We start from the raw sequence: 288,358 nt of genomic DNA on the forward strand, positions 1-288,358 counted from the left end.
CCTACAGACTAACTTAAAAGAGATGTAATTTATTGACACACACTACTGGAATTATTTTAATGTAACCCTGAGTAAATATATTCCTTTCTGAATTTCCCTAAGATTAGAGTTAGTTTATACTTCATGTAAATAAGGCTAATGAGGTTCACTAGTTTAATAACATCTTTTTCTAATCTCAGAAGTAATTACCTTCAACCACTTAGTGCAGATTGGACAATTGCTGTGTATGTGCTGAAAACAAAATAAGTTTATGCTAATGAAAATGCAAATGATGTTTCTTTATTTGTATTCAGCTGTAGCAGGTACATGCAACGTGCAGTATTTATATTGTACAACACAGATAAAATAATTAGATATTAAATTATTTACAGAAAAAAATATCTGCTTTTTTGGACACCACTGCCTTCTGCCTTTTAGTGCCTTTGCCTGTTTTTTTTTTCATCTACCTTGGTGCCTGCTCTAGCCCCTTCCGACCATTTTGGAGTGCCTGCAGCTGGTGCTCCAGGCTGGTGCCCTCCTCTTCCAGGACCTGGAGGTGCTGATCTCTCTGGACTCCCTCACCAGCGAGGAGAGGCCACTGTGGAGACTGGCCAACAGTACAGACTGGTGGGACCGGCTGGTCCTGGGGCAATGGGATGACCAGCAATGGCTCCCGAACTTTCGCATGCAAAAGCGGACATTCCTGGAGCTATGTGCCTGGCTTGCCCCTGCACTCCAGAGAACCACCACCCGGCTGCGGGCACCCATCCCAATCAATAAGAGGGTCACCATTGCAGTCTGGAAGCTGGCCACCCCGGACAGCTACTGATTGGTGGCACACCAGTTCGGGGTGGGCAGATCGACCGTCGGTGTCATCGTGATGGAAGTAAGTCACAGGGGGAGTGGGGTGGGGGGAAGGTGCTGCACCCCATGCCCAGGGGCAGCCAAGACTCCAGGCTGAGTCACACAGGGGATTGGGCCATCCCTCCCTTCCACAGGCCTGCTGGTGGGGGCGGAGCCGTGGGGCGAGGGGGGCTCTGGTGTTTGTGTGTGCGTGAGCACAGAGGGCATCACGGGGAGGGGAGCCCAAGGGAGAGCACACACACCCTTCCTTATGTGATGTGTTCCCTTGTGTTTCTCTGCACCCTCCTGCAGGTCATCCACGCCATCAATGACGTCCTGCTCCCAAGAGTCGTCCGCCTGCACGACGTGGACGCTACGGTGGCTGGCTTCGCTGCCCTCGGGTTCCCCAACTGTGGGGGAGCCCTGGATGCAACCCACATCCCCGTCCAGGCCCCGGAGCTTTGAGAGGTCCATTTTATGAACAGAAAGGGGTACTTCTCTATCGTACTCCAAGCCCTCGTGGACCACTGTGGCCGCTTCCTGGACGTTTATGCGGGCTGGTCCGGCAGGGCACACGACTCCTGCATCCTACGGAACTCCGGCCTGTTTTGCAGGCTGGAGGTGGGCACTTAGTTCCCTCGGAGGGAATTTACTGTCGGGGATGTGCCCATACCCATCTGTGTTGTGGGGGCCTACCCCCTGCTGCCCTGGCTAATGTGGCCCCACAAGGGGCGGCTGGACCACAACCGGGCCCAGTTCAACGACCGCCTCAACTGGGCCCACAACCAAGTCGAGTGCGCCTTCGGGCGTCTGAAAGCCCGGTTCCGTTGTTTCCTCACCCATCTGCAGATGGGTTAGCAGAATGTCCCGGAGGTAGTGGTCACGTGCTGCGTGCTCCACAATATTGTGGAGCGGAGTGGGGAGGCCTTCCTCCCAGCATGGATGGCAGGCGAGGGCCAGGCCTATGAATAGCCCCGCACAGCTGCCATCCGCCAGGAGCACCAGGATGAGGTGCACATCCGGGAGGCCCTGACGGACATGTTCTCCCAGACCCCATAGTAGGGTCACCTCGGTCTCCCTTTACAACTCCCTCCCATCCTCTCTCCTTCCCCCTCCCCTCCCCTTACTTCCCTATAAACAACAAACACAGGGTTTTATTTAACACAAACTTGTAACTTTTTATTTACAATGGGGGGAGGGGAGACCTAGGATGGGAAAGGGAGGAGACTTTGAACTGAGAGGGAGAGGAGCTACTCCTGGGAGGGGTGGCCCCTGCGACTGCTTCTGCGGGGGCGGGCCTGCACATGGGGGGCAGACTGTGTCGGAGCACGCAGCACGGGGAGGTAGCCAGGAGGGGCAGGGGCAGGAGGGGCAGGACCAGGAGCAGGAAGGGCAGGGGCAGGAGGAGCCATTGCAGGAGGGGGCAGGGGCAGTGCTAGGGGAGGGATGGCGGGGGCATTGGGCAAGACCATGCCATAGTGAATGGCATGGCCAATGTGCATGGTGAGCGTCGATATAGCATCAGCCATGCGCACGCACTGGGCCTGGAAGGAGCCCCAGGCCTCCTGGCGCCACTGCAGGTCCACCTCCACACACCTGTGATGGCTGCCTCTACGTGTTCGACGGCCTGCACGTGGTGCCGAAGGAGCTGGTCCCGGTGGCGGAGGCACCACCTTGGTGGTTGGGTGGCTGGGGGTGCTGCTGCTGCCGCTGCCGCAGGGCTGGAGGGTCCCTGGCTTGTGCTTGGTCCCACTGCAGGGAACAGAAGAAAGGATGGGTCAGTCAGGCAGCCCGGCCACTGTCCCCGCATCCCCATGCCCTCCATCCCTGAGCCCAGGTGACATCACAGTACTGTGGCTTGGGCCCACTCGATTACCCCCCTCCTCCCCGTGTTGTATGTTTGCATAAAGGACCGCCCCTGGAGTACAGTCCTCCTCCATGTATTGTAACCACCGAGCTGTGTCCTGGCCCCTTGGAGGGTGTGTTGTGTTAACCTGTGGAACTCCCTGCCGGTGGAGGCTGTGAGGCTTTGGGCTAATCAATGGTGTTTGTCAGGGAGTGAGATGAATCCCCACACAGTGCCTGAGAGCACATCTGGCAGACGTGGTCTGGCCTCTCACATCCCCATCACATGGGCTGTCTCCTGAACAGAACCAGGAGAGTGACTGGGGAGTGTTCCATCCTTGCAGCAAAACTCAGGTGGCCCCTCAGAGTGCTTCTCCCCTCCCCCTCCCGCTAGCCCTCACACACGGTAGCCCAGGGACATGTGTGGCCGCAGCGGGGACTTCCCTCGGGGGGCCAGCTAAGGCACCAGGAGCAGGCGAGGGGCTCAGTGGGGGCCACGCTCACAGGCTGTGATGCTTCAGTTTTACCAGGAGCAGCTGGTTGTGCCTCATAGCCAGGCATGGGAGAGTGTGCCATTCTGTGTGCTGCACCCTTGCGGAGGTGCGGGCTCTGGCCTGAGTCCCTGGTGCCCTGGCTGATTCCAGCCAGCAACCACCCTTCCCCCCTGGTCCCGCCGGTTGTGTGTGAGTAGCATGGTCCCAGGTGTGCCCTGGAGCTGCCTGCCATGGCCACATGCTGCTCGGTCACCAGGCTGCACGTGGTTCACGTGCTCCATACTGCCTAATGCTACACAGCGTGCAGCTCATGCGGCCTGAGTGACGTGCTCTCCCCCTGCCCCCTCCGGGTGCCTGGCTCCCCCCCCTCCCTTGGGAGTGCAAAGTGGAAGACTCACTGGTGGATCCTTCCCCGGCCTCCGAGGACGCACGGGAGACATCAGGGCTGCCTGAGGGCACCTGCATGGTGACAGTGCTGGCCTCGTCCTCTGACCCACTGGTGGTGTCTCCTTCCCCCGCATCGCTGGTCCTGGTGACCGGGGGGCGCACACTGGTGTCCACATGGATGGCCGGTTCCTGCGGTGCTGGCAGGCCCAGGATGCGGTGGAGCCGTTGGTAGTGGAGGCAGGTGTCAGCTCCTGCCCCCGGCCCTTGCTGGCCCGGACATAGCCCAGGCGCAGTTCTTTTATTTTAGCCCAGACTTGCTCCAGGGTCCAGGCTGAATGTCCCTGCTGGGCGAGCGCCTGTGCCATGCAGTGAAAAATGTCCGCGTTGCGGTGCCGGGAGTGGGTGCTGTGCAGGGCCTCCTCCTCCTGCCAAAGGTCCAAGAAGGCCTCCAGCTACCCCGGGGAGGGTGGGGTCCTTTTTCTGTCCCTTGGGGCCTCCTGTGCTGATTGATTCCCCCCTGGAGCTGCCATCGTGCTCTGGGTGGCGGTGGGGATGGCAGGGGCCACGTGGAAGAGCTCTCTGCAGAGCATGGCAAAGCTGCTTCTGCCTTGTGGCCTCTGCAGGCTGCGCCTGCCTTTAAGAGGTCACGTGTTACCAGGAAGTCTGGGAGCTGCCTGCAGCTACGGAGCCTCCATACGGCCACTAGGGCTTTTTTCTGTTTTGCCTACTTTTGCACTAAATGTCTTAGCTGCCTGTCCACACTGGCCCTCTTGCACAAAAACATTTGCGCAAGAGAGCTTATTCCTGAGCGGGAGCGTCAGAGTATTTGCGCAAGAAGCACCGATTTCGGACAGTAGAACGTCAGTGCTCTTGAGCAAATTCTCGCAGCCAGTGTAGACAGGCGGCAAGTTTTTGCGGAAAAGCATCCACTTTTGCACAAAATCTTGCCAGTCTAGATGCACCCTAGGACTATGTCTACACAACAAGGTTTTTGTGCAAAAACAGCTGTTTTTGCGCAACAACCGGCAGAGAGTCCCCACCTCAAGCGTGTTTTTGCACAAAAAAATTGACAGAACAGAGGACTTTTGCCAGTAGAGTTATTCCTCTCCCCATGAGGAATAACTCCTTTTTGCACTACAGCTCTTGCACAAAAATGCAGGTTTGGACTCTCCAGAGGGGTTTTTGCGCAAGAAACCCTATCGGAAACAGCACAGGTGCTCTGAGCCATGCAGTGTGGATGCTCTCTTGCGCAAAAGCACATCACTTTTGCAATGCGCTTTGAGGTCTGGACATGCTTTTGCACAAGAAGTTTTTATGCAAGAACTCTTCCACAAAAGGCTTCTTGTGCAAAAACCCTGTAGTGTCGACAAAGCCTCAGGGTACGTCTACACAGTCGCTCATAGCTCGAAATAAGCTATGCAATTTGAGCTACACAAAGTGCGTAGCTTATTTTGAGATAGTCTATTTCGAAATTTGGCACTGTCTACATAGCAACAAATTTTGAAATAGGGTGCTCTTATGGCATCTTCCTTATTTCTCATGAAATGAGGTTTGTGAGAAGCCAGAATAAGACACGGGTTATTCTGGATCTATTTTGAAATAATGGGCATGCTGTTAAGATACTCACAATGCTATTTCAGGATAATAGACATTATCCTAAAATAGTGCTGCTGTACCCTAGATGTACCCTAAAAGAGCAAAATCCGAGAGAATATAATGGAAAATTAGACTGTCTACATTATTTAAATAATTGTAAAATATTTAATAGAGAATGATGGCCCTGTTAAGGAATTTGTTAGCATGGCTCAAACATTCAATAGAATGGATATAATTATCCATTCTATTCCATAATAAATGTCTGTTGAAACCTACGTATTCTATAGGACTTTTTCATAGGAGAGGATTTAGTTCCTTCTGTTATGCACCAAAGAAAAACAAATACAAACATATGATAATGAAAGTAAAATAAAATACTTTTATTCCAGTTCTTCCCTTTTGGGCAGCAATAAATGGTTTGGCATGTGCTAAGCTGGAAGTTCTCTGATTGCTTTGGTACAGATTTGAAGAGCAGTGAGACTGGAAGGGTAAAGAAGATATCAGGGAAAAGGGAGTGCTTATGAGTTATGGACTGAAGCTGACATTCTGTTCTCTGAGACTGAGTGCATTTTCACCATTGCCTAAGTTCATAAGCGATGTATATCAGTAAAAGATTTAATATATTAGAATAGTATTTGCTTCTATTGTTTTACTAATAACCAGAACTTCACTTGGTGTTATGTGGCAAGAGCGCTTCAAAATGGATGTAAGTGCACTTCAGTGCATTATGTTGTTATTAGCCATGACTACAGGTGAATTTTCCCAGTTTATGGGGAGTGCAGAAAAGCAAATTACTTTAGAAGTATAAGGAGAAGATTTTTCAATGTAGAGTTGATATTTCAAAGGTTTAGACCTATGCGTAAAGTGTCGAATTTAAGCATGAATGACAGTTCAGGGGATTCTCTTTCAAGTCTGTCATTAAAAGGTCTTTGAAGCAGGATTCAGGTAATCAAACCGTTGAGACAATGTCCTTTCTGGTTGAAATGGCAAGAAACTGTGGTTGTTGATAAGAATCATCTTGAGGTTAGGTGGTTGTCTATAGGAGATTATGGGTCTGTCTCCCAGAGCCTCTTGGAGTTTAGTATCCTGTTCCAGTATAGGCTGTAGTTTATTGATAATGTGTTGAACAGGTTTAAGTTTATCAATAAACTACAGCCTATACTGGAACAGGACACCAACAACCACAGGACATACCACACTAATACCAACCCTGGTACCTTCCCTTGCAACAAACCCCGTTGCCAGCTTTGTCCACATATTCACTCTGCTGATACCATTATTGGACCTAACCAAGTGAGTTATAAGATCAAGAACACATATTCCTGCACATCCAGAAATATAATTTATGCTATCATTGCCGAAAGTGTCCGTCTGCTATGTACATTGGACAAACGTCTCAGACAATTCGCCAAAGGACCAATGCCCACAAAACAGATATTAGACAGGATCACAAAGAAAACACAGTTTCTTGCCATTTCAATCAGAAAGGACATTGTCTCAATGACTTGATTACCTGCATTCTGCTTCAAAGGCCTTTTAAGACTACACTTGAAAGAGAATCTCCTGAACTGTCATTCATGCTTAAATTCGACACTGTACATCTAAGTTTGAATAAAGACTCTAATTATCTTACCCATTACAAAGATAGTTTCCCCAATTATCACCTCCAATATCATTAGCTCACAGACATTTACCTCCCCCCATCCCCCTTCTGTTCTGAAATTTGATTTGTCCTTTTCATATGTGTTCATTTTTTTAATTGTATCCTTTGGTATATATGGTAGTGACAATTTTCTTCCACTATTTGATCTGAGGAAGTGGGTCTGGCCCACGAAAGCTCATCACCTAATAAACCATCTTGTTAGTCTTTAAAGTGCTACATAGTCCTGTTTTTTGTTTCAGCTACACAAGACTAACATGGCTACATTTCTATCACACAATCTTTGTTCAGTAATTGGTAAGTTAAAGTATGCAATCTTGAGACATAGGGTGAATATGTAATGCACATATTTTGTTCTATGACCAGAATCAGCTCCCACCCACCCATTCAGGTGTATCAAGTTTCTTCCATGGTCCTTTGAGCTTTAATTTTTGTGGAAGAAAACACAGCAATGGAAACAGGAAACTTAGAGAAAAAGAAATAATGATGGAAAAATGAGTTGCCCGAATCATTTTAAAAGCTGAAAAGGGTTTGCTTCTGGATCATTTCACAGTTTTCTGATTATTTATAATATCTTCCTCCCCTTAAAAAAATTAATTGAACAAAGCAAAGTAAAACTCAAATCTTCTAAGTCCCAGACTTCTCCTTTTTTCTACTATAATTCCTAATGCAATGAAAGGAATTTTCTTTTGCCATCCTTTCCTAGCACAGTAATATATTCCTTATTAATTTTAAATGAAAGATAAAAGCCTGATGGTCTCTCACTCAGAGCTTACAAAAATGCATTAATAACATGCACTCCAAAAAGAGAAAATAAGATTAGAGGTAATGCTTCAGCCACAGGGCCTTCCTTGGGCTTTGGCAAAATATTGAACAACTTTAGATTTAATCTTCCCTCTAATCTTTCAATTTCCTTTTTCCCCTTTTTTCTTTTGTTCTTTTTATTTCATTCTTAAAAATTTCAAATTCAAATATTTTTGGGACTTTGTCTCTAGGGCCAGTGTGGAGTTATGCCTCTAGCATTTCATTCAAAAACAATTTAAGTTTATAGGATGTGTTCCTACCAATAAATCACATCTATCTGATTTCTGCACAGCCTTTACTCATTTGATCTCCATCAGTAAAGAATTTAAGCACATGCTTAACTTTACCCAGATGAGTTGATTCATAGATTTATAGAAAGAAGGAAGCATTATGATCATTTTGTATATCTTAATCTAATGTCATTGATTTAAAGTTAAGCAAAATAAAGACAACGGATTTCAAGAAGGCAGATTCAGGGAGCTGGTAGGTAAGGTTCCATGAAAAGCAAGACTAAGAGGAAAAACAACTAAAGACAGTTGGCAGGTTTTCAAAGTGACATTACTAAGGGTGCAAGAGTATACCATTCCACTGCATAGAAAAGATAGGAAGTGTAGCAAAAGACCATGCTGGATTAACTAGAAGATCTGCAATGATCTAAAAATCCTTAAAAGAAGTTCAATAAAAAGTGGAAACTAGATCAAAGTACAAAGAATGGATACAAATAAATAACACAAGTATTTAGGGACAAAATTAAAAAGGCAAAGGTACAAAACAAGCTCAAACTAGCTACGGACATAAAGGATAAAAAGAAGACATTCTACAAATATATTAGACACAAGAGGAAGATCAAGGAGAGGGTAAGCCCCATGCTCAATGAAGTAGGAAAAACAGTATAAGAAAATGGGTAAATGGCAGTGGTGTTAAATGATTTCGCTTTGGTTTTCATCAAGAAGATGGTGGTGATTGGACTCCTAACATAGTGAATGCAATTGAAAATTGGGTAGGTTCAGAAGTTAAAATGGGAAAAGAACAAGTTAAAATTACTGAGAAAAGTTGATGTCTTCAAGTCATCAGGGCCTGATGAAATGCATCCTTGAATACTCAAGGAGCTGATTGAGACATTAGTCATCCTCTTTGAAAAGTCATGGAAGAGGGAAAGATTCCAGAAGACTGGAAAAGGTCAAACATAGTGCCCATACATATAAAATAAAATAAAGACAATCCAGAATACTACAGACCAGTCAGCTCTAATTCTGTGCAAGGAAAGATACTGGAGCAAATAATTAAGGAATCCATCTGCAACCAACTGGAAAATAATAATGTGATAAGTAACAGTCAGCATGGATTTGTCAAGAACAAATCATGTCAAATATTGTTTGGTGTTCCTCAGTTCTTAAAAAGTTTAAGAAACACTGATTTAGATAATAGTGATAGAGATGTAGCCGTGTTAGTCTGGTGTAGCTGAAACAAAATACAGGACTATGTAGCACTTTAAAGACTAACAAGATGGTTTATTAGATGATGAGCTTTCGTGGGCCAGACTAACACGGCTACATCTCTAAATCTGAGGAAGTGGGTCTGGCCCACGAAAGCTCATCATCTAATAAATCATCTTGTTAGTCTTCAAAGTGCTACATAGTCCTGTATTTTGATTTAGATAATGACATATAGAGTAGTCTAGGAGGGGGTGGGTGAGATTATGTGGCCTGCATTGTGCAGGGGGTCAGACTAGATGATCATGATGGTCCCTTTTGACCTTGGAGTCTATGAGTACACGTATAAAGTTTGCAGATGATACCAAGCTGGGAGGAGTTGCAATTGCTTTGGAGGATAGGGTCATACATCAAAATAATCTGGACAAACTGGAAAAATGGTCTGAGATAAACAGGATGAAGTTTAATAAGGACAAATGCAAAGTACTCCATTTAGGAAGGAACAATCAGTTTCACACATACAGAATGGGAAGTGATTGTATAGGAAGGAGTAATTCTGAAAGGGATTTAGGGATCATAGTGGACCACAACCTAAATATGAGTCAACAGTGTGCAAAAAAGGCAAACATGATTCTGGGATGCATTAACAGGAGTGCTGTGATTAAGACAAGAGATTAAGTCATTCTTCTGTGTTACTCTGCGCTGATTCGGCCTCAATTGGAGCATTGTGTCCAGTTCCAGACACCACATTTCAAGAAAGATGTGGAGATACTGGAGAAGGTCCAGAGAAGAACAACAAAAATGATTAAAGATCTTGATAACATGACCTATGATGGAAGACTGAAAGAACTGAGCTAGTATAGCTTCAAAAAAAGAAGAAGGAGATGATAGCAGCTTTCAAGTATCTAAAAGATTGTTACAAGGAGGAGGGAGAAAAAATATATTCCTTAGCCACTGATGATAGGATAAGCAACAATGGTCTTAAATTGCAGCATGGGAGGTTTAGGTTGGAAATTAGGAAAAAAATTCCTAACTGTCAGGGTAGCTAAGCACTGGAATAAATTGCCTAGGGAGGTTGTGGAATCTTCATCACTGGATTTATTTAAAAGCAGATTAGACTGACATCTGTCAGGGATTATCTAGATTGTGCTGGGCCTCGATATGAGGGCAGGGGACTTGATCTGATGATCTCTTGAGGTCCCTTCCAGTTTAAATAGTCTATGATTCATAACCTAACCACATACTTGGAACTTGGAATATATATTATGAGTAATAGTAGCAACTCCTATACAATTTCTTTTAAAGTTTTGATTATTACTAAAGCTGACTGGAAAAATTTAAAAGAAAATGAAATTTCATCTAAAAAGGAAACAACAGTTTATGAATATTTTTGTGATTTTTCCTGTTGCTTTTTAACCAGCTGTAATTATTCTAACTCCATAATTAGAATATTCTAATACTCCATAATACTCATAAATATCTGTAACCTTCACCTTTAGGTCTCAAAAGTAATTGGTGTTGCTGAGTCCAAAGTTGACTCTTCTGAGAAAACAGGATTAAGAAACAATATTTAGCTATTTTGGAGTTGGACAATCATTGTGAAATTGAGGCCTAAGGTAGGTGCCATAAGGTAGGTGCCCTTAGGAGCATAAATCAAACTGTTCAAAATTTAAAAGGAAGAAAATTATAGTTACAACAGATAGAAAAATATCTAAACTACAGTTTGTATTAATAAAGGGACACCAGTCAGGTGGAATAAATGAGAATATAACATTAATATTAATGAATGTTACTAATTTACACCATTTGAGGATTTGGCCCAGACTGTCACATTTAAAGTACTATTTTTCAATGTCTTTCAAATCAAGGAGGAAATGCTATTTATCTTGTCATAAATTAGGAATCTCCTCTTTCCAAGATATATATCAAGTTTCTATTCTTTATGGGATTAACATACTTAGACACCTGTTACATGTTCAGAATAGAACATACTCTTACATCTTAAAGCAGTGTAATTTGGGAAGAAACAGGACATTTTACATTAGAAGGCTAGAAGATAACAATACTCTGGAAGGCTTTTTTACTTTATTTTAAGAAATAATATCAGATAGCTAGTATTTGAAAAACAAACAAACAAACAAACAAACTCTGACTCCAAATATGGAATTGTTCTCTAAAATCATGTTCATTTCAATTTAACTAATTACTGTTATTTCTTTGGAGATGACTTCCCTTAAAGCTTTTGACTCTCATCTGTACTGTGGTTGTCCCATACTCATATCAGAAAAAGCTGTACATTGATGTAACATCCCTCTGTTTCTTTTAATTACTTCATTAATGTTGTTTCTAGTTATCTGAGCATTGAAAAATACATGCAAAAGACAGTCTTGCCTAAAAATATGCAAGCTATGTTGTGCACTAATTGGATCCATTTGGTTTTTTTCCTTAATATAATTTAGCATGCAAAGCAAGAACAGCATCTTTAGAATTTTTCCTTTCTTCTTCTCTTTGGTAGTAACACACCCCAAACCCTTTGTATACATAGCCTGAATTATTCTAAGGGGTTTTTCAAGATGTTATATCAAAGTGATTTTATTTATGGTACAGCCCATGGATTAAACAAATAACATGGATCATGAGTGTTAAAAAGAGGAGAAATGAATATTTTGTCTTTGAAAGATACATTTTTGAGTTAGAAATCATGACTGTGATAAATTCTCAAAAATTAAAGTACTGTTAGAGGTCAAGACTAGATGGGATCATTGTGATAATCAAGTCTGAGCTCAGGTGCAACACAGGACAGAGAAATTCCTTAAAATAGTTAGTAAAGAATATATTTTAGGAGAAAAATCCAGTCTTTATTTAAAAATTGCTAATGGTTAAGAATCCACCACGGCACGTACTAAATTGCTCCACTAATTAATTATTCACACACTTAAACTTTTCCATGTGAATTTGTTTAGCTTCATCTTCCAGACACTAGATTGTGCTATACCTTTCTTTACTTGATTAAGGAGTGCAATAACACATAACCTACATAGTTGCCCACATAGGTACTGATAGACTATAATCAAATTGCTCCTTAATTTTGTCCTTAATTTTGTCTTTGGTAAACTAAATAGATTGAGTTCTTTTGAGTCTGTATCTATAAAGCATGTTTTGTAATCCCTTAGTCATTTTCATAGCTATTGTCTGCACCTGCTGCAATTATCAATATCCTACTTGAAGTGTGCACATGAGAAATGGATGCAATATTCCAACAGTGCAACATCAGTGCTAACTACAGAGGTAAAATAATCTCTGTTCCTACCTGAGATTCCCCTGTTTATGCATCCAGGTTTCAAGTCTTGAAATTGCAAGTATGCAAACAGAAATGTATGCCAAATTTCTCTATGATTGCACTGTGTTTACTGCAATTGTATTTGCATTATACAATTATGCACTTTCTGTATAAAATGTCTATATGTATGCTTGCAGCGATATTCTTGAAAATGTAGCTCATTCAGAACAGTTCTATCCATTCAATTTTAGCTTCAGTATTAAAACTTTTATGCATGGTGAGATATTGCTTTTTGTATGTGAAAACACAGAGGTTAGAGGCCCTATATATTTGTCAATTATGAAAGTTCCCTTTTAACTAGACACATTTACATTGAAAATACAATTTGCCTTTTAACATGCTTCCAAAATTGTGTTTGCTTTTGCAGAAATGATAGCACATAAATGCTTCAGATTAGCACTAAATTTAAGGGGGGAGGACAGCTTTGCAAGTACAATTGAGTTCTTTTTTCAAGAAGTAAAAAGCAAAATTGCTTTGAGATTAGCAGAAATTAAGCCTACAGTGTGGGAGGGAGCCAAATGGCTGACTTTGGAAATAGCATAAGACTGAAAAAATGTGATTTGTATTTATATAACATTTATTTGTTCTCTTACTATTTTTAATGGCAAATAGCACAATGCGGCCCATAGGTGCTGGATCCAGTGGTGTGTGTGTGTTGGGGGTGGCTGTTGCACCCTCTGCCTTTATGTGATTTCTGTTACAAGTTGAACCTCTATAATCTGGGACTCTCTGGGTATGTCTACACTATCCTCCTAGTTCGAACTAGGAGGGTAATGTAGGCATACCGCACTTGCAAATGAAGCCTGGGATTTGAATTTCCCGGGCTTCATTTGCAAGTGCGGTATGCCTACATTACCCCGCTAGTTCGAACTAGCGGGGTAGTGTAGACATACCCTCTGGTCTGGCAACTTGCATGGTCCTATAAGACTATGGATATTGCTGGACCAGAGATCCCCAACTGGCCAGGTTCAGAAGCACATACTGGGCCGAGCTGGTGGTGGGAACACAGCCCTGATCAGGGCTGACAGCCAGAAGCATAGCCTCAGCTGGGGCTGAGACCAGCAGTACCAGTGGCCAGGAGCACAGCCCTGGCAGGGGCTGGCAAGGTGAAGAGTAGCCACAGATGGGGCTGGTGCAGTATGGAGGGTACTGCCCCGGTCAGGGCTGGAGACTGGTATGGAGTTCTGGTTGGGGTTGGGGGTGGGAGGGGGTGCAGCCCCATCCAGGGCTGGAATCAATGGAGCCAGCACCTGAGTGTGTGGCCTGACCTGGTACTATGGGAGGTGCAGTACCGGCCAGGGCTAGAGGCAATGGGGCTGCTCCTGTCTGGGGCTGGTGCAGTGTGAGGAAAGGGGGCCCTGGATGCAGTGGGGCAGGTGGTACTAAGAACAGCCTCACCTGGGAACAGAACCCTATACCTGGGTAGGGAGCCTTGATCTCCCCTTGTCCAGCAAATTCTGTGTTTTGGGACTGATGGTGCCGGACAAGGGAGGTTTGACCTGTATATACTGGTTTTATGGTTTAGTTCAATGGCTTTCAGCACCTCCAGTATATAAACCATATAGACCAACAGATGTATTGGAACATAAGCTTTCGTGGGCAAAGACCCACTTTGTCAGATGCATTTCTGGAAGTTTCCACTACATGCATCTGACGAAGTGGGTCTTTGCCCATGAAAGCTGATGCTCCAATACATATGTTGGCCTATAAGGTGCTACAGGACTCCTTGTCACTTTTAAAGGGAGATAGACACCTAAGAATTGGATTCACAAAAAACACCCTAATAGGTGTTTCTCTGACTAAATTGGCCAATGTTGAATGGTGAAGAGGTGCCTTAAGTCCCATTCCTCTCACAGAGTCCATGGAGGCTAGGTCCATCAATAGCTATTAGCTAAGTTGGGCAGGAATGATGTCTATTGCCTCTGTTTGTCAGAAGCTGGGAGTGGGTATCCAGGGTAGATCACTTGATTACCTGTTCTGTTCATTTCCTCTGGAGCATCTGGCATTGGCCACTGTTGAAGACAGGATACTGAGCTAGATGGACTTTTGGTATGACCCAGACTGTTATGTTTAATAGGATTGGTCCAAGTAAGGATCCACCATTGGACACTGTTATTACCTCTGTGACTGCTACTTTTACTCGACTGTTAAGCCACAGTGGCACTTTTTTGGTTCTCTTACTATTTTTTTAAAATTTGTGGCATACATTTAAGTTGAGACTCTCTTATGGTGTCTTTGAAAAGATTCCATGTAGCTTGCAGGAATTTCACTTTTGGCATTGTACCTTAACCAATCTCATTTTTGTGTAGCTCTCCTTTCTGAAATTAAATGCCACAGTGTTGGACTACTGTGCGGTTTTTTCCACCCTAGGATGTGTCTACACTGCACCCTTAGCTCAAAATAAGATATGCAATTTGCTCTGTGCAAATTGCGTATCTTATTACTATTCTATTTCAAAATCTACACAGCGCCAAATGTTGAAATAACACACTATTTCAAGACATCCCTTATCCCTTGTGGAACAAGTTTTACAGGGATGCAGATGCTGGAATAGCAGGTCTGCTATATTGCGCAATAGCGGACACGTTCAAAAGACATGGGGTAGCTATTTTGGGATACTTCTGGTATCCTGAAATAGCTTTGCAGTGTAGATGTACCCTTAAAGATCTTATATTTTTTTATATTGTTGTCACTATTTCCAAGCGGTCCAGCTATAGTCACCTCTTGGACCAGATCCGGTGCTTCACTTAAAATTTAATCTAGAATCTCTCCTCTTGTGGGTTCCAGAACTAGTTGCTCTATGAAACAGGCATTTAAGGTATTGAGAAACTAATTTTCTGAATCCTATTCTAAGGTGATATGAGAATCAATATGGAGATGGTTGAAATCCCGCATTCTTATTGAGAATTTTTTTATTCTATAGCCTCTCTAATCTTCCTTAGCATTTCACAGTCACTATCACCATCCTGGTCGTGTGGTATATAATATATCCCTATTGCTATATTCCTATTATTAGAGCATGGAATTACCATCCATAAAGATTCTATAGAAACTTTGCTTTCTTATACATATAGTGCCACTCTCCCACCAGTATGACCTGTTCTGTCCTTACAATATATTTTGTACCCTGGTATTATTGTGTCCCATAGAATAGCCTCATCTCACCAAGTTTCTGTGATGCCTACTATACCAATATCCTCCTTTAATACAAGGAACTCTAATTTATCTCATTATTTAGACTTTTAGCATTTATATATAAGCATTTTAAAAATGTCACTATTTAGTTGTCTACCATTACATAATATAATTGAGTGTAACTCTTCATATTTAACTGTCTCCCATCAGATCTTACCCATGTTTTGTCATCTTCCCTCCACTCCTCTTTACTAGGACATAGAGAATCTGTATGGAATTTTACTAAAAACACTTAGGCTACATCTAGACTACAGGCTTCTTGTACAAGATACTTTTATTGGAAGAGATCTTTCACAAAAACGTCTTACGCATCACACTGGAAAAGCACACTGAAAAAGCTGTGTGCTTTTGCAAAAGAGGTCGTCCAGACTGCATGGACGTTCTCTCGAAAGTAAGCTCTGATTGCTATGCACAGAATGGCCACCAGGGCACACGTGCTTTTTTTCTTTCCTCTTTTTGAGCAAAAAAACCCCTCTTCCCCATCCACATGCACCTTTTTGTGAAAGAGCTCTTTTGCAAAAATGTGTTCTTCCTCGTAGAATGAGGAATATCTATGCTGAAAAAAACCCTCTGTTCTTTTGATTTTTTTGCGTAAAAACATGCTTGAGGTGTGGACACTCAGCAAGGTTTTTTTTGGAAAAAAACAGCCATTTTTCCAAAAAAACTCTGTAGTGCAGACATAGCCTTAGGTTCTGAATGAGTTTAGGCATCTATATAGTTTGACAGATGTTGAGTGTATGGACTTTGAATCCTAGTGGAACCTAATCCTAGGATTAAATGCCCAAAGCATCACTTAGGCACCCAAGTCCTTTTATGAATCTAGCAATGAGTGTCTTGACAAGGAGAATCAAAACGGAGAAGGTACTTCAGTTATTTTCTTATGTATTTTGGAGATATTTCACTCTGTCATACTCCTAGAAAAAATGTGGACGAGGGCAAAGGTGAACATCCAGAGAATCATTATGTGATGTTTCTGATAAGATGGAATTGGAGAAGGAAAGAAATAACTACTAACTAAGCTCTGAAATAATAATGTAGAAACACTTTTGCTTAACAAGTATATTTTCAAAGGTATCAGGAGTTCATCATAAAGACACTGGAAATGCTCAAGAGAAAGTGAAAACTACAAGTTTAGCTCCTACATCATTCCAACTTTAGTGCTAAGATCTGATTCTCTTCTCGCTTGCATTAGTGCAAATCAAGAGTAACACCGCTAGGTCAGTGGAATTAAATGCATGTAAAGGGAATATTTGAAAAGAATCAGTTCCAATAAACTCAGTGTCATTATTGTAGTGCTTGAAATAGCAGTTTCTACATTTATACAATCCATGAGGCCTAGGATGAATCTCTAAATGAAATTCCTTATTAAGAGTAAGTGAAGGAAAAGCAAAAGATATGTAATCATCAGTCAATGAGATAAGTATTATTTTTAAAAATATTTTGGACAAGGAAATATTGTCATTTCCTATAATTAGTTTTGGGCATAGATTGTTTCAGGCTTAAGGATTTTTAGATTCATAGATTTGAAAGGTAAGGGGATTATTATGATCACTTTGATGGATCTTATTGGCCCATGTTTTTTGAGGAGGCCATGCCTATCTCATTAACACCTGAATCCAAAAATGGTTATCTAGAAAAGTGGACTCACATTCCCCAGGAAGGTCTCTATGACGGTCATTGTGGGTCTACAGATCAACTGGAGTCTGCCTGCATGAGTTCACTTGTCGTATTTGGGTTGTAATTCAGGTACACCAGTGTGAGTGAAAAAACAGACTTTAAATCTAAAATGACTGTGTGTGGTGATCAACTTCACATCTCTGTATTTTACAAAATCTGTGATTATTTTGGGGCAAATTATTAAAGAGGAAGAAGAAGAGCATAAAGATCCATGTTTGCTTTGTTTTCAGGAAAAGAGAGCATTGGCCAGTGACCACTACCTAAGCTTCCTAAGAAGTGCTGTACATGATAATCACTCTGCTGACTATATTCGTTCAAAGAAATGATAGCAGCGGGAAAAATTACAGCTGAAAGTTAGAGTTATAGGCTGCAACCCAAAGTTATTTCGAAGTCAAACAAGCCTCTGCTAAATCAAAAAACCAACTACAAGTATAGAGAAGACTACTGAATAGACAACAGCAGAATTTGATAAGGAAAAATGCTATAGATGGGTAAAAAATGTTTTTTCCCTTAAACAAAAGTGGTCAGAGACAATGTTTATTTCTTTTGAAATTTTCAGTTTTTTTCAATCATCTTCAAAAATAGCTAAAAGCAATACTTAACATCTTCTGGCCAGTTCTATATATGATCAATTCAACTTTAATCAGCAGAATACAATGAGTTAATGGCTGTTAAGGGAAATATCAATAAAAGTGACATGAAGGATGGATATACGGGCACATAAATATTTCTTTTTCAATCACTTCAAGTAGTACAACATTGGGTTTAATAATATAATATTAATGTGCCCATATTTTTGATCCCACAGACAATCTCTGTGGCAAAGGAGAAGTCACAATTAAACAAAACAATGTTAAAAAGAATCCTAATATGCAGCTACTGCAATGCAAGCTTGTTCTTGTGAAAGTGCAATTTACAAATGTAAAATTTTATTTTTTACATATCTGCACTCAATCCTCCCTCCCAAAAAACAATGTAAAAATTTAGAGCCCACAAGTCAAAGCATGAAAAGGCGTATGAATGTTTAGCAGATCTGGCACATAAATGTTTTGCAACGCCAGCTATATGAGTGCCTTGTGAAAGCCTGTTCTCATTTTCAATGTAAATGTAAATTGTAAATGACAAGTAGGAAGCATTATCTCCTGTAAATGTAACCAAACTTATTTGCGTTAGAAAGTAGCTGAGTGAGTGGACTGGTGAAATGAAAAGTGCTATTTTTGTTAGTTATCTTTTTTTACAATGTAAATATTTGAAATGAAAAATATGATACAAAGTGAGCACTGTACACTTTGTATTCTATGCTCCAATTGAAAATAAACATATTTGAAAATGTCAAAAAACATCCAAAATATTTACAAAAATTTAAATCAGTATTCTGTCAGTGTTTGAGAGTAAAATTAAAATTGGTATTTAATGTGACTATTTTGTAAATCAAGGTAATTTATTTTGCACTAATCACAAGCTTTATCTGTAAATAACTGACAAATTTAATAATTACAATAAATCATCTAATCTCATAAACTTGTAGAATAACAAGATCCTCATCCTCATCCTCAAAAAAAGAAAAGAAAAAAAATTAAATAAATAGAGAAGCAATTTGTAAAACTGATCAGATGCCATGAGGGGGAGAGGTCTCTGCAGGCCACATCTGGCCTGCCAAGTGAGTAGATCTGGCCTGTGACTGCCCTGCTGCTTCCCCGCCACCACACCAATTGAGACCTGGTGGTGGAGGAGCTTGTGAAGTCTCCTCTCCCCTACAGGGTGCGCAGCACCAGAGGGAACCGCATACTACTGATGGGGCATGGCATGGCAGGGGAGCTACAGACTATGTCCACTCCCCCACCCCCATACCTTTCCCAGCGGCTGGGAGGCATGGCATAGGGAGGGTAGGCAAAGTGACTCCTGAATTAAGGGGAAAGCCTCCCTTTGGCCCCCTCCTGATGCTTCTGTGCTCTTTCTTGCTTGCTTTCTTGCTTGGTGGTGGGGAAGCAAGTGCCCTGATTGGCCTGGGGACAGAGGAAGCATGGGAAGTCTTCTAACACTGACAGGGGTGTGTGGTGAGTCTTCTCACAGTGCCATTTGGTTCTCTCTAGGTGCCAGATGCCCCTGACAGGGCAAGGGGCAAAGATTTCATGTGCTTCCCCACCCCCAGGTCAATCAGAGTCTGTGGGTGGGGGAGTATTTAAAGTCTCCTGGCCCTGCACCTTCCACCCGAGGCCCACCCTCGTGCCCAAAGCCCTGACCCTTCTGCTCTAGGCCTCACCCTTTCCGGGATGGCCCATGACCACTTCTGAGATTCACAAAGTGGCCCCCCTTCAAAAATTATTGCCCAGCCAGGTGCTATGGATTCTGATACCAGAGTTAGTACAGCCTATCAAAAGCTAAGAAGCATAGAGTTAAAAATTACTGGAAGGAAAGATCTACCAGTTTTAGGGAATCTTTTGCTGGGAAAGCAATAGAAAGAAGTCAGAAAACAATAGATTATTAGGTCCCATGGATGTGATTTTATAAGACACCAGAAGGAAAAACAGCAACAAAACCTTCTCATATATATATACTTAAAAATACATAGGACTACTGATTGATGCATGGCTGGTAGAAGTAAATATTACCATGGATAAACACTATTTAGAGTAAAAATCGTGTCCTTTCTTGCTAACAGTTTAACACATTTAGAGCAATCAGATATTCTCTATAAATCAATCATAAAACTGAGCGCTACTGTCAGCAAGGCACTCTACCATGAAGGTAGAAAGATTTTGCCAAAAACCAATGAAGTCCTTCGACAGTCTAAGGCCACTAAAGCAGAAAATCTTAGCTTTACTCTCTATTAACTTGCTTTCCGGCAAGCCAAGGCACTTCCACGTAATAGTTAACAAATCCTACTTCTCTCTCTTTTTCTCTGTACTTTATATTATGTATGTGCATTTGTGCGTGTGTGCATGCAATTGTGTGTTTACATTCCCGTTGTGAGAACTAGAGACAGTGTCCCACTAAATAACAGTATAAGGTACACACATTCTTCATAATACATTTTGACAAAAATCAGATGAAAATACTTTTATACAAAGACTAAAATCAAATATCCATTTAGGCTCTTCTACTACTGCACAATTTCCCCCTAATTAATTGTGTACACTCTACTCTTGTAATAATCAACTGGGCAACAAGCAACCCTCTTACTCCTCCTAGTGCATCATTAAAGTGTGTTTGTTTCCATGGGTGCTGACTTTTATTTATGACTCCAGGTGCTCCTCTTCTGTCTTCCGTACACTCCCAGTGCAAGCAGCAGATGGGGACTCGGGAGGGAGTGGCTGATTGGGGGTGAGGCCGCAAGGCAGAACAAGGGGAGGGCCACAGACCAGGAGCCAGAGGCCACAAAAGTTTAATTTGTCTCTGTGGGTGCTGAGGAACTCCTATTTCTGATGTGTGCTTGAACCCCAGAGTGCCTACAGAGTTGGTGCTTACATCTGTTTCTGAGTTCCTAGATGAAATTGTCGCTCAATGAAAAGAATAGCTGATAGCACTGATGAGGGTAAGACAGTGTAGGTAAGTTCTTACTGTATACAAAAAGGAAAATAATGGGGTGTGAGTGAAAAGAACACTCATAACTGTGTTATTCACAAAAACTGACAACATATATACCTTAAGATGAATAAGTGAATAAGGCAAATTTGATTCCAGCCAAACTTCCAGTATTCCATGTTCTACTGGTGTCCTATCAAGAATAGTCCCTCACACTGTAGTTCCACTAATTATGATACAGTAATCACCTCCAATCTCCATCACCCATGTTGGTTCCTTTATCCACAGTTCTCCCATTGTGTCTTGGGCAAAAGATACTGCTGCTCCAGAACCACACTAGTTCCTGTGTGGGAGGAAGAGAGGCATAAAAGGAGAAGACCAAGTTTATGATTCTTCTTCCATTTTCTTCACTACAGATCATTAGGAATAAGTTATTTCCCTTTGTATAGTTTGTGTATGCATGTGATAAGAATTACTATGCATTTACTGCAATAATATTGTCCACAGTCATAACTCTTTATGCTTTATTCTTTATTTTATTCTAAGAATGTGTTTTTCCAGAATTATGATTATTAACAGTAATAAACATCATAACAACCCCCTTAAACCACCAGATCTACTGTAGTAAGCACAGTCAAATTTCCCAAGGGGACAAATGCTAGAATTTAATTGCCTAAACATTCTAATAGCATTTAGTGAACATTACAGATTACAAAAGTGAATCTCCCATTGTAAATCACTTTCTGTCACAGACAGTGCTTTGTTTTATAATTAAATCAGATATATAAAGGTTATTGCAACTTGGAAACTTAACACGTGCAATGTTATGGGAGCATACCTACCCATTCCAATCTAGCTGTAGATTGGCCATACACCATGATACAATACAGGTTAAAATTTTCTGCCAAATAGCACTCACAGCAGGTATCCTATGGTGCTAGGTGTTACTTCATCAAATACATTTCATTTATTTTATACAACATATGATATAATAGAAATCAAGATATTTTACTGATTCCTCTAAATGATTTCATGAAATGTTCCACAATTGATTGTTGAAGCAAATTTGAACAAAAAATTATAAAGCCGTATATTTGAAGCTTTCTGCCCTAAGCACTCTGTCAAAGCCATAGAATTTAATAATTCATAAGTTTCCTGTCCCAAAATCCTAGCTGAACTTGTATTTAATCTATTTCTTAATAAATATTCAGCTCCTCAGGTAATGTAAATATGAATAGGTCCATTGACTTCCATTGACTCAAATTTTTGGGAACTACATCAATTTATACCAGCTAATAAGCTGGTGCTTCATGTTTAAATATAGTCAGGACCTTGTACATAAAACATACATTAGATGTGGCAACTTGCTTGTAGTTCTCTAATATTCTTCTTTCTGCTACTTGCTAGATTCATTTATGGGGCACAACACTTTCCATAAGCTCTGTCTGATGCCAAATTCTCAGAATATTTCATTTTTCATCTGGTCAGGAAAAACTCTTGAGAAATACAGCCCAAGAATGTGTGTGTGACTCAGCCAGATGACTGGACCAACAAATCCAAAGTCCATATCATTGACTTATAGAAGACATATGACTTTTTTCAATCATAGATCACAAAACTCTTTGAAAAGGTTAAAAAAACCCACAAAAAAACCCGCTTTATTGTTACCACTTTAAAATGGAAAAACTGGGCTACAGAGAGCTAAAGCTAATATTTTCACATTTGGATGCCTAAAATAAGGCCTCTTTCTATATATTTCAAAACCTAAAATTGTAGTCTGATTTTTAAAGTTGCTGATCAACTGCACTTTTTGTAGAAAACAATGGATCTAATCATAAAATAAACAGCACTCATGTTCGAGAGTGTTTGCATGACCTATTTTTGGGGATTTAAAATAGGATTAAACATGTAGATAAATGTTAAAAACTTTAGTTTTTAGTATAAAAGTCAAATTGTGCATGCTTCCAACCTCTAAGGGTATGTCTACACTGCAACGTTATTTCGAAATAACTAGCAGTATTTCAAAATAACTCAGTCCGCGTGTACACAGCAGGCAGTTATTTAGAAATAGTATAAAAATATGTCAAACTGGAGGACTTCTTACTCCGATTCCTGTAACCCTCATTGTATAAGGGAAGTCAGAGGAAGAGTGCTCTATTTCAAAATAAGTGCTGTGTGGACGCTCCCTATTTTGAAATAGGCTATTTTGAAATAATATACGCAATTGACATAGCTCAATTTGTGTAGTTTATTTTCAGTTAAGCACTGAAGTATAGACATACCCCCAGTGGATAAAATGTACTTGGACGTTGAGGGTGCCTCTACATTGCAGGGCTACGTCAATTGCAAATCTTATTTTGAAATAGCTTATTTCGAAATAGGGAGCATCTACAAAGCACTCTTCCTCTGACTTCCCTTATACAATACTGGAATAGGAGTAAGAAGTCCTCCAGCTTGACATATTTTGATACTATTTCAAAATAACTGCCTGCTTTGTAGACACAGACTAAGTTTTTCGGAATAGTGCTAGTTATTTCAAAATAGTGTTGCAGTGTAGACGTACCCTAAATGTGTTGCTTCAATAACTTCCTCTCTGTTGACCATGACACTCGATAATTGGTAAAAGTTGCATTTCTTACAGCTTCCAGTAAAACATCTTTGTCTAGCCACCATCAAAGATGCTTATTTAAAATGATCACTGGGATAATATAGAATGGCATTATATATATTCTAGCAATTGCACCTTAGCCTCTCTGAAAGGGGTGTTGATGATCTCCACAGATCCTGGACTCTATGGGCTGGTCTACACTAGGCCAGGCAGGTCGGCTTAAGGTACACAACCCCAGCTATACAAACTGTCAGCTTACCTCAAGCTGAGCAGTGGTGGTGTTCACACAGTGGAAGGCCAATGGAACCACAATCTCCTGTTGGCATCTCTTACTCCTCACAGAAGGAAGAGTACTGAATGCCAGGAGGGACTACCCTGAGTGTTCGATTTACAGGTCTACATTAGATCCACTAAATGAAATGCTAGAAGGTCAACTTCCAGAGGGTCAGTCTTCTCACTAGTATAGATATATCCTATCAGATTGAACTACCCATTATACCATTGAATATTGTAACTCTGTAGAAGCTTATTATAAACACAAAATATGTGAGAGGGAATTGCAGACCATTATTGCTGTTAGATTTTATTAAGCCAGAGAGAAGTGTCTAGTGTGTGAGCGCTAAAGTGAAATTTCTCATATCCCACATCTAGGATAGGAGTCAAAACTAACACTTATGTTTGTATTTCTTTCCCAGAAATGATTCTACTGTCAAGGGAATAATTTGAAAAAAAATCATATTTGAATAATAAAAGTTTGAATAAGAGGGGAAAAACGCAGACCAAAGAGATGGTTTATGTTAAAGTCATGTATTTCCAACTCAAGTGTTTTGCCAATACCAGACATAAACTTATTAATCCTTGGAATTAAAGACACCATCTGGCTGCAACTGAAAAGTTAATCACAATGTGAAGCTAATCCTGGATATCAGGTTTTTTCCACAAATAAGCTCTATGATATAAAAATAGGCCTTACTGTAGCACCTTTATGCTTTATGTGCTCAGATTTGAACCCATATAAACCGCCCTCCATTAAAAAATGCAAGAAAGAAAGAAAGGGAAAAGAAAGAAAAGAAACACAATAATCAGCATTTAACCTAACACAGGAGCATGAAAGGATCTATATAATCACCTACTTAGTGGAAGCAGCTTGTAAAGTAATTCTCAGTAAGCACTGGCTCCAGAGGTTTCTTATAAAGCCATGAACATTCACTACTTAAAAAGCTGACAAAACTATTTTTCATTGTCAGCAAATAAAAAAATTGCAAACATAGCCATAATTATTAATGTTGATAATTTTACAAACAAACTGATGATAAAAAAAACTATCTATGCTTTTCACAGGCACATACTATTGAGGCATATTCTTCTGAATACTGCTACAGAGATTTCAGCCCCTTATCTCTTTTTTATAACCATACAGCATTGAAATTCAAAACCTCCATTGTCCATATTCTCTCCATTCCAGGGGGATCCTGGAATGCTTTCACCATGCAAAGCTGCCCCAGCACAACACATGAAAGAGACCAGTATTTTCAGTAGTCTTGCTGTGGTATATGGGGCAATAACTGGAGAATTCTATACCCATGCAAATGCAGAAGGTGAACACATTAAAAGCAAACAATTTAATGGGTCCATTTGCTGGTCAAGGTACACACCATCTTCTATGCTGCAGATATGTTATGGCTTTGAGTTTCTTACATGACCAACATTAGGCTTAGCAAACCTGTACTAGCAGTAATTAACTTCATGATATAAGCAACCCCTTTAAAATATCACCATTATGACTTCATTTGATTTTAACATCACTTCTGATATATATGGTGTGGGGTTTTTTTGGTGATCTTCTATGTTTGTTATTGAGGCTTCATGCACTGATTTTTTTCTAGCAATGCTAGTTTTTTTAACTTTGATGGGTACTTGTCTGCTCACTAGCTCCTGAAACTTCTGCAAATTGAAATCTCATCTTTCTCTAGTTTCAGTTTCACAGGCTATGCCATGCAGCAGTTTAGGGACCTGAAAATAGACCCCCTAAAAGGGTTGTTTTCTTTCATTGCTCTTGTTTTCTAAATTATGGGGTTAAGGGTACACTGGAGATTTGCTGTGTCAGGTTCAGGTGTTATGGGTTTGGAACATGTATTGTAAATTGGGATAATTAGCTTTTTGATGAGGAAGCATGGAGGATAAAAAGAGGCATCTGGGTGCAGAGGAAAGAAGTTTCTGAAAGTTATAATGTCAGTTAGAGCTGGAGTATTGCCTGGAATATGTCTCTGCTCAATGATTAGTTTATGAACTAGCAGGGAGGCTGGAGAGATTGCAAACTCATTTCTAGATAGGGCAACTAATACCTGGCATTACAAAATAGATACATTTTTGAGAGTGTAGAAGGTGAGTGAAGGGCACTGGCAAAGTACTTAGGGGGGAGAGAACTAGTGCATTTGTGTATTGTAGCTGCTTCTCAGATGCGATGGAAATAGAATGTTTCTAGTATGACTACCTTTGTTAGTTGTAGAGCTATGCAAAGGCCAATGGATTTATTTTTGGGGGAGGTTGCAACACTACTCTTTTTAAAAAAAAAAAAAAAAAAACTATGAAGAACACATCTTCTGTCTCTTTTTTTTTTTCTTTTTTCATGCTAGTCTCATATCTCCATGAATTTCAGCTCGCAATGAGCCCCAAAGTCAATGAAGCTATAGACTGTCTCTAGGCTTATTTAGTGAGTTAACAATGAATGGTGTTAAAGTAAAACCAGTCCCAATATCAGCTTCATTTTAAAACTTGACTGTTTGTGAACTTTTGATGAACCTGCTTTAAGTGTTAAATTTCTAATCATGAATTCAGATAAATTCTGTATGGTTTCAAGTCTTGATCCAACTATTTTTTGCATAGAAAACAGCTGTTGGCTACTAAAGATGTGGTAGCCAGTTCAGAAATCAGGGTGTATATGCTCTCCTTGTCGAAATGTATGAACTACAATGCAAGAAGCAAGCTCACATGCCTCTCCCACAAATCTGGCAAAAAAATTCCCTTTGCCTTGAGCTCAGAGTTCTACCAGCAGCCTTGAAGGTAGCCAGATGGATTCTGTTAGTTAATAGCATATGCCTTTCCTTCCCCTTAGCTAGAATGATTTTAGATGTAATTAATATATCAGAACACTGAGTTCCAGCGATTAGAGATTTATTGCCAGTTAAGTTACCAAAACATTTTTCCTGTTTGAGGGGACTTGACACACCGATCCATGGTATCTAAGTTTACTTTTTATTGCAGGGGTGCAATTCCTTTAACTTGGGTAGTAATATCTGTCTTCTACTGTTTTTTTTCTCTCATATAATTTCTTCCAGTATTCATAGAGTCTTACAGCCAGAAAGAACCATTATGATTTTCTGGTCTGCATGTAATGAAATAGTATTTATCTAGAGGCTCTTTTTCGGGCTCTCTCTGAAGTTCTAACCTTTGCCTGTAGAGCAGGGAATACTTACAGAACAGGCAAGGCTGCTGAGAATTTCTGAGTTCTAGTCCTACTATTTCTATATCTTTGTTGCACAAGTGAAATAATTTGGTTTCTATCCTTTAATTTCTACCTCTGTAAAATTCTAAGGATACATTTTGGGGAGAGATGATAAATGTTGATTAAAGTATACATAACTTTTAAAATGCAATTTACAGTAAGGACTAAGCATTAAGTCAAACATCTTCTATACTTTTTGGCTGTCTTTACACTGGACACTTATTCTGGAAAATCAGCCGCTTTTCCAGAATAACTTGCCAACTGTCTACACTGGCCCCTTGAATTTCTGGAAAAGCACTGGCGATCTACTGTAAAATCATCAGTGCTTTTCTGGAAAAACTATGCTGCTCCTGTTTGGGCAAAAGTCCTTTTCCAGAAAACTGTTCTGGAAAAGGGCCAGTGTAGCCAGCACAGTAGTGTTTTCTGCAAAAAAGCCCCGATCCCGAAAATGACGATCGGGGCTTTTTTGCGGAAAAGCTCATCTAGATTGGCCACGGACGCTTTTCTGGAAAAAGTGCTTTCTGGAAAAGCATTCTGCCAATTTAGACGTGCTTTTTCCAGAAATACTTATAACGGAAAACTGTTCCATTTTAAGCATTTCCGGAAAAGGGTGCCAGTGTAGATGTAGCCTATTTGTACTTATTTAAAGGAAGAAGTTTGAGTTGAGGAATAAGTGAAATTTCATTCACTAGGCTAAAGTACAAATAGTCCACACTCCAACTTCAGGATTTACAAATACAAGGCTATAAAGAGCACACATCTAGAAGTCTGGTGCTAATAACACATAATCATTCCTTAATTTTGGATAAAGAGGAGAATTCAAAGTGAATTCAGTTACAGCAAAATCTATGAATACTCAAGGGCTACGTCTAGACTGGCATGATTTTCTGAAAATGCTTTTAATGGAAAAGTTTTCCGTTAAAAGCATTTTCGGAACAGAGCATCTAGATTGGCACGGACGCTTTTTCGCAAAAAAGCCCTGATCGCCATTTTCGCAATCGGGGCTTTTTTGAGGAAAACAAATCTGAGCTGTCTACACTGGCCCTTTTGCGCAAAAGGATTTTTGCCCGAACGGGAGCAGCATAGTATTTCCGCAAGAACACTAACAGTCTTACATGAGATCGGCAGTGCTTTTGCGGAAATTCAAGGGGTCAGTGTAGACAGCTGGCAAGTTTTTCTGGAAAAGCGGCCAATTTTCTGGAAAAACTGGCCAGTCTAGACACAGCCAAGTAGAGTGACAGCTCCTAATTCATTCTATGCATGGAAAAGGTGAAAGCTGCAGCTCCATGTAGAATGAGCCTGCATTTTTAGTGAAGTTGTTCTGAGAAAAAAGTTACTTTCAACACATGGTTCAGTGAATTACAAAGTAGTTTACTTAGTGCACCACATCATATGTGCTTCATTATCTTTTTTGCACCAGGTCAAAGGTTTTATTTTCCATATTGTATCTATAGATTCCATTATTTGACCTGTCTACTGTTCTCTCTCTCTCTCTCTCTCTCTATATATATATATATAATGTTTATATCTATTATATCTAATTACACAAATACCCGTCATCACCACAGTATCTGACTGGGAAATAGTTATGCTTTTATTACATAAGGTGGCTAGATTATTTTTGTTTGCTATTTAATGTCAGTAGGGGTTTGGTTTTTTTTGTACAGTGAACTCTGTCATTAGACTTTTGTTTTTCTTAATTAACCAATTGTTCTGAACAGATTATCCTAATAGAATTCAAGAATCTGATGTTAATGTGTCTGAATGATAATTGTATCCTCCATTTAGAACAATAGCTCATTTTATATTTGTCTATATAGATACGAACAGCATCTTATATTTGTCTGTATAGACATGAACAGCCTTGCAAAGGGAAAAATGAAGTTCCGTGTTATTTATTCATTAGACTTTAAGCAGTTGATCAGCCAGGCAGATCCAGCTTTGAGTGTGTTCAACAGTGTGTGCTGTAGTCGTAAAATACCTACCTGAAGTCTCACATAGCTTGAGTTTATTTTCTTATTGGTCACACTTAGTGGGTACTTACTGTTTGGAAAAAAAAAAAAAAAAAGATTTTCTTCCTTAACAGCATAAGTGGAAATGATGTGACCAACATCCTGCACACCTGGTAAAATTGTTCAGCCCAGTAGATCAATAAAGTAAGTATAACTAAAAAAGCTGAAACTGTTCTGGGTAATCTCTAGAAAAAGAGGCTAAAACTGTAATACTAATGAGTGAATCTCAGGGGTGGTCAATTCATGCCCTCCACACTGCAAAGAGAAAATCAGAGACCTGGCATAAGTTGGTTGGGCTAATCGGTATCAAGAAATAGTATTCCCTGTTCTTGTACCTGGCCTAATGCAACATTTCAATAATGTTTGTAAGGACCCATTTAACCTACAAATTATGGGTGATAATGTCAGATGATTCTCATTTTGCATTAGCTGTTTGACCCATTACTGTCTCCATAATGACTTGTATTCTGATGTACCATTTATGAATAACAAAAAACACTACCAAAAACTCTAAACAAATTAATCTCTGTATTTGTGAGTTACATGTCTAATTAATGTGTGAATAGCCATGATAGCCATGAGTGTCCCTGCACACATTTGCATACTCTGAAAATTTTGTCACTCTCCTGATAAAGTTTGTCCTGTTATTGGGGAGCAGCTATTCCAATATTGAAAAACAAACAGTTGAAATCAACAGCTTGCGAAAAATCAGTAGTCTGAAAATTATTCACCTCATCTATTTGGTGGATACTCACAAATAGCAGATAGGTGCAAATGGAGAATATTCAATGTGAGGGTGAGAGGGGTTTTAAATTAAAGTTATAGTGAAAGATCGATCAGTTTAACCTTGAAACCCTGATTGTTGTATGACTTCAAACTGAAGATCTAACTCCTTTGGCTATTGGGGCATCTGTAGGGAGCGCTAATCTCTATGGGCATTTCTATACTTATTGGAAGATTGACATGCTGGAGGTTGATCTTATGGCATTTGATTTAGCAGGTCTAGTATAGACCTGTACATCTAACACTGAGGGCAGCTCCCACCGGCAACCAATACTCCTCCTTTACCAGGGAGGTAAGGGAAGCCGAGGGACTGTTTGTTCCCATTGGTCTCCTACAGTATGGATGCTGCCCAAGCTCAGCTTAAAGTAAGCCAACTCCAGCTGCACATTTTACATAGCTGGAGTTGCATATCTTAAGATGACCTTCCTGGTCTAGTGTAGACCAGACCTGTGTTGTTTATTTGGAGTCCTTTCCTCATGCTGCCACAGCCTATACATGAGTCATGCTACCTGTTCCATCCTTTGCAAATGACAGTTTTCCAAGGTCTTCTAGAAGCTGCAGAAGGGAATTAAAGTGGAGTGGAAAACCACTAATTTCCCTTTGAATTTCCTCTTGTAGTTTTCCTGGTTACTGGAAAAGAATGCCACAAAATGGGTACTGCTCCACTCGCTTCTTTTTGTCTCATTTCATCCCACCTCTCCCCCACAAACTGTTTGATTCCACCTAGCCACATATAGGAATGGAAAATTAGAATTTATCACCATATCTACTTTGAGACTTTACCCATACTGCTTCTGTGATACCTTCTGCAACACAGAACACAAAACAATTCTAATAAAACAGTTAAGTTAAGACTACACAGTTATTCAAGACTAAAAATAGCATCCTCCAGCGTAAGATGTTTGTGGTGCTCTTTATTTCTAACATACAGCCTTGCTCCTATACTGTGCCCTTTACTTGCAGTTGTTTGTATTTCAAAAAAGCCACTTATATGCCCTCATGACCTAGTTCCTGTGGGGAAAAAGCATCATAAACAAAACCAAGCACTTGCATTACTTTGACCTGATTCATAGTGATCACATGAAGAAAAATGTTCAATGTGACCTACAGAAACAGAGAGGAGACCTACTCAGCTCAGATGAACCCAGCATTTTTAGTTTAATGGCTGTACTCCCTTGAGGCATGCAGGAAGTATGCCTAGAGCTACAAAAATTGACTGAAATGTTCCAATAATGAATTAGAAACAAAATATGTGTTTTAGTGATATAGCCAGTAGACTAGGAAACATAGGTTGTATTTCCAGCCCAGTTACTGACCTGCTGTGTGACTTTGAGCAAGTCATTTAATCTTTCTGTGAATGTTTCCCCTCCCTTCCTTTCCATATCTCGTGTATTCAGGACTACTCCCTTACTATATATTTTCATAGTGCATTACACAATGGCCAACTGATCTTTAGGGGGTTTCTAAGCACTACAGTAACACAACAAAGCAATATTCAGATCAGGAGCATTCACTAAGCATGGTAAAGAGAGATGTTTGTGAAGTGAATTTTAGCTGCTAAATTAAACATAGAATTTGAGTTTGTTGCAATTTTCTGGTTGTTCTCCAAAAATATTATTTAAACACTAGCCGTGAAAATAGACTTAAAATGAAAAACAATAAAAGCATGATTGGATAGCTCCTCTCCAATAAGAATTTTTAAACTTTGTTAAATAAAGACAATCCTCTTTTTATGTTCAGAGCCTGAAGGATTTGCACATGAGTGGCTCTAAGGGGGGAAAAAAACCCATCTTCCTTTTCAGTCCATGAAATGTCAGTGGAACTATAGCATTGTCACATGTACCCTTCTGAGGTAGTGGAGAATGCCTGGCCAATTCTGTAGTCACACATCAACAATCCATGCCATTTTTCCTTAAATAAAAACATCTTTGCTATTGTTCAAGAGAAGTACATAGGAACTGGGGATGGCATGAGTTCCTTACCTCCTTCTCCAGTCCACACAACAGTGGGAGAGCAGAATTGGCTTTAAAGTGTTTTTTCATTACAAGATCAGAGTTAAAAGAGAATTTGGACCACAGCGTGATGGGACTCAAAGAAGGCCCTTTTCACCATGAATTCTCCATGGTAGCACTCTGTAAGGACTAGTTACATAGGGCTTTCTACAGTCCTCTTTGCTGTAGTGAGTCTCCAAGTTAACCACCATGCAGAAGGCCCTGGGAGTAGGTTGCAGATGCAATAACTACAGGTTGGATCTCCCTGGATCAGCACGTTTGGGGCCTGACCAGTCCAGAATGTCAGAGATTGTCAGGCCAGTGGAACTGCCCTGCACCACTTAAAGCCCCAGCTGCTGAGCCTCTGGCCACCCTCCCCTAGCCCTGGCCACTGGTCCCTTGGACCAGCTCCACTTCCAGCCCTGGCCAAGCTCCTGGCCCCAGCTGGGCTGCCAGCCTTGCTGCCACCCACCTCTCTGGGGCTATTGCTTTAAGAGTGAGGGTGATTTCCTGCTTATGGTTGAGGATGGGGGAAGGTGGCTTTATGAAAAAGCATACAGACAAACTGATTATGGAAAGGCACAATCTGGAAAATGGTCCATCTCTGTTATAGGGGGCAGCCTACTCTGACTGTCTCGGAGTTTGTGTTTTCATATGTGATTGTTGTGAATGATAAGAAATAATCTTAAATTGCAACTCTATCAAGAGTATTTATGTTTTTTATCTAACTTCTCTTTGGGTATGCTGTGAATGTAACATTCCACAGTGTAAGAGATCTTACAATCAGGAATTATTTCCTAGTATGCAGCCTACACTTTCCCTTTATTAGTGTCATCCCTATATTCCTTATGTTATATCCTTTTCATCTATTTAAATAATTCCTGTTTCTTCTTGGTCTTTCCATTCTTATATTTGTAGACTTCTAATTGTATCCTTCTTTAGGCCAGATCTATACTAGACCTGGAAAGTCTGCTTAAGGTATGCAACTCCAGCTAAATAATGTAGCTGCAGTTAACATATATTAAGACTATCTTGGTGCTGTCATCACAGTGAGAGGTGGATGGGAGCAAACACTACTGTTGGCTTCCCTTATTCCTTGCGGATCAAGGCATCCAGGGGCGGCATCCACATTCAATTTAGCGAATCTTTACTGGATCTGCTAAATCAAAGGCCAAGAGATCAATCTTTGGTGTGACAAGTGGAGACAAGGCCTTAGTCTTTGCTTGACTAAACTAAACATGGTTTGCTCCTATAATGTTTGATCATGTCAATATAGGATCACAGGAATTGTTACATTTCATCAGAACAGTGATTTGCTGATTTTTTTAAATAATATTTAAGCATTCATCCACATGGTTGACATTTGGCCTGATTATCAGAAATCATGTTCAAAGCCTCTCCAGTGCCAGCTTACAATGATCCATTCTTGTCATGGGATTAAACTGCAGGACCCTCACTATTAGAAGCATGGTCTTCTATCACTGGAGCTAAACGAGTAGCTTAATTCCTTAGCTGATAATAGTAGTATTTTCCTATGCTTTTAGATGGATCAGCTACTGTAAGGAGATATATGTAACACAAGAACCAACAGGACATGTTTAAATGATGTTCTAATTGTTATATGAATACACAAACTGAATTATATATGGAGCACAACTTCAAGGAGGATCTAAGGCAATATCCACACAATCACGGATTGTTTCCTAGTTCCTTGTCTGAACAACTGAACAGCAATTGTTTTCTCACAATCCATGTTGGGTCGGAAAGGCTGACATTCTTCTTCATAATGATTGCTATTTCATTCCATGTTTGGGTCAATTAATGTCAATGGGACCAGGTGTAGAGTATGATATCTCTTAGAATTTCAGAATCTGGATCTAAATATGTGCTTCCTGTACAAAAGTCCCCTTAGGTTTTTCTCCTGGATGGTGGAAGACTCTGGTCATGCTTAGTTATCTACATTGGATGACTCATGCACAGAGCCCAATTTCTTACATCTTGCAAGGAGACATTGCCCTTTGTGGGCCTACTTAAGTGCCTGCTGATGTGGAATTGTAAGTAAAGTTAAATGACCTAGCCTACCCCAAAATAACTTTTCCTGGGGCCCCTCAAATGGGAAAAGGTCCAAAAGTACAGCATCTGTGCAATGTTTTTCAAGGAGCCCTTCTCCCTCTCCCTCTCCCTCTCCCCCACTGGGCTCCTGAATCAGGTTCCTGCTGTCACACTTGCCCTGAGAATTTGCAGTGGAGATCTTCCGAATGGAAGTTTCCCATAGAGCTGTTCCTGCTAAGGTGATCTCTACCCTAGAGCTGATTTCAGTTTCTTCTTTTTCAAAGGTATCTTTCCTCCCATACATGATTGGCAGGACCGGGGGTAGAGTTAGCCGTCCAGACATAGAGATTCTGATGCTTTCCTTACCTGTATGGGGTCCATATATCCATTCACAATCTCCCTCCACAGAACAAACTTTACATGCTCATTTCATTTGCTGTCTCATTCCCTATTCTTTTTCCACGGAGTAATGATTAATATGCACAATAATATGTCAACTAGAAACCATTTTGTCACGTCTGTTTGAATGCCATTAAATACAAGCATTAGATACATCAAAATACATCACTGCCATGCTTCATTGACATGCAATTTGTAAACTTGCTCTGGGGGCAACTCTTCTATAGAGGAACCTTATAGTTTTTCTCCCCCCAAAAAACAAAACAGCCCCATAACCTTTCTCCCCATTATACATGTGCTAGTTCATCAGCTGCTAACCACATTCTTGACATTATTGTTCCAAGAACACATAGCATCCATAATTTTTCTTCCATGGACACCCCTTTTGGAATGTTCTCCTAATTCCTTCCTTTCTCTTGTGTTTTGTTTTTAACTTGCAGGCATTTAAAGTGTCTCTGTGCTTACATCTTTCTGCTTAGCGTACATCCCTTGTTTTTCTTTAATAAACAAGTAATTGAACAAGCTCTGTGATGTTTGCTATGCTTTATGCATTTTCATTTCTTGTATAAACTTTGCCTAGCTTTCTGTAATGCAGTGGAGCTTACCTGAGAGTGTAAATAAAAAAGATAATTGTTCTGTTTTTCTTATACTGATGCCAGCTTTCAGATGTTGAAACAGATCAATTGATTACATGTTGCAGATGCTGTAAAATAAACAGCTAATGGAGAAATGGTGAATAAATACAATGCAGACCCTGGCTCTCTTAGCTACCATTTGAATATATTCAATGGCTTTTAGAACACTAAATTTCTGTTGATCCTCCATACAGATAAGTGAAAGGGAACAATTCTGAGACAATTTTATGCTCACTATAGACTGCGTATAAAATACTCAGGGTAATGAATTTTGAAGTTTGACTCGATTCCTTCTGAATGATGTCAGATCATTTTCTGAAGAAATGGATTAAAATTAAAGTGTTTTACTATCTTATTATCTAATGTTATACATAAATTTTTATATCCACCAGCTTCGCATTTTAAAGATCTTTAATACTATTACAATAAAACTGAGTACTATAGCTAATTTTATATTCCATAATAAAAAAAAATCTGTGCTGGGAAATCTGTCGTCCTTTAAGCTCTTAATAAAAAGGGAAAATGCCCAATGAATTGTATTTGACACTATGCATAATAAAATGCAACATGGTTAATACTACTATATTTAAATTGAGTATTGATTCAAACTGGAACCTACTACTTTTTGCCTTTTAAAAAAAATTTTAATGCATTAACTGGTGAATTAAATGGGAATTTAACACACTTCCCAACAATTCAATAACAATTCAAATTTAATAGTGAATAAATGTTGACCGTAACAGGCCATTATTTTTATACTGATAGAAATGGTATTTGATTTAGTTTTATCACCCTAAAAATAAATAAAAGAATTTGCAAGTTTATGATAATCCTTTAAAAATATGTCTGCTGTCTACATTTTTACACAATAGTATTTATATTACAAAACATACTACAAATACATGAGCTTTAACTTGTTAATTCATATAAACAACAAAACAAGTCTGCCTTAACTTTGTAAATAGTTTTAAAGCTTATCCTAGCTAGGTCAATATTTCCAGAAATCATAGGCTTTTTTGGTTTTTCCCCCAGTACCTATGTGACCCATTTTAAGCACCCATCATTGGAACTAGATTATCAAAGGAGCACAACCTGTTTTCAGGTACCTGAATAACAGCTGACTTATAAAAGTACTGAGGCCTCAGCCCCTTTCAGAGTGATGCATGTGGACAGATTTTCAAAAAGTTCTTAGCGCCCACAATTCTTTTGAATTGCTCTTCTTGAAAAACTAGCCACTTATTTTCATGCTTACATTGGTCTCATTTTGAAATCCAGACTTGATTTTTGCTGATGACTACTTTTGAAGATATGGCCTCTAGTTGCTGCTAACCCACTGCACTCTTAATTGGGTTATAGGTGCTATCCAGAGGATTACATTCAGGCCCCCACTCAGCAGGGTAATCATAATTCTCATCCATATCTGACAGACTTGATCCTAAAGAGCTGAGCGATCCAGCCAATGAGCCAGTCCCCTCAAATGCATATGTCTGAAGGGAATCATATGGCAGAGCAGTAGGGTCTGTATTAGCTTCTTTAAGCTTTTCTAAAATGAATTCCCTGAACACGGCACTGTCAGGACCAACTTGCAGAGATTGTCGGTAAAGGCTTTGGATTTGTGTTGTGATGTTTCTTCTAGGCTTGTGCTCTCTCATGACAGTACGAGTCCTGAGCGCTGAAATATCAAAAGCCTCTGTGTCCTCCTCTCCTCCTCCTTCATCATCATACCTGACGATGTTCTCTCTGAACTCTTCAGCCTTGTCAGGGAATAGAGACTTTTTCCTCTTCTCCCTTAAAGCCAGAATTGCCAAGAAAACCACTGACAAGAAAAAAGAAAAGAACCAGAGATTTTTTTACGTGTTTAGAATTTTTAAGGGTGGCAAAACATTCTAGTGTTGAAGCATGTGGATTTATAGAGCAGTAACTGTATGGAGGTATGGCTGTAAGATGTAGTATTTTTGGTGAGGAAACAGCTACAGAGAGACTTATAGAAATGGAGCAATTTGTTTAGAGTAGTGAGGAAAACAAACAGTTTCTGCGCGGAGAGTGAAAGGGCTGCATAGCCCAATGCTGTGAGCAGACCTTTCACATCAGTGCCAAAGGGGAAGCTTCTTGCTTGAATCTTCATCCCTGTTCAGGCCTATGAGGTTGACTCAGACTCTATATTCCCTATAATTATAGGGAATATACCTCAGACCAGTAGAATCTGTCTAAATCAGAGTTGAAAGTAAGCAGGTGCACCCAGGTGCGTAGCTCTGTCAAGAGCTGGCTGATCTGCAACAAAAGCCAGCAGGGAGCTATTGAAAGAGCTGGCAGGGACCCAGGTCACAATAGGAAAGTACCTGTAAGAAATGTTAAGTTACTTTCACCACTGGTCTAAATGGAGGAAACTCTTTCCTGTTCTTCCCTTCTCACCATTCTGCTTCCTAAATTTGTATCAGCTGAGGGGGGAAGAAGGGTGGTGTAAGAGTGGCTATATTTGAGGAAATAGCTATGTGAAAATATCACTTTATCATGCAATGGATGAACTGTGTATTCAGATATCAGAGGGGTAGCTGTGTTAGTCTGGATCTGCAAAAGCGACAAGGAGTCCTGTAGCACCTTAGGGTATGCCTACACTGCCACCCTAGTTCAAACTAGGGTGGCTAATGTAGGCATTTGAACTTGCAAATGAAGCCTGGGATTTAAATATCCCGGGCTTCATTTGCATGTTCCCGGGCAGGCGCCATTTTTAAATGCCTGTAGTTCGAACTACCTGCCCATGCCCACACGTGGCACGGACTAGGTAGTTCGAATTAAAGCTCCTAATTCGAACTACTGTTAAACCTCCTTGCAGGAGGAATAACGGTAGTTCAAATTAGGAGCTTTAATTCAAACAACCTAGTCTGTGCCACATGTAGCCGCAGGCAGGTAGTTCGAACCACGGGCATTTAAAAATGGTGCCCGCCCAGGAACATGCAAATGAAGCCCGGGATATTTAAATGCCTACATTAGCCACCCTAGTTCGAACTAGGGTGGCAGTGTAGACATACCCTTATAGATTAACAGACGTGGGTCTTTGCCCATGAAAGCTTATACTCCAAAACATCTGTTAATCTATAAGGTGCTACAGGACTCCTTGTCACTTGTGTAGTCAGAGTCATATCTGCCTTCTTTATGACCAAAGAAAAATAAAAAGAAACATAAAAAATTATCTTAGCTCTACAGAACCACATAATTATGGTGGAGTGAATTGGATTCTATTCCTTCTCATGCATCATCAGTGGAACTGTCAACTAAATTCCAATTGTGAGGCTAACTTCTGCATTAAGTTTTATGCATGCTAAGACAAGGTTTTAGTCTTCCAAATTTTTATGATGGCTGAAGATAGATGTGCATAAAGGAACATAGCAAGACTTTGGCCAGATTTTCAGGACTGGCAGTTACAAAGACATATTTTTTACTTCTAAACCAAACAGATTTAATTTGTAATCAGTGAAACACAATAAATACAACAGCTTAATAAGCTCAGCCAATTCAGGGAAGTTCTGTTCAAATGATCAAATACAATATATAGCAGAAGAGGACAGTGAGACAGATATAAACATTCTAAAGCCATCTCACTTATTTTTTCTTACCGAATATTAGTAGTATGCAGGCCAAAACCGCAACTAATGCTTCTATGCTGAGACCCATGGTGAACATAAAAGCTCCAAATCGACAAGACTGGATACTAGCTTCAGTATCACAATCACAGACGCTGACAGTTAGGGTGTTTGTGCTGGTAAGAGAAGGGGTTCCATTGTCCACAATTAGGACTGGTAGGTAGAAAGCAAACTGCTCTTGTCGACTGAAGCTGTTTTTTGCTGTAAGAATTCCAGCCGTGTTATCTAGAAGATGAAGTATGTTAATCAGATATTTGTCATGGTAACAAAAAAAAAGATCCCAAAGCTAGCTAATAACTTATCATTATTTGCCATCAGTGACACTCTGAAAGAATGTATGTCATTGGAGAGGAAACTGAAGTGAGGGGGAGGATTTTACTGATTTAAATGAATTATAAATCAACATAACCAGGTCACATGCAAGATGTCCCAACTGGGATGAGACATTTCAGCTTTGATAAATTTTAAAAAAAAAGTTTGTTACACAGAACTATACAAATTAGCTCCATATTCAGCATAGGGAAATATGGTCACCTTAACAATATGTTGAACTAAGCTGTAGCTAAACATTCTATTAAAACTAAACACATCTAAATCAGGCCCATAATGTATTATTTATCTGTATATCTTAGCAAGGGGTGGGCCAGAGCTGTCTCATGGGGACACTTGGGGTACGTCTAAACTACATGCCTCCGTCAACGGAGGCATGTAGATTAGACAGATCGGCAGAGGGAAATGAAGCCGCGATTAAAATAATCGTGGCTTCATTTAAATTTAAATGGCTGCCCCACTCTGCCGATCAGCTGTTTGTCGGCAGATCGGGGCAGTCTGAACGCGCCGTGTCTACAAAGAAGCCTTTCTTGATCGGCACAGGTAAACCTGGTTTCACGAGGCATACCTGTGCCGATCAAGAAAGGCTTCTTTGTCGACACAGCGCATCCAGACTGGCCTGATCTGCCGACAAACAGCTGATTGGCAGAGCGGGGCAGCCATTTAAATTTAAATGAAGCCGCGATTATTTTAATCGTGGCTTCATTTCCCTCTGCCGATCTGTCTAATCTACATGCCTCCGTCGACGGAGGCATGTAGTTTAGACACACCCTTAGGTTTAACTGGTCCAGTGTATCCAGCTTCATTTGTGGGATAGTGCGATAAACTTACCTTTAGCTCTTTCCTCCATATTTGAGCAATTTTCAGCCCTCAGTGGCACACAGAGACCCTATCCACACTATAGCAAAAGGTTGAAATAGGATATGAAACTCCAGCTATGTTAATTACATAGCTGGAGTCAACATATCTTAAATCACCTTTCTGCACCATCCGCGCAGTGGGAGGCCGACAGGAGCACTCACCCCCGTCAGCTTCCATTACTCCTCACAGAAGGAGGAGTATCAGATGCTGACAGGAGCTGCCCTCAGTGTTCAGTGTATGGGTCCATGACCAATCCGCTAAATCAAACACCAGATGATTGAACTCTGGAATGTCGATCTTCTGCGTTATGTAGATGTGCCCAGATGAAGCTGTGCCTATTCTCCAGGGGGGAGCTGTCCCTGGACCTTTAGCAGGGTGCATAAAAGCTGACAGGATTCTTTGTCATCCATAATTTGACCCTTGCCCAGGAAGGGCCCATAACATTCCACCTGCAGGCCATGGGTAAAAGGGCAGATGAAAACCCAGAGTTTAAGTATGTATTAAAACATTGACTTTCCTTTTAGAGACATTAAGAAGACTACTTTCCTCTTTACTATAGAGTGAACATTCCAAAAGTTAGTCCAATGGATTTATTCATCTTGCTAGACCATTGAAATCATTAGCAATGTCAATATATGCAATGTGTATTTTAGTTGAGTTTGAAACACCTCTTTTTCTAAGACTCAGAAGACTGACTTGAACTGGCCACCTTTCCTGTAATATCACCAGCTGTTAAACTTATGTTTTCCCTTCAAATTAGTTTTGATTGGTAACCCCTTAGATTATTCATTTGAAGCATCTGGATCAATACCAGAATAGTGCAACATTGGAGACGTCTTTCATATGAGGTCATTAGTAATCAATGCATACAGATTTAACTATAACAGGATGCAGTTATATAATTGTGAATTGTGCTTCTGTTTATAATTCTACCTTTGATTAAGTCTGAGTGACCTCCAGTTAATGGTATTTCTCTATTCTATTTTCAAAACACTCTTCTTTCCTTACCACCATGTGACAAATTAAGATTAATGTCCCTCAACATTTGCTATATTTAACTATAAAGTAATACAAATCTATTTTTTCTTGATATTGTGCTAAGTATTCTGCTCTTTTCTGTAATACTATCTTGTGTTGATTATGGATGTTTAAATTCTAAAATAATTCTTCTGCATGAGGTTATTGCATTATTATTAAAGTTTGCTCATGATAACACTTTTTTGCTCTATTTCAAACTTTATGCCGAACATTTCTGTTTGGGTGGATGATTATATAAAAATGGTGATGCGAGCACTATTAAAGCATGAATCTTTCATGAAGGAATTTTTAAAAAGCTACATGAATGACACTACCTTGATTATCTCTGACAGTAAAATTTGAGTTGTTTGTGGCCTCCTGAGCCAGAGAGAAGTAAAAATGATGGCCTTCTATTGAATCATCTTTATCCACTGCACTGATGGTCTGGATTAGCTGGAAACAAACATTGACAAACATGACTTTTTAAGAATAAACATGGTTTACTTTCTTTTAACACAATACTTGTCAGATATTATAATGAATTGTTGATACTACAAATTCTGCAGCAAATAAATATATAATTGCAATCATGTTGGGGTTATTGGTTTTCTAGTGTATTTTTAGTGTCATGTCACTATGATATTTGATTTTGTGTTGATTTGTGGAAGATAGGTAAAGGTGGCTTGGGATGGCGTGAATGGCTTCCAGAATCAAAATGCAAAGGATAAATGAAGTTTTTCATATTCAAACAAAAATCATATATCAAGTACTTGCCCTTCCCTCTTTATCCCAAGATGAAAAGTATATCTTTCTCCTTAGGAACCAAGCCTGCAGTGCAAAAGCTATTTCCTTCTAGCCCACAAACACAGCATCATCATTCACCTGATGTATTATAGTGGCTGTGAGAGATGGTGACACATTCATGTGTTGAATTGTTGATTCTAGAAATTATGATAGATTGATTGTGGAAGTTCTGGTTTTGGTTTTCAAGGAAACAAAACAGGCCTTATTTACAAATGTGTCAAAGCTGATTGTCATTTGTAAGAAAATAAAGTCAAAATTAGTGTCTTAGCAGTGAATATAATACCTTCCATCTTTGTAAATAAAGCTTCAAGTTGAAGCTAATATAATAAGAGTGGAATCATGAGCTATATCGGGCATAACCCACTTCTTCAGAACTGAAGAAGTGGATTGTGCCTGATAAAGCTCATGATATCATCTACATGTTTTGTTAATCTCTAAGGTGCTACTAGACTATTTGTTGTTTTATAAGTTTTTCCTGTTACAGGCTAACTTGGCTACCCCTCTGAAACTTTCGATAATTAACAATATTTCTGCATACAATGAGCAAATATTTCTCACTATAATTAGTTTCTGTTCAGTGAATTATGCATCACTGAGGGCAACATTCAATGAAGATCTTCCTGGATCTCTACAAAAGTCTGTTTGTTTTTTCATTCTCACAGACAATTTTTAAAGTATATGGGTCCAAACCAAAAATACAGACCTGAATCTTTGATTATTTGGAAAATGTCATGTCCATTGTGAATAATATATTTATATTTTACTTGGTTTCTAATGCATAGGAGTCCTCCCATCTAAAAAGGGCGTCCTCTGCATAACTGTTAGCAATAATGGGATGTTTCCTCTTTTTTTCCAAAACTAGAGAGCATCCTAGGTGATTCAAATAAGTAAAGAGGGACAGTGATAACTAGCCCCAAGCATAGAAGGGAAAATATCTCCCTCAATATGCCTGTAAGAATAGAGGCAAGAATATCTTTTAAAAAGTAATGTAATTCTCACAGATATTAATAGATATTAACAGAACTAGTGAATAAAGTCCATTGTTTATGTACATCACTAATAGAGGAAACAGTGGTCCAGCTTCCTCATGCTATTTTGTCATATACCTAACAGCCTAATGAGGCTATTTCAGCCTGTTTGAGAGTAAAAATTCCCATGCCTATAGACAGGGGCAGATGACCATTTTGCGGGGCCCCGGGCAGCATAATTCCCCCCCTTTGCCACGGGGCATGTGCAATGACACCATGCGCATGCGCCGTGCTGCTACGGCGCATGCGCAGGGCTTTCTGAAGCACAGGGTCCGGGGTGGCCGCCCCGTTCACCCTGCCCTATATCCGCCCCTGCCTATAGATGTTTGGCCACGTGTATTCCACAAATATTTGTCTAAATTCTAAAATAAATTACAATTTGGTTAGGTTCATGTTGGCTTCATGGTCATTTTCCATTGATTTTTGAACTGTAGTGAAGTGAGTTTCAGGAAAAATTGACTGATTTTGAGCCTTAATGTTTTGGCTTTTGATTGCAAACCTGGTCACATGACAGTTAGTCAGTTCCATGATTGAATAACTATGTAGCTAAGCAAGATACTGATCTAGTGGTGAGCTCCATAGAGTCAATACAGTCTGGTCACGTGGCACTCACTGAAGATTGATAACAACACACAAGTTATTAATTATATTTTTGATTGTGATACTCTCAATTTGCAATTGCATTAGTAACTTAGCCATCTAATCAGGAAACAAAACATTACAAACCCATCATGCTTGGAATTCTCAAAATTTCTGCAGTTTCACGTCAATAGACTTGGTTTGTTATTTCACTATTAATTCAGATAGAGATAGCTAGATAAATAACATATAAATTAATGTGTGTATCTGTATATGTTTTCCACACAGTGTCAGTTATCACTAATCAAAACTTCTTTGACAAGTTCATTTTCAGTTTGGAATAATAACAGTTTGTTTCCTTCAGAGGGGTAGCCGTGTTAGTCTGTAACTGGAAAGACTTCAGCAACAACAAATAGCCTAGATGAAAAAGTAGGTTGTGCTCACAAAAGTTCACGATATCATCTACATGTTTTGTTAGTCTTTAAGGTGCTGCTAGACTATTCATTGTTGTTTAAGTTTTTCCAGTTTGTTTCCTTGTTTAGGACTGTGCTATTTTTAAAAAGAGAGAAAAAAGAAGTCTGTCTCTTTATGATTATGCTAAGCATATACATGCATCTTGTGAGTTTCACATTTGAATAAAAGGGATACTCTAAGGCTATATCTACACTACATGCTTTGCTGGAAGAGGCAATGCAAATGAAGCACAGATTAGCATTTTCTCACTCTTCATTTCCATAATCTCTTCTGATAAATTTTTGCGCAAAAACAAGCAGTGTAGACGTTTCCTTTTTGAGCAAAAAACCCTTTTCGTACTAGATCTGTATGCCTCTCCCAGGGTTTTTGTGCAAAAAGGAAACATCCATACTGCTTGTTTTTGCACAAAAACATATTGGAAGAAATTATGCAAATGAAGCATGAGAAAATGCTAATCTGCGCTTCATTTGCATTGTCTCTTCCAGCAAAGCATGTAGTGTAGACATAGCTTTAATGTATAGGCAGGGAAATATCTTACTTTTTATTTTCTATTGGGTCATTTCTACTAGGAATCAACACTACTCTGATAAAACTATAAATGATTATGAGTGCAAAAGACAGCTCTGATTTTTCTAAGGGTGAACTAAAAATGATCCCAAAAGACAAACAAAGATCTGTTTTTTCTAGTTTCTCTAGACTTGTTTGCATCGAACTTGGGACAGGCTGGTACCTCACCAGTGAAGGCAGCATCACAGCTTTATAATAACTGCTTGTGAATCAAGGTCTACGAAGCCAAATTCACTGATTCCTAACATAAAAGTTCAGCTCCTCTTGCCAAATTTGTTGGAGGTAGATTGAGCTGTCAGTTTGTGTGACCCATGAGCCTACCAGAACTTTGCTAAATGTTTCCAACCTGTTATCCATTGTCATCCATCATATTGTTTGACATTCATTGCTTGAAATTCATTTACAATTAACTGGTTAAAATTTATTGACATGATTTCCACTTTTAGACAACTTTTCTATGAACACGTCCTACAAGGTCAGCCTCAACTACCTGATCAGGAAATCTTATGCTTAAGTGGTCATAATTACAATATTGCAGCTTGGTCCATAATATGCACCAGAAGCTGGATTCCCATGCATCAGCAGATCTAATTAGAGCAGGAGGAAGTGCCTACACTTGATTCCATTTTCCTTTATTCTCTATGGAGATATACCCATTACTCTTCCTTCCTGTTTTCTTAGCATTGTTATTCACGTGCTACTTGTACATGATCAATAGACACACCAAGATAAAATAATAAATGTTGTCCTACCCATCATTTTCTTGTTCCTGATCTCATTTTTTTTAATACATGGCTTGTTAGGAATGGTCTGTTTTTAAAAACTGCTGATTTTCAACCTGAATCATGTACATACAGTTTTATTTATAACTTGGTATTCTTTTTGAGGGGGACTTGCATGCATGTGAGTGCAGCACTGTATTTTATAGGGAGCTAATATCACAAATTTTCTTCTTTTTCGTTATAACTACTGGCTATTTTATTATATGATAATTAGTTGTGTAAATGCTTGCTTTTTTTCCTGATCTCTAACCAAAAGTGCAGATTAAATAATCTGTGCTTTTGGATCTAATACATTTAAATTACCAGGGAAACCACAAAATCAAAGTCAGTTCATATGTGATACTCAAATTATAGGAATTCATGCCAAACAAATACACATTAGAGAGAACAGCACTAATTCAAAATGTAAGAGAACTCAGAGCAGTTTATCTTTGCTTGAAATCTGCTTCTTCCCCGATATAAAGAAAATCTAGGATTCACAATGAATTTAACTGAAATTTCATTTAACTAGAAACCTTCTGGATTCTCAACTCATTTACTCTATCCTAGAAAGTCATTTGATGTGGTCCTCAGTTTTGAGTTAGAATCAATTCATTAAAGACCGACGAGAAGGCCAAATTCTTTTTTGGCATGACATCTTTGGTCTTACACCATGGATATATTTGGTCCATTTTTGTTTAGTGGACATTTTAGAGATTTTGGTACAGTAGTTACAAAATCTATTGAATTCTATATTAAAAACAACAAAGAAAAAAGTCCCAACGTGGGCAACATGTTCTTAAAATGGATGAGCTTATTATTTATATATATAATTGTAAGGTCAAAGAGATCCAATGTGACTCCAAAGAGAATCCAACAGACTCATGGTTTACTATTAGGTCTGATGATAGCAATAGCTATAATAGGATAGTATTCTATTTTATATAACACTTTTCATGCTCAAGTTATTTTGAAAGAAATGGATTTAATGCTGGTAGTGCAGTGAAAGTGGTTTCTCGATGTGCAAAGGAAGCTGCCTTCTTGGCTCCTATGCAGCTGATGTGTGGATTATAGGAAGGTGCAGAACTACTATAACATAAAATGGATAATGAAAAATCCATTCAAAATGTCCGATAAACCTGATGGATGGAGTTAGACCCCCAGAGCAAAAAAAATCTATCTTCTTTTACATTCATTTTTATTGTCAAGCTATCTTTTCAAATGATACTCCCAAAGACCCAAATGCAATTTTTTTATTTGAACCACTTCCAGGGGCTACAACAAAGATATCTATAACCCTCAAAAGGAAATATAACTTAATAAGGAAAAATTGAGAGCAAATGTAATTTGCTAAAAATAGACTGAGAACTTTGTAATAATGTTGGTTTTTTTGGCAAAAAGAAACTAAAATGTAATTTAGAGTTAGCTCTATTCTTAGGTATAAGCTACAGTGTCACCCCACTGCCTTTGAGTTTGGATAAGCAAAAAGGGCATTTTTATGTTATGATTAATTTTTATAACAGTTACTTCATTTTTTAAAATATGACCAATTTATGCTGTTGACACTGAATCATGCAAAATAATGTATTTGTATGTATTTGCTTTTTATTTTCACTTACAAACTGGACTGATATCAACAATATAATCCTCCAAGTACCACAGCTTAAGGAACTGTTCACCCCTCAATAACTTCTCCACATCCTGAAAGGCCTGAGAATATAGGTAATCTTTCTAGTGCCCCATGAAAGTAAACTCCAGCAATGTTTGGCTAAGGAAGAAAGCAATTTCCATGGGTAGGAATACCTCACTGAAAATATCTCACAACATCTTTTTCAGACAACAATAGGACAGAAGTTACACCAAGCTCCCCAACTTATCATGATGGCCCCAAAAGTGTTAATCTACAACTGACAATGTGTGGACAACCCCAGGGCACCATAGAGTTAATTGCAGAACATGGCCAAAAGGCATTTTTTATGACCGACTGATGAAAGCCCACCGAAATCAAAGGAAAGATTTCATTTATCTCAATGGTCTATGGATCAAGCCCTTAGAGTATGAAAGCATTCCACTGAATTCAGTGCACTGTAGATTGGAACCTAGATAGGTAAGAGCATCATAGTTCAAAGCTTGCAACTTGAATCGCCTTGCAGTTATACTCACCATATATAAATTCTAAAATGTAAATTGATCTGTTCAGTGGTCATCAAAATATTATTTTTAACTCTAGACTCTTGACGAAAATGGAAATATATAATAGTGTTTTAGGAGTATACATACACACACACACACACACACACACACACACATATAGGTAGTCTAGAAAAACAGAGAAACAATCTGCTAAAAGTAAAGAAAGATCAAATGTTTCACATTAGCCATAACAATCTCATTTTTAAAGTTAAGTAAAACATCAAACTCATTGACTGTGATAATTATGCATTTTGGTAACAATTTCTTATTATTCCTTCCGAGAGTGTTCGTCATGTTGAACAAGTCACATAATAGATCTTTGTTCTATAGTGTTCCCATCTGTAAAACATTGCAAATGTTATTTTCCTACTTCAAATAGGTGTGGTGAGATATGTATATTGTCTTCAGCAGTCCTTCCCCCCTCCCCAGAAGATTCCAGAGCACTACACAATTATATGGAAATTCAGAAATTTCTTCTCCTACTCTCAGAAAGAAGCCATCTTTGAGTCAGAACACTTTAGCGCACAACTACATTATGTGCCAGCAGTAAATTTGAGGGGAAAATGCATTATGAACTACTGAAAAAATGCTCATATAAATATTTGTTTGTACAATATATTTTCTACTAGAATGATATCATTGCATTTTTAGTTAATCTAAAATACGCTAATAGGAACTGAAAGACTACAATTTATTTCTGTGCATTTTGGATTGAGGTATATAATTAAAGATTTAAATCTAACTATATTCCAGTAAATAATGAATAATCCTCTCAAAATAATATTCATAATTGCAATACATTCCCAGTAGGACTTTGTCTCTGTAACATTAAACTGTATAAGAACCAATGTTATTAGAGTTCTTTTTTTTTTACCAGTTTCCTTCTCTACCTATATAAGATTATGTTCATTATTATCCAGGGATATTGCTATTATTATATATGAGTATTAGACACACTAATGCACACCCCCACACTCAAACACACACCATCTTGTGAACCATAAATTCAATCTTCCCAACTATTAATTTTAAACTACATCCGCCAATAAAAAAAAACAAGAAATCCACATAAAATACAACTTGAATTTGTAATACAACTTGCATTTAATTTGGATTAAAGCAAACAGAAATACCTTAAGTTAAAGTTTACTGTAAAGGGACACAATATGGTTACACAACAACTTTCCAGCCTCTTACCTGTCCAGATCTTGCATTTTCACACACATAAATCTCATAGTGTTTGGGGAATTCTGGAGCATGGTCATTAACATCAAGAACTTGAACATACACAGATACTTCTGAAATTTGTTCTTGGTTTCCTACATAAAAGGAGGAAAAAACTTTAAGAATCAACAGTGGCTCGGGAAGTGAAGAGAAAGCTGCCAATTGTTCCTACCACTAGGGTCACTGGGCTGGAACTCAGAGTAGAGAGCAGGCTTGGATTTTCCCCAACCATCCCCAATCCAATGCAGAGGCATCCTGTCAGAAGGAAAGACAGGCCCCTATTAGGACAGGAAATTAAACTGTTCCTACTAAGCCTGAAGGGACAATAGAGCCTATGATAATTCTCCCACCAAACCCTTTCCTAGTCTATGATGACTGTGGATCAGTAGGCTGTGACCCTTGCTATGCTTCTGATGCAAGCATAATCCTCCTGGAGGCACATGACCAATTAAACAAAATCTGAGCTTCATCACACCACACACCAACAGCCTTTAGCTTGAGGAAGCCTGGTGTGTGCCGGTGATGTATCAGCTCCCTGACTCCATTGGCCACAGGTGGTACAAGCACTCCACTCCAAGCCAAGCAGGCTTTGCTGTCCCTCTGAAGGCTATGAATAGGCTTGCTGCAACTCCCATGTCCTCTGAGCACCTCACTGGAGTGTCCAGCTGCTGGTCCAATAGAAACTGACTACACGGATTACATTACTGGCTCAACCCTATACTAAGAGAATGTACATATCACCAGCACCCTAATAAACATACCTACTTATATGCAAAGTGCTTGAGCATATAAATAGTCCCATGAAAGTGAACAGGAATACTAACATGCTTAAAGTCAGGTGCTCTACTGCATCAGGGGCTTAAGCATAATATTTCCAGTGACTAGAACCATTATACAGGTTGTACCTCCCTTAACTGGGACTCTCTAGTCCAGCAACATCCATGGTTCAGCACGACCATGAATATTCCTGGACCACAGAGCCCAGGAACAGGGAGGTTTGATGGTGGGATTTTAGTCCCTGGCCTCAGAGCCTGACTGGCCCATTTATAGGCTTCATGAGTACACTTTGGCCTGATGGCACCTAACATAAGTATGAGCTTGGGAGATTTATATGAACATATCTAGCCCAGCACCCTGTCTGCCAACAGTGGCCAATACCAGATGTCCCAGAGGGAGAGAACACAACAGGTAATTGTCACATGATCCCTCTCTTGACACCCACCTCCAGAGAAACAGAGGCTAGAGACACCATTCCTGCCCATCCTGGCTAATAGCTGTTTGTTTTAAACCTGATGCCTATTAATTTCATTTGGTGACCCCTAGTTCTTAGATTGTGGGAATAAGAAAATAACACACCAGTCATGATTTTATAGACCTCTATCATAGCCTCCCATGTCTTCTCTTTTCTAAGCTGAAAAGTCCAAGTCTTTTTAATCTCTCTTCATATGGGACCCGTTCCAAACCCCTACTTATTTTGTTGCCCTTTTCTGAACCTTTTCCAATGCCAATATATATTTTTTGAAATGAGTAGACCACATCTGTATACAATATTGAAGATGTGGGCATACAATGGTTTTATATAGAGTCAATAAGATATTTTCAGTCTTATTCTTTATCCCTTTTTTAATGATTCCTAACATTCTATTTGTCTTTTTGACTTCTGCTGTATATTGAGTGGGTGTTTTCAGAGAACTATCCACAATGACTCCAAGATCTCTCTTCAGTTGTTGTAGCCAAATTAGTCCCCATCATATTGTATATAAAGTTGCTCCTCCTGTCAATTTATATTGCTCCTTCTGTCAATGAACTGCCATTCACACCTGTCTTTTTTCCCAAGTTACCCTTCCATTGAGTTTTTGGTAGATTCCCAAAAGAGTGCTCTGAATTTTTGGTCAATGCCCTTTTCAGGAGCTGGGAAGGTCTTTCCCCGCATTGTAGTTTGGCAGCTAGACATGAGGGGGGTTTCACCTTCCTCAGAGAACAAAAGAGATTTTTTTGAGAGGAAATATACTGTTGAATTATTTGTCACAACTGTGTAATAGCTATCCTGGGCATGTTAACTGAAGTAGAGGGGAAAACATAGTTCTTTTTACAGTCACAGGGGCTATGTCTAGACTGCAGGCTTCTTTCAAAAGAGGCTCTTTCGAAAGCATCTTTCGAAAGAGCCTCTTTCGAAAGATCGCGTCTAGACTACAGGCGGATCTTTCGAAAGAGCAATCCGCTTTTTCAAAAGAGAGCACCCAGCGAGTCTGGATGCTCTCTTTCGAGGAAGCCCTATTTACATTGAAGAACGCCTTCTTTCGAAAGAGGAACTTTCGAAAGAAGGCGTTCTTACTCGTAGAATTAGGTGTACCGCCATCGAAAGAAAAGCCGCGTTCTTTCAAAATTATTTCGAAAGAACGCGGCTTGAGTCTGGACGCAGGGGAAGTTTTTTCGGGAAAAGGCTACTTTTCCCAAAAAAAACCCTGAGTCTGGACACAGCCAGGTACTGGTTGGGTGACATCTTGCTAGACCCTTGCTTTGCATTGCACAGAGAGGGAAAGGCTTAAATACCTGTGCAGAAAGATGCACCACTTGTATCATCAGTTATCCCTTGGGGAAAAAAAAGGAGAATATCTGGATCTGAGCATAGCTATATTGCTAAGCTCCTATGGTATGCTACGCAGAACAGTAACTAAGGAGAATTCAGTCTGAATGAAGAGAGGAAGAAGAGAGACGGATAGGTTCCAAGACAGTTGGAGGTCAATGGTAACAGAGTGGCTGGTATCCAGAAAGGCTTTTTAAGAAGAAATCAAGGTTGCAACAGTAATTATTGGAGACCAAACTGGTCCAATCACTCAGAAAGCAAAACAAATTTTGCTAAAGGGATAACGTGATTGTCCCTACTGATAAATTCCTATCTAATAGGTGCAGGGAAGGAAAGAAGTTTGGGACTTTTCAATGCCAATCATAGTGAACTAGGAATCAAAAGCCCAGGTTTTATCATGATGCTAAGAAGAATGTGCACTTGGAAAGACAGAGAGGACTCTCAGAAAAACAATCAGTTATTTATACTCAACATAACCAAGTAAAGATACCTCAGGCATTGCATGTAAACAAAAAAGATTTTAAATTAATTTATAGCTGTTACTAAAATCTGTAAGAAAGAAAGAGAAACAGAGTTGTTTCATTTTTGGAAGATTCTACCATGGAGTGTAATAGTTCAGTCAAGTCAGAGGCAGAGGGCTTCCTTCACCAGAGATGTGCCTCACCATGGCTGAAAGAGGATGAGGACTGTGCACTACTGCCTAGAGTCATTCCAGAGCCAATGGTATGAGAGAGGAGCAATATGGTGTAAACTTCCCAGAGACTGCTATGTTGCTGTGAATGAGTACTGTCATGCTATGTGTTGGCAGTGGCATTGTTATCAGACTGGGAGAAATGAGTGTGTGTGTGTGTGTGTGTGTGTGTGTGTGTGTGTGTGTGTGTGTGTACAAACAAGAATCGTACTGGACTAAAAGCATTAATTTAAATTAGAAACAAAGTAGATGTTACACATGGAATCCAGACTAGTCCAAAGTCAGTGGCAAAATTCCCACAATTTTTTTTTTTAGGGCCAGATTTTCGGTTTGAGCATTGGGCTGGAGGAGTGGAAAATGTTTTCAAGATAGACACTTGATTTAAATGGCAAAAATTGTGTCTGGAATTACAGGAAGATCCTTAACTTAGTCTGAATAGCTTGGCTTTTAGGCATCCCAAATTCCCTCAAGTTCCCATTGACTTCAAAAGGGAGCAGCCTTTTTGAAAATCAGGCCATGAATTTAGCAGACCTACCCCTTATTGCACTATTGATTCATGCTCCTTATTGGACCTACATCAATGGAAGATTGCTGTGAAACTTTCCCTGTGCCCCTCTGCCTCCTATGCTGAGAAATGGTGGGGGATGGAAGTATGCCAGGATAGTTATGGGATCTGAAGGTGGATTTATGCCACCTGATTGGTGCAAAGGGGCTATAGCCATATATGGTCCATATGGGATTAAATCTGGGTTACACTATTGTCAATGGTAGTTTTATCAATTATGTCCAAATTTCACCCATAGCTTGTTTTTCAAGAGAAGATTACAGTGTACATAGGATATGTGTTATGATTATATTTCTTGTGTTAAATGTCACTTATTATTAATGAAAAATATCCAAACCAATGTGATACACTTTTAATATCTTTGGATGTCAACTTTTTAACCTTATTGTCATTGAAGATAATATAACACCCTAAACTCTATACAACACTAAAGATAATAGATAATAGATAATACAACATTAAAGATAATATAACACCCTAAACTCTGTAGGGTGTCTATACAATATCCTAAACTCTAAATAAGATACGCAATTTGCTGTATGCAAATTGTGTATCTTATTTTGATTGAATTTTGAAATAGCATATTTTGAAATTTGGCTTGTCTACACAGCACCAAATTTCAAAATAATGTGCTATTTTGAAATATCCCTTAACTCTTGTGGAAGGAACGTTACAGGAATGCTGAAACACTGCATACGCTATCTTGAGACCTATCTCGAAATAGGGGGTGTGTTCAAAGATGCGGGGTAGCTATTTCAGGATACTTCTGGTATTCCAAAATAGCCCCGCTGTGTAGATGTACCCCTAGAGAATAGATATAGTGAAATTAGAAAGGCTCCCTCCTCTTACAATACATATGTTAATATTTCTTGACACTAAAAGCCTTGACATTTTTTGGTTTCCAGAGACATTTATTCAGTTGCAATGTATAGTTTAATCCTTTTTTATTGTTTAGCTAAACAGAAAAGTCAGAAGCCTAGAATGAAGTCATCCAGAAGTGTTTTCATAGAGCTATTCAAGATATGACAAATATGCCAGAGATGCTTTCTATTGTACCATATCACCCGCCAACTGTCTAACAGAGTGAAAAAGATGATACATGTGTGTTTAAAAATTCTCAGATAAACCAAACAGTCAAACAAGACTATCAATTCTCAAATAGAAAATGAAGATTGCAGTAAATATCGCTCCCAACTTCTCTATATTAAGCTTGCCATTGCATCTACTATTTTGATATATTCACAGGAAATGCTTCCTTATGGGGAATATATTGGATTAACGTATTTCTAAAGGTTGTCTCTTTCACCGGAGACAAGAAGTTGGTTCAATAAAATATTTTTTCTCACCCACCTTTTCTAACTCATGTTTCTAAATAGTCATCACAAAGAACCAATTTATATGACACAATGTCTAAACCACTTGCTAGTTTTTAAAAATCATGGCAATAACTAGTTGATCCACTGATATCCTCCTATTTTGTTGACCTATTCTCTTCCTATAGATGGTAATATTAACGAAGAAGATACAAATTCTGTCACATCTAGTTCCAAATTAGCAAGCAAGCATTTTCCACAATATTGTCCCAAAGACAGGACAGCTGGATAACTGAAAGCATAAACAGAGGCAATTTGCATTTGACTTTCAGACAAAACTGACAGCTGAAATCTATATAAAGGATGCTTCCCAGATTTAATTGTCACTGTAGAGAAGTCTAGCTGATTTAGGCTCGACATTAACAATTAATTTGAAATACAGGTTTTTGACTGGTGTTAAATTAGACCCTGGCTAATTTTACACTAGTCAAAAATCTGGTGTGAAATTAACCAGGGTCTAATTTAACATAAGATCTTGCACCGGGGGAGCAATTCATATGCTTCAGTGTAACTTGAAAGTGTTAGAATCTCCATCTCATTAGAATTTTTTTTCTTTTTTCTTTTTTCTTTTTTTATAAGGTCATCTTTTATGAACGAGCACAAGACCTTGGAGCTCAAAAACATCCTGCTTCCATTGAACTCGTCATTTTAATAATGCTCCTTAATGTAACAAGAAACAGCAATATAATGAAAAAGTAGCATGTATTCTCTGTTTAAAAAGAAGGGATATTCTGATAATAATTACAGTAAGTGCATGCAGGGTATAACACATAGTGTTCCTTAAATCCTTACTCACTCATTTCTGTGGCTGTAACAGTTATGTTGTGCCAAGCAGCTGTCTCTCGGTCCAGAGGGTTAGTTATAATGATTGTTCCATTGTGTGCATTGATGCTGAACAATCTTTTTAAAAACGTGCTGTGGACAATAGAATACCTGCACCAAAAAAGGTAAAGAGATTGTCTGATACTGAAATGTTCCATCTGAAACAAGGACATATAAAGCTATTGTCAGGCAAGAAAACATAGCTGTGCATATATGCATATAAATGCATGCTTCAACAACCCAGAAATTATGAAAAACGTACACTTATAAACATTTAAAATTCACTGCTCTCAAGATCAAAGCTCTTCTTTTCATAGAACTAAATATGTCTCAGATCTATATTAATGTGAACTGAATCTAAAATGCATTATTCATTCTTTTTTCTAAGTCAGGCTCTCAGCAGGTGAATGACTTGGTTGAAAAGAAACAGTGAAAATGCCACTTGTGAAATGAATAACACTGGCAACTAAGTAGAGGTATAATGGTAAATCTATTTTATTGTTGCTGACATGTTATGATGTCGAAGGAATGAGCATTAGAAAAAAAAGAAAGGCAACTGACTATCTGTAATGAGGTGTCTGCTAACCCCAGGTACAAAATCCAAAAGTGAAAAATGATTGCAATGAGCCCAACTTGGAGCTCTGCCGCAATAGCCATCATTTGAAAAGCTCTGCATGCCATGTCCATATGCCCACATACACAATGCAGGTGGAATGATAATTAAATTCTTATCATTGGCCACATATGAGTGATTATGAAAGAGGCAGTGAGTGAACTCAAATATATAGATTAGAATGTCAGACATTTTTAATTGTTTTTTTAAAAGATAAAACTAAATGTGTGGCTTAAATCATAAGGCATAGTAGAAGTCTATTTCTTGGAAGTGAAATCTGCACATACTCAGAAAGTCTGCATTCATCCAGTACAGAATACATGTATTCAACAATTCCCTCTTCTTCTCCAGTTTTTATTTTGCTTGATAAAGCTGTTATATTACAGATTGACACTTAGGACTCTTCTCTTAATAGCCCTTATTAAATGCCAGTGGTTGAATGATTTTCTACCTTTTAATTTACAATGCAGCCTATGTGAAAATCAGCAAGATACTAAACTGAAGAACTCCCATAATAATTTGTTGTCTGTTCACTTCAGTTTAGGAAGAGACTTGTCAACATCTCCTTCATAAAATCTTATTTCGGGGATTTATAATTCATCTTTTAACATATTTCAGTTGTGTGAGTACCCCCTTGCTTACCATCCTAATTTCTGTTCTTGTTCTTTCTCTTTTTTATGAAATAAGGTATTTGTTTGCTTTAAATAAGTTTTAGCAATTGTAACATATATTGCTTTTGTCAAACAAGTAATCAGGCTTGGTTTAATTTTATTTTGGCATTATTAACAAAATGGTGACACCTGAGTTATTGTTAGATAATTGGCAGCATATGCATTTACTTTCCCCAAAAAATACCTATATGCCTTCAAACATTACAGTTGATGCAAAATGTGAAATGAAATGTTCCATTTTAAAGGAAGTCAGGGGTGCGACAAACTTGCTTAAACATTGCTGGATTGGATCAATAAGCACACATTTAAATCACAACAACCCCCATGAAAATATACTAACATGTTTTGGAGCAGACACTATAATTTTCCAAGCAAAAAAAGTGTTTTGAAAAATTCTGTACATATATTTGTATTTTTCTTAACTTTATTTTACCCCAGACTAAGTAATAAAAAAATATAATAGGAAAATAGTATTAAATAGGACAAAAATGGTAATTTATAGTATATTAATATATAGATGGTAATTATCAGCAATTAATAATCTGATAATTTTATTATTATTAAATAATAATTAAAGGTATTATTTTGTACCAAATTAGTTTGTCTAGTACCCTATGTTGTCTAAATTAAATGGCATTCAATTATTTCAAATGACTACAAGCTACTTTAATCATATGCTATAAATTAATTGTGTGTCATGCCTTAAGATGCAGTGAAACTATCTTGTGAAATACACAGTTTGTAGAATCATTCTTTACAAAATTTCACTAAGGGGTGAACACTAGTCATGGAAGGCCTGAAAGATATGGGAATTGATACAATTATGTTATACAGGCCTGGCTAGATAGCAGTTATGGGAGTGGACACTTTTTCCTATCCAAGTCTAAAATATAGTTCTGTGTTGCAATGTTTCCCTCTGCCCCTCTGTGAAGAAGATTTTGTGGAGCAAGCGGTAGAGAGCGTGGCCAGTGGATTAGCATCTGTGCAAAACACAAAGGTCCCACCTACATATTGCAGATCTGAGGTTTTAGCTGTGGACATGGCATATCCCCTATACATCCAGGCTACGTCTACACTGGCCCCTCTTCCGGAAGGGGCATGTAAATTTCAGCAGTCGTCGTAGGGAAATCCGCGGGGGATTTAAATATCCCCCGCGGCATTTAAATAAAAATGTCCGCCGCTTTTTTCCGGCTTTTAAAAAAGCCGGAAAAGAGCGTCTAGACTGGCCCCGATCCACCGGAAAAAGTGCCCTTTTCCGGAGGCTCTTATTCCTACTTTGAAGGGCACTTTTTCCGGTGGATCGGGGCCAGTCTAGACGCTCTTTTCCGGCTTTTTTAAAAGCCGGAAAAAAGCGGCGGACATTTTTATTTAAATGCCGCGGGGGATATTTAAATCCCCCGCGGATTTCCCTACGACGACTGCTGAAATTTACATGCCCCTTCCGGAAGAGGGGCCAGTGTAGACGTAGCCCCACTGTTTGATCTAGTTTTCCTTCCACTAGCTACTATGAAGAATTCATTTACAAAACCCATTTATTCAGGCTTTAGGCAAAGGTCAGGATTAAGCCCAGAGAGAGAGAAATGACATTTTACTATTCCAGACTCTTTGTTTTAAGGACATGAATGTTCATCGAGGCTGTCAAAATTGAAGTGAAATTTTGTTCACTCATGAAACAAAGACCTGTGTAATGGGAAAGAGTTCCTTAGACCTGTTTCTCAATTAAATCATCATGGGGTGCCTTTGAAAATCTCATCCCTAGTTTTTAAATCATTTCTTCTTGGCAGACCTATTTTCATTTTACAGTCTGTACCTGATGGGACTGTTGGCATGGTCTGGATCTCTGGCAGATACAGCACCTACAACGGATCCATTTATAGCTCCTTCTGCGATTTCCATCACATAGTTCTGTGAAGTGAAAACTGGAGGCTCATCAGTATCTTGCACACTGATCTTGATAACGGCTGTGTCTTCAAATGGCCCTTCTTTCAAAAAACGGTCATCCATGTACCTGTTAATAGCTTTTGCTCTAACATTGTATCTCCTTTTGCTCTCATAATCCACTCTCTGTAGACACACAAAGTGGGAAGTGGAATAGTCCTTTTTTAGCATTTGAAAATTAATAATAAATTGAAGCTTAATTTAAGATTAAATATAAGAAATAGTGGTATACTTCTATTGTCTTACTTTAGTTTACTTTTGCTATTAAGGATTGATTGCCTTCTCATGGCTTGCTCTGATGCTATGATAGAATAATATTGTAATGGATACCTCCTTGCTTTGTTTTGTCACTTATGTCTAATATAGATTGTGATCAATATCTTTATTTCACATGTAGAGTTAACACTATACAATGCAGAATATGAATTTTCATATAGACTTAAGGGGAATTAATTGCTCTTTAGAGGTTCAGACTGAGTTCATTAAATTTTAGTCTTCAGAAAAAAAAAAGAATCTGCCTCCCCTCATATGACAACTATCTCACTGACCACACTGTCATACCATTTCTTTAGTAGGGTTTAATAATACAAACTGAAGCAGGAAATATTAGTGAAACACCTTCCTCTATTTATAACTGTTCCACATGGACAAAATACAGCAACATAGACTGAGATTATCTGAGTAAATACCGTGTGTTCTCCTCTGCCACCACAGATTATTTTTTAGCTTTTTATTACATCAGAACATAAGTAATCAAATGAATGAACCACCTTTGTCTTTTCCCTTCCCTGCAAGGTTTAAAATGATACCTTGCCACCAGTTCAGTTCTAATACCTAACTCTTTATCTCTCTAGGTAATGCTAAAATAAGCCCCAGAGACAGCTGAAGTTTCTCAAGTATGTTTCCCTAAAGTAATCATAATATTTTTCACTTATGCATGGAAGTTACTTCCATCTCAGGATCTTCACATTCTTAACTAACCATGTGCTATGGATCAGAACACTCCTTTCCTATCATTCTTGTCATTTTACAGGTGAGAAAACAAATCAGAGATAGGCTGCAACATTTTCCCACAATTAGGGTATGTCTACACTAGCCCCCTAGTTCGAATTAGGGAACATTCCATGAGGTTTAACTGGTAATTTGAAGTAAGGGGTTTATTTCAGAATCGCCCTTCTCTGCTGCGTGTAGACGCGGGCAGTTCTTTCAGGATAGTCAATTTCCAAAATGGCTACCGCTCGGGAACATGCTAATGATTTGCAATTTCGGTCACCCTGCTTAGCATCCCTAGATCGAACTAGGGGGCTAGTGTAGACATACCCTTACATAAGGAGATTGTTTCAAAGTTGGGAATAAAACTGAGATATCCTGACCCCTATTGCTTACTCCACAAATCAAAGTTAGTGAAGTTGCTTTTCCCCACACAATGCCAGATCCTGTTTTCAGAAGCAAGATAGAAAACAAACAAACAAAGATGGAAACAACAACATCCAGTGTTGTTATTTTTGTTTTATTAAGCATTAATGGTACGTCTCCTTTTACTGTTTTTTTTAAATGTCTCACCTCTTTTAATGTAACAATTCCTTCTTGGGTCTCATTGTTAGTAATGATGTCAAAAATAAGTGACTCATCTCCTTCGATGACATAATTCATTGCTGCATTCTCCCCTGTGTCGTCGTCCTCTGCCATGATTTTGCCTATGGTAGAGCCCTCTGGTGCTGACTCAGAGACATTCATATAGTAGAACTCTTAAAGAAACAGCCAAGTAACATCACATTAAATGCTGTTATCTTTGTCAAGGATCTATAACTATCTAAAGCAGTGGTGTCCAACCTGTGGCGTAGGGACTAGTAGTGGGCTTTGAAACACTCACCTCAGGCCATGGGGGGAGGGATGGCTACTTAAGAAAAAAATGTTTGTCTAAAAATAAATTGAAAATATGTTCCCCGAGCTGCATAATATGAGTTTCAAAGAGTATTTGAATCACCCTCACTACTGTGAGGAGGCATTAGAGGGCAGCACTTCCATAACTGCAACATAACTGCTCCCATGCTGCATGAGAAACAGCTCTAAGGTGGGCTAGCAGCTCTCAGAGAAGCTACTGCTATGCACAAGCTACAACTGTTCAGCAGTGACCCTGTTGGCAGCAGGCTACTTCTCAGGGGTAGGGAAAAGTTAGCAGGAATAAGGCCCTGGAACTGCACCTGCTCAGTATTCCAGAGACCCTAATAGGCCAGCTAAGTTGCCTGATGGACTGCCCTGCCCTAATTGGCTGAGGAAGCCAGTGGGCCATCTCTTAAGCTCAGCAGCAACAGTAGCTCACTTTTCACTCAATGCCCATGACCTCTCTGGTTCCCTGTGGTTGTATCTCACCAAGTCCTGCTCTGATATTCTACAGCTCCTGCCCAGATACTGCCCTGCACCCAGCCTTGTTCCCATCTGTCTCAGAAGCAAAGTCTAGTCCGGTTTTCCATGTCTTCTTGTAATATGGTTACAACCATTGGCTTTGATTCTGGACTGGGATTCCAACTGTGCCTGGATCCTTCACTCTGGCATTCAGATTCTGATTGCTTTTCAGAACTTCAGCCCTTCTTCTTGGTTTTGGCCATTTCTTGAGCCTTGGCTCTGGCATTTGGACTCCAGCCTCTGGACCCAACTTCTGCTTCACTCACTGTGCCTGACTGCCCATGTCCCAGTCTCCTGACAGTTTGAGCAACCCAAAAGTAAAACAGCTGGCAAAGGATCTGGACCATTTTTTAGTTTGGATCCTTTCCCTGCCAGAGGCAGGGGTTACCTTACAGACCCTGCTGGGCTAGGCCATTGCCCTGCAGGCACAGAATGCTGCTCTGAAGAGGAAGGCAGCACCACCCTGACTCCACCTTCCACTTGGTGTGAGCCAAAGATTCTCCTGTCTGAAACATTTAACAGTGACCAGGGCACAGTTTAGGGTTCGTCAGTCAATGCTGGCTCCCATATCTGCAGTTCTTGCGGTCATTTCCCACTAATTAAGTCAGGTTGCAGCTGATTTTCAGCTTGCTGACTGGTGAAGCTCTAGCATGGCTTTCTCACTCCTGGACCATCTTGAAATCTTAATTCAAGCCCTGGTAGATCTTCAGTGACCCTAATCATGAGTGTACAGCTGAGGCTCCTTTTGGAGCATCGTAGCAGGAACATTGGCTTGTTGCTAAGTGTGCTGTGTGTAGATTGTCAGGGTAATGGATACTGAATGGATCAAGGCTGCACAATATTGTCATTTCAACTTTGGCCTAAATGATGACCTCAAGAAGAGCTGGACAAAGTGGACTCTTCACCCATTCTGGGTGCCTTGATTTACCTCAGCTTAATGACTGACAACTGCTAAATGAAAGGATGTCAAGAAAAAAAGATCAGCTTTCTGATTCCTTCCAGCTCTACCATTTCTGGCTCACCAACCTTGGCTCCTTCCCCACAGCCCAAACTCATACCACCTGACCAAATCCAACCCCATCTCTCTGACACAGAGGGAAAAAGCAGTGTTAGGCATTGGGGCATGGCCTATACAGTGGAAGAACAGGACACTTTGTGTTGGGCTGCCCAGCCAAGGTCCCTGGTCACAGATAAGAGAGGTCTGGGATGGGATGGTGCTACCTAGAGTGGGTATTTGGAGATTGATACTGAAAGGCAGAGTCAGTATCTGACACTCTGTTGACTGATCTTCTGGGGTTTAACTAGGCGGGTCTAGTAAGGACCCACTAAAGCAACAGCTGATGGCATCCCCATCAACCACAGAACTCCAAGAGGAATAAGAGAAGCTGACATAGGAGTTCCTTCCATTGACCTCTTGCAGTGGGGATGCCATAGAATTTTGACTTAAGGTACTGTGACGGGACAGACGGCCCAGCCGTGCTGCCCCGCACTAAGGCAGAAGCTGGGCAGTGGGCAGAGTGGACAGAGGGGGTGCCGGGTGGCAGCAGACCGGTGGCGGAGAACCTCGGGGCTATGCCGACCGCGTCCGGGGCTGCCAAGACCGCGGGCTGGTGGCCCAGCCATACGCGGCCTGATGACGTCATAAAGGACATCATCCGGGGATCCCAGAGGGGCGAGGCGGCGTGCGCGGGGGTAGCCGGTGACGCCAAGACACGGTCCTTTCAAAAGGGCCAGGAGCAGGAGTGGACGAGGTGGGGGGGAGCAGCGGAGAGCGAGAGCGTCCTTCTAATCCCCTGAGGAGACAAGCAGCGGTAAGCTTGTCCCTGTGCTGGGGAACCTGAAACACCGACCAGGAAGAAGTGGTCCTGGGCAGGGCCGTGGCCCCCGTGAGCAGAGGGTTTAGGGGTTCCAGCATCCTCCACTGTGTAGGGATGAGTGTCCCTGCCTTAGGGCCCTGGGCCGGGGCTCGGAGAGAGGGAGGGCCCAAACCCCCTTCCCAGACCATAGAAAGCAAGCGAGTCAGAACACGAAAATATATATAAAAATTGGAAAGACCATTCGGGGAGAACCGTAGACACGGGATGGCACCCCACCCAAACTCGGGGTGGATCTGGGTAAATGGGTGACAGGTACATTGACTCCAGCTACACAATTCCAGGTGCGAGAATCATATATCTTAAAGCAACTTTCTTCCCCAATATAGACCTGGCCTGATTCATTAAGGAAGCCAACAAGCTGGTTCTGGAGCAGCACTAGCTCACAGGCTGCTCAATTGCCATGTCCTCTCTGCTTCCCTGTGCTTGTCTCTTACCAAGCCTTGATCCTGTGCTGCTCCTCCACAGCTCTAGTGCAGATCCTGCCTGCACTGATCCTTGCTTCCCTCTTGTCCCTGGTTTTCTGCTAGTAAGCCATTTCTCACCTTTGGCTCTGCTTCCTGGCTCAGACATTTGGACTCTGACCATTAGCCTGACTTCTACTACAACCTCTAGGCCTGGCCATTTACAGCTCAGGCTCAGGGAAAAGGGAAGGGAGGAGAGAGAAGACTGAGGTTTTATGCTGCCTTTTTCCATGCTAGGCTGTGGGATCCTTAGGGAGGGCAGCAGAGCAGCTCACATTGATTCCTGTGGCCTTTTTAAACTATTAGGTGAAAACCTCACCCAATTAAAATCAATGGCAAAGCTCATATTAACTTCAGTGGGTATAGGAATTCATCTGTTAAGTTTAATTCTAGTCATTAAAAGTCCTCCCCCCCAATTATGTGAACCTGCATTATTATTATTATTTATTTATTTGTTTTTTTATTACTGTTTTTATTTATTTACTTTAGGATTCTGAATAAAAAGTATCTATGTCCAAAATTATTTCCTACCGCTTCATTCTGGAATTAACATTATTTTCCAAGTTTTTATAATTAATCTTGATTTTAAGAGTAATGACCAAAGAGTGCAGAAAATCAGAAGTGTAACAACTTCTCTCTAAGTACTGACATCCTGGGAATACTTCCACTAAAATATGATCTCTGTATTAAACCGGCATTGTGTGATTATATTTTTAGAATGCCGCTGCATGCTATATACAGAGGAGATGCATAGCTTCCCTACTAGTTTAGTTTGTATTATCGTTTAATTAGTCAGTCTTGAAGGAGGAGATTTTTATCCATAGAGAAATCTAATTTTACGGTTGTCAATATATCAACAGTAATAAAGAAAAATTATGTTCTAAGCCCCAAGAGAGAAAAAAAATCTAGTTTCTTTTTATTTAACTTCCCTACAGTTGGTACTTTTAAATCTTAAAATGATAACAAAACAACACTAGCTTGAGCTCTCTAGCTATTTAGTACAGGCTATTTGTTGTGGCAAATATTATTCAATTATCAGTCTTTGATTTGAATGTAGGACATAAAAGGCAAAATATATATCTGATCTAAATGGGTATTCCAGAGAACTCATACAAGTTGCACTAGGACTAATTTTGTCCCCACAGTTTCATGAGCAATAATCACAATTTTTGGCATTTACTCACTTTGTTGAAATGTTGGCTTGTTGTCATTAATGTCAGAGAGGTTGATGGTTACAGTTGTTGTGCCTGAAAATCCACCCATTTGCCCAACCATATCTTTGGCTTGGATAATGACAAAATGTTGCTCCTTAGTTTCTCTGTCCATTTGGGAAGAAATTCTAATGACACCTGAAAGATACAGATAACTAAGCACATTATTTACAATGTCTGACCATATACTGTATTAAGAGTATAAAACAAAGCATCGGTTTCAGTTCTACTAAGAGGTCTCTCAGTTCCTAACATCTGGGGCTCGTCTACATTGGCCCCTTTTCCGGAAGGGGCATGGTAATTTTTGAGATCGTAATAGGGAAATCCGCGGGGGATTTAAATATCCCCCGCAGCATTTAAATAAAAATGTCTGCCGCTTTTTTCCGGCTTTTAGAAAAGCCGGAAAAGAGCGTCTACACTGGCCAGATCCTCCGGAAAAAAGCCCTTTCAAAGTAGGAATAAGAGATCCTCCGGAAAAGGGCTTTTTTCCAGAGGATCTGGCCAGTGTAGACGCTCTTTTCCGGCTTTTCTAAAAGCCGGAAAAAAGCGGCAGACATTTTTATTTAAATGCCGCGGGGGATATTTAAATCCCCCGCGGATTTCCCTATTACGATCTCAAAAATTACCATGCCCCTTCCGGAAAAGGGGCCAGTGTAGACGTAGCCCTGTAGTCTGAGTTTTTTCTTCAGTTCCTACACCCTTGCTTTGTGCCACCTTCCCATTCCTCCTTATTGCTTCTTTATTTTTCCCTGCACCTGCCATCCCTTCCCTCATGCCAAGGGCTCTATGTGACTCCTCTGCACCATGCCAGAGTCTCCTATGCCAGGGCTCTATATGAAACCCTATTCCTCCATGTTAAGGATTTATGTGCCCCCCTCTTTTGAATATCACTCATTCTCTACCCATGCCATTTTAAATTATATTGGGAGGTTGGACAGAAATGGGATGGGGTTATGCTCAAAGGTGTTAACTGGCGCCATCAATCTGTGGTTTAATCATTATATAATAGCAGAGATGCTTGAAGCTGGGTCTCTGCTAAAGAGAGGAAAGGTGGGAGGAACACATGTACTCCCATGCTCCCCCAAAACAATGAGTTCCCGATTATTGGTTCCTAGAATATTCCCTGAAGTTTTGAAATTAATCAGATGCTGTGCTGAAAAATTGTTATATTACATACATATAGATAAACAGACAAATCAGACAAATGCCATCAAGTTTTTGAATATGTGTCCATAGCCAATAACATACACACTAATTAGTTCAGAGCATATGTAGCATTGTGTTCAGAGTTAGGAGTTCTTGTTTTATATGTTCCTGAGTATCCCACAATCTCTTTTTCCCCTTTAGTAAGTCATTTATCTTTCTGTGCTTCAGCTTACTCATCCCAGAAATAATAATAATAATAATCTACCTACTTCAAAAAGGTATTAAGACATAAACAATGTTGGTTAAATTTTATTTGAGGTGGTAAGCATAAAACAATGTAGACTTATTATAAGTCCTGATATTTAAGGTTTTCATCGTTAGCATTATTGAACCAATTTTATATGTGTCTTAAATATAGGGATGTATCTGAAATGTCTCGCAGGCTGAGAATTTCTTAGATTTATGTGAAATGCATTCCATTTTATTTAATGAAGTGACTATGGGTACCATCCAAAAACAACTGAGATAAATGTGACTCATTACATTGAATTAAATGGTCTCTAAATCAGCCCTTAAGGCCTTGATCTTGCACTAATCAAATCAATAGGGGTTTTTCCATTGACTTGTGCAGGAGCAGGATCAAGCCCTAAATTAAGAGACATTAGGATACTACACTTGTGGGAGCTATCACAGACTAGAGTGGTTGGTAGATTGATCTGAGGAAATTATATTTGTGCTGCCCTGAGCTAATATGATTACGATCTATTGTATTTTTTATCGGACATTCAGATATTTTAGGAGAGTTCATGAATGAAGTTTGGGTTATAGGAAAAACTAGCAATACCTGTCTTTGGCTCCACAGAGAAGTAAGGCTGTCCTTGTAAAATACTGTATAGCAGACGGGCACTATTGCCATAAGAAGGATCATCTCCATCTGTAGCTGTTACCTGTATCACTGAAGTACCTTAAAAGAAGTGAAATCAGATGTAGATCTATAGTCATAGTTATAGTTATATTTGTTTAAAATGAAATGACTGCTTGATATCTAAATAAAACCATTCTCTCTTGGCATATCTACAGCTTTTTACAGTATCAGATCCTTCTCCTCTCCAATACATCTGTTAGTCTATAAGGTGCCACAGGACTCCTTGTAGCTTTCTCCTCTCATCTTTTTCTGCATCTTTCTTTTACCTGCTTAATTGAATAAAAATATATATAGTTTTGAACCAGTATCTCTTCTTCTCTCATCTTTTTCTACATCTTTCTTTTACCCATTTCACTGAATATAAATCAATTCATACTCTATGGAAACAACCCTGGATACTTCAGTCCTAGCAAACTACCACCCAGTGGCCATCTAAATGCTAATATTCTAATCCTTGTATAATCTGGATTCAGGCCAGGAGAAGGAATAGAATCTGCCTTAATGGCACTGAGGGATGATCTCCTACTATCCCTGGATAGAAGACAGGCATCCATTCTCATCTTCTTGGACATTTCTGCAGCATTCAACACTGTTGATCACAAGATTCTGCTATATTATGAGAGAGCTGGCAGGGGTTCAAGGGAATGGATTTATATGATTTGAGTTGTTCCTGGAGGAATGCACCTAATGAGTAATGATGGTCACTGCACCTCTACCACTGGACCTTTTACTTGTGCAGTGACACAAAGATCAGTCTTTTCTCTGGTTATTACACGTTGAGTGTGTAATAACCACTCAGTGTGCATAAATCACTGAGTGACCTGTTGAGATCAAAATGTAAATGCCAGCAATATGCTGCTGATACACAGTTGTACCTAACCTTCAACATATATGACCATATCACAACCATCACCAAAAAGCCCCCGTGCTTGGATGAGATCAGCTTTTTGATGAAGAAAATTGGCTGAAGCTATGGCTGATCAAGACAGTAGTGATGCTGGCGGGTAGAGGACAGAACTTTGAAGAGTTTGCAACCACAGCGCATGCACAATTGGTCAGTTCAGTCTGTAGTCAGTTCAGTCTATGGAGGAGTATCCTTACATTCGTTTTTGAGGCTGAGCTCTCACATATTAGCATCTACACAGAAGACTTTCTACTCCATCAGGAAGTAAGGACCATTAAATACCTCATAATATTTTTGTTTCAAGTGTAAGGCTCTTGTCTTTGACTTTTGCATATATGTACATAAACATGTAGTCCCATCCACTCCTATGATTCTGAAAGTGGCCCACTCTCATATCATACATTAGAAAAATTGAGGACAATATACAATATTTGCCAACACAGAGATAAAAATCCCACTGTAAAGTCATAATTAATCTTTTGTTTTAATATAAATTGAAAAGGAGAATAGAACCTGTACAGAGGCTGAAAAAGAGAAGACATATTAAGCCTTCTATTGTGGCCTATTTTTGGAATATACACTATTCCATTCTCTTTCTCTGCACAAGCTGAGGACATAAAATGGTTAGAAGTAAAGTATAGTGTATTACCTCAAGAGGACATCAATCTAGTTCCCTGCAATCATGACAGGACTAAATACTCTCAAGACCATTACTGACAGGTGTTTTCCTAACCTGCTCTGATATATCTCCAATGATGGAGATTCCACAACCTTCCTTATCATTTTATTCCAGTGCTTAACCATCCTGACAATTAGGAAGTTTTCCTAATGTCCACCCTAAACCTCCCTTGTTACAATTTTTAAGCTCATTGCTTCCTGTCTTATCTTCAGAGGTTAAGAACATTTTTCTCCTTCCTCATTGTAATAACCATTTATGTACTTGAAAACTCTTCTCATGCCTCCTCTCAGTTTTCTCTTCTCCAGACTAAACAAACTCTCTTTAAAAAAATCTTCTCCCATAGATCATGTTTCTTAGACCGTTAATCATTTTTGTTGATCTACTCTGGACTTTCTCCAATTTATCCACATCTTTCTGAAATGTGGTACCCAGAACTGCACACAATCTCCAGGTGAGGCCTAATCAGCAAGGGATAGATAATTTGGGGTGTGTCTACACAGCAGGGCTTAACTCAAAATAAGCTATGCAAATTCAGCTATGTCAATTGCATTATTTTGAAAGAGGGAGTATCTACACAGCACTTATTTCAAAACAGAGCACTTTTCCTCCAACTTCCCTTACTCCTCGTCCAATGAGAGTTACAGGAGTTAGAGTAAGAAGTCCTCCACCTTGACATTATTTCACCATTATTTTGAAATAGCTGCCTGCTATGGAGATATGAACTAAATTATTTTGAAATAACACTAGTTATTTCCAAGTAATGTTTCTGTGTAGACATAGCCTCTTCTGTTCATCCCTCTGGGGCACCTGATACTGACCATTGTCATTAGGATACTGGATTATATGGACCTTTGATCTGACCCAGTATGACTGTTCTTATGTTAACAGTTTTTCAACCAGTTATGCACCCAAATTATAGCAGCTCCAGATAGTGAAATTCAAACTATGTATGTAGATATGCTGCTTAATAAACTACTGGAAGATGGTCAGGTACTTTGGTGATGAGTGTGGTATAATAACCCATATAAATTAGGAGAGAATAATACCCTATGCCCTATTTCTAACCATTTCATGTACCCAACTAGTGCACCGAGAGAATGATATAGTTTACATTCCCAAAATAGGCCATAATAGCAGTCTTAATATGTCTTCTCTTTTTCAGCCTCTTTTTCAGGTTCTATTCTCCTTTTCAGTTTATATTAAAACAAAAGATTAATTGTTACTTTCCAGGGGATTGTTATGTCTGTGCTGGCAAATATTGTATATTGTCCTCAGTTTTTCTAATTTATTATATGAGAATGGGCCACTTTCAGAATTATTTTCCTTTGGAAGTTTTAAATTGTTTTATTAAAATGCTCTATATAACAAAAGAAAAGAAAACAAAGCAAAACAAAAGACGAATAGTGTGTGAACCTTTAATTTAAAACCTACACAGAGGCTGACAGAAATAAACTGTTAACAAGCAAAGCAGCCAGGAAAGAGAATAAGACTCTGATAACATTTTATATCCTTGAGGCCTTTAATGAGCCTTTTCTACTGCAAAAGAGATAGCAAAATCAATCTGCAGAACACTATTTCATCTGTAGTTGGGAATCAGTCATGTCCTAGATCCAAAATTGACAACATCCCCATGGGCCATCCATGAGGTTATCCTTACAAAAAATATTCCTCTGCATTATCATTTTATAAAATAATGATTATGTTTATCTTGTTTCTTAACTGACTTCTGCATAAAAATACCCCTCTTGAGGAAAAAACAAGACCTAGAGCCATTTTCCATGGCTTTCTGACATATGATCACAGCATCACATCTTATCATAAGACAGTCTCTCCTGTTGCATGTTTTTCTCTGATAATTAAGTCAGCAACACCTGGAGGGTTTGGGGTCACTAGTAAAAAATGCAGAATCTTCTCAAAATATTTTGCTCCAAGAGGAGGCCTGTCTCTGGATACTGACATACTCTTTTAGAAGCATCTCAGACTAAAGGTTGTGTGTAACTTAGCAAGTCTGGAGTGAAGTGCTGTTCTTGTCCTATTGACTTTATGAGGAGCTCTGTGTTCAAAATGTGCCTATAATATCAATTTTGGTAGTGAAACTAATGGGGGAAATGGAGAGGAGCGAGAACCCCCACTGGTGGCCTTTAGATGTATATGTGGCATTTTTTCTAGAATATTCTGCAAGGGCCAATCTACCTATTGGCAAATGAGGCAGATGCTTAGGACAGCACATTTTAGGGCCTCTTAGGGGCAGAAATGGGATCAGTGGCTGTGATGATGGGGGGGTATGAAGCTGGTGGGGCTGCCCAGTGCAGGTTTTGGCTGGGGCTCTAAGGAGACAAAATGGTCTCTCTGCTGGGCTGGTGGAAAGGTGCTCCGACCCCCTTTCCAGTGCTTCAATGGGCAATAAGCATCCACCAAATAGGCTCCACCTGCTGAGGAAGCACTCTCACTCCTTCCTCAGTCAGTTCCTCCCCCCCCCCCCCCCCGCAGCAAATAAGATTATGGCACCAGGTAAGTCATACAAGGAACAGCTCTGAGCTGTTCAGCACCTGGATCTGAGGTTGGGATTCTGGTTATATGTGCAGTCACCCATTATACTCTGTGTTGGTGTAGAACTTTACCTGTGGCTGTGTACTCACTCTTGGTGCCCCAGCTGCTGTGGCCACCACCCTGGGCTCATGCTAGAGCTGCTGGGTGGACAGGCAAGGGAAGGAACCGGGTGTGTGGATTGTGGGAGGACAGGCAGAGGGCCCCATTCTGGATAACTGAGGGTATGTCTACACTACCCTCCTAATTCGAACTAGGAGGGTAATGTAGGCATACCGCACTTGCAAATGAAGCCCGGGATTTGAATTTCCCGGGCTTCATTTGCATAAGTGGGGAGCCGCCATTTTTAAAACCCCGCTGGTTCGAACCCCGTGCAGGGCGGCTACACGGGGCACGAACTAGGTAGTTCGAATTAGGCTTCCTAGTTCGAACTACCATTACTCTTCATGAGTAATGGTAGTTCGAACTAGGAAGCCTAGTTCGAACTACCTAGTTCGTGCCCCGTGTAGCCACGCTGCACGGGGTTCGAACCAGCAGGGTTTTAAAAATGGCGGCTCCCCGCTTATGCAAATGAAGCCCGGGAAATTCAAATCCCGGGCTTCATTTGCAAGTGCGGTATGCCTACATTACCCCGCTAGTTCGATCTAGAGGGGTAGTGTAGACATACCCTCAGTGCCTCCCAGGGCCTGACTGCAGAAACTAGATGTAGTGTGTGTCCTCGGCCCCAGGGAAGGGAGGAGACAATGAAGCATCGCAAAGAAAAGATGGGGAGTGCTATAATGGTGCTATATACACTTTTCTGTTGCTATTGAGAAATTTCAAAGATAAATTGACAGATTAATATTCAACAAGCACAAACATTTGAGGTTTTCAACTTCAGAAGCAACACTGTTCTTAAATAAGACTATAACTAGTTAGGGGTATATATACACTCAAGTACATAAATGTTAATTCAAAACAAGCTGTGATCTAGAAATAGAAGGTCACCAGAGATCAGTCTCACTTAAGCACTCCAGGCATATGAAAATCACTGTTAAGCATGAAAATGATGCAGCCCTTTTGAAGTAACCAAGTATTAATATTGACAAAAGCTACCACTGTGGATAATCCAGTGGATACAGTGTATGATTGATGCCATCTCTGAGACAGGAACCAAAATACAAACAGTAAAGCTCAGAAGTGTGCTGTTTTATGGGATTATATTTAATAAATCAGGGATATAAATACACAGAAAAAGAGATTGCTTATGTGACTGCAATATGATGATTACAGCCTATCGGGTCTTCTTCAGTTTCAGCCATGTTTTATTGTCTACACGTTTTATTTAAAAATGAATACATGCAGGTTTGATGAGTATGTCCAGTCCAGTCCAGTCCCTCTCGTTCTGTGTTGGTTCTGCTGCAGTATAAGAGTAGATAAGGGAGGGTTAATGGACCTGGAGCTCGAAAAGGTCAGGTGGGCTTTTCCAGGCCCAAATGCAGGGAATAAAAGGAGATGTAAGCAAGTAGTGGTAATCTAGTAAAGGTAGCCCACACTGAAGGTCAGGGTAAATGCAGCCTTCCAGCTTGAACCTCAGAATGAGGAGAACTTCTATTTTAAGACTTGGAATATATTTTTGAAAGGGGTCTTTATTTTGGGGGGCTTCTCACATCTTCCAAGGAAGGACATTCTCACCAGGGATTCAAGGTGGACTTGGTGCTGGGCAGCTCAACAGCACATTTTCTCCATGGTACCTTCTTTTCCAGTTTTGAGTTCCTTAGCTCAGATGGAAGGTATTTTCAACTGAATATTAAATTGTGTTACCAAAAGCAAGAAGTTACCGCAGTAGAATGGTACTTCATAAAGATGTTAACACAGACAGTTATGCCTGAATAAAAAAAATTGCAAATGTTAATATGCTCTTAGCATTCCTGAAAGAATAGAATAAATAATTTTTGCAGCTTTCTGCTTGGCATTATGAAATAAATCAGCAAATACAAGTATTATACTTTATACTAATGGGCTCACACATTTTTAAGACACTCTCTGAAGTTCCAGGAGTGAAAAAGACATAACTGATAGGCTAATCAGTATTGTTCAGAATGATGATTCCAGTTATGGAACTATCATTTATGCAGGAATGGAAGTATGGAAGGGACCATGAACTTGACTTTAGTATGCTGAAGATGCACGTTACTGAAATGTACCATCACTTTCACAGACTTGTGTCTTTGAATACAGCACAGTTAGAGTATATAGTACTGATACAACAGTGTGGACTCAAATATGTGTTTTATGTGCTTAAACGTAAATCTAGAAAATAAATCTATTTCCACTTTCTTTATGATACTACTCTAGAATCTACTTGGCTATGTCTACACTGGCATGATTTTCCAGAAATGCTTTTAACGGAAAAGTTTTCCGTTAAAAGCATTTTCGGAAAAGCGCCTCTAGATTGGCAGGACACTTTTCTGCAAAAGCACTTTTTGCGGAAAAGCGTCCGTGGCCAATCTAGACGTGCTTTTCCACAAAAAATCCCCGATCGCCATTTTTGCAATCGGGGATTTTTTGCGGAAAACAAATCTCTGCTGTCTACACTGGCCCTTTTGTGAGAGTTTTTCGGAAAAAGACTTTTGCCTGAACGGGAGCAGCATAGTATTTCTGCAAAACCACTGACAATCTTACATGAGATCGTCAGTGCTTTTATGGAAATTCAAGTGGCCAGTGTAGACAGCAGGTAAGTTTTTCCACAAAAGCAGATGATTTTGCAGAAAAACTTGCCAGTCTAGAAACACCCCTGGTGTACACTGCTTTCTGGTACTTGGATTGTTCTCCTTGTTATTGGTGTAACTATCAGTGTCATTTAGCTATTCTAACATATTAGGTAGCTACCGGAGAGTCATATGGGAGTATTTGTTTTCCTAACTCGACCTCCAAATCGACAAAAAATGTTATGTACGGAAATATCATTGCATCTGACTCTCATCCATCCTATAAGATGTACTGCATTTGTACGAGTTTAATAACACTATTTGAAGCACTTCATGTAAAATCATACCAAATGCCTGAGGAAAAACCACAGTCTTGTACTCTCAGAAGAGTCCATTTACTGATACATGTTTCATTTAGGATGACACTTGCATATAAAAGCCTAATCCAATTTAAATGCCTGAGATATGGGAGGTCTTAAAAATCATACTAACTTTTCTACTAATTTGCATTGATGTTAATATAAATATTGGCACTTGAACCTAACTTTGTGTTTAATTTTACAATGTATGTGTGACTGAGGGGATGGGGGGGGTCAGTGTTGGGAGCAGGGACATTCCGTATGCACACCAAGTAATGCATTATTGTCTTTGGTGATGCAGTGCTTGCTGTCCCCTTATTTTCCTTGGTCTGAGCTTGTCTGCCGACAGAGCACTCTTTTTCCAAAGCAGAAGATGCACAGCACAGAGCCATGTGGTGCTGATTGCTCACTGTGTGATGCCCAGATCTGAAGGGATCCTAAGCTAGAAGATATTAGCAAACTGACATGCTTAACTCAGCCAAGGGGAATTCTGTGTCTGCTGGGAGAAAAGAAAGAACTGGTGTGCTGAACTGGCATGCAAATGAGGTCACAGAACTTTGTTGTTTCCAGGTTGTCTAGAGGACGTTTTATTGGGACTGTTGTTTCGGGATGATGAAAAACTGAGTCAAATCTAGTCCAGGTCTACTTGCTTCATCCTGATTCAGGATAAAGCCCACACATACAATTTAGCTGCTGGTAGCCAGTATTTAACACCAGTCTATGTTCTAACGACAGTATGAGTGAGGGCATTGGGGCATGTCCAGCCAGTGTGTGTATGTGAGTTGTCTGTAGTGGTATAACTCCTGAATTGACCATGTTGTCACTATTGTAGGGGTTCCCACACCATGGGAAACTGCTTTATATGGGTAACCCAAGAACTGCAAGATTTGACTCAGGGTATGTCTACACTACAGCGCTAATTCGAACTAATGCGTCTAGAACTAAAAACTAGTTCGAATTAGCGTTTTGCTAATTTGAACTAGCATGTCCACATTAAGTGGACCCTGAACCGGGCTTAAGGATGGCCGGAAGCAGTGCCGGCAGGGCATCAGAGGAGGACTTAGAGCGTGGAGATGCTGTCTCAGGCTAGCCGAGGGCTGCGCTTAAAGGGTCCCGACCCACACCCCAGACAGACAGTTCTCAGGGGTGCCCTGCTTGCAAACCAGTCCTGGCTTGGAGTGCTCGGAGTGCCCACACTGGGCACATCACAGCACTCGGCCATCAGCCCGGCTGCACTTGCCTCAGGCTGCCATCTGCGGAGAGGGGGCAATCGGGGGGCTGCAGGAGAGCTTCAACCCGCAGAAGCCCACAGAGCCAGCCCAGTCCTCCCCATCGGGGGCTCGTACCCCATTCCTCCCTCACCTCCTTCCACTTACCCTTCCCTAGCCCCTTTTCTTGATGTACAAAATAAAGGACAATTGTGTTCAAAAATGGAATCTGTCTTTATTGAACAAAACTGGGGGAGACTGGGAAAAGGAGGTGGGACAGGGGAAGAGACAGGCTGGGAGAGGGGAGGGCAACTACAATGATCAGGGGCTGGGAACAGGTCCCATATGAAGACAGGCTAAAGAGACTGGGACTTTTCAGCTTAGAAAAGAGGAGACGGAGGGGGGACAGGATAGAGGTCTCTAAAAGCAGGAGTTGGGTGGAGAGGGTGCATACAGAAAAGTTCTTCATTAGTTCCCATAAAGAAGGACTAGAGGACAGCAAAGGAAAGGAATGGGTAGCAGGCTTCAAACTAGTAACAGAAAGTTGTTCTTCACAAAGCAAAGAGTCAATCTGTGGAACTCCTTGCTGCAGGAGGCTGTGAAGGCTAGAACTAGAACAGAGTTTAAAGGGACGTGAGATCAAGTCATGGAGGTTGGGTCCATGGAGTGCTATTAGCCAGGGGGTAGGAGTGGTGTCCCTGTCCAAGGTTTGTGGAAGGCTGGAGAGGGATGACACGAGACAAATGGCTTGGTCACTGTCTTCGGTCCATCCCCTCCAGGGTCCCTAGGGTTGGCCGCTGTCAGCAGACAGGCTACGGGGTTAGATGGACCTTTGGTCTGACCCAGGATGGCCATTGTAAGCTCAGGGATCAGGGTCGGGGGTCTGAGTGGACCCCCTTGATTTTCATGCACACCTGCTCCTGGGTGGTCAGGCTGACAGCTCTCCTGCCCTAGACGGCCACTTTCCTGTGCCTAATGCGGAGATCGTGGACGAGGTCCATGATGTCTGCACTAGCCCAGGCGGGTGCCCGCCTCTTGCGGTCCCGGGCAAGCTCCCGGGAGCCACCAGCCTGGTCCCGGGAAGAGGGGGAGGGCTGAGGAGCATCGGGTGGGTGGCTCGAGCCGTGCCAGGTGCAGGGTCTGCTGGCTGGGTGCTGGCAGGCTTGCACCTGGCATGGGCACTGTAGCCAGCCTGTGCCCCTTTAAGGGGTCCGGGGCCGGGAGGGGGGCATATGAGTTTCCCTGGTGTTGGCCAGAGTGGCCACCAGGGAAACCTGGGGAGGGCTAGCCTCCCACTAGTTCGAATTAAGGGGCTACACACCCCTCAATTCGAACTAGCTAGTTCGAACTAGGCTTAATCCTCGTAAAATGAGGTTTACCTAGTTCGAACTAAGCACTCCGTTAGTTCAAATTAAGTTCGAACTAACGGAGCGCTAGTGTAGCACCTATGAAAGTTAGTTCGAACTAACTCTGTAGTGTAGACTTACCCTTAGATTTATATTCATGACTCTGGATGATCAGAAGACCATGAATCTGTCACTTCTGTAAATCAAGGCTCCCTCCAAGAGAGATGCATGCAGAGAATCTTCTCAGAGATTTGTCAGTCAAGTAAGTTTGGGGGAGTTTACTTCTGTTTTGGGGAGAATATGGGCAGTAGATCTGTAAAATTTCTTTGGCACCGTCAACATACAAGTACCTCCTACATGATCTTGGGAGAATATCTTAAAAGTTTAAAAAAAAAAAACAACAACTTTTAACCAGATGTGTTATTTAATTGATTTTAAGCTAGAATCCTGTGATATACTAGAGGGGAAATATATGGGGGTATGTCTACACTAGAAAGTTAGTTCGAACTAACGGACGTTAGTTCGAACTAACTTTCCTATGCGCTACACTAGCGCTCCGCTAGTTCGAATTTGAATCGAACTAGCGGAGCGCTTAGTTCGAACTAGGTAAACCTCATTTTACGAGGACTAACGCCTAGTTCGAACTAGCTAGTTCGAACTAAGGGCTGTGTAGCCCTTTAGTTCGAACTAGTGGGAGGCTAGCCCTCCCCAGGTTTCCCTGGTGGCCACTCTGGCCAACACCAGGGAAACTCTATGCCCCCCTCCCGGCCCCGGACCCCTTAAAGGGGCACGGGCTGGCTACGGTGCCCGTGCCAGGTGCAAGCCTGCCAGCACCCAGCTAGCAGACCCTGCACCTGGCACGGCACAGAGCCAGCCACCCGATGCCCCCCAGCCCACCCCCTCTTGCCAGGACCAGGCTGGCAGCTCCCGGGAGCTTGCCCTGGACCGCAAGAGGCGGGCACCTGCCTGGGCTAGTGCGGACATCGTGGACCTCGTCCACGATCTCCGCACGAGGCACAGGAAAGTGGCCGGCTAGGGCAGGCGAGCTGCCAGCCTGGCCACCCAGGAGCAGGTGTGCATGAAAATCAAGGGGGTCCACTGAGACCCCCGACACTGAGCCCTGAGCTTACAATGGCCGTCCTGGGTCAGACCAAAGGTCCATCTAGCCCAGTAGCCTGTCTGCCCACAGCGGCCAACCCTAGGGACCCTGGAGGGGATGGACCGAAGACAATGACCAAGCCATTTGTCTCGTGCCATCCCTCTCCAGCCTTCCACAAACTTTGGGCAGGGACACCACTCCTACCCTCTGGCTAATAGGACTCCATGGACCCAACCTCCATGACTTGATCTCACTTCCCTTTAAACTCTGTTCTAGTTCTAGCCTTCACAGCCTCCTGCAGCAAGGAGTTCCACAGGTTAACTATTTGCTTTGTCAAGAACAACTTTCTCTTACTAGTTTCAAGCCTGCTACCCATTCCTTTCCTTTGGTGTCCTCTAGTCCTTCTTTATGGGATCTCAGGAAGAACTTTTCTGAATGCACCCTCTCCACCCAACCCCTGCTTTTACAGACTTCTATCCTGTCCCCCCTCCGTCTCCTCTTTTCTAAGCTGAACAGTCCCAGTCTCTGTAGCCTCTCTTCATCTGGGACCTGTTCCCAACCCCTGATCATGTTAGTTGCCCTCCCCTCTCCCAGCCTTTCTCTTCCCCTCTCCCACCTCCTTTTCCCAGTCTCCCCCAGTTTTTTTCAATAAAGACAGAGTCAATGTTGGAAGAAACGTTATCTTTATTTTGTACATCAATAAGAAGGGGGGCTAGGGAAGGGCAAGTGGAAGGAGGTGAGGGAGGAATGGGGTACGAGCCCCCGATGGGGAGGACTGGGCTGGCTCTGCGGGCTTCTGGGGGTGGAAGCTCTCCTGCAGCCCCCCAATTACTCCCTCTCCCCAGATGGCAGCCTGCGGCAAGTGCAGCCGGGCTGATGGCCGAGTGGTGTGATGTGCCCAGTGTGGGCACTCAGGGCACTCCAAGCCAGAACTTCTTTGCAAGCGGGGCACCCCTTAGAACTGTGTGTCCGGGGTGGGGGTCGGGACCCTTTAAGCGCAGCCCTCGGCTAGCCTGAGACAGTATCTCCATGCTCTAAGTCCTCCTTTTATGCCCTGCCGGCACTGCTTCCGGCCATCCTTAAGCCCTGTTCAGAGTCCACTCAATGTGGACTTACTAGTTCGAACTAGCAAAACGCTAGTTCGAACTAGTTTTTAGTTCTAGATGCGTTAGTTCGAACTAGCTTAGTTCGAATTAACTAATTCGAACTAAGTTAGTTCGAACTAGCGCTGTAGTGTAGACGTACCCTAAAAGACTAGCCAATTAGCCTATCATAAGATGGGATTTTCAGGTCTTCTCTCGTGAGATCTCTCACTCTGTCTCTGTCTCCGTCTCTCTCTCTCTCTCCTCCTACTGCCTCCCCCTCCCCTCTCAGTTCTCCTCCTCCTCCTCCTGCCTCTTTCTCCCCTCCGTCTCTCCCTGCCCCCCTTCCACTTCCCTCCCACCGTGGGACTTGGCTGAGTGCTACATGCTCAGCCGGGCTGCCACGAGGGTGGGGGGCGGAGGGGTGACGTACACAGCCAGGGGGTGGGGCCGTGTACGTCATCGTCCTCCCTTCCTCTCCTACCCTGGGGGAGCCCAAACAGCCCCTTGCACTGCTGGATCCCTTGGCAGCCCGGTGCAGAGCTCTGCCGAACCTCCATGGAGAGAGGGGAAGGGTGTCGGGGCGCTGACGTACATGGCCAGGGGACACAATCAGCATTACAGACTCACAGACAATGGCTACTATATATATGATGACTCAGGGGATTGGTTATAGGCATTTGAGCATTTTATTTTACACATTCAATTTCTATCCCAGATCAGTAATGATTTTAACATCCCCTAAAAGCAGATTGTTGGACTATTTGAAATAAGGTGATATTTTCAAAAAACTTCCTAGGGAACTGGTATTCTCTTTCCTCCTCTCCCCTCCCTCCCCCCACACACATACCCTTATGTCCCCCACAATCTATAACTGGTCCTAACTAGTACCTTTCTTGGCAGACTCAGCCAAAAGATCAAGGCTCAAGTTTATTCCTGTGGAGATGTAACCATGCTATATTCCTCAGTGTTGGTGTTTATTAGCAGGGCAGAGCAGGAAAGCTTTCACAACTGCATCCTTTTTGTAGCTTTGAAGGATGACACATGGATATTGAGCCAGAGACTTGGATGGTATAAAGTGGAATTGTGTCATTGATCTGAAGACCTGGCCTACAATCTTTTGAGCTGTCAGGCTAGCACTTTTCCTGGACACAAATTTAATTGTCACATAATTGATGGAAACAAATATATAAGTAACATACAAAATGGTAATATATACATGTAAACTCGGGAAACAGAGGAAAATAAAATATTTCTTATTAATTTGATATTTGTATCAAGTGTGTAGCCATTTCTAAACATCAATTACAGTGTAAGGGCCAATTCTAGGTTTATACTGGCATCCATACAAACCTAAATGGAGGGGTCTGAAGGCCAAAAGGCTGTGGATGTGGATGTGGATGTGGCCAAGAACAGCCCCCGAAAGTAGTCATCAATGTCAGGACATGAGTGCAGCCTAGTGGTAAGAGATATTCTGATTAAGTGCTTCTCTGAATAGCATTCATTAGTTGGGTCTTTTGGATCCCTGGATGTAGAATGAAAATGCTCCTTTTATGGGAAGCTCAAATGTGTGTCAACTGGCTTCTCAGAGTAGATTATCATGTTATACTTTGAAATATATCCAGGGATATCATGTTATACTTTGAAATATATCTACTCTATCCAAAACCCACTGACCACAATTTAATAATGGTCCATTATAGAGGTGACATAATTTACACAGCAGATGAGAGCTGGGGTTCAGGTGGGTGTTACACTGATAAATGTACACTGTGGGTGATAAATGGTTATTTACTGATAGATAAGATGGCTGTCAAAATAACATAACAGGGATTTCATATAAATCAAAACAAATGGAGATAGTTTCCATCTACTCACACTGACATTAAATCCTTAAAGAATGTATGTATAGTAAAACCATTATAACCAATAACCATTTGAACACACACACACACACACACACACACACACACACACTCTCTCTCTCTCTCTCTCTCTCTCTCTCTAATTTACTACTAAGTGTATTTAACTAAATATGACTGTAAATAAAGAAAAAACTATCTCTTGGTATGTACAAGTTGCTATCATATAGGTTATTATTATTATTATTGTTATAATTATTATTGTTAGTTTGGAGTTCCCCTTTCCCTATATATTTCACTATGTGCTGTCTAATACACGGTCTTTGAGCCCTAAGTGCCTCTCATGCCTTCCTGAAAAGTGGTGCTTCCTTGCAGGGTTGCCCATTAAACCAGACCCACAGGATCTGAAGGATGTATGGTTCTCTTGTTCCTCCTGACTCTGGGATATTTAAGAGATGCCCAGATCCAATGCTCAGAAGCCTAGAGGAACGGATGCTCAGGAACATACCATTAAACACACAGGGTGGGTCTAAACTTGCCAGCTGTCTACACTGGCCGCTTGAATTTGCGCTGTACAAAATCAGTGCTTCTTGCGCAAATACTTTCATGCTCTCGCTCGGGAAAAAGCCCTCTTGCGCAAGAATACTTGTGCAAGAGGGCCGTGTAGACAGGGAAGAACTGTTTTGCACGAAAAAACCCCGATGGCTAAAATGGTGATCGGGGCTTTCTTGCACAAAATCACGTCTAGACTGGCCACGGATGCTTTTGCGCAAAAGCATTTTTTGTGCAAAAGCATCCATGCCAATATAGACGCACTTTTGCGGAAATACTTTTAATGGAAAAACTTTTCCGTTAAAAGTATTTCTGCAAAATCATGCCAGTCTAGATGCAGCCACACTGATTTGAGCAGCAAGCTTTCAATTCAGGGGACCTTCTCCTGTACTTCTGCCTGTCTTGCTCAACCTCAGCCTGTCCACTCAGTCACGGTTTCTCTCCTTGCCAGTTTCTCTCCATCCCTCTGTCTGCCCTTCCTCTCATCCTGTCTCTCTCAGTTAACTCGCAGACTTTGTTTCTGTCTCTCTCTCAGACTGCCGCTTTTTATAAGAAAAAGGTACTATTGTTTTTTCAGAAGAGGCTTTTCTGAAATTTGGCCCATCTACTCTGGGCCAAATTTCAGAAAAACCTCCTCTTTTGAAAGAGCCTTTCTTCCTTGTGAAACGAGGAAGACAGGACTTCCAAAGGAGTGCGTCTGCTCTTTTGCAAAAAATGTTGGAAGAGCAGATGAGTTCCCTGGATACAGTAGAGTTTTTCCAGGATATCTCCAGTATCCCGGAAAAAGTCCTGTAGTCTAGTCATAGCCTCATCTCCCTACCTTTGTCCCTCCATCATCCCCCTCTTCTCCTCCCACTTTCTCTGGGGGAGAGGATGGGAACAATGACAGTGCACTCACTTGAAATCATATTTCCCAATTTAGGGTCGAAGCCCTTTATTCTATTTACATGAAGGAAGCACTGCATGCTGGCCTCCAAACTAAATTTCTCCTGCTTGGAAGCTGAGATCCAGACTAGCACAGGAAATTGTAGTTTATATCTCCCTGTAAGGCTGAGACAAATTCAGTGAAGCTGTCCTAACAGTAAATGAGTAATGCTCAATGACACATAGCTTTTATTCCCTTTTATTATCACTAATGTTATTTAAGTAATGACCTTATTAATTCACAGTTTTACCTGGCACAATATTTTACTTTATTTTCAATATTATTTGCAATTGAAATAGCTGAAGTAGAGGAAGGTGGTAATTAGCAGGGCTTGTTGAGTAAATTTTAAAGGATCCAATTTTTCATGACTTTCAGGATTATTTGGATATGACAAACCTGCTCATTTGTGCTAGTTGCTTTCTTTCCCCTCCCCCCCCCCTTTTTTTTGTCAGAAGGGTGTCTTTACTTATTACTTTTGGTACCAATCATACAGCCATATTCCAAATCCTGCCTGACCCAACATAGAGATGCAGGGACAAAGAGAATATAAATTACCTTCAAGATCCCTCCCCTCTCCAAGGGGCAGGAAAAATGTCAGTTCAGTCCTTAAGGAACTCAGGGATGGTTCCCTTATTGCACCTCAAGGGCATAATTCACCCTGAATGGAAGGGAACTGACAAGCGAGAATTAGAGAACATTGTACTCTCATTGCACACCCAAGAGATTGGGAAGTAATTGTATCTTTAGATGGTGTAGCTCCACACTACCCCAGTGCATCTGATACAATCCCCAGCATAAGTCAAACTATGATACTTAAAATCTGACATTTAATTACAGGGGAAATAGTGACCACGCATGATGTGAATGCCGTTATTTTCTGTTCCATTTACATTACATGGCAATGTGTATTACATGGAGTGGAATGAAAGAGTAGGATGTAATCAGTACACAAACTCAGAGTGGCCTGAAAGAGATTATTAAGTAATTTTCATTTATTTTGAATTCATCTTTATGTACTGAGAAGAGTCAATAGGCCCCTTGCGGTGTAAATGTATACTGTTAGTTTTCCATGAATAAAAGCTTGAAGAGCAGATGGTTTGTGTCTACTAAAGATAATAGATAGGACTTTTTGAGAGATGTACTAGCAAACTTTAAATTTGAATGTTGTATTCTGTTTCCCTCATAGGAATGGCCATACTGGGTCAGACCAAAGATCTATCTAGCCCAGTATCCTGTCTTCCAAGAGTGGCCAATGCCAGAAGCCCCAGAGGGAGTGAACAGAATAGGGAATCATCAAGTAATCCCTCTGCTGTCACCCATTCCCCGCCTCTGACAGGGGCTAGAGACACCATTCCTACCTATCCTGGCTAATAGCCATTGATGGACCTAACCTTCATGAATTTACTTAGTTCTTTCTTGAACCCTGTTAATGTCCTGGTCTTTACAACCTCCTCTGGCAAGTAGTTCCACAGGTTGTATGAAGAAAAACTTCCTTTTGTTCATTTTAATTGTTCCTTCAATTCTCCTTTTCAACCTCAAATAGAGACAGTATTCTGTCCTGAAAGGTCAAATTTTTATGTCCTGATATTCAATAGCTACTGTTTTCAAGCCTAGAAGTTGTCTGTTTTCTCTGGCATCTGAAGGGATGTATCCATAACTATATATCTGCTCATTACCACAATGATTTTACAGAAACTTATGCACATGAAACTATCCATGTGCTTAAAAGTCAACATGCCTGTGGGTTCAACAGGACTATCCACATAATAAAGCCAAGGCTACATTATAAGTTATTGCAAGTTCACAACTCCCTTTCTCAATGTAAAAGGACTCTGTAAATTGGATATAAATATTGTAAAATAATATAACTGTTCAGCAAGGTGTGGAAAACGAGTTTGGTTCTTGACTTTCTTTACCTTCAGGAGACATCTCTGGAATGGTGACTTCATAAGGTCCACCCAAGAACTTTGGTTCATGATCATTGACATCCTGAACTTTGATGATAAATTCTGACTCAGGTTCAACAGGCAGTTGGGTATTCCTGTTAATAGCCTGTGCTCTTAGAGTGTAGAAGGGTTTCTCCTCTCGGTCAAGTTTCTGTGTCACATGAATTATACCATTATATTCATCAATAGTAAAAATGCTTCCAGCTCCATCCCCAGTCAAAATATATTTGAAAGTGCCATCGTGTTGGTCAGAATCAGACTTCAGCTATAAGAAAAAAACATCTATTTATTGTCTGGGTAACAAATAAAATAATCATAGTTCTTTTGTTTAGACCTATATGAATCTGATTAAAAGCGAGCATTTATTGGGTTGTATAGTAAGTGGAGGTTATAAGGTATTGCAATATGTCTATCCAACCATGGAGCAGTTATTGTTGAGTTATGGCCACTACTGAGATATACTATTAGTTTTAGCTTAACTTTAAACATAAATTAATTTCAACTGAAGTTAGTTGAATATATCCAGATGTATGAGTGCTTTGATGAATACCTATGTAACAGGATACTGAAGAGGTAAAAAACATTTTTTCCAAACTATTTTACTGCATATGAGAACAATAGGCATCTCTCTCTCTCTCTCCCTCACACACACACACACACACACACACACACACACACACACACACACACACAAATCTAAAGAGTGTCACTTTGCTTATACAGCAATACTAAATGGATACAAAGTCATCTGAGAACAGAAAGATGGAGTAAATCTGTGTTGCTTCTTTTGAAATAAATGATTGCTGTTTCTCATTTTTACAAGGTGATCTCTGTTCCCTTAGCTAAGACTAGGTTTATGATAAGCTTTCGACTAATCAGACTGAGCCATGGGGACCATTTTGGTCTATCCGCACTTGTTCATGCAGTCATGATTATTTTCTTAGTATTAACACTAGCTAATAGCATTTTTGTCACCGTTTATGCAGTTTTAACATGCCAAGGATCTGTAATTATGGTATTATTAGAACAACAATTTCCAACATGTCCTTTATTTTATAATGTTCCATTTATTTCCTTTTGACTTTGAATAATAAATAGTGCCCATGCATAGGCTCTGAGCACACTGCCAATTATATACAATTAAAAATTCAGTCTTAGTCTCAGTCATTTCATTGCTTCTGCCATGCAGCAGCTCCAAATACAAATTTCAACCCATTAGCTAATGCTTCACTGTTCCCTACTTATCCATAAAAACCAATGAAACAAACGTGTTGTATATCTCACCCTGAAAGTTGACAACTCCCAGCTATTTGGGGCCAGCGAAACGAAGGCTTAGTCTTGCGAAGAATTAATTCTTAGTCATTCTAGTCTCTTTTATGTCAAAGGGGAACATAAATCAGGGCCTCTTCTGATTGCTACTATATTAAACTTCTAACAACCAGGAAACAGAGTGAAGGTACACACCAGCCATGTCTTTTTCACAGCCTAACCACAGCCCCTTCTGGATTTGGCAAGAGCTGTTAGGGAAATACCGTAATTTTGTTTTAGCTAGGGCTGCCCTCATATGAAGACATGAGAAATGTGCAACTTTATCTGATGTGTTGTGTCCCACAGAATTCTATTACTTTATTTATCTGCATGCACTCCATCTGCCTTTTGCTGAGTTAGGGACAGGTGTTTTGATGGTAGAGAGATTACTTACAGCAGGATATCATAGCTGACATTGTGTTTGGAGGAAAGGAGCAAATGTTCCAAAAGGGATCACGTTTCTCTTCTTTCTGCATTGAGTTATGGAGACTGTGCAAAGGGAGGAGAGCAATAATGTGTTCTAGCCATGGTTAGCAGTCTGGCTGTGCCTGTGACAGCGTGCCACAAGGCAGACGAATGGCAGATCATGTTCCAGAAAGTCTTTAATAAAATGTCCAAAGGGTGGTAGCAATGGTGAGTAAGGAGGGTTTGTTCAGTTTGGATGAAGTAGTCAAGTATGGGCCAGGCAAAACTAGTTGATTTTCACTAAGCTTGCTCTAAATATGATTTTTGCCTTAATGAGGATGTGTTTCTCCTACTGCATCCACATGTGGTGCCCTCTCCATTGTTCCTTATCACATGAAAGGATGGAATGCTACAATGTCTATCAGGACAGATTGTGGCATCACTCAAAGAGGACAGAGTTAAGCTTGTGGAGGACGAGGATGTGAACCTTAACTATATATTTCCTGGTTTTCAGAGCTTTACGTTTGCTTTGTTAATTTTCCTTGGTTTTCAGAGAAGCAGTAATGAGAGGAATATGACTGAGCTGCAACTGTGGAGTGCACAAGGACACTTTTTAAGAAAAAAAGTTTCTGCCCCTCATCTATCAAATTGACCTTTCTTCTTACTTCTCTGTGGCACCAGTAGGGTTGAAAGGACCATAGCTAGGAAGGAAGATAGTAACTAAATATGAAGATGTTAATAGATATATGAAAATAGCCTGTTTGTTAGTTCAATGGCTAACATGGAGGGAGGGGGAAGTATAGGGCCAATCTTAAAAAAAATAATTCTTCAATAACACAGGTTTTTTAATGTTTCAACTCATACTACAGTTTTGTTTGATCCACAATTAAACATTTGATGTTTTAATCTTTACAAAATAAATAACATCCAGATAAAATTCAAAATGAAAAGCTCTTTTAAATTGAAAACATAATTTTAACGTTGTCAATTTTTTTCAGCCATTCTTATTGAAATTCACTGTGAAATCAGGAAATGTTTTCCCCTACCCAAAATCCATCTACTGTGGAATACCAATTTTCAAGACAATCTTAAATTTAAATGAATGGAGATTGCCTATCTCCTAGAACTGGAAAGGACCTTGAAAGGTCATCAAGTCCAGTCCCCTGCCTTCACAGCAGGAGCAAGTACCACCCCTGACAAATTTTTGCCCCAAATCCCTAAATGGCCCCTGCAAGGATTGAACTCAAGGATTGATATGCATGTGGGTTTTGCTTCAATTTAAAACTAAAATCAGCATCTTGTTGTAGAGGCTATACTGAGGAACCCTTTGACCAAATAATCATAACTTAAACTAACAACTTTAATGCTGACTCTAATGTGGCATAACCAATATTATGGATGGGTAGAGTTACTACTCCAGTGAAGAGTTCATCAGGATTTCCATTTTAATATAGGAGATCTACTAAAAGTTTATCTTTTGGGTTAGAGTAACATTTTAAAATGTCAGCTGTAACTTGCACACTCCTTGGTGTTTCTATAGGTTTTCTATAGGATTTTCCATATACTAGAGGGAGAATTTAATTTGAGATTTTCTGCAACCATTTTAAAAAATGCATGTGATTGGGTTATTTTTATTTAATGTTTCCTTTGGAGCCTTTTACAAAAACCTTAGCATTTTGAAGGCTGAAATGAATAGGTGTGAACCTTTGGTTTTGTATATTGGATCACTTATTTTAGGAAACTGAAATTTCTTTTTTAATGTTTATTTTTATTATAAACATAAATTATCACAGTAATCAATGGCAATGACCTAGAACTACATTAGTCATTCAGAAGCTAACTCCATTCCTTAGAACATGGATCTCTAATATGGTCAGGGATCTTAGTTTTCTGTGATTTAAAAACATAAAATTATCTAATAAGTAGCCATAAAACCCCATGTTTTCCTGTGGTTAAAATGAAACGCTGAACTTTAGTTTTCCTAGCAAAAGTATATAATGGTATCAGATGAATACAGTGGAACCCTGTTTATCTGATCTAATTGGGTCTGGAGCCAGATCAGATAATCCAATATAATCTGGAGAGTTTCAGCCAGGAGCGGCTCGAGGAGAGCTGCTGGCAACTGGCTCCCTAGGCGGAATGCAGGATTGTCGCCCCTACCTCCATAGCCCTCAATGGCGTGACGTCATCATTGGGTGCTGCGTTAAACGCAGCACCCTAGACAACTGCCGAGGTTGCCTACATCCGCCCCTGGTTTCAGCCCATGCAGTGGGCTTCTACTGACAGCCTCAATTCTGTTATTATGAGAGATGGATAATGGAGACCCAGAGAAACAGGGTTCCACTGTATACGTTTTTGTTTTTTCACATCTATGCTGTGGAGCTGTTTTGGCTATTCCTCTGGTATCCCAAAATAGCTATTCTGCATCTTAAGAGCAAGCCTGTTATATCGAAATATAATGGGCTCGCTCTTCCGAGTTCCTGTAAACCTCATTGCACGAGGGATAAGGGACATTTCAGAATAGCGCTTTATTTCAAAATAAGATCAAAATAATCTCTGCAATTTGCATAGCACAAATTATGTAGTTTATTTCAGATTAAGGGTGCTGTGTAGATGCACCCAAAATGAAAAATACAATGATTCCTATGAAAATGCAAATTCTATGTTTTTCCACATTTTTGTCTATGTTGGAACAAGTGACAGTTAATAACAATGAAAGTCTGTCTTTGGACTCCTGTTGATGCAGTTCCCTGCAGGGCCTTCTTTACTATAAAATCACTGACTGATCTTAGATTGTCACTCCCCTGACTGCCAAAAAGAAGATACTTCTCAGTGGAAAATCACAAGTCAATATGACTGATTTAAATAGCAGTTAAACATCGTTAAGTTAATAATAACCCTCAATTACAATTCCATCTCAATTTACCTATAGCACTGGGAAGAACAAAAAGGCAGGCTTCTAGACATTATAGTAAGGGTCAGGAAAATTATAATGTATCTTTTGCAGGAAACTAAATTCCTATCCAGAAAAGCATATGCTGTGTCTACACTTACTCCTTTAGAAGTGAGACATCATACTTCCACAGTAGTTACTTTGAAAGGGCTGTGAAAAAGTAATTAATGAATTTTGAGCACTTCACCCTTTGGGCCCAATTAAATTTTAGTGCTAGTTAATTAGCAGTTAAACTTATTTCAGTCATTCATCTAGAAAATGCCTTAAAGAAAAGGACACCAAACCTGGAGATTACTAATACTTGTGGCTACAAATATAATAATAATAATTAATTAATGACAATAATAATAATAATAAACAGAGCAGGAGATCTTGTGAAGAAAATCACCTTAATGCACAATTTTAAAGGAGGTTGAAAAAGAATTGCTCATTGTTCTAAAGCTACAATAATTTAATGAACCATGAAGGTTCCTATAGCTTCTCAGTGGTAAAAGGATTTAGTATTAATCTGCTTCATTAAAAATTAATGAGGGGTAAATCACCTACTACTTAATGTAATAGAAAATCATGCTAAATACTGTTTGTCAACTGCACTGTGCTCAGTATGGCTGCTTCCATACAGTGCCAAAAATAGCATAAGCACATTGCCAGATGTTGATAAATGAGTCCTTAGCTCTCATTCAGAATATAAAAGGGAAATTTAAAGTATGATGTCAACACCTAGGCTACATCTACATTGGCATGATCTTGCGCGAATATTCTTTAACACAAGAGTTCTTGCGTTAAAATATTTGCGCAAGAGAGCGTCTACACTGGCATGTGCCTTTGCGCAAGAGATGTGCTTTTGCGCAAGAGCATCCTTGCCAGTGTAGACGCTCTCTTGCGCAAGAAAGCTCTGATGGCCATCTTAACCATCGGGCTTTCTTGCCTAAGAAATTCATGTTGCCTGTCTGCACTGGCCTCTTGCGCAAGAACAGTTGTGCTAGAGGGCTTATTCCTGAGCGGGAGCATCATAGTTCTTGTGCGAGAAGAAATGATTTCACACATTAGTACGTTAGTGTTCTTGTGCAAGAACTTCCCGCCAGTATAGACAGGCAGCATGTTTTTGCGCAAAAGCGGCTGCTTTGGCGCAAGATCGTGCCAATGTAGACACAGCTCTACTGTGTGTGATTTTCCTTTCGGTTGCATAATAAATTTGGTGTTGAGGAAGGTGAAGGACTTATAATGTAGCACGGGTAAAAGCGTGACATATATAGGCCCCTGACCCTGCAATGAGCTCCCTGATTGCAAAATCAGAGCCACAGTAGGAGCAAATGTGCACACATCTGACAAATCTTTCTGCCAATGCACTTTCCTCCTGCCTCAGAGCACAGACTCCCAAATCTCTAGAGGTGATTGATCCTTCTATGGCCAGATTTATATTATGCAAACAGTTGTGGTTCAACTTGTTAAATCAAAATGCTGCACTATAGTTTACTGTACCTCCCACAGAACTTACCTGGCCAACATACAAAGGTTCTGTTAAAGTCTGTTCTTCCAGCACAAAAAACTGGCTCCATAACCAGGCACGTTTCACTCTCTGAGCTGCTGCAAAAGGCCGGTTCATTTTGTGGGTGTTACGGTTCTGCAACCTTGAAAAGCAAGGCCACAGCTGACCAAGTGTTAGCAGAAGATATAGCCAAGTATAACAATTCATACTGAAATCACCTTTCAGTCAATATTCATCTGTGGAAGGAAAACAAAAAAGAAAAGGTTTTACAAAGTAGCTCTTCCCCAACCACCTTGCAAATATTGATTCTGTGTTAAGCTAAGAGATCATTTTCACTGTTAAAAATTCTTCCTATTTTCAAAAGAGAAGAACCAGAACAAAGTCAACTTCTGATTAAAAGAGAGAGAGAGAGAGGTATTTTATTAGGGATTCAAAAGTCAAGTGTTCAATTTTCTTCTTATGAAATCCCTTCAGAGGCATTTTCTATGCAAAAAAAAAAAATCATCCTTCAATTAATTCATCCTCTAAATTAAGCTGGGTAATTGTATTGTGCAGGCCAGCAATAATTTGATTGGAACAGTTGTACATTTCTGCTTAGGGTTCATTTTGAGCTGCAGTCATAGAACTGCCTGAAGGGTGAATAAGTAGCATTGGTGATCCTAATGACTGGCAGCTGAAATAGAAGAACTCATATAATTTTTTAACCTTCTCATTCACTCCCTCCTATCTCAACAAAATTGCCCTGCTGAAAGGTGCTAGTGTGGCAAGAAGAAGCTGCTAAAATGTGCGCCTCTCTCCTTTCCTGATCAATAGAAATTAACTGTCTCATCCAGTTCTACCTCCTCTGTCATTTCATGTTTTCAATTAAACAGACAAAAAGAAAATAGAGCCTGGAAGCCTGAGGGTTCTAAGAGTCAGTATAATTGATCACGCAAAATATTCCTTAGGTAAGCCAAGACTTTGCACAAGATGTATGCTATTATCATTTGCTATGAGTGGTTTCTGCATTGACAGAATTAACAGAAATGTCAGCTTGAAATAAAAGATAATGCTTGACTGAGAATGGCCATCCTCTAGGAGGTGATATTCTGCAATACTTGGCTATGCTAAAGCTTTGGTCAAAATCCAGTTTCTAGGACAGGAGGTTGAGGGGAAGGATCTATGTAGAAGAAAAACTGTTTTATGAGTTGACTCCATGCCAGTCAGCCTCAGGGTAGGTCTACACTACGTTCTATTTTTGAAAGAGGCTATGCAAATTCTGCAGGAAAGTGAATGTAGTCTGGATGCATTTTTTGGGGGGAAAAATCCCTTTTTTTAAAAAAAAACCATGTAAGCCTCATTTTTTAAGGAAGAGCGGATTTTTTCTAAAAAGAGGGTTTTTTTTAAAACCCTGCATCCAGACTATTTTCACTTCTGAAAGCTCCACTTTCGAAAGTGAGATCTTAAGAAGATATGCAAATTCCCACAGAATTTGCAATCCTCTTTCGAAAATAGAGTATAGTCTAGACATAGCTTAGGATATGCTGAAGACATCTCTGGCTATACATTCATTTAACCATGAACAATTGTCATGTGTCCTTACCTACTCAGGCAACATCTATTTATCTCCCCTTTATATCACTAAACTAATTGACTGGGCAACACAATGGCAGATGAATTTTAATGTTGATCAATGCAAATTAATGCATATTGGAAAACAGAAACCCGACTATATGTACAAAATGATGGGGGCTAAATTAGCTATTTTCAAGAGATCTTGGAGACATTTGTGTATAGTTCTCTGAAAATATCCACCCAATATATAGCACTAGTCAAAAAAGCAAACAATGCTCAGAATCATTTAAAAAGGAGACAGAGAATAAGACAGAGAATATTATATTGTCTCTATATAAATCTATGGTATACTTACATCTTGAATATTACATACAAATGTGATCACCTTATCTCAAAAAAGATATTTTAGAATTAGAAAAAAATCAGAAAAGGGCAACAAAAAGGATTAGAAGTAGGAATGTGTGATGGGTCCACGGGGACCCGCACTGGTTCCAGCAAAGCCTTTGATGCGTTGCAAGCCTCTGCCGCTTTGTGGGAGGGCGGGGGAGGAAGCTCAGAGGAGGAAAAGCCACACTGCCAGCAAAAGCTGGCTGGCCCGTGTACAGGCGAGGATGGGCCAAGCCGGGGGGGAGATGACATGATGGAACATTGGGACGCCAGCACAGTGGAGCATTGGGCCGGCATGTCCAGAGGTGGGCCCATTCAAAAAGGCCGTAGCCATAGCATCAGGGGCTGCGTTTGAGGATGGCGGAGTCCAGAGAGGGATTGGGAGGCAACACAAACCGGAGCTGAAGCCGAGTGGTGGCCGCCACAAGAGGACCACAGCAACGACCATAAGGAGGAAGCTTCAGGGCCTCTGGTAGGAACCCTGGTTGATAAGCAGTGGGACAAGGACCATGAGGCGGGAAGTAAGCAGCCCGGGACAGGGCGATACTAGTGCCGGTGGGCTGATGAGTTTCGGGTAAGCACCCCATCAGCTGGGTAGGGAGCTACATGTCTCTACACCTTAGGGCTATGGGCTGGAACCCGGTGGAGAGGGAGGGCCCGGGTTCCCTTTACCCCGCCGTCATAGCTGGAGAGCAACTGTAATCCTTACATGGGTGGGGGGTCAACCTACACTCCATATGGGACTATTGAACTTGGGACAGTCAGGTAATGACTAACATACAGGAATTTGGAGGGACATTAAGGCGACAGTTGGCACGGGGCCCTGCCCGGATGTATGGGTAAGGGCTTCGGGCTAAGCTGAACCGACATATGAAAAAAGATGAATGAGACTGGGACTTTTCAGCTTAGAAAAGAGAAGACTAAGAGGGGATATGATGGCAGTCTATAAAATCATGACTGGTGTAGAGAAAGTAAATAAGGAAAAGTTATTCACTTGTTCCCATAATACAAGAATTAGGGGTCAACAAATGAAATTAATATGTAGCAAGTTTAAAACCAACCAAACGAAGTTTTTCTTCACACAATGCAAATTCAATCTGTGGAACTCCTTGCCAGAGGACGTTGTAAAGACGAGAACTTCAACAGGGTTCAAAAAAGAAACAAATGAATTCCTGGAGTATAGGTTCATCAATGGCTGTTAACCAGGATGGATAAGAATGGTGTCCCTAGCCTCTGTTAGAAGCTGGGAATGGGTGACAGGGAAGGAATCACTTGACCATTACCTGTTCTGTCCTTTTCCTCTAGGGCAAGTGGCATTGGCCACAGTCAGAAGACAGGATATTGGGCTAGGTGGACCTTTGATCAGACCTTGTATGGCTGTTCTTATGTTCTGATGTTCTTAACTTTGAGTATTTTAATAATAATGGTAATGAATACCAACACAAACTAAAGATACTTGACCTGGCCTAGGATTGGAGACACATACTTGCCCTGGAAGAATGGAATTTCACAAAGCTGTATCACTTGGGTTATGTCTAGACTGCAAGCATCTTTCGAAAAAGCTTCTTTCAAAAAAGAGCATCTAGACTGCAATCTCTTCTTTCGAAAAAGTGAGCCGCGTTTTCAGAAGAGAGCACCCAGGCAGTCTGGATGCTCTCTTTCAAAAAAGCCCTGTTTGCATTCAAGAATGCCTTTTTTCGAAAGAGCACTTTCGAAAAACGGCGTTCTTCCTCATGGAATGAGGAGTACCGCCATCGAAAGAAAAGCCACGTTCTTTCGATTTAATTTCTAAAGAATCCAGCTATAGTCTAGATGCAGGTGAAGTTTTTTAGAAAAAAAGGCTACTTTTTTCGAAAAAACCCTGCAGTCTAGACACAGCCTTGGAAAGAAACTGTAATGACTCACTTTTAATGTTAATAGTGATAGAAATGTGTTAGTCTGTTGTAGCTGAAACAAAAAACAGGACTATGTACCCCTTAACAACTAACAAGATGGTTTATTAGGTGATGAGCTTTCGTGGGCCAGACCCACTTCCTCAGATCAAATAGTGGAAGAAAATTGGTATGACCATATATACCAAAGGATACAATCAAAAAAATGAACACATATGAAAAGGACAAATCAAAATGACAGTTCAGAAGATTCATGCTTAAATTTGACACTTTTACACCTAGGTCTAAACAAAGACATTAATTACCTTACCCATTACAAAGATAGCTTCCCCAATTATCACCTCTAATATCATTAGCTCACAGACATTGACCTCCTCCCGCATCCCCCTTCTGTTCTGAAATTTGATTTGTCCTTTTCCTATGTGTTCATTTTTTTGATTGTATCATTTGATATATATGGTCATACCAATTTTCTTCCACTATTTGATTTGAGGAAGTGGGTCTGACCCATGAAAGCTCATCACCTCATAAACCATCTTGTTAGTCTTTAAAGTGCTACATAGTCCTGTTTTTTGTTTTAATGTTAAGTGTCAGATACTCATTATCAGGAATTTAAGTTGATGCATACATGCTGAGGGACACAAAGAAAATAAGTGCTAACAGGAAAGTAGAAATACATTTCCCCTTTCAAATTCTTACACATTTTTCTGGTTCTCCTATATTAAAGTTATAACCTGATTAAGGGCGATTTTGAAAGAAAGAAGTTGGAGTTAGGTGCTCCATTGCTTTCAGTAAGGCTGGATGCTTCAGCTACCCTTTTTGTACCTTTGAATATACCCTCCTTTATATTCCCTAACACTCACTAAAAATTAATTTCATGGCATGTGAGTAGGCTAAGAAAAGGCATACTTTAACTCATAAAATAAAACTTACAAAGGACTTAAATAGTGCATAGGCCTTGGTCTGTTTCTCTTCACAGAGGATGAATTTCACCTTCTGGGTATGTCTAAACTACAGGCTTTAGTCGACAGAGGCTTTGTCGACAGATACTGTCGACAAAGCTTCTGTTGACAAAGAGTGTCTAGACTACATCCAGTTCTGTCGACAAAGCAAGCCACTTTGTCGACATGAGAGTGTAGACACAAAGGACAGTGTAGATGCAATAACGCCTTCTGTCGACAAAAGGTGTTATTCTTTGTAGAATGAGGTTTACCACCGTCGACAAAACTGCCAAGTTCTATCAACGTTATGTTGACAGAACTCGGTGGTAGAGTAGACGCAGGTATAGTTTTGTCGACAAAAGTCCACTTTTGTCGACAAAACCCTGTAGTCTAGACACACCCTCAGTGATATGCAAGTTACCATATCTCTCAATTTGAGCAAAGAAGTCACTGAAATTCAACACATACAATTAATAATGCTGTATTTCATACTGAAGGGAAAACATGCTGAACAAAATAAAAACCAAAGGGGCCTTTTGAGATAATTCAGAAATAAATTTATTTCAATCATTTCTTAAATCAACTGACAGGTTTTCAGTTTGGGCTTTGGCCTTGGTAAATGCTTCTGGCTACACATTAGCTTCTGTTTCAACCATCCATTCTGATGCTACCCGCCTTACCCATCCAGTGTAATAGAATCTTTCAAGCATGTTATAAACAAGTATCTCATGCTGAAGGAAGCGGAAGCTTGTTAGTAAACTCATCTGACAGACACTTTGGCTGCATCTAGACACAGAAGAAAAAAGAAAAGTATTTCCTTTAAAAGTATTTCCACAAAAGAGCGTCTAGATTGGCACGGATGCTTTTGCGCAAAAAGTGCTTTTCCGCAACAGCATCCATGCCCAGTAAAGACGCGCTTTTGCGCATGAAAGCTCCGATGGCCATTTTAGCCGTCAAGCTTTTTTGCGCAAAAAATTAAGGTGCCTGTCTACACTATCCCTCTTGCGCAAGTATTTTTGCGCAAGAGGGCTTATCCCTGAGCAGAAGCGTCAAAGTATTTGTGCAAGAACCACTGATTTTGTACATTACAAAGTCAGTGCTCTTGTGCAAATTCAAGCAGCCATTGTAGACAGCTGGCAAGTTTTTGTGCAAAAGTGGCCACTTTTGCGCAAAATCTTGCTAGTCTAGATTCACCCTATGGCTACGTCTACACTGGCCCCTTTTCCGGAAGGGGCATGTAAATTTCAGCAGTCATCGTAGGGAAATCCGCGGGGGATTTAAATATCCCCCGCGGCATTTAAATAAAAATGTCCGCCGCTTTTTTCCGGCTTTTAAAAAAGCCGGAAAAGAGCGTCTAGACTGGCCCCGATCCTCCGGAAAAAGTGCCCTTTTCCGGAGGCTCTTATTCTTACTTCAAAGTAAGAATAAGAGCCTCCGGAAAAGGGCACTTTTTCCGGAGGATCGGGGCCAGTCTAGACGCTCTTTTCCGGCTTTTTTAAAAGCCGGAAAAAAGCGGCGGACATTTTTATTTAAATGCCGCGGGGGATATTTAAATCCCCCGCGGATTTCCCTACGACGACTCGTGAAATTTACATGCCCCTTCCGGAAAAGGGGCCAGTGTAGACGTAGCCTATATGTATACATATCAACTTAATAAGCATACAGAATAAGACTATGTTGCTCTGCTATTGCTCACCCAGTAAAAATGCACTTAACAGCTAGCCATCAATGACAGACAATTTAAAGAACATAAGGAACATTTTGGGCTTGTTCCAATTTCTCCGGTATTCCTTATTTGTTATATTTGTGCCATAGTATCACTTCTACTGTGCTCTAATTACTTTCATTGAAAACCTCCAATTTCAGTGGGTCTATGTCTAGACTATGGAAGTAGAAGTGCTCTTCCAAAAGAGGAGTTTTTTCTGAAATTTGGCCCAGTGTAGACAGGCCAAATTTCAGAAAAGTCTCTTCCAACAAAACTATCGGAAAAAGGTACGCAATTTGCAAAGTGCAATTTGTGTACCTTTTTCCGACAAAAGCGGCAGTCTAGATATAGCCAGGGATAAAAATGTTCTTGGCTTCAGGTGTTGCATAGGGTTCACTAAATATGTAAAAGTATTCATTCAGTTTCATAAAACCCGAAGTTCTTAATAAAAGAAAATATATATTGTGAGATTTTGAAGGTGATTTGTTGTAGTTTTTAAAATCATAAATAATTCTGTTTTATGAGGAAAAAATAAACAAAAACTTTTTTTGTTAAGTTGGGAAAGGGACAGATGAATAAGCAAAGAGGCAGGCACAGATAATTTCCACATGTAGCAAGAGAGAAAGAGGGACCAGATTCAGTGTCTCAACCTAACAGTGGCTACATACTGCCCCATACTTGGAGTGCAGTGCTACATTGATAAGACTAATAGGAGTATCATCTCATGATATTCGAAAGGATAAAACATTTTAGGGGCCTATGATGATTTCTAACTTGCTATGGGTAAGGAAGAAATTTACTCCATAGGTATGATATTGCACAACAGTATATTCTAGTGTGGGGAGATTGACTCAGAGGCTCCTGAGCATCCTATTCTTTGAAAACAACTTGGGTCAGAACTGACAAATTCAGTACACCAATAATTCACTATGACTAAACACATGTTACAGGATACATAACATGTGTGAAAAGATTCCCAGACTTTTCTTATTATATATCCCTTTCCTGATCTACCAGCTGCACACATACCCCAACTTTCTCATGACCGATACTTTGTGTTCTTCTTAATACTATGTCTCTAGTCTGTTGTCCATATTTCACAAATATAGTTAGAGTCAACATACATGAAAGGAAGAAAGGAAGAAAGGAAGAAAGAAAGAAAGAAACTACTGATTAAGTTTAGAGATCAGTTACACAGGATACTTGCTGGGCAACTATACCCATTGGCAGTGACTAGACTGGCAAGTTTTTCCACAAAATCATCAAAGCAGATGATTTTGCGGAAAAACTTGCCAGCTGTCTACACTGGCCACTTGAATTTCCGGAAAAGCACTGACGATCTCATGTAAGATTGTCAGTGCTTTTCCGGAAATACTATGCTGCTCCCCTTCGGGCAAAAGTCTTTTTCCGAAAGACTTTTGCGCAAAAGGGCCAGTGTAGACAGCACAGTACTGTTTTCTGCAAAAAAGCCCCGATCGTGAAAATGGCTTTTTTGTGGAAAACTGCATCTAGATTGGCCACAGACACTTTTCCGCAAAAAGTGTTTTTTGCGGAAAAGCATCCTGCCAATCTAGACATGCTTTTCCAAAAATGTTTTTAACAGAAAACTTTTCTGTTAAAAGCATTTTCGGAAAATCATGCCAGTGTAGACATAGCCATTCTGTATGGTGATTGGAGGTGAGGGCTCTGAGGTTGTTTCTACACAGCAACGTTATTTCGGAATAACAGCCATTATTACAAAATATTTGGTTTTTTTAGAAAAAAGTGGCCTTTTTTGAAAAAACTTCCCCTGCATCTAGACTGCTGTCACATTCTTTAGAAAGTAAATCAAAAGAACGTGGCAGTTTTTTCGACCGTGGAAAACCTTATTTTATGAGGAATAATGCCTTTTTTTGAAAGTACTCTTTCGAAAATAGGCACTATGTAATGCAAACTGTGCTTTTTCAAAAGAGAGCAACCAGACTGCCTGAGTGCACTCTTTTGAAAAAGCGGCTTGCTTTTTCAAAGGTACCGGTTGTAGTCTAGATGCTCTTTTTCGAAATAGGCTTCTTCAAAAGTATCTTTCGAAAAAGCCTCTTTCAGAAAAGGCGTGTAGTCTAGATATACCCTAAGTGAATATCTACACAGCAATTCTGTTATTTCAAAATAATTTCAAAATAACAGATGGCTTATTCCGACTTCTGTAAACCTCATTTTACAAAGAATAATGCCTATTCCAACATAGATATTTCAAAATAAGGTGTGTATAGACACTCTACTTCTGCTATTTCAAAATAGCCCCTCACCAGGGCCATTCTAAGTTATTCATCCTGGGGCTCTAAATCGAGATAGCACGTCTACATTAGGGAAGCCTGCCTCAGACTAATTTTGAGGCTTCCCTGCAGTGTAGACATGATATTTCAAAATAAGCTATTTCAGAATAACTATTCCAGAATAGCTTATTCCAAAATAACTGTGCAGTGTAGATGTAGCTTGACTGTCAGCATCTATGTTTGTGTTCTCTTAGGTATATCTTGAAGAAAATTAACTACCATATTCTTTATAAAAATGCCCACATAATTGTAAGCTTCTGAGTAGTCTACTATGAAAATGCAATACATAAAATAATTAAAATATAAATGCCACCATTGCACAATCTCTCCTATGTGTCCTCAGAGATGTCTCATGTTTGGGAACTCCAATGTAATATACACACAAGCAGCTTGTAAATTGTCAAGATTCATAAATAATACTCAGACATGCATTTCACAATGATGTAGTGTTTATACTAAACGGATGTGGAAAAAAATTAGTCATCAGAGGATAATGTGTCTCAGTGATGGCCCATTCAGGCAGAAGGGAATTGTTACCCACTCTGTTTAGCTGGTGATGCAATGCCAGGCTCATTTGTTTTGCCTTGCACAATACTAAAACTTTCAATGGAAAGCCACTAGACTGGAGGCAACTGCAAACAATCAAAACTACTTAAAGGTTAAAACATTTTTTTTTTTTTACAACAAGACAAGGGTTTGTTCTGGCTGTAAACAGAAACAAAAGATTGTTATAGTAAAACACAGAGTAGGGAGATGTCCTCAGGATCCATTCACTAAGGAAATCCCTTGTGGAACAGGATGTTTTCATGAGCATTGAGTTGCTAGTTTTTGTGATAGCAGCCAGATTTGCAATGGACAGGACTTGGGGCGGGGGGGATATTTTATTAGATAGGAAGGGCAACTATTGATGATGTAGATTCAGGTTCACATTTATTTCTGTATATTTATTTTCACATTTATTTATGTATATTCTTTTAAAATAAAGCTATTTTTATGCTAAGTATTCTCGTGTGCTGTGCGTAAAACAGCAGTGGTGGTTAAAGGTAAAACTGGTGAACTGGGGTGCACTGCAGCTTTGGAGAAAGAAGACATGGGATATCTGTGAATTAGAAGTATCAGGATATCACTGGGGAAAGATTCCAAAGGACTCTAGTACTGCAATGCACCTTTTATTAGTCTGCAAAGCTGAAGAAAAGACTTGCATAAACCAGAGGAGAATGTCTGAGTGGTGGAAAGGCTATTTTGCTAGGGAGTCAACAACTAGCCAGACACAGGCAAGTTTCCTGTGAGACCGGATATAAGAAGTTGACTTTCAGTCCTGAGTGCTCTTTTCTTTTACATAAATGGTCAGAAGCAGCATGCTATTATAGTTGTATCATTAGTCTGATCAGATTTCAAATTTCCTATATTCCTATCATGGTCATGTTACCCCTTTTTTAATCTAAGCTCTTAGGTAAATTCGGGGTTCTGAGGATTCTTTCCAATAGGATGGATAATTGGCGAGGGAGCCCGGTATCTCTTTGATGCACTCCTTTTATTTACAAAGAATGTGAAAAGTACATTTTATCTGAACACAGTAGGAATCAAACTACAGGAGATAGGCTTGGAGCTGTGAGCAAAGAAATTTTTTTCAGACAGCACTGTATCTAGAAACTTAGCTCACTTGACTTTTTCTCAGGGCCATGCTTCCATTGCTTCTCCTGATTGTCTCCTTGACTTTCTGTTCTTCTTTTAAACTATTTCTGAAGTGTTTCTCACTGCCACCCTCAAATGCATGGATGCACACAGCTCCATGAATCAATGCCTTACCCCTAGCTTACACAGGTATGTCTACACTGCATGGTTATTTAGCTACCCGGTGTCTTAACAAGCCGCCCATTTTTTTTTAAAATAGTGGGCACACTATTTTGACATCCCTGTAACCCTTGTTCCATGAGGGTTAAAGGATATCTCGAAATAGTGTGTTATTTCAAGATTTGGCACTGTTTAGATGTGCTAAATTTCAAAATAAGCCATTTCAAAACAGAATCAAAATAAGATATGCAATTTGCATAGCTCAAATTGAATAACTTATTTTGAGTTTAGGGTGCGGTATGGATGCACCCTATCAATCCTCAGGGAAACCCTTTGAATCACATGTTTCAGCTTTTTTTCAAGCTCTATCATGTCTCTGTGTTTTGGATGGTGCGCCTGTTGTTTCGCCTAGCTAATTCCAAAAAGGAGCTCATTTGTTTTTCATGCTTAGGCAAAACGAAAGGCAGCTGTAAATCTACCACTTCACTGAAGGTTATGTCTCCACTACAGAGTTTTTGCAGAAAAACAGCCATTTTTCTGCAAAAACTCGCAGAGCATCCACATCTCAAGCACGTTTGTGCACAAGTAAATCAAAAGATCAGAGGGGTTTTTGCACAATTGGTAAGGAAGAAGGCCTTTTTGTGCAAGAGCTCTTGTGCAAAAAGGCGTGTGTGGAAGTGGAAGAGTTTTTTTGTGCAAGAAGAGAGAAGAGGAAAAAGCACAGGTGTCCTGGTGGCCATTCTATCCATAGCAAACACTGCTTACTTGTGAGAGAGCATCCAGGCAGTCTTGTGCAAAAGTGCATCAAAAAGTGCTTTTACAGCGTGGATGCTCTCTTGTACAAGAAGTTTTTGCGGAGGATCTCTCCCGAAAAAAGCTTCTTGCATAAGAAGCCTGGAGTCTAGACGTAGCCTGAGGTTTAACCTAGCTCTGAAGAGGTTTTACAAACCTCACATGGATATCAAAGCGGGGAAAAAAATGCAGCAGTACAGAAAAGATCCCTCAGCATGCTCCTGGGGAAAAGCACAGTATATAGAGAGCTCCAGTACACAGGCAAGAGGAAGAGACAGGGATCCAGGTTCTCAGCATTCACAAACACACATGGCCCGCACCTGGCTTTCTGGAGTTCTGAGTAAGTGCGGGGCAAGGAGGGAGCCGGTTGAGGCTCTTGCAGCCAGATCTGGTCCACAGATCATATTTTGCCCAGCTATGGAGTAGATGCCAGAGTCAGCTTTTCCATTTATAGCAGGCAGAAGCAGCAGCAGGGAGCTCTGAACCTCTGTGTGTGGCTCAGAAAAGGGAACCTTGACCACAGATATTTCAGGACCAGAGAGTGCTGGTAGTTGGGAATCTGGCATCAGGAGGGCCAATGGCTGGAAGACTTGGTGGGGCCAGCAGCCCAGCCAGGATGGTGGCAGTTGGGTTAGCAGCAGTGGGGCTTGGAGCCCTGCTGGGACAGTAGTAGTGCGGCCAGTGGATAGTAGCCCTGGCAAGTTGGTGGCAATGGGGCCAGTAGCAGAGCCAGCAGCAGAGGAGATGGAGCCCCGTGGAGGTGGCAGCAGCAGGGCCGGCGGCAGTGAAGTTGGCAGCCCTGCTAGGTCCCGAAGCCCTGTTGGATTGGTGGTAGTGGGAATGGTGGCCAGAAGTGGGTCTGGCAGCCCTGCCAGGGCTGAAAGCTCACCGCTGCCATTCTTTTTCAGCCTCCATCTGAACAGAGGGCTTTATGAAGACTGATTTCCCCATCCAGACAGTCATGGGACAGACATGTTATCCGTAGTACTTCCACTACATGAGTAGAGGGTCCTCTATGTTGAAAGGACCATCCCCATAGCAACTGACTCTGTGTGGGGGTTCTCCTCTTCCCCGTCACGGACAGTAGAGGTCTATTGAAATAGGGATTCCTCTACCCTAGGAACAGCTCGTATGTATTCTGGCTGTACATAGAATGGATAAAGAAGGAGCTGTACATGGGTGAGTCTTTATATGGCTGTCAGGCTAAATATGACCCAATATTGCCTTAATCCTTCCTTGTTGGTTAGTAGGATCCATTGGTCTTACAATAGAAGTGCACAGAAACCATTTTAAAATGAACAGAGATCAGAAGAAATTAATAGAGAACAGCTTGAATGATTGTGATGGAGGTTACTGGGATACTAGAGAGGTCCCGAGAGGGCTGCACCTCTCCTTCTGCATTTCTCTTGCTCAATCAGTGCAGGTACTATCCTGTCTGCTTGCAACACCAGAGGAGAGCCTGGGTCCCCAGACTGAAATAAGTAATTTATTTAAATCTAATGTAAATGAGGTTTTTTGGGGGAGCTTTTTATATTTATTATTATTTGATATACAAGTGTCTGATCTTTTAAAAAAAAAAAGAAATAATAGCAATGTAGGCTCATTATCAGCAGTATTGCATACTATCATTAAAATACTATTGCTCCAATTATTTCAAATACTTGTTTTAAGAAGTTTAAGCCTCAAAATTAAAGAGTTGTTCAAGACAGCATCACAATCAGAGCAAAACATTATAGCAGTCACTCAAAGGAGATTATGCACAGAGTTTGTGATATACCTGTAGAAGAGCTCAATCCCAAATCCCTTTGGATTACTTAGCATTTACCAGCAGTTATTAAAATATGTGTAAGAATTGTAATGCATCTGATTAAATTTCTGATTAAAAATAGTGCTTATTTCCAACACTGACTAATAAATAATTATCTCCTGCTCTGCTTTACAGATTACACTGGTATATAACCAAATCCTATTTAAATCAAATTGCAGCTGGATGCTACAAAGTTGAAGAAAAATTGAAATATTTCCCTGCAAATTGAATATTATGACAAATTATATTCACTTTTGCAGTCATTCAGTAACTACAGCAATTTTATTTAGAGCTCTCAAATCAAGAGATCAATTTAACAACCAGATGCTTGGACTCTACAGATTCAATTATGTCAATGCTTGAAGTACGATCTATGAACTAAAGTAAAAAAATATTATATTTAAATTGTAGCTTCTTCTAAGTATTCTGTTAGATATTTTGTAGATAGTTTATGCATAGTGTATTAAAAATAAATAAATCTGACACCTTGTCTCTAACAAAGAAACATTTTGATTATTTAAAAAACAAAACAAAACATAGCAACAACAACAAAAATCATTGTATTCTATACCCAATTTCTATTGTGGAGAAATAACAAATCCAGTAACAAAATAGTTGATTCACTGGATAAATCTGTGCAGGAACACTGTCAACTCTGTAGGATATGACTCAGTGTTGTAACACCATTTGTCAGCATAACTTTGCAAAGGTCCATAGTTCTGTGATTTAACACTCTTGAATTTATTTGTCAGATGATTTTCAAGAAAGCACTTTGAGATATTCTGCTACTGTATTTCTTTAGGGTTTGGTTCATTTTTATTTTTATTCAAATGTGTCATCCCATGTTAAAATTAACAACATAAATACTTGAATCTTGCTGCTTTTGAAATCAGTGAGATATACTCAAGGATGCCTAAAGCTTTAGTGTTGTCAGATAGGTCAGTCTCCTCTGCCTAATCTGATGAATCACAATGGGATGATTTTTTTCTAACTTAATTTTGTGTAAATCTTGAATAATTCTGATAGAGTTACGAATGGGAACAGAGTATGAGATCAGTTCTGGGTTCTTACATGCGAGAAATATTACTACATAATCATGCAACATAAAGCATCATGTTCAGGTAAACATAAAGCCCAACCATAAAAGAGGGTGAGATTTTGGAAAATGCCAACAGAAGAGAAATCACTGGCAGAACCTTATGACCACCTTAGATGCCTACATAACTGCAAGGAGTCAGGGGGATAAACAGGAAGAATGGAAACTATTAGTTCATATGCTAAACTATGACTTAATTAAACTTAAAAAACAACAAAAGGTCTGGTAACACTTTATAGACTCTATAAAGTGCTACCAGACCTTTTGTTGTTTTTTAAGTTTATCCTGTACAGACTAACTCGGCTACTCCCTGAAGCTTATGACTTAATTGGCATCACAAAGACTTGGGAGAAGTCTCATGACTAGAATATTAGTATGGAAGGTTATAGCTTGTTCAGGAAGGGAGGAAGGAAGGAGGTGGTGCATTATACATCAAGACTATGCAAACTAGTTCTGAGGTCCAGAAGAGATAAAAGGAAGAAATGTTGAGGCTTTGTGTGAAGATAAAAGCAGTAAAAAATAGGGTTGATGTCTTGGAACTACCAAATGAGGAAGAGGGATGGATGAGTCATTTCTAAAACAAACAACAAATAGAAAAAAAATCAGCACTAGGTAATAATGGAAGACTTTAACTATCCATACATATGCTAAAAAAGAAACATGTCAAAACACAAAGTTTTCAGTAAGTATTTTGGAATGCATTGGGAATAACTTTTTGTTTCAGAAAATAGAGGAAGTAACTGGGAGAACGACCATTATAGACTTGATTCTCACCAACAGAAAAGATTTGGTAGTGAGTCATAAGACGATGTAGATGGAAATGACCATGACATAATTGACTGTAAGGAAAGCATGGGGGTAAAAACAAGAAAATAAAGACAACCGAGTTCAAAAAAGCAGACTAATAAACTCTGAGATAAAGTCTCATGCGAAGAAAATCTAAAGTGAAAAAGAAGGTAAGAGAGATGGTAATTTCAAAGGAGAAAATATTAAAGATGCAACTGCAATTTATTCTGAAAAGGAAAGATAAAAAGAACAATAAGAGGTGAAAACTATTTAAATACCTGAAAGAGTCAGAAAGAGATCTTACAAAAAATGAAAATATGGACAAATTAATAAGGAGGTGAACAAAATAATGGTATAAGCATGTAGAACAGCCGGAAAGGTTAAGGCACACAATGAGTTAACATTCTCATAAGCAAACTAGGGAAATGAAATTTAGATTAACATATTCTAAGGTTTGTGAACGTCTGATTGAAAAAAGTATACCCAAAAAACAATTATTCATGTTTCACTGTCAAATTGAGGGGGAATATCTAATAAAGTACTTCTTCTTGGGTCTGGTATGATTCAATATATTTGCTAATGACTGGGTTAGAGAAATAGACAGTATATGTATAAAATCTAAAGATAACATTAAGTTGGGAGAGATTGCAAGAATTTTTGAAGATAGGATTAGAATTCAGAAGGATCTTGACAAATTGGAGAATTTGTCTGAAATCAACAGGACAATTGGAGCATTTGTCAAAAGTTCGATAAAGATGAATGCAAAATACATCTCAGGATGGAAAATTCAAATACACCATATGACAGAGGGCATGAGCACTTCACTGGTACTGTGAGAGTCCATCCCACTCTTCGGGTGAGCAAGCCAGGTTCCCATGGTCATTCTGGTCATGCTCCAACTGGGGGCTAGATAGAAAAGGGAGCAGATCAGCTCATTCAGGGGGGACAGCTGGAGAGAAAGACCTGTGGCAGAGGCCCCTGTGGAGGAACCTCTGCTATCTTGGTTGAGAAACCCCACACACCGACAGAGACCAGAACCCAGGGAAACTGAAGGATCTGCTTTTTAGAGGAAGCTGGTAACCTCAACAGCCCATGAATGGAAGCTTCAAATCATAGAGGGGTAAGTGACTCAGAGGGAGGGAATGGAATGGAACCTCCCACCTGAATAAGTCAGCATTCCCTGCTGACGCTGTAGTGGACCACCCCTCCACTGTTAGGGCCTTAGAGTGTGGTTTGGGGAAAGATGGCTACTGTAATTTTTTCTATTAGTCCAGGCTGCCCTGACAACAAGGGCCACTGTTACTGACTTTAGCCACTAGGTTACACTGCCCTGACTGCAAGGGCCATTGTAATTGACTCTGGCCATTAGATCAAGCTGCTGATTTAAACCATAAGGCTGTGGTGCCCCATATATGAGGACTGGATCACAGGGAGAATAAATTTCCCCTTGCTGCTCTAAGTGAGGGCTGAGTGCATCATCCACATGACAAACAACTACAAAATGGGTAATAACTGCCTATGTGGTAGTACTGCTAAAAAGGATCTGGGATTACAATGCCTCAGAAATGTACTAAGAGTTTACAGTGTGATGCGGTTGAAAAAAAAAAAGGCTAGAATCATTCTGCGGTGTATTATTTAGGGTATGGAAGACAATTGTCCCATTCTACTCAGAACTGGTGAGACCTCAGTTGGTGTTGTGTCCAGTTCTAAGATTGCAGGTTAGGAAATGTGACTAACGTGGAAACAATACAGAGGGCAACAATAAAAATAAAGAGAGGTTTAGAAAACTTAACTTGTGAGGAAAGATTTAAGAAGTGGGTGGCTACGTCTAGACTGGCATAATTTTCCAGAAATGCTTTTAACAGAAAAGTTTTCCGTTAAAAGCATTTTCGGAAAAGAGCATCTAGATTGGCACGGACGCTTTCCGCAAAAGCACTTTTTGCGGAAAAGCGTCCGTGCCAATCTAGACGCTCTTTTCGCGATCAGGGCTTTTTTGCGGAAAACAAATCTGAGTGTCTACACTGGCCCTTTTGCACAAAAGTTTTGCGTAAAAGGACTTTTGCCTGAATGGGAGCAGCATAGTATTTCCGCAAGAAGCACTGATTTCTTACAGTAGGAAGTCAGTGCTTTTGCGGAAATTCAAGAGGCCAGTGTAGACAGCTGGCAAGTTTTTCCAGAAAAGCGACTGATTTTCCGGAAAAACTGGCCAGTCTAGACACAGCCGGTATGTTTAGTCTTGAGGAAAGAAAACTGTGAGGGGAATCTGATAAGTCTTTAAATATAATAAAGGCTCTCATAAAGAAGATGGCGATCAGTTGTTCTCTTTGGCCACTGAAGGTAGAATAAGTAATGGACTTAATCTACAGCAAGGTGATTCAGATTAAACACTGGGGAAAAATTTCCAACTGTAAGGGAAACTAAGAACTGAAATAGGCTTTCAGGGGAGATTGTAGAATCACCACCAATGGTGATTTATACAGTCATGTTGAGCAAACATTTGTCAGGTATGATCTAGATCTACTTAGTCCTGACTCAGTTCAGGAAGCTGGACTTGAAAACTTTTTGAGGTTCCTTCCATCTGTACATTTCTATGATTCTGTGAATTAAATACATTAAAAAACCTTACAGACAACCCAACTACTATTAGCAGTTTGCCAACTTAGTCTTCAGTTTTAAGCAATGATCATTTGTATTTTCAGGAAAGCTCTTTGTGTTCTGTTCACAATAGTAAATACTGGTATGCAGGTAAATAAAACAGAGAACTATTATTTTTAACAGTAGTAAGAGTTTATATTATATGCCAGAAAATTGCTCTAGCAAATATGAGTGAGTCTAAAGTAGTTATTCAGATTTGTGAACAAATATCTCATCGTTTTCAGGCATAAGAAGAACAACAAATTCACAGCTTGCAACCAAATGATATAGATAATGGCATAGAGAAAACATTTATAAATCTACAGATGATACCAAGCTGAAGAGGTTGCAAGTGTTTGGAGGATAAGGGTCATAATACAATATGCCAAAGACAAGCTGAGGAAATGGTTTGAAGTAAATAGGATGAGATTCAAGAAGGTGAAATGAAAAATATTCCTTTTAGGCAGGAACAATCAGTTGTAGAGATGCAAAATGGGAAATGACTACCTAGTAAGGAGTACTGAGGAAAGGAAACTGGGGGTCAGAGTGAACCACAAGATAAATATGGGTAAAGAGTTTAACACTATTGCAAAAGAAGCAAAAATTATATTGGGATGTATTAGTAGGAGTGTTGTAAATAAGACATGAGAAGTAATTCTTCCATTCTACTCTATACTGAGTAGTCTAGAGTATTGTGTTCAGTTCTGAGCACCGCATTTCAGGAAAGATGAGTGCAGCTAGCAGCACCAACCCTTGCTGCTGGTGTCTGACTGGCCAGTAATCCCCTGGTTTGTGTCATTCATGGAAGGGGATTTGGGGGAATGTGTGCAATGGAGGCAGAAGGGGGCAAAGCAGGGGTGGGAAGAATCAGGACTGGGAGAGAGCAGGAGGTTCTTAAGAGAGGTGGATTTGTGTTAGGGCAAGGAAAAGAAGAGGCAGGGTAGAGGTGAGGCCTGGGGCAGAGGGGTTTTTCCTGGTCCCCACACCTCCTACAGATGGCGCTGACAGGAACAAATAGAATTTGTCTGCTAGGGTATGTCTACACTACCACCCTAGTTCTAATTAGGGTGGTTAATGTAGGCAACCGGAGTTGCAAATGAAGCCCGGGATTTGAATTTCCCAGGCTTCATTTGCATATTGCCGGGCGCCATCATTTTTAAATGTCCGCTAGTTCGGACTCCGTGCCCGCGGCTACACGCGGCACGAACTAGGTAGTTCGGATTAGGCTTCCTATTCCAAACTACCGGTACACCTCGTTCCATGAGGAGTAACGATAGTTCGGAATAGGAAGCCTAATCCGAACTACCTAGTGCGTGCTGCGTGTAGTCGCGGGCACGGAGTCCGAACTAGCGGACATTTAAAAATGGCGGCGCTCGGCAATATACAAATGAAGCCCGGGAAATTCAAATCCCGGGCTTCATTTGCAACTCCGGTTGCCTACATTAACCACCCTAGTTCGAACTAGGGTGGTAGTGTAGACATACCCCTAGTGAGTAAGAAAGATTTTTATTTGTAATCTGCAGAAGAACCAAAATTAGAGATGGAAAAACACCTATTAACATATCCTGTTAGCAAGACAGTATTGTTCATGACACCATACTTTGCAGTCTAGCCCAGTTATATGCATCTCTCTTGATAATGCTTCCATTATTTCCTGTCAGATTGTTCCTTGGTCTAACATATCATGGTGTTAGGATATAGGCCTATTTTTTTTCCTTTGGGAATTTTTCTCTTTCTTGTATGCACTTTTGTACCCCTCCATCCCCCTCCCCTCCACCCCGTGTAGGTTCTTTCTATCCTGTTAGAGGTTTTATATTCATGTTTCTGTTGTTCCAGACAGTTTGTTATTTTTGTTATTTTCTTTCTGTGACATCACTTCAATTTGTAGGCATTTCTCAGATAATTAGCTGTCTGGAACTGAATGCATACATGATCCACACAAAGGCTATCTCTCCACTATAAAGAAAAGTCAGAAAAAAGATACACAAATTGCGAACTGCAATTTACATATCTTTTTCCGCTTTTCTTCTGAAAGAGGCTTTTCAGACTTTTGGCCCATCTACATGCGGCCAAATGTTGGGGGAAAAAACCCTCTTTCAGAACATCCCTTCTTCCTTGTAAAATGAGGTTTACAGGGCTGCCGACAAAAAGTGTCCAACATTTTTTTCAGAAAAGTGGATGCATTCCTTGGATGTGGCAGAGCTTTTCTGGGATACCAGATGTATCCTGGAAAAGCTCTGTAGTCTAGATGTACCCAAAGACACACAACCATTATTCTGATTTTAGCAGCATATGTTCCTCTTTTAGCAGCATATGTTCTTCTTTCCTTTAACATTTAACTGTAACTGCCATATTTGGACTAATTTTCCAGGTCCTATCTCTGACTATGGTCAGGACCAGAGTTTCAGGGAGAATGTACAGCATAGCAGTTGGACTGATCCCCCTTATCTTCCCCTCTGACTTTCTGTTGCCCTGAGAATGAAGATGCATCCCTAATCATCTTAGCTAATAGCAATTCATGAAATTTTTCTCCATGTACTTATCTATTTCTCTTTTGGACATCACAACAGTCCATGTCAATGAGTTTGAAGAGTTTATTGTGCATTAAGTGGAAAAATACTTCCCTGTGCTTGTATTAAATCTGCATCTTAAGTGCATTGATGATGTGTGTTTTTTGGTATTTTGGTAAATGGTAAATAAAACATGCCTATTGATTTTCTACAGAGCTCCATATTCATGATTTTATAAGCCTCCATATTATCTCCCCTTAGTCATCACTTTTCCATTGCTCTGCACATGGTACAGTAACTTGTATGTTAGCATGTCATATTTCCCTGCTCTTACTCTGCACATGTATTAAATTGTTATATAAGATGCCAGCCTGGGAGAATCAGATCCAAAATGTCAATAGAGACAGAGGCCTCATGGCACAAATACCTGAAAAGTTAAAAACTATTGTTATTACTTATATTGCTATTAGTAAAATAATCAATTTCCTTTTGTGTTATTGCATTTTCTAGAGGCAGATTTAATCCTTCTAAATTTCTACTCTGTAAACTTCATGATACCTTGGATTCTGGCAGAGTATTGAGAATCTACAAGAAAAGAAAAGTATATCAACCCCATGCTTCATCTCTTTCCAGTGCTGTGCTCTCTGCCCTTTGTCTTTGACCTCACATCCACCAAATTCTCTGTCCACTTTCTGTGTTTGCCCAATTCATCTACCTTGTCTCACGGCAATGTTGAGTCACTTTTTTACTTCCTTTCCCCAACCTACATAAAACTTTCCCTCCCCTCATAAAGATATTAAATCACTCTCTTCCAATCTTAATTTAAATCTTGCCTGTTTATTTGAGCCTAAGATCAATCATCTACCTGCTCACTAAAGCACCTGTCAGTTCTATCTCCACTACTATAACTTACGTGCCAGAATACTTTATTGCATCTTGATCCAAGTTTCCTAACTCTCCTCAATCTTTCTGTGTCATTATTCCCTCTTTACCTACATGAGTCTCTCTGTATCTAACTTAAAAGTTCTCTCATTCATTGCTCGCTGTACAGCTTTTTTGATATTTTACTTCATAGAACACTATTGTAAAAAAATAAACTGTGATGTATTATATTGTGGAACCAAAGTCTCTGTGAGTCATTCAGAAGGTAATTTGGTCTACCTCAAGAGCTACTACAACTTTGTAGTCTCATTTTGTCATATCTCAAACTGAAAAGTGTTTGATATCTTCACTGCTTTATATGTTACAGTGGTGTTAAAATGCACAATCAAACTGTAAATTTTAAAACTTTATTATATACGTTTCTCTCTCCCCAGCAGATGCAGCTCAAGCTGAGCAGCCAGAAGAGACAAAAGATAGACACAGAATGAATCCACATTAAAAAATAAATCCTGGCTGATCTGAGAGAGAGCGAGGGGATTAATGGAGCAGGAATTCAAATTAGAGGCAAATGACCAAAAAAAGTGAGGGACTCTTAGAGGCCATCATTCAGAATGCAAAACACAGTAAAGTTAATTCTCCTGCAGTGGTTGGGAAAATAGCCAGGCACTTAGTGAGAGCCTAGATGGTGTTAGAGGGAAACAACAGCAAGAGAGAGTCTCCAGTGGTTTAGTCTCTCATTTATTCCACATAGTGCGGTATCCTGTGGCCCATTTCTATTATCCTGTGACATTAGGATAATAGAAATCAGGATGAAATGTTGTCCAAAGTTGCAGTTCTCTTCCCCATTTACAGGATTCATTGGAGACTTTAGCCAAAATCTGCAAGGAGTTTCCAGTTAGTTTTTGGCTCTGGTAGGGTAATTCAAAAATAGTATTATTAAAGTGATCTTCTATTGCTGGACTGAACTTTGCAGAAACTGTGCAAGCTGCACTGCAAGAGTCCTGTGTATTATGTAGATAGCAGAACTATATACTAAATTTTAAGACCTGTCGCAATTGCTTCAACTGACTAAATAAACCTATATAATAGGGCTAGGCTAGGTGTTATGTTGTTAGTGTACAACATTGCAGGATCTGAGCTAAGATTTACCTTCCACACCCAGGTGAGTAAGAAAATGGAACAGGAAATGAGAGTGTCACAGATGCTATGTGATCAGACCTTGTTAAAAAGAGAGACTATTATGTACAGTAGTTCTGAAATCACTCATATAGCTGAGTAACAAGCACAGTTCATGGAATTTAAAGGGAGTCCTGGCTTTCTTCAAAGACCAGGAATGTCATCACCAGGATAGTGGAAATTTGGAAGCTGTGTTATTAAGTTGGGAAAAGAACATGAGTCTCTGGAAAATGGCAGGGTTGTCCAAGGAGATGAGATGTTTAGGTAGCTAACTGATAATTACATCTGAAGTACCAATAACTGTTGTTAAGACTATATCCTGTGATGAGGTATTTTAAAATAAAGGCTCAGCATGTGCAATGGATACATAAAGAATCAAAGTAATAAGGCAAAATTTAAAATAATTATGTGAATTTTGTAGACATATTACTGCTAAAGCAGAGTTTGTGTCTGCATTTTTTTTCACAATATTTAGGAGACTAGAAGCTATTGTACCATATGATTGAGAGAGCCTAAATCAATACATGGTTTTGATAACTTGCCAGAAAATAATTAAGGAGACTCAGACTTACTATGGCCTGGCTTGTTTTCTCCCAATTTGTAAAGTCCATTTAATTACTATCATTTCAAATAAAATATTTATTTAACACCATAGAGTTCAATTCACAGTGAACAATGATAATATTTATAAAAGGTCTCTGCTTCCCAAAAATCATTATTTATGCATGTGCAGGGCTTTGCGCCAGAAAATATTTCAGAGTCTTCAGAAAGTATCCTACCAGAGGGACAATGTTTATGAGCAGCCCTACAGAAACACACTGATCTTTGTGAGGCAGTAGGTAAATCTTGCAGGAGGAAACTGATATAATTCTCAAAGGGGTTATTATAAGCAATAGTTGGAAGAAAATATTTTTACAAGTAAGAAAAATATTTTGTGTCCAGTAAATGGTTTGATATTACTGATGATTATGAAAAATACTACTTGCATGCCGATACTGATATTTTTTAGATAAAATGAGAACTGTTACATAAAAAGTCCTTAAATTACCTCTTTCTTGTACATTCACTTCCCCACGCAGTTCAAAGCTCAAAGTGGACTTTGCGTGAGGAGCTCTGGAGGACTAGGTGAATAGAAATTACTTCTAAGTGTTAGGGAGGATTGTAAGAGGCAGCTATCCAATCCTGCTGTGTCCACAACTATACCCTGATCTGACTCGAATGCTTGTAATGAACTTCGTATTTTTGTGACGCCTGGATTTGTGTAATTGTAGGACCCCGTGGTCACACTTCTCGAAACTTCACCACTATTCCTGCTTCAGTGACCCCATGAATAGCAGCACTTCCGGAGACATTGCTCCTGTCAGGATTCTGAGCAAAGGCAGGAACGGCAAGTGGCAGGAGATTGGTAGGTAGGCACAACCTCTGGGATTTGAAGTCAATATCAGGGTCAGCCCATGAAGGCAGGACTGGAGATAGGTGAGGGATCAGGCCAGGGGTCTGTACCAGGTATCTGATCACCGTGGGTGTTGTGCAGAAAGCAAATTAGGCACCATGACGCTGCTGTCTATTAAACCCTTTCATGGAATCATAGAGCTGGAAGAGACCTTAGAAGGCCATCAAATCCAGCCCCCTGCCCAAGGCAGGACCAATCCCAATTAAATCAACCCAGCCAGGGCCTTGTCAAGCCGAGACTTAAACACCTCTAGGGATGGAGACTCCACTACTTCCCTAGGTAACCCATTCCAGTGCTTCACCACCCTCCTTGTGAAATAGTTTTTCCTAATATCCAATCTGGACCTCTCCTACCACAACCTGAGACCATTGTTTCTTGTTCTGCCATCCATCACTACTGTGAACAGCCTTTCTCCAGCTTCTTTGGAACCTCCCTTCAGGAAGTTGAAGGCTGCTATCAAATCTCCCCTCACTCTTCTCTTCTGCAGACCAAATAGACCCAACTCCCTCAGCCTCTCCTCTTAGGTCATATGCTCCAGTCCCCTAATCATTTTAGTTGCCCTCCGCTGGACCCTTTCCAACACATCCACATCCTTCCTATAATTGGGAACCCAGAACTGGACACAATACTCCAGATGTGGCCTCACCAGAGCCAAGTAAAGAGGAATAATCACATCACTAGATCAACTGGCAATGCTCCTCTTAATGCAAACTAATATGCCATTAGCCTGCTTGGCTACAAGGGCACACTGTTGACTCATGTCCAGCTTCTCATCCATTGTAACCTCCAGGTCCTTTTCTGCAGAACTGCTACTTAGCCAGTCGGTCCCCAACCTGTAACAATGCTTGGGATTCTTCCATTCCAACTGCAGGACTCTACACTTGTCCTTGTTGAACCTCATCAGATTTCTTGTGGCCTAATTCTCCAAAGGTCTAAGTCACTCTGGACTCTATCCCTGCCCTTGAGGGTATCTACTTCTTCCCCTAGTTTAGTGTCATCTACAAACTTGCTGAGCATGCAATCCATCCCCTCATCCAGGTCATTAATCAAGATGTTGAACAAAACCGGTCCCAGAACCAAACCTTGGGGCACTCCACTAGAAACTGACCTCCATCCTGACATTGAGCCACTGATCACTACCTGCTGGGCCAGACCTTCCAGCCAGCTTTCTATCCATCTTACTGTCCATTTATCCAATCCACATTCCCTTAACTTGCTGGCAAGAATATTATGGGAGACCGTATCAAAAGCCTTGCTAAAGTCAAGGTATATCACATCCACTGACTTACCCATATCCACAGAGCCAGTTACCTCATCATAGAAGATAATCAGATTGGTCAAGTACAACTTGCCCTTCATGAATCCATGCTGACTATTCCTGATCACCTTCCTCTCTTCCAAGTGCTTCAAAATGGATTCCTTGAAGATCCCCTCCATTATTTTTCCAGCGACTGAGGTAAGACTGACCGGCCTACAGTTCCCTGGATTGTCCTTCTTCCCTTTCTTAAAGATGGGCACTACACTTGCCTTTTTCCAATCATCTGGGATCTCTCCTGAGCTCCACGACTTTTCAAAGATAATGGCCAAAGGCTCCTCAATGATATTTGCCAACTCCCTCAATACCCTCGGATGTATTAAGTCCGGACCCATGGATTTATGTATGTTTAGCTTTCTAAATAGCTAACCTGTTCCTAACCTGTTCTTTCCTCACCAAGGGCTGTCCACCTTCATCCCATATTGCGTCACTTATCACATTAGTCTGGGAGCTTACCTTGTCCATGAAGACGGAGGCAAGGAAAGCATTGAGTACTTTAGTTTTCCCCACATCATATGTCACTAGGTTACCGCACTCATCCAATAGGGTCCCCACACCTTCTCTGATCATCTTCTTTTTGCTAACATGCATGTAGAAACCTTTCTTATTATCCTTCACATCCCTTGCGAGTTGCAATTCCAATTGCACTTTCACCTTCCTGGTAACTCCCCTGCATTCCCAAGCTATACATTTATACCCTTCCCTAGTCATCTGTCCAGGTTTCCACTTTTTGTAAGCTCCCTTTTTGTGCTTAAGTTCACCAAGGATTTCCCTGGTAAGCCAATCTGGTCTCCTACCATATTTGCTTCTCTTGGTACGCATTGGAATGGTTTCTTTCTGTGCCTTCAATAAGGCTTCTTTAAAATACTGCCAGCTCTCCTGAGCTCCTTTCCCCTTCATGTTAGCATTCCAGTCGATTTTGCCCATCCGGTCTCTGAGGTAGTCAAAGTTTACTTTTCTGAAGTTCAAGGTGTGTATTTTACTACTCTCTTTTCTTCCTTTGGTCTGGATCCTGAAATCTACCATCTCATGATCACTGCTTTCCAGGTTGTCACCCACCTCTACTTCCCCTATTAGTTTCTCCCTGTTTGTGAGCAGCAGATCAAGCTGCACACAGCCCCTGGTTGGATCCTGCAGCACTTGTACCAAGAAGTTATCCCCAACATTCTCCAAAAACTTCCTGGATTGTCTGTGTACTTCCGTATTGGTCTTCCAACAGATGTCAGGGTGATTAAAGTCCCCCATGAGAACCAGGGCCTGTGATCTGGAAACTTCTCTCATCTACCTCATCGACCTGATTTGGCGGCCTTAGCAGATACCAACCACAACATCACTGCTGTTGCTTACACCTCTAAACTTGACCCATAGACTCTCAACAGGCTTCTCTCCCTCTATATACTGGAGTTCTGACCAATCATAGTGCTCTCTTACATACAGTGCAACTCCTCCTTTTCTTCCCTGGCTGTTCTTCCTGAACAGTTTATACCCTTCCATGACTGTGCTCCAGTCATGCGAGTCATCCCACCAAGTCTCCATTATCCCAATAAAATAGTAGTTCTTGGTCTGGGCCAGGGCCTCCAATTCTTCCTGTTTGTTACCCAGGCTTCTCGCATTGGTGTACAAACACCTTAGATAACCAGTTGATCGCCCTACCCTCTGCATTTAAATCAGAGAACCTTTGTTTGCTCGTTCCTCTTTGCATTTCTTCCCAGTATCCGACTTCCCTACTCCCCTCAGGGTTTTGGTCACCATCCTGCAATGAACCTAGTTTAAGGCAGGACTTCCTGTTGTCTATAGGTAGAGCATAGATAGGGTAGTGTGAGCTGATTATAGGCTGCTGCTGGGTGGCAGTGTTTTCCTGGCAACTTTATAGGTCTCAGTTTGAGACCTTCTTGACCTTACAGCTCCCAAGCACATTGAAGCAAATGGGGACTTTTCAATCAACTTCAAAGGCATTGGGTCAGGCTCAAAGTGTGACATCTCCCTCTGCTCCTGCCTTGTAGCTATTTCTGTGCCCTTTTAGCTACCCTGCTGCATTGGGACAATCTCTGGCTTCTACACGCAGGCTGAATGTCATCCAAAAACCTTTGCTACATGCATAGGTGTATTTAAATATACAGTTATAAACACACAACACAGCACTGATTTTGAATTGCTTACAATTGTCCACAAAAAGTAAAGCCTTAGATCAGAAAAAAGTTAACTCCGTTTCCTCCATATAATCTTTCTTCTTTAAAGTTGGTTTCCCCCTCATAATTATCCTTCTTTAAGAAATCAGGGATACCCATCACTGAGCACTGTTCATCCTGATTGCACAAAATGGGGCAGGGTATAATATTGCCGTAGTAACTGATTGGACATAGAATTAATCCAATCATTTGGCTCAGCCAGAACTAAGATTCAGCAGATAGTAAGAGTTTTTAATTATTAATGCATTGTCTATAAAAGACACTGCCAATAAATATATATACATATATATTAATAAATAGGTTTCAGTTCCTTAATAGTAAAAGAGATGCTTTGATTTCCCTGTACTAACACAGAATTACTTTGTGTTTGATATTCAGGCAGTTGGGAAGTCAAAGTGGAGGAACAGGAAAACACAATTCAATAATGCAAATTCTTTTTATATTAAGTTACAAAACCTGATATCTGTTATTATTAGACCTTTATTTTCATAAGTATGGAAAAATTTCTCAGAAGTGCAACAGCTATGCTCAGAAAAAACATGCGGGCAGTGTAGTGGCAGGGGGCAAAGTGCTTCTGGTTTTGCAAGTTAATGAAAAATGGTGGGCCTGTACTCTGTTCTTCCTGCTCCAATTCACAAATATAATTTGTGAAGAGCATTGTTTGTGCAAATAATGAGCAAGCTGTGCAACTGAGCAGAGGAAAAGACTTTGGAAAATATGTGATTCATTACATCAGTATGGCATGAGATGTGCTATTTATTTTGATTAACTGAATCCTCTTACATTGGAATATGTGAGATGTGATGCAATCACTTGTTACGTTCTGTGATGTCAAGATGGAATGTGTCAAAATTGAGTAAAAAAAATACCTACAACTGATGACTGAATTGTAGACTACATGTTGAAAAATACATCATGGAGAGGAAACCTGTGCATTATACTTAATGTCCATTCTTCTGGGTGGAAAAGGGGGGAAGTATGTTTGTTTTCTGCCAACATCTTCACAAGGGTCTGTCATGGCTCCTTCCCCACTCTGGCATGATAAATGCAGAAGTGGGGGCCAGCAAGTGTACCCCAAAGCCTTATCTACCAGGCTTTGGTATAAAACTTCCCCCCAAAATCTTAAAAACCTAGATCTTGGGAATAAAACTTCCGCTGCCACCACCCAAATGTTGATAAAGAAATCAGGGGAAAGATCATTTGGGAAATCTCACCCCTAAAATAAAAATCAGGGCACACAATTAACCACTGCCAGGTTAATAAAAAGAAAAGAAAGAACATTTATTATTCCAACAATATTCCTGTTGCAAGCATAATGACTAGATGGGAAGGTAACAAAATATACTCATGGAGAAACTCCATGGGCCTAGAACTTAGTTACAAAGAAAAGCCAAAACATCTTTTAAACAGTGCCAGATCTCAGATCCCATACCCAATCCTTAAAACAATAAAGCCTAAAGAAAATACCTAAACTTTACCCTACTTACAGAAAATGAAGAATGGTGTCTTGGAGAGAGAGAGAGACATGCTTGTCCCTCTCTGTAGCTGCAGAGAATTCATTCTCAGGCTGTGTCCAGACTCAAGGATTTTTTCGAAAATAGTAGCCTTTTTTCAAAAAAACTGCACTTGCGTCTAGACTACAGCTGCGTTCTTTCGAAATTACATCGAAAGAATGCGGCTTTTCTTTCAACGGCGGTAAACCTAATTTCACGAGGAAGAACACCTTTTTTCAAAAGTGCTCTTTCGAAAAAAGGTGTTCTTGAATGCAAACAGGGCGTTTTCAAAAGAGAGCATCCAGACTGCCTGGGTGCTCTCTTTCGAAAAAGCGACTTGCTTTTTCGAAAGTACTGCTTGCAGTCTAGACGCTCTTTTTCGAAAGAGGCTTTTTCGAAAGTATCTTTCGAAAAAGCCTCTTTCGAAAGAGGCTTGCAGTCTAGATGTAGCCTCAGAGAAACAAAAGGGAGAAAGGGAAAAAGCTAAATTCCTTTGTCCCAGTTTGAAAGTCCCACCTACATTCCTACTGGTCACGCCACCTGGCTAGGTGTAGTTAACCCCTTAATCCCCAGGCTCCTGGTTAACCCTCATAATCACGACAGGGTCCAACTTCTGTACTGCAAAAACCCTACCCCACAAAAATATCCCTACATCTCATGTAAATAGCCTCAGACTGATGACCTCATTGTCAGGAGCTTCTTACGTGGTGCAGGGGATTTCTGTATAGCTACCATCTATCTCCCTGGAAGACATGAGTAGTTGGCATAATGTTGAATTCTTGCAACAGAACCACTAAATGAAGGAAAAATAGAGCCAAATTAGAAACCAGAGAGCAAAACAGAATTATTGCCTATATTCATAAAAGCAGTCACTAGAGTAGCTCAGAACAACCCATGTTTTTTTCTGCGTAAAGTAAATACAAAATACATAAAATACCTGATATACATATATACTTTAGTGTGTGTCTGTGTGTCTGCCTGGGTATGTCTACACTACAGCACTAATTCGAACTAACTTAATTCGAATTAGTGCCTCTAAACCTAAAAACTAATTTGAATTAGCATTTTGCTAAATTAGCATTTTGCTAACTCGAAATAGCATGTCCACATTGAGTGGACCCTGTACCAAAGTTAAGGCTGGCCGCAACCAGTGCCGGCAGAGAATCAGGTTAGGACTTAGAGCGTGGAGCTGCTGCCTCAGGCTAGCCGAGGGCTGTGCTTAAAGGGACCTAACCCCCACCTGGACAGACAGTTCTCAGGGTTCCCCGCTTGCTTGTCTACCTCGATGAGGGACAGCAAAGCAGTCCTGACTTGGAGTGCCCTGAGTGCCTGCACTTGGCACATCACAGAACTCAGCAATCAGCCCGGCTGTACTTGCTGCAGCCTGCCATCCGGGGGGGTCAATCGGAGGGCTGTCAGGATCCAGGAGACCCTGAAGGAGAGCTTCCACCCCGAGGAGCCCACAGAGCCACCCCAGTCTTCCCCATCGGGGGCTCGTGCCCCATTCCTCCCTCACTTCCTTCCACTTACCCCTCCCTAGGCCCCCTTCCTGATGTAAAAAATAAAGGACACGTGTGTTCAAAAATAGAAACTCTTTATTTAACAAAACTGGGGAGAGGCGGTAACCTCTGGGGAGACTTGGAAAAGGAGGTGGGAGAGGGGAAGAGAGAGAGTGGGAGAGGGTAGGGGGAAACCTAGGAGAAGGGAGCTGGAAGGGGGAAGCTAGGGGAAGAAGGAGGAGGGGAAGTATAAAACTATGGTATGCCATATCTTCAGTATTGTGTACAGATGTGGTCTCCTCACCTCAAAAAAAGATATTTTGGCCTTGGAAAGGGTTCAGAAAAGGGAAACTACAATGATTAGGGGTTTGGAACAGGTCCCATATGAAGAGAGGCTAAAGAGACTGGGACTTTTCAGATTAGAAAAGAGGAGAATGAGGGGGGATATGATAGAGGTCTATAAAATCATGAGTGGTGTAGGGAGGGTGAATAAAGAAGAGTTCTTCATTAGTTCCCATAATATAAGGACTAGAGGACAAGAAATGAAATTAATGGGCAGCAGGTTTAAAACTAATAAGCAAAAGTTCTTTTTCACACAGCACATAGTCGACCTGTGGAACTCCTTGCCACAGGAGGTTGTGAAGGCTAGAACTATAACAGAGTTTAAAGAGACGTTAGATAAATTCATGGAGGTTGGGTCCATGGAATGCTATTAGCCAGGGGGTAGGAACGGTGTCCCTGGCCTCTGTTTGTGGAAGGCTGGAGATGGATAGCACGAGACAGATCGCCTGGTCATTGTCTTCGGTCCATCCCCTCTGGGATACCTGGTGTTGGCCACTGTCGGCAGACAGGCTAATAGGCTAGATGGACCTTTAGTCTCACCCAGTACGGCCATTCTTATGTTCTTATGTTCTAAGCTTAGGGTCGGGGGTCTCACTGGACCAACTTGATTTTCATGCAAACCTGCTCCTGGGTTCGCATGTGGCCTTTGGTGGCCAGGCTGGCAGCTCTCCTGCCCTAGACGGCAGCATTCCTGTGCCTATTGCGGAGGTCGTAGACGTTGGAGGCCTCCCCCCAAACCTTGATGAAGTCCATGATCTCTGCACTAGACCAAGGGGGCGCCCACCTCTTACGGGCCCGGGAAGGCTCCTGGGAGCTACCAGCCTGGTCCTGGGAAGAGGCGGAGGGCTGGTTGGCAGTGGGTGGCTGGCTCATGCTGTGCCAGGTGCAGGGTCTGCTGGCTGGGTGCTGGAAGGCTTGCAACTGACACGAGCACTGTAGCCAGACCGTGCCCCTTTAAGGGCTCCGGGCAACCTGGGAAGGGCTAACCTCCCACTTGTTCGAATTAAGTGGCTACACAGCCCTTATTTCGAACTACTTAATTCGAACTAGGCATTAGTCCTCGTAGAATGAGGTTTACCTAGTTTGAATTAAGCACTCTGCTAGTTTGAATTAAGTTCGAACTAGCTATTTGCATGTATAGACGCTATGAAAGTTAATTCGAACTAATGGCTGTCAGTTCGAATTAACTTTGTAGTGTAGACATACCCCCTGTGAGTCCATTTGTTTAAAAACTCCTCCTAAACACAAAGAACTAGAGCCACCAAATTTGGTATGCAGCTTCCTCTTCTCCTAACTTAAAGCAAGGGTAGGGTTTGGTTGTGCCAGGACAGCTGGAAGTCCTTGAAGAAAAGGATAGTTTTCCATAACATGTAAAGGGAGGGGCTGCTGTTTGGAGGGACATGAGATGAGAGTGGCCAGCTGTACCACCAAAGGAGTGGCCAGCAGGGTTGGGATTCCTCCATCTTGCCTATCAGCACACCAGGTAAGTAGCCCATCTTCCCCAAACAATTCCTCCCAAACCCTGGCTCATGGCCTCAGCACCTGAGGAAGAGAGGAAAAAAAAGATCTTGGTAGCTAGGTGCTGGAGGGAGCTGGCACAATTTACAACTGACTTGAGACTATCAAACAATCAGGATATCTTATTTGCAATTATCCAACTTGTTTTCATCCCGCTATTAGGCTATGAGTCACTTGAGAGGGTTAATGATGTTGCATGTTCAAATAATCTATACTGATTTAGAAAAGGAGAAAGATGTTGTCTGACTTCTGTCCAGGTTTCCCCTTATGCTGCCTGTGGTTGTGTCTTAAATTATTATGAATCAAGAAATTAGATTGCAGCATCTCTCTCACCCATGAAATCAAACTTATCTACAGGTTCTGATGAGTAAAAAACCAAAATCTTTAATATTTTTCCCAAAGTTATTTGCTGCTCTTTGACACAGTATATTGAAGTATTAACCAATGTTATATCCAAAATGTTTCACTCGCTAATTATTAATTTTACTTTTTCCCTATGGTATATTTTATCAGCACAATATGTATGAATGACTTCTACTACTGCAATCAATACCTGCTCAATACAATGATCAAATGAGCTGAAAAACTTTCTTTTATTAAAAAGAAGAGTAAAAGATCTAATATAAGGTTATGTATTTATTGGAAATTCTATAATCTGACTAATAGATGAATGATGACAGTGCCTACTATGATATCATATACATTATCAATCTTGAAATGACCAACTAGGTCATTTTGTCTATCCCTATACTAGTGAAGGGTTTCTTGCATTATATTAGCTAATGTTTTTCCTGTCCTACTTTAAATGAATCAAGGATTTGGCTCTGCCTATTTTTTTAGTTTCTGAGCCTAATCTCCTTCCTCAAATTCTATTTATTAAAATTCTTTGAGCAGTACCACTTATTTCAGTGTTTATAATAATACTACAGAAGTTCATCATTTCTGAAGATTGTCACTGTTACAGTTCAAATATGGATAGTTCTTAATTCATATCTTATGTATATCATGTGCCTCAGGTAAAGCTGGATTAATCTGTTTATGCAAAAATAGAATGGGACAATCATGTTACCCCAATCCAGCATTTTGTCCATCTAGGTAGAATGTGATTTTAAAAAAACAAACATTATTTTGTTGGTTACATTATTTACTAGCTTCGTCTAGTGTCAAGAGGGATAGGGACACAATCAAAGAAGAGTAACACACTTCTAGCCTGCTGAAACCAATGGACATTTTTTATGAAGCATGTTATCAGAAGATTTTTAGCCTGGTTTTAAAATTGAAGCTGTTCAGAGAGCATTTGGATAAACAGCTGATCTCTTGGATATTTTTTCTGAATTGAAACATTAAAATAATCAACCCTATGTTTTTCTCAAGTATCACCAGAATTGAAAAATGTCTTTTTTGGCAAGAATAAAAAATTCTTAAGTCTCTGTCTTTTCATGGTCTTAATTTTGACTGTATGAAGGAGTTTATTATGTAAGTGGCTCCTGCCTTTGTAGTGCAATATTTCCAGTGAATCACAGGAGATGGTATTGCTTTGGGAACTTGCTATTCAGACTTGTGCTAATGGTTAATTCAACCCTCTGCATCAGTAGTCCCAAAGATCAGTAAAAGGCAGTAGAGCCCTCTCTTTGCAGAAATATACATGGAATGATCCAGACAATTTGACAATGTGTCCTCAATATAAAAGCTCCTTACCATAAAAATTACTGCTTTCCAAAATTCTATTAACATATTATCTTGATGAAGGTAACGGAGTAGGGCCAGCAGAGAATACAGCCTGAGTTTCTCTAGGTAAACTGAATATTTGCTACGTTGACTTTTCTGTTTGAATAGGGTGACCAGATGTCCCATTTTTAAAAAGGACTGTCCTATAGTTTTCCTGTATGTGTCTGTACTTTGTTTTTAAAAATGGGCCAATTGTCTCATATCTTCTGTCTTCCCTCTCCCATTAGTATTGATGGGTCCTGATGCTGGCCAGATCTTTTCTTGCCAGCTGCCCACCCAGCAGCAGTAAGTGCAGGGAGGAGGATAATCTAGTAGCTGATGATTGGGGTTCAAATACAAAGCAGGTGGTTGGGCAAAGCTGCAGCATGTGGGACTGGCCACTGCCTCTGTTGGTCCATGAGTGCAGTCCCTACGGTATGCTGGCTCTTGCCCCACAGGTGCTAGCCTTCCACACCCGCATTTCCAGCATTACCATGTTTGCTATGGTAGCTGATGAATGTGGGCTGGACATGGCTGGTTATGAGTTGCCTCTGCTACCCTCCCATCAGCCCTTTATATGCTTCCCTTCTCAGTGTCATCTCCCTGCTGTGCCCATTCATCCCCCATTCCTGGTACTCCTTCATATCCTCCATGGTGGATTGTGTCCTGCTCCGAGCACTGTGTGGACAACCAGCCTCTGGTCAGATCATTCAGCTCACCAATTGGCTGACTGGAAGGCCCCTTCCTTCCCCCATTGCCTCTGGATGGGCTGGCAGCCAGAGAAATCTCAAGATCCTGTGACCCAGGGCATTGACCAGGAGGAGCCAAGCAGCAGCTCTGCCAAAGCCCCATACAGAGCTGGCATGGGGAAGCTTCTCCACCCCCAAGCTCAGCTTTGCAGTGGCAGGGAGGAAGCAGTTTCCACCTTGTTTGTGTCCCAGCCAGTGTTCCCTCAAAGCTGGGTGGCAGCACAGCTTCACAGGTGATTAATCAACCCTGCCCAGTCAGATGCTCAGGGCTCAGCTTTGTGGGAACACTGGTCACAACCCTTCAGGCTCCACAGCAGCCCCCATGGGAAAGGGCATAGCATCCTCTTCCCACACTTCCTCCACCCTAAGACCTGACCCCAGGGAGTTCAGGGCTGCTCAGTGTCCCAAGGTGCCTTCTCCTGCTGAGACGCTTCTCTGTCCCAGTTTGCTGAAGTCCCTGTAGACAGATTCTCTGATGTCTGGTGCACAAAGCATAATTAAGGCTCAACCCAATTTCTTGCCCTCACATTAGCCAGAGGACAGGAGGTGTCTGGTTATGCATCTTTTGGGAGGGGTTAGCTACCTTTTGACACAGTGCAGGCAGGAGGGGCCAAGCTGCTTCCAGTCACAGGGGAGCAGAGAGTGGGAGAGGGAAAAAATGACTACTCCAATACATGGGCCATGTCATCCCTTCTCTCAACCCCACCGCCTGTAACTGGAAGCATCTCCCATCCCTTCCCTTCTGCAGTGCTGAAAGGCTGCTGCTAGCCACACACTGGTGTGAACCCTGGCAAAATTTGGGGAGGGCTGTGACCCTGAATGTATCCACATATTGCCTTGAGAAGATGCAGTTCCAAGTACTAAGACAGGGAAGTCCATCTTTGGGCCCAGCTAGGCAAAGAGGGTAGAGAGATCTGGGCAAGGAAGGTTGGATCAGGTTGGTCACTCACCCCCATCCCTGTGTGCAAGAGGTATATGGGAGTGTTTATGTGGGTCATTTTCCCCAATGCAAACCTTAAAGATAAGAAGGTTAATAAAATGACACCATCTACACAATATTTCATTTTAACAAGGGTGCAGTCAAGTTGATGTTAATTTGAGCATTTATACTACATTGTTCTGATTGATTGCCATTGAGCTCGCTTGAATATGAACAATTTTACCAGCTGACCCATATTCTGCATATAGCATTATAGTCACCCTATATTTGAACATTATGATCAACTAAACAGGACCCCATGGCAATCTAGATTGTTTTTATGCAACCTTTATGTAAGGCTACCTTGTTTTGATTCAAAACAAAATGAACTGAAACTGGTAGCTCGGATTTAAGTAAAAGACACTGTTTCCTTGTTTGGAAACCTGCTGTCATTTTGGAGAGACTATCTGATCCAAACTACAGCTGAAAAGAAAAACAAGAATCCATAGATTATAGCAACTTGACAGATATTCACACTTTCATGCTATTTCTATGCCCAGTTTGTATCATGTATATCGAGACATTATTTTAAAGTTTCCTTGAACACTTCATATATCTTACAAGCCCAATACTTGCAAATGCTGCATCTGATGTGAGACCTCATTTTGCATTTTCTCTTATCTCCAGGATGAACTGCTTTATTTGCAGGGGAAAAACATATTGCCTTCAGCTTAATTTCCGGATGTGGGATTAAACCAAGGACACAAATGTAATTGGAAATGTCACTTAAAATCCCTGAGTGCAGTGATATTCTTTAAAATTCCATTATATTCTTGTGTCTGAATAGGGTATTGCTGGTTCAGGGAACTATTGCTAGAGAGAACCAGAAAATTTTCATGGAGAGAGAAGTAATGCTGTTACAAGACCTCTTGCCTCAGTTTACATAGTGGATGTTACAGCTGTGTTAATCACCTTATTGCTTAGTTGTTCTAGTCATACATTTTGTGTAATTAAAGTAATTCACATAAAAATAAATACAATATACTGGAAAGACTTGGGAAAATACTCAAAGCTTTTTCTATAAGTTATGAGACCTTGTCCAAGTATAAAAAGTTTCCTATCTGGGACAAAACTGCCACCACATTATTTCTAAGAATGAGCACTTTCTCACAAAAGTGGTCCCACTGACAATAACAGAATGACTTCGGTTACTAACTGCTGACAAATGTGAAAAAGGTCTCACATGCTGTCCCAATGGATGAGCATCTCAGGGTTCATGGAGCTTCCATTAAAGATATAGTTACTTGCAGCTTAGAATTACCACTCTCTGCTATCATATTTAACATACCTTTCCTACAATATTCCCTATTTTACATAGCTTTAGCTCAGGTTTGTGTTTTGTTTCCTCTTAAGCTTTCACGGGAATTTTTTTTCATAAAAGGATAACTGACTGATTAAAGATTGAGCTAACAAACTGAAGTACATGGTATTTTATACACAAAATTTTTTATCATATGCTATTCAGAGACTTTATTTACAACATTAGTATATTTCCCAAATGTATACATGAAAAGTTGAACCATCATCACAGTCTGTCTCCAAGTGACATTTCCAAATCTTTGTGTGTGTGTGTGTGTGTGTATATATATATATATATAAAGAAGATGATAACCAGTAGTTATATATCTATATCTATATATATCTCCTGTCTCTTTCTTCATGAAAATAGCCCTGCACGTCAGAAATCTAATGATCTTGGCTTTTGATTAAAGCAATTCAATTTATATGTTACATCTGTTGTTAGGGGGAAAACAAAAACACTCACCACATTTTCTTTATGTAGGACTGGTTATCATCTTCTTAATTTGTTTGCAACTCTTTCTGTTTTTCAGAGCTGTGCTATGGAGTATCATGAATGAAATTAACAATGCTATCTTGACTACCATTGGGGGTTACTATTAGAGCCCAAACATGACATTAGGTCTTCCACATGTGTGCCAGAATAAGAAATTTTAATCCTTAATTTAAAATACTATTGAGTATTCAACAGAAAGAAAGTATAAGAATCTAAAAGAAGCAGTAGCAGCAGAAATTCGGTCATTGAAGAAATGTTGGTACTTTAATTGACAATGTTTTCTATCTCCCTCAAGAGATGAGTCATTTTGTATAAAGAGATTGTGGCCATTTCTATTGCTTTAAACACTCTGGGAAAAGAGTTCAATTTTCTACAGGCCTAGAAGACATACTGTAGCTGAAGCAATTTCATAGTGTCAGAAGAAGTAAAATGAAAACTCTTCATCTTTCAACATTCAAAAGGTACTCTTTTTGCACTTTTGTGAATAACCATGTTAAAGTTTCTAGTAATTTTTTTTTAGGGATCGATTCTTTTACTACTGAATTCAGTATTGTTACTGCTTTCAACATGAATAGAACTGGGCCCTTAAATAACTTTACATAACTATACTTTTAGCTGAATTTTCCAAAGGTTTGAGGCATGCAGCTCCCACTAAACCTAACTGGAGTGCTGCCCGTACAAAAAAAAAAAAAAAAAAGTGAGCGCACACTCAAAAAATTTAATTCTTATTTAATCACATAGATATTTTAAGAAGTGCTCTGAAATAGAATGTGGTTTTACCACAAGCCCTGGATAAGGGGCAGCACAACTCTGGATTGAAACATAACATAATATCTGGTTCCCCCAGGCTTCAGGAGAAAAGGAATATCTACCAGCCCAGCATCTGGTGGAGATTCTTTCCCACCTTGCACATCTGTGATTGCTTGTGCATTGGGCGAAGATGAATCAAGTACCTGTTTTTTCCTAAACAATGAGCAGTGCTGTGGCACCTAAGAGACTAGCAAATATATTAGATCATGAGCTTTTGTAAGTAAAATCCACTTCATCAGATTCGTTGGAGTGGAAAATACAGAGTCCAGGGTATATATAACAGTGAAAGCAGTTACCTGTCAATTGTAGGACCAGTGTTAATTAAGCTAATTGAGTCAGGCTGGATGTGTCTCATTCATAGCATTTGATGTGGAAATGCAAATATCAAAGGTAAGGAAAATTGCCTTGAAGGGTATTAACCAGTTAATATCTTTATTCAGCCCCAACTTGATAGTGTCAAACTTGTAAATGAATTCCAGTTCAGCAGTCTAGCCTCTGTAATTGGATGATAAAATTCCTTTGTATAAGAATGGCTACTTTTAAATCCATGATTGAATGCCCTGGGAGGTTAAAATGTTCCTCTATGGGTTTATGTGTGTTAACCATGTCTGAGGTCTGATTTGTGTCCATTTATTCTTTGTCATAGAGACTGCCCAGTTTGGCCAATGGACATTCCAGAAGGGAACTGCTGGCACTTAATAACATCCATTGGTGGGTGTGCATTTGTGTGAGCTCCTGATGTTGTGGATTATGTGGTCAGGTCCTGTGATGGTGGTGTTTGCATAAATATGTGGACAGAGTTGGCAACAGGGTTTGTTGCAGGGGTTGGTTCTTGGGTGTGTGGATCTGTGATGTGGTATGTAAATCCCGGTAGGTTTTTGCTTCCGGTTGGGGGGGGGGGCGGGGGACTGTCTGCAGCGAAGGATTGTCCTGTCTTGAAAGATCTGTGAGAGTGAGGGATCATTTATACATCTCATCCTCAGCTTGGTTTCACTCAGAAAATGCCATGTGACACACCTCTTTGACAAGCTTTTTGTTAAATTTGTTTCTGATATCTAAACAATTTGGCTACATCTACACTGGCACCCTTTTTCGGAAATGCTTAAAACGGAACAGTTTTCCGTTATAAGTATTTCCGGAAAAAGCGCATCTACATTGGCAGGATGCTTTTCCAGAAAAGCACTTTTTCCGGAAAAGCGTCCGTGGCCAATGTAGATGTGCTTTTCCGCAAAAAAGCCCCGATCGTCATTTTCGCGATCGGGGCTTTTTTGCGGAAAAGACTACTGTGCTGTCTACACTGGCCCTTTTCTGGAACAGTTTTTCCAGAAAAGGACTTTTGCCCGAACGGGAGCAGCATAGTTTTTCCGGAAAAACAATGACAATTTTACATTAGATCGTCATTGCTTTTCCGGAAAAGCAAGCGGCCAGTGTAGACAGCTGGCAAGTTATTCCGGAAAAGCGGCTGCTTTTCCAAAATAAGTGGCCAGTATAGACACAGCCTTTCAGTAATTTGAAGACTCAGTTGGAAGGGGCATAGCTGCGGGCTCTCCCAAGCAGCCCTCAGCTACACGCAGAGTATGCCGCAACACACCTAGGCAGCCTTCAGTGTTGTCTGGAGCGCATTGCGCAGGGCTCCATCATCAATTTAAAGAGCCCTTTTGACTCTCCATGCCCTGGGGCAGTTGCCCTCTTCCCCAACCCTCCCTCTTCAGTCCAGCTATGGACTCATCATTCTATTATTTTTTTAAGATGAGAAGGGACCATTTGGATGATATAATCTGCAGAACACAGATCAAAAAACTCCGTACAAGAATTTCCCCTTGCAGCCCATAACTTCTGTTTCAAATATAGCATCTCTTTTATAAAGAGTTTGCGCCTTGGCTTAAATACTGCAATTGATAGAGAATCTACCACACCTTTAGATAAACTGTTCCAACAATTAATTACCTTCACATTTTTCAATCTCCTTTCTGTAATTTGGCTGTGTAGAAAGGTGGGCTGGCACCCTATGCTATACTTGGGAAATTTTGTTGCTTACTGTCTAGAGCATGTAAAGATGGCTGATATGATTATGGGTGCTACACAATGCCTGAAAGGAATAAATAAAATAAATCTATACAAACTATATGACTGAGGATAAAAGGTTAGAGTGCTCTTTTTTTTACTTTTAGTGTTGTTACTCATTTTTAAAACAGTTGTAGAAACAAAATGTTCAGTTGAAATGACCAGGAAGAATCTAACTTCAAGGTAAAAGGATGAAACAATTGTTATGTTAGTTACCCAGAATAGCAGGAGGTGAGTTGTTCTTTAAGGAATTAGGAAACAATGAATCACAGTAGATTTAATGGAAGAATTTTAACCTTGCTACAACTGAATTATTCTAATATTAAATGCAAAGGGCCAACACTTTTTTCATACTGAAGTCAAATATTATGTTGCTATTAAATTTAATGGGAATTGGATTTGGCTCATAGCATGTAATAATTCCATACCATACACAAAACCGATTGTCTGGGACTAGGTATAGTACAATTGGAATAGTCACAAAATGCTGGGACTGATGTGGAACAAGTTCTACTGCACATGTAGAAATGGAGATTTTCTGTGACATATAACTGCCAGATCTGCATGGTCTTTTGGAGGGACAGAATGAATTCTTCTTGTTTCAACGCTACCCCTTGCAAATTTCAAATTTCTGTTTCAAAGCACGTAGACAGTAGATAGGTTTACAAAGCTTCTTTTATTGCACCAATCACATTATTGATAATGGATAAACACTTTCTGATCAAACATAATAACATACATTAAACCTGAACTCAAGGCAGAGACTATACATGGAAAATATCTCAGCTTAAATAGTTCAAATGTATCAAAAATACAAACAGATGAAAAAACAGTGTTAAAATGAAAAGTGATAGACAATCATAACTATAAGCATCAATCCAGCTCCATCTATTAAACACAACATATATTTACTTGTTATTGAATAGAAGTGTATATCAAGATTTATTGATCGTAGTCAATATTTATCACTCAGGTCAATAAATTATAAGTAGCCCCTACAATAGGAAGTTGCTATTTTGAGATAATTCTGAATGCCCTAAGCATTGGTCTGTGCAGATATGAAATCAACTAGACAATTAACCCATCATAAGATGGGTTTTTTAGGTCTCTCCTCCATGTCAGTCTTCTCTCCTGAGCCTCTGGTCTCTTGCTCCGTGTCTCTTTCTCTTTCTCTCCTCCTTCTTCCTCCCCCTCTCTCTCTCGGCTCTCCTCCGCCTTCTGCCTCTCTCTCTGTCTCTCTCTTTCTCTTCTTCCCGTCCTGCCTCTCACTCTCTCTCCACTCTCCTCTGTCTCCGTCGGGGATGCACGCTCGTCCAGGCCCCGCCTCCTGGCTGTGTACGTCACCACCCTACCCCCCTTAACCTCCTGCCATGGTGCTCGGCTGACTTCTGCGCCAGTCAGCCAGCCCGCCACAGGGGAGCAAGCAGAGCAAGTGGCCGTTTGGGCTCCCCTGCGGTGGCCCAGATGAGTGGCGCAGAAGTCAGCCGAGTGCCATGGTAGGAGGTGAAGGGGGGGCGGGGCGGTGACATACATGGCCAGTCTCGCCCCTTGCTGTGTACGTCACCACCCCGCCTCCTTTGCCTCCCGCTGTGGTGCTCGGCTGACTTCTGCACTGGTCAGCTGGGCTGCCGTGGGGGCACAAGCAGATGTTTGGACCCCGTGCTTTCCATGCAGGACGGGGGTGCTGCATGGGGATCCTGGTGCCCAAACGGCCACTTGCGCTGCTTGCTCCCCCACAGCGGCTTGGCTGATCGGTGCAGAAGTCAGCCGAGCACCACAGCAGGAGGTGAAATACATTAGGCAACAGTGCCTCCCAGAGGGAACAGCCAGCATTTCAGGCAACTGTGCCGCCCAGAGGGAACAGCCAGCATTTCAGGCAACAGTGCCCCCCCCAGAGGGAACAGCCAGTATTTCAGCATTACAGACTCTCAGACACTGGGCTACTATATATATGATACTAGCATTTCATATAATATTTCAAATAGCTAAAATAGTTAAATTATAGTTCTAATAGTAATTCAAATTTACTGATTTTTTCAGCATATTCTATTATGTATGGTTCTCCTCAGTGTATTTTGATACCCCAAGTGATATTAAACAATTTCCACTTTTCCCTTAATTAAAATTGTTTCCCTGCGTGGATTTCATTGTCCACGAGTTGGTCATAAGTCTGAGGAATTAATTAATGTTAGAAGAGGCAATAAAAACATCTCTAGAAACATATCTGCATTACATTATGTGCTTTGGTTCAATCACAACAGAGATATGCCAAACTTTTTAAAATACACTACATAATTGGTTAATTCTACAAACTAGTTTCTGAATTTAGTTATACTAGTGTGAATCCTAAATTATTTCACCGAAACTAAATCTGTTTCAGTGCATCTGAGCATTATTTCAAGAGTGGTAACATAAAAGTCCTATCAGCCATATCCGTTGTAAAATGATGGCTACAGTACATTGATACACATTTGGCACTGAAATTATGTATTTTCAACTATTAAATATCTTTTTTTAATTTTTTTTAGTTCAGTCTAATTTCAAAAAAGTGGTTTAACATAAAAGTTACCCTCCCCCACCACACACACATACGCCAATATTCTTAGAAATTTTACTTCTGTGGCTAATAGCAAGCTTATATAGGAAAACTTTGAATATATTTATGGTTCACTGCACTAATGTTTGAAAAATCTTGTTTTTCTGGTGAGCACCATTTTACACCTGAGAGCTAATAAAAGCACAGAAATATCTTTCTGTAGTCTGAAAGGCATTTTTATTTTGGTTATAGGATTATAAAGTGAAATATGAGTAAATATGTGCATGTACAGCATAGAAACTAAAAAGTTTATTATTGCTACAATAAGATGTTGACTTGTGGATCAGTGAACACTTTTAGGTGTTTCTGCAAGACACCAGGAGGCTTTTCTCTTAGCTCTATATTGTCATCTATGGAGTAGATGATGTTGTTTTAAACTTGTCAGGGGAGGATGTCATGCGGGAACACAGATTGATAATCAGCAGGAGAATTCTAACCTGCAAGGTATATGACACTAATGTAGTAAATTACTCCATCAGGTGAATCCAAGTAAATAATATTAAGCTTTTACAATTACAAGATTTTGAGTAAATTTTGAGAAACCTCTACAGAAGCAGAGCCCTGAGTTACTGAAGGGTTTTTATGGGGCTTCTGATTTTGCTTTTCTAGGTCTTTAAAATGTATACTAGAGGCACCAAGTTAAACATTTTGTATTTGAGTGGTACAAATAATGAAGAAAAAAATATCACCAACTTACCTGTGAGATCTCCAGGTCCTCCTAGCCTTAAAGAAATGGGTAGTATAAAATCAGATTAAATATCTGATGAAGAAATGGAAGTTCTTTTTTAACTTCTCAGCCTCCTCAGAAAATTGTTTGTTACAGCTTCCTGCCAGTAAAAGACACTTGTGCTTTTTGTTTTGAAAACTCACACTATGTCACTGCTTACTGCTTGTTATTTTCAGTGTCCAGAGTAAAACTCTGAACACGGGCACTTTTGTGCAAAACATCATAAGGCCCTTCCGAAGTTCACTGAGAATCCAGAATTAAAATGCAGAAGGCTCCAGCAAGCTAAATACAAGCTTATTTTTTTATATTTTCTAGTGGAAAAATAAAGTACTTATTGGCATGTAACTGAAGTGGTGAGAAGGTAATTCATCTTACTTTAGAGTATTTTGTAAGTGAAAGAAACATACTCTCTGTTGAGAGGGAAAGGGATGCAAATAGTACATTTAGAGCAGTCACAAAAATTATATAAAAGAGGGGAGGATTTCAGCTGTCTGTTTTTTGCTCTCCAACAATGACTTTATTGAAACTTTTCTTTTTTTCTGAACTGAAATAGTACTGTGAGAAATAGGATCCTTACTATAGCTTTATGTATTGCCTCATATTTTCTGATACTTTATTAAATAAAGTACATTTTATCTTCTTAACTAATGAAGCTAAGCAAAAGAGTTGGCAGTGATGGTGTATTTTAACAACCCAGTCATGGTAGAGTAGTCTACCTAAACAAGTTCTTGTACTGCACTGGAGATACCTTTTTTATTATATGCAAAGGAGAATGTGTTTTAAATTTGATTCTAACAAATAGGAGGAAAGGGTTGAGACTGTAATGGTACAACTACTCTACACAGTTTTTTCAGAATAAGCTATTCTGGAATAGTTATTCCAATATAGCTTATTTTGAAATAGCATGTCTAAACTACAGGAAAGGCTCAAAATTAGTCCGAGGCAGGTTTCGCTAATGTAGTTGTGCTATCTCGATTTAGAGCCCCAGGAGGAATAACTTAGAATGGCCCTGGTGAGGGGATATTTCAAAATAGTAGAAGTGGAGTGTCTACACACACCTTATTTCAAAATAGCTATTTCAGAATAGGCATCATTCCTTGTGGAATGAGGTTTACAGATTTTGGAATAAGTTGTCCATTACTTTGAAATCATTTTGAAATAATGAAATTGCTGTGTAAATGCTCGCATAGTTATTTCAGCATCACAGTCATTATTCTGAAATAACTTTGCTGTGTAGACACACCCCAAGGGTGGAAGGCAGCTTGGGTGAAAGTGTTCAAAAATGATAGTATTAATGATACTAAGGAATGGTAAAGGGAAAAACAACAGAATACAGACAATAGACTTCATAGAGACAGACTTTTGTAAACTCGAGGTACATCTATACGGCAGGGCTAAAGTAAAATTTAGCTGTGCAACTTGAGCTATGTCAATTGCATAGCTGAAGTTGAAATAACGTAATTTGACTTTTGGTGCTATTTACACAGCAGGAAGTAAAAGAAAGAACACTCTTCCTTCAACTTCCCTTACTCCTCATAAAATAAGTGAGAAGTCCTCCAGCTCAACATTATTTCAAAATAAAGTCTGGCAGTGTAGACATGTACTATGTTATTCTGGAATAATGTCGGCTATTCCAAAACAACACTGCTGTGTAGATGTATCTTCAGAGTTGGTGAGATTCTTTGTGAATCAAGTCTAAGGAAAAAAGTTCAAGTGCGTTGGCAGATTTTTTTTAAGACATATTATTATGGAATGAAATGAAAACTGGGTCAAATTATGAAGGATGAACATAAAGAAACCCACACCATAAGCATACAGGGAAAAAATCAGAAAGTCCAAGAAACAAAATGAGATTAATCTAGCTAGGTCAAACTAAGGATGTAAAAGGTAACAAGAAAACATTTTACAAATACATTAGAATCAAAGGTTAGGTCTAGACTACAATCCTTTGTCAGAAAAAGCTATGCAAATTGTGCTCTGCAATTTGCGTAGCTTTTTCCAATTGCTTTTCTGGAAGAGGCTTTTCCACCATTTGGCCCAGTCTAGATGGGGCCAAATGGCAGAAAAGCTTCCTCTTTTGGTGAAGCCCTTGTCCCTCATAGTATGAAGTATGCAGAGCTCCCCGAAAGAGCATGTTTGCTCTTCTGCAAAAAAAGTGGAAGAGCGATCACGTTCCTTGGACATGGCGGAATTTTTCTAGCTACTTCCGGTATCCCGGAAAGCCCCCACAGTGTAGACATACCCAAAGAGATGACTAGGGTTAGGCTAAACCATTTAGTATGAAGTGACAAAGATGATAACAGAAAACAGCAGTGATCAAAGTAATAAATGCCTTTTTTATTTCAGTTTTCGTTAAAAAGCTTAGCAGTGATTAGTTCAATGAACATCAGTGTAAAGTGGGTAGAATATGAAGCTAAATAGGGAAGGAACAAATTACAAATGTTTTAGACTAGATGTCTTCAACTTGGCAGCACCTAATTAAATGCTTCCTAGAATGCTTAAGGACCTGGCTGAAGAGATCTCTAAGCCATTACCAATTATCTCTGAGAAATTGTGGCAGACAGGAGAGATCTCAGAGAACTGGAAAAGGGCAAATATATTACCTATCTATAGAAAGGGGAATAAGGACAACCCAAAGAATAATAGACGAGTCAGCTTAATTTTGGTACCCATAAACATAACAGAGCAAATAATCAATCAATCAATTTGTAAGCACCTAGAAGATAATGAAGGTGGTAAGTAACAGTCAACATGGATTTGTCAAGACCAAATCACGTCAAACCAACCTAATATCCTTCTTTGATAAGGGTAAGAAGCCTTGTGGGGAATCAATAGTTGTGATATAACTTGACTTTAGAAAAGCTTTTGAGACTTTTACACTTGATCTTCTCATACACAAAATAGGAAAATATAGCCTAGATGAACATACAATAATATGAGTGCATATTGAAAAATTGTACTCAGAGTAGTGATCAATGATTCACAATCAAGGTCATTGTGTCCTGTTCTATTGAACAGGTTCGACGGGGACAGGTGAGCAAAGCCCACAGGTAAGTGCTGAATGTGCGGGACTGGGAGATGGGTTGGAAATGGGGGGGACTACGGCCTATAATGGCAAGGAGAAAGGAGGGTCAGGGCACAACAGGGAGGCAAGATCAAATCAGTATCTTAGATGCCTATATACAAATGCAAGAAGTATGGGTAATAAGCAGGAGGAACTGGAATTGCTAACCAATAAATACAACTATGATATCATTGGTATTACAGAAACCTGGTGGGATGGGACGCATGATTGGAATGTTGGTATGGAAGGGTACGGCTTGCTCAGGAAGGACAGACAGGGAAAAAAGGGAGGAGGGGTTGCCTTGTATATTAAAAATGTATACACTTGGACTGAAGTGGAGATGAACGTAGGAGATAGCTGTGTAGAGAGTCTCTGGGTTAAGCTAAAAGGGGTAAAAAACGAGGGTGATATCATGCTAGGAGTCTACTACAGGCCACCTAGCCATGTGGAAGAGGTGGATGAGGCCTTTTTTAAACAATTAACAAAACTATCCAAAGCCCAAGATTTGGTGGTGATGGGGGACTTCAACTATCCAGACATATGTTGGGAAACTAACACAGCGAGGCACAGGCTATCCAATAAGTTTCTGGACTGCATTGGAGACAACTTTCTGTTTCAGAAGGTTGAAAAAGCTACCAGAGGAGAAGCTGTTCTGGATTTGGTTTTAACAAATAGGGAGGAACTAGTTGAGAACTTGAAAGTGGAAGACAGTATAGGGGACAGTGATCACGAAATAATAGAGTTCATGATCTTAAGGAAAGGTAGAAAGGAGACCAGCACAATTGAGGTAATGGATTTCAGGAAGGCAGATTTTGATAAGCTCAGAGAACTTGTAGGTAAGGTCCCATGGGAAGCAAGACTGAAGGGAAAAACAACTGAGGAGAGTTGGAAGTATTTCAAAGGGACGTTGTTAAGGGCCCAAAAGCAAACAATTCCGCTGTGTAGGAAAGATAGAAAATGGCAAAAGACCAACTTGGCTTAACAAGGAGATCTTGCACGATCTCAAAATAAAAAAGGAGTCATATAAAAAATGGAAACTAGGACAACTAACAAAGGATGAATATAGGCAAGCAACACGGGAATGCAGGGGCAAGATTAGAAAGGCAAAGGCACAAAATGAGATCAAACTAGCTACAGGCATAAAGGGAAACAAGAAGACCTTTTATAAATACATTAAAAGCAAGAGGAAGACCAAGGACAGGGTAGGCCCACTGCTTAGTGAGGAGGGAGAAGCAGTAACAGGAAACTTGGAAATGGCAGAGATGCTCAATGACTTCTTTGTTTCGGTCTTCACGGAGAAGTCTGGAGGTGTGCCTAACGTAGTGAATACAAGCAGAGAGAGGGTAAGTTTAGAAGATAGGATACACAAAGAACAAGTTAAAAATCACTTAGGAAAGTTAGATGTCAGCAAGTCACCAGGTCCTGATGAAATGCATCCCAGGATACTCAAGGAGCTGATAGAGGAGGTATCTGAGCCTTTAGCTATGATTTTTGAAAAATCATGGCAAACAGGGGAGATTCCAGAAGACTGGAAAAGGGCAAATATTGTGCCCATCTATAAAAAGGGGAATAAGAACAACCCAGGAAACTACAGACCGGTCAGTTTAACGTCTGTCCCAGGGAAGATAATGGAGCAGGTAATTAAGGAAATCCTATGCAAACACTTGGAAGGTAATAAAGTGATAGGGAATAGCCAGCATGGGTTTGTGAAGAACAAGTCATGCCAAACTAATCTGATAGCTTTCTTTGATAGGATAATGAGCCTTGTGGATAAGGGAGAAGCGGTGGATGTCATATACCTAGACTTTAGTAAGGCATTTGATACGGTCTCGCATGAGAGTCTTATAAACTAGGCAAATATAACTTAGATAGGGCCACGATAAGGTGGGTGCATAATTGGCTGGATAACCGTAGTCAGAGAGTTGTTGTTAACGGTTCTAAATCCTGCTGGAAAGGGATAACAAGTGGAGTTCCTCAAGGCTCTGTTTTGGGACCCGTACTGTTCAATATCTTCATCAATGATGTAGATATTGGGATAGAGAGTACGCTTATTAAGTTTGCAGATGATACCAAACTGGGTGGGGTTGCAACTTCTTTGGAGGATAGGGACATAATTCAAAATGACCTTAGCAAGTTAGAGAAATGGTCAGAGGTAAACAGAATGAGGTTTAATAAAGAGAAATGCAAAATGTTCCACTTAGGAAGGAACAATCAGTTCCATACATACAAGATGGGAAGCGACTGTCTAGGAAGGAGCATGGTGGAAAGGGATCTAGGGGTCATAGTGGACCACAAGTTGAATATGAGTCAACAGTGTGATGCTGTTGCAAAAAAAGCAAATATGATTCTAGGTTGTATCAACAGGTGTGTTGTAAGCAAAACTCGTGAAGTCATTCTGCCGCTCTACTCTGCACTAGTTAGGCCTCAGCTGGAGTACTGTGTCCAGTTCTGGGCGCCACATTTCAAGAAAGATGTGGAGAAATTGGAAAGGGTACAGAGAAGAGCGACAAGAATGATTAAAGGTTTAGAGAACATGACCTATGAAGCCAGGCTTCATGAACTGGGCTTGTTTAGTTTGGAAAAAAGAAGATTAAGGGGGGACATGATAGCGGTTTTCAAATATCTAAAAGGGTGTCACAAGGAGGAAGGAGAAAATGTGTTCCTCTTGGTTTCTGAGGACAGGACAAGGAGTAATGGGCTTAAAGTGCAGCAAGGGAGGTTTAGATTGGACATTAGGAAAAAATTCCTAACTGTCAGGGTGGTCAAATAATGGAATAAATTGCCAAGGCAGGTAGTGGAATCTCCCTCTCTGGAGATATTTAAGAACAGGTTAAATAGACATCTGTCAGGGATGGTGTTGACGGAGCTTGGTCCTGCCTTGAGGGTGGGGGGCTGGACTCAATGACCTCTTGAGGTCCCTTCCAGTCATATTATTCTATGATTCTATGAATACCTGCCTCAATTATTTGAATAATTACAGAATATAGTCATCGAGGCAGCGCCCGTTAAGATGCAAATGAAGCTCGGGATATTTAAATCCCGGGCTTCATTTGCAACTTCGGTTGCCTACATTAACCACCCTAGTTCGAACTAGGGTGGTAGTGTAAACACACCCTTATAAAGAAGAGGTTGAGAAATTGTATTTAACCACTGAGGACAGAAGTATAAGTAATGTTTTTAAACCTGCAGCATTGGAAATAAAGGTTAAATATTAGGCAAAACTTCCTTATTATTAAGCATTATAACCAATTGCCTAAAAAGATTATGGAATGTCAGTCATCGTAAGTTTTAAGGAAGGGTTAGACAAACAACTGGAATAGATGTTCTAGATAATACTTAGTCCATTCTCAGTGTAGAGAACTCAACAATATGACCTCTCATGATCCCCTCCTGTGCTATAGTTCCCATGATTGTCTTGTTTCACCCATGTAATTATTAATGGGCCATGTCACGGGGTGTCCCACCCTGACCTGCTCGGCCCTGGGGGTCGGGCTGTACACTCCCAGGCCCGGAGGCCTAGTTCAGCACAAACACAGGCCCAGAGGCCTAGTCCAAGGTCAACACAGGCCCTGAGGCCTAGTCCATCACAAACGCAGGCTCAGAGGCCTAGTTTGCACTCTGGGTAGATGGGGTAGGGAGGTCCGGCCCTCCCTCTCCACCGGACCCCATCCTAGGGCCCTATGAGTGGTGGGTGGTTACCACCACTGGCTTGGCGGGGAGTTTTCCCTAAATGCACTGCATTTTATGTTTACTGCAAATTATGTTCTAGTGTTACCTCTCTGATGAATTCATCTAGCAATATTAGTAGTAGTGGTGTGGTGTACAAACCCCATATTGCAGAAAAAGGGGTTAAGGAGCAGCTATGGCCTAGCTGGTGCTGCTGTGCTATAATTGCAGAGTCAGTACAAGATGAAGGTGGGGTTCAAAAAGAGAAGCAGAGCCCCTAAGAGAAGGCAGACGGGGGAAGGAAGCAGACCTCTCCTCTGAGCTCTGAGGAAGTACTGCCCTGGAATTCTTATTGCCTGAGACATGGCGACACAAACCTGATAAAGCTTGCAGAGGTGAGACTAGTGACTGAATGTAAAAGTCAGAACATTTCCTACTGGCTCTTTAATTTGCTGTGGGGAAAAAAGTGGACATAGTCATGAAGTGATTAGGGAGGCAGATGCTTAGCACCTCAAGGTGCAGAATTTAGCTGCCCTCAGCAGGGCCCAGGATCAAAGCCCAGTGTGGATGAGCCTTGGCCTTTCCTACCAGCTCCAAATGATGGGACAATAATAATAGCCTTTACCTCATTGTAGATCTCAGCAGGGAAAGACCTTGAGGGTATGTCTACAAAGCAGTGTACTCAGACTCAAGCCTAACCCCACCTTATGTCTATATACTAAGACTACATCTATACTGAGGCCTCTTGCGCAAGAACTGTTTTGCACAAGAGTTCTTGTGCAAAAGGTCTTCTACAAGAGAACATCCACACTGCCATGTGCTTTTGCACAAGAGTGTCCATGGCAGTGTGGACGCTCTCTTGTGCAAGAAAGCTCTGATGGCCATTTTAGCCATAGGGCTTTCTTGCACAGGAAATTCATGTTGCCTGTCTACACTGGCCTCTTGTGGAAGAGCTCTTGCACAAGAGGGCTTATTCCTCATGAGGAAAGGAATAACTCTTCCGGAAGAAGCCCTGTTTCCTGACACTGTATTGTAAGGCCATGACTACACTGCAGGCTTTTTGCGCAAGAACAGTTGTTCTTACGCAAAAGCTTGCAGATCATCTACATTGCACACGTGTTCTTGTTCAAGTAAATTTACTGTAAAGCGTTGGAAAACAGGGCTTCTTGCGCAAGAGTTATTCTTCTCTCTATGAGGAATAAGCCCTCTTGTGCAACAGCTCTTCCATAAGAAGGCTTTGTGGACGGGCAACAGGGGTTTCTTGCAACAGAAACCTCTATGGCTAAAATGGCCATCTCAGCTTTCTTGTGCAAGAGAGTGTCCACACTGCCATGGTCACTCTTGTGCAAAAGCACATCTCTTTCACAAAAGCACATGGCAGTGTGGATGCACTCTTGTACAAGAATTTTTGCACAAGAACTCTTGCCCAAAACAGTTCTTGTGCAAGAAGCCTACAGTGTAGACACAGCCAAAATTTACTTGCACAAGAACATGCGTACAGTGTAGATGCTCCACAAGTTATTGCGTGCAAGAACAACTGTTCTTGCACAAAAAGCCTGCAGTGTAGACGTAGCCCAAGTATTTTAACTCAGGGCTTGGACTTTGGATCCTAGTACCCTGGAAGTGTGGAAGGTCTTAGCCCATGTTAAGCTGGAACCTAAGGTCTGAGCCCCTTTGCTTTCCTTTATGCACACAGACCCAGCTTGACTATGACTCTAGCCATCCTCTGGATATTTCCCAGAGTTCCCAGTGGCAGAGGAGCAGAATTGCAGGCAGCCAGCACAGCTGGCTGGCAGCACCATTACTGCCTAGCTGATCACACTCTCCATGCCTTTTCCTGCTTTGGGTTTCTCCCTGCTGCTGTGCAGAGCTTGCATGGAGCAGGGAACAATGGTGACAGCTGAGTGTCAACTGAGGATATTGAGGGTCATTCCCTCTTGCCCCTATTAGGCTGATCAAGGAGCCCTGTCACTCCTCTTTCCTACATGACAGCTATTCAGTGGCCACTGTGCTCTCTGGTCCTTGCCCCTGAATCTACCCTCCCTCTTGGGGAAGCATGTGCAGTAGCCCTTGGGTTCTCAGGGAGATAAGTTGGAGTCAGCCCCCAAAACTTCCCCCACAGGATTCTATAGTGGCAACTCTGGCTCCTCCTCACTCTCAGAAAGTTTGGGGCTTGACACCCTGTCAGTACACAGAACTCCGGTGGGAAGGGGGTGCCAGACAACAGACCGGGGATCAAACAGCTGCCCCATTGGAAGGGGAAATATCCAAAATGTTAGGGATCATCCCTCCATTGGCTATGCTGAGCCAGAGGCTCTGCTGCTCCTCCTTTTCCTGTGAGGCAGCCTCTTAGTCCATGCCTTGCTCTGTGGTCCTCCTCATCTCTCTGGGGCTGTGTGCAGTCAACCCAGCCAGCATGCCCTTTGAGGGTGGTGAGCAGGAGCTGACCCTATAGCTTTCCTGAAGCCACCCAGAGAACTCTTATCAATGTCTTCTGGGGTGTGGCAGAGACAGGAAGAAAAGATCTCCATGGGACTCTGGAGCACTTCGTTGCTCTACAGCCAGCAGGCAGCTAGGGAGGAGAGCAACAGTGTTTTTCCTCAGAAATCTACATTTTATATCAAACTTCCAAACAGACAAAAATAAATAAAAAAATAAACCACACAAAACCCAACTTCATTCAATATCCCATTGTAAAAATGAAGAATTTGCAAACTTTCATTAAAGTAGTTTGACAGCCCTGCAGCATGATGTCCTCATTCTCCTCAGACCAGGTGCACACGTGCATTTTCCTGCCATGTGACTCAGCCTAGAGGTGGAGAGCCCAGTTCTCTGAGTAGATGGTAGTTCAGTATAACACCTTGTCAGACTACACTCATGCTACTGAGGTAGCCAACAGATGAGCTAATCATGTAGTTTATGTACTCGGGCGCTCCTCACAGGCACTGTCACCATTAGGAGACATGGTGAGCAATAGAGTTTTCCCACAATGCAAGACATTTGTAGAGCTAGAGTGTTGACACTGGGTGAGGTGTAAGGTGCTAGCTTCTCTGAGATAGGGTTACTTTGACTCAGGTCCATGCACTGCAGTGTACATACCAGAGCCCTAGTTTCAAGCACAGGTCAGAAAATCCTTAACCTATGGTTAAAATGCAGTATGGCTGTTCAAGTCCATGGTTTCCTGACATGGGTCAGCTGACTCAAGTGCCACCAATGTTAGGCTTACATTGTGTTGTAGACAATCCTGAATGTGCAAGGGCCTAGATGTCCAGTCCACAAGATGCAAGCCTTGAAGCCTGTGTGGCTACTGAAATGCTTCTCTGTGATTGGCTTATCTTTTGCATACTTTCAAAGGAGCGTACTAGAACATGTGACCTAGCCAGGGAAGAGAGGGATTGAGCCATAAAAAGAAGAGACCCTACAAGACAGGATATAGCTGTAAAGGAGGGATTCATCACGAGTGATATAACTTACTGTACCCTCGCCTGACTACTAAGAAACACCAATGGTGAATGTTCCTCTTTACAGTGGACTTCAGAAAAATCTGTACCCATTCCTTGCCCCTTATGTAGAGGTTTCACCATAGTGAAGGGCCTAGAATGATCAAGCAAGAGGGGGGGGGGGGGAATGTGGGAATTCCTGGCATCCCAAAAGAGGAATTAGACAATCTTTTTCTCCCTTCAGGGCAAAAAATGTGATTTGAAGCCTTATTATTTTTCTTCTTTCCTTGTTTGTTTAAAATTGTTCTTCTAAAGTAAAGAATGGTCTGATTATACAGAGAGAGGCTTAAATGTTATTTCAGTGATGGATACGCTTTGTGCTGGGCCTTTGTTCAGAGCTGAATTTTACACACTGAGCATAAGAACCTAGAAACTAGAGCTGAGTATGAAAAAGAGCGAATATAGCGCCAGAAAAAAAACTTTTAGAAAGATGTATAGATCTTAGAGAAGGTGAAAAAATAAATCACAAGTGCAGCATGGTCATTAGAATAGCTTCCAGGGAGGTGGAGGGGAAGGGAGAAGATAATCACTTTGTAAAACAACAGAACATTTTGGCAAGCGATTAATGGAAACTAATCAAATGGCTTCCAAGTTGCCATATTGGTGGCAAATTGATGTGTTTTATGGGAGTACTCTATAAATGGGCTCTGTCTCCAGATATGCAATTAATTAGCTAATAGACAAGGTGCCAGTAGATGGCACCTTGGAATATGTTAGCATCTGTCCTGGATTTTGAGCAGGGCTAATAGAATGGGAAGGCAGTGTACCCTGGAATTGGCTTCTTGTGTGTATCTCTTTACATGGTGCTTTTATCAATGTGCAGTTTATCATTTTTCAAAATTGTACAGTGTTAATGAACAGCACTAGAGAAGATTATCCCGGGAGTTTCATTCTGAAGGTAGGGCTATAATCTGATGACTTTTCAGCTCATACCTACAGTATATATAAACCTACTTATTTATTTAACCTACAGTTTGTAAAAAATATAAGAAATTGAAAATTAGTTAAAATACTAAAGTAATATTCAGTGCAGGTTCACACCTCAGATATTGCATTCTGTGGCCACAGTGACAAGCTATAAGAACTAATTCAGGCTAGAGGAGCAACCTGTGCTCCTCAAGGATTGGGTGGGAGAGGGTCCTACATACTAGCCACTGGGTTCTAGCAGAAGTAGTGGGAAGACACATTACATGCTCTTTAAGGGCTGTATAGTGGATGCCTTCCGCTGGCTTCCTGAAGATGTTAGGCCTAACCCAAAGTCCAACTAAGTCAACAAGAATAGCCTCCTCTTTTGCAAACTGTTGTTCAGCAATTGTGTTTTGGATTATGGACATTTTGCTTATCTGAGATACACCATCCAGTGCAATCTATGTCAGTCATTATATCAGCATCACACCTCTCATTGTATACCTTTTTTGCCTTTGTGTTAGTAATGGCATCCACACAGTCAAATCCTACCTCCCCAATGAAAGCAACAAGTATTAGCAATTAATCCAAAACTCTTGAGCTGATCAATTACTTCAGCCAAGAGATGTGCATACAATGTGCAATATCAATATGAAATAAAACGACCATCCCATTTCCTCATATCTATAAGATGATTACTTTAAGTAGCCACCACATGCTGTAACATCCCTTGTGACAATTGTACCCCTTCCCTCAGTAGTCTTGGCAATCAGTTTCATTATCTGTGTTTCTAATATTGTTCTTTAATCATATTTTTCTGTGTTTTGGTTTTTTACCCCTTCATCTTTGACTTTGTATTTCCATATTGTGGAATCTTTCTTGAATGGTGACAGGAACTTAATGAATCATGGCAAAAACCAATTACTTTGGAAAAGGTGCAGACTTAGTAAATGTGTGAAAATTATGTGGAAATGTGTGGCCTTCTTACTGAAAAGAAACTGAACACTGTAGTAATGTAATCATACCTTTCTAAAGGTGATTTTTTTCCTTTTTCCTAAATAATACAATCTGTATTCCTAATATGGAGTGAATTGTGTCAAACAAGGACACATTTAAACTGTCACTTTTTCCATTCATTGGAAAAACTTAAACAATGAATAGTCTTGCAGCACCTTAGTCACTAACTAAAAATGTGGATGGTACCATGAGCTTTCGTGATCACAACACACTTCTTAAATGAACCTAAAGAAGGTGGTTGTGCCCGTGAAAGCTCATGATACCATCCACATTTTTTGTTAGTCTCAAAGGTGCTGCAAGACTATTTGGTTTTTTAAAAGTTTTTCCAGTTTTACAGACTAACATGGCTACCCCTCTGAAACTTTTTTCCATTCATTACACAGACTAAAACTCAGAGGAATGTGCTCGGGGCAAGAGAATCTTCTAGAGAATCCCCTCTTAGAGGAAATCCTCCTCCATTGTATTCTGCCAAGGAATAACCCCTCTTTGGAATATGTCATAATGCCCATTTAGAACCCCCATGTATCTTAAAAGAAACATCAGAGATCAGTATATTTATTCTCTGCCACAAAAGTTCTTGCTCGTGGTTGTTCCACTGATTCCTAGTAGTATTGAGCCATGCTGCCAGGAACTTCCTTTGGCTGCAGCTGCACCCAGATCTTTCCTTAAATAGATATCCTCAGTATTGAGTTGCTTATTATTTTGGACCTATTGTAGTTTTATTTTCTTCCCAAGGGAAGTTAGTTGAAACTTCCCACAGTGAGTTAGTTGAAACTGGATTTATTTGATTTTACAAAAATTAGTTTAGTGTGGTAATTAGTTGTAGTGTGATTAATCCCGGTCATATTTGAAAGCTGAGTTTTTGTTTCGTTTTTATCCAGAAGTTGTATTTTTTCAGTTGCTGTGTAATTTTACCTGGTTCAAATGGACAACAAGCAAAGAAAATAAAGGTTGAGTTAAACTTGTTTCCCCCATCAGAAACATGGAGTGTGGGGTTATTTCAATGGAAAAAGTGATCTCTTTCACTCTTTGGCTATGTCTACATTGGCTCCTTCTCTGGAAGAGGCATGTTAATTTCCAGCTTCAGAATAGGGAAATCCGCAGGGGATTTAAATATCCCCCGCGGGATTTAAATAAACATGGCCGCCGCTTTTTTTCCGGCTTGGGGAAAAGCTGGAAAAAGTGTCTAGACTGGCGCGATCCTCCGGAATAAAGCCCTTTTCCGGAGGATCTCTTATTTCTACTTCAAGGAATAAGAGATCCTCCGGAAAAGGGCTTTATTCCGGAGGATCGCGCCAGTCTAGATGCTTTTTTCCAGCTTTTCCTCAAGCTGGAAAAAAATCGGCGGCCATGTTTATTTAAATCCAGCAGGGGATATTTAAATCCCCTGCGGATTTCCCTATTCTGAAGCTGGAAATTAACATTCCTCTTCCGGAGAAGGGGCCAATGTAGACGTAGCCTTTTCAGAATTAAGCTGTGTCCTACACTTGGAACTGGGAAGTGGACTCCTACCTTGCGTAGACATCTTTTAGTTTTCATTGAACTAACATGATAAAAACAGTAGCATAGCTGGGGTAGCATGGGCAGCAGCAACCAGTGACACAGGCTACATATGAGAAATACACAGCCATGAGGTCCAGGTGTGCTCATACTCAGCTCATGTTGATTTTACCACTGCATGGACCACATCTGCTACAGTACTATTTTTATCATCCTAGCCCGATGAGAACTATTGTATGTCTGCTTCATCTGAGAATCACACCCCCATCTCTAAGGGTAGATGTACATTTACAGCCAAGGTAATTAGCAGAGGCGGGAATAAGACGTGTCCAACAGAGGTTGTAAGCACTGAAAAAAGAGTTTACAGAGTAAGCATCATTTTAGATGTAATTTTCTAGGTCCCCCCCCCACTTAATTTCCTACTGCCTTTTGCTCGTTGTTATTTTGCAAGAAAATGCAGACCTGGCCTGAGTCCTTACCTCCAGAAGAGGGGATGCAGTTGGAAATCCTGAGTGGCAAGAGGCACTATTCTCCAGAGCTGAATTAGGCACCTGACTCTTTCTGAGATGCAGGATGTAGGCGACATCCCTCTCCCCAGAGTTTCCTACTGACTAGGTTAAATATCTCCCTATTTGATGTAATCAAAACCCTCTCTAGACTACAGGGTTTTGTCGACAAAAGTGGACTTTCGTCAACAAAACTATATCTGCCTCTACACTGACACTGAGTTCTGTCAACATAACATTGACAGAACTCAGCAGTTTTGTCGACGGCTGTAAACCTCATTCTACGAGGAATAACGCCTTTTGTCGACAGAGTTCTGTTGACAGAAGGTGTTATTGCATCGACACTGTCCTTTGCATCTACACTCTCATGTCAACAAAGTGGCTTGCTTTGTCGACAGAACTGGATGTTGTCTAGACACTCTTTGTCAACAGAAGCTTTGTCGACAGTATCTGTTGACAAAACTTCTGTCAACAAAAGCCTGTAGTCTAGATGTACCCGACTTCTTAGGCTCCTTATTCTTTGTATACTCTGTAGAAGGAACCTGGATCACTGCAGATTCCATTGGGAGCACAGCACCTACATGCTAAGTATGGCGACACTAAGTTTAAGTTGCCTTTGTGGGTCTAACCTCTCATAATCAACTGGATTTAAGCTTTTGAATCCTGGCTTTACCATCATAATAATAATCAATAGTAATATTTTCATGAATGGATTTTTCATCCTGATGAATTTCATTGCAGGGATCATTATTAAAGAATTAGCATTTGCCAAAGTTTATCACTAAATTAACCTGAAATATAGCAGGTGTGCCCCGTGCTTACAATAGATTTAGAAATAAATGATACTTCATATATCACTTAGTAATAGCTGTTAACAAATGCTGCCATTTGAGCAATGAACAATATAGTCCAGATTCTCAGGTGGTGAATTATTGATCTAGCTCCTTGATTTCAGTACAAAGTATGCTGCTTTAAGCGGAGGATCTTGAAATAAATGTGTGTATAGTACAACTGAGAGGCAGGAACCTTAAAGACTGCAGAAATAGATGACCACTGGACCTGAAAGGGAACATTCTATGACACACCCAAGTGAGATGGGGTTTGTAATAATAAATAATAATCCACATCACCTGCATAATGTTTTGCCTTTACAAAACATTATATAGTCATGAACTATTTATTGTCAGTCCAAAGCAGATAAGACTTTGGCTTTAAAGATAGCATTCTGTTTTCTGGAATGTGAATGACAGGAGATTGTTAAGTGGCTTTTTGCCAGTAAGTGAAGAACAGCAAAGAAACAGAAGAAGAGACAGAGAGGAAAAAAAGAGAACCATATTCAGTCTCTGCATTAGGCAGAACTCAAGCCAAAAATGAATGAGCATAGACTGTGGCAAGGCAGTAGGAACAGTGCGTGGGGTGCCTATATTAAATTAGCAGCAGACGGTGAATCATTCCAAGAATAAACCAGATGGAGAAGTTGCAACTGGGTCATTTTGGCTACTAGCCAGCTGGAGAACCAGCTAGCGTGGCAGCCAGGAGTGAAGGAAACCATGTAGAAGCAAGACAGCAAGGTCCCAATCAGATTAAGAGCTAGCTAGCCCAGCAGCAAGGTCACTTCTGTCTTGGGAGCCAGCCAACTAACCACCAGCCAGATGGAGAACCAGCAAATGCAACAGCCAGTCTGCTCAATTCCACAGTCAGTGAGTCTACTTTGCAAACAGCAAGGTCAACCGATTTCAAATATTGAAGATGCCAGAAATGAAAAGATGGCTATTATTGTTCTTAAGCCGATCTACTCCAAAATGTCTGAATAGGTATCTAGTTAGATCAATACAGTGTAGTGCTATAGAGACATTAGATTGTGGTGGTTAGAGCAGGAAATTAGATATCAGGAGCTCTATTGCCTATTCTTCCAATGACTCACTATTCGGCCTTTTTCGGGTTCCTTCTCTGTCTTATGACTCCTGAACTGTAAAAGAAGGGTAATAATATTTACTCAATCTGTAAGGTACTGTGAGAATCTCAGCTAAGATTCTTTATGGGCTCAATCCAAAGCCTGAAATCACTGGAAGTCAGCCTGTGTAACTGAAAAGCATTACAGTAATACGTAACTTTACACTGTAGTTATGTTCCTGAAAAATGCTACTTTAAGTAAAATGATATTGAGCAAATCCAATTTCCCAATAAGAATAAATGTAAATGAAGCTTAGGTTCCAGAAAAAAACATTTCAATAGATAAAAGACAGAATATTCATATGCAGTATGAGGTTTTAAACAATTTAAAGTAAATAATCTAATGCTGTACATAGTAATGATTGTGGAGCTTGGTTGAGGTGGTGGAGTCATGGAATCGAATATTTCCCAGGGAATATCTAGCTACTAAATGATGAACTAGCACTTGGCTGAGCACTCAAGGGTTAACATGTTGCCAATGTAGCCGCACACTCCAGAAGACAGTATGGACTCATAGGAAGGTGGAAACACACTGGTCACATAGAAATGGCTGTCACCACCTCCCTGTGGAAACTGAACATGGTGTATTGCTGGCATATTACACCATTGCTGGAGTGCACCACTCTCTCTTCTGGACTGTGCATGCACAGCTGCCCAGGCACCAACTTTCCAAAGTGCCAAGTGATGTGTGTGTGTGTGTATTTGAGAAAGAGAGTCAGACAAAGATGTCCATTGTTCCTTTAAGTATGCTGATCCCATTTCAAGTACACTGACCTTTTAAGTAGATTAGCTACTAGTTCCTCTCTGAACTTAGTGACTTCTAGCTTCTTTTCTGTTATATTCTTCTTGATGGGGCATGCAGTGGGGCACCCAATGTGCGGAGGGGAAGGGGGGACATCAGCATCCCTCTCCTGCACGTCAAGCAGGAGGCTTCTGAGAGCATCTCCAGGACAGAGAGCAGGAACATCATGGCAGTGGGGGGAAGAGAAGCTGAACTACTGCTGGGTAGCTGCCCAGCCGCATCCCTTACAGGCAGAACCCTGCAAATCCATGGCTATTCACTTTATATCCATGGGTATTTGCGGATATGGATATCCACAGATCATTTTAGCAGATGCGGATGCAGATACAAATGTTGTATTCCTGCAGAACTCTACTTATAGGGAACTTAGCTGATAGGGGGCTTCCAAGCTCCCATGAGGACAGGTTGATTTTTCCAAAGACCTTGCACGTAGTGGACAAAGCAGGCAGCCAAATGGCATTGTCAGGGAACATTGCACAACTTTAAATGAGCATGTGCTTTTATAGATAAGCAATGTAACCATGATATGATATTAACCAGGATGACATTAAGGGTATGTCTATACTACAGGGTTTTATCGACAAAAGTGGACTTTTGTCAACAAAACTATACCTATATCTACACTACTACCGAGTTCTGTCGACATAATGTCAACAGAACTCGGCAGTTTTGTTGATGGCAGTAAACCTCATTCTACAAGGAGTAATGCCTTTTGTCAACAGAGTTCTGTCGACAGAAGGCGTTATTGCATCTACACTATCCTTTGTATCTACACTCTCATGTCGACAATACGGCTTGCTTTGTTGACAGAACTGGATATAGTCTAGACACTCTTTGTCGACAGAAGCTTTGTTGACAGTATCTGTTGACAAAGCCTCTGTCGACAAAAGCCTGTAATCTAGACGTACCCTAAGTGAGGAGTTGCTGAATTGTTGTTGAGGTATTTTTTGCTATTCTAATAAAGAGACTCTATATTTCATTAGAAAGAATAGATTAGCATAGGAATTTATATCTGCTTTTCCTAAAAGTCAGAAAGGTCTGATTGTGCTCTCACTTCTGTATCAAGGCAATGCAGTGCAGTTACTGTTGTTTTATGCCAGTGCAATTTAGCAGAATTAGGCTGAAATATATCTTTAAAAATAAAATAACTTCACATTTCCTTCCTAGGGGAAGAGTGTTCTCTCTTTCTATATAGTAGCTTATAAAATATTCACACTTAAAGATACAAACTTTTCCTTACACACACAAACACAAACTTGGAATCCATTTAATTTTGAAAGGAGCCCTCTGCTCATACCCAAAGGTAGAATTCATATTCAGTGTTTCATATTGATGTAGATTTGTAAATTTCTTTAATCCAATTTTTATGCTTTAAATTATTACTATTGCTGATTTGCAGTGGATTATTGATGGAGGAAGTTTTGGTTTACTAAAGCAAAACCTGCAATAATTACATTGTCTATCACAGAGAACCAAATGGAATCACATGTGCTGGTCAAAATGCTGCCTTACAAATATACCTTAAGCCTGACCAGGAGAAAACACTGCTCTCATGTCAGTCTCTTTGCTTGTATAAGAAGCATAGTCTACTGGATAGGGTCTGGATTGAGAGACAGGCAACCTGGATTCTGCCTGCTGAATGGTTTTGGACAAATAAATCTATGTTGTCTTGATTTGGCTAAGCAGTTGCGTAATTTTAAGCATATCTTTGAGGCCACACCTGTTTAAGGGGGAAAACAATTAAGCATGTTTTCAAGTGCTTTGCCTCTGTGCTTCATTATCCAAATCTACAAAATGAAGATAATAGTTCCCTGTTCTGTGAAGCAATTTAGGGTATATGGATGACAAGAGATATACAAGTGCTGAAATGCTGTTATTATAGCTTTATTTGGTCCTCTAGCAAGGTTGCTAAAATTATGTACATATGCATGCACTCCTCTTCCTTTCCCCATCCCAATTTCAAGAGACTATTAGTTTCTAATTTCTTTTCAGCTAAGAGATTCAACAGGAGAAGTTGGAGATATTTACATGGCTAGTGCTATAATCATACATGTGAAATCTTCAGTAAAAAACATGTAATTAATTTAGCAATTTTAATACTCAGATTACAAACTAAATTCTCTGAAATATGGAAGATAAACATTATTACTCATGTCAGTTGATTCAAGTATAAAGTTTTTTTCCCCCCTGATTCATGAAGGTTTTCTGCACATCCCTAAAGGGTCATTAACAGTTTTTAAGTATGTCTGCTTTAACCAAACAATGAATAAAGGCAGATTTTCCTGTTAAACTGACATCTCCAAAGAAAATTTGAGTATTTTGTCCCTTCTGTTCCTGTAGAAGAATCTCTGTAGTAATGCAGCTGGTGAATGAATAAAGAACTTGGCTCATTAAAATGCTACTGTGCCCATGTAAAGAATTTTACTTCAGTAAAATCATTTCTAAAAAATGTCCAGTGCTATTCCACAGGGGTGCACAGAGTCACCTAACAACTACTGGCCCTTAGTGAAGTAGTCTTCATGGTATCTATTGTGGATCAGCTCCCTGTAACTAACAATATCTAGCAGCACAGCACTTCTTTATAGGACTCTGTAGACCAGTGGTCCCCAACCTTTTGGGGCTGTCGGATGCGGGGCTGCTCATGCGCCACGCGTCCGGGGGCCGGGCCACTCACGGGCTGCATGCCTGGGGGCGGAGCCATGCATGCGCCACATACCCAGCGCCAGCAACAGCATGTGCTGCGACCCCGGGCAGGGGCCGCCCATGCACCAGACATCTGGGGTTGGCACTGGCATGTGCCGCGACCCCAGGGTAGGGGCCGCCCATGTGCCAGGGGCCAGTACTGGCATGTTCTGCGACCCCGGGTAGGGGCCGCCCATGCGCCAGGCGTCCGGGATTGTCACCGTCTTGTGCTGCAACTCCATACATGGGCTGCCCAGGCGCCCGGGGCCGGCACTGGCATATGCCACATGCCCAGGCACGGGGCTGGTCCAGATTGTTCCTCGGGTGCACATAAATGGCCTGGCGGGCACCATGACGCCCATGGGCATCGCGTTGGGGACCACTGCTGTAGACCATGCACTGCCTCCATACATGTAGTACCAGGTTACTAATTCCTGTCAGAACTTGTGAGGTAAACTACTGCATTTCGTCTAGTGTCTACCTCCTTTTTCACTATACACTCAGGGAGCGTCTATACAGCAGCATTATTTCAGAACAATGGCCATTATTCCGAAATAATAATGCAAGCATCTACACAGCAATTCTATTATTTCTAAATAAATTTGAAATAACATATGGCTTATTCCAAGTTCTGTAAACCTCATTTTATGAGGAATAATGCCTATTCCATAACAGCTATTTTGGCATAGCAGTAGTGTGGACGCTCCACTGCTTCTATATCAAAATAGTGCCTCCCCAGGGCCATTCAAACTAATTACTCCCCAGTGCCCTCCTGGGGCTTTAAATTGAGGTAGCACGACCACATTACGGAAGCCTGCCTGACTAATTTTGAGGCTTCCCCATAATGTAGACATACTATATTTGAAAAAAGATATTTTGGAATATTTCTTTCGGAAAAGCTTATTTCAAAATAAGTGTGCAGTGTAGACACACCTGCAAAGAATTATCAGGCCTGCTATTCCCAGATTACTACTTAGGAATAGCACATTATCCTGTGTTTCAGTCACATTTTCAGGCATGCAAGTTATGTCTTCCCAGCAATATAACCTTCTGGCCTACTTTATCTTATGTTAGGAACCAAACAGACAGGAATCACCTCTTTATAAACTTTTCTAAGCTGGTGTCAAAATCCTTCTACGTGATCTGAAAACATGTTTGCATTCAAGACACTCAAGCGCCTGGATTTTCTGCTTGATAGCATGTTGTTATAGACTATTTATCAGCACTATAGTCATTGAAATGGCCATATTGGATCAGATGAGTGGTCCATTTAATATAGCCTTTAGTCTCCAATAGCGCCCTTTCATAGATAAGCTGTAAGATAACTTGGAGTTTGACTGAAGAACAAATTCTTCCAGGATTTGTAGGCCTGTGTCTGAACTAAATGCAAAGATCGAAACTCTTTGAGGGGAGTGGGATAGATTAATAATGGCGTTAATTTCGAATCCTTCCAATAACTGTAAAGATGCCAGTTCAAATTAATAGTGTTTTAAAGTTACAATCCAATGTTTTCTGACACGAAATGAGTTGGTGTTTGGTACTATGTCTTAGGGGATAGATGTTTACTTCACAAAGACTTATGCCACAGTCTGTGTCTTTGTGGCCTCAAGAGCAATTCCAAAAGTAAAGTGAACATGAAGAGTTCAACCACTTGGAAAGTGGATTGATATGGGTATACCACAAAAACGTTACTTTGGTTGAATGTTCACTTCATTTTCTTTCTTTCTTTCTTTCTTTCTTTCTTTCTTTCTTTCTTTCTTTCTTTCTTTCTTTCTTTCTTTCTTTCTTTCTTTCTTTCTTTCTTTCTTTCTTTCTTTCTTTCTTTCTTTCTTTCTTTCTTTCTGACACGCTGTGTTATCCATCAGTAGCCAGGGGAAGTAGGTTTCTCGAACACTGATGATAAGGTAGACTGAGTGGGCAATTATGGCTAAGGCTTTTCAGTAGCCTTAGGAGTGCATGTCAAGAAGGGGGGAGAGGAAGCTTCTGCTCCAGTACAATCTCCTTCCCTTGTGGTTTCTCACTGGTTTGCTGCTTACTTCACTTGAGTCTCCAGCTTCTGCATAATGACTGTCCCCTGTCCTTAGCTGTGCAGTTCTCAAGGGATACCCTTGCTCCAGAACTCTAAGAACTTGATTTCTGACAGAAAAATAACAACCTCCTCAACCCCAAGATTAATGGGAGTCTTTTTAGTTGTTTCAATGGGCTCTTGATCAGATTCCTTGATAGCCAGGTAAATGGAGAATCAATAAAACGCAATCGTGATTTCTGCAAGGAGAACCACGAAAGAGCCTAATGTCAATGGGCTATGCATGGGCCCAGGGACATACTCTGCATTACTCTTGGCTGCTACTGACTGGGACAATTACCTTCAAGATTTGGGTTCCAAATTTCTCTAGTCCTTATTGATGGATCAGGTGCCACATTAGTCCCGAGGACAAAAGTTGTCAGGTCCAATGTATGTAAAGTACTGAGAATGTCCCTTAGCCACAGACGCTCTCTGCAACTAGAAACTACAGTAGAGAGGCTGCTGAGATGTAACATTGTATTAAAACTAACACAATTACAAAAAATGGGCACAGTCATGTTGGTTACATGTTTATGTGTCAAATCCATAATGAGTCCCCATAACTAAGGAATTAGTTGCTTTTGCTCAGCATAGGTTGCCAATGGTTTTGTTGTTGTTGTTGTTGTTTTGTACAACAAACGAACACAAATATCAGTGTGACTAAATGCAATACTGATATGCCAAATTACATTAGAACCAAACTCACATTGACTTTGGGGAGTATTTATTTCTTATTTTGCAACTTTAAAGAAAATCTGTAACTTGAAAAAAGGAAAAGTCCTTCACTTTATCAGCTGTATCTACAGTCAGAACAGAAAATTGTATAAGGAGTTAAGAACCAAGTATATAATATTAAGAAGCAAAGTCAACTGGTGGATTCTAACCTGGTGAAATGCTCTGATATTAAATATAGCTTGATACTGATTTGGAGGGTTGACAGACCTTTGTAATAGACTTTTGTAATTTTATAACCATGTCAATGTTGTATCTTGTAATAAACAATACAGCAGTATGTATTACTGCTAGAGTGAGAAAGAACCTTTGCATAAAATGTTCTGATTCTTAAGGCCAGGAAAAGCATTCTAGATTAATAGTAATTGAGAATTTTTTTTAAATGTACCCATAAATCATTCAAAGACAAGCCCAGGCTTTCCTCATTAAAAGGCAAAGTAGAGATTGGTGGCATTAGTATGGAGAAGGAACCTTCTGTACATAAATCAGTGCAAAACTTCACTGAACCCTCAGATTGAAGAATTAAAAGTTAAGAGCTATGAGAATGAACAGGTATTGCATAGTGCTAAATGGGAGTGATAAGATCCCATTTGAAATGGAGCAGATGACAACCATCATTATTGTGAACATCAGTATCATCATGCAATTATATACACATTTTAACAGTGTAAAAGTAAAACTCCCCCAAAACAAAAAAGATAAATAAATAAATAAATTATACACCGCTGCTATCTAAGAAGGGGTAAAGAGCTAAATGTATTGTTTTGGACTCAGTGGCCGAGACTTATAGGAACTATGCCATTTTACATTAGTGAAGGGCTAATAGCAAAAAAGATAAAATTACCCAGTAGAAGAAATGTTAGCAGTGGAAACTCAGACCAAAAGGACTAGACCTTTTGATATCAATTATTGTTTTCCAGTGTTTTCAATGGTGCTAGGATTGCAACCAGCCTTGCTATCTGGCAATTCTACAGAAGCAAATCTTCCAAACAGGTGGACTTCAACACAAGCTTTGAGAAAGAGCTTACAAAAATATTTTGCTTTGATTCTTCAGTCAGATACTCATCTTTACACACACTGAATTTACCTTTTCTGCGAGTATAATAACATTCACAATAAAAAAGAGAGCTTTATAAGAACAGAAACATGCAGGGTAATAATACATTTTGGTTAAAATAATCAGATGTCAGAAAAATAACTTAAAGTTTCTTTATTAATAAAGATTAGTAAAAAAAAGATATGCATGGCACTCAAAGTTAACGTAGGACTACAGTCCATTGTTTGGAGCACAATATGTCAGCTGTAAATCACCCCATTTACTTCAGTGCAGCTAAGTCATCTTATACCATCTGGCTATGTCTTCACTACATGTTTTGCTTGAAGAAGCAATTCAAATGAAGTGCGAATTAGTATTTTCTCGCACTTTTATTTGCATAATCTCTTCCGGTCCATTTTTGCACAAGCGTTTTTTGCACAAAAGCAAGCAGTGCCCGGGGAGGCATAAGGGTCTTGTGCAAAAAGGGGGCTTTGCGTAAAACGGAAACATCCACACTGCTTGTTTTTACGCAAAAACAGATTGGAAGAGATTATGCAAATGAAGCGCAAGAAAATTCTAATCCATGTTTTATTTGCATTGCCTCTTCCAGCAAAACGTGTAGTGTAGACATAGCCTTTGAGAATCTTACACCATCTGACTTGCAGTTTACACGGATTAAATATCCCTGAAAACCTTTAGCCCCTTTAATTTGGTGTGACAGCATAAGTTTTGTATTTTTCCTATAATTTTTAGTACTATTCATGGTAATACTTTTTTTAAATTCAATTTTGATTAAAGGACAATACTTTCACTGAAGAAGCCAAATCTGTGAAGGGAAAGATATGGTGGTGGAGGGGAGAAGAGGCTTATATAATGTATTTCACACTAAAAGTGGCTCATTTAGATATAGTTTTGACAGATGGACTAAATTAAGGCTCTAAATAGTGCAATGCATCTTTAAAAGGAAAAGGAACAGCATAAATGGGGACTCAATGAGCAGAATATATGAGATATCTGGAAAAAGATATAAATTGCTTACTAAAATAAAGCACTAGAATCAATACACAATGACTCTTCTAGCTCATGTCCTTCAAACCACAATAACAACAAGGGAGTCTGAGACATCTTAAAGATTAATATATTTATTAGGGCATGAACTTTTGTGGGCTGCTGCTCATTTTGTCAGACATGGGCTGCACTCCTTAAAAGCTTATGCCCTAATAAATTTGTTAGCCTTTAGGGTGCCACGGGACTCTGTTGTTTTTTGCGGAAACAGACTACCATGGCTAACTCTCTGAAATCAAACCACAATTTTCATCAGAAAAAAAATATGATTATACCCAGGTTGTGAGGCTGGGTTTTGTTGTTTTTAGCATTTGGTGAAGCCACTGGGGTGAAAACAATGATGGTTCAGTGTGCTGGTGACAAATTTTAAAAAGCTTTTTAATTGCCAATTCACATATACATCAGAAAAGTGTGTGAGGAACATTAGTGATTTCAATCCCACCATGGCAGGCTTCCTTCCCTGCCTCCCTCCCTCTCTCTGAAGTGCAAGTAGCCATTCATCAGGCTGCTCTGAAATCTTCAATGTGGAGAGTTGGCTTTTGCCCTCTCCTGTATAAAGACTGACTGCTTCTCAATTTCCAGCTTCTGCGAGAGCAGTCTTTTCTGCCATTCACAGGCAATGCAAAGCAGACAACTGAGCAGCAGCGTAATGAAGGCCACAGTAAGGCAGAAAAGGGCCTACCTTCTGTCAGAAATCAAACAATGGCTGTTAGACAATTTGTTGCCTTTTTTCCCATGCCAAGGGGGCTCCTAATCACATGGTAGGAAATTATATAATTATCTGTTTAACCACGGTAAGATGACTACAACTTCGGGTTTCATTTTCTGCCTGTAAGTGTTAATAGTGCTGCACAGTATCACTTAGTGAGTTACATAATCCACTTCATGCTTCAGTGATTTTACTTGACATTTAAGAAGGAAAAATATATATAGTGGTGTATTGTGACTGTTAATCTCACTGTTCTGAATAATGATTTAGCATTATCACCCCCAAGCCAATGTGCCATTCTATTTTATAGGCTGGTGGGAGACTCTTAGTCCTCTAAATGTGATAGCAGCTAGCTTCCCTCTTTTAATAATCAAATAACATTTTAGTGCCTCACAAAACTAACACACGCTATTAATTTTATTGGACAGACACAAACATATACAATACAAAATGGCAATATATTTCATTTAACTGTCCTTTCCTTTCTATCCACTTGCCTAGAATATTTCTGTGGCCCTTATTAATCTCTCCTTGTGATATTTGTCATTTCTTGCACATCAGAGGCCTTCTCTTCACCCAATGCCTTCCTAAAGCCCATTCTTCCTTGAATCCTTCTTCTATTGCTCTTCTCGTCCCAGAAATTGTAATTCTAGAGGGTCAGGGAAGGCTAAGTAAGGCTCAATCTGCTTTACTGGGGACTCCAAAAGAGCCATATAGATCTGAAGATTCATCATCCTACTGGGGGAGAAGAAATTGTGACTGCTTGGAAGGAGGTGAACAGAAGACCAAGAGCAACTCCGATGTCAACTACGGCTCTGATTTTCCTTTTATAAAATGGAAGCACCCTTGTCATTTTTGGTTGTGTTCTGATGCTCAGAAAATTCCAGAATGGTTATCTTTATACCTGTCTAGAAGATGATAATTCCATTTCTTGGCAACTTCTGAGATGTAGAAATTTTGGGATGTTTTTGCAAATTGGAATGATCTCAACACCGTGTGTTTTTTTAATATCAGAAAGCTCGGGTTTTTTTATTCAGGTCTCTCTCTCTCTTTCTCACTCTGGTGAGAAGTGATCAAAAAGGCCTAGATCTCAAAAACCTTCCTGATTAAATCTTCATCATAACTTGTACCTCTCCTCAAAACAGCATATTTCAATGAAATTTCATTTTATCTAAAACATTTCACCCACTCCTTAGGTAACTACTCCTTAGGTAACTACTGTTACCTAGCTACAGTATATATAGAATATACCTTTATAGCAATATTCGAGTTGGTTTACATTTTGGGGACAGACACAGTAAATATTAGTGCTGTGCTGACATCCCTGGGTATGTCACCTACTTGAGGCACCACTTACAGCAATGATTTCTCTCAGGAGAAGTCATAAATTATGGGAGAATTTTGTGGCAGGGGGGCTTATGAATTGGTACTGCTATAACTGAGTATTTGAATGATAACCTTTCTTCTATGCTGGTTCCTTGTACTGTTATATACTAGACAACAAATTAGACATGAGTTCACAATATGACTAGGAGCAAAAAAAGTGCTACTGCAATTTTGGGCTACCTTAGCTCTGCCTGGAGTCCTCCATGGGGACTCTGTCTATCAGTAATTTAATGGACCAGGGCAGCAGCAGAGGGAGTCCAGAGCCCTGACCTGGGTTCTTTTGAATAGTTGAGCTCTAGTGCAGTCGCCCTGTTTGCTCCCCTTATCGAAAGGGCTGAGCACTGTCACTGAAGATTTTGTGGAACTAGATAGATGATCATCTCTCAGGGAATGTCTACACTACAATGTTAATTTTGAACTAACTTAGTTCGAATTAGTTAATTCAAACTAAGCTAATTCGAACTAACGGATCCAGACTAAAAAATAGCGTTTTGCTAATTCGAACTAGCATGTCCACATTAAGTGGACCCTGAACCGGGCTTAAGGATGGCCAGAAGCAGTGCCGGCAGGGCATCAGAGGAGGACTTAGAGCATGGAGATGCTGTCTCAGGCTAGCCGAGGGCTGTGCTTAAAGGGTCCCGACCCCCACCCCTGACAGACAGTTCTCAGGGGTGCCCCACTTGCAAAGCAGTCCTGGCTTGGAGTGCCTGGACTACCCACACTGGGCACATCACACCACTCGGTCATTAGCCCAGCTGCACTTGCCGCAGGCTGCCATCTGGGGAGAGTGGGCAATTGGGGGGCTGCAGAAGAGCTTCCACCCCCAGAAGCCTGCAGAGCCAGTCCAGTCCTCCCCATCGGGGGCTCGTGCCCCATTCCTCCCTCACCTCCTTCAACTAAAATGATCAGGGGTTGGGAACAGGTCCCATATGAAGAGAGGCTAAAGAGACTGGGACTTTTCAGCTTAGAAAAGAGGAAATGGAGGGGGGACAGGATAGAGGTCTCTAAAAGCAGGAGTGGGGTGGAGAGGGTGCATACAGAAAAGTTCTTCATTAGTTCCCATAAAGAAGGACTAGAGGACACCAAAGGAAAGGAATGGGTGGCAGGCTTCAAACTAGTAACATAAAGTTGTTCTTCACAAAGCAAAGAGTCAACCTGTGGAACTCCTTGCTGCAGGAGGCTGTGAAGGCTAGAACTAGAACAGAGTTTAAAGGGAAGTGAGATCAAGTCATGGAGGCTGGGTCCATGGAGTGGTATTAGCCAGGGGGTAGGAGTGGTGTCCCTGCCCAAAGTTTGTGGAAGGCTGGAGAGGGATGGCACGAGACAAATGGCTTGGTCACTGTCTTTTGTCCATCCCCTTCAGGGTCCCTAAGGTTGGCCGCTGTCGGCAGACAGGCTACTGGGCTAGATAGACCTTTGGTCTGACCCAGGATGGCCATTGTAACCTCAGGGCTCAGGGTCGGGGGTCTCAGTGGACCCCCTTGATTCTCTTGCAAACCTGCTCCTGGGTGGCCAGGCTGGCAGCTCTCCTGCCCTAGCCGGCCACTTTTCTGTGCCTAGTGCGGAGATCGTGGACAAGGTCCACGATGTCTGCACTAGCCCAGGCGGGTGCCCACCTCTTGTGGTCCCGGGCAAGCTCCCGGAAGCCGCCAGCCTGGTCCCGGGAAGAGGGAGAGGGCTGGGGGGCATCGGGTGGGTGGCTCGAGCCATGCCAGGTGCAGGGTCTGCTGGCTGGGTGCTGGCAGGCTTGCACCTGGCATGGGCACCGTAGCCAGCCCATGCCCCTTTAAGCGGTCTGGGGCCGGGAGGGGGGCAGAAGTGTTTCCCTGGTGTTGGCCAGAGTGGCCACCAGGGAAACCTGCGGAGGGCTAGCCTCCCACTAGTTCGAATTAAGGGGCTACACACCCCTTAATTCGAACTAGCTAGTTCGAACTAGGCTTAATCCTCGTAAAATGAGGTTTTCCTAGTTCGAACTAAGCGCTCCATTAGTTCGAATTAAATTTGAACTAATGGAGTGCTAGTGTAGCACCTATGAAAGTTAGTTTGAACTAACGTCCGTTAGTTCGAACTAACTTTGTAGTGTAGACATACCCTCAGGGACTTGGTAGTTAGACTTAATTCTATTCCCTTCCAGTCCTGCATTTCTATGGGTATGCCTAGACTACAGGCTTTTGTCGACAGAACTGTCAACAAAGAGCATCTAGACTACATCCTGTTCTGTTGACAAAGCAAGCCTCTTTGTCGACATGACAGTGCAGACGAAAAGGACAGTGTAGATGCAATAATGCCTTCTGTCGACAGAACTCTGTTGACAAAAGGCGTTATTCTTCGTAGAATGAGGTTTACAGCCTTCGACAAAACTGCCAAGTTCTGTTGACGTTATGTCGACAAAAGTCCACCTTTGTCGACAGATCCCTGTAGTCTAGACACACCCTATGATTCCTATTTTGAAAGACTGTTTCAATGCTTATAACTAGCTAGGAACATGGGAATGGCCATATAGGGTCACTCTAGTTGCAAATCTACTTTGATATCCTGCATCTGACAGAAGGTACAAAACATCCTATAATGGTCTACTCTGGATCAACCTGTCCATTCTGCGTAACTCATCATCAGTTAGATATTGATTTATACCCAAGGCATGAAGGCTTATAACCCTTCCATTATTTTTAAACTATCCAATGAAACTGTGAATGCTCTTATTGTCTATATAAATGTCTATCCTTTTATACTTATTGCTAAGCTCTTGGCCTCAATTATATTATGGGGCAATGAAATTAAGTATGTTCTTAAATGGTTTGCTGGGTCAGTGTCAGAAAGTTTAGCTTATCTAGCTGTCTGTCCTTCTACTAGGGACATCAATTGCTTTAGGATGTATTTCTTCTCTTGCCCTTATTCTTTTCCCTTTGCTGTGTGTTATCACCACCAAATAATATGATGCCATGTCATCATTAATATGACATCAAGACCTGTGGCGACAGCCACTAAAATTAGTGATGTCTTCCTCTGATTTTAATTTATGTTAATCACTTTATAGGCTGGATCATGTGTGAAAATTTGGCTCATTATATTCTAATTCTTTGTTTTATAACATCAGGAATGGGATTTTTTTTTTAGGTCATGTCAAGGGTTCAGAAAGGACTTCTGAGGATTTCATAGCCTTACACCTTTATCCCTTAGGGTACATCTACACAGAAGCGTTATTTTTGAATAACTAAGGGTATGTCTACACTACCACCCTAGTTCGAACTAGGGTGGTAATGTAGGCAACTGGAGTTGCAAATGAAGCCTGGGATTTGAATTTCCCGGGCTTCATTTGCATCTTGCCGGGCAGCACAATTGTTAAATGTCCGGTAGTGCGGATTCCATGCCGCGCGGCTACACGTGAAACGAGGAGTAACGGTAGTGCGGACTAGGAAGCCTAGTCCGCACTACCGTTACTCCTCGTTTCACGTGTAGCCACGCGGCATGGAGTCCGCACTAGCGGACATTTAAAAATTGCGCCGCCCGGCAAGATGCAAATGAAGCCTGGGAAATTCAAATCCCGGGCTTCCTTTGCAACTCCGGTTGCCTACATTACCACCCTAGTTCGAACTAGGGTGGTAGTGTAGACATACCCTAATGTTATTCCAAAATAATGTAGTGTGCGTCTACACAACAAGCCTTTATTTTGAAATAATGTGGAGCTGGAGGACTTCTTACTCTGATCTGTGATAACCCTCATTTCATGAAGAGTAAGGGAAGTCAAAGGATGAGTGTTCTTCCTTCACCTCCCTTCTGTATAGACAGCACCAAAAGCCAAATCAATCTATTTCGACTTCAGATACACAACTGTCATAGCAGAAATTGCGTAGCTTAATTCAACATTAGCCCTGCTGTGTCACCATACCCTTAGGGACCAAGTAATCAGAACAATCAATGGTATTCCTTTCTTCAGAGCAAGTTATTTCACTATTGAACGTGAATATTTTTCTATTGTCAGGCAGAAATTACTATTGCAGCCTATCAATGAATGTGCTCTTCATTCCAGCACAAAGTTAGCTATGCCCGATTTATGAGAGGAAAGAGAATACTGAGAAAGTGAAGTATGTTTCACATGAACATATATCTACCGTATTAAATTCTTTTGAGCCAAAAAGGAATACCCAAGTGCTAGGATTATTTGTGCTGCAAGTTTATCCTGTTTAAATAAAAGACCTTGCATAACTGCTGAAAGCACTTTTGCTTGAAGATAAATAGTCTGGTGCCAGTTATGGAATATATCCTAAAGTGCTCTGCATCAACAAAAATTACTATCATAGGTATCTGAGTGAATTTGTGCATCACATTAGGTTATTTTTATGCCAGCCCTGGAGATATACGATTCCTCCACTACATATTTCCATTTGGATACCATAGGTTATCTTTAATGGGTAAGCTTTTATTTTTTCTGTCCTGCAATTTTTCCACTGTGGAGCTGGCTACTGGATAAAATCTTTTTTCTACTGCACCTCATTTGAGTTTGGCTAATAGTTGCAAGGGAGCATATATTTTTGAATGCTTTGTAAAGCAACATTTAATAACAAAGATCTTATCTCTGTTACAGTTGTCCTTATTTTTCGTACTGCTGGGAAGCAACTTGACAGGCTAGGAGGAGGATCCTTGAAGTGGTAGTCATCTGTGTAGCAATGAAAAAAAAACAAGTGACAGAAGCTGAATGATCTTTGGCTATTATGTGGCACCATGCTGCTAGATCAGTGACCAATGCTAGCAGGGTACAAGCAGCTGCCTTAGTGAGCTAGTCTTTCTGTTGTTAGAGGGTGTCATCTAGTGCTGTGGAATGTAAAAAGGTGAGGGGGACTGGAGATTAATGAGGGGGAGGGGACTTAAATAAAAATCTCCAAAGAATATGAGTCTTGGAAAAGTAGTGTTAGTCAGTTAATATTTGTTTTCTACTTGGTTCCATCTTATCTGATTTTGCTGCTGAAAATATATTGCATTTATATACAATCTTCCATGGCATTTTTAGATGTAATGATGATGTTAATAACATAAGAATCACTTAATCCATCACTGATACTTCACTAGCTCTGGAATGCAACAAAGCAACAATTGAACAGGGCACAACAATACTATAACAACAAGAAAACTTGCTTCAGTTAATTGCTAGTGTTCTGAGAGAATACCAAATGCAGTAAGAAACATAGAGCATTGGCCCAAAACACCCAGTACTGTACAAAGTTACTTTTGAACCTTATCTTTTTCCACAAACAGAAAAACTTTCCCCTGCATAGATTTCCTTGAACATGCCAAAGATCAGTTAACCAAAAATGTAGTTTAGAGCCAAAGACACATAAATTGTGTTGAAGTTGATTGACTTTATCATGAATGCGGACTCTTATCAATGCTAGCAGGCATCTGGCTGTATTCACTTTGATTTACTCTACTGAGCATTTTTACAGATGTAAACTTGTTTTGCCAAGACAAATGGAGTGGTAAATATAATAAACTAAATGCTCATAGTGGGAGAAAAAGGAATTGTCATGGCTCTAGTTGCAGAAGAAAAAAGCCCATAAGATACAGCCTTCATCTTTCCTAAAAGATAGACTCCAAAGACTGAATTAAAAATAAAAGCCTTTCTGAAGAAAAAGAAACAGCTACAAAGGTGGAGGGGGCGGAGGGGAGGAGAAAGGAAGAGACAGCCCTGCTAAGGTTAAGTTTATTTTTTTCCCCCACAAAAGGCAGCTCAGCAAACAGTGGCAGATGTCACCCTGACAGGGAAAGTGGCAAGCGGCCATCTCAGTTGTTTGTGACTTTTTTTCACTAGTCAAGCTGCTTTTTCCACTCCATTCAGCATGTTTGCGAATGCTTGATTTGCTCAGAAGACAAAAAAGGGCAAGAGCTCTAGAATTCAATAGAAGGTCAGAATGGCAGTCTTTTTGCTGGGTCCAGCTTCCTTTTATACTCTGACATCTGGGGCCCATTACCAGAACAAATTAGAACAATTCAAACCACCAGCAGAGGAAAGTGAGTTTTCTGTTTTTCATACAGCACAGCTACAAACTCAGGAACGGGAACTGGAACTCCTGACAATACAGCGTAGCAATAGATTTGCTACACTTGTTTTACAGACATATACTGCAACAAATGTAATCAGTGATTAAGTAAAAGAGGTCCGGTCTTCAATATGTTCCCCCACAAAAGGAAAAGAAGAAATAATTAAACTGATGAATTTGCACTTAATTTTCAGCCTGTTACAGCATGAAGCTCTAACTGTTTCAAGAAGTCACATTAGTGGAATCTATAACATTGTTACCCTACCCCCTCCATCTGGCACATTAATCTGTGTGTGTGAAATTGCATTTTCTTCTGTATTCCAATAAATAACAAATTATTGTACTCTTTTGAAAGTGTTGTTGTACTTAATATGTCGAGAATATTATGGAATGTTATGCCAGTTGTCGGTAGTAAACATTTTCACATGTTTGTCCCTCTTTCAGTTGTGTTTTTCAGCATTCCACTATGCTTCCTCTTAGAAGTAAGTCCTCAGAGCCAAATTTCTTTTACTATCAGGGAAGCAGAGACATGGACATTTAACACTCTTTCTGGGTACATTGGCTAGAGGCAACAACAGATCTTAAACATGTAATCTGTACTTGTTAGGTGGAGCAGCAAGGCAATTTATTGTGTCAAATTGGTCTGGATCCTCACTGTGGGGGATAAACTTATTCACTAAAGCTTTTTGTAGCTCAATTCTTTTCTCCATGGATGAGATTTACTCCTCAGTCCAGCCAACCTCCTTTGCGAAGTATATTCTGTTGGTGACTATTCACTTGATCAGCAAAATCAGCTTTTAATGCACAAGATAAAATCATAGACATGATACTGGAAAATAATAATTATATTAAATACTAATGCCGATTTGCAAAATCTTAGTATTTTAACCAAAAAAGGTTTTCTAAATATTGTGTGCCTTTGTTAAAATATTACTCTCATTCTGCATTCATATTCTCATTTTCATCCCCTTTCAGGGGTCCTACCTGGAGAGAGATTGGTGGCACATTGGTATTGTGTTGGTGTTCTTAAGAGATGTAGTTTTATTTGGCCTATTGAAAATATGAATGCAGCACTGGGAAAACTGGACATTAAAGTCCATTGAAAGGCTTCTTTTAGTTTACAGATTGTTTGACAATATCAATACGTTATAGATATGGGGAGCACGTGAGTAAATTTCTAGCCTGTGAAAAGGACTAGAAAATATCCTGGGCCAGATTCTTTGCATCTTTGGCAATTTATGTGACTTTATTGACAGCCTAATTGCTGCTCTTTCAGTTAGTTTTACAAAGAACTTCACTGTTTGGAGTCCATATTCTAATAAAATCACACACCTTGGTTAGCATTTACTTTCACTTGAAAGGAACCATTTACTTTACCTCTCCATAGGATTACAACTTTTGTAATCCATTGAGTATAAGTAAAGCCTTTGAGGATTTTGTATTTCACACATATTTTTTACCTAAAGTCAATTGTTCAATGGAAACATTCAGGCTACGTCTACACTACATGCTTCTTGCACAAAAAGCCTTTTGTGCAAGAGTTTTTGCACAGAAACTTCTTATACAAGAGCACGTCCACACCTCAAAGCACATTGCAAAAGCGATGTGCTTTTACATAAGAGAGCGTCCATACTGCATGGACACGCTTGCACAAGAAAGCTCTGATGGCCATTCACAGACTGGCCATCAGAGCATCTGTGCTTTTACCCTGGTGCATCCATACTTGCCTTCTTGTACAATAGTTGTAGTGTTAAAAGCAGTTATGCCTCAGAGGTTTACCTATGGCAGGAAAAGCCCTCTGTTCTTCCGTTTAATTGCCCATTTAATTGTGCAAGAGCTCATTTGAGGTGTAGATGCACTGCAGGTTTTTGCACAAAAACAGTCGTTTTTGCACAAAAACCTTGTAGTGCAGACATAGCCTTATTGCATAGTCAGTATTCCACTTCCTTATTGCTTTGTGAGTATCAACAGATTACTGGGAATAATTTAAACACAAGGGCTACGTCTACACTGGCCCCTTTTCCGGAAGGGGCATGGTAATTTTTGAGATCGTAATAGGGAAATCCGCGGGGGATTTAAATATCCCCCGCGGCATTTAAATAAAAATGTCCGCCGCTTTTTTCCGGCTTTTAGAAAAGCCGGAAAAGAGCGTCTACACTGGCCCCGATCCTCCGGAAAAAGCGCCCGGAGGATCTTATTCCTACTTTAAAGGAATAAAAGTAGGAATAAGATCCTCCGGAAAAGGACGCTTTTTCCGGAGGATTGGGGCCAGTGTAGACGCTCTTTTCCGGCTTTTCTAAAAGCCGGAAAAAAGCGGCGGACATTTTTATTTAAATGCCGCGGGGGATATTTAAATCCCCCGCGGATTTCCCTATTACGATCTCAAAAATTACCATGCCCCTTCCGGAAAAGGGGCCAGTGTAGACGAGCCCCAGGAGTGCTAAGGGTAGATTAGAATATATCCAAAGTCTTTTTCTGAGAAATTGTTTTATGAATTTGATAGATTAGAACTTGGTTAGCTAATTATATGTGTGTTAGATATTATAGTATATTTGGGTTTGAATACTATTGATTTCATTTGTAAAAGAACAAGGAGAGGGATGTTTGTGTGTGTGTCCCCATGTCTGTGTGTGTATGTGCTTATTCTTTTGCTAGTAACACTCTTTCGACCACTTGATCCTATTAAGAAATATGTAAATTATATCCATGTCTGATAATATGTATTGAAAAAATAATATGTTGACTAGATTTGTGCCATATTAAGTATTTTCAAATAGGCCCAGGTTCCCTGTTTGAAACAATGCCCTTTAAAGCTTCTCTTATTAATGTTAAATTGGCATAACAAGGATAGAACATGAGACTCTGAAAGGATCTATTTCATAACGCTGCATTCTCCAGAGTTGAATAAACTGACATGTAAAGAAATACTGATACTTTATTCTTGTACACAATGCCTTTCATCTGAAGATCTCAGTACACTTTAGAACTTTTAATTATTTTATTCCCAGAATATCCTTTGATTTAAGTACATATCTGTATTTTATGGATGAGGAATCCTGAAGTAGTTGGGAGCACTATGGTTGCAAAATTATCTAAGCAGATACCCTATTTGGTGAGTGAGGGCTGTACCATAGAACCTGCTCCAATAGCTATTTACAACTTGCAGATGAATCTTCAGCAAATTGAATCCACAGGGTTTCCAGCTCTTGTAGTCTTTGAATGATGCAAAATGATAGAAGTTGTCAGAATCTGCCTTTCCTTTAGTCTAAGCATTGTTGTCTGTAGTACACCTTTGAATAGAAACAAGCACATATCCTCCATTCTTTGCTGGATTGTTTGAAGAACTACTATTACTACTACTGCTGCTGCTACTACTACTACTGCTACTAATATTTCTTCTTCTATTTAGAAAAGAATACCTTTAAAGACAATTTTCACTTTAAAATGAAGTAAATACTTTATCTCTTTGGTTTTTTCTACCTTCCTAACCAGGGCTGGCGTTCTCATGAGACGAACTCAGGTGGCCACCTCAGGTGCGAGACTCTGGGGGGGAGGCGCCACTAGGACCCAGAGTGTAGAAAATTGCGTCTGCTGCTGGTGCACATGTATTCTCTCTGCTCTAGCTGCATAGAGATGGTGGAGTGCCATGAGAGGAGTAGAACAGGAAGAAGGCAGAATTAAGACCTTTCAAAGTGTTGGCTTAAGCATGAGGGCATGGGGGCGTCATTTGAGCTCCCCGCCTCAGCTGCCAAAATGTTGTGGGCCTGCTCTGTCCCTAACTGTTTACTTCCATAACCATTCTTGCTTCCAGAAAGCAAAATATGTTACTGGCCTATTTCATAATGAATTGTGGAAAACATAATCCTACCTGTATGTATGAAATAATGGGGACTAAATTAGTTATTACCTTTCAAGAGAGAGATCTTACAATTATTGTGGATGGTTCTCTGAAAAAAAATCCACATAATATGAAGCAGCAGTCAGAAAAGCAAATAGAAAGATATGAATCATTAAGAAATGGATAGAGAATAAGACAGATAATATCTTGCTACCTCTCTATAAATCCATAGTACTCCCACATCTTGAATGCTGTGTGTAGATGTGGTCATCTTATCACAAAAAAAGATACCTTGGCATTGGAAAAAGTTCAGAAAAAGGAAACGAAAATGATTAGGGGAATAGAATGGCTTCTAGATAAGGAGAGATTAATAAGACTTGGACTTTTCAGGTTGGAAAAGAGATGACTAAAGGGGAGTTATTATAAAGGTGTATAGAATCATGACAGGTGTGGAGAAAGTAATTAAGGAAAAGTTATTTACTTGCTCCCATAACATAAGAACTAGAAATTAATAGGTAGCAAGTTTAAAACTGACAAAAGGAAGTTTTTCTTCACACAATGCAAATTAATTCTGTGGAACTCCTTGCCAGAGGATGTTTTGAAGACCAGAACTTTAACAAGGTTAAAAAAAAACTAGATAAATTCATGGAGGCTAGGTCCATCACTGGCTATTAGTCAGGATGGGCAAGGATGGTGTCCCTAGACTCTATTTGTTAGAAGCTGGGAATGCGCAATAAGGGTGGATCACTTAATGATTACTCGTGTAGGGTAAACTGAGGCAGTCCATGGTATTTTGCTAAGAACCCCTATTCAATACTAAAATTTGAGACAGGCCTGTAACTTAACAGCATGGACAGTTAGCCTGAGTAGAGGGATCTTGGGAATCACAGTCACCCTGGCAACCACATTCCAAGGGGCCGCACCACATGATACCAAAACAACCTTGCTAATATGTTTTGCTTTAATCCTAGATAATGGACCCATAAACTCATGGATCACATCAGTGCGAGGCACCAGTAACCCCTTCATAGACGCATCATAATTTAACTAGACAAAAGTTGCCATTTAATTGTCTGTTTGTTGATGTTGGCTTATTTAGCTTGTTAAGGAAACTACTTGTATTAGAGATAAGGAGTTTGTTTGGCGATGGGTGGAGATTCCGTGTAACTTTTATAATTTATTGGCTTACGTGCTCATTTTGTCTTGCTCCTAGAACCTATTGAATTGCTTCACCTTCATCCATCAGCCCCCTATATAATGTATTGTAATGTTTAGTTTAAGCAGTGTTAACCAGCTTAGCCCCTGGTATCACTCCATCAGCAGCTTTGTGTAATAAATCCTCTTTCCTGTTTTCTCCACATCCAGAGTGTCCAGACTCATTCCCAACACCTGTTCTGTTCATTACTTCCTGGGCACCTGGCGTTGGCCACTATCAGAAAACAGAATACAAGATGGACCTTTGGTTTAATCTAGTATGGCTATTCTTACATTTTTATGCTTCCAAAGAATCAGGTGCCATAATGTGAAAGATATGATAGCATGGATTCCCTGGTCAATCCAACTCACGTTTGATCATAATGTTTAGTTATGAAAGGGTGTGGTGAAAAGGGACAAGGGAAATTTTAAGGGGCCTTTATGTTCCTGCAATCTGAGGGCCAGACAGAGCCCAATCTGGACACAGGAGTAAATTAGAGTAGACTAAAAGGGAACCTGAGAGTATTGGGTTTTTTTGCTCAGATAAATCAGTGCTAGAGAAGCCTTCTTTGATAGCAGATATTAATATAGCATTGATTAATGTCACATCAGCAATGTCCACATTGTGGCCATTAGAGAACGAGTGTTTTTTACAGTCTTTGTACACTTGAATAATTTGAGAACAGTTTATGGGGTGACTGGAGAATTGGAAGAGGGAGTTAGCTCTGAAAAGTGATTTTGCTTGACATAGGGTCTGCAGAATGAAATGGACAGGAAAATATGGCCATGTCTGTGTCTTCAGAATGAATGATGCTACTCTATCCTGGGTAAATATTGCATTCAGTGAAACAGATGTGCAATGGTGCAGCTGGGAGCCACTGAGATATTAACACCAATGTAACAATAGTCAGAATGAACTTTTCCATTAGTCTCCTAGGGTATGTACACACGTCAGTGTTATTTAATGCACATCTATACTACAAGCCTTTATTTGGAAATAATGTCGAGCTGGAGGACTTCTTACTCCGACTCATGGTAACTCTCACTTCACGAGTAGTAAGGGAAGTTGAAGGAATAGTGTTCTTCCTTTGACTTCCTGCTGCGTAGACAGTGCCAAAAGCTGAATGAAGCTATTTCGACTTATGCTACACAACTGACATAGCTGATGTTGGGTAGCTTAATTCAACTTTAGCCCTGCTGTGTAGATGTACCCCTACTTATTTTCAATGACGGATTATAATGGGGTGAATGTCAGAGACAGGTATATTATTACTATCTTTATTCTTTGTTGTATTTTAAGGCACATACCCTCAGTGTATGCATGCCATGATCATTATACATTCTGAGGCACATCAGTTGTTTCAGCGAAGGGCAAAGCTACATGCTGTCTCTCACAGACTTATAGAAGGAAAAAAAATCTTCCTAGTCCCTAGTAAAGGCCATTTTGCAGCTCAGAAAAAAAGCTTGTAGAAAGACATGAAGCTCCATACCTACAGATATTAAAGGGGTTCTATATTGGGAGAAAATATGTGTGTGATTTTTCTCTCTCACCAGTTTAAACTCATCTTGAAGGATGTTCTTTCCCATAGTGTAAGAGGTGTACCCGTCTGTGTATTTGTACCAAACTCTTTTAACAAAGAAAATCAAATCTGTAATTCTTTGTTCTGCATCTGCAAAGTGACAGTCACACACTGTCCTCCTCTCGGGAATCTGGCACAAAAATAGCCTCAGTCTATTGCAGGCATACAGATAAACGTTTTATGAAGACTAACAATAGCAAATGATTTCATAGGCACAAGGTCCCACCCTGAATCTATCCAAAGGCTTGGAGTCATTCACCCTATCTCCCAGGTCTACTTAGTCCTTTCCCTCTTGTCCCTTTTCATCTAAATTCAGAATACGAATCCTCTTGTCTGAATTTTGTATTTGTTTGAAGCTCTCTTCCACTCTGGTAACTGACAGTTCCCACATATTTTTAAGTAACTGCTAGAGTGTCATTGAGTGCCTAGGATTGGACATTTGAGACCCCTTTCAACAATCTCAGTAAGGTGTCAAGGTACCCTAAGTTCCATTGTGCACAGTTCGTCTAATGGGACAAAGATAAGGTAGATTTTTCAAAGCAGATGAATGGACTTCTATAATCTATTATGTGTGACTTGTGAATATGGCTTGATACTGTGTTTGTAAGTGATTTTGGGGCTTGTGACAGGTGCCATATTGAAAACCATGGAAACTTCAGTACTCTATTTATTCACAAAGCAAGGACAAAGTGAGCAGCAGTGATGAATCACGTACTGAACTGCCAACATGCCTTAATCCTGACCTGTAGGGCTAACTTCTAGCACTGCAAGGGTAGTTCATTTTCTGTGGCATTTGATCTTCTGCTGTGACTAAACTGATTGCCATTAAAAATAAAATAAATCTAGCTTGTACTACAGCATGGTATTTGATTGTGATGCATTATTTGGAGCATATCCTATACTTAGAGAAAACCAGTATGAGAGCAAGGTCCTACAGTTAAGGCACTGGACTGGGAAAAAGATGATGCAAAGGGTTTTGACTCAGTTTCAGTTTGCATTTCTGCTACAGATTTCATCTGTGGCATGTCACTTAGTCTCTCTGTCCTTCATTCTCCCCCCTCCCCCACACACACACACTCAGTAAAATGAGAATAATAACGCTTTCTATCTCCTACTCTTTGCCTTTCTTTGATCTTTAGATTACAAACTCTTAAGAGAAGGGACTGTCAGTTATTATGTTTGTATAGAACCTAGTGCAATACATTTAGGTCTAATTTAGGCTTCTAAATGGTACTGAGATTATGATATTAATCTCAATTAAGGTATGGGTCATACTGGGGAATATTCCAAAAACCATGTTGAATTTAACAACCACAATAAAAAATCATGCAAATAAAGATGATTTTTTTTTTGCATGTGAAATGGTTTGAGCTGAGACTAACACTTTTATCAGAAATACCTCACAGGCAGTAGCTATTTTTCCTTACTAGGAATCTGTGCTTCAATTAAACTGATACTATCCGAAGTTAGGCATCAGTCCTACAAGAGGGCAGTGCTCATGGACAAATGAACCTTGAAGAATCTCCCTGGTTTCAGTGGCATTCTACATTGGTAAAAGAATACTCCCATGCTTCTTAGAGTAATAGAAGTACTATTTTGCACTGTGTTCAATTGTGCACGCATTTATTGGTATCAGTTTTGTACATCATAATTTTAGCTACAAGTGGACCCTGCTGGTCCAGGACACTCTAGTTTGGCAACATCAGTGGTCCAGCAGGACCATGGATGTTGCCGGACTAGAAAGCTCCTGGACCAGAGAGCCTCTGGAGGCAGGTAGCATGGAGCCTGACAGTCAGAGCTGGACAGAGAGCTAGAAGCCCAGTAAAGCTTGGGATGGCATAGCCCAGTGCTGGCCATGGAGCCCGGCAGTGACCCCAGGACAGCCAAGATCACCGGAAGCCCCAGGGGACTGGAGCCACAGCCCATGGCTGGCTGTGGAGCCCGGTAGAGGTCCTGGGGCAGCAGAGCTCAGTGGAGGAAGTGACCCGAGGGCTGGCTGTGGAGCTTGGCAGCAAGCTTTGGGGCAGGGGGCCAGATGGCAGGCTGAGGGGCCAGAATAGGAGTCCAGCTGGGTCTACTGATGGACCTCAGGAAAGCCAAAATTGACATGCCATGGTCTTCCTGGTCTCACTGCTTCTGGGTCAGGGAGGTCTCCAGGGTGCCAGATCAGAGAGGTTCAACCTTTATCAGGAAGGATACTGGAGAGGAAGTGTGTGCACAGATAACTGGGATGAATAATTCCAGCACGTAAAAAAACCAATAACAAGCAAACCCTTTTCAGTTCAGAGGAATCTCACAAATCTTTTCTTCAACGCTTTTTACCTTTATTCTCAAATCTACCTGTTGAAATAAAGCTCAGAACATCTGAAGTCAGACTATGATGACATTGTCCCTTTAAGTGATCATTTTTCACAGACTTGAGCCTCCTCTAGGAATTCTGGTTTTAGAAGATAGGAGCATCATTTTTATAATAATGATTTACAGATTTTCACAACTTGTTTTCATTGAGTAAATCTATACAAACAAGGAGCAGTAAAAGAGAGAACTGGATTGTAGTTTGTCACATCTAACTTATTTCTTCCCAATATTGGTGCTGAGATAAAGAAGATGAGCAGCATGATAAGGTATCACAAATGTATTCCTAACACAGTTAGATCTAAGAATCATCTTAATAAGTGGATAGGTTTTATCTCCTTTCATTTTCAGAACTATATTAAAAAGCCTGGAACGGTGCAGATGCTTTTTGAATACTTCCACAAACACCCTCCATTATTTCTCTCTGGTAAAGAAATGGAATGGTAAACTGCCACATTTTTACTGTATAAATTGCCTCCTGTTACTTTATCTCCTTTATTGGTTTTCATTCCTCCCTTTTCTTTTCTTTTCTTTTCTTTTCTTTTCTTTTCTTTTCTTTTCTTTTCTTTTCTTTTCTTTTCTTTTCTTTTCTTTTCTTTTCTTTTCTTTTCTTTTCTTTTCTTTTCTTTTCTTTTCTTTTCAGTATTCACTGTGACTTCCAAATTAGATTTTAATTTTAAGATGCAGACATCCCAGCTAACATTGGGGCTGAGGTACTGATGACTATAACTTGTTTTATTTCCTACCATGTACTGCACATTTGATATTGTCCTGACAGTGCCTTTATACTAGTCTTCTTTCATGTGTGGCATTGTTGTTCTAGATTAGTAATGTTAAGAGTGCCACCTGCAATGCCAGCAATATGATGATGCACTGAGAAATAGATTATCCCATCTTCCTAAAATTATAGCAGATCAAACGTTATTATTTATTATGGATGATAATGATGATTTTACACTCACTTTGTAACATATAAAAGTACTCTGGGACACTGTGACCCTGATGTGAAAACCATCATGTGGGACCAGCAAGATCCAGCTGTGATGATTAGCCTGTGGTTTGGTAAGCAACACTCTGAGCCTCTGGATCAGGCCCATAGTGTGTTTGAAGAGTTGGGGGAGGGGGGTATGAGGGAGTTGCAAAAGAAAGAGTAAAAAGACGTGGATGTTCATTACTTGACCTGGTTAAACTAGCTGCAGTGAAAGATATATTCAGTGAATACAGTCCTTTCACCTCTCTCAGAATAGAGAGTGACTTTTGCACTAAGTAGCAGCTTTGCTGAGGCTAACTCTAAAAACCAGGGAGCATGGTGGTTCTTTCTTCTTGTCACATCATCCCATTCTTTGGTGCCAAACACAGCTTTGGTTCAGGTGAAATGAGACATTATGCGAGTAAGAAGGAGAAATAAATCAACTCTTCATATTATAGTGTACAAGGTTTCATTGCCTTTTCTAAAGTAAATATTACTCAAAGAAAATGCTTTTTTTCACACTGAAAAACCAAAGGACTATTTGGGTGCATCTAGACTGGCAAGATTTTGCACAAAAGCAACCGCTTTTGCGCAAAAACTTGCCAGCTGTCTACACTGGCCACTTGAATTTGAGCAAGAGCACTGACTTTGTAATGTACAAAATCAGTGCTTCTTGCGCAAATACTTTCATGCTCCTGCTCGGGAAAAAGCCCTCTTGTGCAAGAATACTTGTGCAAGAGGGCCAGTGTAGACAGGAAAGAACTGTTTTACGCAAAAAAGCCCCAATGGTTAAAATGGCGATCGGGGCTTTCTTGCGCAAAATCGCGTCTAGACTGGCCACGGATGCTTTTGCGCAAATCTAGCCAATCTAGATGCGCTTTTCTAGAAATACTTTTAACGGAAAAACTTTTCCGTTAAAAGTATTTCCGCAAAATCATGACAGTATAAACGCAGCCTTTGAGTCTTATAACAACTGGATGTTAGCTCCTTTGTAGTAAAACAGCAAAGACAGTAAACCCAAACAACCAACTGGATCCAATCTCCTCTAAACTTTAGGGCAACATCTGCTAAAGTGTAAGATGTGCCACTCTGTGGGGAAGTGAAAGTATATTGAGGAAACAGCTGTTAGTGCTAGCTAATGGTTGCTCACTGGTCATTATGCTATAAACGCATGCTGCAGCTTAAATAGTACCGTATAATATTTTACATCATTACTGTAGAGAACAAAGGGTCTTTTGTAAATCAGGCCTGGGCTGAAATGATACAGGTTGAGCAAGTTATAGGAACAAGCTAGAGAGCAGCAGCAATTGTAATGCTGTCAAAGGTGAAAACAGCAACACTTCTGACATTACTAACTTATTTAGTATTCAGGATTTACTGAGGACTCTTTTGTCACACCATCCATCACAGATTGGCACCAGAAAGATAGAAGATATGAAAATTAAAAACCTGTTTATTACTGTAAACCAAAAAGCATGAAAAACATCCATCAAAGACTGACAGAGATGGAAGATAAACAAGAGTTGGCAAGAGCCAACTAATCTGTTTTTATTTTTTAAAACTATCTATTAAACTGTTCTAGATTCAGATTCACTTTCTTTTGCTCAATATTATTTCATTTGCCTTGCAAACACTTTGATAAATTAATTGTAGGAGTCTCTGGTTTCACTCTCCATTCTTTTAAATACCTTTTGCATCTTCTGCTGAAGAGTAATTTTGTAACTTCTTTTAACTTCTTTTTATACTTCTCCATGAATTACAACAGATGCCAATGACACATCCTAGAGCAGCAATTAAGTAAGGAAGTGTGTGCTCTCTCTCTCTCTCTCTCTCTCTCTCTCTCTCTCGGAATACAAGTAATATTACAGGTGGATGGTACTGCATTAAAGTTTGATCCAAAACTTGTAGATATCACTTGGAAACTTTCCATTGACTTCCATCAAGCCCGAGGTTAGTCCTGTGCATTCTGTTAGTCCTGTCCACCCCATGCTAGATCCCCAGGTAATCCTACAACTTTGTATTTCTTTGGTGATGGAGCTTTGGCAAGGGGAGCAGGGAAGGGGCAGGAAGGGCCTGGGTAGGGGTGGGGCTTAGGGGAAAGGTGGAGAAGGGGCAGGGCATGGGTAGAGTAAAGGTGGGGTGAGGGCAGGGCCTGCAGCAGTGAGGTGGGGGTTGCCCCATGCCCCAGCAGGGATTCCCTGAGGAAAACTATTTGTTTTTACTAAGAACCAGACTGAACCTCAGTCCTGTCCCCATCCAGAATTAAACCTTTTCAGAGTCAGACTATGTAATACTGGCTTCTCCCTGAGCTACCTATCTTGGTAGGTAAAATTGCAAGAATTAACATCTATGACAGACTTGTTCCTGGGCCAAAGTGACCCACAATGAGAAACTTCTAACATGGAAAAGCCAAGTGTGTGACAAATAACTCAGCCACGAGGCAGCTCTGCCTAGCAATTATATCAACAACAACAACAACAAAACAACTGGAGAAGCACAAAACAATTGGTGCGACAGGGTGAAGAAGAAAGTTGGAAGAGCGCTATGAGTCTGTCAAGGACACGAACAACACGAAGAATGAAGGTCATGATGTTCTGGGGTTCTGTCTAGGGATTTTCAAACAGACGGAGTTCATTAGGATGTCAGAAGGCTGTCAAATATAGAGGTAAGAGGAAGAGAGAGGAACACAGCACAGGGTGAAGAATAAAATGTAACATCTTCTGATAACAAAAACATTCAGAATGTCCATGCAAAGGTATGGTACTGCTAAAGCACTTCTCTAAAGCAGGTATCTAAGGGTATGTCTACACTACCCTGCTAGTTCGAACTAGCAGGGGTAATGTAGTCATCCGCAGTTGCAAATGAAGCCTGGGATTTGAATTTCCCGGGCTTCATTTGCATGAAGCCGGCCGGCGCCATTTTTAAATTGGAACGAGGTGTACATCTAGTTCGGATTAGAAGCCTAATCCGAACTAGCTAGTCCGTGCCGCGTGTAGCCGCACGGCACTGGGTCCGAACTAGCCGGCATTTAAAAATGGCACCGGCCGGCTTTATGCAAATGAAGCCCAGGAAATTCAAATCCCAGGCTTCATTTGCAACTGAGGATGACTACATTACTCCTGCTAGTTCGAACTAGCGGGTTAGTGTAGACATACCCTAAGAAACATGATAGAAGCTCAAGGTGTTCATCTGTGTACATAGCTAGGGGACAGGAAGGTTTGTACTTAGTGGCCTGCCTCTCTCCCTGGCTATGTCCCCAGGATGCCATAGCCACACTGCTTTCTAGCTCAAGAGTCCTGCCTACACATGCTGGAAAGCAGGCACCCCATCTGATGCGGAAACATAACTTTAGTTTCCAACCTGGTGGAAGAAAGATCCATGCATCCGTGTGTACATCTGCTTACTAAAAGAAGTGGCCAAAAAGCACACAACCCTCTACTGAATTAGGAGAGGAATAGAGAATAATATGATAAAATGTAAGTGTATTAGATAAGTCAGTTCTCATTTTGTAAGTACTAGGCCTGATTCATAATTATACTATTTTAGTTTCAAGAAGTATAATTCCACTAAAACCCTGTACTAGCATAGTGTCCAGACAACCAGGTGCACAGTATTTTGTTGGCAGAGTTCATTTCTCGACAGAAGCATTTTGACTCGGTTGCTGACAGAACATTCTCTACAAAAAACTTCTGACTTTTGACATTCTCTGCCTTCCTGACATTCCAGGTGCACTAGAAAGCATATCTGTGGTGAGGAGCTTTAGTATCCCTACTTCCTAGCTAGGTTTTGCTTCCATAGCTACAGCATGAATGTTTAAAAAGGAAAGCTCCCTGACATGGTGACAAAATACATAAGCGGCACAGCTATCAAGCTTGATGTTTCACTTTCTGAAGGGTAGAGTCACAGATTCCAGCCCATTCTTGAGAACTGCCTAACTCTTTTCTGATGTCACATACACCACTGACTCTTTTTGCCCCTTCTTTTCTGCTCCCTGCACAGGTTACTCTTGTACAATAGACCTGTTAAAGATCTGATGTGTTCTAACATACTGGTTCAGATGTTCCCCATTTTTTAACTCTAGAAAGGGAAGGCTCAATGTTTTCTTACAATCAGAGTCTTAATCCAAAACAGACTGTACAGACAGAGGATTTATATCCCCAAAATAAAGATGAACTATAGATATTCTAAACTGTTATGCAACTTTTTATCTTAGTTGTTCCATTGAGCTTACAGAATTGCCAATACAAATAGCAAAACCAGAAAGATAGACTGGGTTAAGAGACTGTGGCAAAAATGCTTCTTTTCTGTAATAACACAACTAAAGAGACAAAAAAACCTTTTTTTTTCAAATGGGGTGTAGTTTTCACATCCATTACAGTTTTATTTTGCTCACTTCTCTCTAGAGTCTTCTAGACCCTCAAAAACGTCACAATAAAGGTATGACTACATTGCGGTGCTATTTTGGGATACTTCCAGTATCCTGAAATAGTGTTTTCCATGTCTTGACAGCACTCCTGTTATTTCAAAATGCAATCCAAATAACAGGCTTGCTATTCCAACATCCCAGTAAACCTTGTTCCAGGAAGATTAAGGGACTTGTCAGAATAGTGGTCTAATTTGAAATTTGGCACTGTGATGTCCCCACAGTGCCAAATTTCAAAATAGACTATTTCAAAATAAGCTCAAAATCAGGTATGCAATTTGTGGAGCTCAAATGACATAACTTATTCTGAGCTAGCGCTGCAGTGTGGACGCACCCCTCAGAGATCAGTTCTTAGAGCTTGTCTTCACCTGTTTTCCTGTTATTAACTTTAGGTTAACTCAAGTGTTGTCCCCAACCCAACTCCCCTTCCCACATGTATATCTTTAGTTTTAGGTACTTGAGCTTGATAACCTATTAGGAGGTGTGGGTTAAACAGAATGAGTACTGTTGATGCTGCAACTGGTAATACAATGGGGACTCAGCTACTCTGTATGCTAATTGAATCACTCAGTGAATCTTGAGTGTTTTTTGGCCAGTTTCTTTTTAGCAAGACAAATTAAAAAAGAGTTAACTTGAGTGTGGATAGCATATGCTCACGTACAGTGAAGGCAAGCCAGTAGTTGCAGCTTGGTTTGTACAACAGAAGAGAAGGTGCAAAAATGTGTCTCTGATCCTAGGGCTGGCTTAGCACAAACCTCAAGGCTGTGTTTAATTTTACCATCTGCAGTGGGCTTCCAAGGACTATAACAATAGTCAAACTGTCACTGGAGCACTTCACCAGTGTGCCTCAAACTTGACTTCAATCCATCACCAAAAATGGGGGAGAGGGAGAGAGAAAGAAAGAGAGAGAGAGAGAGAGGGTATGTCTACACTACAGCGCTAATTTGAACTAACTTAGTTCGAATTAGTTAATTCGAACTAATCTAATTCGAACTAACGGATCCAGACTAAAAAACTAGTTCGAATTAGCGTTTTGCTAATTCGAACTAGCATGTCCACATTAAGTGGACCCTGAACCGGGGTTAAGGATGGCCGGAAGCAGTGCCGGCAGGGCATCAGAGGAGGACTTAGAGCGTGGAGCTGCTGTCTCAGGCTAGCCGAGGGCTGTGCTTAAAGGGACCCGACCCCCACCCCGGACAGACAGTTCTCAGGGGTTCCCCGCTTGCAAAGCAGTCCTGGCATGTAGTGCCCTGAGTGCCCACACTGGGCACATCACAGCACTCAGCCATCAGACCGTCTGCACTTGCCTCAGGCTGCCATCTGGGGAGAGGGGGCAATTGGGGGGCTGCAGGAGAACTTCCACCCCCAAAAGCCCTCAGAGCCAGCCCAGTCCTCCCCATCGGGGGCTTGTACCCCATTCCTCCCTCACCTCCTTCCACTTACCCTTCCCTAGCCCCCCTTCCTGATGTACAAAATAAAGAAAATGTGTGCTCAAAAATAGAAACTCTCTTTATTGAACAAAGCTCGGGGACACTGGGAAAAGCAGGTGGGAGAGGGGAAGAGAGAGGGTGGGAGAGGGGAGGGCAACTAAAATGATCAGAGGTTTGGAACAGGTCCCATATGAAGAGAGGCTAAAGAGACTGGGACTTTTCAGTTTAGAAAAGAGGAGACTGAGGGGGGATAGCATAGAGGTCTCTAAAAGCATGAGTGGGGTGGAGAGGGTGCATACAGAAAAGTTCTTCATTAGTTCCCATAATATAAGGACTAGAGGACACCAAAGGAAAGCAATGGGTAGCAGGCTTCAAACTAGTAACAGAATGTTGTTCTTCACAAAGCAGAGAGACAACCTGTGGAACTCCTTGCTGCAGGAGGCTGTGAAGGCTAGATCTAGAACAGAGTTTAAAGAGAAGTGAGATAAAGTCATGGAGGTTGGGTCCATGGAGTGGTATTAGCCAGGGGGTAGGAGTGGTGTCCCTGCCCAAAGTTTGTGGAAGGCTGGAGAGGGATGGCATGAGACAAATGGCTTGGTCACTGTCTTTGGTCCATCCCCTCCAGGATCCCTAGGGTTGGCCACTGTCGGCAGACAGGCTACTGGGCTAGATGGACCTTTGGTCTGACCCAGGACGGCCATTGTAAGCTCAGGGCTCTGGGTCGGGGGTCTCAGTGGACCACCTTGATTTTCATGCACACCTGCTCCTGGGTGGCCAGGCTGGCAGCTCTCCTGCCCTAGCCGGTCACTTTCCTGTGCCTAGTGCGGAGGTCGTGGATGAGGTCCACGATGTCCGCACTAGACCAGGCGGGTGCCCGCCTCTTGCGGTCCCGGGCAAGCTCCCAGGAGCCGCCAGACTGGTCCTGGGAAGAGGCGGAGGGCTGGGGGGCATCGGGTGGCTGGCTCGAGTAGTACCAGGTGCAGAGTCTGCTAGCTGGGTGCTGGCAGGCTTGCACCTGGCACGGGCACTGTAACCAGCACGTGCCCCTTTAAGGGGTCCGGGGCCGGGAGGGGGGCAATAGAGTTTCCCTGGTGTTGGCCAGAGTGGCCACCAGGGAAAGCTGGGAAGGGCTAGCCTCCCACTAGTTCGAATTAAGGGGCTACACACCCCTTAATTCGAACTAGTAAGTTCATACTAGGCTTAGTCCTCGTAGAATGAGGTTTACCTTGTTCAAACTAAGCACTCCGTTAGTTCAAATTAAGTTTGAACTAGCGGAGCGTTAGTGTAGCGCCTATCAAAGTTAATCCAAACTAACGTCCGTTAGTTCGAATTAACTGTGTAATGTAGACATACCCAGAGAGAGATTGTACCAGTAGTTCTTATTCTAACCCTTTTAAAGCTTGGTCTTCTTCATGGACCTGCCAATGCAGTGTGTGCTTGTTTTGAATGTGGCTTTTTTGATGAGGATCTTTTACCCTAGCAAATGTACTGTCATGACCAACTATATTTTAATAGCTCACAAAAAAAGCCACCAAATGTAGGTAAATTTCAGACTATGCCTGTGTAAGTCAGGTACAAATCAAAGAGCTACAAATAAAAATCTTTCCAGCAAATACAGCCTGCTCAGCCCATTGTTACCAATCAACTGAATTAAATAAAATCCATTTTCCAAATAAACCCAAGCTTGAATGTCTTTGAGAGTTTGAGAAACAAGCTACATTAGGTCCCAAACCTGCAAATGTGTGTGCATATGATTAATGAAAATGAGATTGCTCATGATCAAAGAATTAAGTGCACGAGTAAGTGTTTACAGGGGCAGTCTTACATGAAAAAATTAATGTGCTCTGAAATATACCTATGATCATATTTAATTTACTGTATATTGTGCATATTCTCTTGCCCTCACCACTCTCTCTTTTATCACAAGGTTGGTGCACAGAGAACAGAAAACTGCTGTATCTCCCGAAATGGGGATTCCCTTTGCACACAGTAGTGCTCTGTCAGCATGCAACCAGCACCAACATTGCCCTTCATTGCAACCCCAGGATAAAGGAGATATAAGCAAAGTGTACTACTGGTGAGGGTCAGATGTGGACTACTCCCAACTAGCACAGCCTAGGACAGCACCTAGGCAGCTCCAAGTCTACAGAGACAAGTGCTGGCACAGAACCAGGCAGAGAATCTAGGAACTGTAACGGTTTTCCTGTTATCATCCCTCTTTGCTGCCTCCAGTTGAAATGAAAAGTTGGCAGATAGTGGGAGCAGAAAGTCTAAACCTGTGTGTTTCTGAAATTATATCAATACCCCTCAATATCAAGCACCAGTAGAACATGATTTGGGCTTATTGATAATCTTCTTATCGGTTAGAAAGATTTTTAACAGTGTGAATTGTGTGTCCATGTGGATATAGATGAGGGAAAAAAACCCACTTTGCAATATTACTATGTTAGGTATTGTTTGAAGAGAACACATGAGCTCTATTAGCAAGTCTAAAGACATGTCCTCAGATCACAAATCTCATTTTCCAATTTATGAACGGCCCTGACAAAATTGATATACATTGGTGAAAGATTCAGCAAGCAGGGAGCATTTCTTAATATTATACACCAGCAGCAAACAAAGAACTGGAACAAAATTGGTTCATACAAAGCTAATAAGTCCATAACAAAGATACAAGGACATATGAATAAAGGAAAGAGTATAAATAGTTCAAGAGGTTGTCTAGCATCAAATTATTTCTAAACAAGGAAGAGATTGATGGATATGATGAAAAGATAAGAAGTTGAACCATGGGAATGAGATAAACCATACAGAAATATGCATGCTGAGCTGAATGGGCATTTTATACTTCAAAAATTACTTATGTTCACTAACCTGTGATAGAATTTGTGATCAGTTTAGTTTGATCTTATGGTAGGGTGCTCTCTGGTTTTATCTGTAGGGTGCTCTCTGGCAGATTTTCGCTAGTGTTGTCCACTGATATCTCTTGCTAAAAAGATGGTGCCTTATTCTGTGGACTATATCATATGTTTAAATGAGAGTTGGTGCCTTAAACAAAACATACGTCCCAGTTATACTGGGAGACTTCTGAGTCTGGTCTTCATCTGATGTTCTAAAAATATTTATTTGCAGGAAGGCTAAAGTGTCCTGGCTGACATTTCATCAGTCAAGATGTTAAGAGTTGTATAATGATTAACTGCCTGTGCTAGTCATATTACTATCCTGATACAAGGTGCTTTGCACTGCCCCATTTCACTGTCACTATGTACTGAGCGTGCGATTTGTTCTAACCATAGCTTGAGGACAAAACTTGTCAGGTTTTATCTGAGCTTGATATATTGGCAAACAAATCTAGCTAATGAAAAAAAAACCCTGTGTGTGACTTCTGCTCTGGCTGCTTGAGGGACTTGAGGTATGTGAACGGAGGAAGTGGACACTTGTGCTCTCTCTATGTCTCCTTGTCTGCTCTCATAGAAGGCCATGGGGGAAAGGAGCATGGCTCAGCCTTTTTTTAATTTCTTTTCCACTGTTCCAAGTACAGCTTTTTCCATCCCAGTTAGAGCTGACCAGAATGTTGAGTATTTTGCAACCTTTAAATGTGTTGCCACTAGAATTCTGGGAACTTTCTTTTGTGCATGCAGTCCCCTTACTGGACCTATTCCCATTTAAGTACCGAGAGTTTCAGGGTTGAATTCAGTGGGACTTGGAGCCAGCTCAGAAGAACAAATATATATTAATCGTCTCCCATTATTTTAGGCAAATTGTTGGACTGCCATTTGTTTGTATTTCATGTGAGAGTTTCATGCTCACTTAAACTTCTGGGCTTCTTGGCCCTTTAACGTAAAGAAGTTGTTGACAAAGGCCAAAGCTATAATCAAGAGGGCCATGTGGCAAACAAAGGCAGGGAACACTGTCGGCCTGTCTCTCTAGTCTGTCAGAATTTCACTCATTATTTCAATACCAGACATATCAGCTCAGCATGGTCACTGTGTAAAAGAATGGGAGAATCTCAGGATGCTTATTTTGAGGAGGCATCCCAATGTTTAAATGGTTATTTATTTAGCATCCCTAGCATTTGATCTGGATAGCAGAGCTTCCTGAAATATATCAGAATGCCCTTGATTTTGTCGTCAAGAACAGTGGGAGAAAAAATTCCCTTTCACTGCATTCATGAACTTACTAGGTGTTCATTGCTGTGGCCTTGATCTATCAGGATATTTTAGCATGAATTTACCTTTAAGCACATATATATTTCCATGAAAGTCAATGGCTCTATCCATGTGCTTAGCATTAAATTCTTATGAAAGTGCTTTGCTGGATCGAATCCTCTTTCTTTTTATTATACTGGCCTAATGCAAGAAGTTTAGAGATATGTGCATATTTTTAATTAAAATGTTTTCCACTCTCTCCTTCGCAAGCCTAACCCCACAAAATAATGCAGGTCTAGTCTGAGATTTGAGCAAAGTCTTCTGTTAACACTTATTTAAATTCTCTTGAATAACCTGAACAGCCTGTTAAAATTAAAAAAAGTAAAAATATTACTTTTACTGCTTATGTTTTGCATAGCTAAAAAAAATAACAATAGTTTTACTCTTAGATTTACTTCATAGGCTATTTTATTTAAAAACACATGGATTTATAATTCTTGAGAAACTTCCCAGCTATATTGATAGTGAGGACATTAGAATTCCAACAACATCTTGTCCAAACCAGTCTCTGACTCTTCTTTCTTATTTTGAACCTCTTTGGTTTTATAAAAAATAAGACTGAGATAAAAGCCGGTGTTGTGAATAAAAAAAAACTGCCAACACACATTCTGCTCTCTGCAATAGTCTGGTAACAAAACCTCACTTAGTATGTAACACATTCCATACACCTCTAATGCTTGGATCCAGCAGAGCCATTTTCATATGAATAGGCATCAAACAAACCATAGAAAGCTATTGAAGTATATAAATGGTTCTAGTAAGGAAATCCAAAGAAGAAGGCAATATTAAGTGTATAAGGGTACAGGTTGGGTACAGAAGATAGGTGGTGGTGGTCGGGGACTCCTTCCTAAGAGGGACTGAGTCATCCATCTACTGTCCAGACTTGCAATCTTGAGAAGTGTGCTGCTTACCAGGAGCTCGCATTCAGGATGTGACCGAGAGTCTTTCAAAACTAATCAAACCTTTGGATCGCTACCCCTTCCAGTTTCTCCATGTAGGAACTAACAATATGGCTAAGAATGACCTTGAGTGGGTCATAGCAGATTATGTAGCACTGGGAAGAAGGATCAAGGAATTTGAAGCACAAGTGGTGTTCTCGTCCATCATTCTGGTTGATGAAAAAGGTACAGGTAGGGATCATCGAATTAAGAAAGTAAATGTGCGGTTGTACAGGTGGTGTCGGAGAGAGGGCTTTGGTTTCTTTGACCATGAGACTCAGTTCTGGGAACAAGGATAGTTAGGAAGAGATGGGATCCACCTAACCAAGAGAGGAAAGAGCATCCCTGAGGGCAGGCTTGCAAACCTAGTGAAAAGGGCTTTAAACTAGGTTCCTTGGGGGATGGTGACCAAAGCCCTGAGGTAAGTGAGGAAGTCAGATACTGGGAACAAACACAAGGAGGAACGAGCAACAAAGGAGGACACCTGACTCGAATGGAGAAGGTAGAGCAATCAACTGGTTATCTAAGGTATTTGTACACAAATACAAGAAGCCTGGGAAACAAACAGGAAGAACTAGAAGCCCTGTTCCAGTCAAAGAACTATGATTTGATTGAAATAATGGAGACTTGGTGGGATGCTGCTCACAATCAGGGAGGAACTAGTAGGGGAAGTAGAGGTGGGTGACAACCTGGGAAGAAGTGATCATGAGATGGTAGATTTCAGGATCCTGACCAAAGGAAGAAAGGAGAGCAGCAAAATACATATCCTGAAGCAGACTTTGACTAGCTCAGAGAATTGATGGGCTGGATTCCCTTGGATGCTTAAGTCCAGTTCTGGGGCCCCCACTACAGAAAGGATGTGGATGCATTAGAGAGGGTCCAGCGGAGGGCGAACAAAATGATTAGGGGGCTGGAGTGCATAACCTATGAGGAGAAACTGAGGGATTTGGGTTTGTTTAGTCTGCAAAAGAGGGGGATTTTTAATTTCCAGAAGGGAGGTTCCAAAGAGGATGGAGACAGGCTGTTCATGGTACAGGCTGTCTCAAGTTACAGTGGGAGAGGTCTAGGTTGGATATTAGGAAAAGCTGTTTCACTAGGAGGGTGGTGAAGTACTGGAATGGGTTAGCTAGGGAGGTGGTGGGCTCTCTATACCTAAAGATTAAGTCTCGGATTGACAAAACACTGGCTGGGTTGTTTTAGTTGGGATTGGTCCTGCCTTGGGCAGGGAGCTGGACTTGATGACCTTCTGAGGTCTCTTCCATCTCTGTGATTCTATAACATCCTCAGGACCTAATCAGTCTGAAACAAGGGGATTTGTCAGACCTGGAGACGTCAATTCCAGCTCCTCTACTGCCAGCCTCTAGAATCTCCCAGGGAGGCTACCAGTCCCCCTGGCAGGTTCTCCTCCTTGCTTCCAACTCTCACTGGGCCCTGTCCTAGAGCTCCGCTGTAAGCTTTGGGTAGGCTCACTGGCACTGGTCTGCAGTCCTGGCTCTGTTGCTGGCCCCAAGAAGGCTCCCTGGCCCTAGGCTTCTGGCTTGATTCCACTCTTGGTCCCAGATGGTCTCTAGCTGCCAGTCCTTCTGCTGCAGCCCCCCTAGCTTTTCTCCTGACTGACAGCCACCTCCCAGTTGCTGTCTCAGCTCTGCTCCCAGTCCTGGACAGACCCCCAGCCAATGGCCCTTCTGCCGCCAGTTTCCCAGACAGCCCACGCTTCAGCTGCCAGGGTTCTCTGGTCCATTGACTCTCCAGTCTGGCAACATCCATGTTCCTGACAGACCACAGATGTGACTGGATTAGAGAGTCCTGGATCTGAGAGGTACCACCTGTTTAACGGTGTTTGCTGTGGTATAGTATGACAATGTAAAATTTAGACTTGTAAACTTGACTTGATTATTCATGGAACAGAAATTCTGGAGCTTCTTCTTCACTACAGAAGTGAGCGAGCTGCTTGAAAAACATTCCCTATAATGGCCTCCATCTCCCACAAGGTTAGAAATAGACCCAATTTTTTGCTATTCCAGACACACTGCTAAGATTGTCTGTTTTAATGGTCATCAGGAAAGAATGGAGACAACCGAAGGTTGAATTTGTGTCTTTTCAAAAAGTTTAATGAGTGGTCTTAAATAGGGATGTTAACAGCTAGCTGGATAACCATTTAACCCATACATAATTGCTTAATGGTTACGGGTCCCGGTTAACTGCAACAAGCCGCCTCTCTCCCCTGTGCTCTGCATTTAAAACTTAGACCAGCAGTCCCAGCCTACCGGTCAGAGTTTTCAATGAAGACCATTCAGGGGAGCCCCTACCAGCAGTGCAGGGTTGCAGCACCCCCCATCCACAAGGGGCGTGAGCTCCCAGCAGACATAGGCTGCTCTAGCATCCCACAGAGGCAGCAGGATGGGGTGGCAGATGGCTCCTCTTCATGCTCTTTATTGAAAACTCAGACCAGTGGGCTGGGACTGAGACAGCCTGCCAGTCTGAACTTTAAATGCAAAGCAGGTGGGGAGGGGTTGTTGTTGTTAACCCAGGCCATTAACCGATAAGCAGTCATTTATCAGTTAAACAGTTAGCAGTCTAGCTGGTTACATCCCCAGCAGGAACCCACGCCTGTGATGGAGCCAGGTAGCAGGCTGGGTGGCAAGCCTTATGATGACATGGTTAACTAGTTAAGTACTTATCATTTAACTGTTTTATGGTTTTAACATCACTAACTTAAATGTAATTGGATAAATAAATAAATGAATTAATAAATATGTTATTTGCTAGTTGACGATATACAGATAATTGCAGTGCTAACTGCTGATGCTCTCCCACAACTGAACTGCCAGAGCTTTAGACTTCAGTCTTCTACCATCAATTTTTACAGACTAAAATGAGCCTAGTTTTGAATAAATGTATCTGTAAATACAATTCTTTTTGAAAAATCTTTTTTCTTTTCATTTTTTTCTCTCAAGTGTTCTTGTCGAATTTAAATCCAAATTCCTGGTGTAAATATCAGCCAATCAGACATTCTATCTACATGCCCTATTACTACATTCCAAGTATTATTTTCTTGATTATAAAGCTTGGTTTGATGGGATACAATCACTATTCTGTTCTCAATTACCCTTTGAATGTTGTATTACTCAGACACCCATGTGCATGATGTAAATGACCTAATGGGTTACTGCTCTGCCATAATGATGGCTGAACTCAAATGTCAAAACAAACTAGTAAACAAAGTCTACCTTTTTACTGAATGGAAATAATGATCTAAAATATGGGAGTATTATCTATGGAAGTTGGTTGTTTTGTACTCTTTTGCTTACATGTCATGGGTATACATCTCTTGACATGTTGTACAGTGTAATTTCAAGATTTTTCCTATAGTAAAGTGTAAAGGAAAACTGGCAATGAACAAAATGACATTAAGTATGAAGCATAGCATGTTGTTACTGTATTTTGTTTTACCATAGTGTGAACTTAAAGCAAAGTAAATTAAATGTAACCAGTGTAACAAGTTAAAGAGAGAGATTTTCCTCGTTCAAAACTGTCCCACCAATCAAACTAGATTTAAGTCCTGTAAGTACATTGCACTGTTCTATGATTAAATATTTACCTTTCTTAACTAGTCAGTCCTGCCCTCAGAGAAATAATTGTTTGCAAATTGTAACTAAAAGTCCTTTGGAAACACTGAACCTGATTCAATTGGTTTAAAATAAAAGATGGATTTGCTTCTAAATTCAGATCTCATCTCTCTCTCTCTTTCCCTCTCTCTTTCTCTCTCTTTCCCTCCCATCCCCCAACATACATTTTTAAAATAATACCAAACACTGTGCAATTTGAGCACATCCTAAAGAGTTGCAAGCCAAAATTGTACCATTTGGCCATGGTCTGATTTGCCTTCTCATTTGCCCTGAGGCAGACAGACTAATTTTTGTCCTAAATTTTTCTACTTATATTTTTAAATTTTATTTCTCTTCTTGGGGTCCTTGAACATAGGATACGGTATGCACAAAGCAAATGTTCAGAAAGAATTTATAGGCAAGAGAGAGACTTCCTCATAAAGTTCTCATTATAAAGGTTATATTTAAAACATTTTTCTAACTTTTTTATTGCTTCATTGTTAAAAATATGCATTACACTAAGCAGAGTGTCCAATCTATGCCATCCAATTTAGATTGGGTATTTTTAGTGTTCATAAAGTTAGTATTTGTATCATAATATGCAATAAACTAAGCAATTGTTCTTCATTATTTTTTATTTTTGTATGTAAACATTACCCAGAAAGAGGCTGAATCACCCATACTGCCATCAGATTCAGGATTCAGAAAATTTGCATTGTATTCTACAGTATTAGGGCAAACAGCTCCTATATAATAATTATCTGCCACATTTATATTTCTTTAGCATATTTTATTTCCTGTCCATCTTTTCTTTTATACTTGTAAAATCAGAAATTAGAGTAATTAATTTAAGTTCCCTATGAGTATACTGCAAAACCTTGGGAATCAGAAATAAATGGCCTACAATTTTCAAACCGTGTCATCAAGATTATTTTACTGCAACCTGATGTTCCTTGTGCCATTCTAATAAAGATCACCACACATTTCATGCACATAAAACTGTATTGACACTCAGTCCTGCACACTCTGTCTTCCCCTGCCTGCTGTTTTGTTTCTGTAATACCTCTGAGTACTATCACTTATTCTATGGTACATCAAGTGCTTAAGCTTTTAAACAAATGAGCCAAATTTTCAAATAGAATCTTAATCAAGGGAAGGGAAAACTTTTTTGACTGTGCTCATTGAAAGGAAATAAAAGGAAAAACTATGTAGCACTTTAAAGACTAACAAGATGGTTTAATAGTCTTTCGTAGGCCAAACACACTTCCTCAGATCATATTCTGAAAGAGAAATGGCATGACCATATATACCAAAGGAATACAATAAAAAAGTGAACACATTATTAAAGTGACAAAACAGATTTAGAACAGAAAGTGGGGCGAGGGAGAAAGAGGGAGGGAGTAGCTGTTTATAAGTCAATGAATGGCTAATCAGGAGTGATAAGTGGGGAAGCTGTCTTTATTCACAGAGCTTACATCATCTTTTACAGAAAATTCAATGACTGCTTTGAGAACAACCATCACGACTTTTAATTCATCACCCAAAGTTCTGGGCTAAAACTGAAGAGGCGCTGGAGGTGTATAAGGGCCAAATTCTCACTTTTAAAATAGATATGTATTTTTGTCTTCAGACATTGATGCAGTGTCCCCTAAATGTCACAGACGCTGAAAATGACCCTCATCCATTGGTTAAAAAAAAAAAAAAATCTGTGACAAAAGAAGAGGAAAGAAAAGAGACTACTGCACTAGTGGCAAAAATTTACCCTCATTTCAAATTTGACTGATTACAAAGTAGAGAGAGACTTTCTATGTTTTTAGATCACTGCTGTCATCGATACAAGAAGTATCCCCTACATTTCTCTGAGATCCAACCCTCTAGAAATTAATAATTCTGGTCTAGAACCAATAAGCTGTTCACTAGAATTACTAACTAGCAACTAGTTAATAATTACTAACTAATTCACTAGTTCACTAGTAATTCCTATCTAGTAATTCTAGTGAACGGCCTAGTGACTGTGGACCAGTGACACAGACTACAGCTTACAAACTTCAAATGGCTTTCAGTGCATTTCCTGTGGCTTTTTGCAGGATATAATAATTAAATTACACAATGTTTTCATTCCAAGCAGCCTAAGTTATTAATTAATCAGTATGATTACAGGTTGTAACTGGACTTTCCTCATCTGACAACATGCCTGGTCCAGCATCATTGCCAATCCTATGTGTGTTTTGGAGCTGAAGCATTCACAGGGAAAAACCTGTGGTTTGAGACTAGGGGTACATCTACACAAATGTTTATTTCAAAATAAGCTATTATTTCAAAATAGCATTTCCACACTACAGGAAAGCCTCATAATTAGTCCGAGGCAGTCTCCCCCAATGTGGTTGTGAAATCTCGATTTAGAGCTTCAGGAAGCACTGGGAAGTCATTACTTTCAATGGCCTGGGGGAATACAGGCAGTCCCTGGGTTACGTACAAGATAGGGACTGTAGGTTTGTTCTTAAGTTGAATTTGTATGTAAGTCGGAACTGGTACATATTGTAGGGGAAACTCTAGCCAAACATTTCTCCAGAGCTCAGTTTTATTCTCCCACACCTCACTTCCCTCAGTCCTTTATTCTCAAGCTGAGGTGTCTGCTGAGAAAAGCCACTCCGCGTCTCCCTGGTCTGCTGGGGGGGGGGGGGCGCTAGCTTTGCGTCTCCCTGGTCTGCTGGGGGAAAGCAGCTAGTGTGGGGTTGCCTCACCCCGTTTGTAAGTAGGGATCTGATGTAAGTCGGATCCATGTAACCCGGGGACTGCCTGTAGTTATTTCGAAGTAGCAGCAGTGTCGCGCCCACACTACCACTATTTCGAAATACCTATTTCAAAGAGGCATAATTCCTCATGCAATGAGTTTTACAGATTTCAAAATAAGCCATCCATTATTTCAAATTTATTTTGAAATGATGGAATTGCTGCTCTCATTGTTACTTCAACATAACGCTGCTGTGTAGTCGTACCCAAATAGTATTGACAGATGAGAAAAGAATGGGACCCTGGTGGCCTGAGTGCAGAATCCCTGACAGCCAGAGCAGTGAGTGGTAGTACTTTGGAGCAGCAGTGCTGTGGTGCCCCAGCACGTGAAGCAGTTGAGCCCGGTACCCCGGTGACAGAAGCAGGGAAGCTACAGGGGCCAGCAGCTGGAGCAGGGGATCTGTGGTGCCTTTGGAGGCCAGTACAGGAAAGACCTGGCACCCATGGAGAAGCAGAGCCTCAGGTCCCAAGGATGTTGGCTAAGGAGGTTCAACATCTATTATGTTTGTATTCAATTATGTTAGCTACTTCACTAGGTTATTAACTTATTAGCTGTGAAAATAGTATATACATCAACTATTAGATTATATATTTATATAAACTAAATCTTTTACTGCCTTGCTGCTGAAATATGAATTAAAGAACTTTAGGCTGACAGGGCAACTGGAAACTGAGTGTATTCTTAAAGGCACCGTGGTGAAGAGAAACAGAGGTAAGTGGTGGCCATTGTATTAAATCTCCCTCTGGAAGAGGCTGCTCCCAAGCAAATAGGGGTTAAGCTATTTGCTTAATGTTAATTACTATTAACAGCCACCCATTGTGAACTTTCTCTTTCTGTGGAAAGTTATTGGACAGGCCATCATTGGGTAGCTTCATCTTAATCTTCATTCCTAATTTCTGCATACTGACCAGTTTCACAGTCTCAAATTTGGTTTCAGTTTTTAAAAAGTCACTATTTGGGTCAAAAATCAAAGCTTCCTATTTACTTTAATAGCTCTGCTAGTGGCCTATTGGTACTGTTGGTGGGGACATATTGCTAACTCATCTGAGAGATCTGTCAGGGATGGGAAAGACTAAGAATGGCTTCTTAGTGGCTCTGGGTTTTTTTTTTCTTGTTGCAATTGTAGGACAATGTAGTATTGCTAACTGCAACTTATGTCAGCAGAAAAAAGTGTTCTTTTTTGTTTTTCTTAAAACAAAAGAAAACAAAAAGAAATTATATTTAATAATAATAAAATTAATACAATACTTCAAAATTTGCCTTATTATTTCTATTGTGTTGATATCATAGAGAAGTTTCAATGGGGAAATAACATTTTTAATTAAATGGAAATTTCTAGTGGCTAATATAACAGTGTAGCAGTGAGGAATGACTCTGAAATAAGATCACTGATTGTACCACACTGTTGGTTTTGCATGGGGATTTTTGCCCTTTGAAGGTCTTACCGTGACCACCATGAGCATTCATTTTCATTTTTTCTTCATTTGGAATTTCTTCATGTTCCTTAAGGCCACACTTACTATGAAGGTCTGGCATCTTGCATAATAGAACAGGAAGATTCTCCGCGTAATAAAATATGACAACTATACAAATAACTGTGCCATGTTTGTCTGGTTGGAAAGTTAGACCCTGTTTTTAAACACAAAAAGTAGATTACAAAACTCTTTAAAATCTATCCAGTGGCTGAATATTTGACTCGTCAATAAATGTCTAATCACCAGGACAACCCAGAAAAGTAATTCGTATAAATATATCACTTCAGAACTGGGTCAATATCATTTCCAGGAGTGCTGATGAGTAAGTTAAATTCTTTTGTGCCTATGACATGCCTTATGTGAAAGGGTAACTGGAAGATGCAAGAGTAATCTAAGGTCTAAAAAACAAGTTTAGAAAGTGCCCTTTGCCTCTGTGCCCCATTTCCCAATATTTCACTGGGAGGTTTCAAGATTTACTTTATTGTGTTTCATTCTGTGCCGACTTTGGAGTTGTACTAATTTACACCATTGGCCAGCTGATTCTAAAGTGTTTTGAGTTCCTTAGATGAAAATAATTATTGCTGTATGTATCCATCTTTTAGCACCTGATATGTACTTCTCTGGCCTTTTTTTCAGAATATACCATGGAGTAGTGAGCAGAGATGTCCTTTATTTCAATAGGCATCTAAAGAGGAGAGGCTGGAAACTAACAAAAGGGAGTATAGAGGTGTATAAACAGCCTATGATGTGATATATAAATCCTATACCAGTAATGAAGGGGTTAAAGAACATTAGTGGGCAAGGCTGGTCTTGCCCTTCCAGTCCTATCATTCATGTCAAGGATGGAATAAGAACTTAGTAGCTGAATAGAGAGTGGGAGCCAAAAGGCCCATGCTCATCAAACCAAAAAGACCCTCTAATACAATGAAATACGTTGTGACACTGGTGCTCCTACTTAGGCAGATGGAGGCATTCTAATAACTTCTGAGCACCTGACTGGTCAGAGGCCTGAGAACTATGACAGAGATGTATCAGTTATGGTTACTGTTCAAGGTGGTGCCTCATTGCTCATCTGTGTGGTAGGGGCAACAGATAGGGAGGGGCAGACAGGGAGACTCCACAGAATGGTGTTTTGGTCAGCAGGGCTAAGAGAACAAGGAAGGAGAAGCAACTTGCACAAGAGAAAGAATTGACATATTACATCTCACTGGAGTAATGATGAAAGTTGAGGGATTAACTATTGACCAAAGTGTGATTTTTAAAACATGTGCTGCCCCTTATTCTAAGGCAGGGTTTGTGGTAACTCCATATTCTAGTTCTTAAAAAAAAAAAGCCACTGACCATTTATATAAACACTCAGAAACATGGCCCATAGTAAGAATGTTACTCTTATGTCATAGTAGGTGAACTATATTTAGGTTTCTCTTCCCTATAGTCTTCATGATTAAAAAAAGTCATTTTAAACAGGAACTCTGTGTAGGGTTTCATCTATACTTACTTCTTAATCCCTATTTTTATTTCCTACACCTCTTTGTGACATCAAAATTGGTCATGTAGAAACAAGTCTGTCACTAAGGGTATGTCTAGACTAGAGTTTTGTCGACAAAAGTGGACTTTTGTCGACAAAACTATACCTGCGTCTACACTACCACTGAGTTCTGTCGACATAATGTCGACAGAACTCAGCAGTTTTGTCGACGCTGGTAAACCTCATTTTACGAGGCATAACGCCTTCTGTTGACAGAGTTCTGTCGACAGAAGGTGTTATTGCATGTAAACTGTCCTTGCGTTTACACTGCCATGTCGACAAAGCAACTTGCTTTGTCGACAGAACTGAATGTAGTGTAGATGCTCTTTGTCGACAGAAGCTTTGTCGACAGTATCTGTCGACAAAACTTCTGTCGACAAAACCCTGTAGTCTAGACGTACCCAAAGAGTTAGAATTTTGTGTAGGAATTAAGCAGAAGAAGAATAAGGAAAGTAAGAACTAGATCCTTACCTTTACCAATTGAATTATTTGTGATGATTAAAAGCATGGCTGGTGAATTTTTCTTGCTTCCATGAAATTGCAAGAATGAGAAACTTGGAAAATATATGATCAGTATGCAAATGAATTTTAAAAACATTTTTACTGAGTTCTCTGTCCATGGACTAGAAAATGCCTTCTGTCAAACTTATACTTCCCCACTAATGGATACGGAAATATAAAACAGAATCCTTTAACATTCTCTATCTTAATGTATCCTGACAAGTGCTGCACTCCTAATGAAATCAACAGATCTGATCTGATGTCCACTTAAATCAGTGGAAAGGCTTCTTCAGTGGTATTGGATCAAGCTCAATGGGTCAGTTCTCAAGTTGAGCTCAATTCCACTTTATATAAAACCCAAGGAAACAGCAACCAAAGGTAGCCACATACCTTCCCCTTTTCCCAGAAAGCCAGTTCAGTTTGTGGTGCAACTCAATCCTTTGGTGCTTCTGATGTTGGTAATAACTCTACTCTACCTGAGTGCAGAAGCCCTGGTGGCTTGGAAGGATTGATAAGTGGAAGTACAGGTAAACGTAACCATACACAAACACCGATAAATGTTTCCATTAATAACCAAAATGTACAGAGACTAAGGAAGAAAAATGCTGCTTGAGAACTTATGTGTTTGACCTAATGATATTTACTTTGCACCTGCAGATATGATGTAGATAGTTTTTTTAACTGTTATAAAGCTTTAACTTCTTGAATCAAAACCTGTACTTTCATGACACTGCAAAATTTCCTGCAACTAAACAAATTATAAATATACTTTAATAAGAACATAAGAAATACAACTCAGTAAAAGAGATGGGTTAGCTTGGTAAACCCAAACACTTTTAAAATAATTGCAGACAATCAGCTTGTGGCCTAGAGAGTGAGAAATTCAAATCAGTGACGGGGAGAGGAGGTGGAAAGGCTAGAAGAACGTAGGGCAGAAATAAATAATACAACAATGCTGGATCTTGAAACTAGAAGGCTACAGGGGTAGGATTCCAGGCATAATTGATGCCAGGGAAGGGTGTATCAAGAAGAGGGAACTTAATAAATTGTTAAAACTGCAGTGTGGCAGATTGGCAGGAAGCAGGTGAGAGGAAGGGCAGAGGGCATAAGTATTGAATGTAAAGAATGATTGTGATTTGGGGCATGATTCAGTGAGCTACCGCATACCCTCAGTTCCCACTTGTAACCAGTTAAATATGCACAGCACCTCATAGAAGGTATTCAGTACCTTGTAGCATCATGCCTTTGTTGATCAATATCCTTGATAGAAATGCCTCATATAGTTGATCACATATGTCAGTGTTTTTTCCCATTGCTTTCTAAAGTTGATTTCCTTAAACATCTATAGATTATTGGAATCGACACCTTCCCTAAATAATGTACGTGTGAGTGAAATGTAACCAGGCCACTAAACTCATAGAGCAGGTAAAATCGCACTACTTCCTATGCCGCTTCCTAAATCATAATTCCTTCCATTGAAAATATTCAGCCTAAATGAGTGGCTAGAGGGGAGAATCTACTAAGTGTAAATTGCCCTTTTTTTTAGAGGGAAGAAAAACAGACATGCAACTGAAAAAAATTGAATTTCCTACCTGGTCTCCCGATAAAGTCAATTCTCTCGTTTGGAAGATTCCTTCTTTCTGTGTTGCAGTATCTCAGCAATAACTCACTTGTACACCATTCATCACCATCACAGATGGAAGCTACACTAGCATCTGCAGCAGCTGTAATGTGCATTGGATGAAAGATCTCCCTGTTTCCTGCTAACAATGTCAATTGTTCTACAGTCTCAGTATTCAGAGTTGACCTTTAGTAGTTAGAAACAGCATTCCCATCTGTGTCTGGAATGAGTTTTGAAGAAAAACTGTCCAGACGGCTAAAAATTCAGTGGTATTTATAGTTCATGGGGACCCTACTTTTTGAATCTGAAACCAATATATGAGTGTGTTGTAGTAGTTTTCCTCTTGCTATACTGCTTGAGTTGTATAGTCATGTAAATAAGTTTCTATCAGACATGAATCTGGAAATGAATTGCAGTGGAATATTTATTCTATATATCTGGCAGAATTTTAATTCCACAGGCCAGGTCCTAGCTGATGTAAATCCTAGAGCATCAACAATTGGTCCTATATTTGTTTGTGGCCCCCAATAACAGAAGATGGTATAAGGTAGAAGAGACAAGGCAGATGACTGACTTCCATTGATAACTTACACTGTGTATCAGTGAATGTCAACTTTGCTGGAGCTTAGCTTAGTAGCTGCTTTTTGTGGTCATTTCTTCTCCTCTATTTCCCTCATTCTCCCTTCTCCTTCCCTCCCATTCGTTAAATCCATCATTTGTATACAGGACAGAAAACTTCCCACACTGCAAAGCTGGTGGTCGTCTTTCGCAAATCTCACAGACTATCAAAATGTCTTTGTGTGTGGGGAGAGAGGGGGCAGGGGTTCTCCTTTCTACTTTGGACTTTTCTAACACTGTTAATGAGTCTACCAATTAATGATTACTCTGCAATGATAGAGCAACGTAAATATAGATGAGGATTCACAGACAAGTTAAAGCAATATCCTAACTGGAGGATCCAGGAATCCCACTGGATTCCTATACCCTGCAAATCAGCTCACATCAAATAGGTTTTCAGAATCCCTCAGAAGGCAGTACATTTTGATGACTAAGTAAGTTTAAGAACTTGTAATTTAGCTGTGAAGAGGCAAAACGTCTTCTCTGTATAGGAGCAAATTTTGCATTTTCAAATTGCATCAGTATTGCAATTTGACTTTATTTCAATTTTTGGAATATTTGGCCTAATACTGTTCCAACTTCACTATTTTTAACATGGAATAATTCCTCTTGCTTCATTAACTAATTTTTATTGATGTAAGAGGAAGTTCAGGCACCTTAACTTTAGGTCTAATATGCTTTCTAAGATGGCTGCTTGTGATAGATATCAATATGATTTTCAATGTCTCCATCCAAATATTTCCACTGACCAAAGCTTGGACCAACACACTTCTTTTCTTGTATCTTGTTCAACCTTTATATCTGGAATGTTACTTTAAAACTGTATTTGTTGTTCTACCCTCTCACCAATGTAAAAAATGTTTTAAGTTGGTTCTGGATTTATTTTGAAGAAAGGAACAGTTTATCTCCAGCCTTTTTTTTCATGGATTTATGGGGGTTTTGTATAGTAAATAAAATGGGTGCAGATATTGTGAGCATCTGCTAAAAATATTTGATACAATCTTCATTCAAAAAATGTAAAACCCATGGCCAAGTAACTTGAGGCAGAATCCAGTATGGTCCATATGTTACAGATATAGATATAGATATAGATATAGATATAGATATAGATATAGATATACACAACATTATGTTGATTTTACTACATTAATATCCATGCCCATGCTAACAAGTAGGAGGAAAGAGCCTTGAGAGGTAATTTAAGATAAGACCCTAGATTTTCTTGGTGAGATTCTTATGGAAAACAAATCTCTCATCACAAAGGTTTTGTTTCCTTTCTATTTATATTATGTGAGCCTCTATTTATAGATAGGCACCTAAACTATGGGTTCACAGTAATCACCACTGAAAATAAGTCCACTTATTCCATTGGATACATATGCCTGGTATTACTTCACCTACCTCGTCTCTCTTGGATGGCTAAAAATCTTGTATAAGACTGATTTCTGTTGGTGGGAGGGATTAGTTTTTTCATGTCACTGAACTTTTCCTCTGGTCTAGAGAAGGTAACTTGAGTATTTGAGCTATATATAAAGAGGGATAGCTTATTAATCATACTAGATTCCCACCCTGTATTTAGCTCATCCCACCTTGTATTTAGCTCAGACCTTCTCAAGGCCTGAAGAAGAGCTCTGTGAAGCATGAAAATGTGTCTCTTCCACCAACAAAGGCTGATCTAATAAGAGATCCTACTGCTCATATCCTGAAATCAATATGATTATAACACTTTAGCCACCCAAGTCAGAAAATGTTTCCATATTACCTATCCTCCCCTGGGCTGAGCCATTTGTACAGCGAGAATTTGGGCCCTCCTCAAAGGAGTGTGATGAAGTTTCCTTCAGCAACATTTGTAAAATGATTTGACATCTTAAAATGACAGGTACAAATTAAAGGCATGTAAAATGTGATTAGGATAAATAGCATGGGACATAGTCACCAATCAAAGGGAAGATATTGTATCCCCTCTGTTTTAACAGAAACTAATTCAGTACCATTGTCTGATTTCAAATCGCTGTATTCTGATCAGCTCCTGAAACAAATAATAAAATTTTCTAACACTTCTGCCCATTCCACCAGAACACATTTAAAAATCCTCTTGCCATGGTAACAATATATTGTTCCCTTGACTCGGGTTCCATAACTGTAGCCAGAGGGAAAGATATGACTGTAATAAAACAAGCATTCTCACCCAAAATTGTCACAAAAGCCATTCTTTTTTATCCCCATATTAAGGATTTAGTATAATAGAAAACTATTTGTTATACAGAATCTGTCTTACTCTCTGAGAACTTTGAGCAGACACACTAACCAACAGTGACAACTCTGGGCAATATTTTGTAGCTATTGTTCTTATTTAAGAAATTTACTGCTTTAACAAAATATTACTTTTGTGTTTGGGTTTCTTTTTTGAAGCATGAATTTGATATGGGATGTGGTCTCTTGAGGAAAATGTACTGAGCTGTTGTGATAAAGAACCCTGACGGACACTGTTGCTAGGAACTGAAGAATTAAAAAGACTCAATACATTTTAAACCTTTGAAGACTATATATGGGAGTATGAAGTGTGGTTCTGCACTTGTAATTGTCTTGCATGGAAAAATCAATAAGCAGAAAGATTTTACAGAAATTCACCATGACACATAATAACTTTAAGATGTGGCTTTGTGAAACTACAGTATGGACACCTTTAATTTCATTGCAATGCATTTGAAGGCCACAGCTCTCTTCCTTGTCTCTTGTTTTCACAATGTGATTCTCATGCATAATGGCTTTACACTGGTTAAATTCCATTGAGCTCAATTTTTGCCAGTCCAATATCCACTAAGAGCAATTGAAGGTGTGGACATGCAAAGAAGATATTTGTGATTTCTCCAATCCTGGGGCCAAATGACGGCTCTTATCTATTATTATTATATCATGTTTGTGGTGTTTTGTTGTGTGTAGTGAAGGCTATTTGTTTATGTGATTTTTAGTATAAAATCCGGAAAGCTACTGTCTACATTGTTATCTCCTATGAGCCACAAATAAAACCTCCTCCACAGACAGACTTCCAAGGTCTGGAACTTTGGAATGGAATAACCCATTGCAGAATTCCTGTGATTTAGATACAGTAATTATCTGCTTAACACGTGCCCACTTCACATGTTTTTGCAATAGCACAATTTTTTGGGGGGGAACGTTTTTCGAATAACATGACCGTCCCCAAAATAACACGAAAATAATCAAGTGTCAGACTACTTCGTGCTGCAGTGTAAGTTGGTGAAAACAGTGGTAATGTGCATGAGCGGAAGAATACATGTGGTCACAGCGCTCCTCCACTCACTCACGTGTTTATCTTTGTGTTTTAACAAACCGTGGCAACATGTGTTGCTAAATATCTTGTGTTGCTAGGTATCTAATGTTGACAAACCAGCACCAACAAAAAATTGACTTTGCCACCGCCATCTGAAATGCAACCTCCACCTTTTTCATTATTTTTAATGCGAAAATTGACCCCACATAGCACATTTTCACTTAGCACAAACACTTTCAGAAACGCATCTACAGTGTTAAATGAGGAATTACTGTACTCAAATGCACTCATTCTCCTTCGAATTCCCTTAAAATTCTCAGTGTGTAAGAGAGTTGTCTTGCTGAGGACACTATTATGACGTCTTGCACTACTTACATGTTCCTGAGTTGCTCATTCACACTCACAGAGATGAATAACATTGAAATTATCTTTGTTCTACTTTTCCATAATCATGTCACTTCATGGCAGACTTAGTCATACTTTGCTAACTTTTCCTTTTCTTCCTCTTCTATGTTTCTGTCTTCTGGTGATATCAGTGAACATGGTCTTTGTCTTCCTTTCCACAACTACATCTGGCCTGTTTTAACAATTTGATCTCTAACAATCATCAGGTCTCATAAAATCTGAGCCTCTTCATCCATTTCTGTGGTTGTAATATTGCATGATTTGTTTAAATCTGTACTTGACACAGAGGCTCCAGTGCAGATGCCTAATGACCTCATTGTGTCTGTTCATATATCCTCTCCCAGCTAGGCTCCTGCAGGCACTCAACACATGCTCCACGTCTCTCCCTTTATGAAACACATTCTGCAGTCTGGGGAACAGTTCTGTTGGTCAATTTTGTTTTGAACATGATTTAACCTTAAGGACTGTTCTTGTGATCTCATTATCAGGCTTCCTGTCTCTTTTGATAGGGCTTTGTCGAAGTTATGAGTTTGTTAATTTCCAGTCACTAATGGGTTCAGTATTTCTTCACCACAGTCAGTGCATTGATTTCTGTGTAAATCTTTGCAGTCCTTCTCTGGTGACTGTCTTTCCCCTTTTTTTCTTTTTCTCTATTAATTATAACTAATATTTGTATACTGCAGTGGTATCTAGGATCCCCCATCATGATAAGGATTCCATTGTGCTTCCACTGTGTGTTTCCATTTGTTGGGTACACAAACACCCAACAAAAAGCTAGCCACAGAGCAAAACATAGAGTGTCATACAGAAATGCTGTAAAGCTTTGAACTATTATAATTTTCCTATAATGCCTAGTTGATCATTAGCACCAAGAGAGAGCAAGGAATAAAATCTAGTTGCTTGAATCTCAGTCAATAACTTGGCTACCTAGCCAAATTGTAAGTTTCAGAGGGGGTAGCTGAGTTAGTCTAACTTTAAAAATGAGTAGTTCTGTGGCACTTTAGAGACTAACAAAAATAATATATAATATCGTGAGCTTTCATGGGCAAACCCAATTCTTTAGATGAGTTTGGGTGGAGTAAAAAAGGGGGACCCTCAGAATAAGAAGGGAGAGAGAGAAAAAAAAGTCAAACATACTTTTATTCTCCCTCTGCCTTCTTACTCTGAGGCTACGTCTACACTGCAGCCTTTTGCCGGCAGAGAAGCGCTCATTAGCATTTGTCACGCTGTCATTTGCATATTATTTTTGTTAGTTTCTGAAAGTGCGATGGGACTACTCGTTCTTTTTGTATCCAAATGGTAATTTAACAAATCTGATTCTCTTTTTTCAGTGCAGAAATCAATATCCTCTTCATTCATTCTTTGCAGAGAGCTACAATTATTAGCAATGAGGTAGCATGAATGGAACACAAGTACATCTGCAATAGAATAGATAAGAGAGCTGCAATGTGGCCGAGAAGAGTGAATTTTTGCCTTTACTGTTTTAAGGTGTTCTTTTTTAAATGACATAAAATACCTTCAAGAACACAGTGCCCTCTTGTATGATCCGATTTCCATTTTCCTGTGGTTTCCTTACCAACAGCACTCCTTAAGTACCATATACTAAATAACAACAACAAACAATCTACACAGGAAGTCACTAGAAATTATAACCGTCTGTCAGTTAATTAATGGTGTTGGCCTACTATGGGTTGCATATGCTCCCCAAGAACTAAATATTGCTTCAGAGAACCTTTATTGTAGGAGTCACAATACTTGTTCATACTTGTTGCTTTGGTCAACTTATGGGACAAGTTGTTCCCTGAATTCTTACGTTTTTACACAGAACTATTCTGCCAATGTTTCTCCTCCTCTCTGAGCTTCCGAATCATTGAGTCTTTGTTCTTCAAATGACAAACGCCTCATTTTTCTCATTCTGTTCGGATATTGACCCAATACCTCAGAATCAATGGAGTAGTATTAAAAGCAAATTTGGTTTCAGTTGTTGACTTTTTTTCCCCTGGTTCATGACAGCAACTGAGGCTGACATCACTGCCATTAAAAGAATTGATACTTCTGACTCTTTTTCTACACAACAAATTGGGAACATTGATACAATTATGTTCTGGTTCCAGAAAGTATAGTGGATGAAAGAAAGCATTGTAGTTTGTTTTTTTATGAATCATTGGCCTAACCTTAGTCTCTCCTCCATCCCTTTAGTAAAAAACAGCAGGCTGCTTGCAGGGTTCAGTTGGAGCTGATTCTGGAAGGAAATAAAAATCCCTCTGTCTTGTGTTGCAAAACATATTTTCATTAAATGGTTTGAATGGCATAGAAAGTGGTTGTATTTTTTCCCCTGAACCATTTCCTCCATAGTATTATTCATTTGCAATTCTGAAGCTTATTTGTGTGGTATAATAATATAAACATCTATAATTAGACTGATCACCATTTAACAGAACACTCTCTCCTCCTAGTAATTCTGTCTGGAAAATCTTGCGCTTCCTATTCTTACAATTTAGAAGTAGCACCTACAGTTACAATGAAGGAAAGGTTAGAAGAGCAGGAAAGAATAATCCCTTTGTTTCAATATTTTATGCATGTGAAAAAACTGCCTACAGTTAACCTTAGTTTCTCGTCTGTAGAAAGTCACATTGCCCATTGTTTATGTGGTTCTTTCAGGGAAGAGGGAAGAGAAAAACATAACCCCCTCCCTCAAAACAAACAGGAAAACGTGATTGGAAAAAAAATGTGAGAGACTCTCTGATTTTTCTTTAACCACTTAAAAAGAAGTCTAAATTTCAGTTTCATAGGTTGTCAGTGGCCCTTGAAGTTCATTGAAACTTTCCCTTAAATAATAATACTAAATTCATATAATCTGTTTTTGCTGCCTTTTGAAATTCATATCCTTCATGAAGGAATTTGCTCAACATGAAGATTAAGTCCTAATTCCTTTCCTATTTTCATTATAAAAGCAGATGTAAATACACAATACTTTTTCAGAATCTCAAATGTAATGATTCATTTTAGAAGTAACATCTGAAGCAGGAGGGTTGACAGAATTTCTGGGCAATCTCAAGTGGACTGGCTCCATGCTCCCAGAAGGGACGGAGACTCAGACAGAAGGGGCAGATCTGCAGCAGCCAGCCCTCAGTGCCAGCTAGACTGAGCCATGCTCCCCGCAATCCAGCCTTTAGTACTGCCCAGAGCATGCTGTGTGAGACTCCAGCAGCAATGTAAAGAGTCCAGAGCTGCTGCAGCCAGGATCCCCAGGCCCTTTTGTATTGCTAGGTCTTTGGGAAATTGCTCTCTTTTCCTGTCCCCTCTCCCCTTGGAGGGTCTGATCTTAAGCAAAAAATATTATACATCTCTCTCTAGATATAAATATAGATGTAGATATAGATACACGTTGCATATATAGGCCTGAATACACGAAACGCTTGCTTACATGCTTAATTTAGGCATGAGAAGAGGCCCTTTAAAAATCAATGAAATTCTTTGTGTAAAAAATTTAAGCATATGCATATATGCAGGGGCTTTATTTATCACATGGATTTTAGGGAGGTGGTATCCAAATCTATTTAAAAGTAGACCTACATATACATGCCAATTAATAATAAACAAAATGTCAATATAATTCAATGCTAACTTAATTTCCTCTCTTCTTCCTCTAGTGACCTTTTGTATTATTTTCTCTACACCCCAAAAGGCTCCTAGCAGATTCTCTTCTTGAGGTTAGCACCCTCCTCCTTCCCCAAACAAACACACACCACATACGTATGTGTCTTATTCTTCTCTTCTGTTGTGAAACTTATAGTGGCATTTCAAACTGAAAAAAAACCCCAACAGCTCTCCTCCCCTCAAAACAGGTGAACATAAATATATCTCTGAAAAGTCAGCACTTCTTGGAAAGCTGCTTTTCTGAGTCCCAATTCTAGGTCTGTTCTGAGGTATATTGACAAGGATGTTACTCATCCTGGAGCAGAGCACATCAGATTTTAATAAAATAGTTAATAGAAATCAGGATGTGTATAAATTCCATCAGAGCTGCTTGACTTCACCAAAAGTGAGAGGGAATTAAAAGAAGGTTGGGTGATGAAGTGAACAAGACTCATATGTGAAGATATACTGGCAGAGCAAACATTGGCAAGGAGGGAAAACAAAGGTAAATGAACAAGATAAAGACAGAAGCTGGAAACCTATTTGAGTTGAGGAAACTTTACTACTCTTGACCAGGGTCAGGAGAAGTGAAGGATTCTCATATGAATCTGTCTATGTCTTGTTCACTTCAAGTGCTCAATGAAGTTTGAACATGGTTTGCCACATTTAAAATTTCCACTTGCCTGATTTCTGCACAAGTGCCCAAAACATCAATGTTAACAGCAATAATGCAAACCATTAGAAATCAGGACTATAGACTTCTGCCTGAATGATATTAAGAATCAGATAATACTAGCAAACATATGGTGAAAATTAGCACAAATTAAAGCATTTGAGCACTTCCATTTGGACATATGTTGTTTCTATTTAGAACTCTTTTTTTCCTTGTCTGCATACAATCTGGGGTGGAGGATATATTCAGAAGATTTAGGCATTTTAAAACCAACTCAGTTTTGGCATTCTAGCTCTCCTGGGTTCATATTTTTATTATTAATGTATTAAAGACCACTGGAACTAGAATAGCAGTTTTTTCAATGTTATTCTCTGAAAATTCCATTACTCATAAACACCAAGATATTTTTTTCCTCAGCTATGTACAATTTACCATGTCAAATCTCATATCATAAGATCAGAACAATATTGGATTTGCTGATATCTAGCTGTTAGTCTTATTCAAAGATGTGTGTAAAAAAGTCAAGCAATTTGATTTTTCAAAAAAGGAATGTAGTCCAGTCATAGCCTAAGTTTGCTTGTGTTGCCTCCAGTCTAACTTCACCCATTCCATGGTGTTCTGTCAGCAACATTCTCTCCAGCAAATATGTGTCATCTGACTCCAGTTACTGCAATCAAGGCTTTGTCCACACTGAAAGGTTTGTAGCACTTCTGCAGCAGTGTTTTAAATGGAAAGTGAAGCTATGGCATGAGCACAGGAAGAGAGAGATCCACCTCTATGAGGGGAGTAGCTAACATTCCCACTGGTGCTGTATGACATGGTAACTTGCTTTGCTTAGGGGGAGTGAGTTTTTTAAACACTTTCATTGCAACAAAGTTGTAGCGCTGTAAAGTATCAGCGAAGACTTAGACCAAAACACAAAAAGAGGTTAGTAATTTATCTAAGATCATATTGAAGTCTGTGATGGATCAAGGACTAGACCCATCCTAACTCTCATTCCCATGTTTTGTTTTTTTGTTTCAACTATAAAACATATTTTTTTGCTTATAAATCATTGAACTTCTGCCTTAGATTCAAAACAAACTTCAGAAGTTTGATAGAGTTTTTAGTACATTAATTTACATTTTTTTAATCTTCCTCACTCTGATTCTGTCTTTGTGTGTACATCCATGTATCTCTGAATTCCTATGGGTTTTTTTCAGGATCAAAATCAGAATCTCCAAGATAAATGCAAATGCCTGTTTGTCTTGAACTTTCACACATAGTGAAATAGGAAATATCAGGAATCTTAAAAATCAGTACTAACAAGATTTGCTGATTGTTGGCTATGCTCCAAAGTGCTGTCTTCTTCCCTTTGTAACAAACAATTTTCCTTCCTTATTCCAGATGTCCCATAAATGAAATGATCAAAATTCTGATTTCCTTTCTTACTGTATTTTTTAACTGAAGATGTCTTTTTTGTGTTGCAGATTTTTTTGGGGGGAGAGGGGAGATGAGTTGCATCCTGTAAAGGTTTAGTTCCAAGTATCATTTAAATTGGTTTCCATTTTAATTACAATTGTCTTCAGCTCTGGGAAACTGGTTGTTTAAATATGGAAAGTATATATACATCACTAGTAGATTGTATAGACTCTTCGTACAGATATGGATACACTCATGATCACTTGCACAACTTCATCTATATCAGTCAGAATGAGTGCTCTCCTGGCCAAAAGCAAACCCCATTCATTGGAGATGGAAGTAATTTATCAGCAAAAGGGCAGACAAAAAGCATTTGCACACACTGGCTTTTAGTGACTGGAGTTTGTCAACAGTTTTGTTGCTAAAAGTGGCATAGTGTAGACCGGGGTGGCCAACTCACAGCTCTCAAGCTGCATGCTGTTCTTTGATTAAGGAAATGCGGCTCCTGCTTCTTCTGAGCCACGCGTCTGGACTGCTCATGGCCGGATGTTCTGTGCACGCACCCCAGCGCAAAATGCTCATTTACTTCTCAGTTCAGTTTAATTTTTAAAAAACTCACAGGACATAATAGAGCAGTAGTGTTACATTTAAAATACATGGTGGGGCTGCTTTTTTTTAGTGTGAGAATATTACTATATTTTTAAAGGTTGTTGTTTTTTTTAACTTGATGTTTGTTCCTTGTCAAGTTCTCTGAAGATCTATGGACTGGCCATGAATTTTTTAAGTGACTAGAGACTTTTTATTCTTTTTTTATCCTAAATATCCTGTAATGTTGTTTTTATCCCTACATTTTGTGTACTATATCTATATTTCTATAGATAGATATATAAAAATAAATATATAATATGTGGCTCTTTGCACTCTATCCACTGCTATTTTGGCTCTTCATCTCTAACTGGTTGACCACCCATGGGCTACAATTTCAAAAATGCCAAGTGCCTCAGCAAGGTGAATAGGTGCCAGAACATATGTGTGAACTGATGCATCACTGATTTTAAAAAAATATAAAGTAGTGGGTCAAAAATGTTTGAAAATAAGAAGTTGTACCTGCATGAAAACTACGTCCACAGATTAAATTGGTAGATGAAGATTAGGCTGTTGGTTTAGTCCTACACAGCTGAGGAGATCAATGCAATACTCCATAGCATTTTAGAGCATAGCTACACTACAAACATAAATTGACCTGAATAGAGTTACTGCAGTGATAAGTGTCCATATTGCCATACTTCCAATGGTGGGGGGAGGCAGTGAGTGTCCTCACCAGGAGCATCTCCACCACTTCCATTGAGAGCCCAGGAATGCCCTAGGGTCCCAGTGACCAATAGGGAGCTGAGAGAACACAGCCTGGCTTAGAGCAGGGACACTCTGGGCAGCACGGCTCCAAGTGGGGAGTCAGACATAAGGGCTACGTCTAGCCTGCAAACTTCTTTTGAAAGAAGCTTTTACAACTAGCGGCTTGCTTTTTTGAAAGAGAGCACCCAGGCAATCTCGATGCTCTCTTCCGAAAAGCACAGTTTGCTTTACATAGCACCTTTTTTCAAAAGAGCACTTTCGAAAAAAGGCATTCTTCCTCTTAAGGTTTTCTGCGGCCAAAAAAAATGCCGTGTTCTTTAGATTTACTTTCGAAAGAACGTGGCAGCAGTCTAGACGCAGGGGAAGTTTTTTAAAAAAAAGGCCACTTTTTTGGTAAAAACCTGTAGTCTAGACCTACCCAGGGAGCCCAGGCAACAGACCATCTGGGAGCTGGAAGGCAGCTTGGGCAGCATCACAGCTGTGAGTGGGGAGTGCAGAGCCCAGGCAGCAGATTTTTCACCCATCAAGGTTTTATACAGACAGTCTGATTTTTGGCTTCTGTATCCCCAGGTGCCATTTCAGGTTGCCAGCTGCTTGGTTTTTTTATAGGAAAATATGGTCAGGAAGGGAACCTGGAAGTGTCCAGTCATAAGAATGGTCATACTGGGTCAGAACAAAGGTCCATCTAACCCAGTATCTTGTCTGCCAATAGTGTCCAATGCCAGTTACCCCAGAGGGAGTGACCAGAACAGGTAATCAGCACATGATCCCTCTCCTGTCATCCATTTCCAGCCTTTGACAAACAGAGGCTAGAGACACCATTCCTACCCATTCTGGCTAGTAGCCATTGATGGACCTAACCTCCATTAATTTATCTAGCTCTTTTTTGAACCCTGTTAAATTTCTGATCTTCACAACATCGTCTAGCAAGGAGTTCTACAGGTTGACTGTGCACTGAGTGAAGACAAATTTCCTTTTGTTTGTTTTAAACCTGCTACCTATTAATTTCATTTGGTGACCCCTAGTTCTTATGTTATGGGAACAAGTAAATAACTTGTCCTTATTCACTTTTTCCATACCTGTCAAGATTTTATAGACTTCTATCATATTCTTCCTTGTCTCTTCTTTTCTAAGCTGAAAAGTCCTAGTCTTTTTAATCTCTCTTCATATGGCACCTGTTCCAAACCCCTAATCATTTTGTTGCCCTTTTCTGAACCTTTTCCCATTCTGGTATATCTTTTTTGAGATGAGCTGACCACATCTGTATGCAGTACTCAATATGCGGGCAGACCATGGATTTATATAGAGGCATAGTAACATAAGTTCAGTTACTGTGGGATGGGGAAGGTGCTGGATTATTAGCCCTTTCCAGCCTATGCTGAGTCAGGGTAAACGCCTAGCATCAGAAGGGTTCTTTTTAGAGTTGCAGCAGTTCCCATCCCAACCTTGGAGCACAGGGAGCCCAGCTGGAGGGAAGAGTGTGGGGAGGGAGATGGTGATCATCAGTCAGTGATGGGGGGGGGGGGGGGAAAGGAGCAAGTGACAGGGGTGGGCCTCTGGGATCCAATTATCAGCAATTAGAAAGGTAGCAACCATATTGGGCCTCCGCCCAGCTGGAGAGTTCTTTGGTCTCACCCTTTTCCTCACTTTGTGTAACTGATACTTCTCAGCTAGACCTAGTCTCCTCCCCACTATAGGCACCTCAGTGCTATTACTCTATTCATACCTCCTTCTGAGTGACAATTCAGGGTTTGTTTGTTTTTCCTGTGTACCTGCTTATGTGACTACTACCTTGATAGTATCACAACTCCTCACCGTTGTTAAATGTGTTTCTCCTCAGAACATTTGTACACTTCTCAAGATATGGCAATCTAATTTGGCAATCTAATTATCTGTAAAATGGGGAACTGATGTATAGAGAGATTAAGTGACTTGTCTGAGGTCTCATGGATAAGAACAGAAAAAGTCTCATTTCAGCACCTTAGCAATGCAGCGATCCTTGAGGATGCAAGCTCAGTCAGTCATTTTCTTGCAATCCCTCCCATTCCTCGAACTGGCTCAGCTGCATTGGCCAGCACATTTAGTGGCACCAGAGCCCTAACTGCACCTCCGCTTGCCTATCTGCTCAGGATGAACTGTAGCCACCCGATGACAGCTGCTCTCCCCATGCTGTGTAATGACCTATAATGTGGACAGGCCAGACAGAGACTATGGGGCCATTTATGCCTCTTAGTCTCCCTGTGTGTGTGTGTGTGTGTGTGTGTGTGTATGTGGATCAGATGATACTGAACCTACACAATGGACTCAATGTTTAAATTCTGCAGTATTAAAAGGCACACATTCTGCAGCATAATACTAAAAAACGCTTCATCTGCACGGTTTTACGAGGAAATCATTTTATCTCTCATTGGGATGGTCTACTTGTCCTTCAGCCTCATAGCTTATCTACTCAGGAACAAAATTATGGCCCCATAAAACAGCACAGTGGTTCTCTAACTGCTTAATTAAGTCTACAATATTTTATATTGAATTCTATCTGGAAGTGATTGTTTTGTTTAATTGCTAGTAATAAAAGAGTATTAAACACCCATTCTTTGATTAAGCTTATATATGCAAAACATTGTAAAGATATATGCAAACAATATGTATGGCATTATTATTAAGTGCCCATATGGACACCCTTAATTTTATAAGTCTTGTTAGATGTTTGGTATTCTCTCTCTGACTACATAATAGAATACTCCAAGCCCCATTTTTTTATACCCAAAGGCTACGTCTAGACTGGCATGATTTTCCGCAAATGCTTTTAACTGAAAAGTTTTTCTGTTAAAAGCATTTGCGGAAAAGAGTGTCTAGATTGGCACGAACGCTTTTCTGTAAAAGCACTTTTTGCGGAAAAACGTCCATGCCAATCTAGACACGATTTTGCGCAAGAAAGCCCCGATCGCCATTTTCATGATCAGGGCTTTTTTGAGCAAAACAATATCGCGTTGTCTACACTGGCCCTCTTGCGCAAAAGAATTTGCACAAGAGGGCTTTTGCCCAAACGGGAGCAGCATAGTATTTCCGCAAGAACACTGACAATCTTACATGAGTGTTCTTGCGGAAATTCAAGCGGCCAGTGTAGACAGCTGGCAAGTTTTTCCGCAAAAGCAGCTGCTTTTGCGGAAAAACTTGCCAGTCAAGACGCAGCCAAAGAGATGTAACTATGCCAGTGTAAGCTCCCAAGATTGACCTCCTTGGGGTTGGTAAAAATACATGGAGAGAAGTTTGTTTCTCTGTAGAAGCCAGGGCAAGGTGCTCTAGCCTAAAGGCAGAAGAGCTACCCTGATATGATTGCTTTGTTTATAGACCGTTTCAGGTTTTGCCGTTTACAGATTTAGCTGCAGAACACTAGAGGCAGAGGTTGCACTTTGACTATCAGGGTAATCCTCTGCTGGGCCGTGGGACATTTTGTTTGTTAACCATCTGCAGGCACATCCCCTTGCAGCTCCCAGTGGCTGTGATTCACCATTCCCGAGCTGCAGACAGCAGTGCAGGCCACGATATAGGCCACAGGGACTTCCATTGCTTCTCACAGCTCCCGTTGGCTGGGAAAGGCAAACCACCACCACTGGGAGCTAAGATAAGTGCCTGCAAAGAGTCAATGCAAACAAACTGAGTATATTTGGAAATCACTGAGAGATAGCAAAATGGAGTTCTACCCTCCAGTTTTACAGAGTCACTCCAAAACAACGGTCCTATATGTCCTACGGGCAATACATTTTGCAACTGGCTTCTGGAGGAATCATTTGTAAATCAAATCAGAAGAGCTCACTTTAAAAATGGTGAAAACTGACATTTTCTTACTGAGCTTGCCAGTGTAGGGAACCTATAGAGGGCTTCCTAGTGATGAGAATATAAAGTGAGTATTCCTGAGAATAAAACTATTCTGAGACTTTTGGTGGTTTTAAATGTCAACAAATATTCGGAAGTCCTGCTGTAAACAAGAGCCTCGGATCAAAGGAAAGCAGCTTGAAAATGTGGCACTCTGTTCAATGCTTTAAGCTCAGATGTCCATGATAGAAAGGGTGAATTGTGACAATTCATAATAAAAATAATATCTCAAGAGGGACAGACATTTATCCTTCCTAATAATGGGAAAGCATGGACAATGCATTTTCAGTAACAAAATTATAGAAGGGGCTATTGAAAAGGCTATTTATTTATAATAACTTTTGGAAGCTGTTCTGTGGTTAAAACTGATGAATTATTGTACATTACAAAGGTCCAGTATCCATAGGCAGTCACTTAAAAACACAATAGCAGTGGTAACAATATCATTTTAATACAGTGGACTAGCCAGAGATTCATGATGAAGGTAAGATTCTTACAATGGCAAGCAGCAAACAGAATTCTGGATTTCTTCTCCTCTCCCCCCTCCATGTTACTCTCATCACATAATAGGAAGGATAAGAATGATGAAGGATTAACCAAGCACTGAGCCAAAAACATGTAAATATTATATCCAGTTGAGTATCAGAGGGGTAGCCATGTTAGTCTGAATCCGCAAAAGCGGTGAAGGGTCCTGTGGCACCTTATAGACTAGCCGAAGTGTTGGAGCATAAGCTTTCGTGGGAAAAGATGCATGCATCTGATGAAGTAGGTCTTTGCCCATGAAAGCTTGTGCTCCAACACTTCGGTTAGTCTATAAGGTGCCATAGGACTCCTCGCCATATCCAGTTGAGTTTCAAGAGATCTTTGTGTTGAACAGTTTTTATTCTATGACACAGAGCCAAAGAAAAACTGTGGCAGAAACGCTACTTAAATCTACCCTAACATGTCTGGTAAGGAGAAGAGAAATACTGAAATTAACTTCTTCCTTCCCAAAATCATTACTCAGTGTTTGGCATCTTCTCATGCTGCAGTTTACTTCTTTTTAAGAAAATCAAAGAGACATGGTGGGTAAGATAATATCTTTAATTGGACCAACTTCTTTTGATGAAAGAGACAAGTTTTTGAGAGCTTTTCTTCAGGTCTGGAAAAGGTGTTCAGAGCACCACTAAATACAAGATGGAAAAGACTGTTTATCATACGTACTTACCACACATTCTAAATGACCATTCAAAGTGAAATGCCCCATAAACTCCTCTGCAGTCACAGGACAAAAAAATGTCGGGGAGGGCTAATAGGTGAGATTGTTGTAATAGCCATAAATTCAGCATCATTATTAAGCCTATGATTTTTAGTGTCTACAAAAGTTTTAGGGATTTAAGATTACCCTTTGAAGGTGCTGTGAAGATTTCTCTTGAGGATGAGGCCGGAAGGTCAGACATGGAGTGTTTTGTGCAAAGAGTTCATCCTCAGTTAATGCAATACCTTTGTCTTTCATCCCTTTTTTTCTGTGTGAATTCATTTGACAGTGTAGTCTGCTTTCACACATAATTGTTGCTGGACCATTTACTGCAATGGAGAAGCTATACGACATATTGTGAAAGGCAAGTATAGAATCCCTAAAGTAGTGGAGATATATTGACAGATGTGACATCTGTTGTTTTGGGAGGATCTGGTGCCACATTAAGTTGGCGTTTCCTGGTCTGATGGGAGCTTTCTTCTTCTGACAAGCTTGGTGGGGCATTTTTTGAAAGGCAGGAGAGGGAGGTTAGGCAAAATTTTCTTTCAGGCTGTGGTCACCATCAATTATGGGTTATAACTGTTTAATGATATACTGTATGGCTGTGTCTAGACTGGCCAGTTTTTCCAGAAAATCAGCTGCTTTTCCGGAAAAACTTGTCAGCTGTCTACACTGGCCGCTTGAATTTCCGCAAAAGCACTGACTTCCTACTGTAAGAAATCAGTGCTTTTTGCGGAAATACTATGCTGCTCCCATTTGGGCAAAAGTCAGCCCAGATTTGTTTTCCGCAAAAAAGCCCCGATCGCAAAAATGGTGATTGGGGATTTTTTTGGAAAAAGCGCGTCTAGATTGGCACAGACACTTTTCCGCAAAAAGTGCTTTTGTAGAAAAGCGTCCGTGCCAATCTAGATGCGCTTTTCCGAAAATGCTTTTAACGGAAAACTTTTTTCCATTAAAAGCATTTCCGGAAAATCATGCCAGTCTAGACGTAGCCTATGAGTTCCACTATGGGGAGATAGGAGACAATAGGGTATGTACAGTCAAAGGTGTTTTCTCCTTCTATTGAAGCAGGTTCTCTTAGGATATGCGGGTGGTCCATTTTATGATGCAATCATAGCAAAAGACCTTTCCAACATGCTAGAGGAAGTGTAACATTCTGACTTGGCTACATTCCTGCTACAAACCAACACCTGCAAACACATCAGGAGGACAAGTTTTTGAACTGGAGAGGGCAGTCCCAGGCTGAAGGAGTGTTTCAGCCTACTGAAGATCTGAAATCTGCTTGCATTATCCACCACAGTGACAAAATGCGTGATTCAAATCCTGCTTAATTTACAGAACTTAGAGTGAGAATGTATGTTAATTTTAGTTACCCAAGGTCGATCTCTATGTTCACTATTTATAATCACTTAAATTCTATCAGTAGTTAGCAAAATGTACATGACACAATGTGTTTTGGTTAAAGTGTTTGGGAAATATCATCTCTTGTTACAAAGGCTGGTTCGTGAACACTTCCCTTTTTAGAAGTGGAAAGCTTAATGAAATTTGACAGTCAGGCTTCTGAACAGTGCAGTGCATGGGGGACAGCTAAAGCCAAAGACAAGTGACTCACTATATGTATCCTCCCTGTCTTTCCTTCCCTCTATGCCCCACGCTGTCCCCACCTCCCTGTGTTACCTGCAGAAAGAGCTCTGCTATGCTGATGCACCAGCTCTCATTGTAGCATGTTAGTGTGCCTTCTCTGGCTGCCAGGCCAGAGGGAATGGGGTGGAGCTGCTCCTGGACAGTTCTGCATACAGACTAGCGAGCTACCTGGGAGACAGCCTGGCTGGAGAGGGGTGGAAGTTGCAGATTACTTTCTGCTCTGGCTCATCTTCACAGGATGGAAGCCAACTCCAGCTCGCTTGACCACTGTCCCTGGAAGTCAAGTCTGGGAAGGGGACAGCCCAATACAGCCAGACACTCTCCCAGGCCACTGCTTTGTTGCACCAGGTAGGCTCCCTGATGGTGTATATGGAACAGTCTCTGGCTCCACCCCTTCTGCTGCAATTGTGGCCCTGCTGTTTCCACTGTCTACCTAGGCAACTGCTGGGAATACACTTGACCTTGCATCCTACCTCCTCACCTCCCCCAACATGGTGCCTTTGATTCTTGCATGCAAGGCTGGGGAGCTGGGAGGAGCTGCCTGGATTATTTCTGTTGTTAGTTCATAAGTAGCTAGGAGAACCATACCTATAACTCAGCTGGGGTATCCTTCCTATGGCTGACTGTGTTAGTTCAGTACCCATCAGAGGTTTGTGGCTTAGCAACAATATTAGAGTGTGAGAGAAAGGCCAGGCTGGTAGAGACAGAGGGCTCAGTGGTCCCACAGTTGGAGTTCAGGAAAACTCATCACCAGTTCAATTGCTGAAACTGATTGTTGTTAGTTGAAGTTGAAGCTGGAGGCAGGAGCATTCTAGAAAGAATTCCGCAGTTGACTGCTGAAGAGACGGGAATCTGATGGAATTTAGGTAGTCTATCCAATGGGTGAAACTATGATTAATGTATCTCAGATATATCATCAGTCACATGGGGCATTTGCCCAAAAATTCTTCCTCCAAGTGGCTTATAAAGAGGTAGACATATTGGGGAGCCATTCTAGTACCCAGGGGTCCTCAAATAGCTTAGATAAAGTGTTAGCTTTTGAATATAACATTGCTATGGGTGAGGATGAAGTGGATGAGTTTCACAATGGCTGTGTCTACATTGGCCCCTATTCCGTAATAAGGATGCAAATGTAGCACTTTGGAATAGGCAAATCCGTGGGGGAATTAAATATCCCCCGCAGCATTTGCATTAACATGGCTGCCGCTTTTTTCCGGCTTGTAGATAAGCCGGAGAAAAGCGCCAGTCTGGACGCGATCCTCCGGAAAATAAGCTCTTTTCCGGAGGATCTCTTATTTGAAAGTAGGAATAAGAGATCCTCCGGAAAAGAGCTTATTTTCCGGAGGATCGCGTCCAGACTGGCACTTTTCTCCGGCTTATCTACAAGCCGGAAAAAAGCGGCAGCAATGTTAATGCAAATGCCGCAGGGGATATTTAAATCCCCCACGGATTTGCCTATTCCAAAGTGCTACATTAGCATCCCTATTACGGAATAGGGGCCAATGTAGACATAGCCAATATGTTTGGGGTTGATATCTGAGTTTTGTCTTATCTATTTGAGACAGGCAGCAATATCACCATTTTGAGGAATTTGATGTATACAGAGGAGACATTCATGTTGGCAAGGATGGTGTCCTGAGGGAAGTTGTTCATATTGTGGAGGAAATTGATTGTATCCTGGAGGAAGCTGGCCCTTTCCATCCTGACAGGATTGAGGATAATTTCTCTATGTCCTGATATTCGTAGGGTGGGTTGGTGGAGAATGCTGTAAAGTTTCCTTTGGAGTTATTTGGGGAAAGGTTTCATGATATACTTATACTCCTGAGAGAACTGTGGCATGGGTTGTCCTTAAATCCTTTACAGCAGGTGGTGTCAGTGAGCTGTTGGTTGGCCTCATTCACATGGTTATCACAGCTGGGAACTATGATTATGCCCCCTTTTCTCCTCATTTGATCATTATCTGGTGGGTGATTTCAGAGAATACATAATTGTTCTCTTAGCAGTGGAGAAATTATGGTGGGTGTGATGTACAGTAAGGATTTCACTGTCTATTTTTTTGATGCAATCAACACAATGATCAAAAGTGTTTCTTCCACTGTGAGGTGTCGAATAAGATGATTATTACGACTGTCAGTAGAGGCATGATAGAAGTAGGTGATTTGATCATTGAGGTGGAGTCAGTGAAAGAATTAACTTCTCCAGAAAGAATTAATTTATTTCTCCATGTGTAAGTATAGTGTCAGATTCTGTGAAGGGGCAGAAGTTTAATCTATTGATGAGTACAAATAACTGAGGTCCAGTTTTAGGTGGTCTTGATAAATTTATGTTTGAGTGCCATGGAGTGTGCCCATGGTGAGTGCTGATGCCATGATATCTCCTGGAGGTTGGCTATAAAAATGTAGCAGTTGGTCCCATTTGTGAGTAGTTTGCTTTTTGTTGTTGTCTGTTTTTTTGTTTTCTTGCATGATCTTTGGGTAGGTTTATTTTTTTTTCTTCTAATGTGTGGCAGTATATCACTTTTTGTGTGAGGTGGCCCCTTATAATCCTAGAACCATAGGGCTTGAAAGGAATGCTAGGCCAATGAGTCTCAAACCATGGGTTAGGACCCTAAAGTGGGTTGCAGTGGGGTTGCCAAGGCTGGCTTAGACTTGCTGGAGCCCCTGGCTGAACCCCAAGTCACACTGCTCATGATCAAAGCCAAAGTCCAAGGATTTCAGCCATGAGTGGCAGGACTCGGGTTGCAAACCCCCTGCTGGGGCTGAAGCTTTTGAGCTTCAACTTTGGCTCCCCTGGCCAGAGCAGTGGGGCTCAGGTTCCTCCCACCCCCCACTCCGCCCCTGCACCCAGGACTTGGGTTGGCTCAGGCTTCATTCTCCCTTTCTGGGGTCATAAAATATTTGTTTATAGAGAGGGGATCATGGAACGATGAAATTGGAGAACTCCTGATCTAGTCTAACACCCTGTCAAGGTGCAGGATTGCTGCATCTAAGTGGTAGCTATTGTTGGTGTCATCATTACCATGAAAGAATTATTTGAGGTGGAGCTGGAGAAAGAATCCTCCTCAAGAATATGAGGTGTATGGTTCTTCCTTTTTATTTTATTTTTTTTCCTGAAGAACAGGACAGTTTTAAATATAGGGTTTTTTTTTAAATGTATTCACATAAAATATCATAAATATGCAACATTTGTAAGTATTGTGATTATGCGGTATATGGAGATCTCCTATTAAACAGGACAAATGAGTTTTTTAAAAACATCGTAACGAGACATTGTGAGCAGAGAAGATTAGCTGGGAAGACAGAGATTGACTTAAAGAGATAACAGTCTTAGCCACACTTTGACCTCCTTTCGGTCCAGCCATATCTAGAAGTGTGACTTGAATAAACAGGTGAGGGATAACATGTAAAAAGAATTCTGGTGGCAGAACAGGAAGGCTGAGGATGTGAACAAGGAAAGCCTTTAATAGCCAGCTAAAAATCCAGAATTAGGGCCTTTGGGTTCCACTGCCACAGGTGGCAATCAAACTGGATTGATGAATTTATACTGAGCATCAAGAAGTTGGTTGTGGTTCAAATTGTCCCTGAATATTATTAAAAATAGAATAGTGAAAAGGCTCATGACCATGACTTATTTCACTGATACTAGAAACAACACTGCTTCTTCTTGTAGACTGAAGCAATGTTCAAGTGATGTTACTCAGGGTTTTCAGAATCCACTGCAACTTAATTATAATCAATTTAACTATTTCATTCCAGGCATTTTAGGAACAAAACAGTAGGAACTCAGAAATCCGTTCTCATTAAAGATTAAATGTAAGTAAGCATGCTCTTGCCTAACACTTCAGGATCAACCAGGGAAGTACCTTTGCATCATGGCATGACCCTAGAGAGGCAAGGGAAAGCTCTGATAAGCAATGGCATTACTTGTATGTAGTGCACACAAAGATGAGGTTTTATAAATTTATTTAAGGCAAGAAGGATAGTTCTTTTGCTTGATAAAGGCAAGATTAATGGCTTGGACTCTTTCTCTAGGTCTTCTTCCTATCTTATTTTCTCATGTTCCTTTCAAACTACTGGACTAAGCTTTTCAAACCAATTATTTATTGCACCTGCTGTCAAATTAACTCTATTTCTTTTATTTTCATTACCTCTGAACCTTAAATAAGAATGCGGACATTTCAAGGGTCACTATAAGTTTAACACAAACTTTTTTCTTTCTCAACACTTTAATCTTTTTGATCACTTGTTTTGGGCCAGTTGCTCATGATGATAATATTCTAACTTAATTGAATAGCATAGTTCACCTATGTCTAACATGGGCTTGCATTTTTGCCATGATCCAGTTTCATCTTTTAGTCCTAAAAGTCTTGGACATTGACAAGACTAATTGTCAATTGTGGCTAATGCAAGTTGTTTTTTGTAAGGACTAATAATATCGATAGTATGTATTTAAAGTATTCTAAGTGAAGTTCTTTAAAATGGAAATAAGAAAGCACCTTCCCTTCATTCAAGCAGTCTCTTTAAGCTATTGTTCAACATCTAGAAGAGGACACTGAGTATGCTAAGCTAATCATAGTTTATTTACAGTAGTACTGAGTCACCTCATCACTTTTTCATTTCTCATGCAATGACAATAAAGCGTGTATGAACTTCAGCATTCTGGCTTATGTTGTTCTTTTATATTTGCAGGGTCACTTTTGACAATTATCTTTTTCGTAATGTCTGCATGTAGTCCACAGATATTTTCAAATCTGCACTTACGGGGAATGGAAATACATTCATTTATTTTTCCCAAGGGATAGTACATCCTTAACTCTTTTCTGATTCTCTTTTGCTCCCTGTATTGTTCAATAATTAATAATGCTGGACAATATGAGCAATGTTATAGCCTTTAAAAGATCCCCAAATACAAGAAATGAAATGTTAGGAATAACAGCTCTGTAATTTCAATATGAGATACAGGTATCATCTTAAGAGATTTATTACAATGGTCACCACTGAATGAATAATATGTGGATGTAAAATTTTTCCTAGCACTGCACAGAACTGCAACACCTCAGTAAAATCTACTAAGGGAGGCAGCTACAATCATCTGAAGCACAGACATGACAGCTGTTGTTATGTGACATTCTTTGTAGTGTAGAAAAAGAGGGGGGAAAAATCAACCTAACTTCAGATATTTGTCTATCCTGGTGCACATGCTCAGTTACTTAGTCATGTACATGCTTATACATATTCCCTCTATCCACATTGAGTAACCACATGGTAACTGTGTACACATGTATATCCATGTCCACACTTCCACTTTGGTTGCATGATATTAGTGCTACCAGTCTGGTGGCTGTATCCTGAGTAGTGAGCATCACAAAGAGGAAGCTGTAGGAACAGACCTTTATTTAGCTGTGTGACAAGTTTGCCCCACACCTCCAGTGATACAACACTTGATTCAGGGAAGCCAGGCAAGTGTAAAACTGCATGGCTATTTCCCTGTGGAACACCAAACAGCTATCAGTCAGTTGGAAAGTCCAGTATCAGAGTGATGGTTATGCAGGCAAATTGCACTGTGTGTTACCCTAAGTTGCTTGCCATAAGCAACCTTCTGGAAAGGATAGTTAGATTTCAGAGGATGTGGTTTCAAAACAATGCAGAGGCTATTGATAGCAACCATACCCAAGTTCTTTACCCACCACAAAGAGTGAATGAATATGGGAACCAAAAAGGGTACTGTACACTCTGCAAAGCCTAATGGAGAACTGAAAGAGATTCACGAGTACAAGTATGGGAAACACTGGAAAAGTTCATACTGACAGGGTTCTGAGAAGATCAGGGATGTACTTGAGAGAGGAAGGCAGAATTTATTGCCCCAAAACAATTGGATTCTCAGCAGTGTAGCTGTTACAACACTTATTTTTGAGGGACTCCTTATTCCCATTCCTAATTTGGCTCATGAAACCAAACCCCAATATCAATGATCCTGGGGAAAGGAAATTCAGTTACAAAGTCTACAGCTGCAACATGGCTGTGAAGTGTGCATTAAGTAGGCTGATGTAGGCTTATGAAGCATTGGCAGCCAGAAGGGTGCATATGTGGCCAATGCTATTTGCGTGCTTTCACCTCCTGTTTGCTGCATAATATTTATGAGTATAAATGCTTGGTTTACAAACAGAAGAGGTTTACAAACTGTACAGGCAGTTGGATCCTGCCAATGAGCAGGTCCTGGTTCTCAGCAGGTGAGAGAAATCAGAGATACCATATGGCTGTGTCTACACTGGCATCCCTTCCAGAAAAGGGATGCTAATGTAGCACGTTGGAATAGGCAAATCCGCGGGGGATTTAAATATCCCCCGCGGCATTTGCATGAACATGGCTGCTGCTTTTTTCCGGCTTGGGGAAAAGCCGGAGAAAAGCGCCAGTCTAGACGTTATTCTCCGGAAAATAAAGCCTTTTCCAGAGGATTTCTTATTCCTACTTTCAAGGAATAAGTACTTGAAAGTAGGAATAAGAAATCCTCCGGAAAAGGCTTTATTTTCCGGAGAATAACGTCTAGACTGGCGCTTTTCTCCGGCTTTTCCCCAAGCCGGAAAAAAGCGGCAGCCATGTTCATGCAAATGCCGCAGGGGATATTTAAATCCCCTGCGAATTTGCCTATTCCAACGTGCTACATTAGCATCCCTTTTCTGGAAGGGATGCCAGTGTAGATACAGCCTATGTGTAAACAACTTGGAGAAATGGGGAAAGAGAAGATGATATCTGACTATGACAGTGGACACTTTCATATCCTGTGCACCTGCTGGAAAGACCAATGTTCCCTCGTGCATATACTGGTAGGCTATATACTAGGGGATTGGAACTACTCTTGTAGCCAGCAGTCCACAGGGCCAGTGGCCTCTTGGTAGAGATCCCAGCCTGGGTGCTGGCAGCTGGAGTGGGGTGGGTAGCTGAGGGCGTGAAGCCCCAGCAGCCGGCTGGCCTCCTGGAGTGGAGCCCCTATAGTGGGCAGGGGGCAATAGAGCCCAGCAGGTGGGCCAGGAGTAGTGCACTGTGCAGTGAAGGTGGCCAGGACAGGAGCCCTGGGAGAGACCAAGGTCTGACCTCCCCTGGTCCAGCAAACTCCCTTGTTTGGGACTGCCTGGGACCCAAGGTGCCGGGCCAGGGAGCTCCAATGAGTACATGACTCTCATTCATTCCTGTGGCTATTCACCCATTACAGACTATTATAACAGGATGCTTCAATGGGCTGAACACTTCAGGGGTGGTGGGTTATACTGTGGAGGGTGCAGCCACTTTGTAATATGGTCAGGTCATAGTGCAATGCTTTTGGCTTAATTGTTCATACTTTTTTTTACAAAGCTCTGTTATCTGGACTGCCTGGTCTCTCTTAATCACTTGGACAACATTTGGTTTGGAAGAGATAGGAGGTTCTCTCTCTCTCTCTGTCTGTCTTTCTCTAACCTTTCACTGTTGGTGGTGCTGACAGCACAGCGAGGCTGCTATGACTCACTAACCCCCAGGCTGAAATAGGACAGGCTTTGGAGGAGGAGTGACTGTGTAACCAGGGGGTGGTAGCAGATACCTACATTTTTACTGTGTTGTGTTATGTATTTTGAACCAAGTCATAAAAATGTCTGTCTACCCATATATAACATTGTGCAGCTTTGTAGTAGCTGTGTTGATCCCATGATATGAGAGAACAGGGTGGGGAAGTAATACCTTTTGTTGGATCAGTTTTTATTGATGTGAGAAACAAGCTTCTGAGTTGTCACAGAAGAGCAGGCATCATTTTAAAGTCAGCAACAACGTGCTGGCTCTCAGGGCTCATGCCTGCAGCTGTGATTACTGCTGCACATGCTTAGTTCCAGACTTGCCCCTGACTTATTCTTGTCTGCTCCTTTCCTGTTTGCACCAGCCTTTGATTCTGAGGGTATGACTATATTTATGGGAAGATCTGTGCTATGGTGATTGATCCTTCAGAGGCTGACTCCAGTATTCCTCCAGATCAAGAAACAAAAGGTACCTGGTATTAATTTTAGACAACTAACTATATATTTGCTTCAACTGGCCCATCATCCCACAAGGACCTTTCAAACCTGCTCCTTATTTACCCTACTTCATGCAGTTTCATGACCATGCCAGCCTGACTGTTGGCTGAGAAATGCTAATACAGGGGATCAATTAGGCTATGTCCACACTACAAAGTTTTTGCGGAAAAACGGCCATTTTTCTGCAAAAACTCATGGAGCGTCCACACGTCAAGCGTGTTTTTGCACAAGTAAATCAAAAGATCAGAGGGGTTTTTGTGCAAATGGTGGTCCTCATTCTGTGAGGAAGAACACCTTTTTTACGCAAGAGCTCTTGTGCAAAAAGGTGTGTGTGGATGGGGGAGAGGGTCTTTTGCACAAGAAGAGGGAAGAGGAAAAAATACAGGTGCTCTGGTGGTCATTCCATCCATAGCAATCACTCCTTACTTGCGAGAGAGCAGTCAAGCTGTCTGGATGCTCTTTTGCGCAAAAGTACATCACTTTTTGATGCACTTTTGCAGTGTGGACACGCTCTTGCGCAAGAAGTTTTTGCGGAAAATCTCTTCCGAAAAAAGCTTCTTGCACAAGAAGCCTGTAGTCTAGATGTAACCTTATTGTCCTACGATAATTTGTTTTTAGAGCTCCTGCCAAATGCATAATAATGGTTCATGGGAAATCAATACAATGATGGAAGTATAGCTGTGTATTGCTCTAGGACCATTTTAAGGTGGAGAATTGGCTCAAAATCAGGAATGGCACACCCGAGCAAGAGGAGCTTTTGGCAGGGAGAATGGGAACGAGATTCAGTTTCTGGTTCTTACTGCGGTGCAGGCTTGTTGGGGAGCCTTCACCACCAGCTTCTCTGGGCAAAGGTGCCAAATTCCATTCTCATCATCCTCCAGGTCTTCTAGGGTACGTCTACACTACAGCGCTAGTTCGAACTAACTTAGTTCGAATTAGTTAATTCGAACTAAGCTAGTTCGAACTAACGCATCTAGAACTAAAAACTAGTTCGAACTAGCGTTTTGCTAGTTCGAACTAGTAAGTCCACATTGAGTGGACTCTGAACAGGGCTTAATGATGGCCGGAAGCAGTGCCGGCAGGGCATAAAAGGAGGACTTAGAGCATGGAGATACTGTCTCAGGCTAGCCGAGGGCTGCGCTTAAAGGGTCCCGACCCCCACCCCGGACACACAGTTCTAAGGGGTGCCCTGCTTGCAAAGAAGTTCTGGCTTGGAGTGCCCTGAGTGCCCACACTGGGCACATCACACCACTCGGCCATCAGCCCGGCTGCACTTGCCGCAGGCTGCCATCTGGGGAGAGGGAGTAATTGGGGGGCTGCAGGAGAGCTTCCACCCCCAGAAGCCCGCAGAGCCAGCCCAGTCCTCCCCATCGGGGGCTCGTACCCCATTCCTCCCTCACCTCCTTCCACTTGCCCTTCCCTAGCCCCCCTTCTTATTGATGTACAAAATAAAGATAACGTTTCTTCCAACATTGACTCTGTCTTTATTGAAAAAAACTGGGGGAGACTGGGAAAAGGAGGTGGGAGAGGGGAAGAGAAAGGCTGGGAGAGGGGAGGGCAACTAACATGATCAGGGGTTTGGAACAGGTCCCAGATGAAGAGAGGCTACAGAGACTGGGACTGTTCAGCTTAGAAAAGAGGAGACGGAGGGGGGACAGGATAGAGGTCTCTAAAAGCAGGGGTTGGGTGGAGAGGGTGCATTCAGAAAAGTTCTTCCTGAGTTCCCATAAAGAAGGACTAGAGGACACCAAAGGAAAGGAATGGGTAGCAGGTTTCAAACTAGTAAGAGAAAGTTGTTGTTGTTGACAAAGCAAATAGTTAACCTGTGGAACTCCTTGCTGCAGGAGGCTGTGAAGGCTAGAACTAGAACAGAGTTTAAAGAGAAGTGAGATAAAGTGATGGAGGTTGGGTCCATGGAGTCCTATTAGCCAGAGGGTAGGAGTGGTGTCCCTGCCCAAAGTTTGTGGAAGGCTGGAGAGGGATGGCACGAGACAAATGGCTTGGTCATTGTCTTCGGTCCATCCCCTCCAGGGTCCCTAGGGTTGGCCGCTGTTGGCAGACAGGCTACTGGGCTAGATGGACCTTTGGTCTGACCCAGTACGGCCATTGTAAGCTCAGGGCTCAGTGTCGGGGGTCTCAGTGGACCCCCTTGATTTTCATGCACACCTGGTCCTGGGTGGCCAGGCTGGCAGCTCTCCTGCCCTAGACGGCCACTTTCCTGTGCCTAGTGCGGAGATCGTGGACGAGGTCCACGATGTCCGCACTAGCCCAGGAAGGTGCCCGCCTCTTGCGGTCCAGGGCAAGCTCCCGGGAGCCGCCAGCCTGGTCCCGGCAAGAGGGGGTGGGCTGGGGGGCATCGGGTGGGTGGCTCTGTGCCGTGCCAGGTGCAGGGTCTGCTAGCTGGGTGCTGGCAGGCTTGCACCTGGCACGGGCACCGTAGCCAGCCCGTGCCCCTTTAAGGGGTCCGGGGCCGGGAGGGGGGCATAGAGTTTCCCTGGTGTTGGCCAGAGTGGCCACCAGGGAAACCTGGGGAGGGCTAGCCTCCCACTAGTTCGAACTAAAGGGCTACACAGCCCTTAGTTCGAACTAGCTAGTTCGAACTAGGCGTTAGTCCTCGTAAAATGAGGTTTACCTAGTTCGAACTAAGCGCTCCGCTAGTTCGATTCAAATTCGAACTAGCGGAGCGCTAGTGTAGCGCATAGGAAAGTTAGTTCGAACTAACGTCCGTTAGTTCGAACTAACTTTCTAGTGTAGACATACCCCTAGGGTGTCCTCTTCCCCCACTGCTGTTCCTGTGTTCTGGCTCTCATTGACATCCCATCAGGTAACCAGGCTGACAAAACTGAGGAGGGGATTGTGGGCCTCTTCAGGCTGTGTAGTGGGAGACCCCTGACAGTACTCATATGAGCTTGCTGTAGAAGGGACACCTAAAGGGGCCTTTCCAGAGTGGCCCTTGGCATCTTTTGACCTTTAGCAAGAAGCCTGAGAAGCTTGATACATTCCAGGCCCTGGGCAGGAGTCTGCTCAATGTCTCCCTGCTCCAGCCTCTGTGAAATTTCCCAGTGCAGGTGAGTGAACTTGCTACTCTGGAAATCATCTGTGAACTCTTGGAGATAGGTCTGTTTGGAAATCTTCCTGATTTTGTACTGTTTACTCAGAACTGAATGGTCAAGAGGCTGCTGAGGAAAAAATACTGTATGAAGACCCTTCAGACCTGAGGGCTTTTTTATCACATATCTACTTGGCTGTTTGATGGGCAAAGCTTCAAATCATAAAATTGAGATCCTTGGATACGCTGGTACCCCTAAAATGGACATTGAATTGATAACTGTGGACTGATGCTGTAAGAACTATTTGCAACTACAAACCTCACCATCTCTGCTATGAAATGTGATCTCAGAACTGTATTCAGATTTGCTATGATATTGATCTTTTAACCAATATTTTGTTTATATATATATGAATGAATGTTTAGTTATTACAAATTGATTATAAGCATATATTTGGGGATAAATCTTAAATATCCATTAACCTAGGGGATATGCATCCATTACCCTAGGTTATTGGGATTGGAAGAACTTTCTCATGTGATGATTAAAATCTTCAGTAATCCTTATGGGTATGTTCGAACTAGGGTGGCAGTGTAGACATACCCTATCATACTTGATTTGGGTGTCTGGGTAGTGGCCTACTCATCAGGTGTGCTAGCTTATTCACTCTGTGTAATGTACTTCTGTACCAGATATATACTTGCTAAAGAACTTATGTTTACTCACCAGACATGTCTTTAAACCATAATTTGAAGACTTCAGTACTTCAGTCAGAGTTTAGGAATCTATTTCAGAAATGGGAGTATGAGGTTCTGTGACCTACAATGTGCAGGAAGTCAGACTAAGGTCTGAAGTGACCATCGTGGTCTTCTAAAATCTGTCACTAAGTCACAAATTTGACAATGGAAAGGTTTCTGGGTATAGTCGATAAATACTTATACCTCGGGGAAATGTAGGTTCTGAAATGTGGATTTCCCTCAGAGAATTAAACAAGGGGGAAATGTTACATGTTTAAGAAGTGCTCTACAAATATTGTTGAAAGCTCTGATTTCTTGGGAATACAAAATGTGAAAATGCCAGAGAAAGGCTGGTTGTTAGGTTAACAGAGAAGCCTTTTACAGCAGCTCCAGTTAAAACGAGATTTAACTCGTCATCAAAACTAAAAAAACTTTGCAAGAAGTCTATACATTTGTTTTCCTTGACCGTTTAAACTCTGTCCTGTCTTTTCTGTTATAAACAAATCTTCAGATGTCAGATACTATTACACTGGCAATAGTGCAATCATTGGATGAGATCAGTGAGACATGGTGCAGCTCCCATTGGCCAGCAATGGCAACCACGACCACAGGAAGCTGAGAGTGTCAGTGCCTATGAATGCTCTGGTAAACAAAGCGTCTCACCGCCACCAGCCACTTAGCCTGATGAATGATGACCCAAAGTTTGAAAATCCCTGATTTATGGAGTGCTTTCAAAACTATCTGGGACTGTTTTTAAAGGCATGAGGATGATGATTCCTAAGGCGTTACAGAAAAAAATGCTAAAAAAAGATACATAAAGGTCATATAGGAAATGAAAACTGTCTGAGAAGGACCAGAAATATGAACAGTGACACTAAAGAAGCTGTTCAGGCTTGTCATATATGACAAAACTGCAATCCAAGTCAAATGACAAAGCCCATGTTGGAGGCATGCAGGGAGAATGGCTTACTAGAGCAAAACAGGGATCATTTTATTTACATTAGCTGAAAAACAATAGATGCTTTTCCTAGATTATTATTCTCGCTTCCCTAAGAGTCTTACTTGAACATATTACAACTAAACAGGTGATCGTGCTTGTCAGAGCTATTTTCTTCTTGGATATGTTCCGGATATAGTACTATCTGACAATGAGCTACAGTTTAATGGCCATGAGTTTAAGCAGTTTGCCGTGAAGTTCAGGTTTGGTCAGGTGATCACTAGTCCCTATTATTCTCAATCCAATACCTTGGTGGAAAACTGTCAAAATAATAAAGCACTTTCTGAAAAAGGCTGCAGAGTCAGGCCCTGATCCATATTTAACCTAGTTAATTTTTAGAATGGCACCAATGAAACATGGTCGCATCTACTGACATTTTTTCTTTCAATTTTTTAAAAAAAATAGAAACTAAGGTTATAATCACTGAGGATTTGTGAAATGATAAAAGAGATAAAAGAGACAAATAAAACAATCAGTATGTTTTGGGGGCCAGGCAGTTGCCACCTCTTGAAAAAAATAAGGTTGCACATTCTGATGATGGGGGAGAACAATGATCACAAACAGCAGTAGTGTCACAAGAAATTGCCTTAGAGTTCTCTGAAGTTCTTTCACCAGATGGAGACATACCAAGGAGAAATAAGGGACAACTTCTTAAAATCCAATCAGTGGGTAAGATAAGGGGAAATAACCAGGCAACAGCCATAGCATTAAAGCTCCTAATTCAAACTATCATTAAATCTCCTTGCAGGAGGAATAATGGTAGTTCGAATTAGGAGCTTTAATTCAAACTACCTAGCCAGTGCTGCATGTAGCTGCGGGCAAGTAATTCGAACTACGTGGTATTTAAAAATGGCGGCGTCCGGGAAGATGCAAATGTAGCCCAGGATATTTAAATCCCAGGCTTCATTTTCAAGTTCGAATGCCTATATTAGCCACCCTAGTTCGAACTGGGGTGGCAGTGTACACATACCCTTAGCTATGCATTTCATCTTTAGCCTTCTGCTTTCAACAAGGCAAGAACATTTTAGAAAGCACAAGGATTTCATCAATGCATGAGCAGAGTCACGTATAGTTTTTGTTCTGCTCATCATTTATAAAATCTCCCTAAATCTTGGTTAAGGGTTATAAAGGTGACATTCTGTCCCTGAAGTACACATGATTATCCTTTCAAGATACTATAGGAAAAAAAAAGAAGAATATTCTCCTACTGAAGAACCTGGGAGACCAATAGGAAGGCAGCTCATTTAGGGAGCAATTAAGTGTGATAAAAATACACTGACAACACGCAAGGATGCTGTGGCATAAAACACTCTTGATAATGTGTTTCCACAAGTTTTGTTTTAACTACTAACTTCATGAAATGATACCAAATTATTATTTGTGGATTAATTGTGTGCTGTGCAGAACATAGAAGAAGTGTTCCCTTTCTTGGAACTCACATTCAGTGTTGTCAAAATGCTGTGGTTTGTCAAGGCTGTAGCATCTTCCATGCTATAGAAGAGACAAGATTTGGTTGTAAAGAGCCTAAAGGAAATTATCATTTTTAAAGACACTGGTCACCAAGAGGAGCCTATAGTTCTGCCTGGCACTCAAACTCCAAGGCTACATCTAGACTGGCATGATTTTCCGCAAATGCTTTTAACGGAAAAGTTTTTCCATTAAAAGCATTTGTGGAAAAGAGCATCTAGATTGGTACGGACGCTTTTGCACAAAAGCACTTTTTGCGGAAAAGTGTCTGTGCCAATCTAGATGCAGTTTTGCGCAAGAAAGCTCTGATCACCATTTTCGCCATCGGGGCTTTTTTGCACAAAACGGTTCTCAGCTGTCTACGCTGGCCCTCTTGCGCAAAAGCATTTGTGCAATAGGGCTTTTTCCCGAATGGGAGAGTCATTGTTAGTGTTCTTCCGCAAATACAATCTTACATTAGATCGTCAGTGCTCTTGCGCAAATTCAAAGCGGCCGGTGTAGAGACCTGGCAAGTTTTTCCACAAAAGCGGCTGCTTTTGCGGAAAAACTTGCCAATTTAGACGCAGCCCAAGACTATTTGGACACAGCCAGAGCTGACTAATGCGAGACTCCCTGTACAGTGTCTTTGTACATACTGTCCTGGGTTAGGTGGTTATTTAATGCAGGGGTTTTCAAATGTTGGATCAAGCGCATCAAGATAAGTCACCAGCAAGATGTGAGATGCTTTATTTACCTAAGTGTCTGCAGGTAAGGCCAATGCAGCTCCCAATGGCCACAAGTCACCAGTGAGACTGGGAACAAGCAAGCTACAGCCCCTGGGAGCTGTGAGTGGCCATGCCTGTGGATGCTCAGATAAACAGAGCCTCTTGTGGCCCACCAGTAGCTTATCCTGATGAGCCATGACCCAGAGTTTGAAAACCCTTGATGTAGGGTACTGTGACTGCATGACAAAAGTAAAAACATGCTAAACAAAAGCTCACTACAGCCCTTTATTACATCTTTACAGAAAATTTGAATAGGCCATGTGAAAAATATTGGGTTTGTGGACAATGAAGTCTAGTGAGATACTACTGTATTTAGAATCACAAAACAACAACAAAAATTGAAGTTGGGATATAAGTTCACATGTTAGCATCACTCAATACAATAAAATACATACAAAGAACAAAATGGGAGGAAATGTTGTATGTAGTCATCTCCTTTCCTTTGTCAGATTTTGCTTAAACTCGACTTCTGAGTTGCCAGACTGTGATTGTCCATAAATATTTGCTATGCAGTTGGACCTACAGCTGAGTGTAAGAGCTTACAATAAAACATTCATTGTGATGCTTTGAGGTCTTCAGAGGTTCATAAAATAGTTCCCAAATTGCACATTACACGCAGTTTTCCATTATACACTGCACAAAATGTCCTTGACATTCAAGAGTTTGCCATACATATTTTAGCATGCATCACTCCAGGGTGTATTTGAAAATACCCTCCACTTGCCTTTAATAATAATGACTTGTCATGTGGAATCCAGATCTTTGTTAATCTAACATAATATGTACTTGATGATTTTTATTAACTGTCGAATGAAGCCCAATAGCCGTCAGAAACACTTTTCTCTTCTGTCATGCATTTGTTCCCAGCATGTATCATTTCTGACCACTAACATAAAAGGTTAATAAACTACAGTATTAGATGTCATTAATATTCAGCAGCATGGCAAGTGAATAATTTTGCAGACTTTTGATTTTAAATATGTTGCGCCATTAATATGACTATTTTACAGCCTTGTTAAAGTGCACTGTCCTGCATGCATCCTTTAATTTGAAAGCTAAAAAGTCTGTGAAGACTCTTTACTATGTTAGACTGTTCTCACCTTTATTGAAATTCAGATGATTGCTTCTGAATGTTGAAGGGCTAATTTTTCCCTCATATTCAATCTTCTTCACTTTACTTTTCTCTTCTTGTTATTTATGAGTTAGTATTAATCCAATTTTCTTTTATACACATCTTTATTGAGTGTTGAATGTAAAATGGATACAGATAATAGAGGCTCAGACTAGTGTTTGGGCCCATTTGATCATTGATCGCTACCTTTTTGATAATGGTCATTTGTTTCCTATATAGCATTATATATCTTAGACAAAGACACTAAACGCAGTCCCAGTTATAACTTTGGGATGCTAATTGAAATCATCAAAGGTGCATAGTGCTATGGAAATATGGATCTTTACTATATTTACTGATGTAAATATGGAGTAAAACCACTGACCGCACTAGAGCTATTCTTGATTTACATTAATATAATTGACATCAGAGTTTAACTAAAAAAAGTTCTGCTGACCTAAGTCCCCAAAAATGGGCTTTGTAATTTTTCTTTTATAAAGTCACTATTTTTTCACTTCATCCTCATTTTAAAATGATTTATATATTATTGGCAAAGTCTTGTTTAATAGGTTTATTTAACCAGTAGTTTGTTGTCTTATTTGGCTCATCTTACAAGAAAACTTTTGTTTAAATGAAAAAAAAAAAAAAAAAAAACCTAGATTCTTCATGTTCTTTACTACATATTTGTGTTACCTCACATGGTCGTTAATTTGGCTTTCCCTTGGAAACTCTATGCATGTACAGGTACACACATGTTCTCTTTGTGGTGTATGTATCCAAAATATTACAAAGAATTTGGCAGATCAACATAATGCCTTTAGGTGGCTTTTTTTTTTTTTTTTGGTAATCTCTGGGGCTAGGTCTAGGTGGAAAAAGCTATGCAAAATGAGCTCTGCATTCTGCGGAGCTTTTTCTGCTTTTTTTCAGAAGGGGCTTTCCGCCAGTTGGCCCAGTCTAGACGTGGTATACAGGGCTCCCCGAAAGAGTGTGTTTGCTCTTCCATGAAAAAAGCGGAAGAGCAAATGCATTCCTTTGATCGCTGCAGGGTTTTTGTGGGATACCAGAGACATCTACACCATGGTCTAGACGTAGCCTAGATTAGTTAAGAAATTAAAAAGACTGGGATTTATTACCTTGGAAAAAAGGAGATTAAGGGAGGGATATGATAGAGGCCTATAAAATCATGATTGGTGTGGAGAAAGTGAAAAAGGAAAAATTATTTACTTGTCCCCATAACATAAGAACTAGGGATTACCAAATGAAATTAATAGGTAGCAGGTTTGAAAGAAACAAAAGGAAGAACTTCTTCACACAACACACAGGCAACTTGTGAAACTCCTTGTCAGAGGATTTTGTGAAGACCAGGACTTTAACAGGGTTCAAAAAAGAGCTAGATTAGGGGTCCCCAACATGGTGCCTGCGGGAGCCATGGCACCCACAGGGGCAAATATGTGCGCTTGCACTATTGTTTTAAAACAGTGATCTCCAAAGTGGGATGCGTGCACCCCCGGGCATGCGTGAGACTATCAGAGAGAGCGTATGCTGCCATGCAACAGCTGAAAGGAGAGACGCTGGTTCACAAGACATCTGAGAGAGTGCACGAGCGGCGAACACGTTGCTCATGAACTCCCTTGGATGTCTTGCGAACCGGGCGTCTCCCCTCTCAGCTGTTGCACGGCGGCATGTGCTCCCTCCGATCGTCTCATGCACCACCTCCATGCAACAGCTGAGAGGGGAGATGCCAGGTTCACGAGACATCTGAGGGAGCGCATGCGTGGCTTGTTCAAATGCCCGCGCAACAAAGGAGAGGGGAGACACTCAGCATGCCGTGACATCACGGCCCGGGACTTTAAATTGTAAAATTGCGCAGCCCAGCTCCAGGCCCAGCATGTGGTCTGGGATCACGGAAGCAGCTGAGGCCGGGCCCAATCACAGACTCAAATTGGAAGGCAGAAGGTGGGAGTGCGGGAAAAATAGGGAAAAGGAGTGGGAGAGGAAGGGGCTTGTACTGAGGGGAGGGGGGCAGGTCAGGAGAAGAAAGGGGAAGGCACCAAGGGACAGCGTGGAGGAGAGAGAAATGACAGGGGCCAAGTAGATACAATGAGGAAAAGCGAAGGAGGGGAGGTGTCAGTGGGAGGGGAGACAGGGTGATGCTGGAGAGGAGAGGGTAAGGGCATTGGGGGCTAGAGGGGTGAGCGGGAGGTGCTGGGAGAAGGCTTGAAAGAAGGGGTGGGCATGAGGAAGGCGGGGATGGAGCAAGTCATGTGTGAGGGCACAGGGGCAAGGGGAACAGGGGCAGAGGATGGTGAGGGGGTGGACATCAGGAAAAAAGAGGGCAAAGGGGGCAGGAGCAGTGAGGGAAGGGGGAGGCACCAGGAGGGTGCTGGGGTAAGAGAAAGTGAAGGTGCAGATGCCAGGGGATTCTGGGGGTGAAGCTGAAGGGCAGGGGAGGGACCAGCACCAGAAGAAAGAGGCAGGGCAGGTGTGTAGAGAGAGGTTTTAGGAGAGGGGGTAGCTCACATGATCAGAGTGGGGCTACTGGAGGAGTGGGCACGGGGGGGGAGAGAAGGGCTGGTGGGGGGGGCAGGTCTCAGGAGGGCTGAGGGCAGTGAGAAGGGCAGGAGTCAGGGCAGCAGAGGAGGGTGAGAGTTTGGGGGGCAGCAGGCACCAGGGGAGCTGATGGAGCAAGGGGAGGAGACATGGTAGCAGATGTTGGGGACGTGGTGGGGATGGGGAGTGTGAGATTTAAAGGTGCCATGATTTTTTTTTGGGGGGGAGGGTAAAGGTGCCATGATTTTTTGAGGGGCGGAGGGTGCTTTTTTTGCTCAATATTTGGACTCCCCCCCTTTTATTAATGCAGAATTTTGTTTAAAAATGAATTACAAAATAATTAGAAACTTAATTTAGTTGGATAATTTTTATTTTATCAAATTTACCCAATTCACATTTAATATGAAAATAGCCTTCAGTTTGCACATTTGATGCCTTTTTGCTATTTTTTCTCCAAAGAGGGGGCCGAATAATTGCTGAATAATTCAATCAATACCTTTTGCATGTAAAATTACCTTTTTTATCTTATGGATTCGTATATTATGTAATATTAAATATGATGTTTTTCGTATTATTTAATGTACAAATATTAAATAAGCCTTGAAAATTTGTTGGCGCTGCCACACTCTTCTGAAAACATAAATGTGCTATTGGCCACAAAATGTTTGGGGACCACTGAGCTAGATAAATTAACGGAGGACAGGTCCATCAATGGTTATTAACCAGGATGTGTAAAAATGGTGTCCCTTGCCTCTATTTATCAGTAGCTGGAAATGGCTGACAGGGGTGGTATCACTTGATGATTACCTGTTCTGTTCATTTCCTCTGGGGGCACCTAGCATTGGCAACCATTAGAACACAGGATACAGGCTAAATGGACTTTTTGTCTGATCCATTATGGCCATTCTTATGTTTAGAATCACCGATAGAGGAAGAAAACCTATTCCTTTTGATTTTGTTGAACTGACCTGAAACATGGCCTTTAAAATTTGATCATTTCTTTTACCCTATGTAATCTATATATTGCATCCTATTGTCTTCTATTGGCTCCTTGGAAAGGACTACATCTCCCACAATGTAATGCACGCTAACTGACTAGTCTGTGTGCCTTTGGGCACGTTGTAGGAAGTGTACTATATGCAATGAGTCTGGCCCATAATGGAGGATATCTTTCATGATGCATTCAGAGTTGTAAGGGTCTCCTAATAAACCACACAGTTCGTTCATTTGGTTCTAAGTGGAATTATGGGAGATGTAATATATTTTGAATGATGGCTTAGTGTTATTGTCAACGATAGTGTCCCAAACTACAGATTATAAAAGGCAATGAACTAGGGAAATCCAATTTGATGTATTTTAATGGTCAATTCAATAGGACAAAATATTATGATTTAGGTCAAACTGACCTGAAACAAAATATGCCAATTTGATTTTTCCCAGTTCAAAATTTAAAAAAATACAGACAAAATTAAGTGTTTTTTTGTGGAACCTGCATTTTCCACTGTAAAATCATTCAGATAGAAGATTCTCAATCTGCTCTAATGATTTCAGCCTTCTTTTATGTTAGAAATATAGAATCAGAATAGTAGAATTGGAAGGGACCTCAAGAGTTCATCAAGTCCAGTCCCCTTCCTTAACAGCAGGATGAAGCACCGTCTATATCATCCCTGGTAGAAGTGTGTCTAACCTGCTCTTAAATATCTCCAATGATGGAGATTCCACAACGTCCCTAGGCAATTTCTTCTATTGCTTAACCACCCTGACAATTAGGAAGTTTTTCCTAATGTCCAACCTAAACCTCCCTTGCTGCAGATTAAGCCCATTGCTTCTTGTCCAATTTGTACATGCAGTGCTTTTTTTGTGACGGTACTAACTGGTACGGCTTTTTTTGGGAGCACTTGCCGTTTTCCCCTGGCACAGCCCCCAGCCAGCTCTAGAAGCACTCATGCCGTACCGGACAGAAGCCCGCTTGGTACATGTAGCAATTAAAGTGGGCCGTGACCACATTTCGGTCCCAGCACTTTTTTTTTGTTCAACATCTGGCAACCCTAGTACCAGAACCTTTTTTTTTTTTTAAAAAAAAACAAAAATCACTATGTACATGTATGATTAAAAAAAAATAAGTTGATAGTGCAGTCTTCTTGTCTGGTATAGCAATGGCATGATGTCTTGAGTTGTTGACTAAGATTACAGTTTCAAATATTTAACAAGATAGGCAACCTGGTAATAGGTAAAGGCCTAATCCTGCCATATTTACTCATTTACAATGGTCCTTTTCAAATGGGACAACTCACAGAGTAAAATTCCACTCCATATTAACAAGTTGGAAAATGAGGGCCTTAAATTAATGGGCCATTCCTGGTGTTGTGGATTAATAAAAATTATGTAATCAAAAATAAAAAATGGACAAAAGAAAAAATCCTATTGATCTTTTTAAAATAGCAGTTATAACAATGTCAAAACAAATGATGTCTAGAGAATTTAAGAACTACATAACCTTGGTTAAGCTTTAGAACTTTTCTGAACTATGTAGGACTCTTTTGTTGATTCTTCTGAAGATTTCATAGTAGAGAAAATCTTCAAAGTCCTTCTTCCATGGCTCCCTACAAGGTGATTTATTCATTTAAAAGCACAGTGTTCTTGTAGCTTAGTTGAAAAACCAGTGTCTATTTAAATCTAGGTCAACAGATCAAACTCAACTACGAAGGAGAACTCTAGTGGTGAGTGACACTTTTTCAGTCCCATGAGATCATGAGAAGAGAGTGTAAGTGCTCTTACATTAATGAAGTTCATACTTCTAGTTTCTGTTATCTCCCATGGAAATAATGGATTGCTTAACCCCTGTGACTGCACAACATCATGTGCAATTTTCTTGCCACACTGCATAACTACACTGCCCATATTATTTGCTACACTTTAGATCCCAATTTGTACTTTTTTGTCTTATTAATATAAAGAGTCAATCATTTTAACCATCTGAAAATGATTAAATAAAACTAAAGGTAATCAAATATTCATAGACATGAATTATCCATGAATATTAATATGTACCTACTTCACATGGTCATTCAATCAGCTAATTAGCTATAAAAACTTATTTGCCACTTGAATTACAGCTTTCCAAAAAGTACCTTTGGCACACTTAGCCACTAAACCCTGCCAAAAACTCTCTCACATGTACCGTATAGGGGGAAAAAACCTGAAATAATGTTCAGAAGAGATACAGTAATTACTTTGATATGGGATGGGGAGATTGCATTGTATCATATCCTATTGTGTTGTTAATTAGTTTTCACTAGTAAAAAGGAATCAAATCATACAAGGTGCTCTGAGTGAAGTATATTTCCATACATTTTGGCTGATTTCATTTCAGTAATTGACTTTTGAATATATTAAACACAGAAATTGTTGCCAGGAAATTTTTGCAATAACTGTTGCATAGCGTGAACATTCCAGTATGAAGACTCACAAAATCCTAGCCTTTTTATTCCTGGAAGAATATATTCAAGTTCTTCTAGCAAGACACTGAACATACTCCTTTATGTTCCTTAATCTGAATGAATGGCAACAATGTGTCTTTCCTCAGCTTCTTTAGAACACGTCCTAAGCATAGGCTTTCTGTTTCTTACCCTTTCAAAGAAATGGGACCATGCATCTTCAGGGCCTAGGTCCCAAGACCAGTCCTAACAACTCTTTCTGTGCCTCCTCTCAAAACCTCACTTGCCAATCGTATATATAGTAGCCCAATGTCTGTGACTCTGTAACGCTGAAATGCTGGCTGTTTCCTCTGGGAGGTGCTGTTGCCTCCTGCCATGGTGCTTTGGATGACTTCTGCGTAGGGGTGCTGCATGGGGAGTACGGGGCCCAAACGGCCACTTGAGCCATTTGCCCCCACACAGTGGCCTGGCTGAGCAGCACAGAAGTCAGCCAAGTGCCACAGTGGGAGGCCACAGCACCGCATAGAGGGAACAGCCAGGGGGCAGGACCTGGACAAGCGTGTGTCTCTGACATCAGGAAAGGGCGCCGGATTCAAAAGGAGGAAAGCGGAGCAGACAGAGAGGACATGGAGGAGAACAGAGGAGGAGGACAGCGAGAGAGAGAGAGTGAGAGACACGTAGCAGGAAGAGGAGAAGAGAAACACAGAGTGAGAAGCGGGAGGGGGAGAAGAGACAGAGAGAGAGGAGAGAGAGGCAGGAGGCACACGAAAACTGAGAGAGAGAGGGCAAGGCAGTAGGAGGAGAAGAGTGAGAGAGGACGTCTGCGCTGCTTGCTCCCATGCGGCGGCCTGGCTGAGTGGTGCAGATGTCAGCTGAGCGCCATGATGGGAGGTGAGGGGGCGGGGTGGTGACGTACATGACCAGAGGGCGGGGCCTGGATGAGCGTGCATCCCCGACAGAGACAGAGGAGAGCAGAGAGAGAGTGAGAGGCAGGAGGGGGAGAAGAGAGAGACAGAGAGAGAGGCAGAAGGCGGAGGAGAGCTGGGGGGAGGGAGATGCAGCAGTAGGAGGAGGAGAGAGTCAGATGGAGAGAGAGACCGGAGGCTCAGGAGAGAAGACAGATGTGGAGGAGAGACCTGAAAATCCCATCTTACAATGGGCTAATTGGCTAGTTATTTAAGAACCCTTTCAAAAGCACTAAACTGGTGGGCACCTGCGTTCTTTGGAAATATGGGGCAGGGAAGCAAACAGACATAATGACTTTTATAGGAGGCCACAAACCAGTCAGTGTACAAGAGCTGGTTTGGATTTTTCCACCAATAAAGTTTCTTGTTGCAAAATGCCTCTTTGTTGACACTAATTTTTTTGAGGAAATAGTCTTGTATTGATGAACTTTCACCATCAAAAGGGCAGAATTCCACCTCATTTCCTACCAGTTCACCTGGGATGCATCTACAGTGCACCTGAAGCCTAAAATAAACTACATAATTTGAGCTATGCAAATTGCGTAGCTTATTTCAAGTCAATTTTGAAATAGCTTATTTCGAAATTTGGCACTGTCTACACAGCACTTACTTTAAAATAAATCAGTATTCCTGAATGTCCCTTATTCCTCATGGAATGAGGTTTATAGAGACATTGGAATAGTGAGCCCATTATATTTCTAAATAATGGGAGTGCTCAAAAGACACGGAATAACTATTTTAGGATACCTCTGGTCTGTTTTTTTTTTCAATATCTTAATCAATGATTTAGATAATATCATAGAGAGTACCCTTATAAAGTTTTCTGATGATACCAAGCTGGGAGGGGCTCTAAGTGCTTTGGATGATGGGGTCATAATCCAAAATGAAAAACTTTTCCATTCTACTGCATGCTGATTAAGTTTCACCTGTAGCATTGGGTCCTGTTCTGGGTGCCACAATTCAGGAGAGATGTGGACAAATTGGAAAATATCTAGAGAAGAGCAACAAACTTGATTTAAATGTCTAGAAAACATGACCTATCAGGGAAGATTGAAATAAATGGATTTGTTTAGTCTAGAAAAGAGAAGACTGAGGAAGGATTTGATAACAATTTTGAAGTACTTAGAAGGTTGTTGCAAAGAAGAGAGAGAAAAACTATTCTCCTTAAGATCTGATGAAAGGTCAAGAAGTAATGGGCTTAATTTGTTACAATGGAGGTTTTAAGTTGGACATTAGAAAAAAACTTCCTAACTGTCAAGGTGCTTAATCACACATTTCCTAGAGAGACTGTGGAAACTCCATCACTGAAGACTTTTAAGAGCAAGTTAGAAAACACCTCTCAGGGATGATCTAGATTAATGTTCCTCAAAGTGTTGACCAGGCCTGCTTTGGAAAGCAGCTCGTGGGCCCATGCCACTTTGTTTATCCCTTACAGCTCCCATTGACTCCTATTCATTGTTTCCAGTCAAGGGGAGCCACAGGAAGTGGTGTGTCCTGGGCTGCAGCTTCCCACAGTTTCCCATGGCTGCAAATGGTGAACCAGAGCCAGTGGGCACCATGAGGCTCCATTGCTACAGACCCATTAGGTAAACAAAGTGGCACAAGCTCGCTAGTGGCTTTCCCCAAACAAGCCTGTGGAACACTTTGACAAACTCTGGTCGAGGTGGTACTTGACCCAGCAATAAGAACAGGGGATGGGATGATATCTTGAGGTTCCTTCCAGTTCTATGAGTCTCTGATTTTTGGAAACATCCCCTTTTAAGCAAGCATTTCATACTCAAATATGATTTAAATTAAATTAATGGAGAGTGCCTATCTCCTAGAACTGGAAGGGACCTTGAAAGGTCATCCAGTCCAGTTCCCTGTCTTCACAGCAGGACCAAGTACCATTCCTGACAAATTTTTGCCCTAAATGGCCTCCACAAGGATTGAATTCACAACCCAGGCCAATGCTCAAACCACTGAGCTATCCCTCCCCCTTGCACTTGAATATGGCAAGGTCATTCAGACCCAGCATGTGGCAGTTAGCGGCTTAGGGGGACACAGAATATCGGATTACATTCCTGACCATCATTTTGGCAAATACCATTTATGGAACTATCTTCCGTAAATTTATCTATTTTTCTTTTAATCAAGTTGTACTTTTGGTCTACACAATATTTCCTGTTAACAGGTTCTATAGGTTGACTATACATTGTATGAAGAAGTACTTCCTTTAGTTTGTATTAAACCTGCCACCTATTAATCTAATTGGGCGACCCCTACTTCCTGTGTTTACTCAGTTATTCCATATGTTACAGTTATTGATTGATTGTTAAGAGTCATCTTTAAAATGAATTTCCAGTTTTTCTAGCACTTAAGGGGTTTTTCAGTAAATGTAAAACACTCTCCCTAACACAAACTGGTAGATATTTTCTGTTCTTAAGTCCAGTTTAACAAAATGTATCTTCCATTTACTCCTTGTTTCTCCTTGAATATTTAATTAATATCATTAGGACCCTCTCACGCTACAAATGGAGACAGTGATTATCTCATATAGACCATTCCTTAGTTTGCTTCTCATATTGACAGCTGATTACCTGAGTCTTGGGGGACAGTTTGAATTTCCCTCCTAGCTCATTTGGTAAGCTAGGTGAGAAACTACTACACCGCTTTTGGGGAGGAACTGAGAACAAAAGTAAACAAGTCTATGAGAGCTGTAAGGAGAGGATGGGTCAATTTTTCATGTCAATCTATGGAACACATTGTATCTTCAGTATAATTTTTCATCCTTCCAAATTAAAGTATTATCCACTATAGTGAAATTACAAAGTGACAGATTTATTTCTGTTATAGTGCTTCGGAAATGAAGCTATCACTGTTTTTATCCAATTATAAACTCTGTTTGTTCCTCTATTTGTATTCCCCTAATTGTCCATTGCTAAAAATCTGTCACTGGATAAAGCTTGAATACATTATCAAACATTTTGGTAATGACTCATGCAGAGAAGAAATATCTTTCTTTATTTGCCTAATCAGTATCACTCTTTTCAATTTTACTAGATCATTACCTCTGGCATGAGTCACAATACTTCCAGGGCCTAGGAATTTAGCTAACAATTTAAAAAAAAATCCAAACACTCAGTTGCAGCCAAATAATTCCTTTTCTATCCAAATCAATTAGAAGAATGGTGCAGATAGATGTTTGACATTTTGATTTTTTTCTTAAAATGTGTTTTGGACTTAGTAGATATATGCACATGCAAATATGTATCCAGATATTTATATTTGAAAGCCTGATGTCAACATGAATACAAGTTTTGTATTATAGTTAGTGGCAGCTACAGGAAAAGTTCTGATGAGTTGCATCAGTTGTTTGTAACTTTGCCAAGCTTTATCCATTTGGTCCAATATTTTACATGTTTGGTGTATGCCTCAGGATGAAGGAATCTGGAAAATGTCACCAAAAATGTTCAGCTGCTTCTGAAATGATATATGTTGTTTTGCCCATGTAATTTACTTGATTTATTTAATTAAAGATGAACTAGCAAATCCATACTTTGCATCAGGGACTGGAAATTTGAAAACACCTTTTTTTTGGGAGGGGGGGTGTCAGGTTTTGCTTTTTTCCTGTCCCTATTGTTAATAGCAAGCACAAATCTAGTCCATTTATGACCTTTGGAAAATTCCAGTTTTCACTATGGCACATCAAAGACAGCAGTTTGATGGAGGGCAGGTATACTGGCAGTTGGGGGAACAAGTTCCTGTTCCCTGAACAGGCTACGGGAGACTGCTGCCTAGCAATTAAGTCAGTCAAACACCTGGGAATCATTAGAGCCAGTCTGCAGCAGCAGGCCAGTGGAACATTTGCCACCAGTTAGGGCCTAATAGTCCCTTATAAAAGGTTTCCCCCCCCTCCCCCCTCAGGCAGTGGGGAGGAAGGAGAAGGGGAATAGAATGCTTCAGAGGAGGAAGGTGATTGATATCTTAGGAAAACAACTGCTAGTAGCTGCTATGTAGGGTCCTTGAGTAGGTGTGTGGGACTGAGTTTTTTCCCTAACCCTCCCCACACCTGGTGGGGTGTCACCAGGAAAAAGGGGCATTTGGACAAAGGAAGGGTTTTTCTCTCCAAGTTAGTGATTGGCTGATGATGGAAAAGGGTTTCTCAAGTGGGGAACCCTTGCCTCTAAAAGAATTGAGAGGTGGTGGGAGTGTCACTGGTGAGCTTCTGAGGTGTCTTAAAATCCTCTAGGAAGTGCAAGGTCCAGGGGCACCACTAGAGCTCTGCCACAGCACAGGTTAGGCTTGTTAGTGCTCCACTACTAAGTTATCCCAAGAGTCTGTCTGTTCTGGATATGCTATAGCCCCTTTTAGTTGCCATGTGCTTATCAGATTGCATGTTCCCCATCCACACAGAGCCACTAAGTTGTAGTCTGGGGTTGCAGGAGCTCAGCTGAACTTCTTGCTGCAATTACTGTTCAGGCCACATTGGTGTTAAATCCTAGAACTGAGTTCTGTGAGTATGCATCTTGTGTTCTTTGAGGGTATGTCTACACAGCAACATTATTTTGAAATAACTTAAGTTATTTCACAGCAGGTAGTTATTTTGAAATAATGTTGAAATACTGACAAGCTCGAGGACTGCTTACTCCAAATCCTGTAACCCTCATTGTTTGAGGAGTAAGGGAAGTCAGAGGAAGAGTGCTCTGTCTAGAAATCAGTGCTGTGTAGATGTGCCCAATTTTGAAATGAGCTATTTTGAAATAAACTAGATGAACCCTCAGTGCTCTGCCCACTGGCACCCAAGAAGCAGGAGGAAAGATCTTCAGTTGGAATGCAAAGTTGTGGGGAGGGAGGCGAGAAGGATTGCAGGAGACTGAGGGTGGGGAAAAGTAGATGAGGAGGATGGAAAAACCTGGAAGTAGGGGCAGCAGTTGGAGAGAAGCTGGTGTATGTGTTGGGGGGAGCAGATACAGCAAATGGAGAGGATATGAACCAGTAGAGGAAGGGATAAAAGAAGCCTGGCAATATATAAGCACAAAATGTGAGTGATGGATAGGAATAGGGGAGTAGAAGTTTGGGATAATATTGATAGAAATGGAGTGGAACAGAGACAGGCTTGGAGGATAGGGCTAAGTGTCTAACTTCTAGGCTACATCTAGACTGGCATGATTTTCCGCAAATGCTTTTAACGGAAAAGTTTTTCCGTTAAAAGCATTTGCAGAAAGGAGTGTCTAGATTGGCACGGACGCTTTTGCGCAAAAGCACTTTTTGCGGAAAAGCATCCGTGCCAATCTAGATGCAGTTTTAAGCAAGGAAGCTCTGATCACCATTTTCGCCATCAGGGCTTTTTTGTGCAAAATGGTTCTCAGCTGTCTACACTGGCCCTCTTGCGCAAAAGCATTTGCGCAAGAGGCCTTTTTCCCGAATGGGAGAGTCATTGTATTTGCGCAAGAACACTGACGATCATACATTAGATCGTCAGTGTTCTTGCTCAAATTCAAGTGGCCAGTGTAGACAGCTGGCAAGTTTTTCCGCAAAAGCACCTACTTTTGCGGAAAAACTGCCAGTCTAGATGCAGCCCTAGAGAACATTCCTTTACTCCTGAAAATGAGCCCAGGAGTCCTTAATCTCTACATTTCTTTGTAGTCAGGAAATCCACATATGAAATCCACTGGCTAAGTGTGTTTCTCACCCCTCTCTAATACCCAATCCATATAGAGGTTAACAAGCTACTAGTTCTATCAGGCAGTACAGTAGCTCAAATATAAGAGACCTGTCATTGACCTTTGTTAGGTGTCAGTATGGTTACACATGATGGAATGAAATAAAAGTTAGAAAATTAGATCCAAAACCATACAAATAATTAATTACCTATTTGCTGAGCCCAAATTACACCAAACAATCAAACTACTTTTTCAAATTCTAGTGCAATACTTTTCCATCAGAAACAATTACAGGCCAATATATCATGACTATGATATTATTAAGAGACAGAGCAGCCTTTTCATAGTTAAAGGTCAAATCTTCTCTCCCTTAATACAAAGAAAGACCCAAAGGAAAAAACAAACAAACAACAAAAGATCGCTGGAAACCACACGTTAAAATAATTTCATGGCAACCCTCCCACAACCTTAACTTTTGGGTAGAGGAAGGGGACTTCTATCCACTGTGAGGCTGCATCTAGACTGGCATGATTTTGTGGAAATACTTTTAACGCAAAAGTTTTTCCGTTAATAGTATTTCCACAAAAGAGTGTCTAGATTGGCACAGATGCTTTTGCGTCATTTTAGCCATCGGGGCTTTTTTGCGCATAACAGTTCTTCCTTGTCTACCCTGGCCAAGTATTCTTGTGCAAGAGGGCTTTTTCCCGAGTGGGAGTGTAAAAGTATTGGTGCAAGAAGCACTGATTTTATACATTACAAAGTCAGTGCTCTTGCGCAAATTCAAGCGGCCAGTGTAGACAGCTGGCAAAATCTTGACAGTCTAGACACACCCTGAAAGTTTGAAATGTTTGTTCCCAGTAGACAGTTTTAACAGCACATACTTCAAGAACATTTTTGGTTTCTCCACAAAATTTTAAGACATGGGGAGGCTATTTATAAAAATCTATGCCTTCACATGGACAGAATAACTACATATCTCTCAAGGATTACACTGGGACTGTTCTTTCATTCTTTTTGCAGAAATAGTCTCCTATACATTAATAAATAATTAATAATAATCTTTCACACAGTAGTGCAGTACAAGCTAAGTAATTTAACAATGTCAAGTAGAGTATATAAATAGATATCCTTTTCTAAGTGACTAAATTAGTGGAAAAAATGGTAAATTTGAGCCTAAACATAGTCATCAAAATATATGAGAAACCCTGGGTACTATGCAAAGATACATTGGTATATTTAGGTTTTCTTTAGGAAACAAGAAATGGAAGAACTAAATTTTTAAAAGTATTTTAAAAGTATTGAGTGTTGCCTTTTGACAGCAGTTAAGGGGTCCTTTAATAGTGGGAACCCAACTTCACATGTGCTGTGGATAACAATCCAAGGATATATTTCCAGTTGGCCATCATTGTCCAGGTACTTAGCCAATCATTTTGTATCCTAAGGGTATGAAAAGACAGATTTATGGAGGGTATTTGAAGAAATACTTGAACTTCAATATATTATGTGACTACAGAGAACACAGATACATGAGGCTTCTGCTAGCTGATAATATGCCTCAAGGAAAGAGATATTATAGATCATAGATTCCTCTGATTTCTATTTTGCAGCAATTGCCACCTTGCAGAAGTGAAGACGAAAAAACATATATTTAGTTATGTCTTTACAACACTAGAGCTGGTCTAAGTGTTGGAAACAACTTACATGAAATAAATACTCATACAGACAATTCTATGGTAATTTTCATGATAATATTCAGTATAGAGGAACTCCTGCACCGTGTACAAGGTGTTATGATGGACTAAGATTATAATTATTCTTGAGAGGACTAACGAATAAAGAAGTAGAAATCAATTTGAATTTTTAACCCTATAATTCCCCTACAAGCCCCTTTTTTCTGCTTCTGTGATCCTCTATATGTGAAGCTACAGACAGCTCAAACTCTTTATCTATACACCATAATAATGAGTTAAGAACATATGACTTCCATTCAATAATTTCATCATGGTATTCATAAATCACCCACTGTACAGACATTGATGATGGACAACTGTTTGTTTCAAGGGTCTACATTTTGTGTCATAGACTCATTACTTGAACTGGGAACCACTGACAAAGCAGATGAGAGAATTTGGCTATTATTCTGAATACATTCTAAATGTGAACTGCTAGAAGTTTCATGGTCTCTTTTATGGGAAAGTAGAAAAAGATGTATTTCCTATAAGACTGTACATGCCCTCAAGTTTATATTTCTGCTTGCAGATCTGTAATGGGGTGTACAAACTCCAAACAGAGCCACAAGGGGTTCAGGAATTACTCCAGGCTCATCCAGCCCCACTCTGCCATACCTGCAGCATCTGCACTAACTGGAAAAGTCAGGTGAGCAGCTCATTAGAAGCAGACCATGGAAGAGAGCAGACCTGCTATGGCCGAATCTTTCTTAAACAATAGACGAAAGGCCCCTTCCTGGGGGAAGGAAGGGCCTCCTGTAGATACAGCTGAGAGGGAAGACTTCTCGTCTTGGAAATCTGATTTCCTCCCTTTATTTTTGTTTGGACTACCTCAAAAGGGAAATCCTTGCATCAACCTGGCACAGGGGGCTGGGCCATACCTTAGGGCTACGTCTACATTGCACAGTCTTGCATAAGAAGATATGCAAATCAGGCGTGGTAATGAATATTGCCATGCCTAATTTGCATACCTAATGAGCTGCCATTTTGCGCAAGGGGCTTTTCCGCAAGAACTGTTCTGTGCTTATTTTCTTATTGCATATCTTCAAGAATGTGCAATGTAGATGTAGACTAGAAGAACACGGTTGCCCCCATGCAGCCTTACCCCAGATGATGATTTAGGACAATTGCAGGGAGGTGATTAGAAGTGCATAAGGGAGTGATGACACTCCACAAGTGTCAGAGCACTGATAGCCTGCAAAGATAATGCTGTAGTTTTCATTATCAAGGGCTGCTAATCTGACATATGACATCACATTTGAAAATAATAAAATCCACACATCACATTTGAAAATAATAAAATCCACAATCATTCACTTGTAAACTGTTAACTGGTACAAACTGTTATAAATTAGCTATTAGTAATAAATATGTCAATGTCAGGAAAACCTTTCATAGTGCTAATACAGAATTACTAAAGAAAGAAGTAGAAATTACAGGTTTATTAAAATCCAACTTGATAAGAAACATTCTCCTGATTGCAAAGATAATTTTCAGAGATTTATTTAAATTATCAGAGATGCTTTATCCATTGAATTAAATGTCTCATTGAATTCATTTAAACCCATAATGGAGGACAACAAATCGGAATGTGCTTTTTCTTTATTGTGCTCTTGATCAGCGCTGCACATTTTGTCATATTGACAGCAGAAAATGTGATTCTTGGCGTGAAGGACAAGGCAAAAAAAGTTTCCCTTTCTCTTCTTAGGGTATGTGTGTCTATATACTTAGTGAACACACAGGCTGTGTCCAGACTCAGGGTTTTTTTCGGGAAAAGTAGCCTTTTCCCGAAAAAACTTCCCCTGCGTCCAGACTCAAGCCGCGTTCTTTCGAAATTATTTCGAAAGAACGCAGCTTTTCTTTCGATGGCGGTAAACCTCATTTCACGAGGAAGAACGCCTTCTTTTGAAAGTTCCTCTTTCGAAAGAAGGCGTTCTTCAATGTAAATAGGGCTTCCTCGAAAGAGAGCATCCAGACTCGCTGGGCGCTCTCTTTCGAAAAAGCGGATTGCTCTTTCGAAAGATCCGCCTGCAGTCTAGACGCTGTCTTTCGAAAGAGGCTCTTTCGAAAGATGCTTTCGAAAGAGCCTCTTTCGAAAGAAGCCTGCAGTCTAGACATAGCCACAAAGAATAATATTGAGGCCCATAATGATCCATTGTGGATCAGAAAACTATGGAAAAACAGCCACACCTCATTCGTCAGTAACATCAGAATGACAATCTGGCTGAGTTTTTCATAGTTATTGATAGTGAAACAAGCTTTGATCATTTGTCTACTGTTGTAGCAGATAAACAATGGAGCAGACTACAACACTACACTGAGCATGGAGGATATGGTTAGGAATGGATGAACACTAATAACTATCAAATAGTTATATGTGTATATATATATTTTAAAATAAGTATATAATTAATATAAATATATAAATTTTTCCACAAAAGTATTAATACATTGTATTCAGAACTGTATTAGTTATCTTCAAAAGATTAATTTCTGTTTTGTCAATCTTTTATCATTATCAGCATCTTTATTTTGTTCATATTCTAAAAATGGTAACCAAACAAGATAACACCTACTTGACCTCATATAGAAGGCTGTCACCATTTTTTTCCATCAAAGAATGTTTATAATGTATGCCTCCAAGGTTTGGGGATCAGTCCTTTTTCCAAAAACAAAACATCACATATTTTCATGCTAATAGTAATTGTGTTATCAAATGTATTCTCTCCTTATACATTCTTATTTTAGTTTTCATTCATTTGATTTCATTTAATTATTTATTTTCATGTAATTTTCAGTTTATTTTAGCAGTTCTAGCTCAGGGTGCATTTACTTAGCACCCTTACACTCATAATAAGATATTCAATTTGTGCTATGCCTATCTTTGAGTATCTTATTTCGAATCTATTTCGAAATAGCTTATTTTGAAATTTGGTGCTTCTGCACAGTGCCAGATTTTGAAATAACACTCTACTTCAAGCCATACCTTAACCCTCATTTTCAAATAATGGGCAGTTTGCGTAGATGCAGGGTAGCTATTTCAGGATACCTCTTGAAATATCCATGAAGTGTAGATGTACCCTCAGTCAGTGATTCCCTTCTATTCATGTTTAGTTTGTTTTCACTTATTGTTAACCAGAATAGATTATTAAAGAGGACATCTGCAATACATTATATTCCCCAAATGTGTCAGAACTATACCAACTTATTGTCCTGTAGAAAAACAGTGTATGATGTGTATCAAATGACTGGAGGATACCTAATGTGACCCCAACTTTTAAAAAAGGGTTCTAGAAGTGATCATATAATTTACAGGCTGGTAAGTCTAACTTCAGTAATGGGCAAACTGCATGGAAAATAGTAAAGAACAGAATTGACAGATATACAGGTGAATATTATTTGTTGGGGAAGAATCAACATGAGTTTGTAAAGGGAAATTATACCTCAGCAATTCACTAGAATTGTTTGGGAGCATCAACAAGCATGTCACCAAGTAGATACAATGGATATAGTTTATTCTGATTTCCAGAAAGCCATTGACAAAGTCCCTCACCAAAGGCTCTTAAGTAAATTGTCATGGGATAAGATAAAATGTCCTCTCAAAGGTTGGCAACTGATTAAAAAGTAGGAAACAAAGGGTAGGAGTAAGTAATCAGTTTTCAGAATGGAGAGAGGTAACTAGTGGTGTCCCCCAGGGATTTGTGCTAGGACCAATCCTATTCAACATATTCATAAATGATCTGGAAAAAGGGGTAATCAGGGAGGAGGCAAAATTGTAGAAAATACAAAATTGTTCAACATAGTTAAGGCCACAGCAGACTTCACAGAGCTTTTAAAGGCTTTCACAAAACTGCGTGAGTAGGCAACAAAATGGCAGATGAAATTCAGTGTTGATAAATGTAAAGCAATGCCTATTGAAAATAAAATGATGGGTTCCAAAGGGGGTCTAAGGAGATTTTGGAGTCATTTTTGATAGTTCTCTGAAAACACCCACTCACTGTATGTCTACACCGAATGCTTATTTTGAAATAAATTTTTTCAGATTTTTTCTGAAATAGCTTATTTCAAAATAGCATGTCTACACTAAAGGGAAGCCTCAAAATTAGTCCGAGGCAGGCTTCCCTAGTGTGGTTGTACTACCTCGATTTAGAGCCCCAGGAGGAATGGGGGAGTAATTTGTTTGAATGTCTCTGGGGAAGAGCTATTTCGAAATAGCAGCTGTGGAGCATCCACACTACAGCTATTTTGGAATAGGCGTTAATCCTCATGGAATGAGGTTTACAGAAGTCAGAATAAGCCATCTGTTATTTCAAATTTATTTTGAAATAATGGAATCGCTGTGTACATGCACCCTCAATGTGCAACAGGTATCTGGATGGCCCCACTATCTTATAGTTTCTCCTGAAAGTTCTTAATCATGGAATTTTTTCTCTCTTTAGAATTTAAAGTTTCCTTTTTAATGTAAGCCTATGATTGAAATTTTGTTTTTATCTTGACTTTTATTGCAGTTACAATACACTATAAGATTAAATGCTCAACTTTGGAAGACCCAGGAGCCACAATGATACTTGTTGCACATGCTGAGGGCCGCTTCTTAAGTATGGTTGTATCTACATGCAAATATATATGCAAATACCTTCTTTCACACTGACGGGCATGAATACAAAGATTAAGGCAAAACTATACAACACTCAGGCCCCATTGAAGTCAGTTCTACTATATTAATAAAATGCAATATTTACTCAATTTTCACCCATATGACAACACTTCTAATGAGCAATGTCAGACCAGGTATTTAACTACTAACACGCATATCAACAGAAGACCATTATATTGACTTGCCTTTGTGGAGTGTGTTCCCAGTGGAGGCTATTTTCAAAGGATCCCACCCATGAGCCATGTGTCAAACCCCGCCTAAACCCACACTGCACTGCAGGCTGCAAACAAATGGGCCATGGGCTGTATGCAGCCCGAGGGCAGCGTGTTATATAGCCTTGTACTAGACTATATTGTATTTTACACTATTCTAAAATATATTCCTCTTATAGCATCTGTACTTATCTATTTTCTATAGTAACTGCATTCATAAATGCCAAGGCCAGAAGACACCATTATGATCATCTAGTTTGAACTCCTATATACAAATTATTGCACAAGTAAATTAAAATGCATAATATACATTTAAGAATAATTAATTTTAGGGGATTATTCTGAAAGGATGGCACTATTCTGCAACTCTTCCTTATGTTGAGTGGAACCTTTTTCCAGTGTTCAGGTTTCATTCTCATACCTAAACCAGTATTTTAAGCTTTACCAGGCTTACAGCAATTCTGTGTCTCTTGTGACTTCAGAAAATGTCTTCCAGGAATGAAAACGTTTTAGTTATTGCACTTACAAAGCACCTTGATTAGGAGTCAGATTATATTTTCTCCTCCATGTGAATAAAATCAACTATTCCCCATGTTGTTGTAAATAGTGTGAAACTGACTGTCATGGAGATCTGGGGTCCTAGTCAATTTCACACTGTTGCTGGCTAAAAGGAAATTGCTTACGCATAGAACAATTCAAATTAATTTCCTTCTCCAACTACTGGCACCTGAAAACTTGTGACTGCAAGGTGAGAGAGTGAGAAGTGTGTATCACTGTTCCAAAGAAGTCTTGGAGTAACTTGCTTATTCCTCCACAATTTCCTGTACCAAATGATAGATGTTATAATGTTACAATGTTCATGGTAGCCTATTGGACAAGTGCATTAAAATAAGATATTGTCAAGAACCCTATAGTTCAGATACTGGAGGAAGAAGAGCTTTGACATTTTTTTTACAATTACTGACAAAATTAACAGTAGGGAGAACAATAAGAATAAACCTAATATCAAAAGGCATTTTTTCTCTCTTGTGAAAGCAAATAAGCATTTATCTGCACTAGTATTTGCAACACAGACATTGCCACATTTTTAAACAGAGGAAAAAGAGTTAAGGCTGATATATTGATTAAAGCAAAAGTAACTCCAAGCAGTTTATTTCTATTGTGAAATCTGAGAAATTCCCAGAAAGAACATTTGATGAAATATGTAATGTTGTTTATATGTTAATGACCTTTCAAGGTGGCATATTATATCTGCTTTTGTTAATTATATAATTTGATGTCTCACTCCTGAACTCTTCTGACTGTGGGTCATTTTTTACAATTTTCAATTTTGGCCTTCATTTATTTCAGTCCGGAAAGAACATCGAAGTGACTTCAGGCCTCTGTTCTGTTTTGCAGAAAATTCCAGCTCTCCAGCAGACTGACAGGTAAAATTTAAGTCATGCCTGCAGCTGTGCCTGAGATATTGATACCTAACAGTGATCAGAGAGATGAAGGAAATTTTAAGAATCAGTATTTTGGACAAACATAGTGAAGTACCATTGGAAACACAAGAATGTATGATTACCAATGAGTCTACAGATATATCCTCTAGTTCATTACTATTTCCATTATAAAACAATTCACTTTTTTAGATAAATGCCTTTTTAATAAAGCCTTTCTATAGTGCTCAGAACTTGCTCTAACTGGTGGTGTCTCTGTGGTAGCACCTAAATATGACAGTGATGAACATAGCAACACCTTGATACAGCATGGCTGTATCTAGACTGGCAAGTTTTTCCAGAAAATCAGCAGCTTTTCTGGAAAAACTTGCCAGCTGTCTACACTGGCCACTTGAATTTCTGGAAAAGCACTGACGATCTCATGTAAAATCATCAGTGCTTTTCCGGAAAAACTATGCTGCTCCCGTTTGGGCAAAAGTCTTTTTCCGAAAGACTTTTGCCCGAAAGGGCCAGTGTAGACAGCATAGTACTGTTTTCTGCAAAAAAGCCCTGATCGCGAAAATGGCGATCAGGGCTTTTTTGTGGAAAACCACGTCTAGATTGGCCATGGACGCTTTTCCGCAAAAAGTGCTTTTGCGGAAAAGCATCCTGCCAATCTAGATGCGCTTTTCCAAAAATGCTTTTAACGGAAAAGTTTTCTGTTAAAAGCATTTTCAGAAAATCATGCCAGTCTAGACATAGCCCATATGTTTCATTTAGCCATTAATGCATCTATGATTCATCTTGGTCTCTGAGGAGAGAACAAGAAGCAATGGGCTTAAACTGCAGCAAGGGAGGTTTAGGTTGGACATTAGGAAAAAGTTCCTAACTATCAGGGTAGTTAAAAACTGGAATAAATTGCCCAGGGAGGTTGTGAAATCCCTATCTCTGGAGATAGTTAAGAGTAGGTTAGATAAACGTCTATCAGGGATGGTCTAGACAGTATTTGGTCCTGCCATGGGGGCAGGAGACTGGACTCGATGACCTTTTGAGGTCCCTTCCAGTCCTAGTATTCTATGATTCTATGATCAAAACAGGTGTGTCCTGCAAAGGTAGTTTCAAAAGCTGATGGCTCAGGAAAGTTTAATAATATATGTTATGACCAAATTATATTTAAATCTGAGCCTTTTTTATCCGAGGATAAAAGAAAACATTTAGGAATAGCACAATAGTGTTGGAATAACATCAAAATGAGGGTGTCAGTTATGTGATAGCAGTTCAACATCAGGATTGTGTAAAAATGGTTACATTACATTGTCATAACACCTGCTCCTCCCAGCCAAAAAAAAAAAAATCCCTTTTTTTTCCTCTTGGTGATATCAGGCTAACACTTCTGTTTCTATGTTTTTGAAAATGATTAAAAAGCTTTTATCCTTGTGTATTGATGCCTAGCATTGCAGAACAGTATGAATTTAATCAGTTCGTATATGAAAGACAAAATGCTTTATGTACGAAGCTGCATCAGCCAATAAAGTTAAATGGCATCGAGCTGATAGTATTACAAGCCTTGACAGTTTACTGAACCTGTGCATTATTGATACAAGAGCAGTTCAATTGAGAAATATTTCTTTGGTGAAGAATCGGTGCATTACTTAGTCTTTAGAGGAGCACTTACGCTAATTTGTGAGGCTATAATAATGTTGAGGCTGTGAGATAGAAATGTAAGCTCAAATGTTCAGTTGTGTTTTATGCCATTAAAAAGTAGTTCTTTTTATGTCTTGCATGTTCTGTGACTGTTCAGAAGCCTCAAGGTCTAAGTGAAGATGGTGGCTTATCTAGGAGCCTTGATTTTTCAAAGTTAATATAATATATTTTGTTTTGTCTTAAATATTTAAACACCATGTTCTCTATCAAAATTTGAGCCAAAGCATGTGTATGTGAGAGAGAGAGAGGAAGAGAAAGAAGAAAGCGCTGCAGTTATTTACATACATGTTTGCATATAGTGATTAATGGTTAATCTTTAAAAATAACTATAAAAATCTCACTTTTCCACATTTTCATTGTGTGTCAAGGATCAGTGAACAATAAGTCTGCTTTTCCAGAATGTTAAATCTATTTTCTGTCTTTGAGAGCTTTGTAATTCTTTCACATAGCAACCTTACTTAAATAATTCTTGTTTCCAGTTTGAATTACAAATGCTTTTTCTTCTCATCTCAGCATATTCATTACAGGCCTGATAGTCAATTTATTTCCACTTGTGTGAAGGTGGCATGAAATATGACCATTTGGATGTAGTAACATTTACATGCTCCTTGCACTCACTGTGTACAGGGGTATATGACTACTTAAGGTGTAAGCCAGTGGAGAATTAGATAACTATACATAACTATATTAACCTTGTGGACTGATGCCCTAGTGAGAAAGGAGGTTGTTATTGATACCTGTGGTGAACAAAGAGAAGACAGACCCACAGTTGCTTGAGGACTCCAGATGAACAGGAGAAGGAGTTCTCAGCAGGCATCAGATGAGAAAGGGAAATTAATGAATGCCCCAGGCCTCATTTACATTTCATGTACATGATAGCTTGGGGCATTTTGATTACAGTGAAGTTAAGTAATAAGTTTGGGGGCAATCAAATGCCACAGTATCCTTGCTAGCAAGTTAAGAAAGTATGGATTGGAGAAATGGACTGTAAGGTGGAAAGAAAGTTGGCTAGATTGTCAAGCTCAATGGGTAGTGATCAATGGCCCAATGTCTGGATGGCAGTTGATGTCAAGCGGAGTGCCCCAGTGGTCAGTTCTTGGGAAAGTTTTGTTCAACATCTTTATTAGTGATCTGGGTGAAGGGATGGATTGCACCCTCAGCAAGTTTGTAGGTGACGCTAAGATAGGGAGAAAGGCAGATACATTAGAGGACAGGGATAGGGTCCTGAGTGACATTGACAAATTGGGGGATGAGGCCAAAAGAAATCTGATGAGGTTCAACAAGGACAAGTGCAGAGTCTTACACTTGGGACAGGAGAATCCCAAGCATTGTTACAGGCTGAGGACCGACTGGCTAAGTAGCAGTTCAGCAGAAAAAGACCTGGGGATTACAGTGGATGAAAAGCTGGATATGAGTCAATAGTGTACCCTTGTAGCTAAGAATGCTAATGGTATATTAGCCTGCAATAGGAGGAGCATTGCCAGCAGGTCTAGAGAAGTGATTATTCCCCATTATTTGGCACTGGTGAGGCCACATCTGGAGTATAGCATCCAGTTGTGGGCCTCCCACTACAAAAATGGTGTGGACGCATTGGAGAAAGTCCAGCTGCGGGCAACCAAAATTATTAGGAGAGCTGAAGCACAAGACTTATGAGGAGAGGCTGAGGGATTTGGGCTTATTTAGTCTACAAAAGAAAAGAGTGAGGGGGGATTTGATAGCAGCCCTTAAATACCTAAAGGATGGAGAGAGGCTATTCTCAGTGGTGACAGATGACAGAACATGGAGTAATGGTCTCAAGTTGTAGTGGGGGAGGTCTAAGTTGGATATTAGGAAAAACTATTTTTCTAGGAGGGTGCACTGGAATGGGTTATCTAGGGAGGTGGTGGAATCTCCATCCCTAGAGGTTTTTAAGTTCCAGATTGACAAAGCCCTACCTTTGATGATTTAGTTGAGTTGGTCCTGCTTTGGGCAGGGGGCTGGACTCAATGACCTCCTGAAATCTCTTCCAGCCCTAGAATTCTATGATTCTATTAAACCTCTTGGGGAATGAAGGGACAATTGAACTGCACCAAATGTGCCTGGAGTGAGGAGTCACCCTGATTGAGACAACAGTCAGGCACAGCTGGGAGATGTTGCACAGGGCTAAAGGAAGACTTTTTCCTCATAGGTATGACTCTATTATAGATTTTATATATTTGATTTTTCCCCCAGAGACTGAATACAGATGCAGCTTCAAGAGAGTGGACTCTAAATTAGCAGATGGAGCTGAGATGATGAAGGTGATTATACTGCAGTAGGTTGGGCTGAAACTACAGAGAACAGTAGCCTATCTCAACTTTTTTGGTACTGGTCTCCCCACCTAGCAATTAAAGCTGAAATCATTTCAGCTGAGTCAGGTGATAGAGACCTACAACAGCCCATGCAGGACTTCCCTAAGAGTCTGCAGACAGACCTGCCAGAATTCTTGGACGCCTCCAACTCTAGATAACAACCTGTGAGTGGGAAAGTGTGAAGTAGCTTAAATTCATCAGCAGTTCAAAACTTCAAGAGGAAGATGAAGGCTATTGAATAATATGATCACATGCTACTTTTTCCATTAGCAGCCCACAAGTGGGGAGAATCTGAGCATAAATGGTTAATAAGCAACCTGGTTTTCATGATGAGTCAAAGTGAAGCTAATCCCAATGCAATAGATGTCCAAAACATAGAAAAATTTCCAATCTATGTAACTGGATCTCATAGGGTGGATTGTATGGTCCCAATTTATCCCCCTGAAATCTATCCAGCTGCTGCCTGGCAGCCACTAATCCATACTGCCAATGGACAAGGTAGTTCCCTCCAGAATTTTAATTGTTTAATTTAATTTTAATTTTTTTTAACAGGGGACAAAGAAGATGGAAGGGCCACCTGCCCCAACTCACCCTCAGTGGTGTCCTGTCCAGCACTCAGAATCTGAAAGAAACAAAGAAACGGGAACTTTAAAGTTCGAAGTCTCGCAATGATATGCATATAAAGTCCCTCATAGCCATGTGCACGCACACATACTGCCCACTCAGAGTCAGGCAGAGCTAGGAAGGATGCACCAACAAATGATGACTGGAGCTTTCATTCTGTTGTCTGGGACAAACCAGGTTTCAAGGGATTGTAGCCAGTCCTTGGATATTACACTATATCAATATGAACAACAAGGAATCCTGTGGCACCTTAGGGCACGTCTACAGTAGGTAATAAAAAGGTGAGTGTCCACACAACAAGCCTATTATTTTGAAATTATTTCAAAATAATGGGCTTGTTATTTTGAAATAACTCCTCCTAATGAAGAAGAATAATGCTTATGTCAAAATCAGTTTGAAATAGTGTTAGTGTGGATACTTAGTTGTTATTACTTTGAAATAATTAACCTCCAGAAGCCCCTCACATTTGCCCTTGTGTCTACTCTGGCCACGCAGCAGACAACTCCAGTGCTCCCATTTTCCTTCAGATTTTAAAGCTGTAGATAGAAGAGAAAGGGCTTGTGGCACGTTGTCAGCCTCCACAAAGGTGTGGTTGTGGAGGAGAACAAGAAGGAAGAGCAGGCCAGCCAGGACATTATGTCCGCTAGCCAGGAGGTTGTCATATGCCTCAAGCCAGTCCCTACTCCCAGTATGTCTCCCTGGGCTTGGATGAACCTGGTGAAGGCTCTCCAGGTGAGTTCTATAACTTTCCCTATGCACATGCAGTGCCATGTGGCGGGTGGTGTGGGGCTGTGCGTTCCTTGCTTGGTCTCCTTGGCTTGGGGATCACACAACAGCCTGTACATATGGGTGCATATGGAGTCCCGGTCTGGAGCATTCAGTCCCATGGCACTCACATCTTGATCCTTCTCACAAGATTCCTACATCGGCCTGTCTTACTCTGGTCTCTGTGGTGGGACACTTTTCCACGACAAGCCACCAGTAAGGAGATTGGGGTCATGGCACGACTCAGAGTGCTGCACATGCCACAGACTCATGCTCGCACTTGGGCAGCATCCACTTCTGGTCAAATGCAGTGATGTGGAGGACACAGATCCCCTGCATGGGAACCTGCCTGGGTGAAGAAGCGGAGGGGAGCCCAGTAGCACTCTCTCCAGAAAGTGGCATCTGCTACTCACACACAGCTCCCCCAACACCCTTTCCTCCCCTCCTCCGGTGGGAAGGGATAGAAGTTCTCTCTCTGTGGCATGTCACCAGTGCTGGACCCAGTATGTGCAGGACACATAAGGAATCAGAGCTGTCCCATCCCCCCTCCCCATCCCACCCTCAGGCTCCTGGCCTGGCTTGTACCTTCCCATGCCTTCTTGTCCTCAGGACATAGGGGTAGCGAGGCTCCCCTGGGATGACCAGGCCCCTGCAGGAAAGTTCCCTCTGTCTAGGCAACAGATAGCCTTGCTCAAAGCACATCTCCATCATCTGCACTGAGACCTTTGGGGTCTGCTCAGAGATTAGGGCTAGGCTTCATGCACAGGGTCTCCTGGGATGACTGCCCTTGTCTCTTTTCTCCACAGCTGGGCCAGCTGCAAGTGTGGCACATCCACCACCTCCTACGCCATTTTTCTAACTCTGCAAGAGGCACAGGTGAAGGTAACCCTGGGAGAACCTGGTGTGGGAACAACTTTACTGTCTCCATTTCCTCAGCCAGAACTTTGAGGAGGAGCACCAGGAGTAACATCAGTTATAAAGCATATAGTAGTGTGTATGGAGCAGTCCACCAGCCACCTCCCCACCCTCATCCCCTCAACTCCTCACACCTACCCCCCCCCAATTTCCAGTCCAACTCCCCACACATGCCCCCTCAACTCATTGCCCAACTCCCAGCACCTGCACCCATCCCTGCCCCTCTGGCTTCACCTAGCCCCCCAAGGGGCCGCTGGGGCAATGAACATATGATGGTGGGACCTCTTGGACAGCCAAAGCCTCATGAGGTATCTGAGGCTGGCACCATCCCAGCCCCAACCCTGAGCCCTTCCTCCCATTTCTTGACCGTCCCAGGTTCTTTCTCCAGTCCCTCCCCTATTAAATATTCCCCAAATAAAAATATCAATGTTGTTGTTTTTAAACAAAAAAGGCTTCTTTATTTGGTCGGTAGTGAGGGGAGAAGATGAAAGGAAGGGAAGGAGAAGGGAGGAGTGGGGGAAGAAAGACACACAGGGGCAATGAAGGGAACCCTTTTGGGGAAGTCTGGGGGAGAGTGTCACAGCTGACCTCAGCTGAAACTCTCCCTCAAAGCCTCCTGGATGAACGTAGCCCCTGATGGGCTCATCGAATGTCAGTGGTGCCTAGCTGCTCAAAAGTCCTCGACAGCTGCTCAGACTCTGCTCCCCACTCTGGCAGGAAAGTCTCCCACTTGCTCTGGCATATGTTGTGGAGTACACAGAAGGCTGCCATAACCTCGGTGTTCCGGTCGCCAACATCCAGGCAGTGAAGAGAAAAGTAATATCAAGACATACAAAGAGCACTGAGAGTTTACCAATCCCATGGAGCTCTAGGTTCATCTCAGTTAACTGTTGTTAACTTTGTGCACTCAGTAACTTTATTACTGAGCAGTGTCTTCTAAAGTAAAAGTATGGGAAAATCAAATATCACACACTCATTTTAGAAGTTACTGAGATGTGCACAGAGCATGTTTGGCACACTTGTGAACATAAATCTCTCTGGTACATCGGACCCACTTACCCTATAGAGTGCACTACTTTCTGGTATGAGGAACCAAAACCTACCGTTTCTGAATTCAAACATTCCTCTGATGCTTTTCACCTTTTCATATAGGTCATTGATAATGTATGACCTCTAGTGGCTGGTCCATTCGGAAAATAGCCATTAAAAATTATTTCTTTTTCTCATCCATAGAGATCTGTGCTGTAGATGCAAAGATGTTTGATTGTGATCCTGCAGATGACTCAGGCAGAGGGTCAATGTGGTTCTAGATGATGGAATTTCCTTTTTTTCCAAAGTTTGAGTATTTTTTAAAGAAAACTGTATTTAAAGAAAAAAAATCACGTATCTTAAAAAAAAAAGTTTGTTTTTAGAAAAAGGTACAGGTGCGAATGGCAGAATTATGGTCTGTATTTGCTCCTCTAGCCCGCACACTAGAGTGGTAACTATAGAAGAGTTGTGCTAGATTACAATGCTAGGATCTTCAGTTGCTAGGATTGGATTTTAACTTACCAAGCCAACTGGCCTTCACCTGTATAGATCATGATTCAGTCATTTTAAAAAACATTATCTGTTATGATGATCTTAAAAAAAGAAACATCTTTTCATTCAGTAGAATCTTTCAAACTGGGAGAATATTATTCGCCGTATACTCATTCTGGCTGTTGAATCCATTCTTTGAGTAACTCTGCTGAAATTCATAGGTTTATATCCTGGGTAAATTTGTTCAAGTATTCATTTCAGTTGAATAGATTTACCTTTTTATATTTCTTAATATTATTGCACAGAGGACAGAAATAAGCACTGTTTTGGTATGATTTGGTTTTGAGTATTGGAAGAGTAATCTTTATTTCACAGTGGTTCTATATACAAAGAGATTACACACTTTCCCAACTTCAGCAACGAATTATATAGGTTGCATAAAAGACTTCAAAGAGTTTGGAGCATGTTGTGGCATAATTTTTTAAACATAGGAGAGAACAATGCCACTTGAGAGGGTACATGTTTGGGTTTCTGAAGCTTGGCAGTGAGATTTTGGCCACAGTGGCCACTTTGAACTGCCAGCAAAGATACTAATAATTAACAGTAACTTTTGAAAAAGTGGCTTTGTTTTCCCAAATTGTACATTTTCACTACATTTCATGGCTGGGATTTTGCCTGCCAATATGCATGGAAAGCAAAATAATGTCTTTTTCTGCAGTACAAGCAATTTCTACAAAATATTATACCTTCCTAATACAAGTATTTTCATAAAATCTCACTCAACAACTTAATCTGGATTTGCACTGGTTATATAAATGTAAAATGCTTCCTATCCCATTGACCTTACTTTAAGTCATTCAGTTACTATAATACCAACATCCTTAACACAATGGATGAATATGAACATAAGACACTTTTTTTTTTTAGCTTATCAGTTCAGCAGTTACTTTGTGCAGGTGTCAACCAATAACAAAAAGAAAGAAAACAATGTGAAGAACAGGTGCTGAGTAATTTGAGTTCCCTATAGTGAGACAATTAATCCCTCAGAGGTCGTTATCCTCATTATGGCATGATTCCTGCACACGCTGTAAATGCACTTACTGTTTTTGACTACATTCTGGGCAAATACAATTAACACCATGGATGCAAATCACTAAAGAAATTGAATGCTTCTTTCATTGTTACAGTTGTAGAACTTAATAGATAACCCTGAAATAACAAACTCTTAATTTTGAAAAAAGTTGCAGTTTCACTGATGCAAATATGTCACTATTGGGAGCAAAAAAAAATGCAACAGTAAATTGTTGTATACAAAGCATTTTGAAACATGTTTTTTAAGACATATTAAATAGTAATCAAGGAGCACTCTCTAATATGAGGCACAATAATTCCCTAGGAGGAAAGAAGACAATTTTGATCTTGCCAGCCATATGTCAGATAACAGGAGGTGACTTCAGTGTCACTGCTTCACTATGCTGGAGTATAATCAGACACTAACCTCAGCATTTGCAACTGCAGCTATCCTTATGTTTGAAAGTACAGTGAGGGGAAATGTTGCACATCTCCAGTATGTCCTCATAGTCAGAAAGGAGTTTTCCAGGGAGACGGCTATGAATAGCTTACGTTAGAACATGTGAAGGAGTGAGGAATGTTGCTAAGCTTATTGCTGACTATTACAAGAAACACAAGTATTTTGTGGAATATGTTAGTTTGTGGTTATCTCACTAAAGAATTATTTGCACTTATTTGTTTTTCATTCACACTTTGAAAGAACACTGAGATCTCTCTGATCTAATATTTTTGGTAAGCATTGATTAGTTTTTCCTGTGCTTCTGAGAAAACTGGGTTTAACACAGTCTTTTTTTCTCTCATCGTACAGGTTGAACCTTTCTACTCCAATACCCTCAGGACCTGACTGGTGCCAAACCAGAGAATTTGCTGAGCCATAGGAGATCCGCATTATCTAGCAGCATTACCAACACTTCCACTGCTTACTGGGCTCTTAGAAGACATTTAGGAGTAAATTAGAGCTTAATAACACAGAACAATGAAAGCCAGGACTGGTGGTAAACAAACTTTATGGGACTGAAGAAAACTTGGCCACATTCATGATAACTGGACAGCCAGCTAACTAAAATTATACTGGATCCCAGATGTTGCTGAACCAAATTATCTTGGACCAGCGAAGTTCAACATGTAATACTTGGACTCACTTGTTATTATGATAACAATACAACCCAGAGTATGGTATCAAATGGTCAAATCTTCAGAAAAAGGCATCTAAGTTGTTCTTAGCTATTATGAAATCCCAATAACTTCATTGTGTTTACTTAAACCAAAGAAAACATTTGTACCTGTTGCATTCATAAAAGTCTCATTTTCTGTGAATAATTGAATAATAGGGCCTGTTCGTTATTTTTTTCCATTTTAAACATGTGGCTCCTGCGTGGTCAGCCTTAAGTCTGGTATTTCCTAACTCTGAAGGACTTAACTTTGCAAACTTAAATTTTATTATTGCTTTTTATATTGACTCTTACGGAAAATGGAGCTGAGAAAAGATTTGATGCTTGAGCTTGCAACCTTTGTGCATATCCCCAACCCTTTTTCAAAAGGGATAGTAGCCTAGATTTTATTGTGTGATTAGGGAATCAGTGATATAAAGACTGCAAAATTCAGTTATTAGGTCTTCCATTCCATTCTTCTGTTATTGAAGATCTGTTCTTTACAGTATGTTTTCAAGTACTTTGTCAAATCTGTTATGAAATTGCATAAATGTTTGGGTTTTCAATACTTAGCTTGAGAGACAGATAAGATCAAGTAGAATTTGCTGTTCAGAGATATGTATTTTCTTTCAAACATTGAACTTGTATTTTCCCTTTCTAAATTCACCCAATTGACTGCTAATTTTACACACCTTTCGACTAATCTAAGCAATTGCTCTCCTTATTCAGTGAAGTCCAATGAATCATTTTCTGTATTACTATGCTAATATTGAAAAATAATAAAAACTAATTTAATAAGAGAACTTTATATTACTTTATACCCTAAAAGATGCATTAGAAGCACCAGTATGTAAAACTGCAGGGACTCCTACTCTTAACAAAGTTACTTGAAGTCATAATACATATATAAAGAGACGGGGGAAATAAATCAAGACTAATGAACCATTCTTCTTCTATATTAATGCAATATACAGGAAAGTTGGGTTTCCAGAATCCTACAGTACTTAGAACACCATTACAAAGAGATTTTAAAATAATACTTCAACTGTCACATTCTTACTGTAAGTGATTCTTTCAAAACTCTTATGATTATTACAATACTTTTCTTATTTTGCATAATTATAACTAGGTCGCTACTAAATTCACAGCCCATTTTAGTCAAATTCATGGTTGTGGGGATGGGTTTCCAAAGTTATTGTAGGGAGGGTTGTGGTACAGCTACTCTTATTTCTGCCCTTCATTGTAGGGCAGTTGGAGAATGGCAGATGGTAGCCAGGAGCCCAGCTCTGAAAGCAGAGGCACTGCCAAGAGCAGAAGTAAGGATGACATGGTATGGTATTGCCCACCTTACTTCTGCACTACAGCCTGCAGAGTGGGCCCTTAGTTAGCATTCACCACAGTTTGGCTGCCCTACACCAAAGGTAGCAGCATAGAAGTAACAATGACATGGTATTGTTAACCTTCCGCACTGCTGCAGGTAGAGCACTGCCCTCGGGGATGGCTGCCTAGTCAACAGCCACTGCTCTCTGGCCACCCAGATCTGAAGTTAGAACAGAAATAAAGGTGACAGTACCCTGACCCATCCCGTTTTGGGTCAGGACCTTCAACTGGAAAATGTTGGTTTCCCCCATGATGTGTGTACAGTAAAAGCTTACAAAAGATCAGATTTCATGGGCCTGTAACAGGACATGGGACTCACTGCAGTGGTACCACCTGTTGGTCATTCTGGGAATTAGCTCTTTGGCCCTGGAACTCCCCCTTCCAGCTGTCCCAAGGAGTTTCTGAGCAATAATGCAGATTCTTTCTCTGTACTTTTACTAACTTTGTCTCTTGTGCCATCTTGCTCCTGACTTCAACTCCAGTCTGGCTTGATATTGTTATTTGTCCCCTGACTAGGCTTGGTAACTAGACTTGACCCCTGCAGACTCCAACCTAGCTTGACCTTGTATCGGTCTCCTGACCTAGCTTAGTAACTAGTCATTATGCCTGCCTTTGACCATGGCCTAGTTGACTCTCCACTAGCCATTATACACGGTTGCTTAGACTTTATTTATTCCCTTTGCAGAAGGCCAGCAAAAAGAATGTAAACACCAGCTGACTTCTACTAAGATGTAAGCTGCGTTTTGCAACAGCCATAAATGATGCATAGACTTTGAGGTGGCATTCTGCACAGGGGTGAAAATCCTCACACTTCAGCTCCAGAATCCAAACTTGTAGGGTTCTTATGGCTTCTAATCTCCACATGCTTCAGCAGACAAGAAGGACAACTTTGCAAGATTAGACCTTTTGATGTCTTTAAAGCAACATTTTTAATTTAAGTTCATTTTGCAGTGATGTGCTCTGTAGTCAAAACGTCTTTGCTAATGAAGGGCTAGAATTAGCAAGTGTTGCACTGGATTTTTTAACATTTGACACACATAACACTCAGCTGATATCTAAACTGTCCACTGTCCATGTTTCATCTGATTATCAAGCATTTGCAACAAGCATGTTCACTCTGTCTATTAGAGTTTACACCACAATGAGCTTGAGGTACTATTGATTTGCCTTAGCATCATTGCCAAAAATCCCTCTACCAGGGCAATCTCCTGTAATTGTAGTTGTAGAAAAGAAAAAGAAATGTCATTAATGTTTAAGGTGAATTAAATGGATGTAACATTGAAAAGGTGCCAAGTATATTGTCACTTCTATTATAACAGGGTTCAAAGAAGAATGAGATTGATTCATTATAGACAGGTCCATCACTGGGTATTATCCAGGATGGTTTGGGGTAGTCCATAGTCTCGGTTTGCCAGAAGCTGGGAATGGGTAATAGGGGAGGGATCATTTGATGATTCCCTGTCTTGTTCATTCCCTCTCGGGTAACAGGCATTGACCACTGTTAGAAGATGGACCTTTGGTCTGGCCCAGTATGGACATTCTAATGTTATTGTATGGAATACCATATTTATATAAGGGTAGATTGGCAGCATGGGCTTCAGGATGGCAAATTAATGCTGCTGCTTGCACATGATAATCCCACATATATACCCAAATATGTATGAATACCATCCACTGGTAAGTAAATAAATAATACCCATGGTGCACTTACCTATGATCAAGTTCTCCAGTTAATTTTGTTGATTGTCATTCTCATTATTATAGCTGAACAACTGCATGTGACTTTGAATTTTACACCAAGGCCTAGATTGGTATAACTGCACATCAGAACCATGTCCAATGGTGCAGTCTGACCCTCAGAGTCCATTTTTGTTCCTCCTTACATTGAGTAACACATTGCAATCTGAGCAGCCCTTTAGTTTTCATTGTACCGACTCATGGCATAAAGTGATAGTAAAATAATCAGAATCTGGCCCTTAGTGAATGCGATATACTTAATTTCTAAAGAAATATTTAGAAAACATGTTACAATTTTATTATGGTTGAAACTAAATTTGTCGAACAACCTGAAGTAAGTCTGGAGTTTTCATAGGCCCTAACGGAGTTACCTGATCAACATTCATTTACCTTCAAAATGGTGGTTAACTCTCTTAGTTCTCTTTGGAAATCCCAGTCCAAATTTCTGGGTATAATTTTTGTCATAAGGACACAGTTCATATTAAATAAAGATCAGTGTGGAAACTGTACCATACCAAGAGTTTTCCAGAATACACTCCTTGAGACTCAATTCCCTTCGGGGTTCACACTCAGAAGGAAATAACAGGAAATGGCCAGTAACAGGAATACCATCTAATCCCTTTACACTGCCTTGATTATCTTATGGTTTTCCCTTCTTTTTGACATGCACTTTATAAAACTCTCTAGAAATCAAATCCCAGATTTTGAGCTTGATCTTTTTTGGAGGCTTACCAAACCTCTTAGTAGGGAAGTGCTTGTTGTCAGTATGAGCAGGGGGCACACAGCCCTTCATAGGAACAGACCCTTAGAACTCATATAGACCCTTAGAACTCATATAGACTACACGGAAGAGTCTAAAGAGGATATGCAAATTCCACAGGAATTCCAATCACACTTTCAAAAGCAGAGCTTTCAAAAGTGAAAGTAGTTTAGACATGGCTTTTTTGGCAAATTCCCTCCCCACCCCCTTGTCAAAAAGCCACGTAAACATCATTTTTTGAGGAAGAGCAGCTTTTCAAAAAAGGGGAGAGGGTTCGCCAAAAAGCCATGTCTAAACTACTTTCACTTTTGAAAGTGCGACCAGAAGAAGATATGCAAATTCCCGGGGAATTTGCATATCCTCTTTCGACTGTTCCACGTAGTCTAGATGAGCCCTTAGTGAGGTTCGTAGTTCCCAAAGACAATGCATTTAAGTTATTTACAAAATAGTGAGGTTGTGCAAATCACAAGGTGCTGGATGGACAAAAGCAAAATATGGTTTAATGTGGGGCTATTCTTTGAAAATAGCTAATTACAACATTGTGTGACTTACTTTTGAGAATCTTCATAATTATAAGGGCCTAGACCTCATTAGCAGTAGCAGGTGTTGACAGTGACATGTCTGATACAGTTTTCCTGGCATTTTATTGTCACTTTTCCTGACACATGACATTTGCATTTCCTGCATTGTCATGATGATCAGCCCCTCCTATTCAGACATATAAATCATGTTGTGAGACATCGCCATAGCTGTCTGCACATCTGTTCTATGCCCTTTCTTTCCTGCGTGCAGCACATTTGCTGTCATCGTTGATTAAAACTTCACAAATGGCAGGACATTCTGACCTTTGTGTTTGTATATGCCTGGCAAAAATTTATTTTAATTAAGAGTGTTCTGCCAATTAGTGCCACACATGTTTAATCTGCTTCAGTATTGCAGTGCCTGGGGTGCTCTAAGGAGAGCTGTAAACTTGATAAAAAGAATAGTTCACTCTGTTTTGTCTCAGGATTATTAAAAAGAAACAGACTTCTTCAAAGAGCTACATAACAACCTTCAGTTCTATGACTGTAAATCACTACATATTTGGGGTTCATCTAGGGTAACTAATCGAGTGCCTTTAAGATAATGTACAATGCATAAGTATTTCCCTACAGTTAAACCTGGAGAACTCCACTGAATTCAATGTCATAGAGGGAAACAAATCAGTATAGAATATGGTGAACTCTGTTTTATGCATCGTTAGACCCCTGCTATTCTAAGCATATAAAAGAGAGACTTTTTTTTAATAAAACCACAAACATTCATGCAGCCCTGTCATACAAAACTAAATAATAATATGACAGGCAAGTTCTGGCTCCTGGACACATGCTGCAAGTCTCTTTTCAGCAGTACAGTTCTCAGCTGCATATATTTCACTAGATCTCTGCACAGGACTTTCTTTAGGACATTGCTTAACATTACTGTGGGTTAGTCTATAAAGGACAAAATAATAACAGACCTGCAGTACGAATGAGAGTGATAAATCTTACCCACATACAGTAACATAATGTATGAAAAGACACTAACATTGATGTTAATGCTTTTCACATTTGATTTATGCTGCCTTACTCACAAAGTATGGTTCAGAGGTAGGATCATGAGAAAATTTCCTTTAGGCCATGAGTTATGGCCTTTAAATATTAAATAAAAAATACATGATGGTTGATGCAGAAGCCTAAAAAGTCTGTGTTGTGTTTATGTGTACAGTGAGTGCTCTTAAAAAAACATTCCTATTACCTTTTTACAATTAAGATATTATTGGAATTACTATTAATTCCCAGACTTTACACTAAGGAATGCTGTTAATAGTATTAACACCTCACTCTCCTCATCCAATGGTGATGGGATGTAGCTCCTAAGTGCCTAAATCCCTTTTAGAATGAAATTTAGGCTCATGAATTACTTATGTGTTATGGCACTGTGTGCAGCAGCACATAAATAGCTTTAAAAATCTGGGTCGTAAGCACATTGGCAGCTAAAGCTACAGGTTGGTGCCTACTGGGATTTTCAAGCTATCTTGGTGTTGATCCTCAAAGGCATTTAAGTGCCTACCTCCTATTGAATTTAATGGGTGGTGGCCAACTACAGGCAGTCCCCGAGTTACGCGGATCCGACTTATGTCAGATCCGCAGTTACGAACGGGGCCCTCCCTCTGCCTGGTCTCCAGCAGACCAGGGAGAGGAAGCAAAGCGGCGGAACACGCGGGCAGCGGACAGCCCAGACACGTCTGGGCTGTCCGCTGCCCGCGTGTTCCGCCGCTTTGCTCCCCGTCCCTCTGGTCTGCAGACCGGGGGACAGGGAGCAAAGCAGAGCAAAGCCGCGGAGCACGCGGGCAGCAGGACAGCCACGGCGCGTCTGGGCTGTCCCGCTGCCCCCGTGCTCTGCGGCTTTGCTCCGGACGCCTGTGGTACAGCATCTGGGGTACTGCCGGTTGGTCCCGTAGTGCTGCTCTGGGCGCTACTGGACCAACCCGGCAGCACCCCAGCTGCTCTGCCCCAGGCGTCCTGATTCAGCCACTGCTGGTTAGTTTCAGCAGCAGCTGAATCAGGACGCCTGGGGCAGAGCAGCTTGAGTGCTGCTGGGTTGGTCCAGTAGGGCCGAGGAGCGGCGGCGCTACTGGACCAACCCAGCAGCACCCCAGCTGCTCTGCCCCAGGCGTCCCCAAGTCAGCCGCTGCTGAAACTGACCAGTGGCTAACTACAGGAAGCCCCTGCCCCGGGCTTCCTGGAATCAGCCACTGATCAGTTTCAGCAGCAGCTGACTTGGGGATGCCTGGGGTTCTTAAGTTGAATCTGTATGTAAGTCAAAACTGGCGTCCAGATTCAGCCGCTGTTGAAACTGATCAGTTTCAGCAGCGGCTGAATCTGGACGCCAGTTCCGACTTACATACAGATTCAACTTACAGATTCAACTTAAGAACAAACCTACAGTCCCTATCTTGTACGTAACCCAGGGACTGGCTGTAAATACAACTGAGGATCTGGAATTAGGTACCTAGATGTGTCAGTGCCTAACCCTAGGTGGTATGCTACCTAGTGGAATCCTCCCCACTTGGGATTCATGACTGTTTATCCTCTCCTGGAATTAGGCATCTAAACATGTCTATGCATGATGCTAGGGGTGTAGCTCTTATCAGAACCACGGATGTTGCCAGACCAGAGATCCCCAGTGGCAGATGTTGCCAGCAGCTGGAAGCAGAGCTGGCCAGCGGGGCCAACGGGACAGCAGAGCTCATGGGGCACCAGAGCCTGCAGCCAGCAGGGCTGCCAGAGCCCACAGGGCCAGGAGGCAGGAGCTTGCAGAATAGCAGAGACCACAACCAGTAAAGTAAAGCTGATGCGACTACAAGATCTTGCAGGGCCACGAGTCTGGCAGGGTTGCAGAGCCCACAGGGCTGCCCAGGTGTCTGGGGAGAGGAGGCCTACAGAGAGGCTGCCCACTTCAGGTCTCCTCTAATCTGACAAATTCTCTTGTACTGGACCAGTCAGGCCCCAAGGGTGTGGAACCAGGGAGGTCCAACCTGTATATCTATGTGAGCTGGGTATCCTATCCCTAGTTGCAAGAGTAGAGAATTCAATAGGGTCACTCTTTTCTTCCTCCGCCACCCTCCCCCTCCTAAAAAAAAAAAAAAAAAAAAAAAAGAGAGAGAGAGAGAGAGAAAAAGAGTTACACCCTCTTGAGGTTCTGTGGCCCAGTGGTCAGAGCAGTCACACAATATCTGGGGCTGCTTCATTTTTACTAATGAAATTGTTCCACATTGTATAAATAATTAAACATGAATTAGACTAGAGAGGATGTGAGTGGCTCCATAGCCTGGAGGAGACCCAGGTTCTATTCTGCTTCATGAATATTTAAATATTTTGTACAAAGAAGAACAGCTTCAACAGAAGAAACTGAGAGATACACACTTCACAACACCTTGCAACATGATGGGGTGGGCACTTCATCTGAAATTGAAGACTCTATTCAGGATCAAGCAAAATGGAGTTTTAGAACCCAGAATTCTCACATCCTGGCTAAGTCCACTGGCTGCTGAGCTATAGGATATGAAGACTACTGCTGTAGCTGTGTTGTACAGGGACTGATTTGATGAGTCATACACTGGGTAGCTAGAGAAATGCCTAGCTTGAGGATCCCACTGAATTGTCACTGTAAAAAATTAGAAGGCTTTATAAATGCATACCTGCCACAGAAATTTAGGTATTTAGGTATCTTCGGAATTAGGCAGCAGCTGAGAGGATCTAAATTTTGTGTTGAGGTGCCTAAATGCCTTTAGGAATGTCACCATACGTGCAAATGAAATACTCATTTTTCACCTTGCAAAACAGGCAATAAGAAAAAAGATATATACTGATACTCTAGATTATAGTGTGGCAATTGTTGAGCATTGTTAATTGAAACTGCATAGCACAAAATTTACCCACATAAAGATGGTCACACTATGCCTACGTGCCCCTGAAATGCAGTCTTACTAGTGGGATTAGTTAGGAATGACTTACATGATGCACTCGTGCCTTGAATTCCAATTGAAAGGTTTGATGCTTCTCTCTCTCACACGGCAGTAGTGGGATAGAAGGTGCATGGGTAAAATGAAAGACAGAATGCATGGTATGCTGGTAGTACACTAGGAAAGTACAATTAAATAAACTGTGCCTTAATCCAGCAGCAGTAAGCACCTTAGACAATCTCCAAAGGTGAACTTCACATCCAAATAAGGTCAGAATCTAAATGCCCAGGGTCTTCTCATATAATATGATTAAATACAAAAAAATTGAAAGAATGATACCCCTGCAAGGGCAAACAAAAAGGAGACAGAAATGTTCCTGACAGCTGGGAGTAAATGTTAAAATCATAACAACTTCAATGAAAAAAAAATCCACATCCAATGTCACCTCCTGGGAAAGAGGGGAAACTTCTTTATTTGTCAAGCTAACTGCATAAAACCAAAATCAAAGTTATCAAAGAAGAAACAGAAAAATAGGAATACAAATGTTAACCAGTTCTAGCTATTGGCTTTCAGCATTTCATATGGGAATAGATCCTGGCACAGTATCCCCTGACTTATTTATTAATTATTATTCATGATTAATTATTATTATTTATTATCATTATTAAAATCCCAATTAAAGTGTTAGTCCCAGGGAAACTTTTCTAAAAGCAGAGAAAAAATTACTTACTATGAAATAAGTTTTGGAAGAGGAACAGAGATGCAGGTCATAATAGAACTTGAGATTGTCCTAATAGTGGACTCCCCTTTAGTTAAATTTTCAGAAGAGAACCTACCTTCATTTTCATTAATTAGCTATGTAAGTCTGACCTGTGACAATCTTTCTATACCACCCCCTGTGCAGAAAAGGTAAGCATGAGAGGTATATCAGAGAACTAAATAGGTGGTTTGAATTCTTATCTCAGTGTGCACTGACATACTTGCAGTGATCTTCCATTTTCACAGAGAGCCTCCATCAAATACTAAGCACACCATTGTCAGCCTAATCAAGTACTGCTGCTCATGTATAGCATATCATCCCAGAAAGCCAATAAGGGGAATGATGTGGTCCAGACTAAAAGGATCACTGCTCACTTCTTACTTGCCCCCAAAGTCTCAGGTTATTGCCTTTATTTTCTAACAGCCTCCCATAAGCAGCAAGACACAGAACCAGAATACCTCCTGTGGCTAACTGTAGTAATAGCGATAGAAATGTAGCCGTGTTAGTCTGGGGTAGTTGAAGCAAAATGCAGGACAATATAGCACTTTAATAGTAGTAATAGCTTTATTTTATCAGAGAGCCATGGAGAGGATTTTTGGGTTAAATCTCAGCAGATATTTTTCTTAGTCTCAGCTGGGAATGCTTCAGTGAGCTGAAGCAATAGAAAACAGCTGAGCCTAGTTAGCCTGTGAACTTTTAAAAGGGGCTCCCTGGCTGAGCTAATCTCTACTGAGAGAGAGTTGAGAGATTAGTAATCAGAAGCTGCGGTAGGGGACCTTTGGGGATGTTGGCCAAGTAAATAAATTAGGCTCTACAGACAATGTTATTTTTAACCTTAATCTGTGTTTGAACTCTATCTCTTGTTCCTATTCCTATTATTGGAAGGAAAGGGGAATTTCCATAAAGCAAATAAAAATCTGATTATCAAATAAAATGTTGCCCTGCAGCCTTTTGCAACTCTATCTAGGTTTCTTAATCAACCTCAGCCCTGGGAACATGGCCTTGGTAGTCTTATTGGTAGATGTGCAGACAACCAGCAGTCCTGGAAGCTTTATTTTTCTTCAGACCAAGCGCTGATAGAACCCAGATGTGAGACTAACGTATCTTGCGCACACACACAAGAGCAGAAACCTGTGTGTGTGCAAGATGAGCACCTCTTCATAGAAATGTAATTTAAACTTGTGTAAATTTTAGACTTCAATAGAAAGCCAACTGGTTTCATTGGCTATGCTTCTTTAAAACATGGAATCTAGAAATGCATAAATTTTATGAAGCTGACTCAGTAACTAAAATTTCAGGCTCAGACTGATTCAAATTATGTTGAAGGTGAACCAAAAATGAGCAAGCTTATACCTCAGAGGCAAAAGTCAAAATAAAACATGTTCTGGGTCATCATCATTGAAGATTTTGTACATTGGAAGGGCTTCAAAATCTAAACAGAATTTTAGAAGGTCCCAGTGAAGAAGTTTCAAACAAAGGTGATATGATTAACTAGCAACATTTTACTAGACAAGAATCGAGGCTGCAGTCTTCTACATTAAAACACAGTGTTTAATAATGTAAATTGGATGTATCAGAACTAATTAATGTCAGTAATTATTTTACAATTAAGAAAAGTGTTGTTCAAGCCTTCCAATTCTGATGAATATTCCTTTCTCTCTTCACTGACAGTATGTCTTTATTATTGAAGGCATCCCTTTGCTCTAAAAAGCAAAGAAATGTCTTAATAAACCACAAACTAATCATTAAAGGTCTGTCTTATGCTGGGGAGAGGACTTTGGATAAGAAAACTGTGAAGAAGAAAAATTCTAGGAGATGATTCTTAGAAATTCATTGTGGAATTTAATTTTTGAAGATTTATAGTGGAGCTGCAGGCAAAACTGGAGTTTGGAAACTGTTGGTACCTTTCTAATGGAACAATCGCCACCAAATTATGAAACGATGTCTTCTATTTCTTGTTCTGTTTTAAATGCTTTTGGGGCACAACTGTTCCCCTCTCCGCCCTCCCCAGAAGCATAAGATTCCTCCTTCTCTATGTACAGGTTACCCATAGCGCAGGTTGAAGCATGGCCTCAATGGGACCATATGTAGACCCCCTCACACAAATGTGGGTGGGGAATAGGGGAACTTGTAATTGTACTTCCTTCCTGTGCTGACCAGCATGGTTTAGCAGCAAGAGACATAGAGCTGGCACAGATTACTCAGCCTCACCAGAGCATAGGTGATGGATCTAGGGATTTGGGAGTGCAGAAGCACCCGCTGGTTTGAAGTGGCTTCCTTCAGATACAGTGTTTACAGTATGGCTCATTGGATCTCAGAACTCTCTCTGTACAAATGGTTCCAGCACCACTACCCAAAAGTCCCCCTTGTCTGCTCTTGGCATGGCACAGATGTGTATTGCGCCTTAATCAGAGCTTGTGGCAAAGCCTCAAACTTGCCCTTAGGAAGTGACAGCAATTCCGTCTGAGAGAATAACATTATCAATTATTTTTGCATCTGCCAAAGACAAGTAAAGGTTTATCTTTATTTGTGTGGAGAGGTCCCTTTTCAGATGCTCTGTAATGGAGAGAGACCTATCCTGATAGTAAGTGTGTTTGCAGTTCAGTGATTGCTGCCAGAAGCTTTGCAAAGTGCTATGAAAAAATTGTGCTGAAGGAGCAGTCCATACTTAGTTCTTAGGGGGTAATCCCAGTTATCCTTGAATCACCTGAGATATTTATAATGAAAGAAACATATGGCTTTCTGTAAGAAATACTAATTAACATGGAGCGTCTGAGTTTGCCTTCTGTTTTGATTTTGCTTTCAGAATAGCAATGTGCTTTGAATAAATCTGTACCTTGAGAGTCAAGGTGGGAAATAATTCAACAGTATTCCTGGAGTGTGAAAATCCTAGCTAACTACTGTGTCAGTACAAATCCCAATTTAAATACAGGTGCCTGATCCCCCCAAAAATCTTGGATAACAAAAGCTTTCTGTCCTGGAAGGAAGCATAAAGTTTCAGAGAGGACATTGCTTGCATGGGGAGGCAGACCACAGACATTTTCCAAGTCTAAGAATTAAGGGTATTTTAAAGCATTTTTAAAAATATTAAGTCATTATATAAACTTGGGCTAATATTTATCAGTCATAAGGCCAGTATTATTACTCTTATAATGTGGATTTCCTTCAGATTGTCCATTTCAGTAGAACTTATTGATTACTCAGCGAGAATAAGATGAAAGAATAAATGATATAACAAAAAGTGAGATGACTCTATTTTCATCACTTACAAATTAGGGACTGATTTTCAAAAATATGCATGCAGTTATATGCCTAACTTGTACACAATGAACATTGCATGTGAGCAAAGTACTTATTTACATGAGCACTTGTCTAAACTTCCTCTCAATTTGGACATACATAAACATTATTTGACTTGTGCAATTACTATGACTGAATTCACATGTTAATTTTAGAAAATCTTTTCCTGGGATTATTTATTAACTCTAAGTATTATTTCACAAACAATTTGAAAAAACCCACAGCCTGAACCATTCTACTGTCCTCTAGATTCCTATCATTCCCATGGCAACTAAAGCTGGAGGGGAAGAGAACTAGAAGTATTAATAAAGGCTTCACAGTGTTATGCTTGCTGCCTCAGAAACAAAAACAGAAAAACCAGATGTATAGATTTTTTTTGGTTAAAAGTTGAAGCTTTGTTAAATAAACAATGAGCTTCAAATATGGCAAAGTACCAGTACAGTTTGTTTAAAATCCTGCACCCATTATATGAAAGTGATGGTAAAAGCTCAAAACTATAAAACTCATGAAAAGTTTTAGCCACTGCTAAGTCTACACAATACAACAATTTAAAAAATAAAATATTACCCACAGAAAATATTCCAACTAATTAATTTGATGTTGCCACTTGTAGAAATCATTCCATTCCAAATTGTGTTCAGATCCAAACAAAGCAGTACGGCCTGAACTTCTCTAGCCCAGCACCCTCAGGACCCAACTGGTGCCAAACCAGAGAATTTGCTGAACCGCGGGAAATCATTATTGGCCAGCAGCACTACCAACACTAACACTGCTAACTGGGCTCTTAGAAGATATTTAGGAGTAAGTCAGAGCTAAATAACAGCACAGAACACTGAGGGGCAGGATTGGTGGCTGTAAACAAACTTTGTAGGAATGCAGAAAAGTTGGCCACATCCATTATATCCATGTGGCTAACAGAAATCATGCCAGACCACAGATGTTGTCAGACTAGAGAGGTTCAACCTGTATTACCATAATCATACCTTGGAATGTAGTACAGATGAAGAAATGGGCCATCATTTGTTGCTAAATCAAGATTACCTCAAAACACCATGAATTCTGTTTATGGCTTACTGTGAGGTGTGTAGTTCTACCCCCATTTGTTTGCCAACATACGAGTATCATAGAAACTTCCAGATTATCTAAACCAGTGATATGAAGCTTTAAGGGGAACATTTTCAGATGTACCAAAATTTCATTTTGTACAGGCAGTCCCCGAGTTACGCGGATCCGACTTACATCAGATCCGCAGTTACGAACAGGGTTTGCTCCACGTCTCCCTGGTCTGCTGGAGAGCAGCAGACCAGGGAGATGGGGAACAAAGCCTCTGAGGATGCCAGCAGCGGGTCAGCCACGGCGCGTCTGGGCTGTCCCGCTGCTCGAGTGCTCCGCGGCTTTGCTCTGCGTCTCCCTGGTCTGCTGGTCTGCTGGATACCAGCAGACCAGGAAGACAGGGAGCAAAGTCTCTGAGGACGCCGGCAGCGGGACAGCCCAGATGCGCCGCGGCTGTCCCGCTGCCAACGTCCTCAGAGGCTTTGCTCCCCATCTCCCTGGTCTGCTGGTCACCAGCAGACCAGGGAGACGCGGAGCAAAGCCGCGGAGGACCCGGGCGGCATCTCCCTGGTCTTCTGGGGGGGGGGGAGGCACAGCTAGTACGCCCCCCCCCCCCCAGCAGACCAGGCTTTTCTCCGGATGCCTGTGGTAGAGCAGCTGGGGCGCTGCCGGTTGGTCCCACAGCGCCGCTCTGGGCGCTACTGGACCAACCCGGCAGCACCCCAGCTGCTCTGCCCCAGGCATCCCCAAGTCAGCCGCTGCTGAAACTGACCAGCACTGACTAAAGGAAGCCCAAGGCAGAGCAACTCTGTCCCGGGCTTCCTGGAATCAGCTGCTGATCAGTTTCTGCAGCAGCTGACTTGGGGACGCCTGAGGATCTTAAGTTGAATCTGTATGTAAGTCGGAATTGGCGTCCAGATTCAGCCTGTTGAAACTGATCAGCGGCTGATTCCAGGAAGTCCGGGGCACAGCAACACTGCCTCAGGCTTCCTGTAGTCAGCCACTGGTCAGTTTCAGCAGCGGCTGAATCTGGATGCCAGTTCTGACTTACATACAGATTCAACTTAAGAACAAACCTACAGTCCCTATCTTGTACGTAACCCAGGGACAGCCTGTACTAGGTTTGAGCAAAAGTATAAAGTGGTTCTTCTCTTATTAAAAGTGGTTCACATATTATTCTCTTATCCAATAAGTACGCCTAACCTTTCAGCAAAAAAGTCCATCTGTATAATTTTCAACACCTGGGATTGTAATTAATAGGTCTCATGGGATTCAGAAAAGGTTTATTTTATATATTTGTTTGTTTTTAAAAATTAAATACCAAAACAATTTTGGAATTTCTAGCTGAAATGAATTGGTGGCTCTCAGGACTGGACAGGAGACATTTTATTTTGGCATTTGTGAAACCCCAGTATTTCCTTATAGACAATACTTTAAGAATGGTAATGACTTGTTTTTCCACCAAGAAGAGAACTGTATAGTTCCATAACTACATTTAGCTTGTCTACAGTGTCTGTTTTTGTGAAACACAGAATTATTAAATTGGTTCCTTTTTGTCCTTCAATATGACTCTTACAAGAACTAGAATATTTTCATCATGTTTTCATTTTAGCAAACCAAACTGCACTAATGTAGTATCCATCACCGTCCTAAATAAATCTTTGGCATAATAAGGGTCAGAATATGCTTTAGACCTTGCTTCAATAAAAAGCAAACTCTTAAGAACAAGAAAACTTGTTAGCATTTTAATTACTGACCCTGAATCTGCTATTTTGCATTACTTGAAAATCTCCAGATTCTTCAACTCAAAAAACATTCATGACACGTTGTCTTCAGTAATCTCCTGCCTAGCTGCAATCATATAATTGCTTTCTGAATACTTTACAAGCAGTGTTTGAAACTAGTTATTGATCCATGCACAGGGACTTTTTATAGTGGAATGGATCACATGCTGTTAAGCTTGTTTTTCTGAATTTGGGAACTACTTGTAGACCTTTAGTGTCAGATGACACCATTAAAATAATTTTGTTCAGTGTCTTTCAACCTTTTTGGTATCTAAGACCAGATTGCTTTCTTACTAAATGGGTTCAAGGAGATTTCAGGGACTGGAACAGGTCTATAGATCAGTGACTGAGAAATACTGATCCTTGTCTAACTTTCTGCACATTGCAGTCCACAGACCCTGACCCATCCAATGCTGATAAGCATTAACTCAAATTTTGGAATGGAGCACATCTATCTATGCCACCAACAGAAGAACCTAACTCATAGGATAACTACTTTTGGTGCTTTCATTGATTTTATAATTAACAGGTCTTTACACAAAATGTTAAAATTATCTGGGACTGGTCTACATTGTTACCTGCACCAATGAAACTACACCAATGAAACTGTCCCAGAGAATTTCTCAAAAACCTCAGTTTATATAGAGCCAATGGTTCAGCTGCTAGACCAACAGTCTGATTCTGCTAGTGAAAAGGAACAAATGCTTCAAATAAAGGCCCAGGAGTCCCTACTGTGAAGAAATGTGGAATAACCTACTCTGAGGGGAAATTAGTTCCTAATTTCCAGTGATTTCTTACACTGGTTTCTTTCAGTGAGGCATGAAGATCTGTAAACCTTATTTAAGAAAACTTATTTAATGTGAGTCAGCATGTTTTCATTACCCATATAAATATAAATCTTCTAAAAATTATATTAAACACTTGGTCTGAATGATATTGTGTAGCAATAAGTAAATTAGTTCTGTCTTTCTTAGGTATTTATATGGCCCTTATCAACATGGTGTCTGAGTGCCCCACCATTATTATAGTATTTATTGTCATAATACCCCTGTTTTGCTGACAGGGAACTGATGAATTAAAGAGTAGCTCTAGAAAGGGATTTAGGCACCTATTTGCCATTTTAGGTAACTAAATTCAACTGCCATTTTTGTTAGCTTAATTAATACTTCTAGCTCCAAATATCTGCTGGAGCACCTTCACAGAACTGCCTAAATCCTGACACCAACAAAGTGCCTACGCTTCTGTAGGATTCTCAAACTAGGCATTTACACATCTAGTCCATCTACAGAGCCTGATCCTGTACCTTTCATCTTCTAAATGATGCCTTTTTTAAAAAAAATCTCTCACTGCTTCTTTTACTTGGTTGTTAAGCCACAGTGACACTTTTTTGTTTCTCTTACTGTGATTTTTTTTAAAAAAATTGGGGTATACATTAAAGTTGAGTCTCTATTATGGCATCTCTGCAAAGTTTCTAATGAGCTTCTCCCATCTATTGTCCCCTTTTTCCCCAAAATTTCCCCAGTTCCTAATGAATCTAAACCCCTCATCCCTACACCATCATCTTGTCCACTCATTAGGATGTTGGAGTTCTGCCTGTTTATCTGGCCCTGCACATGGAATTGGAAGCATTTTAGATAATGGTACCATTGTGGTCCTAGATTTCAATCTGTTTCTGAGCAACCTAAATTTGGCCTACAGGCCCTCTCTCCTATCCTTCCGTATGTCATTGATACCTAAGTGCATCATGACCATGGGTTCCTCTGCAGCACTATACAGAAATCTATCTAGATGTCTTGAGAGATCCACAGCCTTCATACCTGGCAGGTGAGTCATATGGCTTTCCTGGTCATCACAAATCCAGTTGTCTATGTTTCTAATGATTGAATTCACTATTATTAACACCTGCCTTTTCCTAATAACTGGAGTTCCCTCCCAACTAGAGATATCCTCAGTATGCAAGGATACCATATCATCTGGAAGGAGGGTCCCAACTATGAGATCATTTCCCTCTACTCTAGTTAGATGTTCTCCTTCCCTGAGCCTTTCAGCCTCCTCAACACCACAGAGATTATCTGTCCAAGGGTAGAACTGTTCTAATGTGTCCCCAAAAGTATAATCTATGTACTTCTTTGCCTCCTTTAGCTCTTCCAATTTAGCCATCCTGATCTCCAAAGTCTAAATATGTTCTCTGAGGAGCTCCTTGCACCAAATACACACACATGCCACCTATCCACAGGACAGGTAATCATACATGCTATATTGGGTGCAATCAACTGTGTACCCTCTATTTTGCTGCTGAGCTTCTACCTCCATCTTCTTTTTACTCCTAGAGCTAATTAGTTTTTAAATATATTTTAAATCATGTTATTTTGGTTTTAGTCTAATTTAAAGAAGTTTAAAGAATGCCAAGTGCATCAAGCACCCTTCAAACTTTCCCTCTGAACTTCCTTATGAAACTCACTTTAACTGCTCCTGTTCACTACTTCCTCCCCAGCACTATACATAAGACTTAACAAAGTACTGTACACTACAGCTCCTTACTGATCTACAGCCATAAACAGTTTTAGCCTATAGTCAATCTTTTCTACCACATTCATTGACAGATATGTCCCTTGTATCTTCTAATACAATGTTGAGTACAAAAGGGAAAAACAAATGTTTTGTAGGAGGAATTAAAATGGAATAGATCATACTGGATATTTGAGTTAGAAGGATGATTCAAGAACCAACACAGTTGTCCTTTTCACTGTTAGACTGTACACCTCAACAGAATGATTAGTGGCACACGCAACCAAGGGAGTGCACTATAAACAGAATATCAAACTGCACTGAAGTAACATATGGTAAGAAATTCATCAGGTGAACAGGTATTGTCTTAACAAACAAGGAAGCATAGGAGAGGGAAATGTCAATGAAAAAAGAGAGCAACAACACTAGAATGCTCATAACAATAATTAGATACAATATTTGTACTTCTTAGTGAACATCTTATTACTCGATATAGCTTGCCCCTGTTCTTTTCAATTCTCCACTTCATACATTTTTTGAAAAAGCAGACTATTTCAGCTGTGAATTTCAAAGAAGCATGAGGAAGTGGGTATTCAGATTCGTAATGCCTGATTTAAAATGTTGAAACTGAGGCCCTTTAAAGTGGTTTAAGAGTGGATCAATTGTTTTGTTTTGGTTTTGTTTGTTTGGGGTTTTTTGCTTTCTTCATTTCTCTCTATCCTCTAACATTACTAACCTCAACTGCCATTCAACATGTATGAATTTGGCCTCCCAATATACCCGGCATACTTTGGAAACGGAAGCCCAGAAGAACTATGTGATTTGCCCAACATGAAACCAGAAATACATGCAAAACTATAGAATCCAGTTTTCCTGATTATCAGTCCCTCTGCACTAACCTCAACAATATTCTTCCTCTTTCAAGTACACTCTAAATACTTTAACTTTACTCATAGGCTTGGGGCCACTCTTAGTTTAGGAAAGAGTTTTCTGGGTCTCTGTAAACAGAGACAGAAAATCATCCAAATAATGGTTGAATTGTTGACAGGTCAAACTTGTGAATAACCCAATTTAAACAGAAACTAAAAGATTAAATAGAGCAAGAACAAACATATCCCACTCTTTTCTCTGGGGACACCATGTAGGAGATAGAGAAACTTTCAACAAAATTTCTAGAGAATAATTGCATTTCTCTCCAGTCAACGTATCTTTTATTTGGTGTGCTCTTTGCAGCCACTTTGAAATTATTCTAGCAGTTGGTGTTATTTTTTTTATCCTGACTTTCTGTGTGATTTAACTTTTCATGAAATGTTAACCATTTTGATGTCTCAAGTGGGAATAAAAGGAAAACAGCAATATTATAGCACAGTGTTAAATGCTCTCATCTGAAGAGCTCTTATATAGTTTCCACTGAACTTACCATGCTCTACAAATGCTGTTTCCTTTTCTTAGCTATACACAAAAGCTTACAGAAAGTTTGACACTTGAAGGGCAGGTAAAGTATCTTTATTTTCCACATCATCATAATTACAATAAGTATGGGCAAGTAGATTTTGAATCTGACTAATAAATGTTATAGTAACTTTATAAGATTGAGTCTACAACAAATTGTGGGGTTAACTTTGTGTTTCACTGGTACTAAGTCTACCAAAATTCTGGAAATATCTTTGGCCATCCTCAGCCTATGATGCTGGCCTTCTCATAAATAATCCATTGAAGCTTTTCTTTGCATCACATGTTCTGCTCCAAAATTGTCTCTGAGCTGAAATATCACTGACTACTTGTCGTATCAATACACATACTTAACAGAGATATAACTCCATGTTTTCTCTCAATTTTTTTGTGAATTGCCATCACATATCTGAATTTCTCATCATTCCTACATGGACTCCTGTATTGCCCCCAAAAGTGATGTCATATCTGGATTATACACAAGGGCTAAGTCTGGATTGGCATGATTTTCCGCAAATGCTTTTAACGGAAGAGTTTTTCTATTAAAAGCATTTGCGGAAAAGTGCGTCTAGATTGGCCTGGACGCTTTTCCGCAAAAAGCATCCATGCCAATCTAGAAGCGGTTTTGCACAAGAAAGCCCCGACCGCCATTTTTGCCACTGGGGCTTTTTTGCGCAAAACAGTTTTTAGCTGTCTACACTGGCCCTCTTGCACAAAAAAATTTCCGAAAAAGGGCTTTTGCCCGAACAGGAATGTCAAAGCATTTGCGCAAGAAGCATTGATTTTGGACAGTAGAACGTCAGTGCTTTTGCGCAAAATCAAGCAGCCAGTATAGACAGCTGGCAAGTTTTTGCGAAAAAGCGGCTGCTTTTGCAGAAAAATTTGCCAGTCTAGACTCAGCCAAGATATTTCAGGGTATTTCTTCTATGTTGCTTTGGCTAAAATAAAAAAATCTAGCTAGTAATTTGTATTATTTTTAATAATTGTAATGTAATTAGCAAAGACTGTCTATACTCTAAATTAGAGACTTCCATACATATTTCTAAAAGGGATTATTAGATCTATGATTATAATAGCTGGTAAAAAAGATTGTAAATATAGCAATGGAGGAAATAGTAACACAATGATCATTAATTTTGTATTTGAACCAGTATATTGATGTCAAACATGTGAGGTTTGAATTTGACACAAGATAAATGGATTTAATGTAAAATTCAGTGGTGTGTATCAGGTTATTTTTGTTCTCAACAACATAAAGGAAAATTGAAGAGAACCAATAGAAGGAATACAGAATGATCAAAACATTGTTCCAGTTTGTGCTTTAATCTGCATAAGTGAAGAAGATGGAGGGAACATGAATGGAGCCTTTTCTCTAAAATTATTTCTATTCTTGAAGAGTGGTAGCATTTGGTGGACCCTTTCTTCTTCCTCTTACACTAGTATACCCCTTAAGTTACCATTCCAAAGCAAGCAGTACATATTTCCTTTGCAATAAGGGAGAATATTTCTAAAAATCCAACTGTGTATATCACTAATATAACTCCACTGACTTTAGTTGTGTTCCTCCAGCTTCACATTGGGATTTGTGTCAACATCCAGTCCTGACAGGTTAGCCCGGATGGATGTGCTAAACTCACCAAAGCAGCAATGGTGGTCCTTGGATCTGTTCTTGAAGGAACTTTTCTCTCTAAGACAGTTTATCAGGAAGCTCTTGCTATAGCAGAGTGCATCTATTCCTACAGCTTTCTTCATTGAGACAATCAGCATCATAATTTTTAGTAAATAGGTTTTTAATTACTCTCCCTTATTACAAAGGAAATATGCACTCCTTGCTTTGGAAAGATAACCTAAGTTGCTAAGTGGCAGATGGCCAGCTAATGTAAATTCCCGTTGGTTATAAATAGAACTAGGACAATTTACACCAGCTAACAGACTGCCTCTAATATCCTGATACAATATTCACTAAAGTCCCAACGGATTCTTTCCTTTGACTTTAATATGAACTCAAATCCATCTCCAATTGCTCTGAAATATGTCGGGCTATATGTTTATTAAGCAGTGACAGTAAACACAACATCCTCGCAGAAAGGAATGTTTAGTTAAGGAGAGAGAATTCTTTTTTCCATTTTATTTTATTCCTCTATAAAACTGGCAGAGCCAATTAGAGTATTGTGGAGAAAATAGAGCCTGAATTCTGAAATAAAAAACTAATTTTGAAACACAAAGTAAGAAAGTCATCTTCTTAAGAAAAATAAGATTGGATAACAACTATAGTTCCAAAACTCAACACCAATTAAAAATGACAAGAAAAGTCACTGGAAACTGTTAACATTCTAAATAACAGTTTTATAACTAGTCTGTGGGGGAACGTCTATTGTCTGTTGTATACTAGCTGATGAACTTCAAATTACCCTCTAGACAGTCAGTGCATTAAACAGACCGTTTATCAGGAACTAATCTTGCTTTTGAAAGAACAGATCTGGAACATGCATTATAATGTTTCCAAATGCTACGAGACTGTAAATGTATCATCGGTTAAACTGTCGGAGTTGTATTTATCACCTCTGAATAATTTTATGCTAATACTTGCTATTAGGAAATGACATACTTGATTTATTTTAACTCTTTCCTTTTAAGACCATAATGAAAAATTGTTTCTTTATAGTAACCACATTTTTATAGCAAAGTAAAAATAATATTACACACTATCATCTCTTCCAGCTAAAATGAAACTCTTAAGTCTTAATTTATTTTCTTTATTTGAATTTTATAGAAGAAGAAAAGTACTGTATTGAGGGGAAAAAATGGAAATACACTGAAAGCTGGCAGAGAATATTTTCTGTTGTCCAATCCTAAAGCCCTTATTTGGATATAGTAAGCAATTCCCATGTGCTGAATTCTAAGCACACAAGTAGTGTCACTGAAGCCCAATGCACTTAAAGTTAAGCATATGCTTACATCTACATTCTTGTCCAGATAGAATTTATATTAATTCACTGAATAAATAATTATTCTTGTAGGAATAAAGAAAGTTTCTTACGCTATAGTATCTCTTGATAAAAGTGATGGCAGTTATTTTATTAAATACTGTAAGCCTGAGTAATGTCTCTCCCCAATTCTGATGAATCTTCCTGGAAAGAGAGAGAAAGAGAAAAGAAGAAACACTAAGAAGCATCAAACTTCAACTGGCTTTTCACAACACTGCAGGAGGATTTCATGAGAATGTGAATCTCTTCAGAATTGATCAGAACAAGAATCAGCCCCATCTTCAATTCACCCTCCTCCAAGCCATCCTCACCTACTAACTCAAAGTCCTTGCAGAAGTTTTGAAAACAGTAAGGCTGTCATTGGTCTCTTACTAAACAATTCTGACAATATGGAGGGCGGGGATTAGAACACAGCTGGCTACCCTTCCAAAGACAATCAACCATTACAACCAAGGAGCTTCCCCATAAATTTGTCACTTGATATGCATAACTGAGTGGCATCTTGCTTCATAGATGGGCTCCCTAACCATTGATCTCTCTCTCTCTCTCTGTCTCAATCTGTGGTCCAATGATTGTTCCACAATGGATAAATCCTTACATTGAGCAAAAGGGAAAGAATGAGTGTGAGAATGATCCTGTATTCCAGTGGTTAGGATTCCTGCCTGGGGCTAGGTCTCCTGTTCCAAAGCTCTTTTTCATTGTACAATCACAATTAAACAGCCTCAAGAAGAGAGACTGAGGGAACCCCACATCAGAATATCCTATAGGTCAGTGGTTAGAGCATTCTCTAAGAGGAAGGAGATCTCTGTTTTTAAATCATTTTGCTATCTCTGGTAGAGGGTGGAAAATTGAATCTGGGTGTCTCACTTTCCAGGAAAGTGCTATACCCATACGACTGAAACTTAGAAAGTAACCATCAATTCTTACAAATGCATTTTAAAGTGGGATGCAGACTGGTGGCAGCCTCTTAGCATGCCTACTGAATTGGGCCTCGTGAACAATTTAGTTAGCCAAATGCATATCTTTCCCTGATTTGTGAATCACTCATGAGACTGGTGCTCAAATGTCAAGATGGAGGCAGCAGTGTGCATCCCTAGAGAAAGAAAGATAGACTCTGATCATATTTTTCTTTGAAAACATAAACACTGAGTATGTTTAGGCTCCTACCAGGATTATGCAGGAGTACTGTGCAACACAGTGAATCCAAAACTGGGATTTAGATTTTGATGACTAACTTACTTTGTGTGCATTCAACCCCAGCGATTTCCAAATGGAAAAGGACAATGGGGGTACGTCTAGACAGATACTGTTGACAAACCTTCTGTCGACAAAGAGCATCTAGACTACATCCAGTTCTGTCAACAAAGCAAGCCGCTTTGTCGACATGAGAGTGCAGACGCAAAGGACAGTGTAGATGCAATAATGTCTTCTGTTGACAGAACTCTGTCAACAAAAGGCATTATTCCTCATAGAATGAGGTTTTCCACCGTTGACAAAACTGCTGAGTTCTGTCAATGTTATGTCAACAGAACTCGGTGGTAGTGTAGACGCAAGTATAGTTTTGTCGACAAAAGTCCACTTTTGTCGACAAAACCCTGTAGTCTAGACACACCCTAGAAGAATTCTTCTTTTCTTTTTCTTCTGTAGTGGTAGCTTGCAAGGCACATTATTATGCATACGTTTGTGCATAGCATTGATTGTGGAAAATCTAAATCAAAGCAACTAGACATGCATTTAGTTGTGGTTGCTGCTACAGAGAACTCTATTGTTGATAACTCCTATGGGACTGAGAGTCATGTTCTGAATCTGAGCTCCATGAAAGTTTTGTCTACTGTATTGTCAGACCTGTCCTTAGTTTTGGGAGTCTACTAGAATGTAATAGTCATTAGAGGGCATGAATTTGGCAAGTGAAGCAATCTTTCTGATAGCTATGGCTAAGCCCATGGGTGACTTTGAAAAATAATCTGGAGACCCTGAATGGGAGTCTGCAATTAGGTGGAAATCAGTGCAGAGTGGAACCCGGGATAATGTGAATTGAATTGCCGAGCAAACAGGCTGAGTGCCGCACTGAATTACTGGAAACTAATACCACTGTCTCTGTTATACAGGAGAGTGTCATGGACTACAGAACAATCTTCATTACAGAGCCCATTGGGATGCTCATTGCATGAAACCACAAAGGTTATACCTTAGTCAAAAGATATAGCACTTTGTAACACTGATCATTCCAATGAAGTTAAAGTGGAGCAGTCCACTAATCAAAAACATTTAGCATTTCCAATTCACAGTGCCGTTGAGGATACCCTACTAATCTGTCCGAGTGTAACAATGACATTGAAGACACTGCTCAACCCTCATCCTTATGTAGTGACCCATGTCTAAAGCACTTTCTATGAGCTAGAGAGTTTGAAGATCTGTGTGTTCAGCATCTTTTAAATAAAGATCATCCTTTATGTTTGCTACAATAAAGTCGTGACTTTTTTCTATTACGATAGACCCAGTAATATCTGTTTTTTGAAGCCAGCCTTTCCCCAATAATTACTTTTACATGGGTGAAAATAATCTACAAAAGCACTTTTTCATGGTATTATAAGAGGGAAGGGAGGAGAATAAAGTCCAACAAACTGATGACTTGCTTTACTTAAATTTGTTCTTTGTGCAGGTGTCAGGTGTCAGGTTATGGCTATATTGAAGATTAATGGGTGGATGAGATGAAAGAAGGAATTAAAAAAAAACATAGTTTGAGTCACAAATGGAAAGAAAACAAAACAAAATGAAAGAAGAGGAAAACAGCAAAGAAAGCAAGACAAATATTGGAAAGCAATATGATGAGTAACCAGAAACTCAAAAATAGATTTAGGATGAAAAAGTAAATACATATTTTAAATTTCCATCAAGAAGATGGCAGTACATAAAATAAATACTTTTGTCCAGAACAAAATTGAATAAAAATGAATGTCACTAAAGCTGTTATTTTCCATTTAGTGAAAATAGATTAAAGAAATAATATGCATTTATAAAAAGCATTATTTATTTAAGTGCATCAAAGTCCTTTTTTTAAACATACATCCACACCACAATGTTTCAGGTAAATATTAGCCCTTTAAAAGATGGAAAAACTAATAGGGCTAAGGCAAAAATATTTTATCATAATGGTGGTTTTCAGTGTCTAATTTTAGACAACTGAGTTTGAAAATGTTTACTTAAGTTGCACTCCTAGGACTACACAGACAGTCTCAATGGGATTAGAATTCAGGTATCCTACTCTATTTCTATTCATAAATCAAAGCCTCCTTCATATTCTAAATAAATGGTTTTACTGTAAGCGAATCAGTTATTAGTTTTGTATTACTTTTTTATTTTCTGTGCAATTCCATAGATTGATGTATATGACTAGTCTTATAAACATTTTCATACTAATTCAGGGTATGTCTACACTACCCCGCTAGTTCGAACTAGCGGGGTAATGTAGGCATACCGCACTTGCTAATGAAGCCCGGGATTTGAATTTCCCGGGCTTCATTAGCATAAGCGGGGAGCCGCCATTTTTAAATCCCCGCTGCTTCGAACCCCGTGTAGCGCGGCTACACGGGGCTCGAACTAGGTAGTTCGAACTAGGGTGCCTATTCCGAACTACCGTTACTCCTCGTTTCACGAGGAGTACCGGTAGTTCGGAATAGG

At 40.5% G+C, this 288,358-nt stretch overlaps 1 protein-coding gene across 3 annotated transcripts; it reads right to left on the reverse strand.

Annotated features, from left to right (window-relative positions):
• Positions 1 to 28,403: 28,403 nt before the first annotated feature.
• On the reverse strand, positions 28,404 to 197,719 carry CDH19 (cadherin 19). 3 transcript variants are annotated; one of them, XM_075921029.2, is made up of 12 exons: positions 197,445 to 197,719; positions 88,892 to 89,118; positions 82,698 to 82,992; positions 65,448 to 65,567; positions 63,431 to 63,595; positions 59,066 to 59,250; positions 57,375 to 57,628; positions 54,255 to 54,391; positions 48,216 to 48,337; positions 40,948 to 41,065; positions 38,378 to 38,629; positions 28,405 to 36,579 (listed from the first exon to the last, which is right to left on the reverse strand). In XM_075921029.2, exons 2-12 carry the CDS (start codon positions 89,087 to 89,089, stop codon positions 36,089 to 36,091), a joined length of 2,337 nt encoding a protein of 778 aa, XP_075777144.2. In that variant the 5' UTR covers positions 89,090 to 89,118; positions 197,445 to 197,719; the 3' UTR covers positions 28,405 to 36,088. The 3 variants fall into 3 exon arrangements, with proteins under 3 accessions (XP_075777146.2, XP_075777144.2, XP_075777145.2); XM_075921030.2 differs by lacking the exon at positions 197,445 to 197,719 and adding an exon at positions 132,357 to 132,608; XM_075921031.2 differs by lacking the exon at positions 65,448 to 65,567 and having other exon boundaries at positions 28,404 to 36,579.
• Positions 197,720 to 288,358: the final 90,639 nt, after the last annotated feature.

Source organism: Pelodiscus sinensis, chromosome 2, assembly GCF_052426305.1.
Source record: "Pelodiscus sinensis isolate ZL-2025 chromosome 2, ASM5242630v1, whole genome shotgun sequence".
In the NCBI taxonomy this organism is placed as follows: Eukaryota; Metazoa; Chordata; order Testudines; family Trionychidae; genus Pelodiscus; species Pelodiscus sinensis.

Coding starts and splice junctions, on each gene's coding strand:
- CDH19 (XM_075921029.2), bottom strand. CDS start 89,089: ATGAATTGTTATACTTGGCTATATCTTCTGCTAACACTTGGTCAGCTG. Junction 82,993..88,891: donor AACCTTTGTATGTTGGCCAG/GTAAGTTCTGTG, acceptor TTTTTCTTATAG/CTGAAGTCTGATTCTGACCA. Junction 48,338..54,254: donor TGTTACAGCCACAGAAATGA/GTGAGTAAGGAT, acceptor CCTTTTATGTAG/GAAACCAAGAACAAATTTCA.